General features: G+C 41.4%; 1 protein-coding gene across 1 annotated transcript; it reads right to left on the reverse strand.

The window, feature by feature from the left end:
* Positions 1-34950: 34950 nt before the first annotated feature.
* LOC124556215 (WAS/WASL-interacting protein family member 3-like) lies at positions 34951-230317 on the reverse strand. Its single transcript, XM_047130203.1, has 4 exons — positions 230242-230317; positions 135408-135562; positions 42603-42876; positions 34951-34961 (listed from the first exon to the last, which is right to left on the reverse strand). The coding sequence occupies exons 1-4, from the start codon at positions 230315-230317 to the stop codon at positions 34951-34953; spliced, it is 516 nt and encodes a 171-aa protein (XP_046986159.1).
* Positions 230318-288358: the final 58041 nt, after the last annotated feature.

Raw genomic sequence — 288358 nt, forward strand, 5'->3', positions numbered from 1 at the left:
ATTAAGGCTTTGTATCTCGTTCCTTTTCATTTTAGAAACGATTCGTCATGCCGTTTTCTTTTCAGAAATTCGTACGTTTTCATGAGCCACAGTGAGTAACTGCAGTGTAACGTGTTTTGCTATAATTGTTTGTGATCCCTTGCGGTAAATGTTTGCGATAAACTGTGTGAATACCTTGTTGTGCATTTTCTAAGTGATGCAGGCACACTGCACATTGTGAAGTGCATGTATGGATTCGTGGAGAACTTAGGGCTAATCGAAAGTGATATTTAAGGTATTCAGTTACATTTGAAACCAAAGAAAGTGTCCAGTGCTGAAGCTACCCAGAGTGAAATGAAGTTGGTAACTCTAGTGTCGCCGGCCGGAGTGGCCGTGCGGTTCTAGGCGCTACAGCCTGGAACCGAGCGACCGCTACGGTCGCAGGTTCGAATCCTGCCTCTGGCATGGATATGTGTGATGTCCTCAGGTTAGTTAGGTTTAAGTAGTTCTAAGTTCTAGGCGACTGATGACCTCAGAAGTTAAGTCGCGTAGTGCTCAGAGCCATTTGAACCATTTGAACACCCGACAACTGAGCTGTTTCCAATACAGGCTCAGCATGGACCCCCAAACGGTAGCAGCAACGGTCACGCATTGGCACGAAAAATCCCAGAACTAGTGGGTATCTACAACAGACTGGCATCTGCCTTAAGTGACTAGAAACACAATAATTCATTACAGCACATCATCTGTAGACTTAATCAACCTATTAATGAACATCAGCAAAGCAGTACAAATCTATTGTCTTATGTGCGTAAGGCCAGTTATACATTAAGCCGCGAGCGTACTAGATACACGGCCAGCCGGCACGCGCGGGCAAAGGGGGCGGAAAGTACACAACAGCACAAGCAGGACGCAACCAAGGACCCCGCACCCGCAATCAAGACAAACAGCGGAAGTCCCGATAAAACGAAATCAAATGAAAGATCAAATGAAAGTAACTAGCCTTCAGGCTAACGGTATATCGAGACCCCCCCCCCCCCCCCCCCCCCCCCCGTCGCAAAACTCAAGGCGACTTACAGCAAATAGCAACACTTATATTTGTGATTAAATCAGTAATTACCATATCCACTTATTGTCATTGAAAGAATTCTTGTACTTTCATTAATAGAATCAGTTTCAAACTATTTAAACACACAATAACAACTGGACTGTCAGTAACTTGTAAGAATTTATGAAACTACTCATTTAGAGCTAGACGTGTGTCTCTCAGACACTGTCACTTCAGATAGAAACGTAACAGTAATGTTATTGCAATTCGCAACAAAATATATCCAGGAAAAATTTTATCCGTGTATATCTATTGAAATTGGCCAGCTTAACTCCGTCGTGTGATCTAAATACAATATCCAGGCGGCACTTAGACAAGGATCAGCCATACTGTTTTCAATGGCGGTTAACACTGACAGTAGCAATCTACAAACAGAATGTATCAACACTTAAACATCACATCACATACAGCTCTCACTAGAACCTTGCGTACTAAGCAAGATGAAATTAACACATTCGAGGACAGACTCAGTAGGAGTAGCAACGGCCCGCCAAGAAAATGAAGTCAACAGCACTGAACCCAATAGTCGATTCCGGCCACAATTTACAGCACAGGCGACGCCGATACCCTCTTGCTTGTTCGACGAAGCAAATTACACCACTTAAAAGATAGAAATAAGTTTCACACTGATCCTGTTCGGTTTGTCGGGAAAGCTTATTTTAACAAAACTAAAAATGAGTGTAGAACGACTTTGTCCAAAAGTCAAGAAACAGTACGATACTACACACTGTTAACCTCAAACGGACTATTTCTACGTCCTGTCTTGTGTAGTATACTACTAGAATATTTGGAATACCACCAAAATGTGGCGATATTATGGATAATAGATTAATTCATCGATGCCATGGAATTATAAATCAGACTGTAGATTCACAAGAAAAAGTTGAATGTACAACTACTGAAGCAAGAACAAAACAGAAGAAATTGGCAAATGTGCATATGTGCATTTTCATATGTTTCTCACCTCCAAATGTACCGTAGCTAACGCGTAATAACTAGCCTGATCATTGCTTCCGTAATTTTATCCCAGCTTGTTTGATACCGAGATTAAGAACAAAATTCAGATTCTTGTCACTGACAGTTGCTTCGAATCTGTTCAGAGACTCTCTTGTTCTGTTGTTGTAGTAATCTGGTATTAGCGAAGCAGACGACTATGGCTACTCCTGCGAGGCTGGTAGGAGATATATGACATTGAGGGTTACGATCCGTCACCTACTTGTGGCAGTTAGTAGCTCAGTTAAAGTAGAAGCCATAGGAAGACCTGTGGACGTAAATGTTTCATTAGTGTGTATTTCGGGGACATTGTAATGGTGATGGAAAATTATGCACCTAATACTTCACATGTCGTACGCTGCATGAGCGGAAACTAGTATCATTTGCTTTACTATCCCTGCTCTGAAATTATGACACCGGCGTTAACAGGCCTCTTACAAACCCGAAACTTAAAAAAACGGGGAATTCTAGATTAAATCTAATATGGTAGCCTGAAAGGCGACGTTAGAATGTATCAGTCGATGACGCTACATAAGGATCAGACGCGCTCGCGCCAAGCCTCTGAGAGTCCGTACAATACGAGCACGACAAGCATTTCGTTACATAGCTTCCTATAGCACAGCTAAGAATTGGCAACATCGTTGTAAATATTTGGTAGTCCTTTGTTATTGCATTTGCTTCCGTGTGTGGTCTTGAGTTGTACTACCAAATTCTCTTGGCTCTCCCTTCGCACATCGATTACTTACTGTACGCAATCCTCATGTGGAAGATGAGACACTGAGACAGAAAATTTAATTTTTGGGCTCCAGAAACGCCGTACTTCACAAAAGTAACAACTGTTCTTATCTTTAACGTTGCGTTTCGACGCATGGAGACCAATATTGTAATGGTTAAAGACTTGATCTCAGCAGCATCTCGTTGCCTCAGTGTTTCTGCGTACATTTTGCTGTGCAATGGCGACATGAGTTGTCAGTTCTCATCGCTGTGCGGACCAATACACTCACCGATATTATTCTCCGTTTTATTAAATGTAGCTGCAAACTACTAGAAGAAATTCTTTAACAAAATCTGAAGAAAAACTTTACACATTAAGTTCTCACACAAGTTCTAAACAGTAAGTCGCGTTAATGGTCATAGATGTCTGCATTACGAATGTCAAGCAGCATCACTATACAAACGTCTCTAAAGAGCATCGCCTCATCCGTCAACTATACGTATTTGAGTTTTGTTCGTCACCTGTGAACCATATGTTAGGGGAATAGTTATGAAGTGAACATACTGATTAATATAATGTAGTTCCTCTGTGCTAAATCTCTGTAACAGTAATTATGCACCTCTGTGGCAGTTTTCTGACAATGGCGTTAGCAACTTCCTTCCATTATCGTCAGCTTAGAAGCAAGGTACTTCGTTGATTTAAATCTAATTGAATACCTTAATTATCACTTTCGAGAAGCACTAAGATTTGCATGAATCCGTACATGATCTTCGAAATACGCAGAGTGGCTGTGTTACATAGAGCATGCACAGCATGGTATTCACAGGGTTTATCACATAAATTTATCGTAAGGAATCAAACAGAGACAGTATAACGCATTGCACCACAATTATTCAATTCAAAGCAATCGAATTCCTGACGAAAAAATTGCGTGAAGTATCGCTTCTATAAGAAAAAGAAACGAGATATAAAGCGCTAATAACAACATTACATAATGTAGTGAGGTACTGTGATTGGATCACAAGCTGTATAATTCAAGGGGACTGATGACCTCAGAAGTTAGGTCCCACAGTGCTCAGAGCCATTTGTATAATTCAATTCGAGCCATACTCATGTCCTGCATATTAGTGTAATACAATACTCATGATATAAAAACAGGTCGTCTGCTTCCGTAGCTATCAAGCGTGAAATGCAAATGGCAGACATTTTTTGTGGAGCGTCACTCAACAGCAGTAAAGCATTTTTTACTATCCAGAGCGATGAGCGATGCTGGTTCTTTCGACACAGTACGAGGGTGCACAGTGCCATATCGCTTTAAACACAATGTATGGTGAAATCTAGCTATGACTGTGGAATGCGAAATAGCTGATTTACAGTAAACAGCAATGGAAATTGTTTATGTATCAGAGTACTGGCCGAATTCAATGGAATCGTGAACGTTTACTGCATTACATGACACACGAAGAATTACTTATAAATCTCCATTCCCATTTGAATCGGCTTATAAATAATGGATCGTTACAGTCCACCGGAGAGTGATGGACTGCATCTTGTGCACATAGGTACAGAATAGCCGTTTGTGGGGTAACTGATGGAGTAACTACATTTAATGGACAGTCGTTAGAAAAAGTTGGAAACTTTCAGTTCTGTACAGAAATTCAGCAAGACTGCATAGGAGAAGAGCTATTAGCATACACACAGGAGGAGGGGCAAGACTTTAACAATAGTTTCATGGAGGACATAAGTGACAAAACTAAAATTTTCGAATCCTCTCGCCTAGAAGAATTGCAAGAAGGAACAGAACTATTTGTTAAAACCACAAAACATATATTTTACAGGAAGAAAATTAGATTTGTATTAGAATTCGAAAATAATGGATAATTGTGGTGCAATGCGTTGATCTTTGTATTTGTCGAATTACTGACTGGAGATAGAAATAACTGATTCAGATGAGGATTTAAGTTACAAATTAAAAATTAAGATGACTGTTATTGGCACCACACCAAACAAAAATAAAGAAATAGTTTTTTTCTGTGTGTAAATGTATATGCAAAATTAATAAAGATTTTGTACTAGAATATTTATTATTATTCTCTACCCTGTCAAAAATCTTTAAATATCTCTTATACACATGTATGTCTTTTGGGCGGAGAGAGTGGGTAGCTGTATTACCCTGAAAAGAAGTTGAAACCACGTATTTGAAAGCGAACGGCCCACGTTTCATACCTAAGTGAAGCAGCGCCACCACATTTATACTAATCATTGTATGATTCTAGTGAGAGTTGAGTAATTAATAACACAACTGTGGAACAATGATGTATACTCCACGGTTCTTCAAGGGAGAGAGGCTGTAGATTCAAATTCAATATGGAGGTCTGTAGTGTATGTCTTGATACGACACACTCATTTCACTTTGTGCAGTCGATGATGACAAGTGATACTATTTCTTTAAACTTCTCTGGGCTGAGCATGCATCCAAATACACCGCCCTCATAGTATGAAAAGCGAAACCTAGGTTACATACCATACAATAGACCAATATTTTCACTGTTCCAGTCATGTTGTAGATCGTCTTATGGGTAATATATAGAATTCAAGAACAATTTTGCATTCATTATAACTGTCGAATATGCTGGAATCCTTGTTTAAATTATCTTTCCTGTCTGTCTGCTGTGCCAGAGTAATGAATCCAGGTGTTTCTAATTGAACAGCCATCTTTATTGATGATCTGTGTCTTGATGTCATTGGTATAACTGGATGCTCAAAGAATTCTCATGAACAGAAACTTAATGGCAGCTGAAATCCAGAATTTAGACTAATAATGGCTGCGGATGATCCTCATCTGATACAGATATGTGTGGTACTTTCCACACCAACTTATCGAAAACAATTTTATTGCCTGCTGCTTGCACTTCTTGAATGTATGAATTATTATCTGCAGTACTTGGAATGAGAATCAATTCCTGTGTGTCGCTCATAATAATAACTTTGCTGTAGAGCAGCATATTACGCTGCTGCCAGAAAAAAAAGGCTTTTCCTCTATTCGCGTCTGCGACGTTTGCAATGATTGCCTCAATGCAGGATCGCGCTCTGCTTGTAAAGCTGTATTCCAAGAATGATGATTGCGCACACGTTGCTCTGCAGAAGTTCCGGACACAGAAGGGTTTGAAAGAACGCGTAGGTCCGATGACTGCCGTGGGTCGGAAGAAACTTCGAAAAGAAGGGTTCTTTTGGTGTGGAACCTGGTAGAGGGAGGTAGCGACTTGATTCGACGTCAGTGGAAGCAGTGGTCACAGCAATGCAGGAGGACACGAGTGGTGGTGTGCAAACGTGTACTGCACGGAGAATTGCCCGAACATTGGACATAGCCGTGAGCACGGCGCGTAAAATTCTGCGAAACATACATCTTTGCTATCCATTCAAAATGACCCACGTGAACGAGTTGTTCTCAGTTTACCTGCCAGCAAGAGAGACCTTTGCTTTAGAATTTCTTGCTCTCATAGAAGTGGACAATGACTGGCTGTGGAAGATTTTGTGGATAGACGAAGTCCACTTCCATCTGACAGGATATGTCAATACACAGAATTGTGGAATATGGGCAACGGAAAATCCACACGCAAATCAACCAGTACCACTTCATCCTGAAAAGGTCACTGTATGGTGCAGGTTTACTGCATCATTTATCACAGGGCCATATCTTTTCGAAGAGACAGGTGCTTCCGGTCCTGTTACCTGCACTGTCACTGGCAAGCGCTATGAGTGTCTTTGACGCAACCACGTCATTCCAGCTCTCCAACAGCGTGGATGTGTGGATGGCATCCTTTTTATGCAAGATGGCGCTCCTCCACACATTGCAAATTCAGTTAAGCAGCTGCTGAAGCGCCATTTCAGAAATGCTAGAATTGCCAGCCGCCATTTACCTACAGCCTGGCCGTACCGATCACCTGATATTAATCCGTGTGACTTCTAGCTGTGGGCTATCTGAAAGATGTCGTGTTCAGTGTTCCGATTGCAAACTTAGCTGCACTGAATGCAGGCATTGCGCAACACATTCTGAATGTCACCCCAGAAACACTTCGATCAGTTGTGGAACATGCTGTTTCTCGATTTCAGCTTGACGCAGAAAACGGTGGACAGCGTATTCAACATGTTTTGCGCTAGCCACACGTAAATTAATAGTACGATTTGATTTTGATTTATGCTTTTTATCCGGTTTTTGGCCTCAGGACAATTACAAAAAACCGATTTTTCCCATCCGATGTGATATGACCATGGTGGATGGACTTACGGAACTACCAGTATCACACCTGGTACACCCATGCATACTGAGTAGTACAGTTTGTTTAACGTCAAACGTACACCTTAGGCACAGTTGTATGATTCACTTGTCATTTGTAGTCAATCACTATTAAATTATGATGCTCACAGTTCCATCTATTTATTTTGTAACTACTTATTTTTCTTCTGCCATACGTTTTCCCCCTTCTCCGATAATATCCCGCCGCAAAAAAAAAAAAGTATGGAAATTGGTGGTAAGATCTTATGGGACCAAATTGCTGAGGTCATCGGCCCCTAAGCTTACACACACTTAATGTCACTTAAACTAACTTACGCTAAGGACAACACACACCCATGTCCGCATCTCCGAGGGAGGACTCGAACCTCAGACGGGGGAAGCCGCGCGCACCGTGACAAGGCGCCTTTGACCGCGCGGCTACCCCGCTCGGCATTCCGTTGCAACTTGATATCATTCTGACCAGTGGAGTTATTTCTACAGCGGTTTGAAAGTTTAGCTTTAATTACAATCACCCTATATGTACTCGTAATAAGGGTTCAATACTAAGATCCCAGAGCAGGGACCACTTATGGAGCCTTGAGGACAGCCCTCGGTAATCTATTTTGAGTATCTTGCTCTGGCCCGCAAACCATTGGGCGTTGCGTCTGCTGCAACAATCCACAAAGCTCTCATACAGACGTTTGGGGGCCCTAAAATCTCGAAGTCGTGCGAACGTAGCAGGCCACCAAAGATTATCGAATGCGCCTCCGATGACAATCATGAGGGCGACTGCATATTTCGTTGTTGAGTTTTCTACAATCTGGAGGGGTCGATTAACCACATCATCTATAGATTTCCATTTTCTGAATCCATAGTGACACTGGTTTACATCCAAGAGCTCGCTATGCTCCTGAAACCGATCACAGAACAGACGCTGCTGATCTCTGGCCAAGACGATTAATAAGGAAATAGGTCTACAGCTTTTCTGTGATGCCGAGTCTTTATACTTTCCCTTTGCAATCACTACTGCTCTAGCTGTGTTCCATATCGCTGGGATCCTATTTATTTGCAACGCATCGTTTGATAATGCTTTCAAATATGGCACAATCCGCACGGCGTCAGGGTAGACGCCATGTGTCTTTCCACTTTTGAACTTGGAAATTGAGACACCAACGTCTCATTGAGCGAAAGATATAACTAACATATAACTGTCGTATTCGTTATCTAGTACACTTCTAAGTGGTACGTACATTTCAGTATCTGAGTCTGTATTGTCATCAGGAAGTAGAGCGATTATTAGATATTCTGCTGAATCCCTCCATCCAGCCCTCATTGAGACATCCTTTTTACGAACTGTGGACATGACAGAAAATCACTTAACCTTTTCATTCAATAATTTATACGGTCTTTCCCTTATGTCAAATTGCAGTTGTCTTCGTAGAAATTCCTCCCAGTGCATTATTTTAGGTTCCTGAAGCAATGCTTTGTAGCGCATCTTAATGGCCCTGTACTCATGGAGCTAGCAGTGTGCTTTGACTATCCTAAAGTACGTTGGTAAGCTCTTCTACTTGATCTTACTCTTTGCCTCGGCGTGGGATGTTCTGGGCTCCAAGGGATTGTAGCCAGACTGTTTACCTTTTTCTTGGGGACATAAAAGTCCTGTGCTCTGTGCAAGAGTTCAGTTAGTAGCTGGCACTCAAGTCTGAATGTACCGGAAGCTATTCCATTGGAAACGCTGCGACGTAGGCAACTATGCCATCCCAATCTGTTTTCATGATGTCTAACCGAATCCTGCGTTCTCTGCTTCCTTTCCTCTAGTATTGCTACTTTCCCCTTCGATGGCAATTGAATTATGGACACTGGATGTTACATAATGGAGCACTTTCCTACTTTGAAGCTTCGTTGCTATCATGCTGTTTGCCGGCCGAAGTGGCCGTGCGGTTAAAGGCGCTGCAGTCTGGAACCGCAAGACCGCTACGGTCGCAGGTTCGAATCCTGCCTCGGGCATGGATGTTTGTGATGTCCTTAGGTTAGTTAGGTTTAACTAGTTCTAAGTTCTAGGGGACTAATGACCTCAGCAGTTGAGTCCCATAGTGCTCAGAGCCATTTGAACCATTTATCATGCTGTTTGCTAAAGTGACACCTACCGGACGGTTATATTACACTTTCCCTATTTAACACTTTATAACATGGAAACTAATTACCATACGAGTACCAAACTTGGTAGCATTAATGTCAAGAACATGGGGAAGAGAAATAATGCAGAATCCATTTAACTGACGCACTTTTAATGTGCTGCTACGGTACATCATACCATTACACAACGGTACCATTGCTGCTACAAAAGGGACTGAATATGGCGCCTATCAGTGTCCAGAAGAGTCTGAAAGTGCAGGACTGCATTCTGCACAGAAAACGAAGCATGTCCGTAGATGTGCTGGCTACCTCTCTTGATGTGCGCGCTTCAGATCAGCGCATGTGTGAAGGTTCCCTTGGTAAACCCTGTCCTTCAGGTACCCCCACAACCTGAAATCACAGGGAGTGAGATCAGATGATCGTGCAGGCCTAGCATTTGGAAACGATCGGCTGATAATTCGATCGTTTCCAAATTTGTTTCGGAGAAGCAGGTGAACTTCACGAACGAAGTGTGGTGGGGAACAATCTTGCATGAAAACTGTTGAGTTCAGTGCGTCTCTCTCCCACAGGGTGGGTATGACATGCTGGCGAAGCATATCGGAGTAACACAGGCTAGTCACACCGCACGTCTTTGGTCCTTGAGTGCCAATCTGCTAAAAAAAAGAATGGGCCAATGATGAACGTAGCTGCGAAACCACATCATAAGGTCACACGTTCACCATAACAGTGACTGGAGGTGAAGATCCCAACACTCGCCAATTTCGTGTGTTCACCTGACCTGCCAGAGAAAAATAAGCTTTGTCTGTCCATAGGATTGTCCAGGGCCAGCCCTCGTCAACTTCAATCCTTGTGAGAAAGTGGAGAGCGAAGTCCTGTGGTGCAAGCTGCCGTGCGCTATGGATCTTGTATGGATACTATTTGAGAATGGTACAAAGCAACTTCTGTATAGTGGACTACGGGTTGTTCAATTGTCATGACACAGCACATGCAATGCCTGACGATCGAGAATTGCTCACATCATGGTCTGCTATAGCAACAGCGATTTCATCAACCATCTGTGATGCAACCGGTCGTCGGCCTCTTCCAGGAACGACGTCCAGTTTTCCAGTTGATTCGGGATTCTTCATCATGCTCTGCACAGCAGGTGGAGAAACAGGAGTCTTCCGCAATTCTTTCTTCTGTCGATATTCTCGAAGTGCAGTGGCAGCATTACTGTTGTTTTGATAATAGGGCTTCACCCTTCTCTAGTAATGCCCTGCTCCTTTTGTCCAAGCTCATGTTGATACATCAACAAGTGCACTGCGACTGGTGAGGTGTGTGAGACTATGAATCACGATGACTGAACACGGCACCTAATGTCCATAGTTGGAACTGGACAGTGGCGCTATGACACATGGAAATCATGCACCCCACACTCTGGACGTTAATGCTACCAAGTTTGGTACTCATATGGTAATTAGTTTCCATGTTATAACGTGTTAAATAGGAAAAGTTTAATTTCAACTACCTGGCATGTTAATGGCTGCACCTGCTCGTCGCTAGAATGTACTAGGCTGGCCTTATAGATTTAAAACAGTGAGGTGCAAGTGTACGGTACTGAACTCGTCTCCACGATTTTTACCTCACCATTTATGGTTGTTCTATCCACCTCACTCCTACCCAGAAATACCTTGGACTCATCCTTGACCGTCACCTCACCTGGACTCCTCATCTCCTTACAATCCAACACAAAGCCCACAATAGACTCCGCCTTCTGAAACTCCTGTCTGGCCGGATATGGGGACTGCATCCTTCCACCATCCTTCACACCTATGTGTCCCTGATCCACCCCAACCTTTGTTATGTCAGTGTCGCTTGGATTTCCGCCCCTCCCAGAGTCTATAAAGCCCTCCAAATACTAGAACGCCATGCACTCTGCCTCGCCTTCCGTATCTGCCTCCTGTCCCCTATGCACATCCTCTATGACCTCATCCCCGCTGGGCGGAGTGGCCGAGCGGTTCTCGGCGCTACAGTCTAGAACCGTGCGACTGCTACAGTCTCAGGTTCGAATTCTGCCTCGGGCATGGATGTGTGTGATGTCCTTAGGTTAGTTAGGTTTAAGTAGTTCTAAGTTCTAGGGGACTGATGACCTCAGAAGTTAGGTCCCATAGTGCTGAGAGCCATTTTGAACCTCATCCCCTTCCCACACCTTCTTCTTCCCTTGAACACATCTGCATCCTGTACATCGTCTGCTGACTCGATCCCCCCACCCCCAGGTCTCCCCCTTCCTCTCCACCCACTGCTGCCGTGTCTTTACCATTATGTCCCACCCTTTCTCGACCTCCACACCCTCCACTCCTTTCCCAACGCAACTTCCAGCACCTACCCCTCCCAGATGATGAGCTTTTCCCTGACATCTACCCCTCCTATCAACTCTAACCCCACCTTCCCCTTCCTTCTCCACAGGGCTCCCTTCTGGCTTGCCTTCCCTCATTATATCCCACCCCGCCCATCTCCTGCCTCTTGGTGGGCCCCCCCCGCCACCATTTATTTCTTTTTATCACATCCCCTCCAGTCCTGCCCCCTCCACTGCACCTTCCCCTCCCCTCTTTTTCTCTCCTCTCAGGCCTCCCATCCCTTGGCAAGTCCCTACCAGTGGTTTTTATTCTTTGTGTGTGCTTGGTCACTAGCAATGGTTTTTTTAACTGTCTCTCACTCTGTGAGTTTTTATACTAGTGTGTGTGATTGCAGTATCTTTTAAGTGCCCCACAAATCGCCTGCTGTGTTATTTTAACTGTATGTCGACTATTTTAACTGTCCCCCAATGAACATCCCCATGTTAGTGCACATTTTAACTTCCATCATCTCCATTTACTGTGTTTTATATTCCCATTTTCCCTCCCTTTTTATGTATAAGTTTGCTTGTTTATTATTTGTATGCCACTTGCCTGATGAGCGGCGGATTGTGCCGCTGCTAGTCTTCCCCCACCCTGTGGGGCAGGGGAATTAAATTACAATAAAGAAAAAAATATTGAATCAGGTGGTAAAAAGTATGTGTCTGAGTGGTTTAAATGCTTTAGAGATGGAAAGGAAGGTGTTGAGGAGGAGCAGAGTTCGGGTCAGCTGATGACAAGTACACTTTTAGACAGTATCGAAAGACAGTGACGGATGCTGATGGATGATCGGTGGCTGTCTTTGAGGGTGACAGCAGAAGCGTTGAAGACAAAGACAGTGTAAGCCTATTGTTGATGAACATCTGAAAAGGCGTAAGATATGCCAGATTTGTACTGCACATACTGACAGTCGAGCAGAATCCAACTGAAATGAAAAGTCTGGAGATTTCATCTTCATGTCTGATCTGAATACACAGTTTTTGAATATCATCACTGCACAAGATGAGACTTGGTGCTACTTTAAGATTCGTAGACCAAGCGAAAGTTAGTGGTATGATGTTAATCGTCTTTCCCCACACCCTACAAAAAAATCGGCAGACAAAATCCAAGATTAAGACAATCTTGATCGCCTTTTTCAACAGCAAGGGCTTGATCCATCATGAATTTCTATCCCATGGTCAAACTGTCAACGTTGAAGTTTACAAGGGAGTTTTGAAATCGCTGCTGCAATGCATCCGACAGGTTCGACCAGAACTGTACTGGAGTGGACAGTGGAACTTCCTCCGCACGCTGAGAGCAGTGTACTCAACTTTCTAGCTCAACACAAGGTCATTTTTCTTTAATACTGTCCTTATTCTGCAAATATGGCGCAGGCAGACTTCTTTTTGTTTCCCCGCCTTAAATTAGTTCTGAAAGGCTTAAGCCTAAGTGTGTTGCAGCTAATTGTGATTAATTTGGAGGCTAGTAAAGGTATTTTGTTTGTCCTCTTTTTTCTTTTTTTCCGAAACCGTTCACCGAAACTTTCAGACGTATCTAGTAGTATGGTTTGTTTAGTGTGGTGTCACCGCCAGACACCACACTTGCTAGGTGGTAGCTTAAATCGGCCGCGGTCCATTTAGTACATGTCGGACCCGCGTGTCGCCACTGTGTGATCGCAGACCGAGCGCCACCACAAGGCAGGTCTCGAGATACGGAATAGCACTCGCCCCAGTTGTACGACGACTTTGCTAGCGACTACACTGACGAAGCCTTTCTCTCATTTGCCGAGAGACAGTTAGAATAGCCTTCAGCTAAGTCCATGGCTACGACCTAGCAAGGCGCCATTAGCCTTACATAGTTTGATAGTTATCGTATGAAATGTCTCATCAAGAACGATGTATACAACAATGAAGGAATAAAAGTTAAGTATTCGAGGAGCTGCATACTTTTCTTATTAGCATTCACTACTTATCCTGTTCCAGAATTCACGCCCGTCTGCGTTAGATAGCGTGCATTTCGGCCTCCTCTATCTACAAGGTGTTGGCACATTTGCCAACACATCATTTAGTGTAGTTTTTGTTACTAGCAGGAATAGTTATGGTGATGGGAAGTAGTTTAGTGATGCATGTAATAACATATATTTTATAGTTTGTTACCGATGTAAAAGAAAAATAGTTGCTATTGATAGTAACAATTTGTGTAATAATGAATACGGACTGTGTTTAAATTAAAGATAACAGGCTATAATCCCATACATAAATAAATAAAGACAGACATGTTCAAAACGGTAAAATAAATAAATATTTTTCACGTTGAATTATTCGTTGTGTGAAAATCTGCCTCCACAAGCACGGAAATTAATCAGGCTTGTCCAGAAGCCTTGCGAGAGCTCAGAACCAAATACTCCCAGGCCGGCATAATCTACAAGTATACAGAGGGCTTAAACAATGAAGAGGGAACAGGATGCCCCTTTTGGCATTCTCATGCGCAAGTAGGGTTTAAGCACAAGGTAACAAACAAAATTACAATAATGATGGCAGAACTTGCAACGATCATGGAATCCGTGAAGTACTGTCACAACGACACCCAAAAAAAGCGTTGACTTCTTCTCGGTCTCCAAATCTTTGCTTACTCTCTTTAAATATTTTCATCGAGAGCATAAAAACCGCTCAACAGTCCACGAGATAAGAGCATGCGTAAACCAGTTGGAAAAAAATGGCCACAGTGTCTCCATGCACTGGATTAAAGCAAGAACATCGTACTGGGAAACGACACCGCTGACTTCCTTGCTACAGATGCGGTGATCTGATGTATATTCACGGACGCAAAGAAATCACAACACCAAGAAGGGGCTGTGCAACATAACGGATAGTCGGTAGGCGTGTTTCGTTTCTGCATCAGAAAGATGATGTTTATTCAACTTTCGCGCAAGTCGCACAAGATGTGACTGGGTTTGCTTTAAATACATGCTGTAACTGTCATGAGCGTTAATTATCTTTGAGACTGGAAGTGGTGAATTCATGTTAGTAAAGAATGCCTTTAAGGCGACAAAGACGCCATTGTCAACACCTCATGGACTTTACACAGGTCGTGTAATAGGGCTAAGAGAAGCTGGATGTTCCTTCTGCGATACTGCAGAAAGACTTGACAGGAATGTACCCACTGTACATGATTGCTAGCGGCGGCGGCAACGAGAATGTACCGTCGCAAGAAGACCGGCCTGCAGAAGCGCTCGTGGAACTACCGACAGGAAAGACCATCGTGTTTGTCGTTTGTCTCTCGCTCATCGTACTGCATCTGCAGCAGCAGTTTGGGCAGCAATTCGAACCACAGTGACACAACGAACTTTTACAAACCGATTCTTCAAGGACAGCTCAGAGCCAGATGCCCTGTAGTGTGTATTCCACTGACCCCAAACCACCGACATTTGTGACTTCAGTGTTGTCAACGAGAGCTCATTGGAAGGCAAGGTGGAAGTCTGTTGTGTTTTCTGATGAAAGCTGATTCTGCCTCGGTGCGAGAGATGTCCGTGTGTTGGTTAGAAGGAGGCTAGTTGGGTGCATGCAACCAAGCTGTTTGCATGCTAGACACACTGGACTTACACCTGTACTTATGGTCTGGAATGCGATTTCGTATGACAGCAGAAGCACTTTCGAGGTTATTCCCCGCACCCTCACTGCAACTTTGTGCATCAGTTCGGTGATTCGACCTGTTGTGCTGCCATACATGAACAGTATTCCAGTGGGTATTTCCCAACAGGAGAATGTTCGCGCACATACCGCTGTTGTAACCCAACGTACTGTACAGAGTGTCGATATGTTGTCTTTACCTGCTCGATCACCAGACTTGTCTCCAGTCAAGCAGATATGGGAACGACATCTCAAGCGTCATCCACAAACAACATTAACAGTCCGTGTATTGACCGACCAGTACAACAGGCATGAAACTCCATCCGACAAACTAACATCTGGCACCTGTACAACAGGATGCATGCAGGTTTGGATGCTTCCATTCAACATTCTAGTGGTTATACCGGTTATTACTATACCAGCATTTCACATTCGCAATGACTTTTCTCGAGCTTACATCAAGCTGTGATCTTATGAAGTTAATCAAACAAATATTTTACGTAGAAAAACGTATTCCCGAAATTTCATTACTCCACATTTATTATTTTTTAGTGTTACGATTCTTTTTCGCCAGTTTATATACACACGTTCAAGTGAAGGACCAATTTTCAATTTAAGGAAGAGGTTCAAATGACTCTGAGCACTACAGGACTTAACATCTGAGGTCATCAGTCCCTAGAACTTAGAACTACTTAAACCTAACTAACCTACGGACATCACACACATCCATACCCGAGGCAGGATTCGAACCTGTGACAGTAGCGGTCGCGCGGTTCCAGACTGAAGCGCCTAGAACCGCTCGGCCACAGCGGTCGGTAAAGGTAGAGGTTTTGGAATAAATAGCACAAAGAATGGCAAACTTCTCAGACAGCTGAAGGGAAATACTAGGCACAAATAACAGCAGTAGAATCAACCAGACATTGGTACAATGAGCTCACGTGTACATGGAAATCTGCATTGACCATTTTGCGGTTGATGTTCAACCACTGCCGCTTTGCACAGCACCTACCCCGCTGTAGCATAGCACCATCTCCACGTAAGACTGGGAATATTGTGAGTGAGAAATACCAGTTACCAACATCTGTGCCCACATTATTTGCAATCACAGTCTCTTAAATGTCTATAAAACTATGCTACTTCCTAAGAGAAGAGGAAAGAGAGAAATGAACTCACTGGCTTTAAGTGAAAAAAAATTGTAATCCTTGTAATTATTTTCAGTCGTATTTCTCTTCATTTTATGACATCATCATTAATGTATGTTTTACCAGTTGGGTGGTTATTTATAACAGTTATACATAATTCTGATTTATTAGTGTGGATGGCTGTATGGCGTATTTTCAAAGTCGATAAAGAAAAATCTATACTTATTGTTGGTGCCGTATAGAAAGAAAGCTTTTCTTTGTTCAAGAAAAGAGAAATTGAATATATCGTGACCAGATCCCAAAATTGCCCCAACGTCTCATGGAACTATGGAATACGACAGTTTTGATGGTGATCCACCAGTCGCATTTGGCGCTATCCGAGACAAGTGAGCCGGATGTTGGTATCAGGTTCTTCTATTCTCTTCTCTGCTACCGTTACCAGCAACGCAAACACGACAGTAAACTCCATAGACTAATAGACCTCACAGTTTCGTGTGGAAAGAACACTTATCACACAGATCTATACGAAAGGAAGTAGTATTGATTGACAAAAGAACCGTTGTAGAAAACTCACATCTATTGTTAGAAGAATCCTACAACATGTTCTGAGTTTAAGCATTGTGACATGTCTAGAACAAAATATTTTTCTCCATGAAAATCCAGATGCATACCGAAAATATCGATCATACGAAACTCAGTTTGATGCTTTTTAAGTAGCTTATTTTCAGCGATACGGAAGTAATATACCACATAGAGTCTGTGTATCTGTACATCCGAACTGGTTTTCATTGATAAAACATCCCCCACTCCATATGCATAGCTGTTGCAGTAACCGTACAAAGATTATTTTTGAATGAAACAGCCTTGGTTCCAAAATATGCCAAAAAATGGTTTTCATTGAATACCACAACATCGACACCTTCTAAAGAATATTCGCCCCTATTAAATAGCTAAACAGGTTTACGACTGGATAGAAAATTTGCTTAAATGTAGTACGCAGCACAATATTCTGGACTGGGAGACATCTACAGACATTTACGTAATATGTGGGACGCCACGGCGATAGGAACCTTGCCGATGATATTATGGAAAGTTTTGGAAATTTGTGGTAAGTTCCTATGGGACCAAGCTGCTGAGGTTATCGGTCCCTTGGCTTACACACTACTTAATCTAACTTAAACTAACTTGCACTAAGGACAACACACACGCCCATGCCTGAGGGAGGACTCGAACCTCCGACGGATTAGTTGCAATAGCCGGCTTTTAGCTGATCACGCAGGTATGTCAGAGGAAATCATGCTAGGTAAAATTGCAGAAATATCCAATTCGAGCTCGACAAAATATCGGCCAGATGCAAGGACTTACAACTAGCACTTCATGTAGGGAGATGCACTAAACTTAAAAGTTTATCCTTTGAGTACCGGATTAATGGGTCGCAACTAGCGTTTGCCACAGCATACAAATAGTGGTATTTGGGAGCAACAGAATGTAGAGATATGAAGTGGAACGACCGTATAGACTGTTCTACTTAAAGCAAATGGCAGGTAACGATTCATTGTTAGGGTTCTGGAAAATTGCAGTTTGTCTTGCATAAAAAATTATTGTACAGCCCAAACAGGAATGGCTCTTCAGTGCATGTGAACATCAGGTCAGAATAATGGTGGAAATCAAGCGTATGCAAAGAAAGGCGCGGAGAATGATTTAGGTCTTTGTGACTCATGAGAGAATAGCAGAAACGTTGAAGGACATTAAGTGAGAGACGCTGGAAAGGAAGCTGCTTAGAAAACTTCAAAAATTGTCTTTCAGGGCAGAAAATACGATTATTCTTCAGTCGCCAAAGTACCTTTTCCATAGATATAACTCATATAAAATTATACAGATTACAAATCTCGCAGAGGTGTACAAGCTGTCATTCCTTCAAAGTTCCCCTCATGGATGAGAAGGTAAAAAACGTAATGTATCATAGACATGAAAGTAGCATTTGCCACGAAATTCGCAGTGATTCGCAGAGTGTAGATGTAGAAACAGATGTAGAAGGAAGAACCCTCACAGATGCAGAACAACTGTCAAAGTACGCGTAGACAAAAATCTCTCTCCAGTTTGGCTGCTGAATCTACAGGTTTAGTTGCCCCGTAAGTTTACTTCTTCACGTTTACAACACATGTAGAAGGATGTAACAATACAAAAAATGTCTTTCCTTTCAGATGTGTTGTGTTTCAATCCAATGGGTTTCTACTGATGCATAGACCTCATTGCAAAGAGACAGTTGCTCATGTAACCAACATATTTCGTCGTGAAAACGTATGTGTGTACTGCGAGACACTCTCAGGCTTTCCAGCTCATGGAAAATGCTATTTTCTTCATTGTTATGTTGGAGCTACACAGACGGGATATTTTCGAGTAACAATCATTATCGTCCTTGAAGTAAGCAACTTACTTCAAAAACACATCTTGCGTATTGTGATTGAAAAGCAAAAACAGTACGTCTACATTTCTTGCTAAGGAATGTAGTGATAACCGTGGCACTTTCGCCATCTAGTGAAACTGTCATTACTACTTTCACAAATTGCAATGTAATGTTACAGTATTGCACAAACACTAAAAACAACAATGAAAAATCTTAATTGCATACGTTACAAGTTTTACAGTTCTTCAAACAAGTAATTTACGACTGCAATTGCCAGCACTACGAGGAATTCAGGAAGAAAATTTGGTTTTTAGCGATTCGTCGATGACAATTTAATGAGAAACAGAAGACAACGATGGGAAAGGAAATCGGTCGTATGCTTTTCAAGTAAACTATCCCGCAATACGTTTTAATTAATTTAGAGAAACAACGGAATACCTAAAGTTGGGTGGAAGTACGGAGATCTGAACATCACTTCGGCGGAATGTTAGTCCAGCGCCTTAGCTAAGGCATACGTCACTTGACGGTATAACGAAAAAATCACTAAGAACGGAGTCACATAGTGGAAGAAATCCATTTTCTGAAATAACTTACATGAAATGCTTAAAAATATTCGGTGGGATTACCATAATGTTGGTCATAGTCATTAAGGACTCAGGACAGGCACAAAGCGAGTATAAAATGACTATGTATCATGACAAATTGCTACCTACTTTGAATTTGAAGGTTCATCAAGTCGAGAAGCCACTGATGGTGATAGACTATATATGCTGTTCTTCTTGTTCAAAAAATTATGGGTAGGAGGGAAATCAGTCGCGAAGGATCAAACCTGGATTCTATGGGATTCTTTACCTTCTTTGCGTCTTCTCGATCTAAAGCATGGACTCACATTCTGGAGGATGGTAGTTCAATTCCCCGTTGCCCATTCAGCTTTAGGTTCTCTGTGATATAGTTAAGACGCTTGTGGCAAATGCCGGGATCGTTTCTTATTAAGGACGGGGACGATTTCCTTCGCCATCTTTCACAAATCCTACCTTGTGCTCCGTCTCTAATAATTTCGTCTTGTACGAGATGTTAAGCCATAATCTTCCTTCGATCTAGAGCAGCAATCTTGAGCAAACTATCGTACTGAATCCTATGTTGCTGAATGAGGCTTTACTGACGTATTGAGTAATGGGTGGTTCTTCGGCGTAACTTCCGATGATATCGTGGGAACTGCATAGTATTTCATCGAGGCAGCTAGTCGTCATCATGAGTAACAGTTTAAGTAGCCTCACTGAAATACACTCCTGGAAATGGAAAAAAGAACACATTGACACCGGTGTGTCAGACCCACCATACTTGCTCCGGACACTGCGAGAGGGCTGTACAAGCAATGATCACACGCACGGCACAGCGGACACACCAGGAACCGCGGTGTTGGCCGTCCAATGGCGCTAGCTGCGCAGCATTTGTGCACCGCCGCCGTCAGTGACAGCCAGTTTGCCGTGGCATACGGAGCTCCATCGCAGTCTTTAACACTGGTAGCATGCCGCGTGGACGTGAACCGTATGTGCAGTTGACGGACTTTGAGCGAGGGCGTATAGTGGGCATGCGGGAGGCCGGGTGGACGTACCGCCGAATTGCTCAACACGTGGGGCGTGAGGTCTCCACAGTACATCGATGTTGTCGCCAGTGGTCGGCGGAAGGTGCACGTGCCCGTCGACCTGGGACCGGACCGCAGCGACGCACGGATGCACGCCAAGACCGTAGGATCCTACGCAGTGCCGTAGGGGACCGCACCGCCACTTCCCAGCAAATTAGGGACACTGTTGCTCCTGGGGTATCGGCGAGGACCATTCACAACCGTCTCCATGAAGCTGGGCTACGGTCCCGCACACCGTTAGGCCGTCTTCCGCTCACGCCCCAACATCGTGCAGCCCGCCTCCAGTGGTGTCGCGACAGGCGTGAATGGAGGGACGAATGGAGACGTGTCGTCTTCAGCGATGAGAGTCGCTTCTGCCTTGGTGCCAATGATGGTCGTATGCGTGTTTGGCGCCGTGCAGGTGAGCGCCACAATCAGGACTGCATACGACCGAGGCACACAGGGCCAACACCCGGCATCATGGTGTGGGGAGCGATCTCCTACACTGGCCGTACACCACTGGTGATCGTCGAGGGGACACTGAATAGTGCACGGTACATCCAAACCGTCATCGAACCCATCGTTCTACCATTCCTAGACCGGCAAGGGAACTTGCTGTTCCAACAGGACAATGCACGTCCGCATGTATCCCGTGCCACCCAACGTGCTCTAGAAGGTGTAAGGCAACTACCCTGGCCAGCAAGATCTCCGGATTTGTCCCCCATTGAGCATGTTTGGGACTGGATGAAGCGTCGTCTCACGCGGTCTGCACGTCCAGCACGAACGCTGGTCCAACTGAGGCGCCAGGTGGAAATGGCATGGCAAGCCGTTCCACAGGACTACATCCAGCATCTCTACGATCGTCTCCATGGGAGAATAGCAGCCTGCATTGCTGCGAAAGGTGGATATACACTGTACTAGTGCCGACATTGTGCATGCTCTGTTGCCTGTGTCTATGTGCCTGTGGTTCTGTCAGTGTGATCATGTGATGTATCTGACCCCAGGAATGTGTCAATAAAGTTTCCCCTTCCTGGGACAATGAATTCACGGTGTTCTTATTTCAATTTCCAGGAGTGTATTTTGCAGTTGCCAGGAAAATAACCGACGTTACTCCGGCGATCCATTTAGACAAACTAATTATTATTTGTACTTTCTCTAAGACTCTTTTTTCCTGAAATCATACACAACATTTTCTTCAAGCTTTACACTCTCTGCCCGCGAAGTACACTATGTGATCAAACGTAAACGGACACCCCCAAAAATATAAGTTTTTCATATTAGGTGCATTGTGCCGACACCTACTGCCACTTACTCCATATCACCGACCTCAGTAGTGATTAGACATCGTAAGATAGCAGAATGGGGCGTTCCGCGGAACTCATGGAATTCGAACGTGGTCAGGTGATTGGGTGTCACATGTGTCATATGTCTGCACGCGAGATTTCACACTCCTAAACATCCCTAGGTCCACTGTTCCCGTTGTGATAGTGAAGTGGAAACGTGAAAGGAAAGTACAGCACAAAAGCGTGCAGGCAGACCTCGTCTGTTGGCTGATAGACACCACCAACAGTTGAAGAAGTTCGTAATGTGTAATAGGTAGCCATCTATCCAGACGGTCCCACAGGAATTCCAAACTGCATCAGGATCCACTGCAAGTACTTTGACATTAATGCGGGAAGTCTTTCTGAAATCTACAAATGTACTATTTAATTCTCAGTGTGTTTTGCCCATCTCACTCAAAACGTTTTCAATTATTTTCCACGGGATGAGCCTCTCCGAAACGTTGGTTGACACTCATTTAATTATGTATTCAACCTTCCTTCATTCCTTCTGAGTAATGCTGCAGAAAGTCTTTCGTATATTACGAGGAATAACTGTGTATCACAGTATCTCTGAACGACGGTTTTTCTAGCTTTCCATTATCATGGGTGGACTAGTACTACTTTGTAATTGTTTGCTCCCGTCCTTCCTACCGACATTTCGTTGAACAATTTGAGTAATGACAATTGTGTTTACCTTTGATTGTAGTTTCTGACTCTTGCCGTCATATCAACTTCTCCTGTCGCGTTGAAATTCTTTAGGGGTCAAATTATTTTTATTTCATCTTCATTTTGAGATTTATTAAATTATAATCTCTCTATAAATAAGAACAATGCTTTTTAGTTTTGTGTGTTAAGCGGAAGTCCGTCCTTAATCGCTGTGATTTTGAGGAAGCAGATCCGAATTCTAGTTCTGCTAAAAGTTCATAGCTGAAACTGGGCCAACAGGTACCTATGGGTCACCATTCGGTAATTTACGAGAGAAGTGATCAGCCAATAGGTCCGCGTTCCACTCTCTTCCATCATTTGATTTCCATATTGAATCACATCGACACAGGCAGGATATTACGCTAAATGGATTAGATATACTTTTCGTTCCATAGCTCCATATTGAATAGATACTAAAGAAGGTAGAACATGCTCATAAACAGGAATATCAACACATATTTACAAAGAATAAGAAATGCTAAATCAGATACCACACATCCGAAGCGAAATAGTCCTCACAGATATGGAGTAAGTCAAAAAGTCTTAAATACATTTTCCTTTGAAAGATAATAACAAAGTTGTCACGAAACATGTAAATGTACATTGCACTGAAGTGCATACTACAATTCCTAGGCTGTTCAAGCCACGCACCACCAAGGAGAAAATCAGTTTACAGACTTAATCACATTGATTACATTACTACACTGGAGATGTGCTGATAATTGATTTTCAGTAATAATCACATTAATTGATGTTATTTACAATATACACATATCAGTGTGGAGTAGAAGTAGTTGACGACCAATAAATCATTAAGGCTCCTTCTAAACTGAATTGTGTTTCTAGTTACACTTTTCTTGGTTACTGAACATTTATCAAAATGTGTGTTACTGAATAATGGACACCTTTCTGAACCGAAGTAAATGACTTTCAATCTTTGTGAACATAATTCTTATTTCTACAGTTGCTTTCATGAGCTGAACTCTCGGTTTGAAGAGGAGATATATTACGTATAACTAATTTCATTAACGAATAAATATTTTGGGAATCTGTAGTTAGTATTCCCAGTTTCTTGAACAGGCATCTACAGGGCGTTCTTGAGTTCACACCACAAATTATTCGTATCACACGTTTTTGAATTCGGGATCACACGAAAATAGATTTGCTAAGCCGCTTCAGCACGTTTGTGGTATGCCCCTCCCAGCTGAATTTATTATCAAGCTGTACTCCTAAGAATCTAACACTACCTGCTGCTTCTGTTTCCTCGTCGTCATAATTCGTGTGTACACTGAAGAAGTTTTGAGCTGTAAATAGTGTGTGTGTGTTTTTTTTTTTCAAAGTTTAGTGACAAAGAATTAGCTAGAAATCATTAATTAATGAATCTAAGATGGGACCTTGTTTGACACTACATGTAATTAGTTCCCAGATACTTTGCGACAGGATGCTCTTCTTGTCGCTGCAGTCGTCAATTACCTAAGGGAGGGAATTAGTGAGTGCCACCCGTCTGTGAATCGTGTAAACTTTACATCTACCTCTACATTTACATCTTCGTCTACACTCAGTTAGCCACGTTGTCGTGGTACTTTGTTCCAAACATGGAGTAAAGTCTCTGAAGAAATGAACATATTTATGAAATTTACTGTAGTTTTTACATACAAGAGGAACAGTTGAAAAATTAACTGATTCACTAGCTAGTTTGTCACTGAGAATTTTATCCCCTTACTCCTGTATGTAACAATTATAGTAAGTTCTATAAATATATTTATTTCTTCAGTGTGTCTACTCAACATTTGCAACAAAATAGAACATAAAGCATATTTGATAATTTAAATGTCAGTAATATTCAGTATACGGAAAATAAATTTATATGTGGTAACTTTATAAAAGTATTGTAATCCACGGAAAATGTAGCACCTCTGCATCCACATTCAGTGGGAACCATCCTGTCATAATATCTTTGTAAAATATTCTGATTTTAAAAATAAACAGTGTGAGTGATGGTTTGCATGTGTTTGGTATTCTGTGGAATGGGAGAGGCACAGTACCTGTACGTTGACAGAAAAAAATACAATTTCTAACATTAGCACGTAAAAAAACACAAGATTTATTTTTTACGGAATTTCGATTGCAGTATAGCCTCAACAAGACAACTACAGTGCAAGAGAGGCATAAAGACGCACATGCAAACATCGCACATAATAATCATGTAAATACTTGCAGCTGACAATAAGAAGACAACGTACATTGTCAAACCGCATTGTGCTAAGCGTGAAAAATACTTAGCTGAAACTATGTTTCTTTATTTAAATCGTGATGTGTTCTGTTTGCTGGAAACTCTTCAATACATTCAGACAGCTGGTCTGATATTCAGTACGCTTGTATTTTGTTCGTTAGGCAGCAGTGCCGAACCGTATCGAACGCCTTCCGGAAGTCGAGGAACTCAGCGTTTACCCTGGCGCCTGTACCTACTGCTTTCTGGGTCTCGTGGACGACGAGAACGAGCTAGGTTTCACAGGTCGTTGTTTTCGGAACCCGTGTTGATTTCTATAGAGGAGATTTCCGGTCTCCAAGAAATGTCATAACACGCGGGCATAAAACATGTTCCAAAATTCTACAGCAGACCATCAGAGATGTAGGTCTATTGTTTCGTGCGTCTGTTCGACAACCCTTCTTGAAAACGGTAATGACTTATGCCTCTTTTTTCAACTAGAAAACTTCGCTCCTCCGGCAGTCTACGGTATACTTCTGCTAGAAGAGGAGCTAATTCTTTAGCATACTATATGTAGAACCGTATTGTTATGATGTCAAGTTCAGCGGCCTTTCCTCTATTGAGCGGTATCAGTAGCTTTCCTATCCGATGGTACTTATTATGATATCTATCATTTTAACGTGCGTGTAACGATTTAAAGGAGAAACTAGAGTGTGATCGTCTTAATGGAACGGTTTTGGAAAGAAAGAGACAATTAGATTAGAGGGTCTCAGAGAATCCCACAAGGGGCGTCCGTCTAAAAGTGGGCCGGTAAAACACAGTAAGGTAGTTGTAGAAACGATTGGTATTGTAGTTGTAAATTGTCGTAGTTGTGTTGGGAAAGAACCAGAGCTCCAAGCCCTAATAGAAAGCACTGAAGCTCGAATAGTTACAGGTACAGAGAGCTGGCTAAAGCTGGAAATAAGTTCAGCCGAAATTTTTTCAAACGATCTAACAATGTTCAGAAAGGATAGATTAAATAAAGTTGGTGGTGGAGTAATTATTGCTGTCAGAGGTAGTTTGCCTTGTAGCGAAACTGAAGTAGATAGTTCATGTGAAATAGTATGGGTAGAGGTTACATCTGACAATCGTTTTACCGACCCCCGACTCAGAAGATATAGTTGCTGAACATTTCAAAGAAAACTTGAGTCTCATTTCAAATAAGTACCCCGCTCATACAACTATAGTCGGTGGTGACTTCAATCTACCCTCGATATGCTGGAAAAATTATACGTTTAAAGCCGGCGGCAGGCATAAAACGTCATCCGAAATTGTACTGAATGCTTTCTCAGAAAATTATTTTGAACAATTAGTTCATGAGCCCACTCGAAGCGTAAATGGTTGCGAAAGCATACTTGACCTTTTAGCAACAAATAATCCTGGACAAATAGTGAGTATTGTGATGAATAAAGGGATTAGTGACCACAAGACAGTTGCTCCTAGGATGAATTCACGGTGTTCTTATTTCAATTTCCCGGAGTGTATTTGTGACTATTACAGCGCCATCTATCACAAAGCGAAAAAAGTGATCCAACTAAAACATTCATATTTCTGTACGTACTACACGAATATGTAATAAAATGGGGGTTCTTATTTTAAAAAACGCAGTTGATATCCGTTTGACCTATGGAAGCGCCATCTAGCGGGCCAACCATACCGCCATCTGGTTTCCCCCTTCAAGCTAGACAAGTTTCGTTCTTTGTAGTTTTTTTGTTTGATGCTTATTTCGTGAGATATTTGGCCCGGTCACGATCAATGGACCACCAATCTGAGTAGCCGTCTTAGATTGTTTGCAGACGATGCTGTCATTTACCGTCTTGTAAAGTCATCAGATGATCAAAAGACTTGCAAAATGATTTAGATAAGATATCTGTATGGTGCGAAAAGTGGCAATTGACCCTGAATAAGGAAAAGAGTGAAGTTATTCACATGAGTACTACAAGAAATCAGCTAAATTTCGATTACGCGATAAGTCACACAAATATGAAGACTGTACATTCAACTAAATACTTAGGGATTACAATTACAAATAACCTAAATTGGAACGATCACATAGATAATATTGTGGGTAGAGCAAACCAAAGACGGCGATTCATTGGCAGAACACTTAGAAGGTGCAACAGGTCTACTAAAGAGACTGCTGACACCACACTTGTCCGTCCTATTCTGGAGTACTGCTGTGCAGTGTGGGATCCGCATCATGTGGGACTGACGGATGACATCGATAAAGTACAATGAAGGGCAGCTCGTTTTGTATTATCGCGAAATAGGGGAGATAGTGTCACAGACATGATTCGTGACTTGGAGTGGCAATCATTAAAACAAAGGCGTGTTTCGTTGCGACGGGATCTTCTCATAAAATTTCAATCACCAGTTTTCTCCTCCGATTGCGAAAACATTCTGTTGACACTTACCTACATAGGGAGAAATGATCATCACGATAAAATAAGAGTAATCAGGGCTCGCACAGAAAAATTTAAGTGCTCGTTTTTCCCGCGTGCCGTTCGACAGTGGAACGGTAGAGAGACAGCTTCAAGGTGGTTCACTGAACCCTCTGCCAGGCACTTTATTGTGAACGGCAGAGTAATGACGTAGACGTAGATTTCGACTTTTCACAGTCATCCTCCGTTTCGATCAAGTTATGGTCACAGAACACCGAGACAGATGGCTTCGATCCCTTTGCTAATTTTTCATAAGATCAAAAGTTTTTAAGAATTTTTCTTTCGGATTCTTTGAACGCTTCACGCATGGTTCTCCTTACGCTAATTTCGGTTCGTTCAGTTTTTGTGAAACCTTGACTAAGTTTACATTTTCAGTGAAGCTCTCTTTGCTTTTATAGGAGCTTGCTAACACGCCTGTCAAACTACGGCGGGTCTTTTCCGTCACTCACAACTTTGTGCGGCACATACGTACCTCTCTAAAGCTTACTGTTTAATACTCTTGAACTTGGCCGCTGACGCTCAGCATTGTCAGTGCTGGAGATGAAATTTTCACGTTGAACGCCAGGTCATCCGGAATCCGTTATTTGTCGTTCACGCTAGGCAGAAATATCTTCCTCACTTTCTTTATATTCATATTTACAGCCGTTTCAGTGGTGCGGTAATGGCTTATGATGACTGATTCTCCATCCCACGCTAAATTAGGTCGAAAGGTTCGGACCTTTTGGTGACTAGGAGATTTAATGTTATTTTCACAAGTCGGTTCCCTGATCAGCTGCTCAAGCTAATTTTAGATCAATGCATTTAGAACAGTTTCATATGATTCGTTGCTCGCTCTTCGCATTTTAATAGCTTGAATCTTCCAGTCTTTAGCTGGTAAACTGAAATCTCCACCCAAAACTATAACATAAGAAAGAAATTTACTAGAAATTTTATCGAATTTCTCTCTCAAATGTTCCGCTGCTACTGCTCCTAAGGCACGTGGTCTATAAAAACATCCGATGACCATGTTCAATCCATCTTCAACACTTATAGTCACGCAAAATATTTTGCATTCGGAAACCATACTAATCTCATTAGGAGTTATCTTATTTCTTACGGTTACAGCCAGGCATCACCAGCAACATTCAACCTATCTTTTCGATATACATTCCAATCGAAACTTAGAATTTCATTACTATTAACATCTGGTTTTAGTCAGCTTTCTGTCCCTGTTACCATGTGGGCATTTTTACCGAGACACATTCCGGGACCTTTCCATACAGTCTCCTGCAGTTAAATAATGCTATATTGACTTTTTATTTTTCCGATATGCCATGGCGAATGCTGCTCTCTTTAATTAATAGTGGTAATATTCTTCCTTCTCCGAAATCAGAACGTGCCTTATCGGGAATGTGGAGGGATTTCTCTATCCTAAAAACCGATATGTGTACGTTACATGTACTGCAATACCCTAGCACCCAGTTTCCGCGTGTAGTGCACGCTGATCTATTAAGGGGGGACCTACAAATCTCTACGCGGTAGCAGACGTCGAGAAATCCGCATCCAGAATCCTCACAGAGTTGTCTGAACTTCTGGTTTAAGCGTTTCACTCGGTTCCCAACCTGAGGATCGTGGTCGGTACTGGGAACAGCGCTACGAAACACTAGCTCTGCTTCCACCCCGTGAGTGAGGCTAGATGTCTTCATTGAAGCAGCCAGACACCGGTAACAACCGAAAATGGTCTCTCAAACCATGTGGCACAAGTCACTCGTGCCGACATGAGCCATCATTTGCAGTCCGGTGCACCCAGTGCGCTCAATAGCTGCCGGCAGAGACTCCTCCACATCTTGGATGCGACCTCACAGCAAACAAACAGAGCAGATACTGGCCTTCTTTCTGGACCTGCCCGCTATTTCCCCAAGGGGTACCATCACCCGACTTACATTTGAGCTATAAGGAATAAGTAATCCTACCTTCTGCACCTGTGCAGACCTCTAAGGAGGATCAGTCATGGTCCCAACAGGCGAGGCATTTCACGCTGGCTCAGAAGTACTTTCAGCAGTGGGCAACACCTCAAACCTGGTTTTGAGGCATAAGGGAAAAACCATGCGATCAGTATCCACTTTTGCCTCCCCCCCCCCCCCATCCCTCGCCAGAAATTTGCGACACCATCACCGTTCACCATGCATCAAAGGTAGCCTAAGTGTCGACCAGCAGACACCAGTGTATTGGTGGGCCCTGTAACATCAGGGACCTCACTCGGCTTTCCAGAGGTACTAAAGCTTTCGTCTCTGGTGCCCCAATGGCACCGCAGCCCAGGGCAGCAGCCTGAAGACTGTCGACCGTGACCAACAGCTTCCAGGTTCTTGCAGACAGTGGGCAATTCCCACTGCATCTGCACACAATAGGCACAGTCCCTATCCATCTTTAATCAATTTTCGATCTATACACATAAGAACATAACACCAATACAAGTAGTGCCTGGATGTAATCTAAGTTCAGTTACTATGTTATTTTGGTTTTTGCTACACTCCGAAGTCAGGTCACACAAAGTAAATGCACTAAACTTAGACTAGGTTAGCATACACTTGTGAACACAGTAACATGCGCATATACGCTTCACTTCTTCGAAGAAGCACATGAGAACAAAAACTAAACCAGTCCTGTGAATAAACAGACACTACTGCTGGTGCTGATGCGTCCGCTCGGCTCCGCGACTTTGGATACAGTTTGTGCTGCATGTGATCGTATTTTATCTGTTTGCTCAGAAATTGCGGACCAGCCCATCGTTTTCGTGGGTAAACGCCTAAAAACTACATTTAGGCTGGTCGGTGGATCAGCCTTAGTCGTTAGTCCACTACGCTGATTCTTTCCTGGTCTGGCGCAGCTTCCTGTTTCGGGATCTAGGGTGCTGCACGTTTCAGTACACGAGTAGGTCTTACACTTGTAACGTCGCGAGTCAATACTCAATAGCATTTATTGCACTGCTTCGCAGTACGGCTCGAAGCTTTGGAGCCGCTGGCGGAGATAGAAACAGCCGCTTGTATCTTAGCGTGACTCATTCGCACCTGTCGCTAGCCTAGCCGTGGGAAGCGGTACCTATGTCAATTCGAGCGACAGAATATTCAAGCCAATAAGAATATAAATAAACTATATTAAATATTATTCAATTTAGTTAAAGTCAATATACTGCTCTTTGTTATTAAAAAGAAGATTGTGTAAAAATCTCAGCTTTCTAGCCGGCATACTTTCAGAGCTAGAGACAGTTACCTAAAACACCCCAAACCGACACTTGTAAGATTAAAGTCAGTTAGGATTCATAATAGTTTGTCTTTTAGTATCATTTGGAATCATTGCTGAAGCTCACAAAATGTTAGGTCAATTTGTTTGAAATGGCTCTGAGCACTATGGGACTCAACTGCTGAGATCATTAGTCCCCTAGAACTTAGAAGTAGTTAAACCTAACTAACCTAAGGACATCACACACATCCATGCCCGAGGAAGGATTCGAACCTGCGACCGTAACGGTCTCGCGGTTCCAGACTGCAGTGCCAGAACCGCGCGGCCACTTCGGCCGGCTTCAATTTGTTTGAATCTTCATAATTGGAAACGTTAACTATTTTTCATTTTCGTAATATAAACTTCAGAAAAGATCAGTATTTATTTAATGTGTTGTGTGAATAAATGAGATTGAGTGAGAGTGTTATGTGGGACATACGAAAAAATTCAGTATTATCTTAAGTTAAACAATACGTAACTGTTCATGGGAGAGTGTTAAGCAAGCAAGTTGTAATGAAAAATGTAATTTCCTCACATTGCTAATGACGTATGTCTAAGGGTACTTGCCCTATAAGAAGGCAACCAGAATAGCCCTTTACAGAGTAATAGTTTTCTGAAGTTCTTTCAAGAGTAGTTTTCTTTTCGTTTGGGTTTGTTAAACATTTTATTAATATTTGCATGATGAAATGACGTAAATGCATGTGTGAATGTTGATTGGCGTAAGACAGTTTTAGCGCAAGAAAGAACTCGGAGGATTGTTTTGATTGGCTGGTCATTTTGAACAACCAATCAGCGTTACGCATTTCCCGCGCATTGCATGTAGTTATAGGCCCTGGAAGGAACGGCAGTGAATCAGTCGCTGGCTAGCTATCGGACGTGCACGTCGTGTTGGACGTGTCCATCTATATTATGAGTAAAATGAAGAAGTTACTGGTTTCTCGCGTCCGGATCGTACTGCCGTGAAAGCAGTTGCATTTACGGACAGGTTGTGAAAATCCGAGCTTTGTGAAGTGATTTATTGGAAAGGCAAACGCGTGTGAACTTTCGGCCTTTGTAAAAATCCACGTGGCATGTTTCATAACCGTTTATGGAATAGTTGGCGAGCAATTTCTGTTAATAGAAATCCACTGAAAAGGACTGAAAGTGAAACTCATGTATTGTAGCAGAGTACTGACTGTAGAGCGCGTAACAATTCGGGTTGGACTTAAGTACACTTCTGGCTGCCTGTCGTGTGTACTGGGTTGCATGAACTATGAGCTGAGGACAGTGATGTTATTGGTTAATTGAATTCGGGCTGATGGCAAGTGTTTAATTTTGAACCTAAAGAAATAAAAGAACTCGCTGCAGAATTTTGTCATTTTTCTAAAGAGGTGAAGCAATCGCCCTCCACCCGAAAATTGTGTTATAAGATATTACACGATAGCTTGCCGCCAGAGTTTACATGGACTTTGCAAACGAAAGTATTGACAGTGTTTTTCGTCAACGCTGCTTTTAACATCGGCTGAACAGTATCTACGTATGCAGAGAAACGACCTGGTGATCTGACGCCGTACTGAGGTAGGTGGAACTTCTGTAGTGAACAGTACGACGAGAGACAGTGAACAATCACAGACGATGCATTTTCTAACCCGTCCCGCCGCACAGTGCCATCCTCTAATTTAATTAGAGGATATTGTGGTTTACACAATTTGAGTTTTCCAAATCACAAAAAATATACCAGCAGCCTGTAATTTATTGACTAATGAATGAAGTACATTCTCACTGTGCGTAAATAGCCTTCTCAATATCGGAATCCTTTATATATCCGAACTGTGACTTTAAGAACAAATTATACAGTCTGATGGTTAAAAAGCCGATTGTATATTACTTTCACTAAAATGTTCGAGAATGCTGCAAAAATAAAACTGTACGGAAATTTGACTACATTTCTTTACTCCTTACGTTCCCAAGGGTTTAATTTCAATATATTCCTACCATTAAGAAAAGTTCCATTGATAATTGACTGGATACACAAATAGCTCAACTCAGAAGAACACGCTTAAATTAACTTTATTGTCTCATCATGACCACTAGTAATTTTTGATTTTGAAGATTTTATGGTAGACATCAATTCTACTGGTTTACTAAGGGTCACATTCAAATTACTGAAGTTATTTGCAGTGGCTAGTCTGAGTTATTGCACGGTAATATCTACTGAACCTGAAAACCACTGATTTTATGTGACAGTTATGAAATGCTTGTTAAAATGTTTTGCAACACAGCATACATCTGTTACCGAAGTATCATTTACTCCTAATTCTATCTTCTCGTCTTCCTCTCTGATTATACTTGCCTCCTCTTTCATTATGTCCCACACTGTCTTAATTTTGTTACCTGATGCAACTATCTTTTCCTCACAATGCATTTGCATTAATGGCTTTATTAGTATCTTCATTATTTTGCAGTATTTCTTGTAATGAGTAATAGACACTCAGTACAACCATTCAGACCACACACAGTACATTTAATTCATGGTAGAATAATCTCAAGTAAGGCAACGGCAGAACTATAAAAAAACATGTAAATGTTGTGTGACTAGGGCCTCTCGTCGGGTAGACCGTTCGCCGGCTGCAAGTCTTTCGATTTAACGCCACTTCGGCGACTTGCACGTCGATGGGGATGAAATCATGGTGATTAGGACAACACAACACCCAGTCCCTGAGCGGAGAAAATCTCCGACCCAGCCGGGAATCTGTCGCGCTGACCACTCAGCTACCGGGGGAGGACTGCGCAGAACTGAAATTGGATAAATCACTACACTCTGCTCGCTGACAGATAGTCTGTAGACGCTACATTTCCACTTTGTACCATGTTATCAATCATGGAAGTCGCGATACATATGGCAATAAATGACGTAACGTGTGGGGAGAATTTTCTGTTGAATAATAACCGACTAGTTTATAGAATGCGCTTCTGAAAAATTCGGAAAACGAAGAAAACAAGGGTAGTTACAAACAAAATAACTTTACTGGCCTTCATCGTAATAACTATTAACTACAAGACACCTCTGACATCGGCTGTTGGAAACTGTCAGCAAACGCTTGTTGCGAAATCGCACGAAGCACCGTGGTCATGCATGCGTTGTTGGATATCCGCAATGTCTGCGACTGTTCGTGGACGATAGTCTGTCTTTGCTTATTTTCAACTTTCGTGCTTTCATTCTCAAAGACAGCTGACGATTATCCGAAAGCATCCATCACACTCGCGTCATTGCAAAAATGGAGCGCAAAATGGAGAAACGCGTTAACATGAAGCTTTGCTTCAAATTAGGGAAAACGGCGAGGGAAGCTCATGGAATGTTAATGCAAGTTTACGGCGTTGAAACAGACGGAAAGAATGGCGTAGAGGATGAGTCGCGATCAGGACAACAAGAACAATCAACACATCGAAAGAGTGCGACGGATGCTTGCGGATGATTGACGGCTGTCTTCAAGAATGAGAGCAGAAGTATTAAATACAAGCAAAGTGAGTGTAAGCACTATTTTTCACGAACATTCGCTGATATCCTACAGAGCTTGACCACGGCGCTTCGAGCAATTTCACAAGAATCTTTTGCTGATCGTTTCCAAAAGCCTTACAACCGGTGTCAGAAGTGTGTTACAGGTAATGGTGATTAGCCAATAGAGCTATTTTGTTTGTGACCATTCACCAAACTCAGACACACCTTGTACGAGGGGTGCTGAAAGGTAATTCCTCCGAAATTTTTGAGTAAAATCTCTCAAGGTTTTTTAAATACAACAAACGTTATTGACATTTTATATCCTTATTCTTCATATCGACATATTTGCAGCCCTCTGCCGCAAGACGGCTCCGACTTGTAGCGTGTAAAATGGTGGTGTGTAACGCAACAATAGTGGTGGATGAGAAACAGCGAACTGTAATCGACTTTAGAATTCGGAGAGTTCGTCCAAACGGGGAGCACCCTCTCCTGACACTGCCCGAACACGCACGAGCGTTGCAACACTATAACGCCTTGGGTTCCCTGTCATCGATCATCCCCCATATAGTTCCGACTGGGGCCCATCCGATTTTCATCTGTTTCCAGTACTTAAAAAAAACACCTTTGAGGAGTTGACATTGATAGTTGATAAGGCAACCAGATATGAGTGTGTGGTTCCGTCAACAAATTCAAACACTATACAGTGACAGTACAAACAAACTGGTATCTCGCTAGGAGAAATTTGTTCGTCGCCAGGGTGACTATGTTGAGAAGTTGAAATGTAGACATGAGGACGAAACTCAAGACAGAGAAGAGAGCAGAAAGTATTAGATGTAAAAACAGTGTTTACAATATGGAGTTATTCCTAAGCACACACGTATTAATATTAAGGCAAACATATATGTAGCTCAATTAGATAAACGTAGAAGCTATCGGATGTGGGTGTGTGAAGAAATTAAACAGAAGTTTAAAAGTAAAGACTTTCTTCGCAAAGACCTATATCTTTTACATTTAAATGTTGTAGATATAGTACTCAAATTTTCATTCAATATCATTTTATGAGCAGTCAACGATTTTGTAGAAAAAGATCGGTAAGGGGTCACAAAGAGACTCGAAAATAAATTTCAAGTTCTGTTATCTAACAATAACCTATAAGAAGAAAAGAATAGCGATCATAATTTTAATTTTATGACAAGGTTATCAACCTCTCAAGTGTAGATATGAGGGCAAAATAACACAGCTTACTACGTAAAGGATGCAGTTGTAATTTAGCTCAGGAACCAAAACCCAGTAATATTCTATTTACACTGAAGAGCCAAACAAACTGATACACCTGTCTAATATCATGTAGGGCCCCCGCGAGCACGCAGAAGTGCCGCAACACGACGTGGAATAATGGACTCGACTAATGTCTGAAGTAGTGCTGGAGAGAACTGACACCATGAATCCTGCAGGGCTGTCCATAACTTGCTAAGAGTACTATGGGGTGGAGCTCTCTTCTGAGAAAAAATCTGAAAAAGAGACTCGTCCGACCAGGCAACATGTTTCCAGTCATCAACAGCCCAATGTCGGTGCTGACGGGCCCAGGCGAGGCGTAAAGCTTTGTGTCGTGCAGTCATCAGGGGTACACGAGTGGACCTTCGGCTCCGAAAGCTCATATACATGATGTTTCGTTGCATAGTTTGAACGCTGAAACTTGTTGATGGCCCAACATTGAAATCTGCAGCAATTTGCGGAAGGGTTGAGTTTCTATCACGTTAAACGATTCTCTTCAGTCATCGTTGGTCCCGTTCTTACAGGATGTTTTTCCGGCAGCAGCGATGTCGGTGATCTGATGTTTTACCGGATTCCTGATATTTACGGTACACTCGTGAAATGGTCGTACGGGAAAAACCCCACTTCATCGCTACCTCAGAGATACTGTGTCCCATCGCTCTTGTGCCGACTATAATACCACATTCAAACTCACTTAAATCTCGATAATCTGCCTTAGCAGCAACAGTAACCGATCTAACAACCGAGACAGACACTTGTTGTCTTATATAGGCGTTGCCGACGACAACGCCGTATTCTGCCTGTTTTCGTATAACTCTATTTGAATATGCATGGATATACCAGTTTGTTTGGCGCTTCAGTGTAAGATTGGACATATTAAGGTAGTATTAGAAGCTGCAAAAATTCTCAGTGTTGAACAGAATAGCATTACAAGTAAAGCCACCATGATTACTGATAGACACAGCAATAACAATATACATAAAGATAAAAGGAAATGTTATGAAGAAATGCGTAGTTGACATATTATCAACTCTGGCGTTAAAGGCATATAAGGGGAATACAGTTGTTCTAACGAAAAAGAGAAATATGTCCAAAAAACCCTATATTTCTTACGCATTCATAGGAACGCCACTAATAAATATCAAGCTCAAATGAAGAAAGCGCTAACCTAATATAAATTCCTGCACCGATGGAAGGATTTGGGTTTGGCGATTGGCTGGGGAGCGTTACCTGCCATCATCTGTAGTGCGAACAACGAAGTAGGAACGAAGTGATGTTACAGTGTGGGGGTGTTTTTCGTGGTTAGGGTGCGGTTCCCTTATTGCACTTATGAAAATGTTAAATGGAGAGGGATATGAAACAGTTTACAACATTATGTTATTCGTACAGCAGAGGAACGGTTCGGAGACGATGATTGTGTTCATCAGCGTGACAGTTTACCCTGTCATAAAGCAGTATCACTAAGTTGTGGGCAATAAAGTTCCTGAAATGGACTGGCCTGCCCAGAGTCCCGACCTCAACCCAATGGAACACTTTTGGGATGAGTTATAATGTCGACTTCGCTTCAGAGCCCAGCGTCTAATACTACTACCTGCTCTATGTTCGGTTATTGAGGAATAGTAGGCTGCCATTCCTCCGTAGACATTTAGACACTTCATTCAAAGTGTCCTGGTCCCGGCAGAGGTTCGAGTCCTCCCTCGGGCATGGGTGTGTGTGTTTGTCCTTGGGATAATTTAGGCTAAGTAGTGTGTAAGCTTAGGGACTGATGACCTTAGCAGTTAAGTTCCATAAGATTTCACACACAACAACAACTCAAAGTGTCCCCAGCAAAGTTCAGGCCCACATAAAGACGAAGGGAGCACGTACTAACAAGTGTTTTGGATACTTTTGATCAAATAATATACCTGCTTTGTTCATATGTAATATCTGTTAGCAATGCCGTATCTGAGCAAACGACGTCTACTTTCTTCAAGAGTTTACGGTGTTTACAACATTTGATTTTACGAATTATAACTTATTTAAACGATTGGTTAATATATTGCCTGCCGGCCGCTGTGGTAGAGCGGTTCTAGGCGCTTCAGCCCGGGACCGCGCTGCTGCTACGGTCGCAGGTTTGAATCCTGCCTCGGGCATGGATGTGTGTGATGTCCTTACGTTAGTTAGGTTTAAGTAGTTCTAAGTCTAGGGGACTGATGACCTCAGATGTTAAGTCCCATAGTGCTTAGAACCATTTGAATATAGCGCCTATTTTTTTGATTTCTGCAGTACCTCTTGACGCTCTTTTGCTTTACAATGGAAGGTTGAGTAAAATATTAGTGACATAAGGAAGAGGGTTGTTTGGGGAAGGAGACCAGACAGCGAGGTCATCGGTCTGGCATAAGGAAGAAACAATTTTATTATCATCCAGTCAGTGTCCAGACTACAGAAGATTTCTGAAATAATACAGTAGAATTATAACTGCTTTTTCTCTATTCTCGGAACAGTCCATTTTGCTCTTCTCCAGAACTCTGGAACATGCGATGCATACATACATACATTAATCCTTGTTTCACAGATCATGAATACGACATTTCGTAATGATGTGGAACATCAACATAAGTTTTCCTACACAAAATAATTAACTGATTTTTTATTTCATTTTTTATTCTTTTTCTTTTTACAGTTGCTACTTAATATCTAAGAATTCATCTGTTGAGTAGAAGGGGTCGTCATTCAGAAATTCTTTTACTTTGTTTTTAAATGTTGGTTTGCTATCTGTCAGACTTTCAATACTATTTGGCAAATGACCAAAAATTTTTGTGGCAGCATAATTCACCCCTTTCTGTGCCAAAGTGAGATTTAATCCAAAATAGTGAAGATCATCGATTCTTCTAGTGTGGAACTTTGCAATTCACTATTATTTTTGAATTGGGATGGGCTCTTAATGACAAATTTCATAAGTGAATATATGCATTGCGAAGGCACTCTGAATATCCCGCGTTCCTTAAATAAATGTCTAGAAGCTGATCTTGGTGGGCTCCAGCTATTATTCTGATTACACGCGTTTGTGCAAAGAATACTTTCTCTCTTAATGACATATTGCCCCAAAATATGAGGCCATATAAAAGCAGTGAATGAAAATAGGCATAGTAGGCTAATTTACTGATATGTTTAGCACCAAAATTTGCAATAACCCTAATAGCATAAGTAGGTGAACCTAAGTGTTTCAGCAGATCATCGATGTGTTTCTTCCAATTCAATTTCTCATCAGTGCACACACCAAGAATTTTGAGCATTCAGCCTTAACAACAGACTTATGTTCATTGTCTATATTTATCAATGGTGTTATGCCATTTACTGTTCACATTTGTATAAAATGCGTTTTCTCAAAATTTAGTGAGAGTCTATTTGCAGAGAACCACTTAATAATTTTCTGAAAGACATTATTTACAATATCCTCAGCTCATTCTTGTTTGTTGGGTGTGATTACTACACATGTACCATCAGAAAAAAGAACTAGCTTTGCATCTTCATGAATATAGAGTGGCATGTCGTTAATATATATTAAGAACAATAAGGGACACAAGACTGAACCCTGTGGATCACAATTCCTGATACCTCCCCAGTTACAGGGCTCTGCTGATTTTGCAGACTATCTGTACTGTTAATTTAAACCTTCTGCATTCTTCCAGTTAAGCATGAATTAATGCATTTGTGCACTGTCTCACTCATACCACAATACTTAACTTTATCTAGAAGAATTTCATGATTCACACAATCAAAGGCCTTTGACAGATCACAGAATATCCAAATAGGTGATGTTCGGTTAATCAATGCATTTGATATTTGATCAGTGAGAGTATATACACTGTGAGATCAAAAGTATCCGGACACCCCCAAAAACATACGTTTCCATATTAGGTACATTGTGCTGCCACTCACTGCCAGTTACTCCATGTCAGCGACCTCAGTAGTCATTAGACATCGTGAGAGAGCAGAATGGGGCACCCCGCAGAACTCACGGACTTCGGACGTGGACAGGTGACTGGGTGTTACTTGTTTCATACGTCTGTACGCGAGATTCCCACACTCCTAAATATCCCTTGGTCCACTGTTTCCGACGTGACACAGTGATGTGGAGATGTGAAGGGGCACGTACAGCACAAAAGCGTACAGGCAGACCACGTCTGTTGACTGACAGAGACTGCCGACAGTTGAAGAGGGTCGTAATGTGTAATAGGCAGACATCTATCCAGAGCATTACACAGTAACTCCAAACTGCATCAGGATCCACTGCAAGTTCTATGACAGTTAGGGAGGAGATGAGAAAACTTGGATTTCATGGTCGAGCGGCTGCTCATAAGCCACACATCACACCAGTGAATGCCAAACGACGCCTCGCTTTGTGTAAAGAGCGTAAACAATGGACAATTGAACAGTTGTAAGACGTTGTGTGGAGTGACGAATCACGGTACACGATGTGGCGATCCGATGGCAGGGTGTGGGTATGGCTAATGGCCGATGAACTTCGTCCGCTAGCGTGTGTAGTGCCAACAATCAAATTTGGTGGCGGTGGTGTTATGATGTGGTCTTGTTTTTCATGGAGGGCTTGCTCCTCTTGTTGTTTTGTGTGGCACTGTCACAGCACCGGCTTAGACTGATCTTTTAAGCACCTTCTTGCTTCTCACTGTTGAGGAGCAATTCGGAGATGGCGATTGCACCTTTCAGCACGATCGAGCACCTGTTCATAATGCACGGCCTGTGGCGGAGTGGTTACACGACGATAACATTCTTGTAATGGCCTGGCCTGCATAGAGGCCGGATCTGAATCCTATAGAATACCTTTAGGATGTTTTGGAACGCCGACTTCGTGCCAGGCCTCACCTACCGACATCGATACGTCTCCTCAGTGCAGCACTTCGTGAAGAATTGGCTGCCATTCCCCAAGAAACCTTCCAGCTAGCTTCTGACTGAACGTATGCCTGCGAGAGTGGAAGCTGTCATCAAGGCTAAGGGTGGGCCAACACCATACTGAATACCAGCATTGCCGATGGAGGGCGCCACGAACTTGTAAGTCATTTTCAGCCAGACGTCCGGACACTATTGATCACATAGTGCAGCATTTTCTGTTGAAAAGCCTTTCTGAAAACCAAATTGACATTTTGTTAGTACTTGTTTTATACAAATATGTGATGCTACTCTTGAATACATTTCTTTTTCAAGAGTTTTGGATAAAGCTGTCAGAAGTGAGATTGGGCGGTAGTTTTTAGTATCAGACCTATCTCCTTTTTCATGCAATGGTTTAACTATAGCGTATTTCAGTCTATCTGGAAAATGCCCTGTTTCAGTCAGCTACTACATATGTGGCTGAGAATCATATTTATTTGTTGGGAACAAACCTTTAGTAGTCTGTTGGATATGCCATCGATTCCATGTGAGCTTTTACTTTTGAGTGAATTTATTATTTTCCTAATTTCCGTTGGAAAGTTGGCTTGATTTTCAATTTTATTAAATTGCATAAGTACCGCCTTGCATTTTCTAATGAATAGCTGGATCCTGTTTTCTCTACAACACATAAAAAGTTATTATGTAAAATGTTTTCTACTTCTGAATTCTTGTTAACAAACTTTTCATTGAGTTTTATAGAAATACAGTCTTCCTGTGCTCTCGGTTACCCTGTTTCCCTTTTAACAATATTCCCAATTGTTTAATTTTATTATCAGATGTGCTAATCTCAGACATAATGCACATACTTCAGGACTTTTTAATAACCTTTCTTAATACACTGCAGTAGTTTTTACAATGTTTCACTGTTTTGGGATCATTATTCCTCCTAACTATAAGATACATTTCCCTTTTCTGTTTACAAGATATTTTTATCCCTTTAGTTATCCATGGCTTTTTACATGGTTTCTCACAATTATATTTCACTGTTTTCTTGGGGAAATTGTTTTCAAATATACTCACAAAGGTGTTATGAAATTGGTTAAATTTTAAATTAGCATCATGTACCCTGTACGCCTCATCCCAGTCTAACTGTTGCAAGCTTTCCCTAAAATTTTGAATTATTAAATCATTAATTGCACGCACTATTTTTGAGGACTGTTTTGAATTATTGTATGGAGCTTTGTCATAAACTGCAATTAGCTTAACTAGCTGTGCATCATGATCAAACAGACCATTCTTTACAGGAAAAGTTTTTATTTGATTAAATTTATCTTGGTCTATGAGAACATTATCTATCAGTGTGCTGCTTTCCTGTACCACCCGAGTATGAAAATCAATAACTGATGTCAAATTGAAAGAACCAAGTAATACTTCAAGGTCAAGCTCTACTGGACTCTTTCAGAAAATCTATATCTAAATCCCCACAAACAATAATTTGCTTCCCTCTGGCTGACAGATAGCACAACAAAGAATCCAAGTTTTTCAAAAATAGTGGAAAACTTCCCAATTGGGACTTATACACGGCTACAGTTATAAAAGTGCCGTTATTTAGTTTAAGCCTACACACACATGCTTCTATATGTTTCTCTACACAAAATTCTTTAGTTTCCAAATTTTTCACACTATAACGTATATGGCAACTCCTCCTCTCTCCATGGTGTCTCTCTTACATGTGCTGAACTAAATCACACTTACATGTGATGTATTCTCTTTTGCATTCTTGTGTCCCTGCGTGGCAGCCGTCGAGAAAGTTCCTTGACAGATTTTATTCGTGGCGTATAAGTGACGTCAGCGCAGCATATACGGCGGCAACTTGAACTAACAATTGTAAACAACTGATGTGCATTCGACAAGTCAGTTAAGAGCAGGCGGTGTTAGATAGAGGACGTGCGGCCGTTGTGGATCAACGTTGTTGTGTTACAAATAGCAGTGGAGCAGCATCCCTAAATCAAATGTTCAAGACATCCTCCAGAACGTCTTGAGGCAGAAAAAAAATTGTTCAGATTTTGTCCCGCGCACCTTCACTCCCAAACAAAAGAAACGACGCGCGGGCGCCTGCCGCGACTTGATTGAAATGCAAAACGCGGACAGTTTTTTTTCTGAAAGAAATCGTCTGACGAGACTTAGTGTTATCAGTACGAATCTACCACAAAATGGCGTGCAGAAACTGAGATGAACTGTCAACGCTTTGACGACATAACCGTCGTTCTAGTCAATGTGTTGCACGAGTTGAACAATAACCCCTAGAAAGGCTTCTCTGACAGTTTCACCTGGAATGAACGTTCTGTACGCCGTATTCAATTGGAAGAGACTATGTAGAACACCTAAGGCATCAAAACTACTGTTTTAACTTTCCTCGATTTTTATTAATCCAGCCTCAAAACTTTTTGGACTGCCAGGGTATTGTAGTTGGGCACATTTTCAAAGCATAGGCGTCTAGCTAAGACAGTTGCACTTCGACATGAAGTTTACCAATTTATGTAGAAGCCTCTAGTCACAATACACGACGAATCTTCCAAGGAATGTGCCGGGCATGGATGTTGCAAAGGAAAGCGCTTGTGAACGACAGACGTGTTTTAGCGAGCAGACCTGGGCTGGTGGCGGTGGGGCTGGCGCTGCTGTCGCCGTCGGGGTCGGTGTCGCCGTCGGCGTCGGGCAGCGCAGGAGCAGCGGTGGCGTTGCCGGCAGCGGGGGCGGGCGGGGGCGTGGGCGGCTGCAGTCGCGGCTGGTGGCGCTGCGGCGGTCGTGGCCGCGGCGCGGGGGCGGCGAAGTGGCGCAGGCTCAGCCCCTGCGTGTCGCGGCTGTCCACCTTGTCGTAGCCGTACCACCCCAGGAGCTCGTTCATCGCCGTCTCCGCGTACTCCTGCACACAATGTCAAATTTGTGAGTCAGAATACAGGGAGACACCCAGGCGCATTTTCTCTGGAGCTCGGCCAGATATTTGTAGCCAGGGAACCCGTGCGAAACTTTCGCTCTTTTATAGTTTCAAATAACGACAGTGTTTGGAATAAGTGTGAGTACTGGGATAAGGGTAGCTGTGGGAATGAAAAGAAAGTATCTTTAAAAATGAACCGAATAACGTGACACTACAATCATTAATTTATGATACTTCCTCGTATATACATTTCCTTGGATATAATTTTGCAAAAATTCTTGGCAGAGCGTTACAATACCTCCGTGTAAACGATATTTGACATAATAATGTTATCTTTGTGTACGTTTTCATTACCGCAGTGGTCACGGTTATCATCTACGACAACGCTGACACACATTATCCAGTTGATAAGTACTTTAAAACATATAAAACGGTACTTTTAATAAGATAATATGAAAACGGGAGTCTCTTATTCGTGATATATAACTTAGCTTCGTAAAATATACGTATGAAGCTGGGCATCGATGATGCCTTTTTGCCTACTCATTGTTAAAAGTCTCTTTTATGTTAAAATTTTCCATATATAGCAAGTTTTACCGCAAGATCGGTATGCAGTGTCAGAAACTGTCTAGATAATCTTTGTAAAGATACTTCATTCATCCCTGTACTTGTTGAGAAGAGGGATGTTGACTTGAGAAATAATATACGTGATGTAGTTTCGGCAATGTGTAGGTAGTCAGCCGAAACAGATATTGCTCGTCACGGATGTAATGCCATACCCGGTGTCAATGGAAAACATTGGTTTATTTTACCTCACAAACAACGTATTTTTAATATTATGTTCCCATTCGGCACAGCTGTTCCAGAGGAGTCTAGTGCCATATTAGGCAACACTGCAGGTGCTCACAGAGACGGCAAAACACTATGAATAGCCAGTGCTCCGGTAGCGTTACTGTATGGCAGTGGGAAAAAGAATGCGATGCAGGCCGGCGCACGGCATGAGGCTAGTTGTGCAAGAATGACGAGGAGAACAAATTATTCTTTACATCTCTATTACTGCTGTCGACTGCATTAGGGACAGGTCAAGAGCACGTCAGTTCGCCACAGTACTAATACTGCCTGTAGCGACACGTTAAATTCGAGTCATTTGCAAAAAAATTATTTTTCCTTTCTCAGTTATTACGAAATTTACTTTGAAGTATCTCAGTTTATGCGCCAATCTGTTACAAAAGCAACTCTCAGTGACACTTGTTATTGGCGTGTGGAAATAGTTCAGCTTTTATAATGTCTGTGCAAATTTTTTAAATTATTTGTCAATGACACTTTTTTATTATTTTGTTAAAGATTTAAATGAATAATGGAAATTATTGCATGAAAGGCAATATTTATTTGTAAACATTTTGCTAATATTGGAGAGATAGCTGCCCATGATATGGCCAGGACGTCATCTGTTGTTGAGCAAGGCGATATATCGTCAGCACCACTGAAGTGACAGTTCACATATACAGATGTTGGTAGTATCGCGTATACAAGGTAAAAAAGGGCAGTGCATTGGCGGAGCTGTTTTTTGTACTCAAGTCACTCTTGAGGAAAGGTTTCCGGCGTGATTGTGGCCACACGACAGGAATTAACATACTCTGAACGCGGAATGGTAGCTGGAGCTAGATCGACAGGATATTTTATTTCGAAAATCGTTAGGGAACCAAATATTTCGAGATACACAGGAAGGGTGTGCCGAGAATACCAAATTACAGGCATTATCTCTCAGCACGGTCAACGCAATGGCGGCAAACGTTCACTTAACGACCGATGACAGCGTTGTTTGCGTAGACAAGCCAACACTGTATCAAATAACCGCAGACATCAATGTGTGACGTATGATTAACGTATCCCTCAGGACATTGCGGCGAAATATGACGTTAATGGGCTATGGCAGGAGACGACAGACGCGAGTGCCTTTGCCAACAGCGCGACATCGCCTGCAGGACCTCTCCTGGGCTCGTGGCCATATCGGTTGGACCTTAGACGAATGCGAATCGTAACCTGGTCAGATGAATCCCCATTTCAGTTGATAAGAGCTGGTGGTAAGGTTCGAGCATGGCGTAGACCCCACGAAGCCATGGACCCATGTTGTCAACGAGGCACTGTGCAAGCTGATGTTGGCTCCATAATGGAGTGGGCTGTGTTTACATGGAATGAGCTGGGTCTCCTGGTCCAACCGAACCGATCAACGAGTGGAAATGTTTGTGTTCATGGAATTCATGTTGCCAAACAATGACGTAATTTTTATGGATGGCAGTGCGCCATGTCACCAGGCCACAACTGTTCACGACTGGTTTGAAGAACATTCTGGACAATTCGAGCGAATGATTTGGCCACCCTTATCGCCCGACATGAATCCCACCGAACATTTATGGGACATAATCGAGGTGCCAGTTCGTACATAACATCCTGCAACGGCAACTCTTACGCATTTATGGACGGCTATAGACGCAGCATGGTTCAATATTTATGCAGGGGACTTCCAACGAGTTGTTAAGTCTATGCCACGTTGAGTTGCTGCACTTTGCCGTACAAAAGGAGCTGCGACATGATATTAGGAGGTATTCCATGACTTTTGTCACCTCAGTGTAATGATGGCGCTCTGTGGAAGAGAAGTGGTTCTATGAAAATAAAGTGGTAGTACGTTGAAAGGGCAGAGGAAGCCGTTAAATGCCAAGGAATACTTATTAGCTACAAGATTTCACCGGAGTCATTGCGATAGCGGAAAATGCCAGTCCGCTACTAAAATTACGATAAGTACTTCGACAACGCCTACATCTAGCAAGACAGCAACAAACTTTGTAAATGCAGCTGTAGACATTGATTGAACAATTATAATTTTAAAATAAATTTTTGTGACATTAGCGTAATTTACTGTTTACAAACTATTTTATCCATCATTATAAAAGTAGACTTATGGTGAAACATTGGAATGGTTACAGAATCAGGTGTGGCACTGAAATGAGATGATAATTTTGAGTGGCGTCATTTAAGTTGATTAATGCTATTTGGTACTGAACATTATTTAAAAAAATAAAACATATTTCCGTTTCATGAAACAGTTTGGTAGGATTACGTATTTAAAAGTCTTCTTGGGTTGGGTTGTTTGAGGGAAGAGACCAAGCAGCGAGGTCATCGGTCTCATCGGATTAGGGAAGGATGGGGAATGAAATCGGTCGTGCCCTTTCAAAGGAACCATCCTGGCATTTGCCTGGAGTGATTTAGGGAAATCACTTAAAAGTCATCACAGTCGTTTCAGCATACTGTACTAACTGTGCTATATTTTCGATATTGTGATATTTTCTAAATTAGCAATCTTAGGCCAGCCGTTGTGACCGAGCGATTCTAGGCGCTACAGTCTGGAACCGCGCGACCACTACGGTCGCAGGTTAGAATCCTGCCTCGGGCATGGATGTGTGTGGTGTCCTTAGGTTAGTTAGGTTTAAGTAGTTCTAAGTTCTAGGGGACTGATGACCCTAGAAGTTAAGTCCTATAGTGCTCAGAGCCATTTGAACCATGTTTTGCAATCTTAGTTTTGTGCATGCTTAAAAATGCCATTCTGTGCGTGCGTATGTGTGTGTCTGTGTGTGTGTGTGTGTGTGTGTGTGTGTGTGTGTGTGTCAATGCTTTACTGTGGCCATGTATTGTCATTTGTAAAGTAAATTCCTTGCTGATGGTCCTTACGGTAAACTGTTGAGCACACCTCAGTCAACTTCGCTTATATCACGTGATTTCACTGAATTATTTCATTTCAGAAACACACTCGTGAAGGTACGGTACTCGTATTTCGTGAGCTTGAATTTTTTTGCTGTAACACGAGGTCGGGTATTTAAGTAGCCTACGATCAATATTCCTTACTAGGAAAGATATTTACATAGTATAACCCGACGGCTGCATAAAAAGTGATACAGTATCACTTTCAGGACATTTTCACAGAACAGCGTGGTCTTTCAGTTTCCGGAACTCATTTTGTGAGATTAAAGAAATATTCAACTCCGGTACCCACTATTACACATCCAGTCGCAAACCCTTGCTTGAGTTGGCCTGTCAAGAGTGGTGGCCGGCGACGCGCTGTCTCTATGCTACTCCATGCAGCATCCTCGAGTACAGGGTTTTGCTGCTCCTGTTAACAAGGGTGGTTTAGTTAAATGTCGCTACAGTCTACATGTGGAGCGCTCTACAGAACGGACTCAAAAAATTCCATTTAAAAACAATGTTTTGTTTTTGGCGGAAAACAAACAGACATTTTTCATTGACAGTGGACGTCGCATGAAACACATGATGAACCGTATTACTTTTGACTGATTCCATTCATACTTCCCAAGAACTTAATTGCAAATATCTTCTGGAAAACTACACAAAAGGTACCTAAAGAGTCTTAGGAGAGACGCTCACAAGTGGAAGCCACAATTTTGGGATGACGGATTTGTTTCAAATTTTGTACACATTTAGTAGGTCATTAAAGCAACATATTCTGCAAGTAGTACGGTGCACTACTCTGGCAGTTCCGAGGAAACCGCAGAGAAGTTTTGCTCGTGTATTATGTAAGTGATGTATCTGTGTGTAGGTGGAACAATTACAGTTCGTGGTGGTCAAGTGATTCAGTCGGCCTTCGGCTGTGGTGAGGCGCGCACGCCTTCCTTGTTTGCGTCTCGCCTGTTGTGCTGTCTGCGAGCGAGCGCGCGTTTGTTTACTTCCCGTAGCGGCCTGTCTCAGAGACGGACGTCATTGACCATCATGGTGTTTTCTTACCGCCAAGCCACAATTAAATTAATTTTACCATTAGATCACGAACGACCGGAGGCGTATGAAGTTGAACGTTTTGTCCGGGATGAAATGCGTCTCCCGCCACAACATGTTCTCGGAATACATTTTTTCGATCCTCACAAGGGAACCTCCCCATCGCACCCCCCTCAGATTTAGCGGTAAGTTGGCACAGTGGATAGGCCTTGAAAAACTGAACACAGATCAATCAAGAAAACAGGAAGAAGTTGTGTGGAAGTGTGAAAAAATAAGCAAAATATACAAACTGAGTAGTCCATGTGCAAGATAGGCAACATTAAGGATAGGGTGGGCGTAGGAGCGCCGTGGTCCCGTGGTTAGCGTAAGCAGTTGCGGAACGAGAGGTCCTCGGTTCAAGTCTTCCCTCGAGTGAAAAGTTTATTTTCTATATTTTCGCAAAGTTATGATCTGTCCGTTCGTTCACTGACGTCTCTGTTCATTGTAATAAGTTTAGTGTCTGTGTTTTGCGGCCGCACCGCAAAACCGTGCGATTAGTAGACGAAAGGACGTGCCTCTCCAATGGGAACCGAAAACATTTGATCGCAATGTCATAGGTCAATCGATTCCTCCACAGGAAAACACGTCTTACATATTCTATACGACACTGGTGATGGCATGTGCGTCACATGACAGGAATACGTTGTCGACCCACCTAACTTGTACCCTTGGCGAATGGGTAAAAAGATTCTTCTACCTTGCCCGATTTAGGTTTTCTTCTGGATGTGATAATCACTCCCAAAAAAGTGATGAAAACATAAAAGTTTGTCACTTAAAGTGCAACAAATGAATGCAACAGTTTCACAGCCGCACAGTTTTCCCTGTGCTCTGTGAAAACATATGTTTTTAACGTTTTCAAATTTTCCCGTGTGTAGACCGTCAAATCCTGCATATGTCCAAGCAAATCTGAACATGTCCTGTAATTTTGGAGAGCGAAGTTGATTATGTGTGAGTGCCTGAACTTTGATAATTGTCTGAAAAAAAATTAAACTTTTCACTTGAGGGAAATACTTGAACCACGGACCTCTCGCTCCGCAGCTACTCACGCTAACCACGGAACCACGGCGCTCCTGAGTTTACACTATCCTTGATGTTGTATATCTTGCGCATGGACTACTCAGTTTGTATATTCTGCTTATTTTTTTCATAGTTCCACACAACTTCTTCCTGTTTTCTCGGTTGATCTGTGTTTAGTTTTTCAAGGCCTATCCACTGTGCCAACTTATAACTAAATCTGAGGGGGGTGCGATGGGGAGGTTCCCTTGTCAGTACTGCTGTGTACACAAAGCTGGCGAATGACGAGTTGTGCACCGACGTTGAGCGGCGCCACGCTAACGATCTTAAGTTTCGTTACTCTGACGGACATGTAGGAACTGTCGTGGTTGATCACGCCGATCTTGCGGGTTTTCTAACTCCCGTTTGAAGTACCGGCGGACGCTATGGTGGCCGCTTTTAAACCTTTCGGCAGCGTAGTCAGACACGTGGCTGAACCGTGGAAGACGTTCGAAACATACCGTGTCCTCAATGGTGTGCGTCAGATAAAACTTGAAGTACGGAAACACGTGCCTTCCGACTTGGTTATTGCCGGCTGCAGGGCTGTCGTCAAGTACGACGGCCGGCCACGTGCACCTGGTCAGGACGATATGTCACCTTTCGTGCCGATTCCAGACGGTGTCCTTGATGGTTTCCTCATTCCCATCCACAAGTGTTGGGGTACCTCACGGATATGAGATTACTGTCCCTTGACGTTACTCAGCAGCGATACAAAGATCTTTACCTGGCTGGTGGCTGCGCGGCTTAAACGGACAGCTCGGTACATGGTTCCTCCTCCCCCCCCCCCCCCCCCCGTCGAACTTCTTTGGGAGATGCCAGTAACATCCGCACTGCCCTCTGCCGCTATCGGGCATAATCGCTCTTGCTCACGCTCGTCGTATGCTTGGACTTTCGGCAGCTCTTGACTTCACCCAGGCGTTCGACGGAGTCGATCACGAGTGCCTGAAAGAGATGCTCCGCAATATACTACTGTCGACGTCGTAATGTGTCTCCTTCATGGAGCGACGTCTCGTGTACTCTGCAATGACCGTCTTACTCCTCCCATCTCGATCCGTCGATCAATGCGTCAAGGCTGCCAACTCTCTGCACTGTTGTACGCATTCGCCATGGAACCGTTGCTCTGTGGCCTCCGTCAATGCCTCTCTGGGATGTCTCTCGTTGACTATGTATTCTGCTGCACTGCTTATGCAGACGATTTCGTCATCGTTCTTCGTAGCGGTGCTGAGGTAAAGGAGTCACTGGCATGGGTTTCTACCTACGGCGAAGCTTCTGGTAGCTGCCTTAACGTCCGCAAATCGGGGGCCGTAGCTATAGGTGCGGGACTTTCCGCGAACAGTGCTGCTCCTTTGCGTGTACCTGATACTCTTCGATGCTTAGGACTCGGTTTCGCAAGTGATCTGTGGCGGACAACTGCCCTCATCTGCCGGCGTCTACTTTCCCAACTACGAGCTGGGCTCTTAGATCACCGTTTACGAGCACTCGATCTTCTGCAACGGACACAATACGTATTTGGCGCCACGCAGGCACAGACACTTCCTATTCTGCCATCCATGGACCGCCGCATGTTAGTGGCATTGGGTTCGTTTGTTTGCCATGCATTGTTGTTCAAGGTAAGGTACGAGACCCTCAACCTCCCGCGGTGCACTGGCGGTTTAGGTCTGTATCATGTGCCTGACAGAGCTGTAGCCCATTTCAATGGCTCTCACATGACGTTGTGGCGCCAGAGTCCTACTTGCCTTACCAAGCTATTGCTGGAGGCCCTTGCACCACTCTCTCTCTCGCAGCACCTATCCAACTTTCGGAAGTCCCACCGCCCTTCTTTTACTACCGCCACTTTTTCCTTGAACTGAGATACGTCAGTACTGTGATACTACCGGCGCAATTGACATCCACGAAGGCAATCTGTGGTATCCTTCAGCAGCACAGGTCACCGAATGTGGTTGAGGGGAAGCTCCCCACGTCACTGGCATGCCGTTTGGCGATCGATGTGTGCTTCTTATCTTGATGCTGACATCCAGTCTGCATGGTACCTTACTGTCAATGTGAAGCAAGTATACCGGTCACGCCTTCACAGGATTCACCTCGTAGACACCCCGCTGTGTGTCGACTGTGATGTTTTGGACATAGACGAGCACCACCTGGTGTGCAGATCGGCGAGAGGTGTCTGGTTCTCGGTGCGACAGATTACCCACACGACTCCTCATCAAATACCTACTCAAATGCTCCTCTTTCTGGGCGCGGGAAACTTCCTGCAAGCAAAGACAAACTGTGAAGTGGATTTGTGGACACGCAGCACACTACTTGTTTGCTGGTGGCGAGAAAAGTATCCTTCACTTTTGGCAGTTTCTTAATGAACGCCATTGTGCAGTTGCCCGCAATCCATAATACAGACATTTGTTCTCCAATTTCCTTTGCAGTGTCTTCCTTAACCCACCCCAGAGCTAGGGTGTTCCTGTCATGAAGAGTTGATCCCCGCCTCTTCCACACTTAGAACCGATATATTCACTGGTCATCGGAATATTGTTTTCGGAAAAACTATACGTTGATTGTCTCGATTAGTCTGATTTCTTGCTGCGCCCTTCTCCTTGCGTGATGCCGGCTTTCTGATATTCTCGGTGGTATTAATGACAACAATAAATAAATAAACAAGTAAAAATAAGAAAGAACGAAAAGGAAACTAAATAAATAAACTATGTTCTGTTCATTGTACTTCTACTCCATGGTCCCTACGCTTTCCTTGGTTCCTGGAGGGTTGGAACTGTACATGGTACATGGTAGCCAGGCCACGGGTTGTGACTCCTGCCCACTTTGCCCTCACCCCTCCCTTTGGGCACCAGGAAGGTTCCTTTAAAAAATATATATAAAATTAAAAAAAAGGTAAGTGTGATTAGCGTTCGAGCTTCGGCAGAAGAATATGTATGAGGACCTGTTTCGATTCCCGCTCAAACATAATTTGTTAATCTATATTTCTTTCATCACTCATCATATTATTTTATTTATATTATGTTTGAAAAGTAATATGATTAAAAACACGTGTATTTGCACGGAGTTTTAGTGAATTTCATGTTATTTGACTAATTACTATCTTTAATTAAATTTAATTACTAGAACAAACATATTTATAAGTATCAACACATAAAAGAAGAAACGCATAGAGTTTTCCTGAAAATGTATGCCTGTCGTGATTTTCGAACTCCCATATACTCCTACATGCGCTCTGGTAAGGTACCTGGAACGCTTCGAGTTGCAGGCACAGAGGCACGCCCCGTTTGGCAGTTAACCAGCGTAGCGGTTAGAATTTGCTGATGTAGCAAGAACGAATAGTGCAGGTGCAATTTTCTTGATATCACAGAATTTACACTTGTACTACAAAAATCAACGTTTGAGCGGAAGTCGCTTCGTACACTTTCGTTTTACGAACTCTACCGTCGTCACCTACGCACAGATATATCAGTTACATAACAGACGCATAAAACTTCTCTTGTGATTTTCTCAGAATTGCCAGAGTAGGTCACCTTGCTACTTGCACATCATGTTGTTTTAATGGCCGACTAAAAGTGTACGAAGTTTGAAGTATATCCGTGATCTCAACGTCGTGCCCAACCTTAGTATAATAATTAAGTAACACAGCTTGAGGATATTGTTAAGTAATACCTAAAACTGAAGTAACTTCGAGTGTGGTACTATACAATGTACTAATAAATTCGATTCTTAGACTGCAGGTTCGGCTTATTTGACATCAATAAGGGAATGATACGTGATGTCTGACAACTACTTAGGATAGTTGATTTTGTCGGATATCTAGCTACAGTCTATTGAACTGCGGAAGCAAAAGAACCCCTTCCTACAGAAAGTAGGAAGAATTTTCAGTGATCTGTAACAGCTTCCATCACTTGCAGTACCAAATTAAACATCTCATCAATGGAATAAATTGCATGAAACCTATTTTTTCAGAATGTACACAGACGTGGAGACTGAATAATTAAAAAACGGCTTCACGCGAGAGGAGAGAGATTATTATCAGCCTGATTTCGTTCATCCCTGCTCTGCTGGGCCTATTATTGTATCATTTGCCAGAGGATTTGCTGCTACGATCAGAGGGATTCCCACACTGAAATTTTCATGAAGTCGTCTGGCAGAAAAGTTGCCTGTCACAAAAGACTACGAAAATATCATTTGTCCTCAGTGCAGCTGACCGGCTGTGGGGGAGCAGGCATAGGACTTGCGCTCTTAATCAGAGCCGGACTTCACTCAGGTGTTCGATGAACATTTAGGATGCATTAACGCAACCGCGATCAGGCTCCAACGGGGAATAATTAATGTATATCCACTCAGGCCAAGTGACCCTGAGAAATATCAGAAGATAGTTTAATTTCCTTGTTTTGTGTAAAATATAAATTTATTATGTGTTTGTTTTAATGTATGGAGTTCCCTATTAGCCGCTGTTGCTTCATGTAATCTATTCCCAACGCTACAAATATGATCACTGTTGGATTACGCTCAGCAATCTGGGGCATAGCAGTAAAAAATAAATTATGATTGTGCAAGAGGAATACTTCAATATACTTCCCACAGCTATTCGTACAACCATTAAATTCCTCATGAATAAGAAGGGTACCCTTAAAGTTTTAAGTATCATCTCGAAAAAGGAAAGTTACGTAATTACTTTTTACTTGTTTACAAAAAATTGTCTACAGTCCCGATACACAGTGAAATTCCCGCGCCACAGTAACCGCTGATGTAGCCAAAACATTTTTGCAACCCATTGGTAAAAGTGGAGTACCACAATAGCGCCTATACTAAAAACAGTGAAAATCAGTCATCGAAAAGTATTCGGCGTCTTGCACGACATTTTGATCATGACAAACGTGTGCCGCTCACTGTGTTTCGCGACTGCTCAGACCCATTAAAATAGCAGGCAGTACCGAGACAACGGAAGAAATGTTGCAGACGTGCGAGGCCGATGCGGATTTCTTTAACTGCCTATTCACCGTGGACGTTGCTGTGTGTATAAGTGTGGTCGCGAATCAAGGGAGCAAAGTAAGCTGTGGAAACATGTGGCCTGCCATTGTGTGATCTTAAACGAACTATGCTCGTAAAGTTCAGACTGTCACAGGAGCATACTAGAAATCTCCTAACCATGTTGTGAGTGGCTTTAATGTTTCTGAACAACCACAAAGCAGGCTTCTTCAGTCATCGCTGGGAAAAGCGTGTCGCACAGAAGTACTAACCCCATCACCACGTTTCATGACTGCACTATGATTTTCTCGAGGTGAATATTCAAAGTTTACGATTTTCCTTCGTACTTCTGGCTTGTTTTCCAGTTACTTCCGCGGCAACTCTCTGATACTCAACTTTTTACTTTCCTAAAACTTGATGTCAACAACTAACTGCCCTCTGTACCGTATTTACAACTGTATACAAAGGCTCAAACCAACATTTGCTTGACGATTATCTTTCACAAATCCTTGAAATAGCTGTTAAACTTTATTTACAATTCTATAGTATTTTATTCGATCAATTTTCCCTTTTTTGTGTCGCTCCTACACACGAGTTTTTATTTAGTCTGTCGTCTTGAACTACTGATATATTCCGTATGTTGTTTCATGAAATTCTGTTGCCAATTCTTAGTCTCTGTTAATTCCAAGAGATTTAATTCTGCCTAATAGATTACAGTTGAGACCAGCAAATGAGCATGAGATAATTGAGTCAATGAGAAATAGAAGACCGAGAGTAAAAAAATGAAGCTAGCAGAGAAGACTCCATTACAGCGGAACTTTTGAAATGGTCTATTACAAAAACAAAAAATGAGCTAAAATTAATCTCTGAAGATATTTGGAAAACAGAAAAAATCTCAGGAGAAAGTAAGGAAGCTTAGAGTTTGACGTAAATCTCAGGAGAGTGGAAGGTAACCACAACAATAGAGGAATTTCGTTGCTACCAGTTGCATATAAAATATTTTCCGATATTCTACTATATAGAATCAAAACAAGATTGGAGAGTCATTTAGGTGCATACCGACATTGTTTAGGAAGGGCAGAACGTGTTTTGAACTGATATTTAATTTGAAGTCAATCAGTGGCACACAGATTACTGAATTCAAACGATAATGTAGTAATATTTGTTGATTTCATAAAAGTATTTGATTCTGCTCATAGAGAAACTATACACAAAATAATCCGAGAATTTGATGTAAAGTCTAAATTGGCACACATGATTCTAAAAAAGGGTTGGAACAAAGTAACATAAAAGCTAGAGAATCCACTGACGGAGAGACGTTTAGGGAAAAACTACCGAATACGAAAGGATTCCCAGGTAGGAGAGTGAAGAGAACTGGTGATAAGTTAAGACAACAGAAAGGAAAACATAATGAACATATGAAAGAGTACTGGGAGATACGGAAAGAACAACGAATAATGAACTGAAATTACCAGTGGCTCATCAATCAGAGAAAAAAATTTAACTGAAGAAGTCGCATCCTACGCAGAACAACATAGTTTAAACGTGAAAATGGTGAGCAGTGGTGACAAAGAAGGATATTTTCGAAAGAAATAAATAAATTAATGTGTATTTGGCTTGTGATTAATGTTCAAGTAGACGTGACGTGGACGCTACAATTTCAGTTGAGTCCAAAACTGTAATTGTACTTCAAGCAAATTACCGTACTATCTTAGCAAACCCAGTCTTTAAATGAGAATGAAACACAATTTTCATTCAATGAAAATGCGTGATTGTGGGGGCAGCGAGTGAGACGTATATGTTGCTCATGGGTAATTTACATTTAACGCGTGTTCGGCCCTCGGTATTGTTGCTCTACATTCCTCGAGACGAATACAGATACTGTTTCTTCAAACACACCACGGTCCATTCATGTCCACATCCCAATGAGATAGACTACACCTCTACTGACTCAGTTTAATCAAGACTTTAAACGCAAAGAAGACTGAAGCACCGAATTTGATCTCGTGTAACTGTTTCACTAAGGAAATCTACTATTGTGCCTCCTTAACATTGTCACAATGACGTCGAAGTGGTAGATACTGAGATAGCTGATAGTGGAATAGAAAATCAAATAAAATCGTTCAGAAGAGGAAAAGTGACTGGATGTGATGGCGTACTTATACGATTCTACACAAATCATGAGAATGAACATGCTCCTTTTCGAAAAACACGTTTTCTTAGGCCGATGAACCAACTAAGTTTTCCAAGAGACTGGAAAAGTGTATGAGGCATTTTCAGATTTCAGGTAGGGGCGCACATATGAGGCTAACTAGACATTGTAGCTTTCGCCAATCTGTTGTCGACATACACTGAGCTGTCTCCATAATGGTGTGGGCTGTGTTTACATGGAATGGGCTGAGTTCTCTGGTCCAACTGATTCGATCATTGACTGGGAGAGGTTATGCTCGGGTACTTGGAGACCATTTGCATCCATTCGTGGACTTCATGTACCCAAACAACGATAGAATTTTTATGGATGACTATGCGCCATGTCATCTGACCACAATTGTTAATGACTAGTTTGAACACTTGGACACTTCGAGCGAATGATTTGGTCACTCAAATCGCTCGACACGAATACCATCGAACATTTATGGTACATGATCGAGTAGTCAGTTCATGTACAAAATCCTGCACCAGCAACACTATCGCAATTATGGACGGCTACAGAGGCAGCATGGTTCAGTATTTCTGCAGGAGACTTCCAACAACTTGTTAAGTCCACGTCATGTCGAGTTGCTGTACTACGCCGGGCGAAAGGAGATCCTACACGATATTCAGAGGTATCCCATGACTTCTGTCACCTCAGTGTTATTTGTTCATCCGTTTGACGCCCGGAAATCTCATCTATAAGAATTAACTGAGATCACGCATCTTATGATACTTCCCTCGTTCTGTTCGCCCGTGAGCTCAAGAAGGCAGTCGATGCGTCGCCTAGTGAACAAAATACGAATTACAGAATATAGGGCCAGCCCCGCTGTTGTATTTAACACTTTCTTAGCCAATAAAACTTTGCACGTAATTTTTAAAGAAAACAAATGGCCACATGCTAAAGTAGCTCCGTAATTAATCGAAGAGAGTGTTACAGGTCCTGCACTGTTCATGGTATACAGGGTGGGGCACATGAAAGTGGCCCGGACGAGTGGATACGATTGGAAGTGAATTTGTGGCAGCATTAAGGAGGAAAAGACCTATTCACGCCTGACAGGGTTGTTAGCAGAGGTCAGCACCGTCGCGGCCCTAGCTGGCCACCCAGGTCACCTGATCTGTCAGTGTGCGATTATTTTATGTGGGGAACCCTCAAGTCTAAGATGTATCGCAACAACCCTCAGTCTTCAAGAACAGCAACAGAACATTTCGGATGAGACTGCAGCAATTCCAGCATTTAACTGACCAGGCCAAAAAGTGCCGAGAGATGAATGGTGATTACCTTCAACATCTGATACGATATTTCTTTTCCCCTGCTGTGTTTTTTTGAACTCTGGAACTTTGTTTTCCGTGCCACTTTTATTTGCCCGACACTGTATATATCGACTCTTGGTGCATAGCCTGTCAGTTGACTGTCTGCTGATTATAAACACAAACCAATGTAAACGTATTGCGCACAAATAAGCGAATGGGTCCATTCTTGTTTGACTGCAATATTGATTTTCAGTTACTGAAACTTGGCATAAAAATGAAATGTCTGGAGATACGAAATTTGTACTATGTAAGAAACGCAATTTCAGACTAATATTCTCTGGGAAAATCCTAAGGAAACGTTTTTTGCCCATGAGAGAGGTAGCTTCCATACCTTCTTTCCACTGTTTCTTGAATATTGTCAGTTGACTGTCTGCTGGTTATAAACACAAACCAATGTAAACGTATTGCGCACAAATAAGCGAATGGGTCCATTCTTGTTTGACTGCAATATTGATTTTCAGTTACTGAAACTTGGCATAAAAATGAAATGTCTGGAGATACGAAATTTGTACTATGTAAGAAACGCAATTTCAGACTAATATTCTCTGGGAAAATCCTAAGGAAACGTTTTTTGCCCATGAGAGAGGTAGCTTCCATACCTTCTTTCCACTGTTTCTTGAATATTGTTTATATCAGTGAGACCCATACCAATTGCGGTCAATAGGTGAGTTGGATATGATTCAATTAGCATTTCCTCACGGATTCACTTAGTAAGCGCAAGAGCATCATAGAAATGCTCATCCAAGGTCAACATCGCTTGTTGTAAGAGATACATTGTGTATCACACTGAAACTTGCTATTAAAACTACCAGTGTGTAAGCTCCAATAACAGTTTACAAACGTATTAGTTCCTGCAACGCTCAGCCTTAAACCAAATCGCAGCACCGTTCAAGAGTTTTCCAATTCACTCAAAAGGTACTGAAGAAAGCACAGATATATGAAGTTTGTTAAATGTTTACATTTGCAAATCAACAACACAAATGGCTCTGAGATATCAGTTATGGACTCAGGCTGAAACGCCCTTATTAGTGGTCGAGTCAAATGAGGCACTTGAGGATTCATCGTGTTCCAAACCTGCTTGACTGAAGGTTAGTTAGTCCGGCGATAGTGCTGGTCAGCAAAATTACTGCATGTATGATAGGGCACACTGAGTTTCACACACTGTGTGTGAGCCAGAATAATCCTGTTGGAACAGTCTTTAACCTTGCTGTTGCAAGGCAATAGAACAACTTGTCGAACAACATTGTTGGTGTATCAAGTGCTGGCCAGTGTTGTCTACACAAGCGCCGCGCGGGGTAGTGCCTTGTCAAGGTTCGCGTGGCTCTTCTCGTCGGAGGTTCGAGTTATCCCTCGGGCATGGGAGTCTGTGTGTGTGTGTTGTCCTTAGCGTAAGTTAGTTTAAGTTAGACTAAATAGTGTGTAAGCCTAGGGACCGATGACCTCAGCAGTTTGGTCCCATATGAATTTACCACCACCACCACCAACACCAACACCAACACTATCACAACAAGTGAACTGTATCTTATCACACCACAGTCCAGCTCCTTTTTCATTTTTCAGATGATCCTCGCGACGGAGCCAGTCGAGAGGTGCACATCGAAGCTTTGGCATGAGTGGGTGGAAAGTGGGCTCCTATAGTTCCACTGCTAGCAAGTAATTCGCAATAGTTCGTGTTGACACCTCCGGTGTCACATTTGTTCTTATCCATGCAATGGAAACTGTACGTTTTGCCACTGCTGCCCATACAGTTCGATGGACGATCTTCGCTGGCATCTGTGCTGCGAGGACGTGCAGAACATCGTCTACCACTGTGAGAATGCTCATGCGTCCACTGCTGCCAGCATCACTGCACAACTATTGATGCATGTGTGACAGTGCTCCGAAAGGACCACCCAGACAGTCCAAAGAACACAATCTGACCTCCCACAAACTCGCTCAGTCAGCTGTAGGAAGCATTCATTTTAAAGGATACACACAGATCGTGCTACGCGTCTACGACAACTGCCGGCGGACAACACTGAAACCATTATCACAACACGCAGTTGTAGCATTACAATCGATATAGTTTTCCAGGCGTTATTTTTTTCGGCAGTGTACGTCTTGCGAAATGACTATGACAGTCATCGCAATCACTTTTTCATTGAGTTACGTAAATCTTTACTTTAGTAGCAGCTCCTCCTGAACATATGCTCGTAGATGTGATACTGTATGCATGAATTACTAACAGGTTCCTTTATGCATTGTTTATTCATGATGCATAGTTGAAATATATCGATATAGCAAATGTGTCTGCATAAACGAAATATTTCTGTCGTAATCTTTTGTGTAGCTATAGTGTTTGTACCAGCAGACAGAGCACTGCAAAGCGTTTTCAGTTACCTGGGGTTGACACATACACGTTAGGATTAACAAGTTGACTGCCCCATGCATAGTAATACACTCCTGGAAATGGAAAAAAGAACACATTGACACCGGTGTGTCAGACCCACCATACTTGCTCCGGACACTGCGAGAGGGCTGTACAAGCAATGATCACACGCACGGCACAGCGGACACACCAGGAACCGCGGTGTTGGCCGTCGAATGGCGCTAGCTGCGCAGCATTTGTGCACCGCCGCCGCCAGTGTCAGCCAGTTTGCCGTGGCATACGGAGCTCCATCGCAGTCTTTAACACTGATAGCATGCCGCGACAGCGTGGACGTGAACCGTATGTGCAGTTGACGGACTTTGAGCGAGGGCGTATAGTGGGCATGCGGGAGGCCGGGTGGACGTACCGCCGAATTGCTCAACACGTGGGGCGTGAGGTCTCCACAGTACATCGATGTTGTCGCCAGTGGTCGGCGGAAGGTGCACGTGCCCGTCGACCTGGGACCGGACCGCAGCGACGCACGGATGCACGCCAAGACCGTAGGATCCTACGCAGTGCCGTAGGGGACCGCACCGCCACTTCCCAGCAAATTAGGGACACTGTTGCTCCTGGGGTATCGGCGAGGACCATTCGCAACCGTCTCCATGAAGCTGGGCTACGGTCCCGCACACCGTTAGGCCGTCTTCCGCTCACGCCCCAACATCGTGCAGCCCGCCTCCAGTGGTGTCGCGACAGGCGTGAATGGAGGGACGAATGGAGACGTGTCGTCTTCAGCGATGAGAGTCGCTTCTGCCTTGGTGCCAATGATGGTCGTATGCGTGTTTGGCGCCGTGCAGGTGAGCGCCACAATCAGGACTGCATACGACCGAGGCACACAGGGCCAACACCCGGCATCATGGTGTGGGGAGCGATCTCCTACACTGGCCGTACACCACTGGTGATCGTCGAGGGGACACTGAATAGTGCACGGTACATCCAAACCGTCATCGAACCCATCGTTCTACCATTCCTAGACCGGCAAGGGAACTTGCTGTTCCAACAGGACAATGCACGTCCGCATGTATCCCGTGCCACCCAACGTGCTCTAGGAGGTGTAAGTCAACTACCCTGGCCAGCAAGATCTCCGGATCTGTCCCCCATTGAGCATGTTTGGGACTGGATGAAGCGTCGTCTCACGCGGTCTGCACGTCCAGCACGAACGCTGGTCCAACTGAGGCGCCAGGTGGAAATGGCATGGCAAGCCGTTCCACAGGACTACATCCAGCATCTCTACGATCGTCTCCATGGGAGAATAGCAGCCTGCATTGCTGCGAAAGGTGGATATACACTGTACTAGTGCCGACATTGTGCATGCTCTGTTGCCTGTGTCTATGTGCCTGTGGTTCTGTCAGTGTGATCATGTGATGTATCTGACCCCAGGAATGTGTCAATAAAGTTTCCCCTTCCTGGGACAATGAATTCACGGTGTTCTTATTTCAATTTCCAGGAGTGTAGATGTTCACTGCCAGGCCAGGCCAGGCCACGGCATGTGTGAGGCGCTGTGTGACAGCCGGGGGCCCCGTGGCAGTCAACGTGTCAACATGAGCGTAGAGGACGATAGTGTATACTGGAGGTATAGCTGTGTGTCTCCTGTGACTTTTACATGCGTGCGAAAAATCTAACGACCTAGTGATAATGTTGAAATGACTTGTGAAGTTATTTAGTTTGTTTCATGCAAATCAGTATTTACAGACTAATACTGTTTTTCAGCAGGTTAAAAATGACAAATCGAAGGAACATAAATATATCTAGTTAATACTTAAAGAGACATCATTATAAAGAATTCATGGAGCTGTTTCGTCTAAATTAATTATGTTATTCGCAATATACTTAGAAAGCAGCCTTAGTGAACTAAGCGAGGGAGGGTCGTAATTCTGAAAGCACCTTTTTAAAATTTCTAATGAAAACCTCCTCAGCTGTTTATCGTGCAGCGACCGGCTTCGTTTTTAGAACATGTTCAGGCTGCCGAGCTGAGCTGAAGTCATGGTATAAATGGTCTGGTCACCTTATGTAATGTTGAAGACCAAATCCAGAAACAATCATCACAAACATTCTGTTGACTGCCTGGCAGAAGTATTGCGAACAGGCGCAGCGTGTTGTATACCGCAATACGAAGAACGAAACTACTCGTAGCACTATAAATGTGTAATAATACAGCTGAGGTAGTTTTCATTAATCATTGAAATTAGGGCCAGCTGTGGTACACAACATGGTCAAGATTATTTGAAAACAAATCATCCCTCGTCTTGACTGATAATATTACATGTGGAATATCGCCGAACGAATATGCCATATTTTGCTTGTACATATCCTCTGTGTATTGTCAACGAACACCAGAAAATCTCCCGCGAGCCTTTTCGTTACGACATCAGAATACGGCTGCCCTTTTTGATGGTAAAGTGTTTGTGGAGGTCGTTCCTATAAAAGAAAAACTTTGACATTAATTACTGCAAAAACGGTTAGCCAACAAAACAAATGGAAAAGTAATTATCGTTTGCAACTTTGTATTTCTTTGAAGCGAAGTTTCTTTATGCGTCAGAAAGTCAGCTAGTGAAAGTGAAGCACCCAGGAGACGTCTTTCGATGTCAATGTAACTTCATACACGTACACACCTGGTGTGGTGAGTGTGTAAATGATTATAATTGCAATTCTCCGTGGTGGGTAGGTCAGTCACCAAAGTGCATTAGTGTAGTTCATTTTTGCTGTTGGTATCAGGCCTGGAAGGGTACATAAGGGGCGTGAACAGCGTCACATGTCGAGTAATCACTGTGAAGGACACGTCTTTTCCAAGTACTTACCTTACACAGCGTTATCAGCACCTGACTGGGTTCGAAAGGTATACACGATAGTGCAGTTCCTGTGTTATTCCGAATCACGATGCAATGTTCGTTCGGTCATGCATACACGTCCGAAGGAACAGACACTGTGGATAATACAGCCGTTATGAAATACATGAAATGTTTTCGCAATTGCGAGTATGGACAACCATCAGCTCTATAATGGAATGACGACAATGAAAATTTGTGACGGATCGTGACTCGAACCCCGATTTTCCGCTTATCACGAGCGGTCGCCATACAATTACACTATCTGAGCACGACTCACGACCAGACCTAAACTTCCATATGTCGTCAACCATGTGTCTCCAACCATGTATCTCCAATCTGTACTCGTACGTCCATCACGTATATTCCCGCACAGGGTAGACATTTTATTTGAAAGTCTCTTTCCCAGTGTCGGCGGATAAATGCGATATTGCCGTGCCTGTATCAATCAGAATTAGGCTATAATGTTCCTACGGAGATGTATGCATATCCGAACATTGTAATACGGAATAACACAAGCACTACAATATCATATTTATCCGCAGCCATCTCTGCATTTGCGTAAGCTTGTATTACACTGTAGCGGAAGCCGATTCCATGATGAACATTATAAACAATTACGTGCTCGCCTAATCCGTAATGATCATTTAAACAGTCCATGTCACGTGTAAATAAGGCAATGTAGTCAGCCCAAAGGCTCCCACAAGGGTGGTGGGGCGGGAGGGAGGGGCGGAAGGGTGGCTCTTGCCCTCTCTTGGAATTTTGGGCACAGGGTTTTTATTCATTACATAATTCTCATAAATTTACAGCAATGATTGTCTGTGAGTCTACTAAAGTGCTAAATTTAACACCGCTAAGTGCTAAGGGGAATACAGTTACTTTATCAGTCCCTATTTTCTTCTTTTTTTTTGTCTTGTTTTCCAAGGGAAACTTTTTCCATTGGTTTGTACGACGACACGTTTTCAGACTAACCGAATCAGTTATATCAAGTGCAAATTGTGGAGTCTTGCAGCCTGTTGTGAAATTTTTTGCGGGCGCCCATGGGTGAGCAGCATCTCAATACAAGCTGTTACTTGAGTCGCATCCCAACATTACCATCAGTGAAATGGAACACAGAACACTGGTGGTGACACTAAGAATTAAAACTTAATCGGACTTATCCAAGGGAGCAATTGGAGCCTTTTATGTAAGAAAGAATTTCGTATGGTATGCTGGTAAGTTCTGTTCCTGCATGATTTCCATGATTACTGTACTGTAAAGAGTTGTAGAAAATTAGTTCGCACGTGTAAATAAAGCGTTTTCCAACTAATGTCCGTTTAACATATTTTCTTCTTTTACGTGTTTTTTTTTTTACTTTTTTTCACACCTTTTCTGATGAGGATTGCGTGTCCATTTTCGAACAGACTGATGGGTTCGTTTAGGCCAAAGTTATGACTTTATACTGTAGTGACAGTTGATATTTGGTCTCTCATTTTGTTAATACATTTTACCTCTTTGGCTGTACCAGAGAGGAAGCTATAAATCCTCCATTCGTCCTACGTTCCGAGGAGAAACTTATCTGAAGAAAAACCTCGTTAAGGATTCATATAAGTTAGATCACTCTTCTTCTTGATTGTGTTCTTTAAGATATCGTAAAATATCGTTTTGTAGATTTGCCTGTATAAGGAATTTGTATTGTTATACCGAAGAGGGGCAGCAGCTTTTCAGTAGTTGTGGGGGCAACAGTCTGGATGATTGACTGATCTGGTCTTCTAACGTCAACAAAAACGACCTTGCTGTGTTGGTACAACGAACGGCTGAAAGGGGAAACTACAGCCGTAAATTTTCCCGAGGGCATGCAGCCCTACTCTATGGTTAAATGATGATGGAATCCTCTTGAGTAAAATATTCCTGAGGTAAAATAGTCCCCCGTTCCAAATTCCAAAGAAAGCAGGTGCTGACAGGTGTGAAGATTAGCGAACTATCAGTTTAATAAGTTGGGGTTGGGTTCTTAGGGGAAGAAGACCAGACAGCGAGGTCATCGGTCTCATCGGATTAGGGAAGGACGGGGAAGGAAGTCGGCCGTGCCCTTTCAAAGGAACCATCCCGGCATTTGCCTGGAGCGATTTAGGAAAATCACGGAAGACCTAAATCAGGATGGCCGGGCGTGGGATTGAACCGTCGTCCTCCCGAATGCGAGTCCAGTGTCTAACCACTGCGCCACCTCGCTCGGTAGTTTAATAAGTCATGGTTACAAAGTACTAATACGAATTCTTTACAGAAGAATGGAAAAACTGGTAGAAGCCGACTTCGGGGAAGATGAGTTTGGATTTCGGAGGAATGTAGGAACACGTGAGGCAATATTGACCCCAGGACTTCTCACAGAAGATGAGTTAAGGGAAGGCAAACCAGGGTTTATAGCATTTGTAGACTTACAGAAAGCTTTTGATAATGTTGACTGCAATACTCTCTTTCAAATTCTAAAGATGGCAGGGGTAAAATACAGGGAGCGAAAGGCTATTTAGAATTTTTACAGAAGCCAAATGGCAGTTATAAGAGTCGAGGGTCTTGAAAGTGAAGCAGTGGTTAAGAAAGAAGTGAGGCAGGGTTGCAGCCTATCCCCGACGTTATTCAATCTTTACATTGAGCAAGCAGTAAAGGAAACAAAAGAAAAAAAATGGAGTAGGAATTAAAGTCCAGGGAGAAGAAATAAAAACTTTGAGGTTTCCCGATGACATTGTAATTCTGTCAGAGACAGTGTAGGACTTGGGAGAGCAGTTGAACGGAATGGACAGTGTCTTCAAAGGAGGGTGTAAAATGAGCATCAACAAAAGCAAAACGAGGATAATGGAATGTAGTCGAATTAAATCAGGTGGTGCTGAGACAAACAGATAAGGAAGTGAGACACTTAAAGTAGTAGGTGAGTTTTGCTATTTGGACAGCAAAATAACTAATAATGGTCGAAGCAGAGAGGACATAAAATGTAGACTGGTAATGGCAAGAAAAGTGTTTCTGAAGAAGAGAAATTTGTTAATATTCAGTACAGATTTAAGTGTCAGGAAGTCTTTCCTGAAAGTATTTGTATGGCGTATAGCCATGTATGGAAGTGAAACATAGGCGATTAATAGTTGCGACAAGATGAGAATAGAAGCTTTTGAAATGTGGTGCTACAGAAGAACGCTGAAGATTAGATGCGTATTTCACGTAACAACTGAGGAGGTACTGAATAGAATTGGGGAGAAAATAAATTTGTGGCACAACCAGGCTAGAAGAAGGGATAAGTTGGTGGACACATTCTGATACATCAGGGGATCACCAGTTTAGTATTAGAGGGAAGTGTGGGGGTTAAAAATCGTAGAGGGAAACCAAGAGGTGAATACGGTAAGCAGATTCAGAAGGATTTATGTTGCAGTAGTTACTCGGAGATAAAGACGTTTGTAGAGAATAGAGTAGCATGGAGAACTGCATCATCAAACCAGTCTTTCGACTAAGAACCACAACAACTATTTTCCTGAGGATATAATGTTTGTAAGGCTTGTGGATATTTAAATTGTGGAAAGTTAAGTTTCAATGGTATCTGCTTAGCAGTACTGTTGTTTTGGCTTCTGTTGTCAATCTTGTAATCCAAAATTTGCAGTTAATTTAATTAAACGTTGTTCGAGTGGCTGCACATTGGTATAATTATAAATTCCTTTCCTACTGGTGCATGGATTCTGTCTTGATGCTAGCCACAGTTCTAGTAGCGTGATATCTATGAAGTTGTGGATGCATGCTACCAGTAAGCCGTATCATTTGTATAAAAGCCAAAGTCTTCATTCCACTTGATTGGCTGAGGAATATCAGGAGTATATAAGGTATAAAGAGTAGGCAATAATATTGCTTATTGGGGTACTCCAGAGATATGATAAAATGGTCTTGATTTGCTGTCATTTATGAATACCGATGTTATTTTATTATCAAGTCGACTTGCTATTAGTTTGACCAATTTAACTCGAAAACCAAGTTTTAGTAATTAATGGTGAAGTCCCGAATGCCAGTTTTTATGAAACGTACGTTCAGTATCCACCATTAGGGCTAAGGTACTATCTACGACATTTAGTGCTTGTGTCAAGCTGCTTGCTAACCAAGAAATGGGATCCACTGTTGAGTGTGGCCTTTAAAGCCTGTTTCTACATGTGGAATTAAATGTTTACGATCAATGAAGTTCTGTATCCTGTTACGGTATACTGCATCAAAAGTCTTGCCGATCTATAGGAAAAGGGATCATTTGAAAGTTTTTATTGTTCTAGAATCATTGTCACTTTGGCCACTTTCCACTGTTGTGGTATCTTTTGTTGTTTAAGAACCATATTACTTAAATTTTGCAATAAGTTAAATAGTACCTCTGCCGCCAGTCTTATTATCATTCTTGTTATTCCATCAAGACTTGTGAATTATTTTTCCTTTGGTAATAACGTCTTTTACTTTTTCTGTTATATCGTTTAGTAGTTGAGCTTGATGTTAATCCAAGTGCTGGTCAGCAGTCAACAGATCTTGGAGCTCTTCGTTTACTCGTCATTCATGATCTACGGTAAGTCGAATTTATTATCAGTTGGAAACTTAACATTATCCAGAATATCTCTGACGATTTACATTTAAGTTCATCTTCTACTACAATTCTCCCTTGACGAATTAAAAGTGGACTTTCCTTAGTAGTATTTTCTGTTACATTTTTTTAGGTCTTCATAAACTGATGCATTTTTATGATCCAATTCTCAGGTCATGTGGACCCATTTTTTGGCTCGAAGTTATTTTAGTTGGTTTCTTACTAAATTATTCAATCTGTTTCACTCTGTTTTGTATACTGTGTTGGTAGTTTGTTTAAGAAGATCATATATTCTTCTCTTGATTTCTGTATTATTAAATATATGAAGGAGAATCCTTTCTGCGTCCAGATATGATATGGATTTTGGGAGTTCATTCAACTACGGCTTCATTTACGAAGTCAACAATTTTTCCATTTAATTATTTGTATCTTCTCCGCTGATTGTGCCTTCAAGTTCCTGGGCAGATGCCTTAATAATTTGGTTGAATTTTTGTAGATCCAATTTGTTTATGTCTTGGATAATTTTTCGTGGTTGTTGCTGTTGTAAATTTTGAGCACTGACTTCTATTAGGGATGTATCGAAGAAAATTGGTAGATGATCGCTCCTGATTTCATCACAGATCCACATTTCACTACACTTATTTTTAATGATATGCGAACTTATCACATGATCCGGTACTGATGTTCCAGTAGGTTCTATGTATGTTGGCCTATCGTAACCAAATCTTGTTAAGTTGTTATTATTATGAATCTACTGTTCAAGTATGCGATAGTTACGGTTTGGTTTGTAATTGCGTCACTAAATAAAATAAAAATGACATTAAAGTCACCCATTATAATCGAAGGTCCTAGGGATACTAAATAATTGATAAATTCTATATTTATTGTATCCCTTGGAGGACTGTATATCATGGCCAGATGTACATGTGACTTGTCTTCAGTATTTATTTTGAATATTATTACTTGAACATCTTCCTATTGTTAGGGATGCATAATTCTTATAGCAGGTAAGTTCTGTCATAAAATATGGCCACTACACCTGTATAATTTTGTGCATTACAGCGCTGACATATGTAATGCTCTGGTTGAACTGGGGGTTCGCCAGCTCTTGTTTCTATAACTCCGAAGGTTTTAGCATTTTCTTTGTCAACTAAGAACTTAAGTATAGGTTATTTTGTACAGTGTCCATCTGCGTTTACAAATCCAATCACCAAATTCTTTTTCTTTAATGTTGTATAGGCCGTAATGTAGAACTGCATGTTGGTTTTGGAAGAACTGGAAACTGGTTACTTTGTGATTTTGCGGTATTAATACAGAAGTGCATTGCAGCTCCTGCTTGAACACCTAACATTTTGAGCTTGAAGTATGTCACAGCCACTTGATCCACTGCATTAACCACTTTTTCCTTCTTACTGTGCAATATGTTAATTTAGGTTCATGTGGTTGCCCATAGCAGATCATTGGCGTTTGGGAAGAATTCTTCTGGTTTTGATTCAGAATCAGGCAGTACTGTAAGATCTATACATTTGTTTGTTGACGCAGTCCGGCACTCGCCGGCTCCTTCGGATATTTGGAACATTTAACATTTGTAGAGTGATATTAAGGTTTTGACCTCGGAATTACATTTGCTGGAGACGTGCTCACCGACACATTTGCTGTATTTTATTTTGTTCTTCCAGTTTTAAATAAGATGGTCAAATTCATAACATCTTGTGCTCTGTATGTACCGAGGTTAAGGTAATTTTGATAGCTACAGTTGATGGATCTGTCAAATGGCTCTGAGCACTATGGGACTTAACATCTATGGCCATCAGTCCCCTAGAACTTAGAACTACTTAAACCTAACTAACCTAACGACATCACACAACACTCAGTCATCACGAGGCAGAGAAAATCCCTGACCCCGCCGGGAATCGAACCCGGGCACCCGGGCGTGGGAAGCGAGAACGCTACCGCACGACCACGAGCTGCAGACGATGGATCTGTCCTAAGAATTTAAAGTGATTTTTAAGCGAAGAGTACATCGTTGTCTGTTTTTAGATAAAGACTCTGATCATTCTTTATTCTTTATTGTTTATTTTGGACCTTATCCTTGCTGCATTTTTTATATTCAATTTGGAGTACTTTTTAATTGTTCGATTATTTCTTTTGGATTCACATTCAAATCAACATTTTTGATTAGCACATTGAATTTTTCAGTTTGGCATCAGAGACGAGTACTTTCCTTTTTCTTGGTAGTGTGAACTACGCTTCAGGTCGATGATTCTCAATAAATTTTTGCATTTTCACCATAATATCTGGGTGGTAGCTTCGACCTTCACAGATCAAACTCATTGGAAGTAGAAGTTACTAAGACGTTCGGTATTCCAAGTTGCTTGTACGTCTTATGTAGAGATTTTTTATCTTCTTTTGGGTCTAAATTGCTCAGAAAGACCATATGTACCTTTTTATTTGGAGCCACAGAGATGTCATTTTCAGTATTAGTTGTCGATATCGGGAATGGATCCTGTAGATTTTCTTATTTTTGCCGATTAGGAGCTTTCTTTGCTCTGATTGTGTTGTCGCATCATCGATATTATGTGAGATTTTCTGTTTTTCATCGGTATGTGCCCTTTTCCAGTTTTCGTTTGGAACCCATCGACTGTTTCGATATTTTTTCCAGTTGTTTAGTAGTTGTAAAATCGGAACCACTGGCGCCAGCATTCACATCTTGAGCAGTCATGGATTCTGCATCTGTTAACACTACAGGTTCAAAGAACAGACTTGTTTTGGTTATTCTAAAACATTCATAGGAGGCGGAGGTAAAATCCTTGTCAATGGAATCAAAATTTGTCGGGAATTTTGAGTCCTTGTCTCATTCGTAAAATTATTTGCATCAGTATGGAGTTTTACCCAGTCAGTTCCCTAGGCTTAGCACCCGCCGGTAACCCCGAGCTGAACGGGAGCCTGGAGTGCAAGTACCCTTGCTAACTATCCCAGGCCCGACCAGTCCGCAACAGCTAAAACATGAAGCGCAGACCCGTAGATATACTCAATGAGACGCCTCCGCCGGTGATAAAACACCGACGGAATTCGCTGCCGCAGTTGACACGACATGTCATGTGTGTAGCGCTGAGAAGCACAGATTGCGTACGGGGACGTGCCTTTATGTTACACCCTGTAACTTATAGGATCAGCATCAACTTTTTCGCCCAGTAATACACTTTTATTTTTGCAAATTTACCGTGTCGCACAGTGATTGCTGGCAAGGATAAGGAGCAGCAACAGGGACGTAACCGATCTTGTGACATTTCACGAGTTCGTAACCAGGAGCAGATTATTTACACTCTCCTATGTGCTTTGTTAGTTTAGTTTTTGAGTCTCTGTCTGGTAATGTAATTTATTCGACATACTTCTTTCGTTTTCATCAGGGTCTACAGCAGGGTTCCGCAGCGTGTGTCGATACTCATTTGTTTGTCAGTGTAGTGTAGTTTTCCACGGTCTTTAGTATGGATAGGAACTGTGATTGCTGTGTACGGATGTGAGCCGAATTGGTGACACTTCGCTCTCAGCACCAGGCTGTGTTGGCTTCAGTTACGCAGCTTGAGGTAACAGTGCGTGGGTTTCACTGTTGCGGGCCGCCCGTGGGGATCCAGCGGACGTCCAGCAACACCCAAGAGTCCACCGCCCACCGTTCGGTCCGCACCAGTGACCAATTCACTAACTGGTCGCACTGAGGTTGACCCCTCACCCATGTTAGCGTGGGAGGTCGCCTTGGGGCGTATCAGGGTGCGAAAGACTTCCTGGGGGGCCGAACATAGAGCCTGACAAACAGGTTCCAGGTGCTATCTGTGGCTGACGCTGTCCCTCAGCCAGATAAAATCATTTATCCAGTTTCAGAAGAACCCTCTCAGCCTGCAAGATCGGGGCACCTACAGAGTGTGGGATTATTGGTAGTTGAGAGGTCCAGTGTTAGACGCGTTACGGGCTTCCTTATGGACATGGTTGCCAAGGAGGGGAAGAAAGCCAGTGTGCACTTGCACATTGGGTGGAGTCATTACAGACGTGAAACGGGTCCTTCCAGATGCCGTGAAGAACGCAGGATGCAGCCAACTGCAGGTGGTGGCTAATGTCGGTACGAAAGATGTGCGGTTCATTGGATCGGAAGAGATTCTCTCTGGTTTCGAGTGGCTATCAGAAGTGGAAAAGACTGCTAGACTTGCTTGTAAGATGAAAGCAGAGCTCACCATTTGCAGCGTAGTCGACAGGACCGATTGCGGACCTCTGGTGCAGAGCCGAGTGAAGGATCTGAATCAGAGGCTCAGGCGTTCTACGACCGAGTAGGCTTCATATTCCTCTATTTGCGCCAGAGGGTGGTGCGGTTTTGGGTTCCGCTAAATGGGTGAGGAGTCCACTACACGCAAGAGGCGGCTATACGGGTAGCGGCGACTGTGCGGCAAGGACTGGGCGGTGTTTTTAGGTTAGAGGGTCTCGTGGAAACACAAAAATGGCTTCAGTCTCAAAGGGTGCAGTTCGAACACAGGAAGAACGTAGATCTAGGAACCATCGGTATAACAACTGTAAATTGTTATAGCTGTGTTGGGAAAGTACCAGAGCTCCAAGCGCTAATTGAAGAAAACTGATGCTCAAATAGTTATAGGCACTGAAGGCTGGCTAAAGCTGGAGATAAGCCTGGTCGAAATATTTGCGAACGTCCTAACGGTGTTCAGAAAGTATAAGCTAAATGCAGTTGGGGTGGCATGTTCATTGCTGTTACGAGTAATCTATCTTGTAGCGAAATTGAAGTAGATAGATCCTGTGACTTAGTATGGGTAAAGGTGATTCTTGGAAACCGGAATAAAATAATAATTGGATCCTATTATCGACCTCCCAATACAGATGATACAATTGCTGAAAGATTAAAAAAAACTTGAGTCTAATTTCAAACAAGTAAAAAATGGTTCAAATGGCACTGGGCACCTGAGGTCATCAGTCCCCTAGAACTTAGAACTACTTAAACCTAACTAACCTAAGGACATCACACACATCCATGCCCGAGGCAGGATTCGAACCTGCGACCGTAGCGGTCGCGCGGTTCGAGAGTGAAGCGCCTAGAACCGCTTGGTCACACCGGCCGGCCTCAAACAAGTAACCGACTGATGCAGTTATAGTTTGTGGTGACTTTAATTTACCCTCGATATGTTGACGAAAATATTTGTTTAAATCCAGAGGTACGCATAAAACACCTTCCGAAATTATGCTAAATGAGTTCTTTGAAAATTATTTCGAGCTGATAGTAAACGGTTATGAAAACACACTTGACCTTTTACAACAAATAATCCTGAGCTAATAACAAGCATCAAATCGAATACAGGCATTCGTAAACACAGGGTTGTCGTAGCGGGACTGAATATTGTAACCCCCAAATCCTCCAGAAATAAACGAAAAATATAGCTATTCAAAAAGGTAGATAAAAATTCACTTGACGCCTTCCTGAGAGACAATCTCCACTCCTTCCAAATTAACAATGTAGGTATAGACCAGGTGTGAGTTTAATTCAGGGAAATATCATCGGCAGCAATTGAGAGATTTATACCAAATAAATTAAGAAACGACTGAGTTGACCCTCCTTGGTACACAAAACGGGTCAGAACACTGTTGCAGACACAACGAAAAACACTTGCCAAATTAAAATGGTCGCAAAATCTCCAAGATTGGCGATCTTCTACAAAAGCTACAAATTTAGGGCGGACTTCAATGCGAAATGCTTATAATAGTTTCCACAACGAAACTTTGTCTCGAAACCTGACTGAAAATCCAAAGAGATTCTGGTCGTATGCGAAGCATGCTAGTGGAAAGGCACAATCAGTGCCTTCTCTGTGCGATAATAATGGAAATACTATCGATGACAGTGCTGCTAATGTAGAGTTACGAAATACAACCTTACGAGATTCCTGCACTAAAGAAGACGAGATAAATATTCCGGAATTCGAATCAAGAACGGCTTCCAACATGATTAACGTAGAAGTCGATATCCTCGACGTTTTGAAGTAACTTAAATCACTTAATAAACACAAGTCTTGCGTTACAGACTGTATGCCAATTAGGTTCCTTTCAGAGTATGGTGACGCACTTAACAGCCACACACAACCGCTCGCTCGATGAAAGATCCTGGAAAGTTGCACAGATCACACCAATATTGAAGAAAGGCAATAGGAACAATCTCGTAAATTGCGGGCCCATATCATTAATGTTGATATGTAGCAGCAGGCTTTTGGAACATATATTGTTTTCGAACATTATTAATTGCCTGGAAGAGAACGGACTATTGGCACACAGTCAACACATATTTAGAAAACATCGTTCTTGTGAAACACAACTAGCTCTTTACTCACACGAAGTGCTGAGTGCTATTGAAAAGAGATTTCAAATTGATTCCCTATTTATAGGTTTCCAGAAGGCTTTTGGCACCGTACCTCACAAGGGCTTGTAATTAAATCGCATGTTTATGGAATATCGCCTTAATTACGCTACTGAATTCGTGATTTCCTGTCAGAGAGATCACAGTTCGTAGTAACTGACGGAAAGTCATGGAGTGAAACAGATGAGCATTCCATAAGGTTGTTTTATAGGGCCTCTGCTGCTCCTTATCTATAACACGATATAGGAAACAATCTGAGCAGCTGTCTTAATTTGTTTGCAGATGATACTGTCGTTTATCGTCTAGTAAATTCAGCAGAAGATCAAATCAAGTTGCACAACGATTTAGAAAAATGATATCCCTATGGTGTGAAAATAGGCAGTTGACCGTAAGTAATGGAAAGTGTGCAGTCATCCGTTAAATTTCGGTTACACGATAAATCAGTCAAATCGAAAGGCCTTAAATTCTACTAAATACCTAGGAATTAAAATTACGAACAAGTTAAACTGGAAAGAAATAGAAAATGTTGTGGGAAAGGCGAACCAAAAACTGCGAGCTCTTAGAAGGTGCAATACATGTACTAATGGAAATGCCTCCACTACGCTTGCCCGTCCTCTTCTGGAGTACCGCTGCGCGCTGGAGGATCCTTACCAGACAGGATTAACAGAGTACATTGAAAAAGTTCAAGGAAGGGCAGCACGTTTGGTATTATTAAGAAATAAGGGAGAGAGAGTCACTGACATGGTACAGGATTTGCGGTGGCTAGCGTTAAAACTAAGACGTTTCTCGTTGCGGCGGGAGCTTTTAATGTAATTTCAAACACAAACTTTCTCCTCCGAATGCGAAAATATTTTGTTGACGCCGACCTACATACGGAGAAACGACGATCACAATAAAATCGAGGAAACCAGAGCACGCACGGAAAGATGTAGCTGTTCTTTTTTTCCGCGTGCTGTTCGAGTGTGGAATACTAGAGAATTATTGTGGAGGTGAATCGGTGAAGCCTCTGCCAGGCACTTAAATGTGATTCACGGAGTATCGATGTGGATGTAGAGGGACTTCAGCGCATTCTCCTTTAGACGTCACCGCTTCTGTCCAAACTCTTCGGGTGCTGTAGTCACCGAGATGCAGTCTCTTTACAATTGATACCTAGGCAGCTGCTTGGTGTGCTGGACTATTGTTTGCAACGGAAATGCGCCTACTGCTCTTTTTTAGCACAGTCGCAGTCTTCACGTGTGGCTGGTGTATCTTCTGTTAGAAGCCTGGAAGACCTCACTAGATATTATTTATCTCACGTGCGTTTACCACTGTTTAAGTATTCACTTTCACTAACCTGAAGAGATAATTAACACGAAAGAAAACATCATATGACGGGCTTTCTTCCAGTTCTAATTAATTAATGAAATGAAAGGGGAGTCAAGAGTTTTTCAAACCTTACTCATTGCAAGGTTCGAAGTGTATTGTGCTGGTTATAGCTCATTACCAGCGTGGAGGCATTCATTGTTCATAGTAACTACACTCCGTCTTCAGGCTACGAGTGGCCTACCGGGACCATCCGACCGCCGTGTGATCCTCAGTGGAGGGCGCGGATAGGAGGGGCGTGTGGTAAGCACACCGCTCTCCCAGTCGTTATGATGGTATTCTTGACCGAAGCCGCTACTATTCGATCGAGTAGCTCCTCAATTGGCATCACGAGGCTGAGTGTACCCCGAAACATGGCACAGCGTACGACGGCCCGGATGGCCACCTATCCAAGTGCCGACCACGCCCCACAGCACTTAACTGCGGTGATCTCACGGGGACCGATGTATCCACTGCGGCAAAGCCGTTGTTCATAGTAACTACGAGCGTTGAAAATTAATTTCAGTCTTCATGTACGCTAAAGTACTATACTAACGATGTCTATGTACCAAGCACTTCGTGACCAAATATTTATTGAGTACAACCATCATTGCACCTTCGCTGCAAAACAATGATTGTGCTTCGAAGCAAAGATTATATTTCAGACTCCGAGTCAATTTTCAACCTTCTCCTAGAAACACGTAGTATTATAGCATTGTAATGGAGCATACTGCATAAATAATTATGTTCAAATGTGTGTGAAATCTTATGGGACTTAACTGCTAAGGTCATCAGCCCCTATGCTTACACACTACTTAACCTAAATTATCCTAAGAACAAACACACACACACCCATGTCCGAGGGAGGACTCGAACCTCCACCGGGACCAGCCACACAGTCCACATAAATAATCAAAGATTTAAAAAACGTCTCCTACAAGAACGGCGTAAGATACATCATACAAAAGAGGGCATTTGCTCCCTCCTGTAATCTGCGGTATCGACTTTTAATTCGTTACTGAATTCTCATACGTTTCTAGAAATAATTTTATTCGATTTCACTCAAAAAATGGTTCAAATGGCTCTGAGCACTATGGGACTTAACTTCTGAGGTCATCAGTCCCCTAGAACTTAGAACTACTTAAACCTAACTAACCTAAGGACATCACACACATCCATGCCCGAGGCAGGATTCGAACCTGAGACCGTTGCGGTCGCGCGGTTGCAGACTGAAGCGCCTAGGACCGCTCGGCAACAAAGGCCGGCCGATCTCACTCAAATGTAGATTTAGCACTGGCAATCATGAAAGCAAATATTGTGGCTTCACAAATCACTGTAGGCCGGCCCGTGTGGCCGAGCGGTTCTAGGCGCTTCAGTCTGGAACCGCGCGACCGCTACGGTCGCAGGTTCGAATCCTGCCTGGGCATGGACGTGTGTGATGTCCTTAGGTTAGTTAGGTTTAAGTAGTTCTAAGTTCTAGGGGACTGATGACCTCAGATGTTAAGTCCCATAGTGCTCAGAGCCATTTCAACCATTTTGAAATCACTGTAAAATTTTTGTTTACCTGTCTGTCAGACTGTTCACGAGAAACTGTACCGTTTCCATGGCACGTCGACAGTGTCGACGCTGTCCTTTAGAGAACAACGTCGAATCAGCATGCCACATATTTTTTATGGCGCTTGCCCGTAAAACAGGCGTGGATCTAGGGTTCGGTTCTCCAAGTGGGTGACGACTACGACGTCGACAACGACGACACGTTTTCACCGTCATTCTCCGACCCTCACCCGGCACAGAAAATACACTCCCGTCAGCCCCACAGTTAACCTACCACAGATGCCTAGGATTTTAATGAGAGTGAAATAAATGAAACATTTTAATACAATCATAATAAATTGTTTACGTCAGTGGTTAGTATAGTGGTTTCCCTTTTGTTGGGGAAGTGGGCGTCATGACCACCATGACACAACCCCCCCCCCCCTCCGTCCTTAGACACACGCCTGCGTACAGCCATTACTGAGTTGTAGAAAAGGAGTGGTCCAATATCCTGGTGCGCAGTACCTGTCACAGTTTCCCAGAAGACTGTTTTGTCACTCACCAGCGTGATAGAAATATGGCAACAGTATACTGTCCGACATTTCCCAGCTGGCAGTTCACATTTTCTTCGCACACATATAAGACCTGTTGTGGCTTGATGAGACTTCATACAGTTTTAAAGGGCAGAGCGATTTCAGAACACCATGAAGAACATTGCAGGTGTGCTCAGCTTTGCACCCACCTACACTATGTGATAGAAAGTATCAGGACACCCCAAAAAGATATGTTTTTCATATTATGTGCCACCTACTGTCAGGTACTAAATATCAGCGACCTCAGTAGTCATTAACCTTCGTGAGAGAGCAGAATGGGGCGCTCCGTGAAACTCACAGACTTTGAACGTGGTCAGGTGATTGGGAGTCACTTGTATCATACGCCTGTACGCGAGATTTCCACACTCCAAAATATTCCTATGTCCACTGTTTCCGATGTGACAGTGGAGACGTGAAGGGATACGTACAGCACAAAAGCGTACAGGCCGACCTCGTCTGTTGACTGACAGAGACCGCCGACTGTTGAAGAGGATCATAACGTGCAATAGGCGGACTAGGCAGACATCTATCCAGACCATCATACAGCAATTCCAAACTGCATCAGGATCCACTGCAAGTACTATGACAGTAAGGTAGGAGGTGAGAAAACCTGGATTTCATGGTCGAGCGGTTGCTCATAAGCCACACATCACGCCAGTAAATGCCAAACTACGCCTCGCTTGATGCAAGGAGCGTAAGCATTGGACGATTAAACAGTGGAAAACCTTGTGTGGAGTGAAGAATCACGGTACACAATGTGGCGATCCGATGGCAGGGTGTGAGTATGGTGAATGACCGGTGTACGTCATCTGCCATCGTGTGCAGTGCCAACAGTAAAATACGGAGGCGGTGGTCTTATAGTGTGGTCATGTTTTCCATGGAGGGGCCTTGCACCCCTTGTTGTTTTGCGTGGCACTATCTCAGCACTGGCCTACATCGATGTTTTAAGCATCTTCTTGTTTCCCACTGCTGAAGAGCAATTCGGGGATGGCAATCGCATCTTTCAACACGATCGAGCACCTGTTCATAATGCACGGCCTGTGGCGGAGTGGTTACACGACAATAACATCCCTGTAATGGACTGGCCTGCACAGAGTCTTGACCTGAATCCTATAGAACACCTTTAGGATGTTTTGGAACGCCGACTTCGTACCAGGCCTCACCGACCGACATCGATACCTCTCCTCAGTGCAGCACTCCATGAAGAATGGGCTGCAATTCCCCAAGAAACCTTCCAGCATCTGACTGAAAGTATGCCTGCGAGAGTGGAAGCTGTCATCAAGGCTAAGGGTGGGCCAACACCATACTGAATTCCAGCATTACCCATGGAGGGCGCGTCAAACTTATAAGTCGTTTTCATCCAGGTGTCCGGATACTTTTGATCACATAGTGTATAACAATCAGAAAGAGAAAAGAACATTTCTAGTTTAGAAAAGAGAAAAATAGTGTGAAAATTTCAGTGTCCAAAAACATGTCCACCTCAGGAGCTTGCATCATCTCGAATTCTATGGAACGGAACACAGCGAAACATGCAATCATGTAGTTACTAATTTTGCAATCCAGCTGACTTGGCAGCACGTCGCCTTTTCTATTTGGGGAGATAGCCTCGGTTCAGTACTAGGCTGTAAGTCAGTTCTATTGGGCAATTTGCTGGTGGTTTTGGAAACTTTCTAAAATTGATATAGTTGAATGCTGACCCTGGATTATGCAAAAAAAAGTAGCTTTCATGAGATATTTTGTTCAGATTAACTCACGAGAGTCAACATTGAGGAAGTAGAAGACATGAAAGTGACTCGGTACTTTAATACGATTCTATGTAAAATTTTGAAAGTAAACGAAGTAAGTCTTGAGCTTACTGCAATTTAATTAAGAAGAATTACGCGAGACGTGTTTCGCTTTTATTTATACAGCATCTTCCGTCTGGTGTAATTCTCTTTGATTAACTGCAATAAGCTCAAGATGGAAAATCAATAATAACTGACTTAACATCTGCTGCGGAAGTTAGCCATGCAAACAATCGTAATATACTGAGTGGATAACTACAGTTCTATAAACATACAATACGCTTAGCGTACCCCTGATCGCATTTAGTACTTGGTGCACGATACGTCTTCATATCAGCCGATTCTGATTTATGGAAAAACACCAATCGGAACATTTTGTCCCCTCTTGACAAAATTTCTGTGGACGCCCATATATCCTGACACGTTCTGTACCTGCGTTTTCCCATGACTAGTGTATTAAAAAGGAGTACAAACGTATCCCGGATCTGAATTAAGGAGGGGTGAGGTAGGCGCTACGCAAATTAATTTCTATAAATTAGAATGTAAAACTATTCACAAAATGTGTTTATTAGTCTCCCCTCTCATAGGTAACTATTGTCTTCAATGGTTTTAACTGACAACAGAACAGCGCCTATTTGTCATAACCAATTTCGTCCAAACTTCTGGATTTGCAGGGTTTGGCCAGCAATAAAAGTGACTGAAATGGAAGCTTCAGAGGTCCAAGCGATCAGAAAAAAAGGCGCGGATCGGGAGAGGCATTGGGCCATTTATGTCACCGTACTTGCCAGACAATGGGTGGCGTAGTGGAAGAAGTATAGATTGAATATGCGTGGGTCGTTAGGTCGAGTACACGTGCGGAAATTTTCTTTCAGTTTCTACATTCCACTGCAAATAAACCGAAATTGTGTACAATATCTTGTATTTATTAATATTTTCATAATAGGCACGTAAGGGAAAGGCAAAGGAATTGTGGGAATTGCAAATAAATTTACAGGAAGGGATTCTAAGGCATATACGAGAATTTTGTATATAAAATACTTCTGTTATTTTACAGTTGCTGATTTACACGTGCTGGAATGATAATCGTCGTAAAAAAAAGGGGGAAGCAGTAATATTCTCTAGATCTTGCACACGTTAGAAAACATTTTTACAATTACATGATTGTTTTAAAGTTTCCGCAGAAAGCCGGCAGGAGTGGCCGAGCGGTTTTAGGCGCTACAGTCTGGAACCGCGCGACCGCTACGGTCGCAGGTTCCAATCCTGCCTCGGGCATGAATGTGTGTGATGTCCGTTGGTTAGGTTTAAGTAGTTTTAAGTTCTAGGGGACTGGTGACCTCAGAAGTTAAGTCCCATAGTGCTCAGAGCCATTTGAACAATTTTTTTCGCAGAAAAACAAACTAGGTTTACATTCATAAAAGGTTCTCTCTTATCGCATAGTTGAGCAACAAATCGTGTCATCACATCATTTTGCCACAAATGTTTGCGGGGATAGCAGGTGATGTAGAATGCAATGTATTTTGATACAGACTTCTAGGGATGCGATTTATTTTTCTTTCTCTATGAGATAAGAACATTTTTGAAGATTTTTGATCAAAGCCTTTACCTGACTTAAAAACAGTCATCGCAGAATTGCACTGGTATAGTGCGTTTGGGGGAAACCATTTTAATATTGCACTGTCGCGATCCTCCTCCATCTTAAAAAAGTTTCGTCACATAGTTGTGCATTTGTTTGTTCTCGCTATACATCAGTTAACAAAATAGATTTGTTCTTCCGTACCTAGGGCTTCATCGCATCAGTCGAAAGATTTTATATGACGCTGTTGTAAGTTTGCCAGATTTTGATGAGGTATTGACGTCATTCCTATATTTTGCTGGGTACTCATCCACCGTGTATTGCGCCACCCTTTAGATGCCACTGACTCGCAAGAGATATACTGTATGAACAGTCTCTAGCAACACTGCAATACGTAGCTGAATAGCAAGTCCGACAATGTACCTCACTCTCGTAATACTTGTACTGACAAGACCTTGCCTACACTCGACGACGTCATCTTTGTGACTTGAAATAATCGTAACACAACGATGTCACGAACATTTGGTATTTAGCTTCTTACGCTATAAATCACACTTCAGCTGGCCACGGCATCACTATGTACAAAAAGATGGACACAATAACACTTTTCGAGGTATAATGCAGTCAGCGATAGCGATCTGAATATTAATTACAACAACGCATCTGACTACAGGGTTCACTAGGTTCGAAAGATAAACTAATAACAAAGCTAGAATTAATCTCCAGAAAAGCACTAAAGGCGAGAGACTACAGGGAGTAGGAATGATATATTTCATTTATCAATAACAACAACTTATGGCGAAACTTATTCTGTGTTCTCTGACAACACAACTAAACACTTTCTCGACAACATAGGTACCAGAAACGACAGCTTTCCTCTATAACTGATGAATATGTCACAGAGATCCGTTGCCTCTTATAGTTGCTCCTCTTTTACGGCGTCAACGAATAATCGTATGTACAAGCAATCTATGTGAACGTTATAAATTTTTATGTAAATTTGAGAATACTTTTACAAAGCAAAGATATAATTTAATAATGTTTATCTTTCGTAACCTCTATAAGCAGCGCCTTACTACAACAATAGCCCTGACCCTATTGAAATTTTATCGTAATAAACAATTTCGTCACTCTCAATCTTTCAGAATTAAATGGAATGACTTCCCATTTATAATTAATCACTTTTCAATAAAACGCAAACTTGCTTTTCCTGTCTAAATAAAGATTAATAATGTTTGGTTTCGTTGCAAGTTATTAACTAAAAATTCTTTTCCTTCTTTTTAGGGTTTTAATTTCTTTGAACTTTGCTTTTCCCAATATGCCATTCCTTTACTTTATTGGCCTTTGGATTTATACTGATATGAAAAGATATATGCGAGATATTAGTCCGCTTTGAAATAAACTTTTGAATATTTTTCTTGTAATAGTTTAGGGGTAAAGGACACGTCGGGTACTGACTCTTTCAGTTTAAAACAGTTAATTCTTTATTTCCTGCCATTAATTCGTTTACGAGTGCTGCTTCTCTATTCAAAACCCCACCCAGCGGAAACGCAATAAAAAAAAAGAAACAGAAAACCTGGGTGTCACAGCCACTTTATAGCAATATGAACTTTAAATAATCAAACAGAGCTCAACCACTTCAAGTGTTGACTTCCACGACCCACTAATACTTAGAACTCAAAACACAGCACTTGATGATCTCTTTTAGAGAGAAACAGCGTTTTCTCTAATAAATGTTTGATTTGTCGTTTAGAGGCAAGGGGAAAAGCTATCAAATTCCCAATAAACATCCAATTGTTTCTCAATAAATAACTATTGCGTAGGACGACCGTTCTCTTTAATATGGACTACACATTCAGTGCATCCAACGAGATCTCTGGAATTTTCTACATTACGACGCTCACGCCGAAGTCACACAATAAATCCTAACCAAATATCGCTAAGTCACTAGTCCTCAGTGCTTGCGTAAGCCGATACAACCACAATAATGCAATGCAACGCTACTATCCCTTAGTGCTTGCTTTAGTCCTCAATCACGAAATAACTAAACGACTTCGCGTGAAAACGTCCAACGGAAAATCTTCCAAAACTATTGAAACACGGTTCGCCTACAAACGCGTGGCTATTAAACAGCAAAACGCCCCATTAGTCACAAATACAAGAAACTAATCTCACACTTCAATAAATCGGAGCTTTTCCTATAGCTGGAGAGCCTACACTCTATCAAAATAGATGAATTAATTACTTTCTACACAAGTCGATAATCTTCTCAAAATGTGTTTCTAAGCGACATATAACTGCTTTGAACGCACTTCAGTTCTATACCCGTTGCAGACTAATTCACGTATCGTACGTGTGAGCCGATCTCATCACACTTTTGACAAAATCTCTCTCGAGGCCCACCACTCGAACAGTACTTGGATACTGAACTCAAATTCTAAAAGGACAAGCCAAGAACCATTCTCTGCGAACAAACATATCACGCTAATTCTCTCTTTAACTATAGGTGTTTCTTCCTAGCAGTCACCGGTTTCTAGTGGTCAGCTGCTCCGCAGTTGTCATCTTTGCCGCGTGCCGCGATTCAGCATTTGGCTGGGCGTTGCAAACTGGCTGCCTTGACAGGACACAGTTTTTCGCTAACATTAGATGTCACATATCTACAACATTTTAACACAAAAAATATGGAAACTTTACGAACCTTTTAACAAACTCTTCATTCACTCAAAACATTGAAGTCGATAATAAGTTGAGGCGATATTAACAAGTGATGCGCTTTTTCGTGCTGAAGGCATTTGGCGCACTACAACAGTTTTCTGAATCCTAGGTCTAAAATTAGTGTTTTGCCTTTACTTTTCATGCCCTTCATGAAAATATTATAAATACAATATACTGAGAAATATTTCAGTTTATTTGCAGTGTAAGTAACGTTGTTGTTGTTGTGGTCTTCAGTCCAGAGACTGTTTTGATGCAGCTCTCCATGCTACTCTATCCTGTGCAAGCTTCTTCATCTCCTTGTACCTACTGCAACCTACATCCTTCTGAATATGTTTAGTGTATTCATCTCTTGGTCTCCCTCTACGATTTTTACCCTCCATGCTGCCCTCCAATACTAAATTGTTGATCTCTTGATGCCACAGAACATGCCCTACCAACCTATCCCTTCTTCTAGTCAAGTTGTGCCACAAATTTCTCTTCTCTCCAATTCTATTCAATACCTCCTCGTTAGTTATGTGATCTACCCATCTAATCTTCAGCATTCTTCTGTTGCACCACATTTCGAAAGGTAGGTAACGTAAAAACTTAAAATAAAAAAGCAGTTTCCGCGAAGATACTCGACCCCACGACCTTCAGATTACCGTTCTGTATTCTTTCCGTTGCACCAACAGCTGTCTGGAAATTACGGTAACAGCAATCGTTCATGCAGCGCCCAACCTGCGCCAAAAATTCGATTTTTTTTAAACGCTTAGTCATCTGGAGCTCCCAATTTTGCCATTTTCTTTTCTGACGAAGTCCTACTTGTACCATAAATTTGGAGGGAATCGACGATGATGAGGAGGCGCAGTCTCCTTGTGAAAGAGTATGGTTTGCACGAGATCGCTAGGTATTATTTCAGTCAGACAGTTAACGTTCTGATGAATGCGAACACTTTCTATATCTACGTTTTCTGAAAGCACAACGATATTAAAAACTTTCAGAACCAAGAGTTATTTGGAATTTTCATTTGTGACAAGAGTAGTGTTAGATGGCGTACTACTTTACAGGTTTCACGACAAATGACTCTGGGTATACTTCCTATTAGTCAGTTTCTATGTTCTGGTTTTCTTCAAACAATACTGAATTGATAAATCTGTCTGTATGGCGAGGCAAGAGGAGAGATTGCTTTGCGCAGATCATAATTTTTTCTGGGGTAGGGTTCAGGGAGAGGGCAGTTGCTGCTCCCTGGGTAGGGCTGGGATGAGTAGGAAAACATTCCTGTAACATTCGAATACAACATTAATAGTGTACTGCTCGACACAGTCACATCGATTAAATATCTAGACGTAAGGTAGCAAAGCGATATGAAATGTAATGAGCACGTCATGTTGGCAGTAGGAAAAGCGAATGCTCGACTTCGTTTTATTGGGAGAATTTTGGGAAGAAGCAGCTCTTCCGCAAAGAAGACGGCGTATAGAACACTTGTATGACCCATTCTTGAGACCATCACCACGTCGGACTAAAGGAAAATATAGAAGCAATTCAGAGGCGTGCTTTTACCGGTAGGTTCAGTCAGCATGCAAGTATTACGGAAAAGCTTCGGAAACTCAAACGGTAATCCTTTGAGAGGAGACGACGCTCATTTCCCGAATCACTATCGCACAAATTTAGAGAACCGACGTTTGAGGCAGACTGCAGGAACGGTTCAACTGACGCCAACGTACATTTCCCGTAAGGGCTACAAAGATAAGATGTGAGAAGTTAGGGCTCGTACGGAGACTTTTACACAGTCATTTTTCCCTCGCTTTATTTGCGTATGGTGCAGGTAAGGAAATGAGTCGTAATGGTGCATAGTACCCTTCGCCATGCACCGTACGGTGGCTTGCGACGTACGTATGTAGTTGTAAATGTACACCCTTAATCAAGGACTACAAAAATTAATGTCCAACATGGAAATCAAGCGTTTCCGGAACTGTGTCTGTGAAAGGTTTTAGTTTCCTTCTAATTATAAGGAACGACTGTGACTTTTTGTCACATGCTGTGTAGTACTGTGCACGTACGTATATAGAAAATATTTTTGTCAAGTCAGTGAGATTACTGTACGAGTCAGTGCAGTATTTGGAAGAAGTAAAGAACGAACGAAGTCAGATTGGAATGTTCGTCCTTAAAAGCACTGTCGAGTATTAGAGTATTCGAGTATTGACTCAGTGTAAGATGGATGAAGGAAGAAATCGCACGTGGCCTTATAGAAGTACTTTCCAGTCATTTATGTCTTTAGATTACCGGTTTTCACCACTATAAAGAGCCATCTCCAGATCAATTTGCTGCGCATTAGGGCCTTGTGTTCCCATTAACACCCACTATTGACAACACGTGGTCTTCCTGTGCAGCACGTTGGTTTGACGGTCGCCATTTGAAACGCTCTAAACCTGTACTCTAAAAACTTAAATGTGTTTGTGCCTGGAAAACAAAATTTTCAAAGGTTTGCAAAATGAAATAACCTCACTTTTGTTGTGGTGTAACATAACTCGTATTGAGGAACCATTGCTTTCAGAGAAGGTATGTATTCCAATCATGAGTGTAATAGTTATGAGAAAGCACTGTATGTTGGTTTCTGCAAAAAATTATTCATGCACTCCTTATCGTTAAACAAATTCAGTGAAGTATTTAATGATATCTACATCTACATCTACATGGATACTCTAAAAATCCCATTTAAGTGCCTGGCAGAGGGTTCATCGAACCACCTTCACAATTCTCTATTATTCCAATATCGTATAGCGAGCGGAAAGAATGAACACCTATATCTTTCCGTACGAGCTCTGATTTCCCTTATTTTATCGTCGTGATCGTTCCTCCCTATGTAGGTCGGTGTCAACAAAATATTTTCGCATTCGGAGGAGAAATTTGGTGATTGGAATTTAGTGAGAAGATTCCGTCACAACGAAAAACGCCTTTCTTTTAATGATTTCCAGCCCAAATCCTGTATCATTTCTGTGACAGTCTCTCCCATATTTCGCGATAATACAAAATGTGCTGCCTTTCTTTGAACTTTTTCCTTGTACTCCGTCAGTCCTATATGGTAAGGATCCCATACCGCGCAGCAGTATTCTAAAAGAGGACGGACAAGCGTAGTGTGGGCAGTCTCCTTAGTAGGTCTGTTACATTTTCTAAGTGTCCTGCCAATAAAATGCAGTCTTTGGTTAACCTTCCCCACAACATTTTCTATGTGTTCCTTCCAATTGAAGTTGTTCGTAAGTGTAATACCTAGGTATTTAGTTGAATTCACGGCTTTTAGATTAGACTGATTTATCGCGTAACCGAAGTTTAACGAGTTCCTTTTACCACACATGTGGATGACCTCACACTTTTCGTTATTCAGGGTCAACTGCCACTTTTCGCACTATTCAGATATTTTTTCTAAATCGTTTTGGAGTTTGTTTTGATCTTCTGATGACTTAATTAGTCGATAAACGACAGCGTCATCTGCAAACAACCGAAGACGGCTACTCAGATTGTCTCCAAAATCGTTTATATAGATAAGGAACAGCAAAGGGCCCATAACACTACCTTGGGGAACGCCAGAAATCACTTCTGTTTTAGTCGATGACTTTTCCGCCAATTACTGCGTAAATCAAATGATATCTTTCGTAGCTTCCGTTATAGGAATATAACATTTCCTTTCCATTAGTCAATGTTATTTTATACTGCTTGTACAATCAACCAGAGTACGGTAGCCCTTCGAAATTACCTAGTAACACTGAAATTTTTTCAATTACGCGTTATAGGCAGAACTCGGAGAGCTCGAAACAGATATCAGGTTTCAATTAAAACTCGACACTCAATCTGGCGGCTGTACTGTACGGGGTTCCCGTTGAAATTATGTGCATGATGATATTTTTCGGAGTGTATCAAGTTCCTACCACGCGCGGCATGAGATTACTACACGATAAAAGAAAAGGTCCATATGACCAACAGTGATGTAGCACAGACACTGGTGCCTCGTGTTACAAGTAATTTGACATGGACTGCAATACTCTGCGCGATGAACTTCTGGAAAAATGAAGAAAAAAAACTCAGAATCCTTGCGCTGTTCTCACTTCGGGGCTTCCACTAAATTCGACAGGCAGCGTCCGCATTAATGCTAACAAAACTGCTGTTCAACAAAATGTAATATCTATTCGCTGACATAAGTCTGCGGTCCTGCCTGTACTTCTGTACCAGGTCAGCCTGGAAGACAATGTACTTACAAGTCGGTCTTTAACTACGTACATGAAAACGTGATCAGAGGATGGAGGAACAAATTAGCAGAATCGAATATCAAATATGGAATGGGATAATCTCAAAACTGACTAGCATTTGCAAATGATTTAGAAATTCTGAGAGACCATGTACCAATGGCATACTTAAACGAACAGCACAGAAAGCAGTACTATAAGTCTCCTTCGAAGAAAAGACGGTAATGATAAAGAAAGAGACGGCCCCATCAGAATTAAGCACGAAGTACGGGTATTTATAAAGAACCGACATATTTAGTATCTAGCACAAATCGTCAAGACTAAATGAGAAAAGAAAAGAAGCTACTGAAGCAAGATTGCGGAAGATGGTCGCAGCATTCAACTCCACAAAGCAGCTGTAATACAAAATCACTCTATCCAAATGCAAAAAATCATCATTACAAGAACGCAAATAAGCGTCAGAAGCACTAATTTTAGAATCAGTAAAAGGAAAGAACAAATCATGAAAGAAAGAAAGAAACATTGCGAGGAAAAATGTCAGGAACTAAAACCACCTTAGAAACATTTAAATTAAAAAGTAACACAGAAATATAAAAACGTGTAGAAAAATTTCGAGATGAAATTAGCTACAGAACACCAATGTTCTACTGGAAAATCCAAAGAATGAACCGAGTGAGATGGTGCAGTGGGTAGTTCACTGGACTCGCATCCAGGAGGACGAAGGTTCAAATCATCTTCCGGCCATCCAGATTTAGGTTTTCCATGATACCCCTAAAGCGTACAACGCAAATACCGGAATGATTCTTTTGAAATGGTGCCGCCGTATTTCCTTCCCCAACTTTACCCTGTCCGAGCTTGTGTTCCGTCTCTAATGATCTCGTTGCCGACGGGACCTTAAACTGTAGTCCTCCTTTCCAAAGAATGAGTCCTAAGAAATTGACAATAGGAATTGTTCGTGATAGGAGATAGATGTAGAATGTAAAATTAATTCTGTAAACATTTTATAAGGCATGTGTTGCCACTTTATGTTCATTAAGGTCAGCCACTTTTAATGCAGGCTCCGTAGACCAGGCTTGAAAATGAACCTGTAAGGTTTGAAACTAATTGCCAAATATAAGTACTGCAACTGTTGACAGATTCAGTAACAAGAAATTAAAAGGCAAACTCAGTTGGGAACTTCACGAAGATATGGAAGAAATTAGTATAAACAATGAAGAAATAGAAAACATGACAAAATCGTGAAATGGCATTAAGAAGTGGAATAGTTTCCAAGGCAAAAAAGTTGCAAGTAAGCAGGGAAGAAAATGAACAGCAGAAAAGAGGAGATTGAACAGATGATGGCGTACTATAAAAATTGTAGAACTTATTTAACGGTTTAAATGCAGTCAGCTGCCCTCCGACGAAAGAAGAGAAGTTGGCGATTTGCAGGATATTTCACAGTTCTTGTCCGACGTTTTGACAAAGGGTGCATATAACTACTGTATGACCTATCATTATTATGCTGACTTGAGTTTTTAATATGTTTAGATTACAAGCAGGTTCAATAAAATCTGAAACCTATTACAATTTTAATTAGTACCCTCCTAAACAGGGCAATTTCAGCGGGCAAAGCGGAATCTTTCAGGGACTTTCTTATTCAACGGTTTTACCATCTAATATAGCAGGGCAGGCCGAGGAAACAAGGGTTTTAACGTCTTAGAGCCTTAAGCTGAATTTCCAGGGGTAAGAATACAAATTGAGAATATAATACTGCGCAGAGTCTCTGCCAGGGCAACACGTGAGAAGGACGAGTCCACTCTAGGTCTCGAAATAATGATATCTGTTTATCAAAAGTTCTGTATGATCGTCATGGAAACCGACTTACGGCCTGGACTGTAAGAGATCGCTTCCACTAGTAGAAGCTCTTGGAAACGCTATTAAATGTTCAGAAATACAGACCAGAAACGAATATTAGTAGACGCGACCGCCGACGGTGCGACGGTGGCTGGTAAGCTCAGAAGTGTCAACCGAGACCAGCGTCGATACGCAGTGCACATAATATTGTAATTTCTCCACCAAGGTACTGACGCAGCATTATTCTTACAGATATCAGAAGGTCGGCAAGCGACCTAGTACGTCGTACCATGAAAACAACGAAACAATGGTCAGGAAATTTACAAATGTTTCCATTCCCCTGGCAGCAGTTATTTCTGTCATGAATAGTCTAGTAGTACTCATGGGAGGTTTTCTTGTTGGATTATATCCGTTATCAGCTCCTGTTGAAGATCGCTATATAAAGATATCAACTCTGTGTGATTTCGAATGAGAAGAAAAGTATTTTTTGTGACAACGGGTCTTTGTAGTTCGTACGATGCTCCTCCGAACAATACGAGTCGTCCTTGCCCAGTACTTGTCCCTTTATTATATATTCACTTTTAAGATGCGAAAAGATCCCAACAAATTTCAACATTCCACCTGAAATTAATTAGTCCTAGTTTTCACCGTATAGACAGTTGCCTTTTCAGATAGAAATCTAATAGATTTAATTCCAAGGAACTTACAACTTCGTTTCACCACTGTCACGCTCCACCTCATCACGAGCTAGCTCTCAGGGCATCCATGGATATCTAAGTTCCTTGGAGATCAAGAGATCATAAACTGAAACTTCCTGGCGGATTAAAACCATATGGCGGATGGTCATTTCAACGTAATTTGCTTTACTAGTTATGAAAAACCCCACACTACTTTCTACAGGTCGAGCATCAACATGAGTGTGATGTGGTGTTATGAGCTAAAACATCGTTTGTCCTTATTTTATTGGCAGTAATCTGACTGAACGTACGTAAGAGAATTTCTCGAGATATATGTTATTCATGCAGTTAGAAGACCTGTCACCGACTATGAGTCAAATGATTTTTCGTCAGCGTGATGAATGTACTCCCCATATCTTCTCGCTGGAAACAATAAAATGGTTCAAATGGCTCTGACCACTATGAGACTTAACTTCTGAGGTCATCAGTCCCCTAGAACTTAGAAGTATTTAAACCTAACTAACCTAAGGACATCACACACATCCATGCCCGAGGCAGGATTCGAACCTGCGACCGTAGCGGTCGCGCAGTTTCAGACTGAAGCGCCTAGAACCACTCGGCCACACCGGCCGGCAATTATGAACTTATCCTACTTATGTCGTTGATCGCTTCGATCTCAAGGCATTCATCAGATATGCATAGTAGTATAGTTCAGCTTCCAGATGTCGTATTTAGGATAAGAACGAGTAAAAAGGAAGTAATTTCAAGTTAAAAATGGAATATGATGCATCCATTTCTATAGTTTATTATTTCAGTGGATAAAATATGTTAAAATTTGCAGAGTTTAATACTTTGCACCTTATTTCGGTTACACTTTTTTCCTTAAAATGAGTCTTTTACGTGCGTGTGAGTCGTGATTCAACTTACTGCAAGAACTAAACAGAAAATTCCATTTTAAATACATTCTTTTCTCTGTAATTTCTTGTCAGACCTACAAAATAGACACGTAATTGCAAAAATCTCATTAGGAACTATAATTATGGAGGCAACACACAGTGTACTGGAGAAGTGGAGAAAGGAGCTGAAGTCGAAGAGGAAAGTAGAGTTGAGTTTCATCTTATGTAGGAAAGATACGCAGCAGCGATATAAGAAGTAGACAACTGTATGGAACATACACCGAGGTGACAAAAATCATGGGGTACCTCGAAATGTCGTTACGGACTTCCTTTCGCCCGGTGTAGTGCAGCAAATTGACGTGGTACGGACTCAACAAGTCGTTGGAAGTTCCTTGCAGAAATATTGAACCATGCTCTCTCTACAGCCGTCCACAATTGCGAAAGTATCGCTGTTGCAGGGTTTTGTGCACGAACTGACCTCTCGATTATGTACCATAAATGTTCGATGGAAGTCATGTCGGGTAATCTGGGTGGCCAAATCATTCGCTGGAACTGCCCAGAATGTTTTTCAAAAAAATCGCGAACTGTGACTCGGTGACACGGTGCATGATCATCCATAAAAATTCTATTGTTGCCTGGGAACATGAAGTCCATGAATTGCTGCACATGGATATCAAGTAACTCAACATAACAATTTCCAGTCAATGATCGATTCAGTTGGACTAGAGAACTCAGTTTATTCCATGTTAACACGGCCCACGCCATTATGGAGCCACCACCGGTTTGCACAATGCCTTGTTGACATCTTTGGTCCATGGCATCGTGGGGTCTGTGCAACATTCGAACCCTACCATCAGCTCTTACCAAATGGAATCGGGACTCATCGGACCAGGCCATGGTTTTCCAGCCGCCTAGGGTCCAACCGATATGGTCACGAGTCCAGAAGAGGCGCTGCGATGTGCTGTTAAACAAAGACACTCGCGCCGGTAGTCTTATGCCATAACTCAATAACGCCACATTTCGCCGCACTGTTAGAACGGATACGTTCGTCGTACGTCATTCATTGATTTCTGCGGTTATTTCACTTAGTGTTGCTTGTCTGATAGCACTGACAACAGTACGTAAACGACGCTGCTCTCGGTCGTTAAGCTAAGGCCGTCGGCCACTGCGTTGTCTGTGGTGAGAGGTAGTACCTGAAATTTGGTATTCTCGGTATAGTCTTGAAACTGTCACTCTCGGAATATTGAATTCCCTAACGATTTCCGAAATAGAATGGCTCATGCGTCTAGCTGCAAGTACCATTTCGCCTTCAGTGACTGTTATTTCCAGTCCAGCGACCATAATGACGTCGAAAACCTTTTCGCATTAATCACGCAAGTGCAAATGATAGCTCCGCCAACGCACTGCCCTTTTACACCTTGTGTACTCGCTATTACCGTCATCTGTATATGTGCATATCGCTATCCCACGACTTTTGTCATCTCACTGTAATATTCAGGATGAAACAATAAATTTGGTTGAAACCAAACGGGTAGAAATACATCAGATAATATACAACTTACAGAGAGACAGGAGATGTTACTGTAAAAAAATATTTCAGAAAATGAATGTGAAACTAAGAGCAGAAGTGAAAAGCTTGTAACCGGTTAGGATAAAGTAATACCCTTACTAATAAAATTCACAACAAGGAAGAATTCACTATATACATTTTAAATGTCACAGTAAGCGTTTTCAATGAAGATAAAAAGTATCGTGCCGACGATTTTATTCAGAACTGTAGAGATACTTTTGTAGCACGTACAGGAGACAATGAGAAAGAAAGATATGTTGAAAGCTCATTAGAAGGGAAGACGGCAGAAAGTATGACGAACTTCAAAAGCTGTTTCTAAAATATTTTCAGACTTCAAGCAGACCAAGACTAAGAAATTCTGAATGGGTCATCAAATAAAGAGAAATGGGTTAAAATAATTTGGAACAAGTAATTAAAAAGGTTAATTGATGTGCACAGATTCTGAGGATAGTCAACAGAGACGGCTAATTTCATAAGAAAATTTCCAAAAAGTTAGTAGGAGACACGGTGAATGCACGCATCGTCTCCATTGACGTTTCCTTTTAGTATCAAGTTGGAGGGACTCTCAATTTAGAAATAAATATCTTCTTGCAACAACAGAGCAAATTCTATGTTAGAAATAGAAAGTTATCAGTTGAAATCAGTGACATACAATATAACAGACATAGTGGAGCATGGAGGAGGAGGAAAAAGAACGGAAAGTAACGCATATGACAAAAAACGATCAAGATCGCCAATCCTTTCCTAGCTAAAACCGAAGAATAATCATGGAAATATGATTCAGAAATCAAGAAAACTGTTACATCAATTTAGTGCACTTTACTGTGATTTAAAATCCACATGTTATTGAAGGCCTTAAAAGTAATCAAGTGGACATTAACACCACGAAGTTTAAAACTGTTGATGTCACTAACTTGTGGTTTGCTTGTTCGTTCAATACCTGTTTCTGAGTCCGCATAAACACATGGGGAAATGATTCCGTTAAAGAAAGTGATGTGGTTCACTACCGCGAGAATATCTTCACATTACTGTCATATTTCACTTAGCATCAGTGGCTATCCAAATAATTCTTTCGTGTCGTAGCACAATTCCATCAAACATTAGATGATTAAAAGGTTAGAACGTTGTTTCTTTTAGGAACATGACAAATTAAATGCAAACGATCGGTACTAGTTTAATTGTTTACGGAGGTATTAGTAGGTATTACCGGTTCCACAACGTCCTTCTCTCAGTAAAAGATAAACTGACACGAGTTTCCAATTCGTGCAGTGGCTATCAGACTCTTTACTTGTTCGTGTGAAGTTGTCATCGCGTGTTCCTGAACTCCCGTTCAAGGGAGGCAAGAACTGGTCAGGCTGGCGACGAGAGCTTTATCATCTGCAGCTCACGTTGTGCGGTTGCGTAACAGCCTGGATAATGTTGTTCGGTGTCTTTGGGAGCGCATCTGACACATGATCCCAGCAGAAACGAGAGCGCGGTCACTCTCAGCTGGCAAATATGTGTAACTAACACCGTCCACCCTCCCTCGTTAATTTTTCACGTTCAGTGCACGTGATATGTGAGGGGTATCGGATAATATGCCCGAACGCATCTCATTTGCGACGACACAGGGTTACAACGAGCAGTGTGAAATACGGTATCTCCGCTCACAGTTCCGTCAAAGTAAAGGGCCACGTGCGGTTTGTTGATGTAATTATTTCTGAACGGTAATTCGCGACGTAATGCCTATACGAGATTTATAATTCTCCACCATATGAAACAGATCGCTTCACGTTGTGTGGCTCGGTGGATTATTATTAAAGCGCCGCATTACGGGTCCAAAGGTCCCAAGTTTTGCTCTGTCCCTTTTAACTTCTTATACCACTGGCAGTGTTTGGTAATGTGAAAATGACGAGTCGCATCGCGGTTAGCAGTCCACTCTGAACTACAAGTCCTCCTATAACTGGCTAAGTAAGAACAAACGTAGGAGGAAGGGAATGGTATACCTCCTCTAACAGGACTACGCTCGGTACTGCACTGTTGCTCACACCAACTCTCGGGTTGATGGTGCGCACTTCATATGGGGTTTTGCACACGGCAGCACTGTTTTTCCAGACTGAAATCGCTGGAAATGCGTCAGTGTATGGTTTACGTTTCCTTTTAACATGCCATCGTCGTGGATGCTTGGCGAATGGCGCACCGTAATTTTCTCTTCCTACGATATTGCAGTGTCTGTGTTGTGAAGAAGTACGCTGCGATGTTCCTTACGCATCGTGCTTCTTAATAACACAAGCATTCCAATTTGGTAGTTATCAGGCGATACCAGGCATGCCACTTACAAATGTAACTGTCACATATGTACGGGATTACTATTAACTGGATGTATTGTATGAGTACAGATGTGACATAGGCTATGGACGACGACATATGGAAGGTTGGATCTGGCAGTGGGTCGTGCTAGGATGGCACAAATTTTCATTGCCGTCATTTCATTATACATTTTGACGTGGCTCTTTATTTGCAACTGCGAATACATCTCGTGTGTTGTTCCTACTCTTCCATTCCCGAATGGTGTAAAGGAAAAATGACTGACTAAATATGCCTTTACTCTTCCTTAGCCATCTTTCTTCCTTACAACACTCAGTGGCCAAACGTCATGGGAAGCACCGTAAAATTAGCTGGTCGTTGACTGCTGAAGCTTATTCGATGTATCTGTGTATGTACAGCCCCCAGAGATATGGGTTCCCAACCCCAGCAATGAAATCTGCGGCGATTTGTCATACTGTCGATCGTCGATAACACCAAGTGGCTGTGCTGAGGCGACATGACATCCGGTGAAAGCTCGGATACAAGCACTGTGGAACTGCAGCAGCACCCCCTATTTCCACATGATATTATCGGTAACATTTAGTATAGTGAGTCTTTTTACTTTGATTCCCTCTTTTTACTTGTACAATATGTAATCCGTAAGTTTAACGTCAGTACGCATCCCAAGCTCATGAAAAAGGCTGTGTATGTAACAGTGCGCTTCACAGTTCCAGCGGCGTGGTTTTTGGCTGTAATGGGTATGCACGCGTTACGGAACTGCAAGGGGGGAGAGAGGGGGCAACGTAGCTTCCGCAGTGCCGGTCCTAGCCATGTTCGTGGAATGTAGTTTTTTGCATGCGTTGTGCTTAACTGTATACCACTTCTTTCGAAGATTTTAAGTGTAAAATTACACTAATATCCTGCTCCCAAGCAATTCTATTTGATTTATTTTTACCGTTTCCTTTATTTTACAGAAAAAGCTTAACTATGGCCTTGCATCCCCTGGAAATAGGTTCTGTGACTGTTAAGTGAACTTCAAGAGCGCAAGTTTTCACAACCGTCTTTCGATGAGAAAGTTACAGTTAATAAAACGAGATCGTTCGACACCTGATATTCTATGTCAGCCAGGCGTAGGTAACAAAAAGAAATACTCTCACAGCTTTAATTCTGAAATGTTCGAACAGAAAAGTTGGTTTTGCGGTTGTCAAGTAAAAAGTGCATTGTTTTAATTTCCATGTTTGTTGCCGGCCGTTGTGGCCGAGCGGTTCTAGGCGCTTCAGTCCGGAACCGCGCAACTGCTACGGTCGCAGGTTCGAATCCTGCCTCGGGCACGGGTGTGTATGATGTCCTTAGGTTAGTTAGGTTTAAGTAGTTCTAAGTTCTAGGGGACTGATGACCTCAGATGTTAAGTCCTATAGTGCTCAGAGCCACTTGAACCACTCCATGTTTGCTGTTTGGAGGTAGTTTAACGTGCACAAAAGATGGTTTTAGAAACATGAACAAAATGAAAGAAAAACTAAAAAGCCCGAGAAGACAAAGAATGACGATAATAATATAGTTTCACTGTCACTTTTAGGAGCGATGAGTATTAAGAAGAGACTTAGTGAGGCATACAGATTTTCAGTCACTGAACATAATATAAGGGATAAAAAACGTGAGATTTTATCCAAAATAATAGACTGCATTTTCTTTTTTGAAATTCTGAAGCTCTCTTACGTTGACATGATGAAAAAGACGATTCAGTAAATCCCTGGGTATTTAGAGGATTAGAAATTTTTGCACTTAAATTAGATTCACATTTGAAGAATCACTTAGAAACCAGTGCAGTCTTCAAAGTTTCATCTAAGACTATACAGAATGAGATACTTGGCTGCCTGCTACAAAGGAGCTAAGGACGTAAATTAGAAAGGCTACCTTTGTAGATCTCACAACCGGTGACACAACAGATGTTTTGGAACACAGTTAAATGGTTCTTGTTCTATGATGCTATTGAATGGAGCAATATTTTAGCGTTTTGGGGGATACTTTATTTCAGAAAATCAAACTGCAGATTCATATGAAAACGTATTTTAAAATAACAGGATATAATCCTTAAAAGAGACGGGCAAAAACTGGTAACACACATTTGATACTGCAAATATCATGAAATGAAAAAAAAAAAAAAAAAAAAAAAAAAAACAAAAAACAAGAGTTCAAGCAAAAATCAAAGTAGTTTGTAGAAATGCACATTGCCATTCTCTGTTTTGCAAATCAACTTAATTTAATGATGAGAAATGTAAATGGTGTTACACTAACGCGAGAATATTTTTCTCTAACATTCTGACTACTGCAATATTCTTCTCAATATTAGGCAACGTTTATCCTTTCTCAAGAGGCATATGGACGTCAGCATTTCGCGTCCATCTTCTATGAGATGGAACTTCAACATACGGACTACAAACAGAGTTCATGAAAATTTGAAAACCTTTAAAAAACAGCCCTACTGATATGCAGTGAACATCAAATGCGAATCAAATCATTGCAGCAGCAGCAGCAGCAGCAGCAGGAATTTTAAAATATCTGACTGACAATAATGAACTCGGAAAGACTAAATGCATTCTCAGTGCATTCGATGGAGTATAATTTCCTCAGGTGTCATCCAGTGATCAGGGAGAAAATTATTGAACTTTATGCACAAATTGAAACAAGAAGAGTGAATTTCGTCTCTAAATGAACAGACTAACCTGTGCTGTAAAAACGAGGTTAAAGTAAGTAAAAATTATTTGAATTTGTTCTTTTAGGATTTTATCCAGTTTCTGAACAAATTTTCCTCTTATACTTCTTTGTTTGCTGTTGCACAATTTAAAAATGTTAAAAATTTTCTGGAGCAGCACCCTCGCTGATTTTAGCTACGAGCCGCCACTGGTACCATCCGTTCTTCAAACACTTGAAGTCGTCGTGCACGGCGGTTTCCGTGTGTTCTAAAATTGACTCTGCAATACTAAAGATCCACCCGACGCACTGTTGATCTCGGATACCGGCATTATTGCTGAAACTCCGATGCGCTATGACTCATGCGTCTTGCACCCATTACACAACAGTTAATCGTGAATGGTAATTGGGCCTTCCGAAGCCTGTTCGGTTGAAGAAAGAGTGATTATCACTCTAGTGTAAGAGTTTAACTAATTTCTTATATTATCTTTCATAATCACTTACTGAATAAATTTATTTAAATTCCTTCAATTGAAAGTGTTATAGATGTCTGAGTTTTTCCACAGATTTCTGAACACTGACCAAAGAATAAACCAGGTTGGTTTATTGTAAATGTTCCTTGATTTAATAATTGGATGTATCATCAATTTTAGCTCCTACTCCAGGTACTACTAATGAACGTCGAATACTTGATGCCCTAGTTAATACTCGAATTTCTGTATTTATAGGTTAAATTTTTTGATTATCTACATGCAATACTCAAAACCCATTGACTTCTAAATCTCTTTCTGGTTTTATGTATCAAATTCAACTTACACAAAATCTGAATATTCACAACTTCAATATCATTGTTGTCCAATTGTTTTAATTGTAATTATTGTATCTACTGAAACTTCAAGTAAGTAAAGCAGTTATAGTGATGGCAATAAAATAAAAATGAAGGTAATTGCAGCAATAACTGCTCAGATAGATTCGGTTAAGTGCCCATGAAGCATATGTATGTTTTTGGAGAGGGTCCGCCTTTAGCAAAACACAATTTTGTTTTTTAACCCCCCATGTTTCACTGCAGTTGCAACATCTTCAGTGGGCTTTTATTTTTCATCTGTTAAATATAAAGAGTGTTCTTTGCTATTTATATACATGTAGCTATTAGTTTTTAAATCGTAATTACAGATATTTGCAAAAACACATAAATTACGAATTCATACCTTTTTACCACATGGTGTGGTTTCTGATGTGTTGTGTTTCTACAGTGACCGTTTGTGTTTCTACAGTGACCGTTTTGTTGCACAGTTTGTCATCTGCAAGCACTTATATCTTAAAGTAGATAAACTGTTTAAGCCAAAATTACGATTTGAAAGCTTGTTGTTCCTATGCCTGAAATTATTTAATTCTATGTTTGTGTCTATTCACATAATGTTTTACTTACATTTTCCTTTTAATCATCTTCATCACCGTCAAACACTATATATTGAGTTGCCACTGTCACTGTAACTGTTTCACTGCTTTATCAGCTGTAAAGAAAAACATGGCGGGCAGTGGAACAATTGAAGGTGTAAAAACAAGATGGCTGACAGTGGAAGAGTTGAAGGTGTTCCTGGCGGTTGTTCTGAATCTTTGAGGTGTCTGTGATTTTGTATGTGTGTGTGTGTGTGTGTGTGTGAAAAGGGGGGGAGGAAGAGAGAGAGAGAGAGAGAGAGAGAGAGAGAGAGAGAGAGAGAGGTGACTGTAGGTTAAGGGATTTATTTTACTTTATTTTGTATTTTTTTTGTGTGGGGGGCGGGGTCTGGGATGGTAAGGGTGGGAGGGGGTAGGTGAGAGCTCTATTGGTTGGTCTTGTCTAATAATTCCTTGAGGGCAGCGAACAGAGTGCCATTGCAGAGAGCTGTGTATTCTTTTATCACTTGTTTGCCGTCCACTATGGCTTTTTGTATCTGATAATTTTCTTCAATTATTAGTTTTTGTGGGGGGCTGTTGCTGCATTTGAGAATTTTCAAATCCGTATTGATGTTTGTTGGGTTATGTTTCTTGCCCATTAGGTATTCAGCAAATGTGGAATGACAGCTGTTACTTTTTAATGCTCCTCTGTGTTCTGTGTATCTGGTATTAAAGTTTCTGCTTGTCTGCCCTTTATAAACTGCTTTGTAGTCCTGGCTAGTGGGCGCCGGATTAGTACATGGGCGGCGAGTGGGTAAGGTAGTCGCGTCTTGTCAGTCTTCTCTGCGTAAACAAACCTATTGCTCGCAGGAGTCACAGATGGTGCTATGAATATGGACTCAGCTGAGGATAGAGAAAATTCTAGTGTAAATTGTGTGCCATTAGAATCCCAATGGGAGCTGCACTGACATTTTGTGCGTACTAGAGAGCGTGCTAATACGCTTAGTATGCCGACATTCTGTCGCACCAAAAGATATAACGTTGAGCGACACTACAGTTCCAAACACTGTGACGGGTGTAACAGTGTTCAAGGAGCCAAGCGCCTGCAATAAAGTGAACAGTTTAAATAATCCTTCGGCAATGAGGTAAGCTCGGTTATCTTGATTAATCTTACATAAATTATTATTCAAGTTATATTACAATTGGATTTATCTGACACTTTTATTTCTAGGAATTTTAAGCTACTAATGAAGGTGCAGTGACGGCGAGCTTTAAAACTGCCCATTTAATTGTTTGTGATCTTCAACGATTCTCTACTGGCCACTGCGCCGTCTGTGAAAGAATGTCTCAACACTGCTAGTGATTTTGTATGTCCTCTAAGTACGATACAGTTTCATGCAATTCGTCTGTCTCGACACACAATTACACGCCGTAAAGGATACCTTAGTGCACATGCTGAACAACAGCTAACGGTGAGAGGACAACAATTCTTTGCATATTCTCTGTGCCTTGATGAAAATACTTAAGTTACTGATAAAGCATAATCGGCTACGTTCCTCTGAGGGGTTGATATAGATTTAAATATCACAAAAGGGCTTCTTCATTTAGTCCACATGAGAGACACACGTACCGACGAAGATATATTTAGTGCTGTTCAACATGCTGTTAGACAGTTGATTCTGACCTGGAGTAAGTTCGTTTCCGTCGCCACTGATGGGCCCCAAATGTGGCTGGCTGTACGGTGGGATTTGAGAGACGTCTGAAAACTAAAGAGCCCAGGACAGGACAGCAGTTAAATCTCAGTGCATTTTGCAATTCATCAAGAGGTACTTTGTGCGAAGACTGTGCAATTTGAGAGGGTTATGAATGTCGTTGTTAGGACTATAAATTTCATACGGTCTCCTGGGCTAATTCACAGACAATTTCGAGAGTGAATGGATTCACTGCAGTCTGACGTAAAAGATATCCTATTTTTGGCAGGTAAGATGGCTGAGTAGGGGTAAAATCCTTGAACGTTTCCTCCTTTTGCTTAAACAAGTAAATCGTTCTGCGGATATGAAAGAAAGATCGGTTGTTGAGGTCTCTACCCCTCAGTGAGTTGTTAACCTAGCATTTGTTACCGACATGAGTCATTTGAATGGTCTCAATGCTTTGTTGCAGGGAAAAGTTCTGTTAATTGTACACTATTTTCTAAAATTCATGCAATGCAAATGAAAGTAGAGATACGGAGAGGTTAGTTCCAGGACAGCAACTTCACGCATTTTCTGAATGTGACGGGATTCGCAGCGAGCATTAATAATGAAACGATTCGAGGATTAGAGATCACTTGAGCGAGATTTTGATATCTTCATGTCCACATGCTCAGTGGACGTGAAAACTGTGTCTGCAGAAGTGCAATTAGTATTTGCAGATCTGCGACGTGTCCACTTCATAAAGAAGAAGTTTAGAATGGCGAATGAGATCATTCAGTTCTATTCTTGCTTTCCACCGTATAGGTTTTCTGAACTCAATGCAAAAGCAGCAACAGTAATCTGTATGTTTAGCTCTACTTACTTAAGTGAACAACTTTTCTAGGGCTTAAAGATTTGCAAATCAAACCATAGATCACAAATGACAGGTAGTCATCTGAGCGCCGTTCTCCGAACGCACATCACATGTAGTATTTATCCGGACATTCCTTCGCTTGCAGCAAAACATGGGAAATATGGATCACAACACATATAAATGTAATATAGCGAGGTCTGCATTTTTGTATGTGTTGTTATCATACACACATCAAAAAACATTTATCACCTCGGTTCCGAGAGTTTCGTAACCTGTACCGAAAATTGGAATAGAGATAAACATAAACATCATTTGCGCCCTTTTTATTGCTCATGAGAACCACACATTGCATGTTGTACCACCATACAGCGAGACCTTCAGAGGTGGTGGTCCAGATTGCTGTACACACCGGTACCTCTAATAACGAGTGACACGTCCTGCTGCATTGATGCATGCCTGTATTCATCGTGGCATACTATCCACAAGTTCATCAAGGCACTGCTGGTCCAGACTGTCCCACTCCTCAATGGCGATTCGGCATAGTTACCTCAGAGTGGTTGGTGGGTCACTCCGTCTACAAACAGTCCTTTTCAGTCTATTCCAGGCATGTTCTGTAGGGTTCATATCTGTAGCACATGCTCACCACTCTAGTGTCGTTATCCTGAAGGAAGTCTTTCACAAGATGTGGACGATGGGGGTGCGAATTGTCGTCCATGAAGACGAATGCCACTCCAATGTGCTGCCAATATGGTTGCTCTATCGGTAGGAGGGTGGCATTCACATATTGTAGAGCCGTTACGGCGCCTACCATGACCACTAGTGGCGTATGTCGGCCGGCCAAAATGCCACGCCAAAACAGCATGGAACCTCCACCTTGCTGCACTAGCTGGACAGTGTGTCAATGGCGTTCATCATGACCAGGTTGCCTTTAAACACGTCTCCGAAGATTGTCAGGTTGAAGGCATATGCGAGAGACATCGGTGAAGAGAACGTGATGCCAATATTGAGCGGTCCATTCGACATGTTGTTGTGCCCATCTGTACCACGCTGCATGGTGTCGTGGTTGCAAAGATGGACCTCGTCATGGACGTTGGGAGTTAAGTTGCACATCATGCAGCCTATTGCGCACGGTTTGAGTCGTAACACGACGTTCTGTGGCCGCACGAAAAGCATTATTCAACATGGTGGCGTTGCTGTCAGGGTTCCTCCGAGCCATAATCCGTAGGTAGCGGTCATCCACTGCAGTAGTAGCCCTTTGGCGGCCTGAGCGAGGCATGTCATCGACAGTTCCTGTCTCTCTGTATCTCCTCCATGTTCGAACAACACTGCTTTGGTTCACTCCGAGACGTCTGGACACTTCCCTTATTGAGAGCCCTTCCTGGCACAAAGTAACACTGCGGACGCGATGGAACCACGGTATTGACCGTCTAGGCATGGTTGAATTACCGACAACAAGAGTCACGTACCTCCTTCCTGGATGAATGAGTGGAACTGATCGGCTGTTGGACCCCCTCCGTCTAATAGGCGTTGCTCATGCATTGTTGTTTACATCTTTGGGCGGGTTTAGTGACTGCTGAACAGTCAAAGGAACTGTGTCTGTGATACAATATCCATAATCAACGTTTACCCTCAGCAGTTCTGGGAACCGAGATGATGCAAAACTTTTTTTGATGTGTGTATATTTCTTTCTTTCTTTGGGCCTTGTCCCACCTCACGTGGAGTCGGCCGTGTTATTACGGATTGGGCAGTGTTAGGTGCAGAGAGTGGCCAGATGCCCTTCCTGCCACCACCGCGAACCCCCTGGGATGTAAGTAGTGTACCTCAGCTGTCTGCATCTAGTGTAAGCCATGAAATAGTGAGAACGTTTTCGAATATCTGTGAGTCGTGTAACTGAGGCGGGACATGGGGACCATCCCAGTATTCACCTAGCAGGATGTGGAAAACGGCCTAAAAACAACATCCAGGCTGGTCGGCATACAGACCCACGTCGTTAATGGGCCAGGCAGATTCGATCTGGGGCCGGTGAGCCTACCCGAGTCCAGGAAACAGCGCATTAGTGCTCTCGGCTACCCTGGCGGGTAGCTAGTGTTTTTAGCTGTTCTGGTTTAACGAAAGTCGGACGGACGCCTCGGCCACTCAGTGTATCGCAAATTGATGCACACTGATTTTTACCTTGGCGCCCAGAATTTTCACCATCCAGTGCAGAAGAGAGCAGCTTTAAATACGGTGATACACATACGAAAAACTGACGAGGAACACTTCCATTCCGTAGTTAATAATCTGAAGTATATGTTCCGAAAGAATGTCTTGGGGTCACGTGATATCAAGTCAGCATTCTCCAAGAAAGGAAACGTGAAAATGTTGAACATTCGCGTGATGAGCCACTGGCTACATTCCTTCCCTTTTGCTGAGCTACATCCAACAAAATAGGAACAGTTCTGGGAAAGACGAGGTATCAAATGTATTTTCCGATCTCCTAAGAAGATAAGGGAGATACTAAGCCCTGTTAAGGACAGTCTCGGCCTCAGGACTCCTCACCAAAATGCGAGTGCGTCTCCGACCGCTGTGCAGAACATCCGCGACATTTTAAAAATCGATAACTGATGAAATCTGCAGTTGCTGAGCACAGCCTCACAAACAAACTCAAAATACCGTTTGAAGAAACGAAAGTTCTGTCCCAGGCTTCCACATAATGGGATCCTATAATTAAGGAGACTGTAGAAATAAGAATGTGTGATAACTTTGACGGCGGATATAATCTTAGAGGTACACAGAAGCGAGCTCTCTACGCAGAGAAGAACCAGAGATCCTCGTCACAATGTTTACGCTACTGTGGGAATGGTGGCGCCACTAGAGCAGATGTGGACACCATCTGCTACAGCATAACTATGTTGTGTGTGGACTATATAAGTCCACCATAGTAGCAATTCTGACGATCTGCTGTTCCTGACGAAGACGACGGCGCAAATCTTCGAAAGCTCGAGGTTTTACCCTGAATTGATGTGGCAAGAATTCCGAGAACGTTTTATACAATAATGAATATAACAATTCCACCAAGTGAGTTAGTACATCCAATTCTTGATCATACGTTTTACGATGTATATGTATCTGAATAGTCAGAATATTGGCATAGTATATGTGGTAATGCTATGTGATGTTGAGGGAAGATAGTTACACCTACCCCTAGATATGTAATTGTGAACTTAATTTATAATCTGTATCATTTATAGTTAACTGTGTCAATACAGGGCTTTCATGGAACAAAATTTCTACAAATTAAACTCCTACAAACGATACCAAATGGGAATGTGCTACAACATAGTTCATGAAGGACAATACCAAGTGATGTTTACTAATACTAGTCCTGTTAACCCTCCAACTATGAACAAGAAGATAAATGCAAGAGTTCATAATAATGGAGGATTAACCTTGAATTATGACTTGTATGATGTTGATGATCATCCAAATACCATAATTACTGTTGGTACAGCAATCATTATTGTTGCTGCTGTGAATATTTAAGTTTTGGTCAGTTAATGATATAGTAATAACATCAGCTAAAACTGGAAGTGATAGAAGAGACAAGAGCTGCAATGGAAACTGATCATGCAACTAATAATGTTTAATCTATACTTATTCTTTCTGATTGCATATTAATTGCTGTAGTAATAAAATTTCCTGCTCATAGAATAGATGAAACATCTGCTAAGTGTAATGAGAAAGCAATGGGTTATTAAGTGTATGTCTTATACCAGAGCAATTATCTACTGTAGAAGATGTAAGAAGGGAGTCAATGATGGACATAAAAGTAAATAAAAAACTGTATTATTTATTTCAGGAAACTCTGTACCTGGTGCACTAGTTATTACTGGCACAAGTCAATTACTAGTTAAACCAATTACGATTGGCCTTAATATAAAGAAAATTACTACAAATGCATCAGCTGTAATAATTATATTACAACTATCATCATCTCCTATTTTGAAGGTTATTAGTTTCTTTCATTTAAGCTCAAAATATAGTGTAATTAGATTCTCCATGGAAAATAATCCTAGTGTTGAGATTGTGTCAGTTACAGGTAAAATAATTCTTTACTTTGATATTTAATTCTTACTGATCATGAATTTTCTGTATCAGATATAATAAGGACTGAAATCTGATTTGTATGTAATAGTGTCATGTACTGTGATCTCTCTGATTTCCTTGGAGTGACAGATAGACAGTATGCTTCCAGACGTTGTTAATTCGTTGTTTATATTTTCAGCACAGTATTTCGATACCTGACCCAGCTATCTTCTTCAGGTGCTGTGATTTTGATGTCATGTGTATTCAGTTCCTGGCCTACAATGAGACTCTGAACTTTTGTTGGTCTCACATCGCTATTTATACCTGAGTTCTAATTCCAGTGCTCGCTATAACCTTTGATGCCCTGTTCTTTCTCAGAGTTCGCAATTATTCCAAGAAACGCAGATTCTCTCAGCATTTTTCTATTCTGGTGGATGTGATGACCACCGACATTCTAGTAAATTGACAGCCAATTCGCAAGTGTTACGTAAATTGAATCCTCCATTACTGTTTATTATATTTTCTGATATCTTTATTTCTGTAGTTTCCTCAATAATGCTGCCCCACAAACTTGGCATACACACCAAAACACTGATCTCATTTAATTTCATGATTATATTCGAGAGAGTGATCAATGACAGCAAATTTGCTTGTTTGTTTTAGCTGGGTATATTGCTAATGATCCTTGTATCTCTCTTCAACTGTTCTCATAGTCTTCCACATGTTTGACAAGCCATATTCACATGAAGTGTCATACACACCCAACTTTCAGAGAACAAGATCTTTCTTAAATTATCAGCAATACGTTTATTTTGCTTTTATTTAACTTTTTAGGAAAAAATAGCTTATTTTTTAGCAGATAAGCTGCAAAAATAATAAAGGTAAATTTTTTTAAATTATGAATATGGTAGTGAGTGTTAAACTAATTATATTTAAGATTATGTTTTATTTACATATTTTTATTTTTGATTTTGTAAATATTTACGATTTTGATAAATTTATTAACTTTAGTATTTAAATTATTGTAAAAGAGATGAAATGCAAGTATTTATTTGATCATAATGGTTGTTATTGTTATGTAATATAAAACCCAAAGATGGTTGATATCTTCCTGTTTATAAAAAAAGTCTTCTAAATAATACTTTGAGGTGTGCCATACTCAGTGACAAAGTTTCGAAGAGCCTAAGTATGTTCACCAATCAGAAGTTGAATAATAATTATTTTCTTAGCTGGTGAGAGGAATGAAACACTTGATCAAATATCAACTGCCTCTTAATAAGTTTTAGATTTTAACTTTTGAGGCAAAAGCCTTATATGTTTCTTCATGACAAAGAGACTCCATAGTGTTCGATATTGGAATTTCATATAATTTTTTAAACCTGCCTATATTTAATAATAATGTTTATTTGCAGTGATATGAGGAATAGGAAAACGCTTCATGATTAAATCAATAATTTATATTTATCACGATGTGTAAGTTATGGACATAATATTAAGTTACCTTAGATATAATTGTTTTTGGGAGTACATATCAAGAAAACAGGCTGCAAAATCGATGTTGAATTTAGGAAACCTTCAGGTGTAGAGGCCCAATAATTATATCTGTTTGACCTTGAATTCTTTCATTATTTGCATGCAGACTAGAAGAAGCTGGGTCAGTTTGCACTGTAAGCTGTACATACCAAGATTACCACAAAAGGACCAATTGGATAAACCTTTTTTACAGTGTTGATTAAAATTAATTATATGCTATTTTGACAGATTAATGCATCAAATTTAGAAAACGATGTATGAAGATTTTTAATAAAAATTGCACTGATGTTGTATGATTTATTTATATTTCTTTTAAATTTTCTACTTTAGTTATTTGTGTTTTAATTTTATGTAACTATTTCAATTTTGTTTGAATTATGTTCGGATTAGACAGGGGCTTAATAAGGTAGGTTCTGTCAGTGTTTCTCAATTTTTACTGATGCAATTAAATTCGTTTGTAACGATGAATCTACCACCATTTTTTCAAAGAATTTTATTTATTATTTTCTCTTTTTTCTAATTTCATGTTTTCTTTAATTGTTTCTGTAATTTATATCATGTACATCTTTCTAGGCTCAATCTGAGCTGTTGCTCCGACTATTTTACATGAAATGAAATGCGTGATTTCCTAAGGAACCAAACTGCTTAGGTCATCGATCCCTAGACTTACACACTACTGAAACTAACTTACGCTAATTTATGCTATCAACAACACACACACACCCATGCCTGAGGGAGGACCCGCGTGAGGGCCCGTGCAGTCCATGACATAATGCGTCAAACTGCATGGCCACTCTGTGTGGCAGCCTATTTTACATGAATCTAGATTAGCTATAGTTTCATTATTTGTAAATATTTTAAATGGTAGATTTAAATTCTTTCATTTTATATATTATCAGATTTATTGTTGATTTATTGTAAGAACTAATGAAAACCCTCCTCATTTTGTTGAGGAGAGTCTGAATTAGTTTCAGGGTTCAATACTGAATAGGAATCAGTTTAAATTTTTTTGGTGGAATATACTAGGGTTTTTTGATACTATTCATTTTGGATTTGAAACTTTTAAGATGTGATTTTTATTATTATACTTATTGTTAATCTTCTTACTATATCCTTTACCTCCTATTATATCCTTTTACTGTGTTTATATTTTGATATGTTAATACACTCCTGGAAATTGAAATAAGAACACCGTGAATTCATTGTCCCAGGAAGGGGAAACTTTATTGACACATTCCTGGGGTCAGATACATCACATGATCACACTGACAGAACCACAGGCACATAGACACAGGCAACGGAGCATGCACAATGTCAGCACTAGTACAGTGTATATCCACCTTTCGCAGCAATGCGGGCTGCTATTCTCCCATGGAGACGATCGTAGAGATGCTGGATGTAGTCCTGTGGAACGGCTTGCCATGCCATTTCCACCTGGCGCCTCAGTTGGACCAGCGTTCGTGCTGGACGTGCAGACCGCGTGAGACGACGCTTCATCCAGTCCCAAACATGCTCAATGGGGGACAGATCCGGAGATCTTGCTGGCCAGGGTAGTTGACTTACACCTTCTAGAGCACGTTGGGTGGCACGGGATACATGCGGACGTGCATCGTCCTGTTGGAACAGCAAGTTCCCTTGCCGGTCTAGGAATGGTAGAACGATGGGTTCGATGACGGTTTGGATGTACTGTGCACTATTCAGTGTCCCCTCGACGATCACCAGTGGTGTACGGCCAGTGTAGGAGATCGCTCCCCACACCATGATGCCGAGTGTTGGCCCTGTGTGCCTCGGTCGTATGCAGTCCTGATTGTGGCGCTCACCTGCACGGTGCCAAACACGCATACGACCATCATTGGCACCAAGGCAGAAGCGACTCTCATCGCTGAAGACGACACATCTCCATTTGTACCTCCATTCACGCCTGTCGCGACACCACTGGAGGCAGGCTGCACGATGTTGGGGCGTGAGCAGAAGACGGCCTAACGGTGTGCGGGACCGTAGCCCAGCTTCATGGAGACGGTTGCGAATGGTCCTCGCCGATACCCCAGGAGCAACAGTGTCCCTAATTTGCTGGGAAGTGGCGGTGCGGTCCCCTACGGCACTGCGTAGGATCCTACGGTCTTGGCGTGCATCCGTGCGTCGCTGCGGTCCGGTCCCAGGTCGACGGGCACGTGCACCTTCCGCCGACCACTGGCGACAACATCGATGTACTGTGGAGACCTCACGCCCCACGTGTTGAGCAATTCGGCGGTACGTCCACCCGGCCTCCCGCATGCCCACTATACGGCCTCGCTCAAAGTCCGTCAACTGCACATACGGTTCACGTCCACGCTGTCGCGGCATGCTACCAGTGTTAAATACTGCGATGGGGCTCCGTATGCCACGGCAAACTGGCTGACACTGACGGCGGCGGTGCACAAATGCTGCGCAGCTAGCGCCATTCGACGGCCAACACCGCGGTTCCTGGTGTGTCCGCTGTGCCGTGCGTGTGATCATTGCTTGTACAGCCCTCTCGCAGTGTCCGGAGCAAGTATGGTGGGTCTGACACACCGGTGTCAATGTGTTCTTTTTTCCATTTCCAGGAGTGTATATGTATGGAAAGATGCGTGTTTTACCTTGGTGTTCAAACTATTTATTTTCTTTATTGGTTTAAATATTTTATTTATTTAATTTGTTTAGAGAATTTTTTAGTATAAAACGCTAATAGAATAGTTGTACTTCTACTTTAACATTTTCGAAAGACACCCATTTTCTAAGCTATTTAATTCAGCTTTAATTTAAGCCCTTAATTAATTTATCTCATGCATTTGCTACATGCACATTAATTGTGAACTACATAAAATTATTGTTAAAATCTGTCCAGTGAGAATGTAGGATGCTTTATCTCTTCATTTAACAATTTATGTCAATAAACATACCCCTACTACCAGAATTCAAACCATGACTTGACTAAATACCTTAGAATGTTGTGATTCTTCAACTTCTGCCAGCATATTTCTTGCTCAAACAGTCCATGGGTGTACTGCCAGTCCATAGTGTCCAACAGCCCCATTGGACACTATGGACTGGCAGTATACCCATGGACTGTTCGACCTTGGAATGTTGTTTTATTATAAAATGTTAAAATTATTAGACTTACAATGACAGAAATAAGCAAAGCACATCCTAATTTATTTGGAACTGATCATAAAATAGTGCATGTAATTAAGAAGTGAGTCCTTAAATATGAGTGAGTCCTTGAAAGTAAAATAAGATTGGAATGCAATTTTTTCAGTATCTTAGTACAGTCTTAAAAGAGTATTTGATCAGGTTTGGTGTAAAAAGAAAAGAATCACAGTTGTAGCTACAAAATTAAATGTGAAAAATCTATGAAATTTTGCGTTATCTATGCTGACCTCTTCAAACTCACCAAACTAAATCTGTTACTAAATATGGGCCTGCCGATAATAGATTTCAAATTACTCCTATTCCTCAGAAGGATATTTGATGTCATGGTAGACCATATACTATAAATGCAGTTGCTTTAACAAAGAATAGGATAAGTGTTCCAGTTATTCGTGTGTGCATGTACACAAAGGAATTAAAATTTTCTTGTCCTATATACAAATACATTCAAATAAAAACTATAGAAGGTACAATTGCATGAAGATTGGAACAATTCAGACAATGTTTACGTCTTGACATACATAAAATACATTTATAAATGCTATTTCAATATTTGAGGTGTGATGTATAGCCAAAAATAATCCAGTTACAATTGGAATTATTAAACAAAATCCCAATAATAGTGCAAAATTGCATGAAGTTGATATATTTGTGGGTGCTGGTAAATCAAATACAGATCTCTTAAGAATTTTAATTAAAGTATGTTTTTAACATAAGATTTCATTCATTAATGTACTTATCTTTTTATGGCTATATACTTGATTAATATTTACAATTTGAACTATTAATGATAATGCTAGAAACACATGAATTACGTGTCTGCTTCCTGTGTCTTTCATTAGCATCGCCAATCCCTCTGTTTTATGTTTTAAATTTCCAAAATTTTCCGCCGTTTTACAATTTAAGTCACCCTTTTATCGCCTGCTTGTTTGTTTCTTATTTTCCTATGTTTTAAAAATTCTGTAGGCTGAAGAGCAGTGTACCAAGCTTTATTGAATCTAAATTCAATAAAGTAAAAAAATAATAGGCTATATAAACAACTTTATGAGTGTTAGCATATTGAGTATTTTCACAAAGAATGATTATTGAAGGTTGGCAGTGGAACAAGTTTCTGTAAATTTGTATTTATGATACCAATAATTCACGAACGTTTGGAAGGACTGAAGAGAAAAACGAATGTCAGATGACAAGGCAACTCAAGTTAATCCACTACAATATTATCTCAGAAGAAATATAAGTTTACTGTGAAGTGGTTTCACAGATTGTCTCTTCCAAGAAAACTGGACTGTATAACGCTGAAAGGAAAAATTGGTTATGAAACAGAGATATAGGATTCCTTTGATTTTAGAGTCTCGTAGTAGACATCACATTAAATTGGAAGAAATATCCATCAGAAAGTGTGACGAAAGGAGGCAGTCTACAACAACATAATATAGACAACAAACACATGACTTGAAGCTCATCAGTCACAAGAAATCAGTTTCTCTGTTCTGTAGTGAATTCACTGTGCCCACCACAATTTGCTCAACAGTTTCAAAAAGACTGGTGACATGCACAAGCAAACATACAAAAAGCGTCATTCACATATGTAAAAACGTGAGTCATCATATACAGCTTATCCTAAATAGAGGTATTGTGGGATTGACTGAAGCTTCTCGCTGATCCCACAAACCGTAAATATAGTATGCGCTGTGTAGAAGCGAACAAATGTGGACCACACAGAAAAAAAATTACAAATGGACTGGAATTTCCTAGTCCTTTAATGACATCTAACGGCGACACGCTGCTATGTATTCATGTTGGCAGAAATCGCCAGCAGATGACACTAGCAACGTGTGCTACAGCAGTAACTGTGCTCTGCCTTTGTCACTTCACTGGATTCCGATTTGGCAGATAGTTATAAGAAAACATACTAAACGGGAACTGAATAAATGCAGTGGAAGACAAGTATTTGAAAAAAAAAAAAAAACAATGTGTATCATAGTCAGCCGGGGTGACCAAGCGGTTAAAGGCACTACAGTCTGGAACCACGAGACCACTACGGTCGCAGGTTCTAATCCTGCCTTGGGCATGGATGTGTGTGATGTCCTTACGTTAGTTAGGTTTAAGTAGTTCTAAGTTCTAGGGGACTGATGACCTTAGCAGTTAAGTCCCATACTGCTCAGAGGCATTTGAACCATTTTTTTTGTGTATCATAAAGGTAGCTGACAATAGGTAATGAATATTGTTTTATCGCTGAGGGATTTTGGAAAAGTCATTGTAATCAACATTTGTAGCAGCACAGCATCTCAGCAGCACGATCTATTGTTGAGTGGGACACAATCCATAACCGTCTAAACTAGCTCATTCTAGACGATTTCAATGTGATTGACAGGGTACTGTCAAACTTGGGAATTGAAAGCATCCTATCAGATGAAGGTATTGCCTCAGATGTTATTAACGCAGAAGTCGCCGCTCCTGAGATGGTTATGTGCAAAAATATGTGATGTGGTCCCACTTTTTGTTTTCTAAAATGCCAAATGTATTCAGAGAGTCATATATTTCTTGAAAGAAGTGTAGATTGGTTTCTACAGCTTGATGAAAAATTCATCTAAAACTCAAACAGCATGTTCTTTGTTCTTCATTTGCTTTAGAAGCAACTTTATGTGGTTTACATGTTGAGTAATCTAACAAGGGTGATTACTGAAGATTGGCTGTGGAATAATTTTCTGTAGACTTCTGTTAATTAAACATACTTTTTACAAGCGTTTGGAGGGATTGAGGACAAAACAAGTGACGAATGACAAGGCAGGTCAAATTTATGCTGTAAAATATCAACTCAGAAGAAAGATAACAGTTTATTTGGAAATAACTTTACAAATATTGTATCCTACAAAATAATCAGACTGAATAATACCATAATACGCAATGGTTTATTAGAGTGAAATACAGTAACTGTGATTTTAGAGTCTCATATTAGTAATAACCACATTAAACCGCTAGGAAGGAATACTGAATTGGAGACGATGTGCATGAGAAGAGGAGACCTGTAGAAGATAGTATCCTGGTGAATGAAAACCTCAAGGAGAAGAAATTTACCAATTACTATGTCCTCAGGAGGACAATCTTGTATTTGATTATCAGTATGGCTGGCAGTCAGCAATGGCAGTGAAACAGAGATAAAGAATGAAAGGGGCGGCCGCCAAGATGCAGTTAAGCTGAGAAATGTGATGGGAACGAAAGAATGGTACCAAAGAAAGGCATAGGATGGTGCAAAAATTATAAATTAACAATTTAGTAGACTTATTTCACACACACAACAAGCACTTTCTATTCTAAAATTATCCACATTCGAGGATAATGAAGGGCTAAAAGATAGCTTAATTGATACCAATAGCAAGCAATGGTAAACTGCATAGGGGGCATGCCTGCAGCTGGAAGGAAACTACAGAGGAGTGTAAGCTGTCTCAAGAAATATTTGCAGATACTAAACCTGACTGGCAAGCTACTGTGGAGGGGCAAAATAAGAACCAAATGTTCTTTCTTTTGGAAGCTATCTGCTTACCAGGAATCGATTTGACGATGTAGAACATTGCTTTCGCATGCCTAAGCACATTTTCTTTCTTTTACAGGAGACTTTGATTAATGAGACCGTTCCAAATATTTTAGCAAATCGTGAAACGTTGAATAAAAAAGATGACAAAAAGTGGTGAGATGGAACTAAGTACATCATTGCTGTGCAACAATTTATCACAAAGTTGAACAAGTACCAGCTGCGTCCAAATCACAAACAGGAGGCATTCTGCGCTTTTGTAGGCAGAAAAGAGAAGCTGTTGCCGTCTCAGTTCAAAGGAGAATGTGCGAATAACGACAGGCAAAGGTTAGTAGAGATTTGTGTGTGTGTGTGTGTGTGTGTGTGTGTGTGTGTGTGTGTGTGTGTGTGTTTGGAAAGATCTATGCGCAAAGCGTATTACAGCTACCAGCATCAAACCATAGGAAATGATCTAAGAACCTGAGAAAATTCTGATGCTATGTAAACCCTCCATATGGGTCTAAGTGTTCCACCCAGTTACTTGTTGACCAGTCTGGTGGGCCACTCGGGGTCAGCAAATGAATGCTGAAATGTTACATTTCAAGTTCAAGAAGTCGTTTACTCAAGTGAATCATACAGGCGTAATAGTATTTGACCATCAGACAGACTCCCATGTGGACAACATAGTAAGAAGCATCCCTGGCATAGAGAAACAACGGAAAGATTTGAAAGTAAATGAATCATCAGATCCGGATGGAATCCCGTTTCGGTTTATCCATTGTAGGCTGTAAAAGAAGGTACGAGAACAGGGAATAAGTGCAGTGATATGAGAGTGATTCGAAGACTTCGTAAGTTGTAGAATGCTATATGTGGTCCTCGATGGCGAATGTTCATCAGAGACAAGGGTATCATCAGAAGTGCCACAGGGAAGTGTGACAGGACCGACACTATTCTGTTTATACACATACGATCTGGCGGACAGAGTGGGCAGCAGGCTGCGGTTGTCTACTGAAGATGCTGTGGTGTCGATGTTGAGCGACTGTAGGAAAATTTAAGATGACTTAGATACCATTTGTAGTTGGGGTGATGAATGGCAGCAAGCTCTACATGTAGAAAAATGTAACTTATTATGGATCTCTAGGAAAAACAAAGCTGTAACGTCCAGATATAGGACAAATAGTGTCCTGCATGACATAGTCAAGACATTTAAATATCTGTGTGTAACATTACAAAGCCATATGAAACGGAACGAGGATTGTGGTAGGAATGGCGAGTGGTCGACTTTTGTTTATTGGGCGAATTCTAGTGAAGTGTGGTTCATCTCTAAGGGAGACCGCATATAGCACGCAAGCCCGACCTATTTTTGAGTACTTCTTGAGTATTGGAGATCGATAATAGGTCGGATTACAGAAAGTCATCAAAGAAATTCAGAGGTGGTGTAGTAGATATCTTACAAGTAGATAGAAACAACATAAAAGTATTACAGTCATGTTTCGGGAACTCAAATGGGCATCCCTAGAGGAAGGGTGACATTCTTCTTGAGGAACATTATTGAGTAATCTAGAGAACCAGCGTTTGAAGCTGACTCCAGAATGATTCCGTTTCCTCCTGAGTATATTTCTCATAGGACTATGAAAATAAGATATAGAAATTACGTGTCACACAAGCACATATAGATAGTTGTTTGTCCCACATTCTGTTTGAGAACGGAACAGGAAAGGAAATGACTAGCCGGAAGTTGGACTTCAAAGTATCGATGTACATGTAGGTATTAACAAAGCACTATAACATCGACAACAGCAAGCTTCAGCTGTGCTTCATCAGTGCAGCTATACTTCATTCATAGAGAAGCAACCAACCTTACCAGTAAAACGATACTAAAAGTATTCGCAACTGATAAATTATAATGGCTATCTAACGTCTATGGTTGTGAATGAACTAATCGTCTATGGTTGTGAATGAACTAATCGGCATAGATCACAAAGCTCTATGCCTTCCAAAAATTAGCTCCGCGGTGAGTGTCTACCAACACTAATCAAGCATGCAAAAGCAACATGCAAGAAGGGTCATGCACGCTCACAACAACTCTTGGTAGTAATATATATAGCTTAGACTGCTATGAGTTATTGTGGGAATGAGTTTATAAACTTTTATATGATCATATGGAATATGAATATTGTATGAACGACATAGCCGCTAATAAATGTTCATTGCAGAAGACAAACAATAGTTCATTTATTTCCTTTTTGATTTTGTAAAAACAAAAACAGACAAATACCTTAGAGTTGTGCCTACATGAAGGGGCGATTAGGTGCTACACATTCATGTTCACCTGAATCGCCAACAGATGACCCCAGCAGCGTTATGCACACGTCGATCCACTAGGTTCTGTTATTGACAGATAGATATAAAGAAAAAGATACCACCTGCACATAACCTGAAGAAATTCAGTGAATGACTCATGTTTCAAAAGAGGTGTAGATTAAATGTGGTCAATATTATTTCACATTTGAGGAGATTTGACGAGAGGGTTGTAATACACACAAGGCAACAGCATAGAACCTCATCAGCTCCATCTGTTAGCGAGTAGGTTACCACTACAGAAAACAGATGGCGTATGCCTCAAGGGCTGTCACGCCACACTACCCAAATACGAAGAATATAATACCATGAACCATAAACTGAGATAGAAATAAAGTCTGAAACTGGTGAAACTGATTAAACTGAGGAATCCGATCACTCCAGATTATATCAATACGATTGACGCAGTACAGAGAGACAAAATATTTTTATAGAATGATATATTTTGAAAGAAAATGTGAACTGTTTGTTGCAACTTTATGAAACGTGGGTCTACCACTTAAGCAAAATGTTGTTTGCTCTTACTAGGCTTTATAAACAAGTTTATGAGTGTTAGCATATTTAGTATTTACACAACGAATGATTAATGAATTTTGGCAGTGAAACCCGTTTCTATAGATTTGTATCTATGAAACCAATATTTCACGAACGCAAAGCATATTACAGTTACCAGCATCATACTTTAGAAAAGATCTGAGAACCTGAGAAATCCTCTGTTATGCCAGTCCTGCCTGGATATCTGCCCCCCCCCCAAATTCTATCAGTCCCTCCAGATCCTTGAGCGTCATGCACGCTGCCTCGCCTTCCGTATCCGCCTCCCGTCCCCCACGCGGATCCTCTATGATCTCATTCCTTTCCCCCATCTGCTCCTATTCCTCGAACATATCCGCATCCTCTACACCTCCCGCCGTCTTGAACCCCCTCACCCCCTGGTTGCTCCTCTCCTCTCCCATCCCCGCCCCCTGCCACGTCTTCACCGTTGTCCCCCCCCTACCCTCCATCTCTACACCCTCCATCTCCTTTCCCAAGGTGGCTTCCATCAACTCCCCCTCCCGGATGATGCCCTCTCTCCCTCCATTTATCCTTCCTATCAACTCTGATCCTCAATCCCCCTCCTTTCCTCTGTCCTTGCCCTGGGCTCCCTCTTCCCCCCCCCCCTTCCGTTCTGTTTTTCTCCCCACTAAACCTCTCCCTACCTCCCTTCTCCTCCCCAGTCCTTTTGTATTCCCCTCCTCTGCCTACCCCACTCCCTGTCGCGTCTGCCCCCCACCCCTCTTATGGGTCCTCATCCTCCTTCAGCTCCCTTCCCGGCTCGCCCCTTCGCTTTTACTCTCCTTTCCCCCCTTTTTTGTTTTCCCATCTTCTGTCCAGTTTCCCCCCACCTGCTCTCGACTGTGGTGTCACATTTGCCAACTTTTTAGTGCAGTGTTCCAGTGACTATTCAGTGTTGTTTGTCTTTCTCGTGTTGCGAACAGAAACCATGCTGTCGCTAGGTGTGAATTTTATGTCCTTTGCGAACAGAATCCAGGCTGTCGCCGTGTTTTTTTAATTGTCTATTGTTTTCCCTGTCTGCTTCGTATGTCTTTTTATTAGCGTCATCATCCCTGTGTTGTTGTTTTAAGTTCCACGATTTCTTTTCGCCTTGTTACTCTCTAAGTCTCCGGTTTTATCGCCTGTTTTTTATTATTTGTTCTCTTGCTCTTTGTCACAAAATCTGTCGGCTGAAGAGCGGCATACTAAGCTGCTGCCAGCCCGCCCCCTTCGGGGGGAATTGAAATTCAATAAATGAAAAAAAAAAAAACCTGAGAAAATTCTGGTCGTATGTAAACCCTCCAAATGGGTCTAAGTGTTCCACCCAGTCGCTTGTTGACCAGTCTGGTGGGCCACTCGGGGTCAGCAAATGAATGCTGAAATGTTACATTTCATGTTCAAGAAGTCGTTTACTCAAGTGAATCATACAGGCGTAATAGTATTTGACCATCAGACAGACCCCCATGTGGACAACATAGTAAGAAGCATCCCTGGCATAGAGAAACAACGGAAAGATTTGAAAGTAAATGAATCATCAGATCCGGATGGAATCCCGTTTCGGTTTATCCATTGTAGGCTGTAAAAGAAGGTACGAGAACAGGGAATAAGTGCAGTGATATGAGAGTGATTCGAAGACTTCGTAAGTTGTAGAATGCTATATGTGGTCCTCGATGGCGAATGTTCATCAGAGACAAGGGTATCATCAGAAGTGATACAGGGAAGTGTGACAGGACCGACACTATTCTGTTTATACACATACGATCTGGCGGACAGAGTGGGCAGCAGGCTGCGGTTGTCTACTGAAGATGCTGTGGTGTCGATGTTGAGCGACTGTAGGAAAATTTAAGATGACTTAGATACCATTTGTAGTTGGGGTGATGAATGGCAGCAAGCTCTACATGTAGAAAAATGTAACTTATTATGGATCTCTAGGAAAAACAAAGCTGTAACGTCCAGATATAGGACAAATAGTGTCCTGCATGACATAGTCAAGACATTTAAATATCTGTGTGTAACATTACAAAGCCATATGAAACGGAACGAGGATTGTGGTAGGAATGGCGAGTGGTCGACTTTTGTTTATTGGGCGAATTCTAGTGAAGTGTGGTTCATCTCTAAGGGAGACCGCATATAGCACGCAAGCCCGACCTATTTTTGAGTACTTCTTGAGTATTGGAGATCGATAATAGGTCGGATTACAGAAAGTCATCAAAGAAATTCAGAGGTGGTGTAGTAGATTTCTTACAGGTAGATAGAAACAACATAAAAGTATTACAGTCATGTTTCGGGAACTCAAATGGGCATCCCAAGAGGAAGGGTGACATTCTTCTTGAGGAACATTATTGAGAAATCTAGAGAACCAGCGTTTGAAGCTGACTCCAGAATGATTCCGTTTCCTCCTGAGTATATTTCTCATAGGACTATGAAAATAAGATATAGAAATTACGTGTCACACAAGCACATATAGATAGTTGTTTGTCCCACATTCTGTCTGAGAACGAAACAGGAAAGGAAATGACTAGCCGGAAGTTGGACTTCAAAGTATCGATGTACATGTAGGTATTAACAAAGCACTATAACATCGACAACAGCAAGCTTCAGCTGTGCTTCATCAATGCAGCTATACTTCATTCATAGAGAAGCAACCAACCTTACCAGTAAAACGATACTAAAAGTATTCGCAACTGATAAATTATAATGGCTATCTAACGTCTATGGTTGTGAATGAACTAATCGTCTATGGTTGTGAATGAACTAATCGGCATAGATCACAAAGCTCTATGCCTTCCAAAAATTAGCTCCGCGGTGAGTGTTTACCAACACTAATCAAGCATGCAAAAGCAACATGCAAGAAGGGTCATGCACGCTCACAACAACTCTTGGTAGTAATATATATAGCTTAGACTGCTATGAGTTATTGTGGGAATGAGTTTATAAACTTTTATATGATCATATGGAATATGAATATTGTATGAACGACATAGCCGCTAATAAATGTTCATTGCAGAAGACAAACAATAGTTCATTTATTTCCTTTTTGATTTTGTAAAAACAAAAACAGACAAATACCTTAGAGTTGTGCCTACATGAAGGGGCGATTAGGTGCTACACATTCATGTTCACCTGAATCGCCAACAGATGACCCCAGCAGCGTTATGCACACGTCGATCCACTAGGTTCTGTTATTGACAGATAGATATAAAGAAAAAGATACCACCTGCACATAACCTGAAGAAATTCAGTGAATGACTCATGTTTCAAAAGAGGTGTAGATTAAATGTGGTCAATATTATTTCACATTTGAGGAGATTTGACGAGAGGGTTGTAATACACACAAGGCAACAGCATAGAACCTCATCAGCTCCATCTGCTAGCGAGTAGGTTACCACTACAGAAAACAGATGGCGTATGCCTCAAGGGCTGTCACGCCACACTACCCAAATACGAAGAATATAATACCATGAACCATAAACTGAGATAGAAATAAAGTCTGAAACTGGTGAAACTGATTAAACTGAGGAATCCGATCACTCCAGATTATATCAATACGATTGACACAGTACAGAGAGACAAAATATTTTTATAGAATGATATATTTTGAAAGAAAATGTGAACTGTTTGTTGCAACTTTATGAAACGTGGGTCTACCACTTAAGCAAAATGTTGTTTGCTCTTACTAGGCTTTATAAACAAGTTTATGAGTGTTAGCATATTTAGTATTTACACAACGAATGATTAATGAATTTGGGCAGTGAAACCCGTCTCTATAGATTTGTATCTATGAAACCAATATTTCACGAACGCAAAGCATATTACAGTTACCAGCATCATACTTTAGAAAAGATCTGAGAACCTGAGAAATCCTCTGTTATGCCAGTCCTGCCTGGATATCTGCCCCCCCCCCCCAAATTCTATCAGTCCCTCCAGATCCTTGAGCGTCATGCACGCTGCCTCGCCTTCCGTATCCGCCTCCCGTCCCCCACGCGGATCCTCTATGATCTCATTCCTTTCCCCCATCTGCTCCTATTCCTCGAACATATCCGCATCCTCTACACCTCCCGCCGTCTTGAACCCCCTCACCCCCTGGTTGCTCCTCTCCTCTCCCATCCCCGCCCCCTGCCACGTCTTCACCGTTGTCCCCCCCCTACCCTCCATCTCTACACCCTCCATCTCCTTTCCCAAGGTGGCTTCCATCAACTCCCCCTCCCGGATGATGCCCTCTCTCCCTCCATTTATCCTTCCTATCAACTCTGATCCTCAATCCCCCTCCTTTCCTCTGTCCTTGCCCTGGGCTCCCTCTTCCCCCCCCCCCCTTCCGTTCTGTTTTTCTCCCCACTAAACCTCTCCCTGCCTCCCTTCTCCCCCCCAGTCCTTTTGTATTCCCCTCCTCTGCCTACCCCACTCCCTGTCGCGTCTGCCCCCCACCCCTCTTATGGGTCCTCATCCTCCTTCAGCTCCCTTCCCGGCTCGCCCCTTCGCTTTTACTCTCCTTTCCCCCCTTTTTTGTTTTCCCATCTTCTGTCCAGTTTCCCCCCACCTGCTCTCGACTGTGGTGTCACATTTGCCAACTTTTTAGTGCAGTGTTCCAGTGACTATTCAGTGTTGTTTGTCTTTCTCGTGTTGCGAACAGAAACCATGCTGTCGCTAGGTGTGAATTTTATGTCCTTTGCGAACAGAATCCAGGCTGTCGCCGTGTTTTTTTAATTGTCTATTGTTTTCCCTGTCTGCTTCGTATGTCTTTTTATTAGCGTCATCATCCCTGTGTTGTTGTTTTAAGTTCCACGATTTCTTTTCGCCTTGTTACTCTCTAAGTCTCCGGTTTTATCGCCTGTTTTTTATTATTTGTTCTCTTGCTCTTTGTCACAAAATCTGTCGGCTGAAGAGCGGCATACTAAGCTGCTGCCAGCCCGCCCCCTTCGGGGGGAATTGAAATTCAATAAATGAAAAAAAAAAAAAACCTGAGAAAATTCTGGTCGTATGTAAACCCTCCAAATGGGTCTAAGTGTTCCACCCAGTCGCTTGTTGACCAGTCTGGTGGGCCACTCGGGGTCAGCAAATGAATGCTGAAATGTTACATTTCATGTTCAAGAAGTCGTTTACTCAAGTGAATCATACAGGCGTAATAGTATTTGACCATCAGACAGACCCCCATGTGGACAACATAGTAAGAAGCATCCCTGGCATAGAGAAACAACGGAAAGATTTGAAAGTAAATGAATCATCAGATCCGGATGGAATCCCGTTTCGGTTTATCCATTGTAGGCTGTAAAAGAAGGTACGAGAACAGGGAATAAGTGCAGTGATATGAGAGTGATTCGAAGACTTCGTAAGTTGTAGAATGCTATATGTGGTCCTCGATGGCGAATGTTCATCAGAGACAAGGGTATCATCAGAAGTGCCACAGGGAAGTGTGACAGGACCGACACTATTCTGTTTATACACATACGATCTGGCGGACAGAGTGGGCAGCAGGCTGCGGTTGTCTACTGAAGATGCTGTGGTGTCGATGTTGAGCGACTGTAGGAAAATTTAAGATGACTTAGATACCATTTGTAGTTGGGGTGATGAATGGCAGCAAGCTCTACATGTAGAAAAATGTAACTTATTATGGATCTCTAGGAAAAACAAAGCTGTAACGTCCAGATATAGGACAAATAGTGTCCTGCATGACATAGTCAAGACATTTAAATATCTGTGTGTAACATTACAAAGCCATATGAAACGGAACGAGGATTGTGGTAGGAATGACGAGTGGTCGACTTTTGTTTATTGGGCGAATTCTAGTGAAGTGTGGTTCATCTCTAAGGGAGACCGCATATAGCACGCAAGCCCGACCTATTTTTGAGTACTTCTTGAGTATTGGAGATCGATAATAGGTCGGATTACAGAAAGTCATCAAAGAAATTCAGAGGTGGTGTAGTAGATTTCTTACAGGTAGATAGAAACAACATAAAAGTATTACAGTCATGTTTCGGGAACTCAAATGGGCATCCCAAGAGGAAGGGTGACATTCTTCTTGAGGAACATTATTGAGAAATCTAGAGAACCAGCGTTTGAAGCTGACTCCAGAATGATTCCGTTTCCTCCTGAGTATATTTCTCATAGGACTATGAAAATAAGATATAGAAATTACGTGTCACACAAGCACATATAGATAGTTGTTTGTCCCACATTCTGTCTGAGAACGAAACAGGAAAGGAAATGACTAGCCGGAAGTTGGACTTCAAAGTATCGATGTACATGTAGGTATTAACAAAGCACTATAACATCGACAACAGCAAGCTTCAGCTGTGCTTCATCAGTGCAGCTATACTTCATTCATAGAGAAGCAACCAACCTTACCAGTAAAACGATACTAAAAGTATTCGCAACTGATAAATTATAATGGCTATCTAACGTCTATGGTTGTGAATGAACTAATCGTCTATGGTTGTGAATGAACTAATCGGCATAGATCACAAAGCTCTATGCCTTCCAAAAATTAGCTCCGCGGTGAGTGTTTACCAACACTAATCAAGCATGCAAAAGCAACATGCAAGAAGGGTCATGCACGCTCACAACAACTCTTGGTAGTAATATATATAGCTTAGACTGCTATGAGTTATTGTGGGAATGAGTTTATAAACTTTTATATGATCATATGGAATATGAATATTGTATGAACGACATAGCCGCTAATAAATGTTCATTGCAGAAGACAAACAATAGTTCATTTATTTCCTTTTTGATTTTGTAAAAACAAAAACAGACAAATACCTTAGAGTTGTGCCTACATGAAGGGGCGATTAGGTGCTACACATTCATGTTCACCTGAATCGCCAACAGATGACCCCAGCAGCGTTATGCACACGTCGATCCACTAGGTTCTGTTATTGACAGATAGATATAAAGAAAAAGATACCACCTGCACATAACCTGAAGAAATTCAGTGAATGACTCATGTTTCAAAAGAGGTGTAGATTAAATGTGGTCAATATTATTTCACATTTGAGGAGATTTGACGAGAGGGTTGTAATACACACAAGGCAACAGCATAGAACCTCATCAGCTCCATCTGTTAGCGAGTAGGTTACCACTACAGAAAACAGATGGCGTATGCCTCAAGGGCTGTCACGCCACACTACCCAAATACGAAGAATATAATACCATGAACCATAAACTGAGATAGAAATAAAGTCTGAAACTGGTGAAACTGATTAAACTGAGGAATCCGATCACTCCAGATTATATCAATACGATTGACACAGTACAGAGAGACAAAATATTTTTATAGAATGATATATTTTGAAAGAAAATGTGAACTGTTTGTTGCAACTTTATGAAACGTGGGTCTACCACTTAAGCAAAATGTTGTTTGCTCTTACTAGGCTTTATAAACAAGTTTATGAGTGTTAGCATATTTAGTATTTACACAACGAATGATTAATGATTTTGGGCAGTGAAACCCGTCTCTATAGATTTGTATCTATGAAACCAATATTTCACGAACGCAAAGCATATTACAGTTACCAGCATCATACTTTAGAAAAGATCTGAGAACCTGAGAAATCCTCTGTTATGCCAGTCCTGCCTGGATATCTGCCCCCCCCCCCAAATTCTATCAGTCCCTCCAGATCCTTGAGCGTCATGCACGCTGCCTCGCCTTCCGTATCCGCCTCCCGTCCCCCACGCGGATCCTCTATGATCTCATTCCTTTCCCCCATCTGCTCCTATTCCTCGAACATATCCGCATCCTCTACACCTCCCGCCGTCTTGAACCCCCTCACCCCCTGGTTGCTCCTCTCCTCTCCCATCCCCGCCCCCTGCCACGTCTTCACCGTTGTCCCCCCCCTACCCTCCATCTCTACACCCTCCATCTCCTTTCCCAAGGTGGCTTCCATCAACTCCCCCTCCCGGATGATGCCCTCTCTCCCTCCATTTATCCTTCCTATCAACTCTGATCCTCAATCCCCCTCCTTTCCTCTGTCCTTGCCCTGGGCTCCCTCTTCCCCCCCCCCCTTCCGTTCTGTTTTTCTCCCCACTAAACCTCTCCCTGCCTCCCTTCTCCCCCCCAGTCCTTTTGTATTCCCCTCCTCTGCCTACCCCACTCCCTGTCGCGTCTGCCCCCCACCCCTCTTATGGGTCCTCATCCTCCTTCAGCTCCCTTCCCGGCTCGCCCCTTCGCTTTTACTCTCCTTTCCCCCCTTTTTTGTTTTCCCATCTTCTGTCCAGTTTCCCCCCACCTGCTCTCGACTGTGGTGTCACATTTGCCAACTTTTTAGTGCAGTGTTCCAGTGACTATTCAGTGTTGTTTGTCTTTCTCGTGTTGCGAACAGAAACCATGCTGTCGCTAGGTGTGAATTTTATGTCCTTTGCGAACAGAATCCAGGCTGTCGCCGTGTTTTTTTAATTGTCTATTGTTTTCCCTGTCTGCTTCGTATGTCTTTTTATTAGCGTCATCATCCCTGTGTTGTTGTTTTAAGTTCCACGATTTCTTTTCGCCTTGTTACTCTCTAAGTCTCCGGTTTTATCGCCTGTTTTTTATTATTTGTTCTCTTGCTCTTTGTCACAAAATCTGTCGGCTGAAGAGCGGCATACTAAGCTGCTGCCAGCCCGCCCCCTTCGGGGGGAATTGAAATTCAATAAATGAAAAAAAAAAAAAACCTGAGAAAATTCTGGTCGTATGTAAACCCTCCAAATGGGTCTAAGTGTTCCACCCAGTCGCTTGTTGACCAGTCTGGTGGGCCACTCGGGGTCAGCAAATGAATGCTGAAATGTTACATTTCATGTTCAAGAAGTCGTTTACTCAAGTGAATCATACAGGCGTAATAGTATTTGACCATCAGACAGACCCCCATGTGGACAACATAGTAAGAAGCATCCCTGGCATAGAGAAACAACGGAAAGATTTGAAAGTAAATGAATCATCAGATCCGGATGGAATCCCGTTTCGGTTTATCCATTGTAGGCTGTAAAAGAAGGTACGAGAACAGGGAATAAGTGCAGTGATATGAGAGTGATTCGAAGACTTCGTAAGTTGTAGAATGCTATATGTGGTCCTCGATGGCGAATGTTCATCAGAGACAAGGGTATCATCAGAAGTGCCACAGGGAAGTGTGACAGGACCGACACTATTCTGTTTATACACATACGATCTGGCGGACAGAGTGGGCAGCAGGCTGCGGTTGTCTACTGAAGATGCTGTGGTGTCGATGTTGAGCGACTGTAGGAAAATTTAAGATGACTTAGATACCATTTGTAGTTGGGGTGATGAATGGCAGCAAGCTCTACATGTAGAAAAATGTAACTGATTATGGATCTCTAGGAAAAACAAAGCTGTAACGTCCAGATATAGGACAAATAGTGTCCTGCATGACATAGTCAAGACATTTAAATATCTGTGTGTAACATTACAAAGCCATATGAAACGGAACGAGGATTGTGGTAGGAATGACGAGTGGTCGACTTTTGTTTATTGGGCGAATTCTAGTGAAGTGTGGTTCATCTCTAAGGGAGACCGCATATAGCACGCAAGCCCGACCTATTTTTGAGTACTTCTTGAGTATTGGAGATCGATAATAGGTCGGATTACAGAAAGTCATCAAAGAAATTCAGAGGTGGTGTAGTAGATTTCTTACAGGTAGATAGAAACAACATAAAAGTATTACAGTCATGTTTCGGGAACTCAAATGGGCATCCCAAGAGGAAGGGTGACATTCTTCTTGAGGAACATTATTGAGAAATCTAGAGAACCAGCGTTTGAAGCTGACTCCAGAATGATTCCGTTTCCTCCTGAGTATATTTCTCATAGGACTATGAAAATAAGATATAGAAATTACGTGTCACACAAGCACATATAGATAGTTGTTTGTCCCACATTCTGTCTGAGAACGGAACAGGAAAGGAAATGACTAGCCGGAAGTTGGACTTCAAAGTATCGATGTACATGTAGGTATTAACAAAGCACTATAACATCGACAACAGCAAGCTTCAGCTGTGCTTCATCAGTGCAGCTATACTTCATTCATAGAGAAGCAACCAACCTTACCAGTAAAACGATACTAAAAGTATTCCCAACTGATAAATTATAATGGCTATCTAACGTCTATGGTTGTGAATGAACTAATCGTCTATGGCTGTGAATGAACTAATCGGCATAGATCACAAAGCTCTATGCCTTCCAAAAATTAGCTCCGCGGTGAGTGTTTACCAACACTAATCAAGCATGCAAAAGCAACATGCAAGAAGGGTCATGCACGCTCACAACAACTCTTGGTAGTAATATATATAGCTTAGACTGCTATGAGTTATTGTGGGAATGAGTTTATAAACTTTTATATGATCATATGGAATATGAATATTGTATGAACGACATAGCCGCTAATAAATGTTCATTGCAGAAGACAAACAATAGTTCATTTATTTCCTTTTTGATTTTGTAAAAGCAAAAACAGACAAATACCTTAGAGTTGTGCCTACATGAAGGGGCGATTAGGTGCTACACATTCATGTTCACCTGAATCGCCAACAGATGACCCCAGCAGCGTTATGCACACGTCGATCCACTAGGTTCTGTTATTGACAGATAGATATAAAGAAAAAGATACCACCTGCACATAACCTGAAGAAATTCAGTGAATGACTCATGTTTCAAAACAGGTGTAGATTAAATGTGGTCAATATTATTTCACATTTGAGGAGATTTGACGAGAGGGTTGTAATACACACAAGGCAACAGCATAGAACCTCATCAGCTCCATCTGTTAGCGAGTAGGTTACCACTACAGAAAACAGATGGCGTATGCCTCAAGGGCTGTCACGCCACACTACCCAAATACGAAGAATATAATACCATGAACCATAAACTGAGATAGAAATAAAGTCTGAAACTGGTGAAACTGATTAAACTGAGGAATCCGATCACTCCAGATTATATCAATACGATTGACGCAGTACAGAGAGACAAAATATTTTTATAGAATGATATATTTTGAAAGAAAATGTGAACTGTTTGTTGCAACTTTATGAAATGTGGGTCTACCACTTAAGCAAAATGTTGTTTGCTCTTACTAGGCTTTATAAACAAGTTTATGAGTGTTAGCATATTTAGTATTTACACAACGAATGATTAATGAATTTTGGCAGTGAAACCCGTTTCTATAGATTTGTATCTATGAAACCAATATTTCACGAACGCAAAGCATATTACAGTTACCAGCATCATACTTTAGAAAAGATCTGAGAACCTGAGAAATCCTCTGTTATGCCAGTCCTGCCTGGATATCTGCCCCCCCCCCCCCCCAAATTCTATCAGTCCCTCCAGATCCTTGAGCGTCATGCACGCCGCCTCGCCTTCCGTATCCGCCTCCCGTCCCCCACGCGGATCCTCTATGATCTCATTCCTTTCCCCCATCTGCTCCTATTCCTCGAACATATCCGCATCCTCTACACCTCCCGCCGTCTTGAACCCCCTCACCCCCTGGTTGCTCCTCTCCTCTCCCATCCCCGCCCCCTGCCACGTCTTCACCGTTGTCCCCCCCCTACCCTCCATCTCTACACCCTCCATCTCCTTTCCCAAGGTGGCTTCCATCAACTCCCCCTCCCGGATGATGCCCTCTCTCCCTCCATTTATCCTTCCTATCAACTCTGATCCTCAATCCCCCTCCTTTCCCCTTTCCTTGCCCTGGGCTCCCTCTTCCCCCCCCCCCTTCCGTTCTGTTTTTCTCCCCACTAAACCTCTCCCTACCTCCCTTCTCCCCCCCAGTCCTTTTGTATTCCCCTCCTCTGCCTACCCCACTCCCTGTCGCGTCTGCCCCCCACCCTTCTTATGGGTCCTCATCCTCCTTCAGCTCCCTTCCCGGCTCGCCCCTTCGCTTTTACTCTCCTTTCCCCCTTTTTTGTTTTCCCATCTTCTGTCCAGTTTCCCCCCACCTGCTCTCGACTGTGGTGTCACATTTGCCAACTTTTTAGTGCAGTGTTCCAGTGACTATTCAGTGTTGTTTGTCTTTCTCGTGTTGCGAACAGAAACCATGCTGTCGCTAGGTGTGAATTTTATGTCCTTTGCGAACAGAATCCAGGCTGTCGCCGTGTTTTTTTAATTGTCTATTGTTTTCCCTGTCTGCTTCGTATGTCTTTTTATTAGCGTCATCATCCCTGTGTTGTTGTTTTAAGTTCCACGATTTCTTTTCGCCTTGTTACTCTCTAAGTCTCCGGTTTTATCGCCTGTTTTTTATTATTTGTTCTCTTGCTCTTTGTCACAAAATCTGTCGGCTGAAGAGCGGCATACTAAGCTGCTGCCAGCCCGCCCCCTTCGGGGGGAATTGAAATTCAATAAATGAAAAAAAAAAAAAACCTGAGAAAATTCTGGTCGTATGTAAACCCTCCAAATGGGTCTAAGTGTTCCACCCAGTCGCTTGTTGACCAGTCTGGTGGGCCACTCGGGGTCAGCAAATGAATGCTGAAGTGTTACATTTCATGTTCAAGAAGTCGTTTACTCAAGTGAATCATACAGGCGTAATAGTATTTGACCATCAGACAGACTCCCATGTGGACAACATAGTAAGAAGCATCCCTGGCATAGAGAAACAACGGAAAGATTTGAAAGTAAATGAATCATCAGATCCGGATGGAATCCCGTTTCGGTTTATCCATTGTAGGCTGTAAAAGAAGGTACGACAACAGGGAATAAGTGCAGTGATATGAGAGTGATTCGAAGACTTCGTAAGTTGTAGAATGCTATATGTGGTCCTCGATGGCGAATGTTCATCAGAGACAAGGGTATCATCAGAAGTGCCACAGGGAAGTGTGACAGGACCGACACTATTCTGTTTATACACATACGATCTGGCGGACAGAGTGGGCAGCAGGCTGCGGTTGTCTACTGAAGATGCTGTGGTGTCGATGTTGAGCGACTGTAGGAAAATTTAAGATGACTTAGATACCATTTGTAGTTGGGGTGATGAATGGCAGCAAGCTCTACATGTAGAAAAATGTAACTTATTATGGATCTCTAGGAAAAACAAAGCTGTAACGTCCAGATATAGGACAAATAGTGTCCTGCATGACATAGTCAAGACATTTAAATATCTGTGTGTAACATTACAAAGCCATATGAAACGGAACGAGGATTGTGGTAGGAATGACGAGTGGTCGACTTTTGTTTATTGGGCGAATTCTAGTGAAGTGTGGTTCATCTCTAAGGGAGACCGCATATAGCACGCAAGCCCGACCTATTTTTGAGTACTTCATGAGTATTGGAGATCGATAATAGGTCGGATTACAGAAAGTCATCAAAGAAATTCAGAGGTGGTGTAGTAGATTTCTTACAGGTAGATAGAAACAACATAAAAGTATTACAGTCATGTTTCGGGAACTCAAATGGGCATCCCAAGAGGAAGGGTGACATTCTTCTTGAGGAACATTATTGAGAAATCTAGAGAACCAGCGTTTGAAGCTGACTCCAGAATGATTCCGTTTCCTCCTGAGTATATTTCTCATAGGACTATGAAAATAAGATATAGAAATTACGTGTCACACAAGCACATATAGATAGTTGTTTGTCCCACATTCTGTCTGAGAATGGAACAGGAAAGGAAATGACTAGCCGGAAGTTGGACTTCAAAGTATCGATGTACATGTAGGTATTAACAAAGCACTATAACATCGACAACAGCAAGCTTCAGCTGTGCTTCATCAGTGCAGCTATACTTCATTCATAGAGAAGCAACCAACCTTACCAGTAAAACGATACTAAAAGTATTCGCAACTGATAAATTATAATGGCTATCTAACGTCTATGGTTGTGAATGAACTAATCGTCTATGGTTGTGAATGAACTAATCGGCATAGATCACAAAGCTCTATGCCTTCCAAAAATTAGCTCCGCGGTGAGTGTTTACCAACACTAATCGAGCATGCAAAAGCAACATGCAAGAAGGGTCATGCACGCTCACAACAACTTTTTTTTTTTTTTTTTTACTTTATTGTTATTTTAAAACCTGTACAATTCAGGTAGGCTGGCAGCGGCACACTACGCCGCTCTTCAGCCATAGCGTTTTACAAGAGTATGAAACATGGTGAATGACAATGAACAAAGTGACGGGCAAAAGAGAGAGGTCATAGAGACATAAAAAACACGGAGTCGTTCACAGGTGACGATAACAACACTGAAAACACGTTGGCACGGCGCACAAAACACTGGGGAGTCCGACGGCACAAGTGAACGTAGGAGTGGGACGGCGGACACCAAAAACACTATATGACGTCACACACACGAAGCACAAAAGGCGACGATCTCCGGCGCGCGAATGTTCACTATACGTGTGCGAGTCCGGGGACCTGCCAAGAGAGGAGGAGGAGGGAGGGGAGTGGGAGAGCGAGAGGGGAGAGCAGAGATGCCACGGGCAGGGGAGATAGGGGGAGGGAGGAAGGGGGAGAGGAAGCCCGGGGGAAGAGGGGGAAGGGAGGGGACAGGGAGATGGGAAAAGAAGGGAAGAGAAGAGAAGGGAGGGAGGGTGCCGAAAGGAAAGGACACGGGAAGTGGGGGGTGGGGCAGGGTCAAAGTTGATAGGAGGGGTAGATGGAGGGGACGAGGACATCATCAGGGAGAGGGAGCCGGCGGAAGCCACCTTGGGAGAGGGCATGGAGGGTGGAGAGATGGAGACCGGGTGGGACGTGCGAATACAGGCGCGGCAGCGGGCGGGGGTGGGAGAGGAGTGGGGAAACGAGCGGGTGAGGAGGATCAAGTTTACGTGAGGTGTACAGGATACGAATCCTTTCAAGGAAAAGGAGGAGGTGGGGGAAGGGGATGAGATCATACAGGATCCGCGTGGGGGAGGGGAGACGGATGCGATAGGCAAGGCGGAGAGCATGGCGTTCAAGGATTTGGAGGGATTTATAGAAGGTAGGGGGGGCGGAGATCCAGGCTGGATGGGCGTAACAAAGGATAGGGCGGATGAGGGATTTATAGGTGTGGAGGATTGTGGAGGGGTCCAGACCCCACGTGCGGCCGGAAAGGAGCTTGAGGAGACGGAGTCGGGAACGTGCCTTGGCTTGGATTGTCTGGAGATGGGGAGTCCAGGAGAAGCGACGGTCGAGGGTGACGCCAAGGTACTTAAGGGTGGGAGTGAGGGCGATAGGACGGCCATAGACGGTGAGATAGAAATCAAGGAGGCGGAAGGAAGGGGTGGTTTTGCCTACAATGATCGCCTGGGTTTTGGAGGGATTGACCTTGAGCAACCACTGGTTGCACCAAGCGGTGAACCGGTCAAGATGGGATTGGAGAAGGCGTTGAGAGCGTTGCAGGGTGGGGGCAAGGGCGAGGAAGGCGGTGTCATCGGCAAACTGGAGGAGGTGGACGGGGGGCGACGGCGGCGGCATGTCCGCCGTGTACAAAAGGTACAGAAGGGGGGAGAGGACGGAGCCTTGGGGCACACCGGCGGAGGGGAAAAAGGTGTAGGAATCGGTGTTATGGATGGTGACATAGGAAGGACGGCGGGAGAGAAAGGAACCGATCAGACGGACGTAGTTAATGGGAAGGGCAAAGGTTTGGAGCTTGAAGAGGAGACCGGAATGCCAGACGCGGTCATAAGCGCGTTCGAGGTCAAGTGAGAGGAAGATGGCGGAGCGACGGGAATTAAGCTGTTCGGAAAGGAGATGAGTGAGGTGAAGGAGAAGATCGTCGGAAGAGAAGGATGGCCGAAAGCCACACTGGGTGACGGGAAGGAGGCGGTGCTGGCGGAGATGCTGGTGGATGCGGCGGGTGAGAATAGATTCTAGGACCTTGCTGAAGACCGAGGTAAGGCTGATGGGACGGTAGGAGGAGACTGCGGACGGCGGTTTGCCAGGTTTTAGGAACATGAGGATACGGGAGGTTTTCCACAGGTCGGGGTAGTAACCGGTGGACAGGACTACATTGTAGAGCCTGGCCAGGGTGGAGAGGAAAGAGACAGGAGCTTCACGAAGGTGACGGTAGGTGGCACGATCGTGACCAGGAGCGGTGTTGCGTTTTGTGCGGAGTGTATCAATGAGATCCTGTGTAGTGATAGGGGCATTGAGTTCCGTGTGTGTAATGTTGTCCAAGTACTGGAAGCCAGGAGCGAGGGGAGGGGAAGAGGTGTCAGTTCGATCGCGGACATCTGGGAAGAGGGAGTAATCGAACTGGGGATCATCGGGGACGGAAAATACATCGGAGAGGTAGGAGGCAAAGTGATTGGCCTTACTAAGGGAGTCAGTTAAAGGGTGATCATCATGGAGAAGAGGATAATAGGGGGAGGGTTTAGTTCCGGTAAGGCGACGGAAGGCCGACCAGAACTTGGACGAGTTGATTGGTAGGGTTGCATTTAAACGGGTGCATGTCTGTCGCCAGTCCCGGCGTTTCTTAGCCGCGAGCAAATTACGAACGTGTCGCTGGAGTTGCCGGTGGCGTCGTAGTGTGTCCGGGTCACGCGTGCGGAGGAAGGCACGGTAGAGACGACGGGATTCACGGAGGAGGAGAACGGCCTGTGGGGGTAAGGGAGGACGGTGGGGTTGGATGGCGACAGTAGGAACGTGGGCCTCCACGGCCTCAGACAAGGTCCGCTGGAGAAAGGAGGCGGCATGGGTGACATCGTCAGGGTGGTGGTAGGTGAGAGGGTGGCTATCGACCTGGGTGGAAAGGGTATCCCGGTAGGCATTCCAGTCGGCTCGGGAATAGTCGTGGACATACTTAGGGGGAGGGTCAGTACGAGGGTCGGGGCGAGGGCGACGACCGTCTGAAACGGTGAGGAGGACAGGGAGATGGTCGCTACCAATAGGCTCCAGGACATCCACCGTGATGCGGCCAAGGAGGTTGGGGGAGGAGAGGATAACATCAGGAGTGGAGTTGGATTCAGGACGGGTATGCCGGGGGATGGGGACGAGGTCACCTTGAAGGGTGGAGAGGAACCGATGCCATCGCCGTAACTGGGCAGCGGAACGACTATGGATGTTGAGGTCGGCGGCGATCACGTAGGAGGAAAAGGTACGATCAACGTGGGAGAGGAAGTCGAAGGGAATAGGAGCGTTGGGGCGGACATAGATGGTGGCGCAGGTAACGGTAAGGCCGGGGAAGAAGAGACTAAGGATCAGGTGTTCGGTGGGGTCGGGAAGGAGAGGTTGGAGCCGAACGGGGATCTGGCGGTGGTGACCAATGGCAACTCCGCCACGCGCAATCGGGAGGGGATTATCGGAGCGGTGGAGGAGGTAGGGCGAAGTGTGGACTGTGTGTTGGGGTTGAAGGAAGGTTTCATTGAGGAGGAAGGCATCCACGCGGTGGGTGGCAAGGGTGTGCAGGAACAGGTTTTTGTTGGCGGGAAGGGAGCGTATGTTGTTGAAAAGGATACGTTGCTGTCGCGCCATGACTGGGATTTAAACGAGGGTGTCAAGACGGGAGAAGGTGAAATGGGCCTGGTTGTTGGAGTAGGTGGCGTACATCTTGAGTTGGAAGATGGAACGGGCAGCAAGGGAGATCTGCTGGAGGGTGTGAGGGCGCTGAAAGGGATGAACATTCTGGAGGACGATGGTGAGGAACCTGATGATGTCCTCAGCGGTGGGTGGGGGACGAAGGGAATTGCCAGGAGGGGTGGGGGCGTCCAGAGGACGGACAGGTACGGTGAGTTCAGGAGTGGTTGGAGGGGGTCGGGCTTTACACTTTTGGGAGTAGGTGGGATGAGGGAGATTGCAGGTATTACAGGAGGGAGGGGATTGGAGGTTAGGGCACTGCCGGAGGAAGTGCGCCTGCCGACAATGCGGGCAGGTGGGGGCCTCGCGGCACTCAGCTGTGGGGTGCGCATTATAGCGCAGACACCTCTGGCAGCGCAGGGATTGAGGAGGGGAACGGGAAGGGTCGACCTTGTACCGCTGGTGGAAGAGGAGGGCACCCTCCTTCAGGAGACGGTCAATGGAGGGGGCGTCCTCAGAGAAAACCCGCATAAGGCGGGTGGGGCCGGCCGAGTTGAAAATGCGGCGGACCGCCCGCACCTCCAGCGTGGGATGGGCCTGGAGCTCCGCCAACACCTCCTCCTCCGCGATCGACGGACTGAGCCGCGTGATCACGGCGGTGAGGGTCGGCGGGCGACGCGGGGGTTGGGGTTGGCGGGTAGGAGATGGAGAAGGAGCAGGGGTAAGGGAGGCGTTGGGACCAAAACGGGTGATGGGGAGACGGGAGAGGATATCAGTATGGAGGGTTGGGCTGGGGGAGGAGATGAGAACAGAATCTCGGCGAGGAGTGAGGAGGGAGATGGGGGCACCAGGACAATGCTGGCGAAGGAAGAGGGTGAGGTTCCGGGCTTCAAGGAGAGAGGGATCAGGACGGGAGAGGAGGTAGCGGTAGGAGGAAGGGAGAGAGGAGGAGGATGAGGGGGCAGGGACAGGCGGGGAGACTTCCATGGCATCAAGGGTGGGGGAAGGAGGACGAGGTGCAGCCTTTTTGGAAGCAGAGGAAGCAGGGGTGCCACCGGGGCGCTTGACGGCGGTGGAGGAGGTGTGGGGGATGGGAACAACGGGAATGTGGCGGGGAGGGGCAGGTCCCGGGGCCGGAGTCGGCGCCGGAGATGGTGACGGTGACGGTGAAGGCGACGATGACGATGACGGCGGCAGAGGCGGCGGTGATGGCGAAGGTGACGGGGAGAGCTGGGCGTGGGCAGTGGCCCGACGGGCCACCACCCGAGCTGGAGCTGCAGTGACAGGCTGGGGGAGTGGGGGGAAGGGATCAGAACGAGAGGAGCGGGAGGAAGAAGCGGGAGAGGGGGCGACAAAGATAGAGGGTGAAGGGACAGTGAGGAGAGGTGGAATGGAAGGAGGGAGGTGGGACTGGGCACACCAAGTTATAGTGGTGGAGGCGGCGGAAGGGGAGGTATAGACAATGGCGGTGGTGGTAGTAGTGACAGTGGTGGTGGGGGCGGACATGACGGGAGAGAGAAACAAGAACGAACAGAACGAAGAGGAGAGGACAGAAACCGGGGACAGACAAAGACGAAGACGGATGAAGACGAAGACGGCCGTAGACCAGGGTCAGGACGGCGGCGATGGTGGCGACCAGGCGGCACCGGATGGCGGCGGCGGCGGCGGCGAGCACCGGCAGGCGGCGGGCACCGGCGGCGGCGGCGGCGGCGGCGGCGGCGAGCACCGGCAGGCGGCGGCGGCGGCGGCGGCGGCGGGCACCGGCAGGCGGCGACCAGGCGGGGGCGGCGAGCCCCGGCAGGCGGCGACCAGGCGGGGGCGACGGGCGACGAGCCCCGGCAGGCGGCGGCGGCGGCAAGGACCGGAAGGCGGCGACCAAGCGGCGGCGGCGGCGGCGGCGGCGGCAAACAGACGACACGGCAAGGATCTTCCACGTCGAAGGCGCACCCTGAGAGTAGCTCAGGCAGTGAAACTCTTCGATGAAGAAGAGAGGGAATCCAACCCTCGAATGTGGCTCACAACAACTCTTGGTAGTAATATATATAGCTTAGACTGCTATGAGTTATTGTGGGAATGAGTTTATAAACTTTTATATGATCATATGGAATATGAATATTGTATGAACGACATAGCCGCTAATAAATGTTCATTGCAGAAGACAAACAATAGTTCATTTATTTCCTTTTTGATTTTGTAAAAACAAAAACAGACAAATACCTTAGAGTTGTGCCTACATGAAGGGGCGATTAGGTGCTACACATTCATGTTCACCTGAATCGCCAACAGATGACCCCAGCAGCGTTATGCACACGTCGATCCACTAGGTTCTGTTATTGACAGATAGATATAAAGAAAAAGATACCACCTGCACATAACCTGAAGAAATTCAGTGAATGACTCATGTTTCAAAAGAGGTGTAGATTAAATGTGGTCAATATTATTTCACATTTGAGGAGATTTGACGAGAGGGTTGTAATACACACAAGGCAACAGCATAGAACCTCATCAGCTCCATCTGTTAGCGAGTAGGTTACCACTACAGAAAACAGATGGCGTATGCCTCAAGGGCTGTCACGCCACACTACCCAAATACGAAGAATATAATACCATGAACCATAAACTGAGATAGAAATAAAGTCTGAAACTGGTGAAACTGATTAAACTGAGGAATCCGATCACTCCAGATTATATCAATACGATTGACGCAGTACAGAGAGACAAAATATTTTTATAGAATGATATATTTTGAAAGAAAATGTGAACTGTTTGTTGCAACTTTATGAAACGTGGGTCTACCACTTAAGCAAAATGTTGTTTGCTCTTACTAGGCTTTATAAACAAGTTTATGAGTGTTAGCATATTTAGTATTTACACAACGAATGATTAATGAATTTTGGCAGTGAAACCCGTTTCTATAGATTTGTATCTATGAAACCAATATTTCACGAACGCAAAGCATATTACAGTTACCAGCATCATACTTTAGAAAAGATCTCAGAACCTGAGAAATCCTCTGTTATGCCAGTCCTGCCTGGATATCTGCCCCCCCCCCCCCAAATTCTATCAGTCCCTCCAGATCCTTGAGCGTCATGCACGCCGCCTCGCCTTCCGTATCCGCCTCCCGTCCCCCACGCGGATCCTCTATGATCTCATTCCTTTCCCCCATCTGCTCCTATTCCTCGAACATATCCGCATCCTCTACACCTCCCGCCGTCTTGAACCCCCTCACCCCCTGGTTGCTCCTCTCCTCTCCCATCCCCGCCCCCTGCCACGTCTTCACCGTTGTCCCCCCCCTACCCTCCATCTCTACACCCTCCATCTCCTTTCCCAAGGTGGCTTCCATCAACTCCCCCTCCCGGATGATGCCCTCTCTCCCTCCATTTATCCTTCCTATCAACTCTGATCCTCAATCCCCCTCCTTTCCCCTTTCCTTGCCCTGGGCTCCCTCTTCCCCCCCCCCCCCCCTTCCGTTCTGTTTTTCTCCCCACTAAACCTCTCCCTACCTCCCTTCTCCCCCCCAGTCCTTTTGTATTCCCCTCCTCTGCCTACCCCACTCCCTGTCGCGTCTGCCCCCCACCCCTCTTATGGGTCCTCATCCTCCTTCAGCTCCCTTCCCGGCTCGCCCCTTCGCTTTTACTCTCCTTTCCCCCTTTTTTGTTTTCCCATCTTCTGTCCAGTTTCCCCCCACCTGCTCTCGACTGTGGTGTCACATTTGCCAACTTTTTAGTGCAGTGTTCCAGTGACTATTCAGTGTTGTTTGTCTTTCTCGTGTTGCGAACAGAAACCATGCTGTCGCTAGGTGTGAATTTTATGTCCTTTGCGAACAGAATCCAGGCTGTCGCCGTGTTTTTTTAATTGTCTATTGTTTTCCCTGTCTGCTTCGTATGTCTTTTTATTAGCGTCATCATCCCTGTGTTGTTGTTTTAAGTTCCACGATTTCTTTTCGCCTTGTTACTCTCTAAGTCTCCGGTTTTATCGCCTGTTTTTTATTATTTGTTCTCTTGCTCTTTGTCACAAAATCTGTCGGCTGAAGAGCGGCATACTAAGCTGCTGCCAGCCCGCCCCCTTCGGGGGGAATTGAAATTCAATAAATGAAAAAAAAAAAAAACCTGAGAAAATTCTGGTCGTATGTAAACCCTCCAAATGGGTCTAAGTGTTCCACCCAGTCGCTTGTTGACCAGTCTGGTGGGCCACTCGGGGTCAGCAAATGAATGCTGAAATGTTACATTTCATGTTCAAGAAGTCGTTTACTCAAGTGAATCATACAGGCGTAATAGTATTTGACCATCAGACAGACTCCCATGTGGACAACATAGTAAGAAGCATCCCTGGCATAGAGAAACAACGGAAAGATTTGAAAGTAAATGAATCATCAGATCCGGATGGAATCCCGTTTCGGTTTATCCATTGTAGGCTGTAAAAGAAGGTACGAGAACAGGGAATAAGTGCAGTGATATGAGAGTGATTCGAAGACTTCGTAAGTTGTAGAATGCTATATGTGGTCCTCGATGGCGAATGTTCATCAGAGACAAGGGTATCATCAGAAGTGCCACAGGGAAGTGTGACAGGACCGACACTATTTTCTTTATAAACATACGATCTGGCGGACAGAGTGGGCAGCAGGCTGCGGTTGTCTACTGAAGATGCTGTGGTGTCGATGTTGAGCGACTGTAGGAAAATTTAAGATGACTTAGATACCATTTGTAGTTGGGGTGATGAATGGCAGCAAGCTCTACATGTAGAAAAATGTAACTTATTATGGATCTCTAGGAAAATCAAAGCTGTAACGTCCAGATATAGGACAAATAGTGTCCTGCATGACATAGTCAAGACATTTAAATATCTGTGTGTAACATTGCAAAGCCATATGAAACGGAACGGGGATTGTGGTAGGAATGGCGAGTGGTCGACTTTTGTTTATTGGGCGAATTCTAGTGAAGTGTGGTTCATCTCTAAGGGAGACCGCATATAGCACGCAAGGCCGACCTACTTTTGAGTACTTCTTGAGTATTGGAGATCGATAATAGGTCGGATTACAGAAAGTCATCAAAGAAATTCAGAGGTGGTGTAGTAGATTTCTTACATGTAGATAGAAACAACATAAAAGTATTACAGTCATGTTTTGGGAACTCAAATGGGCATCCCTAGAGGAAGGGTGACATTCTTCTTGAGGAACATTATTGAGAAATCTAGAGAACCAGCGTTTGAAGCTGACTCCAGAATGATTCCGTTTCCTCCTGAGTATATTTCTCATAGGACTATGAAAATAAGATATAGAAATTACGTGTCACACAAGCACATATAGATAGTTGTTTGTCCCACATTCTGTTTGAGAACGGAACAGGAAAGGAAATGACTAGCCGGAAGTTGGACTTCAAAGTATCGATGTACATGTAGGTATTAACAAAGCACTATAACATCGACAACAGCAAGCTTCAGCTGTGCTTCATCAGTGCAGCTATACTTCATTCATAGAGAAGCAACCAACCTTACCAGTAAAACGATACTAAACGTATTCGCAACTGATAAATCATAATGGCTAACTAACGTCTATGGTTGTGAATGAACTAATCGGCATAGATCACAAAGCTCTATGCCTTCCAAACATTAGCTCCGTGGTGAGTGTTTACCAACACTAATCAAGCATGCAAAAGCAACATGCAAGAAGGGTCATGCACGCTCACAACAACTCTTGGTAGTAATATATATAGCTTAGACTGCTATGAGTTATTGTGGGAATGAGTTTATAAACTTTTATATGATCATATGGAATATGAATATTGTATGAACGACATAGCCGCTAATAAATGTTCATTGCAGAAGACAAACAATAGTTCATTTATTTCCTTTTTGATTTTGTAAAAACAAAAACAGACAAATACCTTAGAGTTGTGCCTACATGAAGGGGCGATTAGGTGCTACACATTCATGTTCACCTGAATCGCCAACAGATGACCCCAGCAGCGTTATGCACACGTCGATCCACTAGGTTCTGTTATTGACAGATAGATATTAAAAAAAAAGATACCACCTGCACATAACCTGAAGAAATTCAGTGAATGTCTCATGTTTCAAAAGAGGTGTAGATTAAATGTGGTCAATATTATTTCACATTTGAGGAGATTTGACGAGAGGGTTGTAATACACACAAGGCAACAGCATAGAACCTCATCAGCTCCATCTGTTAGCGAGTAGGTTACCACTACAGAAAACAGATGGCGTATGCCTCAAGGGCTGTCACGCCACACTACCCAAATACGAAGAATATAATACCATGAACCATAAACTGAGATAGAAATAAAGTCTGAAACTGGTGAAACTGATTAAACTGAGGAATCCGATCACTCCAGATTATATCAATACGATTGACGCGGTACAGAGAGACAAAATATTTTTATAGACTGATATATTTTGAAAGAAAATGTGAACTGTTTGTTGCAACTTTATGAAACGTGGGTCTACCACTTAAGCAAAATGTTGTTTGCTCTTACTAGGCTTTATAAACAAGTTTATGAGTCTTAGCACATTTAGTATTTACACAACGAATGATTAATGAATTTTGGCAGTGAAACCGGTTTCTATAGATTTGTATCTATGAAACCAATATTTCACGAACGCAAAGCATATTACAGTTACCAGCATCATACTTTAGAAAAGATCTGAGAACCTGAGAAAATTCTGGTCCTATGTAAACCCTCCAAGTGGGTCTAAGTGTTCCACCCAGTCGCTTGTTGACCAGTCTGGTGGGCCACTCGGGGTCAGCAAATGAATGCTGAAATGTTACATTTCATGTTCAAGAAGTCGTTTACTCAAGTGAATCATACAGGCGTAATAGTATTTGACCATCAGACAGACTCCCATGTGGACAACATAGTAAGAAGCATCCCTGGCATAGAGAAACAACGGAAAGATTTGAAAGTAAATGAATCATCAGATCCGGATGGAATCCCGTTTCGGTTTATCCATTGTAGGCTGTAAAAGAAGGTACGAGAACAGGGAATAAGTGCAGTGATATGAGAGTGATTCGAAGACTTCGTAAGTTGTAGAATGCTATATGTGGTCCTCGATGGCGAATGTTCATCAGAGACAAGGGTATCATCAGAAGTGCCACAGGGAAGTGTGACAGGACCGACACTATTCTGTTTATACACATACGATCTGGCGGACAGAGTGGGCAGCAGGCTGCGGTTGTCTACTGAAGATGCTGTGGTGTCGATGTTGAGCGACTGTAGGAAAATTTAAGATGACTTAGATACCATTTGTAGTTGGGGTGATGAATGGCAGCAAGCTCTACATGTAGAAAAATGTAACTTATTATGGATCTCTAGGAAAAACAAAGCTGTAACGTCCAGATATAGGACAAATAGTGTCCTGCATGACATAGTCAAGACATTTAAATATCTGTGTGTAACATTACAAAGCCATATGAAACGGAACGAGGATTGTGGTAGGAATGACGAGTGGTCGACTTTTGTTTATTGGGCGAATTCTAGTGAAGTGTGGTTCATCTCTAAGGGAGACCGCATATAGCACGCAAGCCCGACCTATTTTTGAGTACTTCTTGAGTATTGGAGATCGATAATAGGTCGGATTACAGAAAGTCATCAAAGAAATTCAGAGGTGGTGTAGTAGATTTCTTACAGGTAGATAGAAACAACATAAAAGTATTACAGTCATGTTTCGGGAACTCTAATGGGCTTCCCAAGAGGAAGGGTGACATTCTTCTTGAGGAACATTATTGAGAAATCTAGAGAACCAGCGTTTGAAGCTGACTCCAGAATGATTCCGTTTCCTCCTGAGTATATTTCTCATAGGACTACGAAAATAAGATATAGAAATTACGTGTCACACAAGCACATATAGATAGTTGTTTGTCCCACATTCTGTCTGAGAACGGAACAGGAAAGGAAATGACTAGCCGGAAGTTGGACTTCAAAGTATCGATGTACATGTAGGTATTAACAAAGCACTATAACATCGACAACAGCAAGCTTCAGCTGTGCTTCATCAGTGCAGCTATACTTCATTCATAGAGAAGCAACCAACCTTACCAGTAAAACGATACTAAAAGTATTCGCAACTGATAAATTATAATGGCTATCTAACGTCTATGGTTGTGAATGAACTAATCGTCTATGGTTGTGAATGAACTAATCGGCATAGATCACAAAGCTCTATGCCTTCCAAAAATTAGCTCCGTGGTGAGTGTTTACCAACACTAATCAAGCATGCAAAAGCAACACGCAAGACGGGTCATGCACGCTCACAACAACTCTTGGTAGTAATATATATAGCTTAGACTGCTATGAGTTATTGTGAGAATGAGTTTATAAACTTTTATATGATCATATGGAATATGAATATTGTATGAACGACATAGCCGCTAATAAATGTTCATTGCAGAAGACAAACAATAGTTCATTTATTTCCTTTTTGATTTTGTAAAAACAAAAACAGACAAATACCTTAGAGTTGTGCCTACATGAAGGGGCGATTAGGTGCTACACATTCATGTTCACCTGAATCGCCAACAGATGACCCCAGCAGCGTTATGCACACGTCGATCCACTAGGTTCTGTTATTGACAGATAGATATAAAAAAAAAGATACCACCTGCACATAACCTGAAGAAATTCAGTGAATGACTCATGTTTCAAAAGAGGTGTAGATTAAATGTGGTCAATATTATTTCACATTTGAGGAGATTTGACGAGAGGGTTGTAATACACACAAGGCAACAGCATAGAACCTCATCAGCTCCATCTGTTAGCGAGTAGGTTACCACTACAGAAAACAGATGGCGTATGCCTCAAGGGCTGTCACGCCACACTACCCAAATACGAAGAATATAATACCATGAACCATAAACTGAGATAGAAATAAAGTCTGAAACTGGTGAAACTGATTAAACTGAGGAATCCGATCACTCCAGATTATATCAATACGATTGACGCGGTACAGAGAGACAAAATATTTTTATAAGCTGATATATTTTGAAAGAAAATGTGAACTGTTTGTTGCAACTTTATGAAACGTGGGTCTACCACTTATGCAAAATGTTGTTTGCTCTTACTAGGCTTTATAAACAAGTTTATGAGTGTTAGCATATTTAGTATTTACACAACGAATGATTAATGAATTTTGGCAGTGAAACCGGTTTCTATAGATTTGTATCTATGGAACCAATATTTCACGAACGCAAAGCATGTTACAGTTACGAGAATCATACTTTAGAAAAGATCTGAGAACCTGAGAAAATTCTGGTCCTATGTAAACCCTCCAAGTGGGTCTAAGTGTTCCACCCAGTCGCTTGTTGACCAGTCTGGTGGGCCACTCGGGGACAGCAAATGAAAGCTGAGATGTTGCATTTCCAGTTCAAGAAGTCGTTTACGCAAGTTACTCATACAGGCGTAATAGTGTTTGTCCATCAGACAGACTCCCATGTGGACAACATAGTAAGAAGCATCCCTGGCATAGAGAAACAACGGAAAGATTTGAAAGTAAATGAATAATCAGATCCGGATGGAATCCCGTTTCGGTTTATCCATTGTAGGCTGTAAAAGAAGGTACGAGAACAGGGAATAAGTGCAGTGATATGAGAGTGATTCGAAGACTTCGTAAGTTGTAGAATGCTATATGTGGTCCTCGATGGCGAATGTTCATCAGAGACAAGGGTATCATCAGAAGTGCCACAGGGAAGTGTGACAGGACCGACACTATTTTGTTTATAAACATACGATCTGGCGGACAGAGTGGGCAGCAGGCTGCGGTTGTCTACTGAAGATGCTGTGGTGTCGATGTTGAGCGACTGTAGGAAAATTTAAGATGACTTAGATACCATTTGTAGTTGGGGTGATGAATGGCAGCAAGCTCTACATGTAGAAAAATGTAACTTATTATGGATCTCTAGGAAAATCAAAGCTGTAACGTCAAGATATAGGACAAATAGTGTCCTGCATGACATAGTCAAGACATTTAAATATCTGTGTGTAACATTGCAAAGCCATATGAAACGGAACGAGGATTGTGGTAGGAATGGCGAGTGGTCGACTTTTGTTTATTGGGCGAATTCTAGTGAAGTGTGGTTCATCTCTAAGGGAGACCGCATATAGCACGCAAGGCCGACCTACTTTTGAGTACTTCTTGAGTATTGGAGATCGATAATAGGTCGGATTACAGAAAGTCATCAAAGAAATTCAGAGGTGGTGTAGTAGATTTCTTACATGTAGATAGAAACAACATAAAAGTATTACAGTCATGTTTTGGGAACTCAAATGGGCATCCCTAGAGGAAGGGTGACATTCTTCTTGAGGAACATTATTGAGAAATCTAGAGAACCAGCGTTTGAAGCTGACTCCAGAATGATTCCGTTTCCTCCTGAGTATATATCTCATAGGACTATGAAAATAAGATATAGAAATTACGTGTCACACAAGCACATATAGATAGTTGTTTGTCCCACATTCTGTTTGAGAACGGAACAGGAAAGGAAATGACTAGCCGGAAGTTGGACTTCAAAGTATCGATGTACATGTAGGTATTAACAAAGCACTATAACATCGACAACAGCAAGCTTCAGCTGTGCTTCATCAGTGCAGCTATACTTCATTCATAGAGAAGCAACCAACCTTACCAGTAAAACGATACTAAACGTATTCGCAACTGATAAATCATAATGGCTAACTAACGTCTATGGTTGTGAATGAACTAATCGGCATAGATCACAAAGCTCTATGCCTTCCAAAAATCAGCTCCGTGGTGAGTGTTTACCAACACTAATCAAGCATGCAAAAGCAACATGCAAGACGGGTCATGCACGCTCACAACAACTCTTGGTAGTAATATATATAGCTTAGACTGCTATGAGTTATTGTGGGAATGAGTTTATAAACTTTTATATGATCATATGGAATATGAATATTGTATGAACGACATAGCCGCTAATAAATGTTCATTGCAGAAGACAAACCATAGTTCATTTATTTCCTTTTTGATTTTGTAAAAACAAAAACAGACAAATACCTTAGAGTTGTGCCTACATGAAGGGGCGATTAGGTGCTACACATTCATGTTCACCTGAATCGCCAACAGATGACCCCAGCAGCGTTATGCACACGTCGATCCACTAGGTTCTGTTATTGACAGATAGATATAAAAAAAAAGATACCACCTGCACATAACCTGAAGAAATTCAGTGAATGACTCATGTTTCAAAAGAGGTGTAGATTAAATGTGGTCAATATTATTTCACATTTGAGGAGATTTGACGAGAGGGTTGTAATACACACAAGGCAACAGCATAGAACCTCATCAGCTCCATCTGTTAGCGAGTAGGTTACCACTACAGAAAACAGATGGCGTATGCCTCAAGGGCTGTCACGCCACACTACCCAAATACGAAGAATATAATACCATGAACCATAAACTGAGATAGAAATAAAGTCTGAAACTGGTGAAACTGATTAAACTGAGGAATCCGATCACTCCAGATTATATCAATACGGTTGACGCGGTACAGAGAGACAAAATATTTTTATAGACTGATATATTTTGAAAGAAAATGTGAACTGTTTGTTGCAACTTTATGAAACGTGGGTCTACCACTTAAGCAAAATGTTGTTTGCTCTTACTAGGCTTTATAAACAAGTTTATGAGTCTTAGCACATTTAGTATTTACACAACGAATGATTAATGAATTTTGGCAGTGAAACCGGTTTCTATAGATTTGTATCTATGAAACCAATATTTCACGAACGCAAAGCATATTACAGTTACCAGCATCATACTTTAGAAAAGATCTGAGAACCTGAGAAAATTCTGGTCCTATGTAAACCCTCCAAGTGGGTCTAAGTGTTCCACCCAGTCGCTTGTTGACCAGTCTGGTGGGCCACTCGGGGTCAGCAAATGAATGCTGAAATGTTACATTTCATGTTCAAGAAGTCGTTTACTCAAGTGAATCATACAGGCGTAATAGTATTTGACCATCAGACAGACTCCCATGTGGACAACATAGTAAGAAGCATCCCTGGCATAGAGAAACAACGGAAAGATTTGAAAGTAAATGAATCATCAGATCCGGATGGAATCCCGTTTCGGTTTATCCATTGTAGGCTGTAAAAGAAGGTACGAGAACAGGGAATAAGTGCAGTGATATGAGAGTGATTCGAAGACTTCGTAAGTTGTAGAATGCTATATGTGGTCCTCGATGGCGAATGTTCATCAGAGACAAGGGTATCATCAGAAGTGCCACAGGGAAGTGTGACAGGACCGACACTATTCTGTTTATACACATACGATCTGGCGGACAGAGTGGGCAGCAGGCTGCGGTTGTCTACTGAAGATGCTGTGGTGTCGATGTTGAGCGACTGTAGGAAAATTTAAGATGACTTAGATACCATTTGTAGTTGGGGTGATGAATGGCAGCAAGCTCTACATGTAGAAAAATGTAACTTATTATGGATCTCTAGGAAAAACAAAGCTGTAACGTCCAGATATAGGACAAATAGTGTCCTGCATGACATAGTCAAGACATTTAAATATCTGTGTGTAACATTACAAAGCCATATGAAACGGAACGAGGATTGTGGTAGGAATGACGAGTGGTCGACTTTTGTTTATTGGGCGAATTCTAGTGAAGTGTGGTTCATCTCTAAGGGAGACCGCATATAGCACGCAAGCCCGACCTATTTTTGAGTACTTCTTGAGTATTGGAGATCGATAATAGGTCGGATTACAGAAAGTCATCAAAGAAATTCAGAGGTGGTGTAGTAGATTTCTTACAGGTAGATAGAAACAACATAAAAGTATTACAGTCATGTTTCGGGAACTCTAATGGGCATCCCAAGAGGAAGGGTGACATTTTTCTTGAGGAACATTATTGAGAAATCTAGAGAACCAGCGTTTGAAGCTGACTCCAGAATGATTCCGTTTCCTCCTGAGTATATTTCTCATAGGACTATGAAAATAAGATATAGAAATTACGTGTCACACAAGCACATATAGATAGTTGTTTGTCCCACATTCTGTCTGAGAACGGAACAGGAAAGGAAATGACTAGCCGGAAGTTGGACTTCAAAGTATCGATGTACATGTAGGTATTAACAAAGCACTATAACATCGACAACAGCAAGCTTCAGCTGTGCTTCATCAGTGCAGCTATACTTCATTCATAGAGAAGCAACCAACCTTACCAGTAAAACGATACTAAAAGTATTCGCAACTGATAAATTATAATGGCTATCTAACGTCTATGGTTGTGAATGAACTAATCGTCTATGGTTGTGAATGAACTAATCGGCATAGATCACAAAGCTCTATGCCTTCCAAAAATTAGCTCCGTGGTGAGTGTTTACCAACACTAATCAAGCATGCAAAAGCAACATGCAAGACGGGTCATGCACGCTCACAACAACTCTTGGTAGTAATATATATAGCTTAGACTGCTATGAGTTATTGTGAGAATGAGTTTATAAACTTTTATATGATCATATGGAATATGAATATTGTATGAACGACATAGCCGCTAATAAATGTTCATTGCAGAAGACAAACAATAGTTCATTTATTTCCTTTTTGATTTTGTAAAAACAAAAACAGACAAATACCTTAGAGTTGTGCCTACATGAAGGGGCGATTAGGTGCTACACATTCATGTTCACCTGAATCGCCAACAGATGACCCCAGCAGCGTTATGCACACGTCGATCCACTAGGTTCTGTTATTGACAGATAGATATAAAAAAAAAGATACCACCTGCACATAACCTGAAGAAATTCAGTGAATGACTCATGTTTCAAAAGAGGTGTAGATTAAATGTGGTCAATATTATTTCACATTTGAGGAGATTTGACGAGAGGGTTGTAATACACACAAGGCAACAGCATAGAACCTCATCAGCTCCATCTGTTAGCGAGTAGGTTACCACTACAGAAAACAGATGGCGTATGCCTCAAGGGCTGTCACGCCACACTACCCAAATACGAAGAATATAATACCATGAACCATAAACTGAGATAGAAATAAAGTCTGAAACTGGTGAAACTGATTAAACTGAGGAATCCGATCACTCCAGATTATATCAATACGATTGACGCGGTACAGAGAGACAAAATATTTTTATAGACTGATATATTTTGAAAGAAAATGTGAACTGTTTGTTGCAACTTTATGAAACGTGGGTCTACCACTTATGCAAAATGTTGTTTGCTCTTACTAGGCTTTATAAACAAGTTTATGAGTGTTAGCATATTTAGTATTTACACAACGAATGATTAATGAATTTTGGCAGTGAAACCGGTTTCTATAGATTTGTATCTATGGAACCAATATTTCACGAACGCAAAGCATGTTACAGTTACGAGAATCATACTTTAGAAAAGATCTGAGAACCTGAGAAAATTCTGGTCCTATGTAAACCCTCCAAGTGGGTCTAAGTGTTCCACCCAGTCGCTTGTTGACCAGTCTGGTGGGCCACTCGGGGACAGCAAATGAAAGCTGAGATGTTGCATTTCCAGTTCAAGAAGTCGTTTACGCAAGTTACTCATACAGGCGTAATAGTGTTTGTCCATCAGACAGACTCCCATGTGGACAACATTGTAAGAAGCATCCATGGCATAGAGAAACAACGGAAAGATTTGAAAGTAAATGAATCATCAGGTCCAGATGGAATCCCGATTCGGTTTCTCCATTGTAGGCTGTTAAAGATGTTACGAGAAGAAGGAATAGGTGCAGTGATATGAGAGTGATTCGAAGACTTCGTAAGTTACAGAATGCCGTATATGGTCTTTGATTGCGAATGTTCATCAGAGACAAGGGTATCATCAGAAGTGCCACAGGGAAGTGTGATAGGACCGCTACTATTCTGTATATACATATACAATCTGGCGGACAGAGTGGGCAGAAGGCTGCGGTTGTCTACTGAAGATGCTGTGGTGTCGAAAGTTGAGCAACTGTAGGAAGATTTAAGATGACTTAGATAACATTTGTAGCTGGGGTGATGAGTGGCAGCGAGCTCTACATGTAGAAAAATGTAACTTATTATGGATGAGTGGGAAAAACAAAGCTGTAACGTTCAGATACAAAATAAGTAGCGTCCTGCATGACACAGTCAAATCGTTTAAATGTATGGGCGTAACGTAGCAAAGCCATATGAAACGCAACGAGGATTGTGGTAGGAATGGCGAGTGGTCGACTTTCGTTTATTGGGAGATTTCAAGGTAAGTGTGGTTCATCTGTAAAGGAGACCGTATGTGAGACGCTAGCCCGACTTATTTTTGAGTACTTCTTGAGTATTTGGGATCTGTAATAGGTCAGTTTACAGAAAGTCATCAAAGAAATTCAGAGGTGGATTTGTTACAGGTAGGTTGAAATATCATAAAAGTGTTACAGAAACGTTTCGGGAGCTCAAATGGGCATCCCTAGAGGAAGGGTGACATGTTCTTGAGGAACATTATTGAGAAATCTAGAGAACCGGCGTTTGAAGGTAACTGCAGAATGATTCAGTTTACTGCTGCATACATTGCAGATTGGGACCTTAAAGATAAGGTACAGGAAATTACGAGTCGCAGAAGCCTACATGGAGGGTTGTTTCTCCCGTATACTGTTAGAGAAAGGAACACGAAAGGAAATCACTAGTACTGCCGGAAGGTGCACTGCGGAGTATCGAGGTACTTATAGATTACAACAAAACACTGTAACATCGACAACAACAATCGTTTGGTGCACTTCTTCAGTGTAGTTACGCCTTAAGCAAAGAGGAGGAACCACGATCAACATCAAATCAGTACTAATAGTATTCCTAACTGATTAGCTAAAATGGTTACTTAGTATCTACTTTTGTGGACGAACTTTTCGGCACAGATCACAAGGATCCATGCCTTCCAAAAATTGCCTGAAGGGCAGATAAGTGTGTGTGTGACACTACTAATCTAACATGCAAAAGCTACATGCAAGAATGGTCATGCACATATAGAACAAAGGTGGTTAATAATATATATAGCTTATACTGCTGTGAGTTATTGTGGGAATGAGTTTATAAACTTGTATATGATCATACGAAATATGAAGACTGCACTAACGACAAGGCCGCAAATAAAAGTACGTATCCGAGGACAAACAATAGTTCGTTTTCTTTCTTTCTAATTTTTTTTAAACAAAAACAGAGAAATTCCTTAGACGTGTGCTTATATGGATGGGTGATAAGGTGCTACACGTTCATGTTGACACGAATCGCCAACAGATGACACTAGCAGCGTTATGGACACGTCGATCTACTAGGTTCTGTTATTGACAGATATTTATATAAAAAAAGATACAATACGCACAGGACATGAAGAAATTCAGTGAAAGACTCATGTTTCAAACGATGTGTATTATAAAGGTGGTCAATATTATTTCACATTTGAGGAGATCTGGCGAGAGTGTAGTCACACACACAAGGCGGCAACAGCATAGAACTTCATCAGCTCCATCTGGTAGCGAATAGGTTACCGCTACAAAAAACAGATGGCGTATGCCTCAAGGGTTGTCACGCCACACTACCCAAATACGAAGAATATAACACCAGGATCCATAAACTGAGATAGAAATAAAATCTGAAACTGGTGGAACTCATTAAACTGAGGATCCAAATCACTCCAGATGATATCAATACGAATGACGCGGTACAGAGAGGCAAAATATTTTTATAGAATGATATACTTTGAAAGGAAATGTGAACTGTTTGCTGCAACTTTATGAAACGTGGGTCTTATGTAAATTGTTGTTTGCTCTTAATAGGCTTTATAAACAAGTTTATGAGTGTTAGCATATTTAGTATTTTCACAACGAATGATTAATGAAGGTTGGCAGTGGAACTTGTTTCTATAGATTTGTATTTATGGAACCAAAATTTCACGAATGTTTGAAAGGACTGAAGGAAAAAAAGCGAGTGTCAGTTGACAATGTAACTCAAGTTTATCCGCTACAATCCTATCCCAGAAGAAAGGTAAGTTTACTGTGAGGCTGATTCACATTTTGCCTCTTCCAAGAAAATTAGACTGTATAACACTGAAAGGAAAAATTGGTTATGAAACAGAGATATAGGATTCCTTAGAGTTTAGAGTCTCATGGTAGACATCATATTAAATTGGAAGTAATATCCATGAGGACGAGGGTCGAGAGGAGGCAGTTTACAACACCATAATATAAACAACAAATATACGACTTCAGGCTGATCAGTGACAAGAAATACGGTATCTCTCTTCTTTCGTGAATTCAGTGTACCCACCCTAAAAGTTTCAAAAAGTCTGGTAATGTTTTCAAGCAAACATGAAAAAGTGGTCATTCACATAGCTGATTTTTTTGTTTCTTTAGTGGATTTCGATTCCCCGCAGAGATGGGGGCATACTGGCAGCAGCACAATACGCCGATCTGCAGCCTACAGAAAAGTTAAAAAATAGAATCTGGAGATATGAGAAGAATAAAAGCAGGTGATAAAACGGTGGCTGTTAAAAACTGAAACATCGAGAAAAAGATACGAAGAAAATTTAAAAACAAACGGCCGGTGATGCTTAAAAAAACACAGCAACAGTCTGGTTTCTGTTCGCATGTGATAAAAAACATGACTAGCGGCACTATGGTGGCTGTTTGCAACATGACAGGGGATGCACAACACTGAACACTCACTCAAAACAGCACTATAGAGACGACACCGTGGCAGATGGGAGGGGGGGGGGGCTCGAACCGATGTGGGGGGAAAAGAGGAAGAGGAGAGGAAAAGGGGAAAAGGAAATTGGGTTGAGCCAAATGGAGGGAGGGGGCATAGAAAAAAGGGCGGCTGGTTGGATGTGAGAAGGAGTGGGAAAGGCAGTGAAGGGGAGAGTAAGGACTCATGGGAGGGAAGGGAATCAGAGAGGTGGTAGCCAGGGAAAAATCAGGAGGGAAGGGGAGGAGTGGGAGCCCGGGGAAAGGACACAGGAACGGAGGGGGAGGTGAGGATCAGAGCTGACAGGAGGGATAAATGGAGGGAGAGAGGGCATCATCCAGGAGGGGGAGTCGATGGAAGACAGCTTGGGAAAGGAGAAGAAGCGTGTAGAGGTGGAGGGTAGGGTGGACACTACACTGAAGGTGTGGCAGAGGGCGTGGATTGGAGAGGAGAGGAGCAACCAGGGGATGAGGGAGGGCAAGGCAGCGGGAGGTGTGAGGGATGGGGATAAGTTTGAGGAAAAGGAGCATATGGGGGAAAGGAATCGGGTGGTAGAGGATACGCATGGGCACAGGAGGAGAATTTGGGGGGAAGGGCTGATATCCAGGCGGGACTGGCATGCTGGAGGAAGGGACGGATTTACGATTTGTAGGTGAGGAAGAAGGTGTAGGGGTTCAACCCCCATGTCCAGCCAGAGAGGACTTTGATGAGGCAGAAGCGGTTGTGGGCTTTTGAACGGATATAGAGGAGATGGTTTTCTGAAACTCCTTCACCAAAGAAGACGAAGTAAATATTCCTGAATTCCAATCAAGAACAACTGCCGAGATAAGACACATGAGGGTAGATATCCTCAGAGTAACGAAGCAGCTTAAATCACTTAAAAAAGGCAAGGCCTCTGGTCCAGATTGTATGCTAGTCAGGCTCCTCTCAGAGTATGCTGATAAAATAGCTCCATATTTAGCAATTCTATACAAGCACTCACTCACAGAAAGATCTGTACCTAAGGACCGGAAAATTGCTCAAGTCACACCAATTCCCAAAAACGGAAGTAGAAGTAATTCGCTGAATTACAGGACTATAGCACTAACGTCGATTTGCAGTAGGGTTTTGGAACAGATACTGTATTCGAACATTATGAAGTACCTCACAGCAAACGATTTATTGACACACAGTCAGCACCGATTCAGTAAATATTGTTCTTGTGAAACAAAACTAGCTCTTTATACTCATGAAGTAATAAGTGCTATCGACAGGAGATGTCAAATTGATTCCATATTTTTAGATTTCCAGAAGGCTTTCGACACCGTTCCTCACAAGCGTCTTCTAACCAAACGGCGTGCCTATGGAGTATCGCCTCACTTGTGCGACTGGATTCATGATCTCTTGTCAGAAAGGTCACAATTCGTAGTAATAGATGGAAAGTCATCGAGTAAAACAGAAGTAATATCTGGTGTCCTCCAAGGAAGTGTTATAGGCCCTGATCTATATTAACGACATAGGAGACAATCTGAGTAGCCGTCTTAGATTGTTTGCAGATAATGTAAAGTCATCAGATGATCAAAACGAATCGCAAAATGATTTAGATAAGATATCTGTATGGTGCGATAAGTGGCAATTGACCCTGAATAAGGAAAAGTGTGAAGTTGCTCACATGAGTACTAAAAGAAATCTGCTAAATTTCAATTACGCAATAAGTCACATAAATCTGAAGGCTGTAAATTCGACTAAATACTTAGGGATTACAATTACAAATAACCTAAATTGGAACGATCACATAGATAATATTGTGGGTAGAGCAAACCAAAGACTGCGATTCATTGGCAGAACACTTAGAAGGTGCAACAGGTCTACTAAAGAGACTGCTTACACCACGCTTGTCCACCCTATTTGGAGTATTGCTGGGCGGTGTGGGATCCGCATCAAATGGGACTAACGGATGACATCGAAAAAGTACGAAGAAGGGTAGCTCGTTTTGTATTATCCCGAAATAGGGGAGATAGTGTCACACACATTGTACGTGAATTGGAGTGGCAATCATTAAAACAAAGACGTTTTTCGTTGCGACGGGATCTTCTCATGAAATTTCAATCACCAGTTTTCTCCTGCAATTGCGAATACATTCTGTTGCCACCCCTCTACATAGGGAGAAATGATCATCACGACATAATAAGAGAAATCAGGGCTCGCACAGAAAAATTTAAGTGCTCTTTTTTCCCGCGTGCCGTTCGAGAGTGGAAAGGTAGAGAGACACCTTGAAGGTGGTTCATTGAACCCTCTGCCAGGCACTTTATTGTGAATAGCAGAGTAATTACGTAGATGTACATGCAGACGGTCGATTGTGAGCGCTATGGAGGTGAGGGTGGGGGAGAAACGGACGGAAGGGTCGTATGTTGTAACGAAATAGGTAAATTTTTTTTTCTTTGTTGAATTTCAATTCCTCCCGAAGGGGGCGGGCTGGCAGCAGCTTACTACGCTGCTCTACAGCCTACAGACTTTTTTTTTTAAATACAGGAAGAAGAAAGAAACAAGGAAAAACAGGCGATAAAATGGCGATTTAAAGTGTAAAATGGCGTAAAATTGCGGAAAGTGAAATACGCAAAAATGTGAGTCATTTATACAGCTCATCTTACCTAGAGATATTGTGGGAATGACTGAAGCTTCTCACTGATTAAACACACTGTAAAGATAGTATGCCCTGTATAGAGGTGAACAAATATGGACCACAGCGAAATGAAACCATTTGTTCCGTTAATTCCCTTCCAAATAACAAATGGTCTGGACTTTCCTAGTACTGTGCCGACATCTAACGGCAACACGCTGCCAAGCATTCATGTTGGAAGAAATCGCCAGCAGATGTCACTACTGACGTGTGCTGCAGCAGTAACTCTGCTCTGCCTTCGTCACTTCGCTGAATACCGATGCTGGCAGATAGTTATAAAAAACATATTAAACAGAAACTGAATAAATTCAGTGGAAGACAAATGTTTCAAAAAATTGTGTATCATAAATGTAGTTGGCCCTACATAATCAATATTGTTTTATCGTTGAGGGATTTTGGCAAGGTCATTGTAATCAACGTGAGGACTACCTACACCGGCAGCAGCATAGCACCTCAGCAGCACGATCTAGTGTTGAGTAGGTCACAATCCATAACTAGCAGAAGATGTGTGACTCAAGGTGTTTTTTCTTCCACGCTACAAAGTTATAAACAAATATAAGCAGTGACCAGTTACCCAGAATGGAAGGTGTGACATAAGTACTGCTGTAGAAATAAGAAATAGATAAAATAATGAACTAGCTCACTGTAGACGATTTCAATGTGATTGACAGGGTACTGGCAAACTTGGGAATTGAAAGCATCCTATCAGATGAAGGTATTGCCTCAGATGTTATTAACGCAGAAGTCGCCGCTCCTGAGATGGTTATGTGCAACAATATGTGATGTGGTCCTATGTTGTGTTTTCTAAAATACCGAATGTATTCAGAGAGTCATATATTTCTTGAAAGAAGTGTAGATTGGTTTCTGCAGCTTGATGAAACATTCATCTGAAATTCAAACAGCATGTTCTTTGTTCTTAATTTGCTTTATAAGCAACTTTATGTGGTTTACCACGTTGAGTAATCTAACAAGGGCGATTACTGAAGATTGGCAGTGGAATAATTTTCTGTAGACTTCTGTTTATTGAACATACTTTTTACAAGCGTTTGGAGGGATTGAGGACAAAACAAGTGACGGATGACACGGCAAGTCAAATTTATGCTCTCAAATATCAACTCAGAAGAAAGATAAGAGTTTATTTTGAAATAGCTTTACAAATATTGTATCCTATAAAATAATCAGACTGAATAATACCATAATACGCAATGGTTTATTAGAGTGAAATACAGTAACTGTGATTTTAGAGTCTCATATTAGTAATGCCCACATTAAACTGCTAGTAAGGAATACTGAATTGGAGGCGATGTGCATGAGAAGAGGAGACCTGTAGAAAATAGTATCCTGGTGAATGAAAACCTCAGGGAGAAGATATTTACTAATTACTATGTCCTTGGGAGGACAATCTTGTAAACGATTATCAGTATGGCTGGCAGTCAGCAACGACAGTGAAACAGATACAGAATGATACAGAATGAAAGGGGCGGCCGCCAAGATGCAGTTAAGATGAGAAATGTGATGGGAACGAAAGAATGGTACCAAAGAAAGGCATAGGATGGTGCAAAAATTATAAATTAACAATTTAGTAGACTTATTTTGCACTTACAGTAAGTACTTTCTATTCTAAAACTAACCACATGACCAGCTGTTTATTCGAGGAAAATGGAGGGCTATAAGCTTAGCTTAATTGATTCCAATAGCAAGCATGGTAAATCACATACGGGCATGCCCGCAGATTACAGAGGAGTGTAAGCTGTCTCAAGAGACATTTGTAGATACTAAATCTGACTGGCAAGCTAATAATAAGTGACAACTGTGGAGGAGCAAAATAAAAACCAAACGTTCTTTCTTTTGGAATCTATCGGCTCACCAGGATATCGCTTTGACGATGTAGAACATTGCTTTCACATGCCTTAGCACATTTGCTTTCTTCTAAAGGAGATTTTGAATAATCAGACCGCTACATTTAGGAGAATATTCAATTTCTCTTGCCCAGAAGAGCAAGTAAACATCCTGAAGGATGCAATGCACGTAAAATGTGTCTTTTTACGCATCGGAAAAAATGGAATTTCATTAGTTTGTGAGACCTCAGGTAGCAATTTAGATTTTCAACCAAAGGTGAAGAAAGAAGATCTGTGAAATTTTAAGACCCTTTCCCAGATTTTTAGCAAATCGTGAAACGATGAATAAAACAGATGACAAAAAGTGCAGAGATGAAACTTAATAAAATCACTGCTGTGTAACAGTTTATCACAAAGTGGAACAATTAACAGCTGTGTCCAAATCACAAACAGGACACGTTCTGCGCTTTTGTTGGCTGAGTTCTTAGCAGAATATGTGAATAACGACAGGCAAAAATTTGTAGTGTGTGTGTGTGCGTGTGTGTGTGTGTGTGTGTGTGTGTGTGTGTGTGTGTGTGGAAAGATCTATGTGCAAAGCATATTACAGCTACCAGCATCATACCTTAGGAAAGATGAAAAGATCTGAGAACCTGAGAAAATTCTGGTCCTATGTAAAATCTCCGAGTGGGTCTAAGTGTTCCACCCAGTCACTTGTTGACCAGTCTGGTGGGGCACGCGGGGACAGCAAAATGATAGCTGATGTTTTACATTTCAAGTTCAAGAAATCGTTTACTGCAGAGAATCATAGAGACATACCAGTGTTTGACCATCAGACAGACTCCCATGTGGACATCATAGTAAGAAGCATTATTGGCATAGAGAAACAACTGAAAGATTTGAAAGTAAATGAATCATCAGGTCCGGATGGAACCCCGATTCGGTTTCTCCATTGCAAGCTGTTAAAGAAGGTACGAGAACAGGGAATAGGTGCAGTGATATGAGAGTGATTCGAAGACTTCGTTAGTTATAGAATGCCGTATGTGGTCCTCGATGGCCAATGTGCATCAGAGAGCAGGGTATCATCAGAAGTGCCACAGGGAAGTGTGATAGGACTGCTACTGTTCTGTATATACATATACGATCTGGCGGACAGAGTGGGCAGCAGGCTGCGGATGTTGCTGAAGATGCTGTGGTGTCGAAGTTGAGCGACTGTAGGAGGATTTAAGATGACTTAGACAAAATTTATGGTTGGGGTGATGAATGGCAGAAAAATGTAACTTATTATGGTTCTGTAGGAAAAACAAAGCTATAAAGTTCAGATACAGGTTAAGTAGTGTCCTGCATGACATAGTCAAGAAATTTAAATATATGCGTGTAACACTGCAAAGCCATATGAAACGGAACGAGGATTGTGGTAGGAAAGGCGAGTGGTCGACTTTTATTTATTGGGACAATTCTAGTGAAGTGTGGTTCATCTGTAAAGGAGACCGAATATAAGACGCAAGCCCGCCATATTTATGAGTACTTCTCGAGTATTTGGGATCGGTAATAGGTCGGATTACAGAAAGTCGTCAAAGAAATTCATAGGTGGACTACTAGATTTGCTACGGATAGTAGGAACCATCATTATCAGTAAAACAGTATTAACCCTTTGGTGCATGAATTTCACTGAAGTGGACAACGTTTAATGGTCAATTCTCTGACGTTTTCAATCAGCCATGAGGCTGAAAATGCATGCAGGACACAACACCAGTAGGGAGTGCCCGCTGCAGTCAACTGTGTGCATTTGCAGCCTCAGGACTGATTGAAAATGTCAAAGAAACAACCATTAACAGCTAGAAACGACTATTAACAGCTGTCCACTGCAGTGGTAATCGTATCTGATAAGTTATAATGGTTACCTAAAATCTACTTTAGCAGTTGAACTAATCGGCACAGATCATGAAGATCCATGCCTTCCAAAAATTGGCCCGCAGCGTGGAGATGAGTGTGCCACTGCTGCTGAAGCATGCAAACACGACATGCAAGAAAGGTCATGCACATACGAAACCAATTTTTTTTTTTCTTTATTGTATTTCAATTCCCCATCGGGGCGGGCTGGCAGCAGCATATGCGCTGCTCTTCAGCCGAAAGACATAGAACAAAACAATAGAAGACATTTAAAAACACCGAGCGAGGTGGCGCAGTGGTTAGACACTGGACTCGCATTCGGGAGGACGACGGTTCAATCCCGCGTCCGACCATCCTGATTTAGGTTTTCCGTGATTTCCCTAAATCACTCCAGGCAAATGCTGGGATGGTTCCTCTGAAAGGGCACGGCCGCCTTCCTTCCCCATCCTTCCCTAATTCGATGAGACCGATGACCACGCTGTCTGGTCTCTTTCCCCAAAAACAACCAACCAACCAACCAACCAACATTTAAAAACAGCAAAGGAGAGAATAAGGTGAACATAGATATAAAAAAGGGGGAACATCATGGAAGGCAATAGACAAAAAAACGGGGTGACTGTAAAATGGAGATAAAAAAACTGTTTAAAAGTAGCACACACAAAAAGCCACACACTGTGACGATTAAAAGAACACAAGGCACAGTATGACTGGAGCATAAAGGTATCGACGGATGGCGTAGCACATAACGTAACACTGACGGCGAACCTCAAGGCAGTACACAATTAAAATCACACCTCTTGACGCACGGGAGAAACAGCACTAAGCACAACACAGATGTGGCACACTGATGATGATCAATACAGAGGATCCGCCAGGCGCTAGGAGATGAGGGAGACCTGAAGAAGGGAGGGACGGGAAGAGATGGGGGAGATTTGCGGGGGGCGCGCTGAAGAGGGCCAGGTAGGGAGGGATGTGGGAAGGAAAGAGGCAAGTATGGGGCGCAGGGTCTCAGGGGAGCGGGGGATGGAGGAAAATCCGCTCTGGGAGAAGGCGGGAAGAGGAAAAAGGGGGCCCTGGGTAGGGGGGGGGAACAAGGCCTGGTTACAGTTGGAAGGAAGGGTAGATGTCACGGCGAAGTTCGTCATCCGGGAGGGGGAGACGTTGGAAATTGCCCTAATGAAGGAGATGGAGGGTGTGGAGGTGGAGAGAGGGAGGGATACAGCGATAGAGGTGCGGCAACGGGGGGGGGGGGGGGGATGGAGAGGAAGGAGGAAACCAGCGGGTGGGGGGGGATCAAGCCTGCGAACAATGTAAAGGATGCGGAGATGTTGGAGGAACAGGAGGATGCGGGGGAAGGGGATCAGTTCATACAGGAGCCATGTGGGGGAAGGAAGGCGGATACGGAAGGCAAGGCGGAGCGCATGGCGTTCAAGGATTCGGAGGGCCTTGTAAAAGCGGGTGGGGGCGGAGATCCAGGCAACGCTGGCATAACAGAGGATAGGATGAATGAGGGATTTGTAGGTGTGGAGGATGGTAGAAGGATGCAATCCCCATGTCCGGCCAGACAGGAGTTTCAGAAGGCGGAGGCGGGAATGGGCTTTCTGCTGGACGGTCTGGAGATGAGGGGTCCAGGTGAGGTGTCAGTCGAGGGTGAGGCCAAGATATTTCAGGGTGGGGGTGAGCTGGATAGGACGACCATAAAGCGTGAGGTAGAAATCATGGAGGCGAAAGGAGCGAGTGGTGCGGCCTATGATGATTGCTTGGGTTTTGGAGGGGTTGAGATGGAGGAACCACTGGTTACACCAAGTGGTGAACTGGTTAAGGTGGGTTTGGAGGGTACGTTGAGACTGATGAAGGGTAGGATAGAGAGCCAGGAAGGCTGTGTCATCAGCATACTGGAGAAGGTGGATTGGTGGGGGTGGCTTGGGCATATCAGCTGTATACAAGAGATAAAGGAGAGGGGAGAGGACAGAACCCTGGGGGACGCCAGCCGAGGGATAAAAGATACGGGAGTTGGTGTTGTGGAGGGTGACATAGGAAGGACGGTGCGAGAGGAAGGAAGCGACCAGACGGACAAAATTGATAGGCAGGGCGTAGGTTTGGAGTTTAAAGAGGAGACCGGGATGCCATACACCGTCATAGGCATTTTGGAGGTCAAGGGAAACAAAAATGGCGGAGCGACGGGAGTTCAGCTGGAGGGACAGAAGGTGAACAAGGTTGAGGAGTTGGTCGTCAGCAGAGAAGGAGGGTCGGAAGCCACACTGGGTAAGGGGGAGGAGGTGGTGTTGAGCAAGGTGCTGATGGACATGGTGGGAGAGGATGGATTCAAAGACCTTACTGAAGACGGAGGTGAGGCAGATGGGACGATAGGAAGAGGCGGCAGAAGGGGGTTTGTTGGGTTGGAGGAATAAGAGGACGCGGGTAGAAGCCAGTAGAGAGGACGACATTATAGAGATGGGCGAGGACAGTCAGGAAGGAATAGGGGCTTTCACGAAGGTGACGGTAGGTGACACAGTCGTGACCGGGGGCCGTGTTGCGTTTAGACTGGAGGATAAGTTTAGTGTCTTGTGCTGTGATGGGAGTGTTGACGTCAGAGGGGGGCTACTGCCCCAAGTACTGGAGACTAGGAGCAAGTGGAGCGACTGAGGTATCGGCACGTTCCATGACGGTGGGGAAAAGAGAATAATCAAAGTGGGGATCATCGAGGATGGAGAAGACCTCGGATAGGTGGGAAGCGAAGTGGTTGGCCTTACTGAAGTTGTTGGCCTTACTGAAGTTGTCAGGAAGGGGGCGATCGTTATGGAGAAGGGGGTAGTGGGGAGCGGAAAGGGAACCAGTAAGACGATGGAAGGTGGACCACTACTTGGAGGAGTTGATAGGGAGGGTGGCGTTGAGTCGTGTGCACGTCTGGCGCCAGTCTCGGCGTTTCGTTGCTGTAATAAGGTTCCGTACATGTCGCTGTACTTGCCGGTGGCGTTGGAGTGTATCCCTGTCACGAGTGCGCAGGAAGGAGCGATAGAGGCGGCGGGATTCACGGAGGAGGAGGACAGCCCGTGGAGGGAGAGTGGGACGGTGTGGGTGGATGGTTTTAGTAGGAACATGGGCGTCCACAGCGTCAGTAATTACCTTCTGAAGGAAGGACGACGCGTGGATGATGTCGTCAGGATGGCGATAGGTAAGAGGGTGGCTTTCGACCTGGGTGGAGATGGAGTCCCGGTAGGCATCCCAGTTGGCACGGCGATAGTCATGGACGTCCTTGGGAGGGGGTGCAGGGTGCGGAGCTGGAGGGGGGCGGTGAGCAGACGTTATGGTGAGAAGGACAGGGAGGTGATCGCTACCTCTGGGGTCATGGACGGCGACAGTGACACGCCCAAGGAGGTTGGCGGAGGCAATGATAACATCGGGGGTGGTGTCACTTTCGGGTCGGGTGTGCTGGGGTAGGAGAACAAGGTCACCTTGAATTGTGGAGATGAACTGATGCCACCGCCGAAGGGCAGCAAGAATGAAACCAAGCTGGGTAATAATATATATAGCTTAGACTGCTGTGAGTTATAGTGGGAATGACTTTATAAACTTGTATATGATCATATGCAATATGAAGACTGTATTAACGACATAGCTGCAAATAAAAGTCGATCACCGAAGACAAGCAATAGTTGATTTATTTCCTTTTTGATTTTCTAAAAATAAAAACAGAGAAATGCCTTATACTTGTGCTTACGTGGAAGAGTGACCAGGTGCTACACATTCATGTTGATACGAATCGCCAACAGATAACACTAGCAGCGTTATAGACACGCCGATCCACGAGATTCTGCTATTGACAGATGTTTATATAAAGAAAAAGATACAGTATACATATAACCTGAAGAAATTCAGTGAAAGAATCATGTTTCATAAGATGTGTATATTAAAGGTGGTCAATATTATTTCACGATAGTGGACATTTGGCGAGAGCTTTGTATCACTCACAAGGCAACAGCATAGCACCTCATTAACTCCATCTGGTGGCGACTAGGTTACCGCTACAGAAAACAGGTGGCGTATGCCTCAAGGGCTGTCATGCCACACTACCCAAATACGAAGAACATAATACCATGATCTATAAACTGAGATAGAAGTAAAGTCTGAAACTGGTGATATACTCAAGCGTCATTCACATATGCGAAAAATGTGTAATCGACCGTGCACTTTCAGTGGAACCATCACCACATTTGCCTGGAGCGATTTAGGGAAATCACGGAAAATTTAAATCTGGATGGCTGTACATCGGTTTGAATCGTCGTCCTCCCAGATGCGAGTCCTGTATCTAAATCACAGTGCCAACTTGCTCGATCACTAATCTGGAGGTCATGTGAACGACAATATGAGAGTTGGAGAAAATAGTACCTGTTTTCAAGAAATGATTTCAACCGTTGAATGTGAAATCCAAGGACAAGATATTTACCGGTTTCCATGCCCTTGAGACGGCGAGACTTGCAAATGCTTTTGTGCTTCGTTGGCAGTCAGCAATGGCAGTGAAACAGAGATACACAGAGAAAGGTGCTGCCAGTAGGATGTAGCTAAATAAGATATGTGGTGAGCACGAAAGAGTGTCACCAAGTGGCAGGAGCTGGTGCAAAAATTATAAATTATCAAATTGGTTGACTTACTTTAGAGTCGCAACAAGCACTTAACATTCTAAAACCAAGCATATTATCTGCCTTTCGTGCGAGAAAAATATGCTGCTTGTGGAGAAACAAGCGCTGTATTATTTGACAGATACGGAGGCGAGCGACTGTGCCGCGACTTATCACAGTTCCCTCTGGCGCTAAATAATGAAACAGAGAGCCCAAAATCGTTCAGAATGTGCAAATGTATGTCGAAATTCAACTATTAAAAGTCTCAACTTGATTGGACCAATAAATTTGGCAAAATTGACGTTTTTACGAAAAACTGAAGGCGCTAAATATTTGACTCAGAAACATGAAAATTCGCATTAAGCTTCAGTCTGATACAAAAACATTAACTATGTGACTCCATTAGGCTACCTCTAATAGTTTTCGAATAATTTACTGAAAACTAAAATTGGAACAGAAACAATTAAGTATGATTTATACTAATGATATAAGGTTTTGATTACAGCACCTGATGAAACCCATCAAATAATAGAGCTGTACCAATTTTCAAGGCTTTGATGCAAATACCAATCAATACAAGGTCTCTTAAAGATGTAGTTCAGAGGTCATGTTCTACGGTCAGTTCCGTTTCAAACATTCTAGGCGGCAAGTTTAAATGCAGGCGATCTAAAACTTTTTCTGTGATTAAAGCCAACTTAACCCCATTCATACAAAAATTACGAAGATTCTGAACTGATACACAACAGTGTTATTAAGAAGTATGTGTCCGAGAAAGTGACCATTTAAATGCTGCTACCCGGCCATAGAGTAGATGACGGCAGATGTTCCCTTCAGCTTTTTTTGTTTCTTTATTGCTTTTCAATTCCCCCCGAAGGGGGCGGGCTGGCAGCAGCTTAGTACGCTGCTCTACAGCCTACAGACTTTTTTTAAAAAAATGGAAGAAGAAAAGAAACAAGAAAAACAGACGATAAAACGATGACTTAAAGTGTAAAATGGCGGAAAAATGCGGAAAGTTAAAACAGAACGCAAAAGGGGTTGGCAATGTTAACAAAAGACTCAGGAATCAGACAAGGAACATAGTACACACACAATTAAAAAACATGGCGACAGTCTGGTTTCTGTTCGCAAGAGATAAAAAGCACACCCAGCGACAGTATGATGGCCGTTCGCAACACTTCCCAAAAAACACAACATGGGACACTCACTGTAAAACACTGCACGAAAATGGCGGCACAAAGATGACACTCCCGAGCCAAAGGCTGATGGGGGGGGGGGGGACCTGGAGGAGGGGGAAGAGCAAGGAGGGAGGAAGGAAAAAACGAAAAGGGGGGTGGGTTCCCTTCGGCTGTCCGCTTCGTCGGCCAGTGAGGCATTACAGAGACACACTTTCCATCGAGCTTTCACTCTGTCATGAGCTGCCTCGGATGACAGTCACAGCTAATTTGTTGCTAAATGCATATTTTCGGCACAAATAGGAAGTGAACTCGCTAGGAATGTACACCGTCCTGGATCGCTTAGATTTCACAGAAGTAACTGTTTGTGTGTGTCGCCCGTAATGTTAACAAAACCGCGTGGCAAGTGATGAAATTATTTTCCGCTTTTGAGGCGAGCAATTACACTTGGGCGTTAGAAGTCAGTGTGAAAGACCATTTAATGGGAACTCACCGTAGAGGTTGCCTCTGAAGTGCTCATTGTGCTGTTTATGATAAAGACATAATTATTATTATTATCAGGAGGATTACTGTATTGTGCATGTGAAATTTTATCAAATATATCAGCCAGCTAGAACTCAAAACTTTCATTTATAATCACAGTTCGCGATCTCGTTGAGTAGATGGAGAGTAGAACCATTTCTTTTAGAGAGTACAAGACGAATGTATACTTGCAGACTGGGAATTATGGTCAGTATGTTCTCCACCGCTTTCCGGCTGACCGCAAAAATAGTTTTCAGGCTCTCGTAAGAGATGGCGAATATTCTTGTATTTCATATTTTATTATTAACCCGCCGCCCCACATCCTATAAGTTGCAATAGCAAGTAAAGATCTGGAGCGTGCCTGCAGTTGGGAGGAAACTACAGGAAATAGTGAAGGTGTCTAAGGAAACATTCAGAAACACTATACCTGACTGACAGGCTTATAATAATAATGAATGTTTAATATGGAGGACCAAAATCAGAACTGATCACTTGTTTCTTTTGGAATTTATCTATTTTCCAGAAATCGCTTTGATGCCTAGAGCATTACTTCCCATCCATGTGCACATGTTCTGTCTTCTAACCAAGACTTTGATCAAGCTGCCTGTTACATTTGGGGTCATATCAATTTGCCTATTGTCCAGGAGAACGAGTAAATATCCCGAATGATGCAAGATACAAGAAATGTAATATTTATTCATATATGAAGCAGAAGTCTACTATTTTGACAGTTCGTAAGATCTGACGAAAAGTTTCTATTTCCAACCGAACGAGATATGTGATATTTTAAGACACTGCTCCATATATTGTCGCAAATCCTGAAGTTGTGAACACAAAAAGCTGACAAAATGGTGAGACAAAAATAAAGACATCACTGTTCTGCAACACTTTATCGAAAAGAGAAACAAGTTCCAACAGTATCCAAGCCACAAACATGAAACATTCTGAACTTTTTCAAGCAATTGAAGAAGGTCATAATAAAACAGTATAGTATCGACATGAGCAATTGCTTGCTGTAGTCTGCCAGTTAAGTTACTCCTCAACCACAGAGAAGAAACTATCATTACCAGTAAGATAATAATAGAAGTATTTACAACTTATAACTTATGCCATGTATCTCATTGTGCTACTAAATTCAATGGCACAGGTCGGTAATATCCATGCCCTAGAAAAACCATCGCATATATATGGCTACAGAGGCATGCCAAAGTACTATACAAAAAGCGTCATACACAATCATCACTAACCTGGAGAATAACATATGTAGCATATACTGTTGTGGAAATGACTTTGTTAATACTTGTACGTCATCATACACAGTGTGAGGGCTGTATTAATTTCATAGCCAAAAATAAAAGTCTACCACCAAAGACAACAAGTAGTTCAGTTATTTCCTTTCGGCTTCCCTAAAAGCAGAGAGAAAGAAATTTCGTAGATTTGTGTTTACATCGAACGGCGATTAGCTGCTACTCAGACTTATTGACAAGAATCTCCAACAGATAACACTAACTGCGTTACGCATATGTCAATCCACTAGATTTTATCATCGATAGATATTTGTAACAAAAAACAATCTCCACAGAAACCGAAAACGTTCAACAACTCATGTTTCAAAAGATGTGTATTTTAAAGGTAGTTAATATTATTCCATAACTGAGAAGAGAGGGAAAGAGTCTTGTAATGCACACGCAGGAACAGTATAGTACCTCATCAGCTCCATGTAGTGGCGAACAGGTTGCCACTACAGATATCAGACGGCGTGTGACTTGAGTTTTGTGACGCCACACTACCCAAATATGAAGAATAAATTGCCATGACCGACAAACTGAGATTGAAGTGAAACCTGAATCCGGTGCTCCCTCACAAAGAAGAGACAGATTGAACTGAGGATTCAGCTCATTCGACACTGCATCAATACGATTGACATAGTACTGGCTAATTTGGTAACTGAGTACACCCTATCACATGCAGATAGTGGCTCCGAGGTTACTAACATGGAAGTCACCACTCCTGATGTCATTAAGTGCAACAGTATCTCATGTTTTTTCCGCTTTTGGTTTGCAGAAATACAAAATATTTATAGAGAATCATATATTTAAAAAAAGATGTATATTGGTTGCTGCAATTTGATGAAACATGCATCTATAACTCACATAAAATGTTGTTTGCTCTTAACTGACTTTATAAACAACTTTATATGGATTAATGTGTTTGGTATTCTGAGAAAGGATGATAATTGGAGGTTGACAGTGGAACAGGTTTATGTAGATTTTTATTTATTAAGCACATTTTTCACTAACATTTGCATGGGCCGAAATAAAAACTAGTGACATGTGGCAAGCAATTCAGATTTATACACTGTAATACTATCTCAGAAGAAAGGTAAGTTTACTTTGAGACAGTTTCACAGATTCATTCTTCCAAGGAAATTAGACTGAAGAGAACCAAGAGAAAAAATAGTGTAGGAAATAAAGGAATAGGGTTACTGTTGTTTCAGTGTCTCATACTAGCAATTACTTTAAATTCAAATGTGTATCTATCAAGAGGTCATGTTAGTGTAGAGAGGAGGTGTCTTTTACAATCTATATTACATACAACAAATATACAACTTCAGCCCACCAATGAGAAGAATCACAGTAAACCATTTCATGGTTGAATTATCACAGGTAGCAATCTATACTGGTATGTATATTCCAAGAACTAAACAAAATCATTCTTTGGAACACTCTGGTTGTATGCTCATACGAACATGCAAAAAGAGTCATGGGAAAATACGATAAATATGAGTGAAATTTCTAGCATAAAACATTGATATAAAGTTTTAAAATTGTTTACTCATTTCTAATTTAAAAATTTAAATCTTGAAATTCATTATATTCACCATACCTTTACCTCCCTTACCTCTCAGTCTAGTTCTTTCATCTTAAAAAATTGAAAATACCATAGACTTAATAGTTTCACATATCAGTTCAGCAAGTTATTGTTTAACTCCAAACAAATGTTTTCTTCATATTTAGTCTTCAAATATTCACATCTGGTTATATTATATTAATCATCTATTTCTAGCTCATTAATTATCTTACACAATTTTCAAAATGCTGGACCACAAATGGGTAATGAAACTAATGAACTAAATTAATTGACTTACAAGCTGTTTAAATATTTTTAGTTTTTAATATCTTCTAGCTGACTCTTAAAGTCAAATCGATAGCAAATTTTATAACTCACTTTTCATCTCAAATAGACACAAAAATGGACAACATAAAATAATGACCATCAAATGGAAAACGAATCTGGACAACAAAAAATAATTCCAGTAAAATGAAAAACAAAAATAGTGACAATCAAAGAGACAAAAAATTTGGACAACAAAAAATAGCATCAACTGGACAAGAAAAATTAGACAGCAAAAATTGACATTAAATAGACAAAATAAATTACCAGTCAGATGAACAGCCAGAACAAGGATGTAACACTCATTTTTACAAAAGTTAGCTTTTACATGGAAAAAGGTTGTTAACAATACTTGGCTTCAGGTAGGGATATTGGAACTACTCTACACAGTCTTTTGTTGGCGTCAGATTGGCAACACCTTTGCATTGCACAGAACAAGGATATTTCAGTAAGTAAGATGGGAGACACATGAAGCATACCACTGACAGTCAGTGTTGCAAAACGTGAATAGAGGGAAAAAGTGTCAACAATGTGTGAGTGGATGGCATGATGTGAAACGTAAAGGACTCAGAGATACTGGAAAACAATACACATGAAAGAAGGGCAAGTTAATAGTGGTCAAATCTCCACCACATGCAGTATGTAGAACAAGGTTGCAACCCAACTCTATAAATAGTTATTTTTCATTGTAATATTAAAATTCCATGGCCTTTAAGAAGTAGGCTAGTTTGTAACTCTTTTCTGTCTACCATTTATTGCGAATTATAAAAATGAATGCAAGCCATTGCGCAACATAATGAATGGTTGCACAATGAAAAAGTTATGTAGTGCAATGTAAAATAATGTAACATAACAGAGTACTTGACATACACATTCAGACAGCATTATTCTTTAATCATTGTCTTTGACTGGATAAACAACAATGAAGTACAATTTCAAAATGTGATTACTGTATTTTGTGCTTTCAGGCATTTGATTTCAAGTGCGCCTGTCAATGTAAACTAATCACATTGGATACGAAACACACATGGTTTAAAGACTTCTATAATTTGAATTAGATCAACAGTCAGCATCATTAGGATAAAACTGTGTAAAACTTGAGCCTGTTAAAAGAAGATAGATCAACGAAGATGTTTCCCATATACATTGCGGTTGTTCCTAACAATAACGTCTGGCAGATTTGTCAAAAGAGGTTTATAACATAGCTCCTAGTAGAATACAGAAATTGCAGGAGAAAATAAAATGTTGGTAGTCGTTCTGTGGCAAGAAAGGCAAGCACAAAAATCGACCCTAAGCTACAATGGATAATGTAAAGGAAGTTAGAGGAAATGGTATATGATCAGTGGCAAAACAGGAAAATCATTATAGTCGCCATAAATCCGAAAAGAGTTGCTTGTCCATTGATCTTAATTAAAAAAAGATGTTTGATATGTTTAGAAAACAACATCCTCAATGTAAATGCAATGAAAAGGTAAATAGAGAGATTTTCCACTCAGATTCCAATCTGCAATTTAGTCTCCCCAGAGGAGATTCCTACTCATATTGTGACAGAGTGTACTTGGGTATAATGTCAGCAGAAACAGACGCAGAGAGACAACCTACTGAAGTTCAGAGTTACATACATCATTCCAAGGCAGAATAACTTATAAAGCAATGAAGGATTATGGAAACAAAGGCAAACAAAGTTCTAACTACATAGTAATTTAGACTGATTTACAGGAAGTGCTTTTCTATCTTGTATTGCCCCACTCCTCAGTACTCTACCGATGGTTGTATTCATGTTATAATCGAGCCATAGATATTGCTCAAACTAATGGTGCAACAAAGTGCTTTTGACAGGAAAGTGTGGCCAGGCGAGGATCAGCTGAAATTTCTTCGTGTATATTGAAGTACATCACCTCAAACTATCAGCCACTTGCTTGGGAAGAATAAAATACTTTAGTTATTTGGTCTGAGAGATGCATAGGATAAAACAAGACCTGTATATGTTGTCACATTGGTAATATTTACAAAATCTGGGATATTTTACGATAGTCAGTCAAGAATTCTTGGTATGAGGTCATAGTTTTCCACAGTGTGACTGAGACTTTGTCCTGATAGAGGGTCACAAGAAAAATCATACTGTGCACATTCCTAAACATTGGATAGACGTTATTGGTTCAGCAGGGCTGATGAAATCTTTCCTTGTACATGTTGTGCAACCTGAAGACTTCAACGATTTAAAGGATTTGGAAAATTTGCTGAGAAGGGATCAAAACGTCATAGTAACATAATCACGTTGGAGGCAGATATCACCAGATTATCCAGGAACAGCTATGAGAATCAGCCACAATGTATTATGACCCTGGCATGCATATTCCATGTTAAAGAAATCATGAGGGGTTTGCAACACATATTGTAAGCCTTACAGTGTGCCACTAACTTAAATTCTTCTCAGGTGTTGACAGCAAAAGCAGAAAAGTAGGAAGACATAATGGATATGTTCAAGTATATTCCAGTGGAATATAAACAATTTTATGAAAAACTGTAGTTTGAATAACATTTTAGTATACTGATTTCTTTGTAAATTAAATCAGAATAATGAGTACTACAAAAAATAACAACAGTGAAATTATTTCCTCTGAACTGCACAGAAAATACTGAAGATCTATACAAATTTAGTTTTTTTGAATAGTGTGGTTAAATAGAATCATTTTTCCATTGTTGTTCGTGATAAGCTTGTACTTCTCTGAAAGATTACAATCTTGTTCTGTGTCAAGGTAATATATTTTATTTGACTTTCAGCAGTGCTTGTAAGTCAGATAATAAAGTCAGTATACCTGCTTCATTATCATTTTAGGTTTTGAAATATAAATGTTTATGCAATATAATCTTTTCTTTCATTCTGAAAAAAGTTATTGTTGTTGATTACAACCCTGTTCTAGGTGGTTATTCAAATTTGAACAAAGCTAAATGAATAAAAAAATAAGGTACAAGAATGAAATATGAAGATAAATGAATGAAACTTTAAAGTAAATAAAAGTAAAATTTAAGGTAAAAGAAATCGGAAATTGACATAAATGAATAGAGAATTAAGGTACATGAATATAAAAATGGAGATAAATATTTGAAAAATTAAATGTAATGATGACAATTAATGTAAACGACTGAAAAATGAATTTAAATGAGTGAAAAATTAAGGTAAATGATGGTAAATGGATAGAAATTAATGAAAAAATAAGGAAGCAATGCTAAATTAATTTGAATGAATGAAAAATTGAGATAAACGTACTAAGTGAATTGAAATTAACGTATATGAAGGAAAACAAATAAAATACTGGTGTAAATAAAGGCTAGTGACTGAAAAATTATGTACATAAATAAAAAAATTAGATCACTGAAGGTAAATGAATAAAAATTGACGGAAATGTACAAAAACTTTAGGTAAATCAATGAAAAATCACAGTAAATGGAGGTAAATCAATGAAAACTGAAGGTAACTAACAGCAAAAGACAATTTTTCTCAGACAACAAAAATAGAAAACAGAAACACAACTCCCAGTATTTTGTGTGTATATTATACAGAATAATACAGACAGTATGAGCAGTTATTAGCAAAGTCTCTTAAATGTAATGTTAAGAATACTGCAAGAGAATAAGTTGAGTAAAGTCATGTACATTTGTGAGAATTTTTTAAAACATGATCATGTTTATGGGTATTATTCTAAAAATATTAGTGAAATAATGAAAATATAAACAACAGTAACATAAAATTTTATAGATAACAAACTGAATAACTACATCAACAGCAACATTAATGATAATTTGAAGAGATGCTCCTCTTCTCATACTATATTGAATTTAGAACATTTTGGAAATACCATGCATGGATACAATCAGTTTTTAGAGAATGTAGAAAATTAAGAACATATGCTAATATTACTAAATATAAATATTTAGAGAATTTAGACGCCACCTACAAGTTGCCATTTAACAATAATAAATATTTATTTATATTTATTAACAAATTAGGCTTGTATTCATTATTTTTATCATCTAAAAAATGAAGTAATACCACTTTAAAAATAGATTATAAATATTTGTAAGTGAATGAAACAATACAGTAAACAATAGGAGATAAAGGTAAATTAAGATAAATTATTTGAATTATAAGGTAACTGAACGATAGATAAAACTTTTTAAATTTTAAAAATTATTTCCTTTAACAACTTTTGGGATTTATTTTTAATATTTATAGAAATATGTATTAATTTCCTTAACACTCATGAAAATCCTTCAGTACTAAAAGCAGGTGAAGGGTATCATACCAAACCTTGTGTTGCACCTATATGAGATTTATATTCTGATGTATAATTTATGAAATGTATGAATATTTTTTTCTGTAGCCAAGTAATATTTTCTGAGTTGTTTGCCTACTTTTGTATTAAACATCATTTCTAATGATTAAAACTATCAACAGTTAATAAAAATCCATTTCTTTTGAACAGAATTATTTACTTACCTTAGTCATTATTTGCCTCTACATTTAAATTACAGCTGTTAGATGGAGTTTATATTTTCTAAGGCTTTTGTGTAGTGCTATTGCTAGTCATCTTAATTTTCTACTTTATCGACAAATGGATCATATCTTTCTGAATTCTTTATAATATTATTTGAGGAACAAATTTTCAATTTATCGTTATTGGTGCTCTTATTTCGTTTGTGGTCTTTAACATTTTTCATATCATTATTGTCTACATTATTCTGTATGTTTCAACCATTTATAGAATAATATTTACAAACTTTATCACTAGTTAAACATTTCTTACAAACTGATCTAAGTTTACCCAACTTTTTCTCGTATTCTGTTGTGTTTTTCATCATGTTATGTTTTGAACACTTTGTTAGTAACTGCTTGACATCATTTGTATTATTCTGTAGGCTACTATTGTTGCTATTTTTACTTGAATAGAATCTATTAGTGGATATTTATTTACACAAATTTTACAAATCGATCATATTTTACATAACTTCGACCCATACTCATTCATTTGTTTCAGCACATTATATGTAGTAAATGTTTTTCCTCTCTCCTCTATGTTACCCACTGAATGTGTATATAAAATACAAACTGTTTTATTATTGTGGTACATTACCCATTTCGATTGTCCGAGAGAAATGGTGTTTTACAGTAATTTCCCTCTCTTTTTCATTCATTTACCTTGATTTTTTTGTTGCACTACCTTCATTTTCATTCATTTGCTCCAGTCATACAATGTAGGCTTTCACAGGCAGTATTGTCTTCACTAAAAACTTCTGGGCTGATAGGCCATAGTCAAAGTATAAAACTCTCCCCTGACATGCGTTTCTGACTGTGGGAGGCATCCTCCGAGGTATAGTTCACCACTGTACATCAGAGGATGTCTCCTGCATTCAGAGACGCAACGTGAGGGGAGATTTTTATACTCCGACCACGGGCTATCAGCCCAGAAGTCTTAGGTGAAGACATTTACATTAACTTTTTATTCATTTTCTCCATTTCTTAAACATTTACCTTCATTCATTTCAACTTTTTACTCATTTTCGTTAATTTTTAGTCGTTTACCTAAATTTAAATAAATGTTTTCTTCATCTCTGTTTTTTTACTACTGCTATTTATCATTTACCTCAATTTTTTCATCACTTTCCATATTTTATCAAAATTATAATTCAGGTACGTTAATATATTATTCATTTGCTTTCAACTGCCTTAAATTTTTTCACATTCAACTTTATTTTCCACATTTTTTATTCATTTACCTTCATTGACATCAACATTTTATGTACATATGTAATTATACGTTAACTTACCAAAATTTACATCAATGTCCCATTGATTTGTCTCCACATACTGGAATTTTTATTTACTTTCCATAATGTGCCTAAATTTTTTAATCATTTACATTAATTTAACATAATTTAATTTTGCATATTTCACTCATTTACAGTAATTTTTCATTTATTACCATTAATTTTTCGTACATTTCCTTTAATTGTTACATTCATTATCTCAATTTTTACATTCATTTACCTTAATTTGTCATTTAACTTAATTTTTTAATTTTTCCATTAGTTCTTTATTGTTTTGCTTAAATTTTTTACATTATTTTACCTTTCTTTCATTTACTTTAATTTTACATTCAATTACCTTCTTTTTTGTTGGTATACCACCAACATGATTTTTCAATATTTTGGCTCAAATTTTCATTCATTTATCTTCTTTTTTATCCATTTACCAAAATTTTTATTCATTTGCCATTGTTCACATTTCTTGTCTACTTGCTTGGTCATTTTTTGTGTCTTTTTGATGCCATTTTTTGCTCCCCACAATTTGTTGTCCTTTTGATTGTCATTATTCTTTGTAGTCAGTTTTAGTTGTCCATGTGATTTTCACTTTTTTCTTCTCCATTTAGTGTCTTTTTTGTGGCAAAGTAGTTGTTGTTCATTTAATGTCTTTTTTATGGTACTTTTTTTCTCCTTTTGATTGTAATTATTTTTAGTTCTACATGTTTTCCTGTCCACTTGATTCTCATTTTTTTGTTGGAATGAGTTTTATAATACACTATCCATTTGATTTTAAAAGTGAGCTACAGAATATGTTGTCAGTTTGAGTTGGAAAGTGAGCCAGAAATATTAAAAATAGAAAATAGTTGACGTACTTGAAAAATGGTTAATTTTGTTACTTTGCTTTGATTACACATTTGTGGTTCAGTATTTTTGTAAATTGTTTAACAAAATGTATGAGCTAGAAGTTAACGCTTTATATAACATTTCTAGATATAATTATCTGAACGCTAAGTGTGGAGAACAAAACTGTATGGTATTAACTGATAACTTTAAGATTATTTTGTGAAACAAATATGTGAAAGTAATAATTGGATGAAATTTCCAGTTATTTGAAACTGAGATATAAAAAGTGATAAAAACTAATGATTATAATGAATTTCATGGTACAGTATTCTTAAATTAAAAATTAGAAAATGATTTTGCATTTTTATATCTAGATGTTATTGCTGCAATTTCACAATTTCTCTTTGAAATAATTGAAAAATATATCGAAAAATGATGCAGATGCTAGAAATTTTTGGTGAAAATAGTAGAAAAAATTATCAAAATCTTTGAAAATAACAAGAAGAAACTGTTGAAATGACAGAGATAACGATGATTGGTTGTAGAATGTGTCAATTCCTTTTTTGCTTGTTTTTTGATGATTCTTCCTTCCTTTTTAAAAATTTCAATTTGTGCTAAAATGAGTTGGTCATGGCATAACATATCTACTTCAAAAATTACTTATAGCTTACTGTATCAAGACATATTGCGGAAATGACAAAAGCTTGTAACAGATCCTGAGCACTCTGAAGACTGTACTGACTGCATAAAAGCAAACACACGTCCATCGCTGAGGACAAACATTAGTTCAGTTGTTTCCTTTCCAAAAAGCAAGTGGAGTCATACTTCCTAGTCTTATTTTGATATCTAATGGCGATATGCTGCTAAGTATTCATGTAGACAGAAATCGTCAATAGTTGACAGTGGTGGCATGTGCGATAGCAGCAGCTGTGTTATGTCTTCATCACTCCACTAGATTATGATAATGACATAATTATAAAAAAAACTCACCAAACAGAAGCTGAAGAAATTCACTGGAAGACTAGTGTTTCAAAAAATGTGTAGATAGGTCAATGCCTATGTAGATTTGATTGTTGAATACAATTTTGGTCTTTTTCATATGTATTGCAATAGGATTTTCATTAAATATTGTTATCCCCTTGGCTTGGCTACAAGGCTTTCATAGTTGCTCTCATCTGAGTTTATGTTCACTCTCTTATTGTCTCGATTTTCTTGCCACACATTGAATTCCTGATTAACAAGTAGAAATCTTCCTCAAACTCATTCTCCGTTTTCATCCTCATTTCTGTGCTGAAGTCTAAATATTTCTTCACCAGACAGACTGCTTAAATTTCGAGACTCAGCGTATTGTTGTTGACTTGATCTCTTGAGATGAATAACATTTAAGATTTCTGTAGTGAACTACACAGCTGAGTTTGTCACTTGGTATAGATAACAATTTGCTTTCTGTACTTCCTGGCACAATTTTAAGTGCAGCAGCGAGTGATAAATCTTTATACAATTTGTGCAGTTGCTTCTGATAGCCTAGGTCAAATTCAAATATATATCCAAGCCCAGAAGTGTTTGACATACACTTATTTTTTTAGAATCAAAAGAATTTGGATCATCCCACTCAAATACTCTGTATGATAAAAACTGACTTATAGCATAACAATACAGCTTTTTAAAATCTAGATACGCCAAATAATTTGATATATTTTTGGTGTCATAATTTTTCATATATTTACTTTTTGCTTTCACATATACCCTAAAATGTTAAGATATACCACCGCTTATTCCTTTTTAACCATTAGAATCATGTAATAATCATGTACAAAATCAAGCAGTTGTCCAGCTATTAGCAGTATTGCACCCAAAAGATAAACCTTGTGCTGTAAAATACCAAGATAGCTCCAAACCATACGCTTTTACAGTAGTTTATCTATAACTTTCAAACGCACCAAATAACAACAGAACATCAGTTTTAAGATACAGATTATTATATCAGCCGAGATTCTCAATCTTATGTTTCTTCCAGATCAGTTGAGTATGTTTGTGGCCTTCATCTCTGATAGCACACTCATTAAGTTTATAGCGAAATTCTTCTTTTGGTGGAAGCTGTGCTGCTTCAAATTTATTCCAACTATCTGTGTAATAACAGAGACACACACCTTTTTTACTTGCTAGACTAATTAGTTTGTATGGGGAAAATTTTGAAATGTTTGTCCTGACTTCCAACTAGATTAAAGTTTGTCAATCAAAGAGGATATGAACCTGAAAACATCCATAAATCTTCTTTTCAAATCTCCTGTTTTCTTCCCAAAGCTGATACACCTGTCTCCATTGTTGGGTCTCAGATGTATTTCTTTTGCAGCATAGCGAAGTTTCTTTGCAAACAAATGTTAGTCATATCCTAATTGTTTCTATAGATGGCTACATACAATGAATTTTTGTTTGCAAATTTAACCAGGTACAAGGGAGATTGATATATTTTCCATTCAAATGATCATGCAGATGAACCACTTCGTTTTTCTGTGAGTAACAGAGTCTATAACAAACAAATTTCAAATCTTACATGTCTTGGTTTGTTCTTCAGGCATTAATAGTCTCATTTCTTATATTTCAGAATAAATCCTCACAGTTTGTTCGACCTATTTCATAAATGCTATAAATTTCTTATGACTCTTCAGTCCTATATACATTACTGGACTGTGTAACGTTGATTGATACATCTGACATAGTAACAAAACACACCTGGTTCACATTTATATATTACACCATATATGATGTTTCTGGATTTGATTGGCAGTTGCCCATCTTTAACAACAATCTCTCACAATCAGCATAAATAACAAATGAAACTTTTGGTGTATGTTGATAATTTTGAAAACTTACATATGAACCAATCCCTGATAATTAAACTTTCATCTACTTGTTAACTAAACAGTATGGTATGTGTTCATCTAATTCTTCTTTGTTGCTGAAATGAAGTATACACAGATCACAAATTTTGCTCCTGGTGTATTGTTAGTTGGAAAGAAACAAGGCAAGATAAATCTTTTACCTAACAATAGTGTGAGAAGCCATCTTTTTAAAAATAGAGCATATTTATGTATCTTTCACTTTCATTTTGTTGTTTTTGGTGGTCATACTTGATAAGTTTCATAAAACAAGTTTACATTGGTTGACATGTTTTTATGTCCAGATTTTTGGAATATTATGAACCACAACAGGAAGTTGAAAATTTTCATATTTTTGATCAATACCAAGTTCAGCATTTTTTTTGTAACTCTATGCGTACATATCCAGCTATGTCATACCATGCACATTTTATGGACTATATAAAACATTTTTCATCATTATGTCTCATATTGTTAAAAACTTTGTAATTTTTTGTTGCTTCTGGTGGTTCAATGTATAGTGATCCCCTGAGTGAGAGATATCTATTCATTCCTAGTTGCAAGCCAATCATTATGTTTAATATCCCACCAAAACTATGAGCTTGAAAATTAGACACTTCTATAAAATTTATCTTTTCCAGTTTTTATATTTCTACCCATACCTTTTTCAGTGGTGATTGTATAATTTTATGTTTGAAATCAAAATTCCATAATTTCTTGATCTGTTTGTATATTTTATACTCATGAAATACAATAAAATTTATTTATAATATATTATGTATCTTTAGTCTGTTACAGTTTTCAAAATTCCTGGGTTCGACTTCTGCAAGAACCAGTTTGGATCATGGTTTGTAGTCTGTTATCAAACGCTTTGTTGACTGGATACTGATTAACAGTTGTTCTGTCTCTTGGTTATCCAAAGACAATGTTAGACAATGCGAAGATTCCTTTGAATGGCTTAGTTTCAGCATTTTTTTCCAATTTTAGAATAAATAATTGTTCTCAAAGACTTCAACTAGTATATCCTTGAATACTACGAATAAAAGCAATTACAGCAACTTTGCTCAGTCTCCCACATGCTGTCAAATTATTTCTTCTAAAATAATCATGCAGTTCAGCACTTGTGAGTTGCTCCATTTCGTTGAAAAGAGTTCTAGTAAGCACTTAAATTTTGTTGGGCTCCACATGATTGGGAGCTTTCTTATTCTTAACGTATTCTTGAGTACATTTCTTACTTTTATTTTTATCTTTAGAACATTAATTCACATAAATACAATCCAAATATTTACTTTCTTGACAACCAGTACCTTTTATGCGTCTTGTTTCTTGTTGTTCATCGTTTTTGATTGGCAACAGTATCCGCAAAGTTTTATCACTGCGAATTCGTTGCAAACGGTTTTTATAATAATGTACAGAAATATTTTTTCCACATACGCAAGGATTTCGTTTACTATTGTAGACTACTGTATGCTACTCATTTGTGCACTGTCTATATTTGTCCTACACCTAAACGCTGACGGACGTGGTATAGGCATGTGTATTCAAATACAGAGACATGTAAACACACAGAATAAGGCACTGTGGTCGGCAACGCTAATATAAGACAACAAGTGTCTGGTGCAGTTCTCAGATCGGTTACTGCTGCTGCAATGGCAGGTTATGAAGAGTTAGAGTCAGCCCACGAGCAATGGGACACAGAATCTGCGAGGTACCGATGATGTGGGTATTTTCCTGTACAACCATTTCACGAGCGTACCGTGAATATCATAAATCCGGTAAAACGTCAAATCTCTTACATCGCTGTGGCCGGAAGAACGTCCTGCAAAAACGGGACCAATAACGACTAAAGAGAATCGTTCAACATGACAGAAATGCAACCCTCCCTCAAACTGCTGCAGATTTCAATGCTGATTCATCGACAAGTGTCAGCATGTGAACCATTCAATGACACATCAGTGATATGGGCTTTTGGAGCCAAAGGCCCACTCATGTCCCCTTGATGACTGCACGACAAAGCTTTTCGCCATGTCTGGACCTGTGAACACCGACAATGGGCTGTTGATAAATGGAAACATGTTTTCTGGGCAGGAAAGTCTCATTTCAAATTGTATCCAGCGGATGGAGATGTGTGGGTATGGAGATAACCTCATGAATCCATGGACCCAGTATGTTCAATCTGGTGGAGGCTCTGTTATTGTGTGGGGCTTTTGCAGTTGGAGTGATATGAGACCTGTGATAGGCCTAGATACGACTCTGACAGGTAACACATACGTTAGCATCCTGCCTGATCACCTGCATCCATTCATGTTCATTGTGCATTCCGATGGACTAGGGCAATTCCAGAATGCCAATGTGACACCCCACCCATCTAGAACTGCTACAGAGTGGCACCACGGACACTCTTCTCAGTTTAAACACTTCCGCTGGCCATCAAACTCCCCAACATGAACATCATTGAGTATATGTGGCATGTCTTGCAACATGCTGTTCAGAAGAGATCTCCACCCCTTCGTACTCTTACAGAAACATGGACAGACTTGCTGGATTCATGGTGTCAGTTCCCTCCAGCACTACTTGAGACATTATTCGAGTCTATACGAAGTCATGTTGGGGCAGTTCTGCATGCTCGCAGGGGACCTACTCGATGTTAGGCAGGTGTATCAGTTCCTTCGGCTCTTTAGTGTATTACTGTCTTTTGTGTATTTCTGTGAAGTAAAACCGTCAACAGTTTTCTGAGTTGCACAGTCTTCACATATTTTAGATTTACTTAGAAAATTATTTAATAAAGAAAATAAATTTTCATATATTAATTAAATTTTATAATTCTTCCTATATATTATGTAATAAATTAAACACTTCCAGAATTAATCAATGGTTTAATGCAGTTTATGTCAGACAGCTGCACATCAGTTGTACCAGCTCTACCTACCTTTTTTCCAAATTCATTATGTTCATAGAATATGTCTTCCCTGTATAAATAGAGCAACCCATTAGTGTACCTGAAGGCAATTTATACCTGTAGGCAATCCTGAAAATTTTCTGTTTGGATGTCAGCATGTTTTGTATTTAAAATTACTCTCATTCAACTCGACATACAAAAGATCCTTATAGAATAAAAATGTTCTACTTGAAAATGTGTTGACTTCAGCATTTCTGCAGTACTTTGACGTAATCCTGTTCTAGATGGTGTTTTTGGATATCCTTTGATTAACTGTAATGAGTGTAAATGGGCCATACATATTGTGTTGTTAAAAAATAACAGAACTTCACAACTTAGTATCTGATACACTCCACTCATTCTTTATGAATTTTATGGCAGGAGCGTTAACCCATTAGTTATCAATTGCCGTTTTGATATTCCATTATCTATAAAGATTGACACGAGCTTCTGATAGAAAATTTATAAAATTCCATTAAAAAATAAAAAGTGATAGAAGTGTAGACAATGAATATCTCAGTCTCATGTCAGCAGAAGATCGCCAAATTAAGGAAATTCTAGAGAAATGCTGGAAAAATTTCTGTTTTATCTTTTTGTCATTTACATGGTTTTCCACAGATATGCTATAGTAGATACATAATGCATGTTCTGGATAATTTCTCCTAAAACTATCAAAAAAGAGAAATTCCGGGCGAATCTGAGTAATTTTAGGATTTTTTACATTTTGGGAACCAGAACACTTATTTATAACGCGTATATATGTATATATATACATATATACACAAAAGTAACGTATATATTACTGTGCTGCCTGAAGGATGCAGATAAAAAATGTGATGAGCAAGAAAGGGCATCACTAAGGAAAGGCAGAAACAGGCGCATACATTATTGAAACTAGCATTAATTATTAATTGCTACACCTGCCTAATATCGTGTAGGCCCCTGTGAACATGCAGAAGTGCCCCAACACGACGTAGTATGGGCTCAACTCATGTCTGAATTAGTGCTGGAGGGAATTGACACCATGAATCCTCCAGGGTGTCAATGAACCTGTAAGAGTGTGAGGGGGTCGAAAATTTTTCTGAACAACATGTTGCAAGACATCCCAGATATACTCAACGATGTTCATGTCTTCGGAGTTTGATGGCCAGCGGAAGTAGTTAAACTCAGAAGATTGTTGTTGGAGCCACTCTGTAGCAGTTCTAGATGGGTGGGGTGTCGCATTTTCCTTCTGGAATTGCCAAAGTCCGTCGGAATGCACAATGGACATGAGTGGATGCAGGTGATCAGACAGTATGCTTACGTATGTGTTACCTGTCAGAGTCGTATCTAGACCTCTAACTGCATAAGCCCCACACCATAACAGAGCCTCCACCAGATTGAACATACAAGGTCCATGGATTCATGAGGTTATCTCCATACCCATACCTGTCCATCTGCTGGATACAATTTGAAATGAGACTTGCCTGCCCAGGAAACATGTTTACATTCATCAACAGTGCAATGTCGGATTTGACGGATCCAGGCGAGGCGTAAAGCTTTGTGTCGTGCAGTTATCAAGGGTCTACAAGTGGGCCTTCAGCTCCGAAAGCCCGTATCAATGATGTGTCGCGAATGGTTCGCACGCTGACACTTGTTGATCGCTCAGCATTGAAATCTGCAGCAGTTTGAGGAAGGGTTGCACTTCTGTCACGTTGAATGAGTCTCTTCAGTCGTTGCTGAACCCGTTCTTGCAGGATATTTTTTTCCACCGCAGCGATGTCGGAGATTTGACGTTTTACCGGATTTCTGATATTCACGATACGCTCGTGAAATGATCGTACAGGAAAATGACCACTTCATCGCTACCTCCGAGACGCTGTGTCCCATCGCTCGTGGGCTGACTATAACAACACTTGCAGACTCACTTAAATCTTGATAACCTGCCATTGTAGCAGCAGTAACTGATCTAACAACTGCGCTAGACACTTTTCTTATTTAGAGGTTAGCGATCGCAGTGCCGTGTTATACCTGTTTAAATATCTCTGTATTTGAATACACTTGGGTACAACGGTTTCTTTGGAGTACATTTACAATTAAAGATGACGTGTGAAAGCTGAAGACACTGTTGCATACAATGTTGCAAATCATGGCGTGATGAAACAAATTACCACCTTGGTACAGTGTAGATGACGATACAATGAACCTCTGTCACTGTAGACAAATTCTGTGTCCATGTCAGCTTCTACTTCCACAAAACACACAAGAAAATAATACACATTGGGGAGATGGAACTAAAGAGATCACTGCTTTGCAACAGTTTATCGCATTAGTGGCACAATTATTAACAATGTCCAAATCACTGAAAGAAACATCCTGAAATTTTTCAGTCAGCTGAAGTAGGTCATAATAAAATACTATAATATCGACATGAACAATTGCTTGTTGTACTTCTTCAGTCAAGCTACTCTACAACCACGGAGCAGAAACCATCATTATCAGTAAAACAATAATAGATGTATTCAGTCTGATATCTTATAATATCTGTCTCATTGCCATGTCGAATTCACTGGCACTGGCACAGATCTTTAACATCCTTGCCCTCCAAACATTAATCAAAAGAGTGGTTTTGTATAAAAGATGTTATATGCATCATGCACAAACATCACCAGCCTGGCGAATTACATATATAGCTTTTCCTGCTGTGATCACATACAATGTGAGGGTTGTATCCATAAAAGCAAATAGATCTCCAACATAGAAGACAAGCAGTAATTCAGTTATTTCCATTTCGCATTGCAAAAAGCAAAGGCAGAGAAATTTTTAGACTGGTGCTTACATGGAATGGCGATTAGCTGTTAGGCATTCCTGTTGATGGGAATTACAAAAAGATGGCATGTGCAGCATGTGACATAACTGTGTCATGCCTACATTGCTCCACTATAATCTGTTATCGACGAATATGTATAAAAAACAACCTACACAGAAACTGAAGAAATTCAATAAAAGACTCATGTTTAAAAAATGTATATTGTGAAGGTAACCAATATTATTTCACGATTAAGGTGACTGGACAAAATCGTTGTAACACACGAAACAACACAGCACCTTATCAGTGCCATTTAGTGTACGATATCGTATCATCTACAGCCAACAGATTGCATGAACTTAAGTTTTATTCCGCCACAGTATTCATACACGAAAAACAAAATACCCTTACCCATGAACCAAGTTGGAAGCGAAGTCTGAAACTGATGATCCCTCAGAAAGACGAAAAAGATTTAACTGAGCATCCAGCTCTCTCCAGATGATTTGAAAACGATTTGCATGTTACTGGCAAACTTAGGAATTGAACACACCCTGCCAGGTGTTGACAGCAGCTCAGATGTTACTAATGCGGATGTCGCCACTCCTGAACCCATTAAGTGAAACAGTAACTTATACTTCCATTGATCGTGACTGGGCCAAATATCTCACGAAATAAGCGTCAAATGAAAAAAACTACAATGAACAAAACTTGTCTGGCTTGAAGGAGGAAACCAAATGGCGCTATGATTGGCCCACTAGATGGGACTGCCATAGGTCAAACGGATATCAACTGCGTTTTTTAAAATAGGAAACCCCATTTTTATTACATATTCGTGTAGTACGAAAAGAAATATGAATGTTTTAGCTGGACCACTTTTTTCGCTTTGTGACAGATGACGCTGTAGTAGTCACAAACATATGGTAACAATTTTAGACGAACAGTTGGTAACAGGTAGGTTTTTTTAAATTAAAATACAGAACATAGGTACCGGTACGTTTCAACATTTTATTTCAGTTGCTTCCAAGTGATTCATGTACCTTTGTCAACTTATCATTTCTGAGAACGCATGCTGTTACAGCGTGATTACCTGTAAATACCACATTATTGCAATAAATGCCCAAAATGATGTCCTTCAACCCCAATGCATTTGGCAATACGTGTAACGACATACCTCTCAACAGCGAGTAGTTCGCCTACCGTAATATTCGCACATACATTGACAATGGGCTGACGCATGTTGTCAGGCGTTGTCTGTGGATCAAGATAGCAAATATCTTTCAACTTTCCCCACAGAAAGAAATCCGGGGACGTCAGCTCCGGTCAACGTGGGAGCCATGGTGTGGTGCTTCGAAGACCAATCCACCTGTCATGAAATATGCTATTCAATACCGCTTCGACCGCACGCAGGTAATGTGCCGGATATCCATCATGTTGGAAGTACATCGCCATTCTATCATGCAGTGAAACATCTTGTAGGAACATCGGTAGAACATTACGTTGGAAATCAGCATACATTGCACCATTTAGATGACCATCGATAAAATGGGAGCCAACTATCCTTCGTCCCAAAATGCCGCACCATACATTAACCCGCCAAGGTCGCTGATGTTCCACTTGTTGCAGCCATCGTGGATTTTCCGTTGCCCAATATTGCATATAATGCCAGTTTACATTACCGCTGTTGGTGAATGACGCTTTGTAATGACAACTGTACATATAATAATTTTTTTCTTTATGAATTTAGATAAATTAATGTAAGCAATGTTTTGAATTTTTTTTGGTTCGTATCGTTATGTTAAAGAGACTGTGAACAACTTTTGAAATGAATATTATTATTTATGTTAGATTTCAAATAATGTGGTAATCAAAGGAAAGTGTATTTACTGTTAAAACTATTGTAAGATGTGAAAATTGTAATTTATACACTTGGTCCATACGTAGGTAATGCATTAGGATATGTGTAGTAGAAAACCTGTGGTGAATACCCTACCGGTAGGGGAGCGGAAAAAGGTGGAGGCAGGCGAGGCGGGAAAACGCACACTGGCGCGGTTCGGCACAACGGGCTCAGTAAAACAGTCGGAGGCGAGCAACAGTCGGAAGTACACGTACTGTACCGAGAAGGCTACCCAGGAAAAGTGGATTCCATTGAGCCTCGGATGAACCGATTCCGACGACTACCTGGCATGGCTATATTCTGAGGCACAAAGTTGGAAAGATTACGACGCTAAGAAGATGGAAAGTGCCGATGTTGTGTGAGCCTTAGTCGTGCTCGTATGTGTGCCGTGCTGCCCGCTATCTCGCTGCCCGCCATCCGCCACACCGACTTGCACAGGTCAAACATTTATTTCATCTTTAGAAGTGTATCTGCGTAGACCAGTGTCGAAACTGTTTCTAACTGTTCAATAATAACGTGACTCTTACCAGAATTGCCTTAGCCATTACTGATCTTGATCACTGTCCTAGACAGGGTCCTTACCTCGTATTGTGCAATCCGAGTATCCTAAACTGAAAGTTTAATGTTAGTGTTAATGAAAATTACCAGCAGATTAATCTATGCCATAAAGGAATCTAAAGTGCTGTGTGTTATTGCAAATGTTGGTAAAGAACAGAAGCATGACTAAATTGGAAAAGAGTTTTTTTTTTGAATTGAGTTAGCGATGTTATTTAATTAATTTGAGACAGAAATAATGACAGTTAAATTACTCAGAAGTAAGACAAAAGAGTAGTTATCCATAGATTGATAATTTTGAGTGTTAATTTGCCTTCAGTACTTAATAGTTTCAGTATAACGACCATCACAGTTTCAAGCCCCCCCCCCCCCCCTTCTCTTGTCCATTCTTTCAAACCTTGAAATGTGTTGATCAGATTTGACCAGTAAAGCTAAATTATATATTAATCCTAGGTGTATTAATGTTTTTCATCTTTAATAGTGACATTGTGTGTGTGTACTTTCAAGATTGTCGATGCTAGGGCAATCTATGCCCAATTTCGGTCTGATCAATATACAAAATGCAGTTCGTAGTAATCATTACTGTGTGGTGTTGTGTAAATTTAGCTCGTCCAAATTAGTACTAAAGGAGAAAACTTTAGTTCAGTGGATTTTTCCGGTTCCAAACTTTGCCATTTAACGCATCATTACTACGTGTTACTATGCTTGTACATGCACCCACTTGTACAAGGAAAAACTCACTCATTGCCTAAGTAGGCTGGCGACCGAATTAATAATTATAGGTAGCATCTACTGTGTGTACTTCTTGTCTATGCTAAAGGGTAATTATACATTACATTTGCTTGATGCATCACTGTAGTTATTGACTGAGTATAAGTCCGATCTTGCTTCTATTAGGTACACGCGGTCAACTAATGTACTAAAATCCTTGTTTATAAGGTGAAGCCCGTGAACTTATTACAGTACAGGCTTTATAGAGTTAACGTACGTCCGACCAGGGCGGTAGCGTTACAAGTGGCTTCCCGGTGACAGGACATCCAGCTGTTGTCAGTTACAAATTAATGTAAAGATTGAACAGTGGATGTTCAGTGGCACGAATAGCAATAAAGTTCAGTAAAAGAAACTGCAGTGTGAGTCAAGTATAATAGTGTGGTGTAGTTGGCATTTAGTATGGACAGAAACGTAGACGGGGTAGGTGCGCCAAGCGAAATGGAGAATGCGGCTGGCAGTAGCCGGAGTTTACGCGGCCAGATAACAGATGGCGTTAGCGAAAGACAGTTGGCGTACATACAATACCACGAACATGTTAATGAACAGATTGAAAGGTTGAGATCGCCTCGGACACAGCAAGGAATAAAACAGGAAGTAGAGGGTGATTTTGTAGATGATAGTGGGTACGTAAACGAATCCACTGACATGTTTGATTCACCACAGATAAAGAAAGAACCGAAAGAAACTTCTGAAGTAGAATCGGAACACATCGATCCTGTAGAACAAAACAGTATAAAAATTTTAAGTATGAACGACTTATTTGAACAATTAACCAAACAAATTGCAGGACAGAAGGAGCAGCTTAAAACGCACGTTGACGAGCAGCTCAAAACACAGAATGAGCAACTTCAAAAACAAGTCGGCAATCAGGTTAATCAGCTTAAAACGCACGTTGACGAGCAACTCAAAATACAGGGAAGTTAGCTCAAAACACAGAATGAACAGCTTAAAACACACGTTGACGAGCAACTCAAAACACAGGTGGATCAAATTAAAGCACAGGTCGAAGGACAGGGAATTAAAATTAGTAAACAAATAGAACAGGTAGAACAAAAAGTGGGTAATTTAAGTTCTGTGGTAAATACACTGAAACTTGAAATTGATACCATTAACAAAAATATGGATACTATGCAGGAGGAAATTGGAAACATTAATAGTAGATTCGATGTTGAAATTCTCAACATCCAAGAGAAAGTAGAACCTTTGGTTGAAACTAAGGTAGACGAAAAAGTTTTCGGTCTTAAAACTGAGATCGTAAACGAATGTCAACACGGGATATCGCAATTGAAAAAGGTAGTTTTAGACACTGAAAGGGATTTAAGTAAAAAGGTATCCAGATGTGTTCAAAATTGTGAACAAAATACTACGAAAATTCAAGGCAGAATTTTCGATCTGGAGAGCAAAATTAAAGATAGGCCTGGTGTTGTCTGTAATGGCACACCAATGACAAAGCTGTTAGAAGGCGAGGAACGCTTCGATCCAGCCAAGAAACATAACGGGTGGCATCCGTTAGATTTTATCAAAAATTGCGAGAGAGTATTTCCTGAGCACTTGTCTGATCAGGAAAAGATAAATGTAGTAATTAGCGCCTCAGCAGGTGACGCTAAGCGCTGGGGGATAAATTTAAATACCGGACGAATGACGTTCGAAGAATTTAGGCAGAGATTTACGGAAGAATATTGGTCTGAACAAAAGCAGGACCATTTATGGCGGGAGTTCATCATGGCCAAACAGCATGATAACCGGGGCAGAAATTCTTTGAAAGATTTCTGTGAGTATTGGTATCGAACATTGACACACTTAAGAGGTAGAAGATCAGATTCGGAAATTATCTGGGAGCTATATAAAAAGCTTCCGGAGGATTCAAGGAGGTATGTAGGAAGCAATCATCGTAGCTTCCAAGCATTTCTGGAAAGGGTCGAAGACGAAGACCACTGGAGCGCAAGTCGTGCCAATTACCAAAACTTTGGTAACCGTAATAACCGACACAATGACGAACGAAATGACGGCGATGAATTTCGCGTCAATATAATACAGAGAGGAAGAGGCAGAGGAAGAGGAAGAGGCAGAGGAAATAATCTAGGTCGCGGTAGAGGGTATACCGCGCAAAATAATAACGACGCGGGAAACTAATTTCCGCGAATGTTGCGGGCCAAACGGAAGCGGACAATACATACCGGCCCCGATTTAAGAAAAGATATCGGACCGACCATAATGTAATGAGACAGGATAGGGTCGGACATGGAACGCCGCAAAGTGTTGTGGCGAAACAAGCGTCAGGTGTGAGCCAGAATGAGTCATCTCTGCCGCACAGAGCACTACATGTTAACAGGCGAGTGGAGCATCAGAGGGCAACGGCCCAGCCTAGCAGAACATCTGTTCGGAAAGAAGCCGCTAGCAATACGGCAGTAGTAGATACGAACATAGCCGTCAGAGTTAATGAAAATTTTACGAGTGATAATTCCGTGGCAAAGGAAACAATAAATAAACTGTGAATACACAGAGAGGTGCGGTTAGCAGTGTTTGCAATGAGATAAAAGGCGAGGATGAATTAGCAGAAGTAACTGATTGGCGTGTGCAGATCGATGATCTGTACAAGGGCCTAAAGCAATGTGAGTGGGAGGATTTTAAAAGGGAGTATGAGGCGAAGAAATTAGTTGGTGGAAAGAGAGATAGTAGGGACGTCCATAAAGTGACGTGGCCCAAATTTGAAGAGGGGAGAATAAATAGCGCCGCGCAAAGTACGCGTGCTGCCGATAGGAGGAAGGTTAATGATAGGAAGGATTTGGAGGATGAAATCCTCAGCAGTGACGAAGAAATAACTTCTGCTAACAGTCCGCCAATAGTGCAAGCTGCTACCGAGAGGCACCGTGGAGAAGGGGTAGATGATTACCTGAAAGTAATTAAAGTCCACGAGGATTACACTGAATATGAAGTCATAGTAGATGTAAATAAAGCTGATGGTGAGGCCGTTTTGCCAAATGAGGAGATTGAATTAAAATCCAAGCCTGACGACAATACAGAGGAAGAACTTAGTGCCTGTCTCAGAAAAGCTTTTATGTTAGAACCTGAAAGCGATCCGGAATGGTCGGATTCCGACGATAGTTCAGATGATGAAAGATACGCAAATACAGACGAAAATGAATGTACTAACGCTCCCTATTGTGCAAAAGTAGCGTGCTTAAGTGAATTTGATGTTGAGGAAGAGAGTAGTGATGAATCTAGTGAAGATGAATTTTCAGGTTTAAAGGAAAATGAATATACTTTTACTGAAAGAGGGTATGAAAAAATCAGTGAAAATGATAGGGATGCAGTTAATTGCGGTATTGTACCTAATGATGAAGAAACTTCAAAGCAAAATCCAGACGTTGAGACCGAACAAAGAAAGAAAGAACCACCGGACGACTCAGGGTTTATTTCGCGAAGAGTTCAGGTAATTAATGACTTTGAACTCCTGGAACCCAAGAAACCGCCAGATATATGTGAAGTGAATGTCAAAAGCATATCTTGGGACGATGTTATTGTCGACCCGGATTTGCTCAAGGAAGACCACGGTAATGAAAAGCATTCGACGGTTAAACAAACTATAATACCAATTGAAATTTATAACGTGGAATTGCAAGTACTTCTTGATACTGGGTCACAGATAAGTGCAATTTCTCAGTCATTTTTCGAACATATTTGTGATAAGCCTGGGCTAGTAATTATGTCAGTGACAGGTGTAAAAATTGTTGGTGCAACTGGTAAGGCTAGCAAGCCGGTAAAGAACCAGATTTTGGTTGAATTTAGTATAAAAGGGCAAAACTTTGAACACGATTTTTTGGTTGTGCCAGACTTGAGTACTGAAATGATTTTGGGGATAGATTGGTTGGATAAAGAAAAGGTTATTATTGACTGTAGCCAGGGAGTGATCAAAATAAATAGTACATTTAGGAATTTGGAATTAAATTTGGAGGAAAGTGGGAAAGTGTTTGATTCAGAAATCGATTCTTTGTTGTTGGAGATCGACCAAGGGAATGATGGGTTGACAAACAAGTACGAGGTGTACCATGTCCAGAGAATATTAAATGAGAGTGACGAGCAGGGGCAGGAATTTAAGGGAATGGTGGAAAATTTAGAGGGAATATCTCCCGAACAGAAAGCAGAATTGCTTGAAATTTTAGATAGTAACCGCCCCGTATTTTCGGACAAACCTGGCCTAGTTAAGAATTTTGAATACCAGATTGAGACCATAGAGCATAAACCTTTCTTCGTAACACCGTTTTCGATACCCAAATCAAAGAGGCAGGCTGTTCAAGTGGAAATAGATAAAATGATAGAGTGGGGGGTAATCGAACGAAGTAGCAGCGAGTATAATAGTCCCCTTATCATAGTGAACAAAAGCGATGGGGGAGTGAGAGTAGTTATCGACGCCTGGACTTTGAACAAAATTGTAAAGAAGGAAATAGACAGACCTGAAAATCTGGACGAAATGCTCCAAAAATTTTATAATGTGAAGTATTTAACCAGTCTGGATATGACAGCTGGATACTGGCAAATCCCATTAAGTAAAGAATGCCGTAAATATACCGCTTTTCTATTTGCCGGGAAATGCTATCAGTATAAAGCAGTGCCGTTTGGGCTTAGCACTTCTGTGGCAGTATTTATTAGGGCACTGGACTTTGTGTTAGGGAGAGAACTGAGTTCCCGGCTAACCATTTATGTAGACGATTTACTGATTGCTACAGAAGCATGGCAAGAGCATTGCGAGTTATTGCGGAAAGTTTTTGTTGCTCTACAAGCAGGGGGCATGACACTTAAGTGGAAGAAATGTGAATTTGTGAAATCGGAAATAAAGTTTCTGGGGCACATTATTACTGCAAACGGCATTGGCAAGGATCCGGAAAAGTTAAGTGCAATATCAGGATGTCCGGCTCCTACAAATAGAAAACAGTTGAAAGCCTTTTTAGCTTTATGTGGGTTCTATAGAAAGTTCGTCAAGGGGCAAGTTTTTAATAGTCCTCATCTGAATAATTTACTTAAGAAAAATAGTGCTTTTGTGTGGACTGAAGGGTGCATGAGAGATTTTGAAAAATTGAAAAACGAACTTTTGAATGACAATATTTTGCATCACCCCATACTATCAGAACCTTTCCATATGAGTACTGACAGCAGTGCTTATGGAATTGGTATAGAAGTTTTCCAAGAAATCTGTAATGACAAAGAAATCGAACACAGGACTATCGCATTTGCAAGTAGAACTCTAACAAAATACGAGAGGAACTACACTATTTCGGAAAAGGAAGCTTTAGCCATTATATGGGGGCTAAAGAAATTTAGAAATTATCTGTGGGGCCATAAGCTCATTATACATACCGACCACAAAGCTTTAACTTTTCTTAAAGATTGCCGTTTGCTTAATGGTAGGCTGACTCGTTGGGCTTTGTACCTACAACAATTTGATTACGATATTTGCTATGTTAAAGGTACTGAGAATTATGTGGCAGATGCTTTATCTCTATTGCCTAATGGTATGAGTGAAGTGCCAAATGAAAATGGTGAAGAGGGTACTTTTCAGATAAGGTATATGAAAGAGGTTTCAGGAAAGAGGAAAATTGAGCAGATATGTAAAAATATGAGATACCATCAGAATGAGGATTCAACCTGGAAATCAGTGAAGGTAAATTTTGACAATGTACAGTATCCTCAAATTAAGAAATATTACAAAATTTATAAGGGCATTTTATATAGGAAGAAAGATTTAGTTACTGAGGAATGGAGAGTATGTTGGCCAAACCAGTTTGACACTGATGTCATAGATTATTTTCATTTAGCATTAGGGCATAGTGGGCCGAAGAAATGTTTGGATAAATTGAATAATGTAATAGTGATTACTGGTAGTATAAGTAAGAAGGTAAAGGAACGAATTAAATCATGTGATGTCTGTCAAAAGGCCAAAGTGCCGAACAAAACTAGTAGGGGGCCAATGCAAAGTACGTTGCCTGAAGACACCCTAGACTTATTATCGGTGGATTTATATGGTCCCCTCCCGAAGACTTCGGGAAATTGTGCACATATTTTGGTGATTTTGGAAGTATTTTCAAAATTTGTGAAATTATACCCCTTGAAAAAAGCAACAGCAAAAGCTGTATTTAATAGGATGGTCGAATACTTCAGGACCATCGGGAAACCCAAAGCAGAACTATCTGACAATGGACCCCAGTTCATATCCAAAATTTGGAAAGAAGGAATGGAGAGAAATGGTGTGGAGGTTAAATATATCTCAGCTTATCATCCTGCTAGCAACCTGGTTGAAAAGTACATGCGAGAAATCGGGTGATTGTGTAGAACATACTGCAGTCACAATCATAGAGCCTGGGGCAGGTTTATATCGGATTTTGAGAATGTCATGAACACATTACATCATGAAACTACAGGATTTCCACCGGAAGAAATTTTGTTAGGCAGAAGTAGTAAAAGTTTAATTGAAGAAAAACTAGAGTTTCCACCTTGTACAAGTTTGGGATTGGATCAAAAGAAAGAGTTGATGATAAAAAGGACAAAGCAAAAAGCTGAATCTAGATCAAAAAGACACGATAAAAATTTAAAAGTTTCAAAATTTAAAATTGGAGATTATGTTCTTTTAAAAACCCACGAAAAGTCTAGTGAACTAAACCATGAAATTTCAAAATTTAAATATATTTATAATGGACCATATATAATACAGGATATTCCACACGACAATGCTTACTACCTGATCTACCCAAAATCCAAAAGACCTTTAGGTGTAAGAAATATTGTGGACCTGAAACTGTATGTTCCTAGGAACGAGTAAATGTGCAGTATCTTATGCTGAACCCAAGTTATCTAAATGTATCTAATCTTTGTAAATGTCTGTATACCCTTGAAAGTGTGCTAATGTAGTTATGTGAGTTTCAGATTACCAATTGTACTGTAACTGTAAAAATGTATGGAGAAAAGGACTGAAAAGAAAGGATAAATGCTATCAGCCAGATAAAAGATGTGACTGTCGAAAATGAAAATGGGCAGTGTATGAACCATAATATGAAGGACTGCCAAATACCAATGAGGGCAGATAAATAATCGATGGAAAATTGTAAATGTGATCCAGGAGATGTGACAATATGAAGTGAAAAGGACTGCCCAAATCCGCATAATAGGCAGCAAATATGTGTAGTTAATTTTCTGAATATATGTGTGTGTGTTTTGTTTAGTAAGTAAGAAAATGGACTGCTATTCAAAGCATGCAGCGATAAATTATCTTATAGTGTATACAAAATATGCAATTGTTTTTGTAGTTAAATGTTTGTATTCCAGAATTTTAAATTATTTCTTTGAGAAATTTAGAAAAAATGATTAAATTGCTATTTTAGTGATGTTATGATGGGAAGTTGGACTGTGCAAAAGGCACTTGAGTAAATGACAAGTAATTATTCTTGATGTGTTAAAAAAGTGTAAACCTATATACAGTTAGTAAAAGGAAATATGTAGTGTAAATCTTTTTGGATAATTAAGTAAAGATTCAGAACCACTGTATAATTGTAAGATTTAGTGTTCCCATAAAATTTGGACTTAAGAAAATTTTCTGGAAACAGGGGCATGTGTAACGACAACTGTACATATAATAATTTTTTTCTTTGTGAATTTAGATAAATTAATGTAAGCAATGTTTTGAATTTTTTTTGGTTCGTATCGTTATGTTAAAGAGACTGTGAACAACTTTTGAAATGAATATTATTATTTATGTTAGATTTCAAATAATGTGGTAATCAAAGGAAAGTGTATTTACTGTTAAAACTATTGTAAGATGTGAAAATTGTAATTTATACACTTGGTCCATACGTAGGTAATGCATTAGGATATGTGTAGTAGAAAACCTGTGGTGAATACCCTACCGGTAGGGGAGCGGAAAAAGGTGGAGGCAGGCGAGGCGGGAAAACGCACACTGGCGCGGTTCGGCACAACGGGCTCAGTAAAACAGTCGGAGGCGAGCAACAGTCGGAAGTACACGTACTGTACCGAGAAGGCTACCCAGGAAAAGTGGATTCCATTGAGCCTCGGATGAACCGATTCCGACGACTACTTGGCATGGCTATATTCTGAGGCACAAAGTTGGAAAGATTACGACGCTAAGAAGATGGAAAGTGCCGATGTTGTGTGAGCCTTAGCCGTGCTCGTATGTGTGCCGTGCTGCCCGCTATCTCGCTGCCCGCCATCCGCCGCACCGACTTGCACAGGTCAAACATTTATTTCATCTTTAGAAGTGTATCTGTGTAGACCAGTGTCGAAACTGTTTCTAACTGTTCAATAATAACGTGACTCTTACCAGAATTGCCTTAGCCATTACTGATCCTGATCACTGTCCTAGACAGGGTCCTTACCTCGTATTGTGCAATCCGAGTATCCTAAACTGAAAGTTTAATGTTAGTGTTAATGAAAATTACCAGCAGATTAATCTATGCCATAAAGGAATCTAAAGTGCTGTGTGTTATTGCAAATGTTGGTAAAGAACAGAAGCATGACTAAATTGGAAGAGAGTTTTTTTTTTTAATTGAGTTAGCGATGTTATTTAATTAATTTGAGACAGAAATAATGACAGTTAAATTACTCAGAAGTAAGACAAAAGAGTAGTTATCCATAGACTGATAATTTTGAGTGTTAATTTGCCTTCAGTACTTAATAGTTTCAGTATAACGACCATCACAGTTTCAGGGCCCCCCCCCCCCTTCTCTTGTCCATTCTTTCAAACCTTGAAATGTGTTGATCAGATTTGACCAGTAAAGCTAAATTATATATTAATCCTAGGTGTATTAATGTTTTTTCATCTTTAATAGTGACATTGTGTGTGTGTACTTTCAAGATTGTCGATGCTAGGGCAATCTATGCCCGATTTCGGTCTGATCAATATACAAAATGCAGTTCGTAGTAATCATTACTGTGTGGTGTTGTGTAAATTTAGCTCGTCCAAATTAGTACTAAAGGAGAAAACTTTAGTTCAGTGGATTTTTCCGGTACCAAACTTTGCCATTTAACGCATCATTACTACGTGTTACTATGCTTGTACATGCACCCACTTGTACAAGGAAAAACTCACTCATTGCCTAAGTAGGCTGGCGACCGAATTAATAATTACAGGTAGCATCTACTGTGTGTACTTCTTGTCTATGCTAAAGGGTAATTATACGTTACATTTGCTTGATGCATCACTGTAGTTATTGACTGAGTATAAGTCCGATCTTGCTTCTATTAGGTACATGCGGTCAACTAATGTACTAAAATCCTTGTTTATAAGGTGAAGCCCGTGAACTTATTACAGTACAGGCTTTATAGAGTTAACGTACGTCCGACCAGGGCGGTAGCGTTACAGCTTCATCGCTAAATAGAACGCATGCAAAAAATCTGTCATTGTCCCGTAATTTCTCTTGTGCCCAGTGGCAGAACTATACACGACGTTCAAAGTCGTTGCCATGCAATTCCTGGTGCATAGAAATGAGGTACGGGTACAATCGATGTTGATGTAGCATTCTCAACACCGATGTTTTTGAGATTCCAGATTCTCGTGCAGTTTGTTTCCTGCTGATATGCGTATTAGCCGCAACAGAAGCTAAAACCCCTACTTGGGCATCATCATTTGTTGCAGGTCGTGGTTGACGTTTCACATGTGGCTGAACACCCTGTTTCCTTAAATAACATAACTATCCGGCGAACGGTCCAGACACTTGGATGATGTCGTCCGGGATACCGAGCAGCATACATAGCACACGCCCGTTGGGCGTTTTGATCACAATAGCCATACATCAACACTATATCGACCTTTTCCGCAATTGGTAAACGGTCCATTTTAAAATGGGTAATGTATCACGAAGCTAATACCGTCCGCACTGGCGGAATGTTACGTGATACCACGTTTGTGACTATTACAGCGCCATCTGTCACAAAGCGGAAAAAGTGGTCGAACTAAAACATTCATATTTCTTTACGTACTAAATGAATCTGTAATAAAAAATGGGGATTCCTATTTAAAAAAACGTAGTTGGTATTTGTTTGACCTATGGCAGTGCCATCTAGCAGGCCAACCATAGCTCCATCTTGTTTCCCCCTTCAAGCTAGATGAGTTTCGTTCTTTGTAGTTTTTTCGTTTGATGCTTATTTCATGAGATATTTGGCCCAGTCACTATCAATGGACCACCCTGTATATATATAACTGCCGCAGCTTGATAAAACGCTTTATGTGTGCTTCCATGTTTAGCATTCTAACAAGCATGATTATTGACGGTTGGCAGTAGATCAATTTTCTGAAGATTTACATTTATTAAACATACTTTCCAAGAACACCGAGAGGACCTGAAGAGAGAACGAGTGACAGATGAAAAGACAGCTCAGATTTATCTATTACAATATGGTATCAGAAGGAAGATAACAGTTAATTCCACATGGTTTCACAGATATTGTTTCTTCCAAGAGAAACAGGCTGACTAACAGCGAAAGAAAAACAGTTTATGAAACAGAAGTATAGGCTTACTGTTTTTTTAGGGTCTCATAGTAACCAGGATATTAAACTGCAAGGAAGATAAATAGATCCGAAGGCAATGTACATCACTAGAGGAGAGTAGGAGAGGCATCGTTCTTTTCAAGACTTGGTTTAATATGCTGAATGAAAACCCCTGGGAGAAGACAGTTATCAGTCTCTTGGCTCTTGGGACATATAATACCACAAACTTTTATCTACATGGTCAGTTTTCGGCAACGCTAGTGGAAGGCACACACAAAGTAAAAGCTGCTGCCAGCAGTATGCAGGTATACTGAGGAAAGTAATGGGCAAGAAAGAGGGAAACACATAATTTAATGCATGTATTATTAATTACCAAATTAACTTACTTTAGACCTGCAACAAGTGCTTCCTACTACAAAATCAAGCACATGACCAGCTGGTTATTCAAGGTAACTATAGTGCTACAGTCATAGTTTGCGTGACTGGGAAGCATGTAAGTTTACCTTAAGAAAGCTGGAAGAGGCCATCACAAGATCGTAAACTGCCTCAAGAAACATTTGAAGGAACTGAATCTACCTGGCAAGCATATAATAACAACAACAAAAACAACCAAAACAATAATAATAAGTAGCAACTGTGGTGGCGAAAAACAAAATCTAATCAGCTGTTTATTTTCGGCTATATCATGTGGCCAGGAATCACTTTTACACTGTAGAACAATGCTTTTCCATTCCCATGTATAGTTTTTTCGACCTCTGACTAAGATTTTGATCAAGTAGACAGTTACGTTACTAGACATGTACAAAATGATTTTTGGGCATCTTCATGTTTCCGTGGCGCAGTGACTGTTCCACAAAATTTCCGGCTTGCAGCCGCATAAATTCAGCCCCCTCTTCTAATATTTCGGCTGAATATCGTCCAGCCATCTTCAGAGTGAGCCAAGGTGACTGACGCTCCAGCACTTGCTCTGTTCTTTTAAACCCCAGGACCGAACAACTGCGGCCAAACATACACAAGGCGCCAGAGATGTTGATGGGCGGCAAAGAAGTGTAACATATGCAAGGAAATTAAATCTATGACTGCAGTCGATCCACACAGTGATATCGATGTTTCAGAGAGAGCTGCATCGTTGCGACGTCTTTGTGATTTAATTACAGAAATTGCCGGATTTTCATGATTTGTCCAAGCTGAAGCCACTATCTCTATTAATTAAATTCGTCGCCAACCGAATTTCATTTGCTTCTTTCACTACTGAATCCCAGAAAGATGAAATCGAGGATAAAATTTCGACATTATCGTACAACATGGAGTGCCAAGTGTCAATGCAGCGCTCCACCACCGAAGATTTATTAGGTGGTGGAACACTGTATTTACACAAAAACACTGAGTACAACTTTAAAAAAAATTAAGTGACTTATTGACGATGGTTAATTAAACTCAGAAGAACCTTCACTTTCAAGTTTCAAAATTTCCCTTAAAATCATGTAAGCATATGTAGCTAAAATTATATAAGCAGAAGCTAATGTAGTCTCAGTTGGTTATTTCAAACTCCTTAGGTTTTCAATTGCAAAGTCCAACTGAAGAATTAACACATCATCCATGTCTAAAGACTTTTAATAACTATCGTAGCACAATGTATTTAAGTAGTGAGTAATGACAATATGGTAACCTGCACTGAATATCAGTAAGTCAGGTTTGGCAGGCATTACCCTCCTTGAGTTCTGTTTGAGGTACTTTAAATCTTCCAGAAAATGGTACTATGGGCTTAGAGCTGCAGTAATTATGATGAAGAACACTGCTAGCATTTGGTATATTGTTAACAATGATTCTCCTAGTATGATCAACATGCAGCTCAACTGAAAATAATCTAATTTTCTCTTCAATTTCAACAACCTGTCGCACACAAATATGATACTGGCAGCATCCAAGTTTCCTGTATGGACCAAATCTAGTTTCCTGATCATATGTCTGAAATTTATAGGCAATAAATAATCCCAGTCCAGTTTCTTAATGCAGGAAGCTGAAATATGGCTTGGGTGGTATGTTTGAGAGCACAAAGTTGCTATGACCCAGCACTTAGATCTTATCATTGCTACAACCAAACTTAAACGCTGTGAGGAACGTTTTTCTTTGATCTAAAGTTTTGTTAGTGAGGGGTTACTGGAGTCTATTGTAGAACTTAATACATCTGACAGCAATTCTAACATTCATGGCACTCAATCACAAAATGATTATCTGTAAAAGTTAAGCTGTTTCTTTTTTAAATCTTGAGTGGTGTTGGAAGAGGCGGTATGTGAAAAGCAGCATCACATTCCACAACACAGATATTTATGATTAGAATTGCTCTAATGGCTGTCTGAATGATGTGTTAGAAGACATGGTTTTGATTCGTATGAAGCTGGCCACTGCGGCTGAGCTGTTCTAGGCGCTTCAGTCCAGAACTGCGTTGCTGCCATGTTCGCAAGTTCGAATCTTGCCTCGGGCATGGATGTGTGAGATGTCCTTAGGTTAGTTAGGTTCAAGTAGTTCTACGTTTAGGGTACTTATGATGTCAGATATTAAGTCCCATAGTGCTTAGAGCCATTTTTGATTCATATGACGAACTTCTACTAGAAGTGTGCAGGTCACAAACATTCACGACCATTCTGAACCTTGTCAGTTAGCTTAAGACAGTCATAATTAGACACTACAAAAATGACATGACAAATTGCCTGCTGTATTTCATAGATGAAGTTACTCACAACCACCACAACCACACTGGTAAACTATCAGTTACTGATCAGTTAGTAACGCAGTTCTTCATAAAAGGCAACTGAACCTCCAAGTTCAGGCTTATCAATGACAAAAATAACGATATCGCTTTTCTTAGTGGAATTCAACGACACAAACCTATAATGGTGTGTGCACTCCAAAAATTTTCTCAACAGTTTTTAAAAAAATGTGCCTGTATGCCCACACAACCAAGCAAAAATTGTGAAAAAATGTGACAAATGTGAGTGATTATAGAATGGCTCATTCTATCGATAGATATTGTGATAACGACGGAACCTTCTAAGTGATGCTATATACTATGAAGATAGTACAGGACTACACAGCAGCAAACGTTCACTGCTGAGAATGAGCATTCGTTCAGTTATTTCCTTTCCAAAATGCAAATAGAGAGGAATTTTCTAGTCTTCTCTTGACATCCAACAGCGATATGCTTTACAGCAGTAACTGCATTGTGCCTTCATCACTGCACTAGATTCCAATAGTGGCACATAATTATAAAAAAAAAGCATTAAATAAAAACTGAGGAAATTCAGTGGAAGATTAATATTTCAAAGATCGTGTATTGTAAAGACTGCTGGCGCTAGGCAAATAATATTATTTCGCAACTGAGGTGTTTGAGTCGATGCAAACAACACAAGTAGAATATTTTGTGGTTTCCAGCTCGTTTTATTCTAAGAAAAATGCCATAAATTACAAAATTCCTTCAAAATTTCGCGTTTTGTCTTTTTTCTATAGAAAAAATAACCCAGAACTACAAAACATATCTACTATGGTACTTTCTTTCAACTCATCACCTGTATCCTAATAGAATAGATAACTATATATGTAGAGAAATGGTCATATTTAGGTATAATTATGTATATATATCTGTAGTAAGTGGGCATGTTGAGTGCACTTGGTGGAGAATAAAAGTGGCGTAAGTGCATTGGCGAGTAAAAGTAATAATATTAAATAATTTCAGGTAACCTATAAATTCCAGATCTTGAAATTCATTATTACCATTCATTTTCTTCACTCCACTGAGTCTCAATTTAACGTGTCCATCTTCAAAATATTGAAAATTTCAATTACTAAAAAATTTCAAAGATCTGTGTGGTAAATAATGAAACTCATCATTACCCTCAGTACTAAGTTTCCCTATGTATGTAGTACTCAAAAATTCGCATCCAGTCATGTTATACAAAACTGTACAACATTTACAACCTTTAGTTCACTTAGAATTGCTTCCATTATTGAGCTTGTTAGGTAGGGACTGCCTTTAGAGAGTACAAATTTTTTGTAAATGAAGTTTAAATTTAGTTTATAATAGCAAAAGTCCCTAGCATATCAGAGAAAGGTGGAGGACTTTCGGTTTCTTGCTTTTTTTTTATTTTCACCCTTCAGATTTTTTCTGATGCTGCTGATGTGCAACTTTTTTTCTGTGATACTGCTGCTGTTTCACTTTCTTATGCTTGTAGATTGGTGAACTGCCAGATGATAGCTGACAGTTTAGCTGCCAGATGTTCTCAAAGAATTAACAACAGCAAATAATATAGTACTGGCTGACCGAACCATTAGATAAAGCACCAGCCTGGCCTATAAGGTCTAGCAAAAACCATTTACAACATGTATATACAGTTGTCAATCCAAGTGACAAAGTTGGTTCCAGAAGAAAAAAGTGAGACATCTTTTAGTGATTTCCTGAACTAAAACCGTGTGACAACTTTTGTGGAAGTGGTGTAGTTGAAACTGTGGTTTGTATCGGTCACACGCATCTCCCAAATTGGTGAGCTGAGTCTGTTCTCTCACACAGGCAAAACCTACACACAGTAGGACTGCTTTTGAGCACCAGGATAGGTCTATTTTTGTTTATTTCTCAGCCAAATATTAAACAAGTTTAAAAATTGATAAAGTTTTCACAATCTACATGAGAAGAGGTATCTGGAAAAATAAGAATAAATAAAAATGTATATAATCCTCTAACTGACCAAATAAATTTTTTATCTATCATTCTCAAAATGCTTTTCAGAGGAAATGTTTTATATTCATTTATATAATTAAAAATTTACAGACATCTTATGCTGTGTGTCATTTGAGATTTTTGTTACCATATATATAATACATGCGCAAGGTTCCTGCAGGAATTTGATCATTAAAACATATACATAAAGCTTCATCACGTTTTATTTGAGTGGCAACTACATAGCTTCTATGAATAATATTTTTGATGTAAATTGGATAATTCATTATGAAATTTTATGGATTTATGTCAACAGTGCCTTTAAGTTGTGTAACATGTTTAAAATTTAGACCAGAATTGTAGACCTCCAAATAATTATTTGGTGACAGCAAGTTCCACATTTCTTGTAGAAAAATTCATTTCTTCTATTCATCAGATAAAGTGTGCGTAGCTTAACATGATCAAGTAATGATAACAGACAACTGATTAGTTTTTCGATTTGTATAAAACGAAATAGATAAAAAGGAAAGTATATCAAATTCTGCTCAGCTATAGAAGTTCATAATATCTAACTCAAAATTCATTGTACTACACAAAATCAGCGACTTCCAGAGTTTGTAGTTCATAAAACTATATCGGAATATTTCGATTGACAGAATATTTTCTCAATGTTGAAGCACATAACTAGGTTCCATCTATAGGTACATGAAGCTCCATAGAGTCTACAACAATTCTACCTTCATTGGAAAGACTATCTTTTATTTCAATTACAGTATCATTAAAATCAGCCCATCTAAGAACAGCATCTCCAGCACTTGAAGATCATGTAAAAATCACAGAAAGATCAACCTCAAACATGACCTCTTTATACTCTTTCAAAATTATGCCAACCATTCCAAGTTGAAAAGCACTGCATTTTTCTTGCTCTTCATTTTTCCATATTTAAGTATATGACCATCCATGTTTATTTTATCACCAAAGAATGAAGCCAAATGCAACAAAACTAATGATTAAATAAAAGGATGTACAATTCCAGATAAAACATTACTTCTTTTCTATATCATTATATTGTCAAAAAGCGTTGTCATACAATTATTGACAGATTTTTATTGTATTTTCCATTGTATGTTGGTTAATCTGATCCATCAGCTTCAACAATCCTAAAGCTCATGTACACTTGAGCATGATTAGGATGATGCCATCCATCTCCTATATGGTTGGTTATTTCACTATCCTCATAAGGAGATTTAGATTATATTTACTTTTCTCATTCACAAGGAATGAGTAAAACTGATAGCTTTCAGTCTCATTGATTTCATAAGGATAAAATTTTACTAGGCCAATTCTACAGCAAGTGTCACACAAGTTTCATTGAAGTCAAATAAATCATCATTTTGAACAGTTATAGTTATTCATAATTTCAGAATAGTACCAAAACCTGGAATATATATAGCATAGTGTGGTTCACGAAATAATGGTCAATCAAATTCAGCATTAGCTTGAATGAAGAAATAATTTTATTTCCTTGATGAAAATGACCAGTACACTTCACAAACATTGCATCAGCCAATTTTAGGAACATCTTTAGCAACTGTCTTTTAATTACCAAGAATAGTCTGGTCTCTAAATCCAAGAACACTTCGAATACTATCACCTACATCAGTATAAAATTTACTATCATTTTCAATAGTAGCTCTATTCAAAATTTCATGTTCCTTAATCTATTTCACTTTTCGAATGAATAAACTATTCTATGCTTTTCAAAGTATATTAACCAGCGGAAATTTCTATTTCCTCTTTGTCACAGTACAATTTATTATTTTTCGACATGACATTTGGAATTAAAAATGTTGTATAAATGCCAACAACTGCAACATTACTAAAGCTATGCAATAAAGGTAAAGACTATCTTATTTTGAGGACAAATTACCAATCATTTGAAATAGTTAACTCATTTACTACTAATAAAAATATTGTTAATTAAATGAAAACTGATTGGGAACCAAAAACAAGAATTCCAGAGGAGATATCCAAGTATAGCTATGGCAAGCTCTTCTCTAATTCCATTTGATATGGAATACCAGAGCCAAGAAGATATGGACGAACAACATTAATGACTGACAATTTATTCTAGCTCTGAGATTCTCAGATTGGAATGAAAGCAGTCATCTGTATGATTACTCTAAAAGCTTAGATCAGCCAAAATATCAAAAATTTATGAATATTAATGCAAAGGTCACTACTTTTTTCGAAAGTAATTATGACATCATACCACTTGATCACTATCAAGATAATTCACTTGTAGTATTTGATGATATCATTCTCGAAAATAAGGATGTGGTTAGAGGATATTTTAGTAGAGGCAGACATAAAGAAATAGACTGTCATCATTTAGTGCAGACATATTCAGAAATAACAAAGCAATTAGTGAGAGATAATTTGAACTTTAAAGTATAATTAGATAGGATACAGATGTAAGTCAAATTTACCATGCGTTTGTTGGTACTGACTTAAAATTTGATGATTTAAAAAAATATTGTAACAGATGCTGGAATGAATATCAATTCGGATTTTTTTCTGATAGACATGACTAGGAAATCTAATGAAGGACAACACATATTTCAAATTTAAGATTTTTTACATATCGAAATGATAAACAAAAATATTTAATTAATGAGTTTTTGTCTATAGTAAATTTTCGCAAAATGTGACTGTCTGAAACACCATGGTACACAGAATGCATATGACCCAGAAGTTGTTAAAAAAACTGAACAAAATAACAAAAATCTGAAGAATTGAAGAAATACTTCAAGCTTTGGAAGTACCAAACAAGAAGAGAATACAAAAAACATAAAAGAGGAAATCAGCCTCTTATTGGTGCAGTCGAGCAGGTAAAGCACGAAATTTAAGGTTGATGTCATAATCTGTTGAAAGCTATCTGAGAAAACAGAAAAAATTGAAAAACAAATGTCTCCATATCATGAAAATGTATCACCAATTAAACAATACCAAAGCCCACATTATGAATGGTCTGATGGGAAAAGTGCGACACATGTCTACACATTCAGTCAATCAGAAATACATGCTACTCTGAATAAGTATGAAGAAGAGGACAAATTAAAACAATGAAAACAATATGAAAGTCCACACTTTGATTACACGTTATGTGAATCAGATATACAAACTGCTCTGAATAAATACAAAGCAGAGAAAAAAATAGAAAAATTAAAATGCGAATGACATGATGAAGACATAAAAACACTAAACACATATTACTTAAAAAATATTAAAGTACATCAACCACAGTGAAGATAAAATTTTTGGATTGAGACCTGTTGCCAATTTTAAATTTACAGGTTCTTTGACATCTGAATTCGATGAAGGTAAATTAAAAATTGGTGAAGAAGGATGTGAAGGTATAGATAGACTGATGAATCTTGTAACTATAAAACAGATCACTATACATGACAAACGTAAAATCTGATGCAGTTGATTTATCAAATTATGCTGATGTATTTTACCATTCAAGAGCATTACATTCTAATGCTACCCTAAATAAAATAAAATCAAGTAAAGGCAAAATATGAAAAAGATTGGTAAAAGAAATTATTTGCGTGTATTTCCCTAAATTAAAAGCAGATTTAGACGCAAGTTTCGATGAGAAAGCAGGCAAACCAACTGAATATGTTTGGATAAGTGATGTACAAGAATTAATCAACAGATTAGCAGTAATTCATGGAGAAGAATTGGATGGAAAGAAATCCTGTCATAACGAAAATAGAAATAACACAGGTGTTAACAAATAAATTTAGTGACATCATCAACAATCCAAAAGGAATACTGTACCTGGTTAGGCTTTTGAACAACTTGTCACACAAATTTGGGAAAAAAGGAAAAATATGGAAAAGGGTTAGGTACCACTTCGATTAATGTATTTCCTTTCGAACTACAGCTTTCAGTCACATTTTGTAACCAAAACATACGAAAAATTAGCTAGAGAAGGTCAAGGAATTCATCTATTAGATGAAGCATTTAAACAGCATGACACTGCATATAAAAACCATACAGATTAAGAGAAGAGACATGATGCAGATAAACTACTTCAACAGACAGCAGAAGAGAGACTACATAATTCTGAAACTTAATCAAGAAAAAAATTGGGTGCAACTGAAGTTATCAAATAGAAGAGTTATGTATAAAAAAAGAAAATGGTGAATGGGCTTAGATGTTGTGAAAATGGTTAAGGATTGTGAAAATGTTCCTACTCATTACACTTTATTCTGTATACACGAATAGTTTCAGCACTAATTTCAAATTGCTACATAGTAGCAAAAGTGAATCAAAAGCAATAAAAATTAAACTGAATCAGGAACAGTTACATAGTACTGATAATATTTTAACTGATGCTCAAAAAAGGAAGAGATATAAAAATACTGGTAAAAATTTGAGAATAACAGTATATATACCTGTTGCAAAAAATATACTGAATATCTTCCAAAACAGAAAAAAGGTGCTCGATTAACACAACACAAAGCAAGATTTCTTCCACTACATTTTACAGTATTATCATGTTTAGCTGCTGCTGGTTCATTAGCTGTCACAACAGCTGCTGTTGCAAATGCAGTTATAAATAATAAGTAAGGTGAAAAAGAATCTTAAGAACAAAAAGCTGTAATAGACAAATGGAAAAAGATTCAGGGTTAATAACGACATCCCAAAACATAATTAGTATGTATCCTAATGCATTAAATAATTTCGATATAGAGAGACTTGCTAAAACATCAAAAACTAAACACTTTCATAGTTTGTTCCTGACTAATGAATTACCAGATGATCCAAAAAATATCGATAGTGGCGTAATAAATTTGAATACATCTGATCATGGTGGTACACGCTGGATTAGTTATTAGGATACGAATAATATAAAAATTGTTCATTCAGTGGCAACATACCAAAACAACTACGTAACTATTGGGGAAAAATGAACTAGTTTCGAGGAATATAAAATTTTGATGTTGTTTCTGGTCATTTGTGTATGTTTTTATTACAGCTGGTATCAGATAATTATAAATTTAATATTTTAAACCTAAGAAAGGTATATTTTTGGAAATGAGATAAATGAACAAAGTATTGCAAAAATAAAATCTGGAGAGTTACAAAAAAAGAATGATAAAAATGAAAATGTTAACCAAATAGAGTTAAGCAATTTGAAAAATAATTACAAAATATTTTTGAAGTAAATAAAGGACGTAATAATTTTCAAGGGAGCAGATTAGCAGATGTAAGCAATCCTGCATGTTATGATGCAATTACTAAATAATATTTAGAAAACTAATTTATTTAGAAAACTAATTACATAATCATGCTTTACATTCAGTCCCTATGGACAATCGTGTTACCAAATTTGAGTACTCAAGTATTCCAACACAATTCAATAACAATGTTACCACAACATATCCCAATGAAAATATTACTCAGATTCATAAAGATAATCATATAACTGTAACACACAGAAAATAATTACTTTAAAAAAAAGGGAAGTAGATAAAACTTTTCAAATTACTTGTAAAAGCCAGATTTAACTCCATACGTACACCAATTGTGCTACCTTCAAAATAGAATGTGTTACAACTTTAACTTGAAATTTCATTTTGTTACTGGTAATGAAGTACTAAAATACACGTTTCAGTATGATATAAAAATTCAGAGAACTTTTATTTTTGAAGCCAATGTAAATGGTGTCTTTTCACCTACTGATTTCAAACTAAAGATAAAAACGATATAATAATGATTAACTGCAAATTTTATATCCTATTCTACTAAATAATCCACAACTCAAACGAAAAAGAAAGATAAAATTTTAACATTTCTAAATTAGTCTGTTAAAACTATATCTGCTTCAGATGAATTACTGGTGTTTGGTTTATCTGATTTAGAATCACATTACATAAACCAATGAGAGAGGATTTTAAAAGGAGAAATGTCATTTCTCTTGCTACATACTATTTATAGCAGGCTGATGTAGCAGAAACAAACTCAAACAACACAAAAGGAATTCCAAAAATAAGTAATGGTTCTGAGTATTTATTAACAGTTATTGATATTTCTCAAAATTTGCATGGGCGTTTACAGTCATTGACAAACTGGGTAAAAATGTATCTGATGCTTCTAAAAAAATATTTACAGAGAAATTTCCAAGAAATTTACAGGCACATGATGGTATAGAATTCTACAATAAAGAATTTTAAGGACTTATAAAAAACATAATATTACTCATTATTCAGCTTTTATTAAATTAAAAGTATCTGTTATTGACAGATTTAATACAACACTAAAAGAAAAGAAATGTGAAAGAGATTTACTCTTCAAGGAAATTATAATTGGCTTTACTTAGTTAAAAAACATGTTAACGAATACAAAATACAAGACATTCAACAACAAGAATGAAGCCAATGGAAGTTAATCACAAACGTTTTACGCCAATAGCTATTGTATCTAATGATAAATCAAAATTAAAATGGGAGATAAAGCTAGAATTAGTATACATAAAAGAATTTCCGAAGAAAAGTCATGCTGCTAACTGGAAAAAAGAAATTTTCGAAATTGAAAATGTGATTTTTTCCAAACCAATCACATACATACTGAAGAGAATTGATGGAGAAGAAATGAAAGGAAATTTTTATGAAGAAGAGCTACAGAAAATTATTTATCCTGATATATATCTCGTTGAAAAAGTTTTGAGAAAGAAAGGAGACATGTCAAGTGGTTGAGTTTTTATAATTCACATAACAGTCGGTTAAATGAAGATAATTGTATTTTATGAAAGGTATCTTACATCTTGTAAAAGTTGTGGCTCAGTATATCCAGTAATTAATGAAAAGTAATTTCTGTAAAAATTAGTATTCTGATTCAATTCTTCTTTCATTTTATTGTACAAGTTAGTTGAGTTGTATTGATATATCGTTTGTGAATGCTTTAAAAGAAAGGTGCTACCGATACTAGAATATTACATTTTGGTTAATTCCTCTTAAAATATTTACTGACACATTCCATATCGTCTTATTTCACATAATTGTATATTCTTTAGTTATAGGAAGTCCTGTTAGTGCTTTTCTAGCCACATTAGGCTCATCTGGATATTCCTTGTGGATTTCAGGAGTAATTGGAGCTAGTTCCTGTCTTAGGTAGGTTACCTAACACAATTTTATTAATTATCTTGTTTGCTTTAGTAGTAGGCTCTACAGTGATGATAACAGGCCGATACTGGAGTCCTGTCATATAACTTATTTTTAATTTCATCATTATTGAGATTATGTTTGTATTACAATGAATTATTTTCTTCAACTAAACGCTGTATGTAATAATTTTTATCGTCAAATGTTGTATTTCATAGTTCTGTACCTTTTCAATCCTGAAGCACTTACAAGCAGATTTAAATTTTTCTTCAATCACTTCATAGTTAATACTCTCTTTTGGTCTCTACAGAATAAAATCACCACATTTTCTCCTGTGCTGTATGGAGATAATCTAGATTTGATTAACTTGACTGTTGTTCTCCCAACTTTGAAGAAATGATCTTTTTGGAGTTTATTTGTGGTGATGCTGTATATGATATAAATCAGTTGTACTTTAGATATTTTATATTTTACCTATCTTAGTTTTTTACTCTTTGCTTTCTCTTCTTATAGCTGTACAGGAGGCTGGTGTTTTTATACTACTTCTATTTTTACTTGGTTTTGAAATTCTGTAGCTTGTTGATCGATATTTCTTGAGATTTAATGACTTTGTATTCTTTTGTGTTGTTAAGATAAGCATGTCATAGTTATTCCAGAGTGATATAAAAATCTTTCATTTCCTTAGCAACTTTCCTTTATAAACTCATTACAATTTTTTTAAAATTCTACCAGATTGTGGAATCCAAGTTCTTCATTTAACTTATTTTGAGTTACTTGTCTTGCTTCATTTTGAATTAATCGTATAATAAAGCCAATGGGTAATTATATCTAATTTGAGTATCATATGGGTTGTATTTTTTTAAGGATTTAATGAGACTTTTTGTGAGTTTAAAATCTGAGGATACACTCAGATCCTCTGCATAACTGTTGTGAATAAAATATAAAATATCATTAGTAATCAATACATTTTTCTGTTCAAATATTGGAACACAAATATCTTTGAACCAAGTACCTAAATTTAATTGAAATTTGTTATGGTTAATGAACTCAAATATATTAATGCGTTCTGAAGACTGTCTAAACGTTCACTTCATTATAGGCGCTAATTGGAATGTGCTCCATTCATAAAGAAGTAAAATTTAGTGGGGAAAATTATTTTGGATGTATTTGTATTATAAAGCAAGAGGATCATTACATATAATTTCTTAAAGATTTATTAAAATATAACTTAATTTTATTATTTTTCTCAGGGCTTGTGGTGCTAGAGCCTATCTAATTGATTATTATATTTTATTTAGATATAATCAAGATAATAATTATGTAAACATTTAACTAAATTTCTTTTAATTTTTATTAATTTTAAGGGACTTGTGTTGTATCAGTTGAAATTCCATAATGAATACAACATAATTAACCTTCTTAGTTCAATAATTGCAGAGGGTAACTTTTTAATTCTTGTGATTCCATATAGAACACACAAAATAACTTATGTGATCAACACATTCTTTTATAGTGAGGAAAATATATATTATTGTTGGGGGAATTTTTCCCCACCATGAAAATCCATGTAAATGTAAGGGTTCAAATTTTTAACATCTTGGAAATCATTTACTTTGGAGTTTTTCAGTCTCTAGCACCAGGTCATTACAATTTGCCTGAAGGTTTTGAGAGAGTAATTCAACATAAAATTATCTGTAGAGTTTATAAGGGAATTCATGATAAAGTAAATTGTGATACTTTATCATCATCGAAACTTAACTAAAAATTACATAAGAGAATTTCAAGATTAATTTTATTGGTTATATACAAATGAAGGAATGAAAAATTAAAAATTGTCTGAAGCTTTCCTAAGAGATCATCAGGATAAAGTCGTTTGGAGTTTTATTTCGTATGATCATAAATTATCTGAATATTTTATGAGAGAATTTGAAGGCAAATTAGACCAGGCTGAGCAACAGTTATCAGTAGATGTTAAGGTGGAATTTCAAGATAGAATACGTTGGAATACTATATCAGTACTGCAAAATTAATCTGAGGATATTATGAGAGAGTTTCAAGATAAATTAAACTGAGAGGATCTATGAAGTGATCACATATCATTTGAAGGTTTTATAATAGAATTTAAAGATAAAGGTAATTTGGATACCATTTTAATATATCTAATGTTATCTGGATCGTTCAAAAAAAATAATAATGTCTTATGAAATAATATTGTGGCCCAAGGGCACTCACTGTTTTATATGTGTAATCGATCATACTCATCAGTTCATGAAACTAAAGTGTAATCACATGTTTGATGAAAAACGTGTTGTGAAATAGTTAACAGATCATTCTTGTCCAGAGTGTAGAAATGCTATCAAAACAGTATTCATGGAACCTGCAATATTATAAGTAATGAAATACAAAATTTTCTGAGGCTGGTAATACAGCTGCTGTTATACAAATCCATCCAGTCAGATGGAGAGTAATTACATCATTAATCAGCTCTTCTTGTGTCTAATCACTGAAAATATTAAAATAAATATGATAGCCAACAATGCATAAATTTTCTCTCACTCTCTTGTACAAGTTTATTTAGTTAGGATCATAACTGTCTCGAAAGGTCTTCATAATATGGATGTATATGTCTAAAATTGTTCAGTTGTTTTTATGAGCTTCTTCATCGTATGTAATCACGTAATAATTATATTCATAGTCATCATCAAACAATTTTAAAAGAACCACAGTTGGTTTTAAATTTTCGTCAAATGTCTATGGAACAATACATGCAGCTGTATCTTCAATTACATTATTTCTTTGTGTTAACAATTCTATAGATAAATTAAATCTTTCACATGATTTTTATATGTAATTATCCTTAAATTTATTCAGATATTTTAAATGATTTACTTGAATTTTCTTCTGTATGGTCTATTAGACCGTCATGTAACTGCTTTACATCATCCTTTATTCTATATTCTCCATGTTTATGACTAAAGGCAAAATTTGACTCGTAAGCCATTTTTTAAATGATTTAGCTTCCCCTTTTGTGATTTAGAACTAACGAATATACATGAGATTCATTTATAAATATTGTGCAAGGTTGTGAATTTTATGGAGTACCTTAATCAGGGATCCCTTAAGATCAGCAAAGTATACCTAATCTTCTACATGATCATCTACAGCATTTACAGATTTTTCATATTCTATAATTTCGGCGAAATCATTAGCTTTAAACCAAGGATTATTCTTTTCATCAATAAACACATATGGTTGCTTACCACTGGAAGCAAGCTTGTTGTTGCTGATGTCTAGAAATGCCTCTATTTAATAGAAAACTTTTTATTAGAAATATTATTTAGATTCATCAAATCTTGTAATATTTTAAGTATATATCAGTGAAGGTATTTCTACTATTGTTGTTTGTGAAAATAGTAGTAGCAGATGATAGGAGTAAAGCAATAAAATAAGTAAACTACTTTAGTTGTTTTGAGGTTTCCTCAACAACTGAAGAAACTCAAGTGAGTCATGGTATACTCCGAGAAAAATTTATGTTATTTCAATTAACTCATAATCTTTATATAAATCGTGAGTTAAATTAACAGCCTTTAAATTTGATGAATAGGCTTGGATGTGGAGTGAAAGATGTATTTGGTAGGTATGGAACCATTATGTATAAAGTGAATGAAAAATATAAAATGAAATGTAAAGGAGCAAATAAAAGTTGTTAGAAGTAACAGAGGCAGCATTTTTCATAGAAAAAATATATTGATATCCAGTCAATCATAATAGCAATAATCCTGATATTTTAATAAAAGTAAGACACAAATACATATATATGAAATAGCTGATCACCCATGGGCCAAAGATCTAGATGGAAAAGGTAATGCGTTAACTCATGTTTTTTTTCCACATATGAATAATGATCCAGTAGAGATACATGAGATACAGTAGGGATACTTGAGATACATGAGCTATGATACTTGGAGATTGATGGAAAATGCCAAAATGTTAATTAATGTACTAATAATGTCTCTTTATTGTAATAGTTCAAATTTATAATTATCTCAAGATGATATCAATGCTATTAAAAGACTGTATGATAAAAAATATCTGTACCAAAAACATAGTATACCAACTGTGCCATCTTAAATAGCTGAACCATTATATCAAATAAAGAAGTTCGATTACTTGTTATTTGCGAATGAAATTTTATGTTTTTTTATCAGAAGTGGGTGTCCATAGGTAATGATATGGAATCACAATAACTAATAGTTTACGTTTTATGGCGAGATTTACAAAAAGTAGATTTAGTATATCAAAGACCAAGTGGCTACTTAGTGTTGTTTCTGGCAGTATAACATAAACAATATATTTATGTTCATTACAATTAGTCCCAAAATATCCAGCCGTTATCTATTACAGAATTAAATAAAGATTTTGCATTAAATGATATAGCAAATACGTACTCAGATAGAACATGTATATTCCTTAATGATTTTGTGCTGTGCACAGATGGGAGAGCCCAGTTCTAAAAATGAAATGTGTGGCTCTATAAACAGACAATTTACTGGATTGCCAACAAGAATAAGTTCTGCATTCAGATACATTAATGGGCTGTTAATTTTTCAAGTAAAGTACATTTTATAAATATAACAAATGCACAAAAAAGTAGTCAGAGCTGGTACATCTGATTTATATTTATTTGCTACTGACTGCTATAAAACATCAGCGTCTGTTCCAGAGGTAATAAATATATTAACCCTTTCAGACCCTGTGATTACAATTTTGTACAATAATTTTCACAACGTCTTAGCTACAATACAAATATTTTTCCTCAATTGGGAGCTGATGTACACATTTGTGAATGTTCATACTCTTCACCATGCACAAGTGCTGCCCTCTGTTGTGCAGTGCTATAAACATATCAACAGATTAATGTAGCAGTGCAGAGCAGTTCGTGACCTTGGAAGTACCTGGGAGTGTTTGGTAAGCTATAACCCACAGTATAGTTTAGTACCAGTATTGTTGTTTTGCATGAAAATTGTAGAATGTTCAATTTATTTATTACAACACTCAATATTTCAAAATCATTCGTTTTAGTCAACAAAAAGAAGCTGTGTTTTTCTGTGTGCACAATTGTAGCCATGAGGTCTCAAGGACAATGTTTTACATAACATTGAGTATCTTGTGTTTCCTTCACATGAAGTGCTTGTTGGAACAGTTCCTTTTTATCCTGACGATTGTATGAGTTTTGACTGGGATTTATTCAAAACATATGAAGTATGTTGTATTACTAGGTATTGTTATGAGCAACAATTAGCAAAATAGACATAGCATTGAAGCTCCAGTTGATGACAATGTCGTTAAGTTTACTGTAAATTATTATTTTAGAGAAATACGACTATTGATATTATTATTTGTGAATATTTCAGTTCTGTTCATCATGTCGAAGGAACAGTATTTCAACACTGAGTGAGATGCAGATGCTATTTTAGAGATGCTGCTGAATGTAGAGGTGTCAGATTTCGATTTATCATCAGATGAAGAATCAGTTCCTGATGTAGAATCCTACTGTACTTCAAGCGAGAAGGAAGTGAGAGTGGGTACTGACAAAATAAACAGGAGAGAAACCAATGATGAGTCAACTGCAAATAATGAAAGTGGTGTGTGCAGTGACAATGATAACAACGATGGTTATATTCAAGACAGTGATCCACTTACCAACAATGAGCCCAGTGATGTAAAATACATTTTGTCATATAAAAAGGACCTCAAGTCATGTCATTGTCCTCTCTCTATACCGGATTCATATTACGAATGGGAACACTGTATTGAAGAACAGGAAATACTTTCTCCTTCAACTTATTTCAGCAAGTACATTACCAATGATCTGTCCAGTACTATGGTTGATATAACAAACCTATATGCCTCGCAGAGTGGAACAGTTAGCAATTTCAAACAAACTACAGCAGTGGAACTCCTAATTTTGTTTGGGCTTCATATAATTATGGGAACTCTAAAATTTCCTAGAGTCCAAATGTATTGGGGCACAACATTGGAAATGCAATTATTCTTGGACAGTATGCCCAGAAATAAATTCTTCCAACTCAAAACAAATTTACATCTTGTTAACAACTTGGCTATACCAGCAGACAATAAAGAAACGTTCTATAAAGTTCGGCCTATATATACTGCTATCCGTAACAGATGTTCGGAGTTATTTGTGGAGGAAGAGCTTGCTATTGATGAGGCAATGATCCCATTCACAAGGAAGCTGTCAGTAAAACAGTATGTGAAGGGAAAGCCTTCTCCATGGGGTATCAAAATGCACATGTTATGTGGTAAGAGTGGGCAAGCCTATGATTTTATTCTTTATCAGGGAGCATCGACTGAATGTCAGACATCTTTGTTGAAGGAATTTGGCCAAGGTCCAACAGTAGTTTTACAATTAGCCCAGAAAATAAAAAACCAAATGGGGCATAAGATATATTTTGACAATTTCTTTTCTTCATACAAGCTTTTCGAAGTGTTGAAACAAGAAAAATTTTGTTCTGCTGGAACTGTCAGAGTTAATCGTTTTGCAAATCCTCCTCTAATACCAGATAAGGAGGCAATGAAGAAGGAAAGAGGATTTTCAAAAGAAATTTGTAGCGCAGATGATGTAACACTGGTAAAATTGGTTGATAACAAAACAGTTGTTCTAAGCTCTAATTTTATTGGAAAAGGAGAAATTGACAAAGTTGAACACTGGGATGAAAAAGAAAGTAAATATGTTACTATCGATCTACCAGACATTGTAAAATGCTACAACCATGACATGGGCAGAGTTGATCTTTTTGATCAATTGATGTCATACTACATCATTTTTATAAAGTCAAAGAAATGGACACTCAGAGCTATTTTCAATGCTGTAGAATTTGCTGTGGTACAGAGCTGGCTCAAATACAGGAAAAATGCCAATGCAGTTGGTCTACCGGCGAAGAAAATGATGGATCTCCTACACTTCCGTATGAAGCTGGCTGATGTTCTAGTGTTAAGTGGGATGGATACCTCGAATAGAAGCCAACCATCTGCCACACCTCCAGATACACCTGTTCAAAGACGATGAGGAGAAACTAGGCCTCCAGAAGAGATTCAGTATGATGGAACACAACACTTGCCTTTTCATGAAAGTGGTGCACTGCCTACCAGATGCAAATTTCTGGGCTGCAAGGGACGTTCACGAATAAAAAGTGGAAACGGTAACGTACATCTTTGTTTGTCAAAGGAAAAAAACTGTTTCCGTTCATTTCATGTCAATTAGAACCACATAATGAACATAATTCCTGACTCGTTTAATTTTTTTAATAAAAACTATGGTGAATTTTGCATGTATTTTGTGTGTAAATGATTTCAAATTTATGTGTAATGTTTAAATGAATTAGTTTTGTTTGCTATGATTTCAGTGTTGATTGAGACCCAGTGTACACAGATGTGTACAAATTTTTTTCGAAAATGGTAATATATCTTTTTATAAATGTTGCTTCTAAAATCATTAAAAAATCATCCAAGTCCATTACAGTATTTAAAAAAATTTCCTTTCTCCAGAAAAAAATTTGGGTCTGAAAGGGTTAAAATGAACACTGCAAAAGCAAGAAAATTTCATAGTACATAAATTTTAACTATTTTCTGTTTAAATGGAAACCTCAAGATGTATCATATCCAAAAATGTAAGTATTGCAAACCTGGTAAGTCAATTGGAAATTTTACTTCGCAGAAGTAAATGAAAGATGGTTATAAGATAATATGTAGACAATATACAAATAAATACCATACAAGAATATATAATAACAAATGCATACATTGTGTATGTGGAGAAATCATTCCTGTATATTATTACATTAATCACTTCAAACGAAATCCAAGTGATGAACATTTGAAGATATTGTTATCAATTAAAGAAGATGAACAACAAGTGAATGTGGTAACAAGAAAAAAATGTGTTGGTTGTCAAGAAATAAAAAAATTATATTTTTTTATTCAAACCTATCAGATGAAGACAATTATTCAAAAACACATCAGAAACCTACTCTGGAAAAAATCAAAAATAATAAATCTGGGCGCAGCTCTACGGCTGATGATCATTCTTCCAATTAGTTTTATTTTAGCATATCAAATTTTTATTTCTATTAAATAAGACATTGAAATGGAGCATTTCATGATTGTTCAACTTTATGATTATTGCAGAAGAAGTAATATGTTGAGATATAGTAAACTAAATACAGCTGAGCTAATTACATTTATTAACACACATCCTTGGAAACAATTACGTTATTCTAAAATTGCAAATTTCGATGAAGTTTTTCAAAATAATAAAACTAACACATTGGAAGAACCATTCGCTGTGTGCAAGGAGGACAGTCGCTATGATACTCCAACAAGCTGGACGTCTTTATTCATGGGGTGTTCGCATTAATGTCCTACTGAGTCAGTGCCTTCAGATGTTTTCTTCGTTTGGTTTCCTAAAACCAAACAAGAGAATGATACAAAAATTGGGCATGGGATGATAGTAAGAACCAAACCCAAGCCAAAGATGGAACAGTTTCATCGCTACCATCAATGCTATGAGAACAAATGCGACAATTTATTGTCGCTGGTGGGCAACTTGAAACTGCGCACGCAACGTCAGGATTGTCTGACTTCAATGCTAACGATCTCGAAAATGGAGCAACGTATCGAATTCCTTTCAAAACTATTATTTCTCAGCACAACCTACCCTCAACACCCTGACAAACATTTCAGAATGTTTCTGACCACTCCGTGTGGGATCCTTACCAGGTAGGATTTACGGAGGACATCGAAAAAGTGCAAAGAAGGGCAGCCCATTTCGTGTTATCTCGCAATAGGGGCGAGAGAGTCACTGATATAATATGCAAGTTGGGGTGGCAGTCACTGACACAAAGACGGTTTTCTTTGCGGCGAGATCTATTTATGAAACTTCAATCACCAATTTTCTCTTCTGAATGCGAAAATATTTTGTTGACACCCAAATCAGAGCTCGAATGGAAAGATTAGGGTGTTCCTTTTTCCGTCGCGCCATGCAAGAGTGGAATGGTAGAGAAGTAGTATGAAAATGGTTCGATGAACCCTCTGCCAGGCACTTAAGTGTGAATTGCAGAGTAACCATGTAGATGTAGATGTGTATGACAAACCTCAAGAAACATGTTGTCTCTCTTTGTTGTGGAACTGAGTCAATTGTCATTGCTTGAACCAATGTTACACAGTATTAGCTTAGTGTCTCGTTTGGTCAATTTTTTGTCTTGTGTGCTCATAGAAAATGCTTCAATCTTAATAATAATTATACGGCGAAGTAATATTTTGTGATAAATGTGCTTCAACTGTTCCAGTTTATTTACACCTTAACAGACTTTATTTTCTGGATACAATATGTAACTTTGAGGAAATGGGGAAAGTTCTAAACAGTTGTGATAACTGCTATGAAATACGGTACTTCAGGATGTTGAGCACTGTCAATTATGTCTAAAATTCATTTGTGTCCAAGTGGGCAAGAACAGATACGCATCGCTTTTGTGTAAACGTGTCTAGGATGGAGGGGATGGTTATTCCATGGGGAAGCTACAGCTAGGATAATGCCAGAATAAAATGACTGCAATTTCGTGCAATGAAAAGTCTTTAGATAAACAAACAAATTTAGTTTATTTAATTAGCATCTTTTGGTGATCGACTATGGATTAGATCATAGTGCATATTGGCCTTGGGAATGAAAAACGTATGTGTAAATAAAGTTGAGTGAGTTTCCAAATCACTCCATACTGTGAATTAGAAATGCTGTTTCCAAGTGTGAAAGTCATGTTGTTCTGAACAAATGCATTTTGAGTTCTAGTTGACATTAACCTTCACTTAAACAAGTTTTACCTGTTCCAATATACAGAGAGATGATTGTGTTCCCCAGTATCATAAAAATTCTGTGTGTCTCGTGGGCCCCTACCAACACGGCACAGGGCGGCCCCACGTTGCGGATAGGGGATACGGCCTTCAGATATGAAGGGTACCTGCGACTACAAAAAATAAGCAATCGTGGACAGCCGGTGGGGAGCAGGCGATGGCGTGATGAACCATCCATGTTTCTTCTTCTCTTACTATCAAATCTATATATCAAGAATCAGCAACTTAATGGGCATGGGTCCCTTTGAAGTAAAATATTCCGGAGGTAAACTAGGTTCCCATTCGGATCTCCGGGCGGAACCTAGTTCGAAGAGATTCAGGCCGAAAGGAACTTTCAGGTTGGGAAAATGGAATGTTGAAAGTTTGAAGAGGCCAGTAACGTTCGAGGCGTTATTAGACGAATTAGATAGATACGATGTAGACATTACAGCTATTCAAGAAACTCGGTGGCAGGGGGAGGGTAGCATAAAGAGGGGTAACTATACATTTTTCTATGGAGGTGCGGAAGCTCACAGTTTCGGAACAGGTTTCGCAGTACAGAGAAAAGTGCTTCACGCAATCAGAGATATAAGGTTCATTGGTGACCGACTGTCAGTTACAGTGTTGTCCGATGGGTGGAATAGACTAGTAGTAATTAATAGTTCAAATGGCTCTGAGCACTATGGGACTTAACATATGAGGTCATCAGTCCCCTAGAACTTAGAATTACTTAAACCTAACTAACCTAAGGACATCACACACATCCATGCCCGAGGCAGGATTCGAACCTGCGACCATAGCAGTCTCGCAGTTCTAGACTGTAGCGCCTAGAACCGCTCGGCCACTCCGGCCGGCAGTAATTAATGTACACGCACCAACTGAGGACACTGAAGAGGTTGTTAAAGACGGCTTTTATGAAGAACTAGAGCAACTGTGGGATGAGTTCTCCTCATACGATACAAAATTAACCATAGGTGATTTTAATGTGAAGATAGGGTAGGAAGAAGCATTCCGGCCTACAATTGGGAAAGAAAGTTTGCATAACATTTCCAATGATAATGGCAAAAGGGTGGTTAATTTTGCTGTTTCAAAAGACATGGTTGTTGAGAGCACATATTTCAAAAGGAAGGACATTCATAAAGCAGCTTGGGTCTCTCCGGATGGACACACCCGAAACCAAATTGATCATGTTATTGCAGATCGGAGATGGCACACTAGTATAGAAAACGCTAGGACTTTCAGGGGAGCAGACTGCGATTTTGATCATTTTCTTGTAGTTGCGAAAGTTCACCAACGGCTATTTACAGCAACATCAAGGTGTCACAATGCAGAACTTGTTAGGTTCGACACTGACAAGCTAAATGATGAAAACTTTAGAAGAAGGTGCATAATAGAAATTTCAGATAGGTTTGATGCTCTCAGGACACACGAAGATCAAACGAGGATGTAAATAAACAGTGGATCACTCTGAGGAATAATATCAAAGAGGCAGCGAAGGTCACAATAGGTACAATTAAGAAGAACAGGAGGAAACCGTGGTTTGATGAAGAATGCAAGAAATAGGTAGAGGTAAAGAGAAAAGCGCGATTGGATTGGGATAGAATGGGAGACAGAAAACGAGAGGAGTTCTTGAACATGAGAAGGGAAGTTGGTCGTAGGCTACGGGCAACGAAGAGGGATTATTTGAACAATCAGATTAAACAAATGGAAATAAACAGTAAAACGAAAAACACTAGGGAACTTTACCTAGACATAAATGGGTATAGGAAGGGGCTCAAGGCTAGGACAATGACTTCGAGGGGATGCCAGGAGAATACTGACGGACCCCAGTGCTATATTAAGTAAATGGACGGCGTATTTTCAGCATTTATTAAATGTACACAAGGAAGCAGGAAATGAGCAGGCGTACGAAATACATACAGCAGAACCCCAGAAACCTGAGCCAACGTTAAAGGAAGTAAGAGATGCAATCAACAAATTGAAAAACGATAAAGCACCAGGATCAGATTGCATAACTGCAGAATTAGTGAAAAATGGGGGACAGAAATTGGTGGAAGTAGCTCACAAAGTGATAACTAAAGTATAGAACTCACAGATGATGCCTGAAGAGTGGCAGGAGTCGATTCTAATCCCAATTTTTAAGAAGGATGACAAAATGGATTGTAGTAATTATAGAGGGATATCGCTATTACCAGTATGTTCCAAAATTTTCTTGAATATTCTGTTAAGCAGGCTTACACCATATGCAGATGAAACCGTGGGGGATTACCAAGCTGACTTTCGGAGGAACAGTTCAACTATAGACCAAATATTCACCCTGCATCAAATTTTGGAAAAGAAATGGGAATACAATAAACCAGTTCATAATCTTTTCATATATTTTACAAAATCATATGATTCAATATTGCAAGCACAATTGTACAGAATTCTTTTGGAACTTGGAATACCAAAGAAGTATGTTAGACTTATAGAAGCGAGTTTGAAAAACACAAAAGGTAGATAGAGTACGCATGGGGACATTGGGGTCAGAAGAATTTGTAATAAAGAACGGACTTAAGCAGGGAAATGCCCTGTCTCCGCTACTTTTTAAATTAGTCCTAGAATATATTGTACGAATTGCAGCAGATAATTCAGAGGGTGTGGAGTTAAATGGAAATATTAAGATATTAGGGTATGCAGATGATCTACACATCATTAGCGATAGGAAAGAATCTGTAACAGCAAACGCAAATGCGTTAATCAAGGCTAGTGAAGGGTAGGTCTAAGGATAAGTGAAGACAAAACTAAATACCTGGTTACTACTAGAATGCCAACAGCAGTAGATCAGGAAATGTTAAGAGTTGGAGACATGCAGTTTGAAAAAGTGAACACATTTAAGTATGTGCAAAATGAAAAGCCGTTTCAAGTATTTGAAAACAAAATTTTGAGCAAAAAGGGATGACATTAGCGGAGAGTGGCGAAAACTGCATAACGAAGAGGTTCACGAACTATATTCAAGCCCCGACATAATCAGTATTACTAAATCACGTAGGCTGCGATGGGCGGGGTCACGTAGCTCGAATGGATGAGGGCAGGGCAGCGCGCAGAGGCAGCACTTAGAGGGAAAACGTCCTGTGGGGAGACCCAGGCGTAGATGGGAGGACAATGTGAAGGCTGATTTGAGGAGCCTAGGTATTGAAGGCGAATGGAAGGAAATAGCCCAAGACAGGGACAGATGGCGAAAATACGTTGCTGCGGTAATGGACTCTCGAGTCCGATATGACCAGTGTGTGTGTGTGTGTGTGTGTGTGTGTGTGTGTGTCATAAAAATTACATAAATTGTTAGCATGAAGTAGCAGATAAAATCGGAGGCTTAGTTGTGTAAGAGACTGAATAGTGACTTTTTAAAGGAACAATAACTGTATTTCTACCTGAAATCGACATATGAATCATCTATTTCATTCTCCAACCAGTAATTTGACAGATACAGAGAAGGTATATTCTAGAATTCTAATACATACCTAATTTTCTTCCTCTAAAATCCTTGTTTTATGGCTTTAAGTATTAGATCTGTTCCTTCGTGGAGTTCTTCAAGTTGAGAGCTCGGGCATTTTAAATTTTCCTCGCTTCTCCTTTCAGGCTATCAGGCTATTGTTAAATCGTTCGACGTCTACCTGTGTGTATATTGGCAACTCTTCTTGCTCCACATTCTTGAGTAATTTCTGTATAGAACTTTAAGTTTACAGCTTTTGCAAACAAGTGTCGGCGTTATCTATATCGGACAGTATTGTGGAGGGCAGGGTTCTAGACTGAGAAAAATAAGTTTCGCCTTGATTGACATAACACTTCTGCATAATACTTAAACTGTCATTGTTGGAGTCAGAGTTAAGAACCTTCACGTAGATTACAGGTAGGTAATTAAAACTGTATGCAGTCAGAGCATAACTTATAAACTTTTCTCGGTCTTGAGAGTCCGGCAGACTTGTTGTTGTTGTTGTTGTTGTTGTGGTCTTCAGTCCTGAGACTGGTTTGATGCAGCTCTCCATGCTACTCTATCCTGTGCAAGCTGCTTCATCTCCCAGTACCTACTGCAACCTACATCCTTCTGAATCTGCTTAGTGTATTAATCTCTTGGTCTCCCTCTACGATTTTTACCCTCCACGCTGCCCTCCAATGCTAAATTTGTGATCCCTTGATGCCTCAAAACATGTCCTACCAACCGATCCCTTCTTCTAGTCAAGTTGTGCCACAAACTTCTCTTCTCCCCAATCCTATTCAATACCTCCTCATTAGTTACGTGATCTACCCATCTAATTTTCAGCATTCTTCTGTAGCACCACACTTCGAAAGCTTCTATTCTCTTCTTGTCCATACTAGTTATCGTCCATGTTTCACTTCCATACATGGCTACACTCCATACAAAAACTTAAATCTATACTCGATGTTAACAAATTTCTCTTCTTCAGAAACGATTTCCTTGCCATTGCCAGTCTACATTTTATATCCTCTCTACTTCGACCATCATCAGTTATTTTACTCCCCAAATAGCAAAACTCCTTTACTACCTTAAGTTTCTCATTTCCTAATCTGATTCCCTCAGCATCACCCGACTTAATTCGACTACATTCCATTATCCTCGTTTTTCTTTTGTTGATGTTCATCTTATATCCTCCTTTCAAGGCACTGTCCATTCCGTTCAACTGCTCTTCCAAGTCCTTTGCTGTCTCTGACAGAATTACAATGTCATCGGCGAACCTCAAAGTTTTTACTTCTTGTCCATGAATTTTAATACCTACTCCGAATTTTTCTTTTGTTTCCTTTACTGCTTGCTCAATATTCAGATTGAATAAGATCGGGGAGAGGCTACAACCCTGTCTCACTCCTTTCCCAACCACTGGTTCCCTTTCATGCCCCTCGACTCTTATAACTGCCATCTGGTTTCTGTAAAAATTGTAAATAGCCTTTCGCTCCCTGTATTTTACCCCTGCCACCTTCAGAATGTGAAAGAGAGTATTCCAGTCAACATTGTCAAAAGCTTTCTCTAAGTCTACAAATGCTAGAAACGTAGGTTTGCCTTTTCTTAATCTTTCTTCTAAGATAAGTCGTAAGGTTAGTATTGCCTCACGTGTTCCAACATTTGTACGGAATCCAAACTGATCTTCCCCGAGGTCCGCTTCTACCAGTTTTTCCATTCGTCTGTAAAGAATTCGCGTTAGTATTTTGCAGCTGTGACTTATTAAACTGATAGTTCGGTAATTTTCACACCTGTCAACTCCTGCTTTCTTTGGGATTGGAATTATTATATTCTTCTTGAAGTCTGAGGGTATTTCACCTGTCTCATACATCTTGCTCACCAGATGGTAGAGTTTTGTCAGGACTGGCTCTCCCAAGGCCGTCAGTAGTTCTAATGGAATATTGTCTACTCCCGGGACCTTGTTTCGACTGAGGTCTTTCAGTGCTCTGTCAAACTCTTCACGCAGTATCGTATCTCCCATTTCATCTTCATCTACATCCTCTTCCATTTCCATAATATTGTCCTCAAGTACATCGCCCTTGTATAAACCCTCTATATACTCCTTCCACCTTTCTGCTTTCCCTTCTTTGCTTAGAACTGGGTTGCCATCTGAGCTCTTGATATTCATACAAGTGGTTCTCTTCTCTCCAAAGGTCTCTTTAATTTTCCTGTAGGCAGTATCTATCTTACCCCTAGTGAGACAAGCCTCTACATCCTTACATTTGTCCTCTAGCCATCCCTGCTTGGTCATTTTGCGCTTCCTGTCGGTCTCATTTTTGAGACGTTTGTATTCCTTTTTGCCTGCTTCATTTACTGCATTTTTATATTTTCTCCTTTCATCAATTAAATTCAATATTTCTTCTGTTACCCAAGGATTTCTATTAGCCCTCGTCTTTTTACCTACTTGATCGTCTGCTGCTTTCACTACTTCATCCCTCAGAGCTACCCATTCTTCTTCTACTGTATTTCTTTCCCCCATTCCTGTCAAATGTTCCCTTATGCTCTCCCTGAAACTCTCTACAACCTCTCGTTCTTTCAGTTTATCCAGGTCCCATCTCCATAAATTCCCATCTTTTTGCAGTTTCTTCAGTTTCAAGCTGCAGTTCATAACCAAGAGATTGTGGTCAGAATCCGGCAGACTTACTTGCACAATAGTCAATTTTCGGGTGTCTTTATTACCATATCAGACAAATTGCAGAACGTTGTTAAACACTACACAGCAACTGTACTGTACATTATTAGCTAGCTGACACCACATGGATGCAATTGACACAGAGTACAGTGGAGCACATTGTAAATACTGCTTGTTGGTGTCTAATACACTTAAACAGCTTTGCACTGGGTCGAACACACGATCCATTCTGTAGTTGTATACTGTAGCCTCCAGCCTGGTAATGCCATGCTGCTCAGTCAAAGAAGACGTAAACGTTTCCCGTAGTCGCGTGTCTGACCACTTTGTAAAGTCTATAAGATGGTTACCGATAGTTTTTTTACTCCCGGGCTTGTGACTTGACATATGAATTCGTTATATACCTTTACTCTGCAGTTGAAGATCATCCACGTTAAACAGTCTATTCCAGCTGTCTTATCATTGTCCACAATCACATTGCTGCTTCCCTGATGGCCTCCTTCCATGCAGAAGTCGTTGGATAATATTAGGTAGTCGTACATCTCCATTTTATTAAAAATTTTGGCAAAGTCTTGCGTTATGTCTATATCCGAAAGGTAATAATGGTCTGCAAGTAGCTGCTGCAATATTCTAGGCAACTCTTCCATTACAATTCCACTTTATATGGTATAGCCACAGGATTTTTATATTTCTTCTAAATGGTTTCCAGTGCTTCCATGCCGATTTCATCCAATATTCCTCTTCCTATCACACTGCCGATTCCTTGTAGGAGAAATGGTAGCTTCGCCTTGACACGATGTCTTGCAGTGACCAATTACGTAGATAATAGTTAAATGGGCCACACATCTCCTTCTCTAACTGCTCCTAGCAGTACCCTCCATCACAGATTTTAACTACCATAATGTTATCGCAAAACGGTTCTGTAATAGGACTAAGCACATTTAAATCCTTCTTGAGAAGGGGCGTACCATTTTCGGTGTAATTTATGTTGCCAATGTCAGAAACAAGATAGTCAAGTTCTCCAGTAGTAACCATAAACCAAAGCGTTCGTCGCTTGGTCCCGTCCTACTCCCTAATACCTGAGGCATGTTATCACTTCGGAGGAATCCATGTTGACACTTTCAACTACCACAGAAGACTGATCGGTTGCGGCTGTCGCGCATCCTATTGTACTCTAAGTATCCTCGATCGCTGCACTTTGGGTCACGTGATTTTCCGGTCATGCATTCTAAGTTTGATTGTACGTGCAGTCCAGCTGTAAATTCCTATTTGAATTGCGCTAGCTGGGAAGGCAACTGAGCCACGTGAGTACCACCGTACTCCACGCCGCACAATTCCGCTATCACACTCTGATACTACACTAGTCCATCCAGCTATTGCGCTGTACCATCCCACCGAAACCATGTCCGGGTATAGTACTACGTTCTACGACTCTTTATCCTAACAATGCAAGAATACCCTGTGATTCCTACAAAAAAAAAACAAAAAAAAGGCCGCTTGTGTGGTAAAGTATCGAAAGTCATCCAGAAATATGAAATCAATCTGAAATCCCTTGTCAATTGCATTCAACATTTCATGCGAATGAAGAGAATCCATGTTGACTATGTGTCAATAGACCGTTTTCTTCGAGGTAATTTATAATGTTCGAACACAATATATGTTGCAAAATCCTGATGCATATCGACGTTAATGATATGGGCCTGTAATTTAGTGGATTACTCCTACTACCTTTCTTGAGTACTGGTGGGACCTGTGCAACTTTCCAGTCTTTGGGTATGGATCTTTCGTCGAACCAACGGTTATATATGACTGTCAAGTATGGAGCTAATGCATCAGCATACTATGAAAAGAACCTAACTGGTATACAGTCTGGACTAGAAGACTTGCTTTTATTAGGTGATTTAAGTTGCTTGACTACTCCGAGGATATTTGCTTCTACGTTACTCATGTTGGCAGCTGTTCTCGATTCGAATTCTGGAATATTTACTTCTCTTCTTTTGTGAAGGCATTTCGGAAGGCTGTGTTTAGTAACTCTGCTTTGGCAACACTGTCTGCGATAGTATCTCCATCGCTATCGGTCAGAGAAGGCATTGATTGTTTCTTGCCGCTAACATACTTCACGTACGACCAGAATCGCTTTGGATTTTTTGCCAGGTTTCGAGAAATACACTCCTGGAAATTGAAATAAGAACACCGTGAATTCATTGTCCCAGGAAGGGGAAACTTTATTGACACATTCCTGGGGTCAGATACATCACATGATCACACTGACAGAACAACAGGCACATAGACACAGGCAACAGAGCATGCACAATGTCGGCACTAGTACAGTGTATACCCACCTTTCGCAGCAATGCAGGCTGCTATTCTCCCATGGAGACGATCGTAGAGATGCTGGATGTAGTCCTGTGGAACGGCTTGCCATGCCATTTCCACCTGGCGCCTCAGTTGGACCAGCGTTCGTGCTGGACGTGCAGACCGCGTGAGACGACGCTTCATCCAGTCCCAAACATGCTCAATGGGGGGACAGATCCGGAGATCTTGCTGGCCAGGGTAGTTGACTTACACCTTCTAGAGCACGTTGGGTGGCACGGGATACATGCGGACGTGCATCGTCCTGTTGGAACAGCAAGTTCCCTTGCCGGTCTAGGAATGGTAGAACGATGGGTTCGATGACGGTTTGGATGTACCGTGCACTATTCAGTGTCCCCTCGACGATCACCAGTGGTGTACGGCCAGTGTAGGAGATCGCTCCCCACACCATGATGCCGGGTGTTGGCCCTGTGTGCCTCGGTCGTATGCAGTCCTGATTGTGGCGCTCACCTGCGCGGCGCCAAACACGCATACGACCATCATTGGCACCAAGGCAGAAGCGACTCTCATCGCTGAAGACGACACGTCTCCATTCGTCCCTCCATTCACGCCTGTCGCGACACCACTGGAGGCGGGCTGCACGATGTTGGGGCGTGAGCGGAAGACGGCCTAACGGTGTGCGGGACCGTAGCCCAGCTTCATGGAGACGGTTGCGAATGGTCCTCGCCGATACCCCAGGAGCAACAGTGTCCCTAATTTGCTGGGAAGTGGCGGTGCGGTCCCCTACGGCACTGCGTAGGATCCTACGGTCTTGGCGTGCATCCGTGCGTCGCTGCGGTCCGGTCCCAGGTCGACGGGCACGTGCACCTTCCGCCGACCACTGGCGACAACATCGATGTACTGTGGAGACCTCACGCCCCACGTGTTGAGCAATTCGGCGGTACGTCCACCCGGCCTCCCGCATGCCCACTATACGCCCTCGCTCAAAGTCCGTCAGCTGCACATACGGTTCACGTCCACGCTGTCGCGGCATGCTACCAGTGTTAAAGACTGCGATGGAGCTCCGTATGCCACGGCAAACTGGCTAACACTGACGGCGGCGGTGCACAAATGCTGCGCAGCTAGCGCCATTCGACGGCCAACACCGCGGTTCCTGGTGTGTCCGCTGTGCCGTGCGTGTGATCATTGCTTGTACAGCCCTCTCGCAGTGTCCGGAGCAAGTATGGTGGGTCTGACACACCGGTGTCAATGTGTTCTTTTTTCCATTTCCAGGAGTGTAGTTTCGCTGTGGAAACTATTATAAGCATCTCGCAGTGAAGTCCGCGCTCAATTTCGAGCTTCGGTAAAAGATCGCCAATCTTGGGGATTTAGCGTCTGTTTAAATTTGGCGTGTTTGTTTCGTTGTTTCTGCAACAATGTTCTGACCCGTTTTGTGTACCAACGAGGATTATCTCCGTCGTCTGTTAATTTAATTGGTATAAACCTCGCAGTTGTTGCCGATACTATTTCTTTGAATTCAAGCCACATTTGGTCTACACTTATATTATTAATTTGGAAGGAGTGGAGATTGCGTCTCAGGAAGGCGTCAAGTACATTTTTATCTGATTTTTTGAATAGGTAAGCTGTACTTTTCGCTCATTTTGGAGGATTTGGGGGTTACAATATACAGTCTCGCTACGACAACCCTGAGTTGGCTGGTTGGTTGGTTGTTTTGGGGAAGGAGACCAGACAGCGAGGTCATCGGTCTCATCGGATTAGGGAAGGACGGGGAAGGAAGTCGGCCGTGCCCTTTGAAAGGAACCATCCCGGCATTTGCCTGGAGCGATTTAGGGAAATCACGGAAAACCTAAATCAGGATGGCCGGACGCGGGATTGAACCGTCGTCCTCCCGAATGCGAGTCCAGTGTCTAACCACTGCGCCACCTCGCTCGGTCAACCCTGAGTTCACTAGTTCCTGTATCCGTTTTCATGCTTGTTATTAACTCAGGATTATTTGTTGCTAAGAGGTCAAGTGTGTTTTCCCAACCGTTTTCTATTCGCGTGGACTCATGAACTAACTTCTCGAAATAATTTTGAGAGAATGCGTTTAGCACAATTTCGGATGATGTTTTATGCGCACGTCCGAAATTAAACATGTATTTTCGCCAACATATCGATAGTAAAAGTCAGCACCAACTATAACTGTGTGTAAAAGGATCCAATTATTGTTTCATTCCGGTTGACAACAATGACCTCTGCCAATACTAACTCACAGGAACTATCTACTTCAATTTCGCGACAAGATAAACTACTTTGAACAGCAACAAAAATGCCACCGCCAAGCGTGTTCAGCCTATCCTTTCGGAACACCGTTAGGTTCTTCGCAAAAATTTCGGCTAAGCTCATCTCCGGCTTTAGCCAGCTTTCAGTCCCTCTAATGATTTGAGAATCAGTGCTTTCTATTAGTGTTTGGAGCTCTGGTACTTTCCCGACACAGCTACGACAATTTATAACTGTTATACAGATGTTTCTAGTATCTACGTCCTTCCTGTGTTCGGCCTGCACCCTTTGTCACTGAAGCCCTTCTTGTGTTTTCCCGAGACCCTCTAACCTAAACAACCGCCCAGTCGACGCCACAGTACCCGCCTCCTACGTACAGTGGACATCTGACCTATTCAGTGGAACCCGAAACCGAACCACCATTTGGCGCAAGTCGAGGAATCTGCAGCCTACACGGTCGCAGAACCGTCGGAGTCTCTGATTTAGACTCTCCACTCGGCTCTGTACCAGAGGTCCTCAGTCGGTCCTGTCGACTACACAGCTTTAACACAAGGTGGTGGTGGTGGTGGTTAGTGTTTAACGTCCCGTCGACAACGAGGTCATTAGAGACGGAGCGCAAGCTCGGGCTAGGGAAGGATTGGGAAGGAAATCGGCCGTGCCCTTTCAAAGGAACCATCTCGGCATTCGCCTGAAACGATTTAGGGAAATCACGGAAAACCTAAATCAGGATGGCCGGAGACGGGATTGAACCGTCGTCCTCCCGAATGCGAGTCCAGTGTGCTAACCACTGCGCCACCTCGCTCGGTTTAACACAAGGAAGCCATCGGTTCAGTCTTTCCAAAACACTGGACACCGCCATCTCTAGATAAAAAAAGTTTTTGACGTTCGAGTGCTAGAGATAAACAGATGTGTCACCTGATTTCACACGGAGTGCAGAGTCATTGTACACTGTTGTAATGGATCGAGTTACAGTAGCACAGTAAATGTCCGGTGGAGGACGGCTCGGGTCATACTCAACGGTCAACTGCTACTTGATATACGCTTTTGCAAGACACAGTTCATTCCATTCAACCTCCGTAAATGGCACTTTAATTCTTTTAGCTGCATTCTCGATCTCTATCACAATACGCCACTCTCTGTCTGCGGTGGCTTCTATACCAATATGTAAACGTTTCGAACCTCTAGCGGTAAAATTATACACTGAAGAGAAGAGTAGTGGTGCACAGGGCTTAATTGGTATCTTCTCATCCACTACATCCTCACTCTGTCCATGCAGTATCACTGGAATATTCTGCGACAGCGCCTGATGGAGGCCAGTACCGACCTGCGTTATGCTGATTGGGACCCCCGGTACACCTTAGCGAGTCAGGGGCTGGGTGGGTGTCTTCAACCGGCAATAACAGCTGACTGTCCTGTTGGATCAAGCCGACAAGGTGCACGACAAGATCACAGGATGCTGCCGCGGGTCCCGACGGGTTGGGACATTTCGGTGTTGCAGGCCCCGAGGGGCTGGAGGGCATCGCATCCGCTGATGAGCAAAGAAGGAAAACCGTTACAAGTGATGATAGAAGCACAAAGACCCTCACACGGCACTAAACACAGACATTAAGCACGGGTACTTCTCTTCCGCGACTTCTTCCTATTCGGCTGCTGCTGTGGCTGGGCGGCACTGGATGGTCTTGGCTGGCACTCCATTCTGACTGACTGACTGACTGACTGCAACTAAGGCTGCAGACCTGCTGGGCTGGCGTTATATCCCGATTGTGATCGGCTGCTGCATTCCTATTGGCTACTACCAATTTCCGATGCCTCTGGTGGTCTAATTATGATTATCTGCTGAACGGTATTCCTCTTCTTCTTCTTCTTCAGGCACTCAGCCAATATAACTTCTTTCCATTCTGCATGTAGAGGTTATGGGTGCAGTCCTCGGCTGTATACTTACAGGCAACATGGCTGTTAAACTACTCCTAGTCAGACACCAGTAGCGTTTCCATAGAACACATTCCGTACTGCCGCGAGGAAGGGTTGGTGGTAGGTGAACTCGATGGGGATAAACAGTTGAAGCTATTCAGTGGTATACATCACATATACGAATATGCTTCCACTGAAGCGAATTAGCATCAACTGCCCGCCTCTTCGGTTTTGGAAGAGTGAATACTTCATGTGGAATATCTCGGCAGTTTGCGAGTGCGCATGACCATGTGTCGGTTACGACATGCATCTTGGCTCCGTCCCTCTGCATTGTCGCAATCTGTTGAAGTGAACTCTTCTGCTTCTTTCTCCTACACTCTTCCATTATCATAGTCTTCCATTCCCCATGTAGTGAACTGTGGCTACAGTCCTCCTTCGAATGTACACATGTAGTACAGCTATTGAAAGGTGCTCCATCTTTTACATTCATCTCGTTGATTGATCACATTGCGATGCTTCCAAAATGACAACTCAGCATAGTCTGAAAGTATCCCACCAATTTGGTCATGTGAGTGGAGAAAAAAAATCCCTTCCCAAATTTGTATTTTCCGCCAATTCCCAAGTGGGTGGTGGGTGGTTGGTGTTGGTACGTCAACACTGCCTTGGGACAAAGAAATTCCCAAAAGAATTCGACATTCCCGCGAAAATTCGAAATTACCACGAATTGCCCACGTGCAGGCTGAGAAAAACACGTGACGTCATCCCGGGGTGGGGAGGGGAGGCGTGGTCGGGGGGTGATTAATTGATCAATTTATTTAATTTGCATATCAATTTGATATCAACATTGGAATCGTGCCACCAGCTCCCTATTATTATCGTCAACAGACGACACTAGTGGCGGGTGGTATAGCAGTAACTGTGTTATGCCATCATCACTCCACTAGATTACCGTATTGGTAGATAATTCTAAAAAAAAAAAAAAAAAAAAAACACTGAACACAAACTGAAGAAGTTTGTTGGAAGGTTAGTGTTTCAAAAAGTGTCTACTGAAAAGATAGCTGGCCGTAGGCAATCGATATTATTTCTATACTGGGGTTTTGGGTAAGGCCACTGTAAACCACACAAGGCCTGGCTACATTGGCAAAAGCATAGCACTTCATTAGCTCCATCTAGTGGCCAATAGGTCGCCATCTACAGCCAACAGATGATGTGTAAACCAGTTTTATTTCACACAGAACTCTACCTATACACGAACAAATAAACGCCGTGACCAATTAACCGAAATGGAAGTGAGGTGTGAAATTGTCACTGCCTTAGAGAGAAGAAAGAGAGAAAAACAGTGAAGCAGCTCACTTTCGATGATTCCAATGCAAATGACACGGACAAGGCATTTGCAGACTCGGAATTGAGTACACCCTATCAGATGATGAAGGTGGCTCAGATGTTATTAATACAAAAGCCGCCACTAGCGATTCATTAAGTGCAATAACTGATTGGCTCTCAACTTTTGTTTTCAGAAATACGAAATGTATTCAGAGAATCACATATTTTTTTGAAAAATGTATATTGGTTACTGAAGCTTTATGAAGCATGCGTCTTCAACTTGCGTAAAACGTTGTTTGCTCTCAACTGGCTTTATAAACAACTTTATGCAGGTTACTATGTTTAGTATTTCGACAAAGAATGATTAATGAAGGTTGGCAGTGGAACAGGTTTCTGTAAATTTATATTAATGAAACACGTTTTTCACGATCATTTGCAGGGACTGAAGGAAAAAACGAGTGTCGGATGACAAGGCAACTCAAATTTATTCACAACAATATCTCACAAGAAGGAAAAGTTTACTGTGAGGTGGCTTCACAGTTTGTCTCTTCGAAGAAAAGTAGACTGTGTAACGCCGAAATGAAAAATTGTTTATGAAACAGAGATACAGGATTCCTGTGATTTTACAGTCTCAAAGTAGCAATCGCATTAAATTACAAGGAAAGAATATCGATCTGGAGGTCATGTGTGTAACATGAGGAGCGTTTCTACTGCGGTACTTAATATCCGTATTTACAGCGCATTAAAGCACAATCTTGCAGAAATTCTTACAATTGTAGGTGATAGTAGGCTGATTATTAGTCATAACTGGAACTTCAAGTAACCTACTGAGGCTCCGTCTGGCTGTTAAAGGCATAATTTGATTCGTTCCACGTTTCTACATCAAATGGTTCAAATGGCTCTGAGCACTATGGGACTTAACATCTATGGTCATCAGTCCCCTAGAACTTAGAACTACTTAAACGTAACTAACCTAAGGAATCACACACACCCATGCCCGAGGCAGGATTCGAACCTGCGACCGTAGGGGTCGCGCGGTTCCAGACTGTAGCGCCTAGAACCGCTCGGACACTCCGGCCGGCGTAATTCATTCGCAAAAGAGGCAACTTGTAAATGTAGTGTCTCACTGTCTGTAGAGAAATGGCTGCCCATTCCTCCTCACGAACCGAAATCAGAGCAGGGAGTGATGTTGGACGCTGGGGGTCGGGAGAGAAGAGGCTCCGTCAACACGGTGGTTGACATGCGGTTGGCTTTGATATCGCTGTTAACGGTATACCATCATTAAACGTGTTCCAAGTCATCATAAAGGCGAAGAGTGGACATTCCCCATATTAATTCACACTAATAGGTGCCTTGATACTTTTGATCAGATAGTGTATTCCAGTAAACCACTTATTCCTTAAAGAACCGAATTCGAGTTAATGTTTTAAATATTTTACGTGAGGCACGCACGCGAGAAAAAGTTTACGAAAAGTGTGCCAATATACTTAAAATTTGTTGTAAGTCGCTAAGTGCTCTCATTATCAGACAATGGATGAGTATATAGCGGGTAATTTGCGCTCCGTTTCAAACAAAAGCTACATTTTCACGCTTCTCGATATTTATGACATACACTGCTGGCCATTAAAATTGCTACACCACTAAGATGACGTGCTACAGACGCGAAATTTAGCCGACAGGAAGAAAATGCTGTGATATGCAAATGATTAGCTTTTCAGAGCATTCACACAAGGTTGGCGCCGGTGGCGACACCTACAACGTGCTGACATGAGGAAAGTTTGCAACCGATTTCTCATACACATGTGTACCATACGTTTCCGACTTTGATAAAGGTCGGATTGTAGCCTATCGCGATTGCGCTTTATCGTATCGCGACATTGCTGCTTGCATTGGTCGAGATCCAATGACTGTTAGCAGAATATGGAATCGGTGGGTTCAGGAGGGTAATACGGAACGCAGTGCTGGATCCCAACGGCCTCGTATCACTAGCAGTCGAGATGACAGGCATCTTATCTGCATGGCTGTAACGGATCGTACAGCCACGTCTCGGTCCCTGAGTCAACAGATGGGGACGTTTGCAAGACAACAATCATCTGCACGAATAGTTCGACGACGTTTGCAGCACCACGAACTATCAGCTCGGAGACCTTGGCTGCGGTTACCCTTGACGCTGGGTCACAGACAGAAGCGCCTGCGATGGTGTACTCAACGACGAACCTGGGTGCACGAATGGCAAAACGTCATTTTTTCGTATGAATTCAGGTTCTGTTTACAACGTCATGATGGTCGCATCTGTGTTTGGCGACATCGCGGTGAACGCACACTGGAAGCGTGTATTCGTCATCGCTATACTGGCGTATCACTCGGCGTGTTGATAGACGTCTCGGTCACCTCTTGTTCTCATTGACGGCACTTTGAACAGTTGACGTTACATTTCAGATGTGTTACAACCCGTGGCTCTACCCTTTATTCGATCCCTGCGAAACCCTACATTTCAGCAGGATAATGCACGACCGCATGCTGCAGGTACTGTACGGGGCTTTCTGGATACAGAAAATGTTGGACTGCTGCCCTGGTCAGCACATTATCCAGATCTCTCACCAATTGAAAACGTCTGGTCAATGGTGGCCGAGAAACTGGCTCGACACAATACGCCAGTCACTACTCTTGACGAACTGTGGTAACGTGTTGAAGCTGTACGCTATCCAAGCTCTGTTTGACTCAATACCCAGGCGTATCAAGGCCGTTATTACGGTCAGAGGTGGTTGTTCTGGGTACTGATTTCTCAGGATCTATGCACCCAAATTGCGTGAAAATGTAATCACATGCCAGTTCTAGTATAATATATTTGTCCAATGAATACCCGTTTATCAAATGGTTCAAATGGCTCTGAGCACTATGCGACTTAACTGCTGAGGTCATCAGTCGCCTAGAACGTAGAACTAATTAAACCTAACTAACCTAAGGACATCACACACATCCATGCCCGAGGCAGGATTCGAACCTGCGACCGTAGCGGTCGCTCGGCTCCAGACTGTAGCGTCTAGAACCTCACGGCCACTCAGGCCGGCACCCGTTTGTCATCTGCATTTCTTGTTGGTGTAGCAATTTTAATGGCCAGTAGTGTATCTTCTGATCTACGTGAGACGTTCAGTAAGTAATGCAACACTTTTTTTCTCGGCCAATTTCGGTTGAAAAAATGTGGAATTTTTTGTGGGACATCGTGGAATATTTCCGCTTCAGTCCCTACAGTTTGATGGAGTTCCGCTAGGTGACGATGCTACATGTAGCTTTCAAAACGGTGTCTGTAGCGAAGTTGCGTTCCAAGCAGAGAGAAATCATTGGGTTTCTTTTGGCGGAAAACCAGTGCATCGCAGACGTTCCCAGTCATTTGCAGGTTGTCTACGGAGTTCTGGCAGTGAACTAAAGCATGGTGAGTGATTGGGCGAGGCGTCTGTCATCATGGCAACAATCCCACGTAAACCTCTACCGTCTCCCTCATGCCAGCCGGCCGCACGCAGCCGTGACTCCTTCAGTGCTGGACTTCAGGGTGTTCGTCGCCACAAAAATGGAAACGGACTTCTCCTTCTCCACGACAATGCAAGGCTTCACACAAGTCTGCGCACCCGAGAGGAGCTCACATAACTTCAGCGGGCTGCTCTTCCTCGTCCACCCTACAGCCCGGATCTCGCATATTCCCACTCCCATCTGTTTTGTTTTGCTCAATGAAGCATGCAGGCCGTGGGACGGAGTACGTGGATGATGGGGAGGATATGTTGCAGCAATACGTTGGCTCCGATGACCACGAGCAGACTGTTGGCATGGAGGCCTCCAGCTCCTCCCAGTAAAGTGGCGTGAGATCGTCGCACTGAATGAAGATTAAGTTGAAAAACAGTGTAAGAGTGGGGAATTATGTGGAGCGTTGGAGTCCTGAATAAAACCGAACTGCTTTCAGAAAAAAATTTGTTGCATTACTTATTGAAGGCCCCTCGTATTTGCCGTAAAATGACATAATTTTGCAACTATATTCAGAGCTATATGTGGATAATGTCTGTAAAATGTGTTGCGAATAGAGAGGGTAGTGAAGAAGTTCTCCATTAATACTTTATTCCTGGTGCTGAAATTCAGGTGATAAATTTTTTTACCTTTAATTTTTTATTTTTTATTCTTTTAATTTATTGTTTTTTCTTGGGGTGGGTGGGGGGCGTGATACAGCTGTGGTGTCAGCGAGAAAATGTTTCGAAATGGTTTGAAATAATATGTAAAGGTTATTGGAACTCTCAAAGTGCTCTGTTTCTCTAATACTGGATGAATAAAGTCTGGGTAATTTGCGCGCCGTACGTTACACTGGCACCAGACTTGTGAAAAGAAACTAATTGTAATACTTGACTTACTTTTCTGAACCTTTAACACAAGATTACAACCTCTAATGAGAAGATTATGACAGCATTTTAAATTTGTAAATGCAGTCAATAGCTACGTGAAAAACTGAAAATCATATTTTTGTTGCCTCTACAGTCCAATGAATGAATGGAGGTGGTTCGCTCAAGTCGAGGTACTGACGATATTTGCGTTGTTGCCGGTTCCAAGCGACAGTTGCGGTATGAGCATGCACGTGATTTACGCTTGAAGAAAGCGTGTGTCCTGCAAATTATGTCTCTCGGTTGCTTACGTAGAATTCGTCGTTTAACACCAGTAGCAGCAATGACAACTCGCAGCAAATGGAATAAAAATTCACTAAATAACTCGCTACGATGACGTTTAGTGCTCGCATTGTCTTCGACGTTCATAGCAGAGCGCTCAGAACACTACTGAACGCTCAGTGGCTGTCGCAGAATGCGTGACGTAGGTGTGCAGAGTAAGCCTTAACTCGCCTGCCATCGTTCGTGACTCCAACTATACAATCCGTGATACAGGCAACCCGCTGCTGACAGTGGGTTTCCGTGGCCCGAGTTACCCGTTTAGATACTCTGCAACCCACTGTACAGTCCATGGCAGAGGATACATCATGTTGATATCACCGATTTTCTTTCCTATTTCATGATTGTTTACATCTCTCTGGAAGAATCCAAGTATCTACTGTCTTATTCTCGTTGTCCCTAGGCGAGATGTACGCATAACGACCATACAATCCATACCAACAACAGGTTCTCTAAATTTACACAAAAGAGTTTCGCGAGAACTGTGTCATTCTCCCGAGGATTCCCATTTACTTTCCCTAGCATTTCCGTTACACTTTCGTATGGGCTACATCCTCAGGGGCAACGTGGCCTCGGTTATGTAAAGGTGATGACTACACGATGCGGATGGCGATACGAAAGGACCGTTTCGACTGATGAGTAACTGTAAGAGAATCTAGGAGTTTCAATGACTTATAATACTCGCGAATGGATGATTTGAGGAGCAGAGCCGTACTTTCAGGAGCTGCAATGTCTCCAGGGAGCAGGGTCACGTGAAGCTGGGTACAGTTGCCGGCCTGAGTATTAAAATGTGAGTGCCAGGGAAGCGTGTTCTCGTTATTGCCGTGGCGGGCCGCACTCTATTTTTGCTCCGTGTGAAATCCGAGGCGCGACGCCGGGCGGCCGTTTGTATACAGTTGCAGTGGCGAACACCAGGCACACGCGCTCTGCACTCGCTTCAGCTCACTAACTATATCCACTGAAGTCGACGAGATTTCAGCACGCGCACTGACAGTTCCGGTAGCGTATCTTTCACTCATCTTTCGAGTGGCTGTAGAAGTACCTCTCTAATAGAACTGATCGCACTGATGTTTGCAGTCAAGGAGTCAGCAATGCAGGCACAGATATTCAAAGTGACACATGTAAACATCCAGTGCCCAAGACACTGAGAAAGTGGCATTCTGTTAAGAAAGGAAATAACAAAAAAAAAATGGTTCAAATGGCTCTGAGCACTATGGGACTCAACTGCTGAGGTTATTAGTCCCCTAGAACTTATAACTAGTTAAACCTAACTAACCTAAGGACATCACAAACATCCATGCCCGAGGCAGGATTCGAACCTGCGACCGTAGCGGTCTTGCGGTTCCATACTGGAGCGCCTTCAACCGCACGGCCACTTCGGCCGGCAAAGGAAATAACATTAAGAGCTTAATGTGTCATCGACGACGAGGTAATTTGAGACGGAGCACAAGCTCGGATAGCGGTAGGAACACACAATTTCTGTATCCGGACCTTTTCTCAACCCTTTGCTTACCAACAATAAAATATTTTTGAGAATTATTTTGTTATTAACATTGTTACAATCAAATACATGCAAAATTATTGTAAGCAGAAGTATATTCAGAAAAAAGTGTTTTGCATTCTGCCGCGCGGGATTAGCCGAGCGGTCTGGGGCGCTACAGTCATGGACTGTGCGGCTGGTCCCGGCGGAGGTTCGAGTTCTCCTTCGGGCATGGGTGTGTGTATTTGTCCTTAGGATGATTTAGGTTAAGTAGTGTGTAAGCTTAGGGACTGATGACCTTAGCAGTTAAGTCCCATAAGATTTCACACACATTTGAACATTTTTTTGTTTTGAATTCTCTTAATCGTGAGTGATTTGGAAGAAAAACCACTCGTAAATCATGGATTGTTCAGTTTTTTGCTGTAATCCGCAAGACAATTCTTATTATCACTCAAGCAGAGTGCAACGCACTTCAGGCTTATCGATTGTGTACAATGTGTCTTCCCTTTGTGTGCGTATGTGCTGCTTTGCTTGCCCTTTAGATTATGGTATGGTGGCTCTGAGCACTATGGGACTTAACATCTGTGGTCATCAGTCCCCTAGAACTTAGAACTACTTAAACCTAACTAACCTAAGGACATCACACACATCCATGCCCGAGGCAGGATTCGAACCTGCGACCGTAGCAGTCGCGCGGTTCCGGACTGAGCGCCTAGAACCGCTAGACCACCGCGGCCGGCTATCACATTATCGGTTTGTTTTGTAGTCTGCCTAACAAAGGTGGCGTAACACAGCAACAACTAGTGAACAAAGGATTCCAATTTAGAAATAACCACGACATTATGTTATAAGAAGCAATCGAAAAGTTCTCGCCTGAGAGCATTGCTGCAGTGTATATACAACGTACCGTGACTCTGATGCGCGTATATCAGCACCGACATGTAGGCAACTGTTTAGTGCGGAATTCGTGTCTTTCCAACGTGAGTGCCGTAAATGCGGAAACGTGAACTATGGCGGTGTAAGTACAAAAGGCATCCAAAACGGATCAACGTGTTGTTATTCTTTTCTTGGCTGCCGAATGAAGAATGTGTATGGGGCTGCATATCCGTCGAAAACTACCATTGTGGAATGGTGCGTCAAGTTCCGTGCTCGTCGCGATTCGACGCAAGACGCCAGCCGATCTGGGAAGCCTGCTTCGTCCATTACGGACACCCTGGTGCCTTCATCACTGAGGAACGATGCTGCACAACTCTGTAGAAATTACGCCTTGCAATTAAGGCGAAACGTCCTCGAAAACTGCAACAAGGGGTGCTGCCGCGCCATGATAACGTACGTCCCCATATCGCAAATGTCATCACGTATAAGTTACGCCAACACCAGAGGGAGACACCCAAGTACCCGACCTATAGCAGTGATCTCCCCTCGTGTGGTTATCACGCCTTCGGTCACTTGAATAAGGCCTTGAAGGGTCGACAGTTCCTGTGGGACGAGGATGCGCAGCAAGCAATTTCGGCTTCTTTACGCAGAAGGACACGGTGTTTTAGCAGACGGGTGTCTTCAACCTGTTTCGCCGGCGGTATGATCACCTCAGTGTTCACGGCGAGCCGGCCGAAGTGGCCGTGCGGTTAAAGGCGCTGCAGTCTGGAACCGCAAGACCGCTACGGTCGCAGGTTCGAATCCTGCCTCGGGCATGGATGTTTGTGATGTCCTTAGGTTAGTTAGGTTTAACTAGTTCTAAGTTCTAGGGGACTAATAACCTCAGCAGTTGAGTCCCATAGTGCTCAGAGCCATTTTATTTGTTCACGGCGAGTTTGCCTGATTGGCATACTGATTAAGGACTGTACGGCACACGAACTGAAACTTTTTGATCGCCCCCTTATATAACAAGATAGTCTGTGATGGGGATGATAACAATCACTGTGTTTTTAGTAATCTCAGATACCTTCAGTAGAGAGGAGTTCCATGCTTTTTGAAATGAGTATAGGTCATACCCACCTATGAAAAACTGGAAAATTGTTCAAAAAAATGTTCAAATGTGTGTGAAACGTTATGGGACTTAACTGCTAAGGTCATCAGTCCCTAAGGCAGGGCTTAACAACTGGTCGGTTTTGAGCGCGAGTACTCGCGTCTGCTCAGGCCCGTGCTCGCGAGCAGGTGCAAGGTCGCGGAGTAGGGAGGGAGGGAGGGGAAATGCGCGCGCACGTTTGAATAGGGCCGCAGCGTGCCTATTGAATTCGCGCCGACTGTGTAACGTTTAAAGTACTACGATCAGCTCTAACAGTCACTTCGCTGGTTAAGAATCATGTCAAGTCGCCGTTGTGTAACCCCAACCATGCTTTCGCAGTTGAACCCCCACTGGGAGGAATTGTATCTGTTTACAGAAAAAGATGGTGTTGCAAAATGTTTAGCATGTCACGAAACGCCGAATTCTTTTAGGAAATTTAATTTGCAGCGACATTATATGTCGTACCACGCGAAAGACTACGGAAGTGGAAAATGTGATGGACCAGATCGTGCACAGGAAGTTATTGAACTTAAAAGGAAGCTATCCGAAGAAGATCTGGACGACGAAGAAAAATCAACTGAGGCAGCTCTAAGAGTGAGTTACAAAACTGCTTTGCTTTTATCAAAATCCCTGCGCCCCTTCTCTGATGGCGATTTAATAAAGTAATGTTTGGTAGTTGCAGCGGAACATTTGTATCCCTCTCAAGTTGAACAGTTTCGGATTGTGCCATTATATAACATGACTATTATGCGTCGCATACAGGACATGGCAGACAACGTCCAGAGCCAGCTTGCAAATATCTGTAAAGATTTTATGGCGTATTCTCTAGCTCTGGACGAAAGTGTTGATATCACTGGAACAGCGCAGCTTGCCATATTTATTAGAGGTGTTAACAGAGATCTTCAGGTGAGGGAGGAGCTCCTCGATGTAGTAGCCATGAAGAACACTACAACCGGAGGTGATATTTTAAGTAGTGTTGAAGAAAGTGTTGAAAATATAGGACTGTCGTGGAATTCTTTAGTTTCAGTGTCTACAGACGGTGCACCAGCGATGACAGGGAACAAATCAGGTTTCGTTACGCTGTTGAAGGAGAAAATGCAAAAACTGACCGTGCCGAATGAAATAAGGGGCGTTCAGTGTGTGATCCACCAGGAAAACTTACGTGCAAAGAGTATCACTCTAAAAAATGTGATGAGTGTTGTTGTTCGTGCAACCAATTATATAAGTAAGCATGGGCTACAACACAGGCAATTTAAAAGCTTTCTTGAGGATGTAGAAAGCCAATATGGTAGCCTGCCTTATTACAGCGAGGTCCGCTGACTTAGTCGTGGCGAATTACTAAATCGATTTTTTTCCCTAATAGATGAGATAAATATGTTCATGGAAATAAATAACATGTGTGTTCCTGAATTGAAAGAGCCTTCATGGAAATGTGATCTTGCGTTCTTAGCAGATTTAACTAGCCATCTGAATGCTCTGAACATTTCACTACAAGGTAAAAATCTGCTAATTACTCATTTCATAGATCGAATACGAGCTTTTAAAATGAAATTGACACTTTGAGTGAGTCAGCTGGAAACAGGAAATCTAGCTCATTTTCCTAAATTATCATCCATGCAAGATGTTCACAAAGACTGTGAACGTTATTCACATAGTTTAGTTGCCTATAAGGAAGAATTTGATCAATGCTTTCAAGATCTGACAGCACTAGACAGTGATTTTGATCTTTTCTCCTCTCCATATTCAGCGAATATTGGAGAGATTCGTCCTGAGCTGCAACTAGAAATTATTGACCTGCAGTGTGACAGAGAATACAGAGATAAATTTCAGAACAAGAAAAACATTTTGGATTTCTACAGACACTTCCCTCAGGATAGATTTCCTCGTTTGCAAAAACTGGCCGCTACAATAATAGCAATGTTCGGTTCCACGTATGTTTGTGAACAACTGTTCTCTGCAATGAAATGTAACAAGACGCGCCTGAGAAACGCATTGTCTGATCGAAATTTAAACTGCACGCTGCGCCTACAATGCGCAAGAACATTACTTCGAACATAGACGCAATTGTAAAGGGCAAAAAGTACAAGATAACCGAGAATCCCACACTTCAGTGACACCTTTTATTGTGTAACAGTTCACAAATTAATACGAATGTAGATGCATACACTAAGCTAATAAAATTATGTGGCACGTGTACATTCTCCTTTATTTGTTTCATTTGTCGCAGTAATAATTCGTGAGTGATATCCCTGCTAGTGGCCGCGGATTTACGTTGACTGGCGGCAGCCGTTGTCTGCCCCACGTGACTCTCCCCACTCTCCGCTCTAGTCCGCGCTCCTCCGTGCTCGCGCCTTGCTGCTCACAGCTTGCTCCGCGAGCACGTATGTTGTGAAGCCCTGCCCTAAGGTTATACACTACTTAACCTAAATTATCCTAAGGACAAACATACACACCCATGCACGAGGGAGGACTTGAACCTCCGCCAGGACCAGCCACACAATCTATGACTGCAGCGGCCCAGACCGCTCGGCTAATCCCGCGAGGGCTGGAAAATTGTGAGTAGCAATCGCTCTCCGAGGGTACAATGAAAAAAAAAAAAACTTAATTCTGTATATAGATAGTTCATCTATAGGTTTTGATGAGTGAGTTTGCAAATATCAAAACATGTGATGTAAGTGGCCGTATCTCTTGATTTCATAGACTTAAACGCATTTTTTTTTTCCTTTTACACTGTCAAGGACTGTAACCTTAGTATTTCATATAAATTCAAACATGATGCGTCTCTACTCGCTCATGAGAAAAACGGATCTTAACAAACGGACAGAAACAACATAGTGATCCAATAACGGTTCCGTTTTTATCGAATGAGGAACCCTAAAAAGGAGGTAAATTAATCCACAGAACTAGCGTCTTATATAACTCACCTCTGTTGATAGCTTTTGGTCAGTGTCACATTGAAGCCTTCTAAAGAATGAATCGCAATTGTAGCCAATCGCGCTGACGAAAAGATCTCGGGTTTCCAGACGACTGGCAGTCCTGGGAAAAAAAGGAAAGAAAGGCGGGGGAGGGGGGGGGGGGGGAGGAGGAGATGTAGTACTCGTCAAAACGTGCATAGTTTTTCAGCAGCGTCACCCAGCGTGAAACCTTCATTAGCAGTATACTCCGTTAAAGTCTACATTCGCACAGCTACTTACGTCACACAAATATTTCGGAGTGACCGTGCGTAGAGATATGAAACAGAACAACTACATACACACAACCATAGCTAAAACAAGTGAAAGGGTACGATTCATTGGTAGCATACCGTGAAACTGCTGTCTGTCCAATTAAGAAACTGCGTACAAAAAACTTGTACAGCCCACATCTGAATTCTGCTAAAGAGCATCTGAGCCATATGAGGTAGGACTAAAAGAGTACATCAAGCGGCCTCAACAAAGAGTGGTTCGAATAGTCACAGGCTGTTCTGACTGGCTAGAAAGTGCAACAGAAATCGTAACTGACAGTCACCGGAAGAAATTCGCCGTACACTTTACGACAATCAGTTTGAAAATTTCAAGACTTGGTGTGTGTGCTTGGTGACGTTCATTTTGATTAAACTATAGTGCAGTGTGCTCCGTAATTTCCGATGAAAACAGAAATATCTTTTGTTGAGAGTGAGCGTTACGATGTCACAGTTTTGCTGTAGTCTGTTCTTTCAAGGTACTGTCATCAGCTTCTATGTAGGAACATCACACGGGTCATGTGTATGATTGACAGCGGAGTTATATTTGTTAAATAATTTTCGTAAATTGATGAGCTTAATACAAAAAATACGCGCGTAGAACGAGGGAGCTGTGAGACACATGTATTTTGTACCTGGATTGAGGTTGAGACATGTCTGCCATTATGTATGGAAAGCAGTAGGTAGGCATTTCGACAGCCGTCCTCACTGCAATATTTACCAACTAACACAGTGCGGAGATTCAGAGTTGAGTTCCTAATTACAAAGCGCCAATCACCTTTTCCAATGATAATAAAAACAGTAATGACTCAACTATCTGGCGCAAGCTATTTAATTGGACGCCTCATCGGCGACTTGAATATCGCTAGCCTACTCCGTAATCCTACCGGGGAAGGGGACGTACAGTTTAATATGGAATCTGAAACATGTGAAGTTCCCTGCGACTCATTGCATCATGGTGAGATAGATGAAGCCGAGGTTAAAGTCGGACTGAAATATTCCTTGGTTCGCCTTTTGTTTCCAGGCATAACCCCTAGATTACCAGGCCCGATCTGTTCACGATGTTTGAGGACCCTGTGATGAACTAGTCCATGAAGACTACGAATAACCATTTCACAGCTACTGTTGGAGTTTTTTTAAAACCTGCTGATTTACGTGAGCGATTTCGAAATAATCAGTTTAATTATAAACCATACGCTATCGCCGGCCGGGATAGCCGAGCGGTTCTAGGCGCTACAGTCTGGAATCGCCCGACCGCTACGGTCGCAGGTTCGCATCCTGCCTCGGGCATGGATGTGTTCAAATGGTTCAAATGGCTCTGAGAACTATGGGACTTAACTTCTGAGGTCATCAGTCCCCTAGAACTTAGAACTACTTAAACCTAACTAACCTAAGGACATCACTCACATCCATGCCCGAGGCAGGATTCGAACCTGCGTCCGTAGTGGTCGCGCGTTTCCGGACTGTAATGCCTAGAACCGCTCAGCCACTTCGGCCAGCCATGGATGTGTGTGATGTCCTTAGGTTAGTTAGGTTTAAGTAGTTCTACGTTCTAGGGGACTGATGACCTTAGAAGTTAAGTCACATAGTGCACAGAGCCATTTAAACCGTACGCTATCGTTACGTCATTTGTCAACTAATTAGACTCAGAAATATATTGCTGGTGGGGCTTTTTTTTAGGTTCTAACCCTGTTATGAACTAAACTATAAATGAATAAGGGTAGAATATAAAAAAAAGTGCTGCTGTACTGTGTTACTTTGCCTAATTTTTGAATCTGCTAGTGATCCCCCTAACATTTGCTAACGATACTGAGTATTTCTAAATCGATCGTGTGAATAAATAAATATAAATTCCTAATCAATTGCAATCACAGCGGAAACGATTAACAGAAAAACGCTTAACACGAACGTTCGTTTGAAACGAAATAATACTATGACTGACGAAATGCTACGAAATTTGATTTTTTTTTTTTTAGAACGAAACAAATATCTTTTAACACGAAAATATTTAGGTTTTCGGACGAAAAAATCCACGTGCTTGCTACAGTCGTAATTTTAGCCAGATTTATTTGCTTAAATATTTTCATTAGACAAAAGAAAGTTGCTTCTGTAAGCACTTGTCTCGGGGTACTGCCACTCTCAAAAAATTTGAGTCAGTTTTCGATTTCGGTGATGTGCCGAAGTCGGTGATTTGTGTACGAAGTCAGTGAATTTTGTGTCGAAATCGTTCCTGGTTTTATGTTTCTAAATGCAGGTACTGCAGTTTGTTTATGAGCAACCCCAGAGAAACTGGGAAGAAAAGAAATCGCTATGGAGATGGAGCTGCTTAAGACACTTGATGAGAAACGGTGGTCAAAATCAAAAGTCTGTAAAGAATTTTGTTTTGCTTATTCTACACTGTAGGTGACAATTAAAAATTAGATCTAATTTCGGCTAAGTTTGAGAGCAGTATGTTCGAGCCAGGAAGGAAAACTATCAGAATGTCTAAACTCAAAGATGTCGAGAATGCATTGATTGATTGTTTCAAACACGGTATAGGTACCAGAATGTCACCGTATCAGGAACGTTATTGCTGGAAACCGCTGATTAACACGACAAAAGAAATTGGCACAGCATTTTCTGAAAATCCAAGCTGGTTGGAACATTTCGACATAAGGAACACTGATTGTAGTCAACATTGTCCTCAATTCTCGAACAAAATGACGCGAAAACTGTCTTGAACACTGATGAAACAAGCTTATTTTACCGCTCCTTCCCCAATAAAACTTTATCGTATAAGGGAAAGTCACATTAATGAGGGTAAGATATAAAACTGCACCTGTACTCCTCAACCCACGTTACGGTGTGTGGGGGAGGTACTTTTGGTAACACTATCCTCCCCTCTTCCCCGTTCCATTAGCGAACGGCGAGTGAAAGGTATAATTGTCGGTAAACGTCTGTATTAGCTTTAATTTCTCGGATCGTCTCATTATGATCATTTCATGAGATGTATGTGGGCTGAAGTATTATGTTTCCCGGCTGTTGTCGGGAAATACTTCCTCGGAGTTTTAATAGATAATCTTTCCGTGATTCACAACGTCTCTCCTGTAGTGTCTGCCCTGGAGTTCGTTGAGCATCTTTGTAAAACTGTCAAGACTCCCACAGTTCTCCTACAGATCCTTTGGTTTCATGATCATGCTTCAACTCTCACTATACAGAGTGTTACACAAAGGTACTGCCAAACTTTCAGGAAACGTTCCTCACACACAAAGAAAGAAAACATGTTATGTGGACATGTGTCCGGAAACGCTTAATTTCCATGTTAGAGCTGATTTTATTACTTCTCTTCAAATCACATTAATCATGGAATGGAAACACACAGCAACAGAACGTACCAGCGTGACTTCAAACACTTTGTTACAGGAAATGTTCAAAATGTCCTCCGTTAGCGAGGATACATGCATCCACCCTCCGTCGCATGGAATCCCTGATGCGCAGATGCAGCCCTGGAGAATGGCGTATTGTATCACAGCCGTCCACAATACGAGCACGAAGAGTCTCCACATTTGGTACCGGGGTTGCGTAGAAAAGAGCTTTCAAATGCCCCCATAAATGAAAGTCAACAGGGTTGAGGTCAGGAGAGCGTGGAGGCCATGGAATTGGTCCGCCTCTACCAATCCATCGGTCACCGAATCTGTTGTTGAGAAGCGTACGAACACTTCGACTGAAATGTGCAGGAGCTCCATCGTGCATGAACCACATGTTATGTCGTACTTGTAAAGGCACATGTTCTAGCGGCACAGGTAGAGTATCCCGTATGAAATCTTGATAACGTGCTCCATTGAGCGTAGGTGGAAGAACATGGGGCCCAATCAAGACATCACCAACAATGCCTGCCCAAGCGTTCACAGAAAATCTGTGTTGATGACGTGATTGCACAATTGCATGCGGATTCTCGCCAGCCCACACATGTTCATTGTGAAAATTTACAATTTGATCACGTTGGAATGAAGCCTCATCCGTAAAGAGAACATTTGCACTGAAATGAGGATTGACACATTGTTGGATGAACCATTCGCAGAATTGTACCCGTGGAGGCCATTCAGCTGCTGATAGTCCCTGCACACGCTGTACATGGTACGGAAACAACTGGTTCTCCCGTAGCACTCTCCATACAGTGACGTGGACAACGTTACCTTGTACAGCAGCAACTTCTCTGACGCTGACATTAGGGTTATCGTCAACTGCACGAAGAATTGCCTCGTCCATTGCAGGTGTCTTCGTCGTTCTAGGTCTTCCCCAGTCGCGAGTCATAGGCTGGAATGTTCCGTGCTCCCTAAGACGCCGATCAATTGCTTCGAACGTCTCCCTGTCGGGACACCTTTGTTCTGGAAATCTGTCTCGATACAAATGTACCGCGCCACGGCTATTGCCCCGTGCTAATCCATACGTCAAATGGGCATCTGCCAACTCCCAATTTGTAAACATTGCACACTGACTGCAAAACCACGTTCGTGATGAACACTAACCTGTTGATGCTACGTACTGATGTGCTTGATGCTAGTACTGTAGAGCAATGAGTCGCATGTCAACACAAGCAACGAAGTCAACATTACCTTCCTTCAATTGGGCCAACTGGCGGTGAATCGAGGAAGTACAGTACATACTGACGATACTAAAATGTCAACATGGAAATTAAGCGTTTCCGGACACATGTCCTCATAACATCTTTTCTTTATTTGTGTGTGAGGAATGTTTCCTGAAAGTTTGGCCGTACCTTTTTGTAACACCCTGTATACTGAGAGACTAATAACATACCAAGATAGGAAAGACGGAGTACTACATTAGACTGCAGGGAGAGGTGTTATGAGTTGCGTCATTGTCGCGATGAACACAATAATCCAGGAAGTGTAGAAATGTTTGTCTTTATTTCTAGTTAAGAATAGCAAACAACTAGCCGTAGATGATTGGTTTTGGTCATTAATTTGAAGAAGAACAGCTGCGAGAGAGGTCCATAATCCACGAATCTTAATTTCCGACCATTGACAGAAAATAGCGAGATCCAGGTCGTAAGCAGATGTTCCCGAGACAAAGGTAACTGTTATCTGGTAGTGATGTAGCAAGCGCAAAAAACTTTATCTCTGCACTGAGAATAACACTGTAAGTGTTGGAATTTCTTATTAACTTCTTTTCCGACGTTATTTGAAAATTATTTTTCTGTTGGGTCTCAATCGGTTCCAGCATTCGAGTCGTCGTGCGAAGCGAAACACAGTTAAAATACCTATCATCTTTCTTCTGCGATCAACGTCATATGACATAACAGCTTCTACGCTTAAATTAAAGATACGTGGAGGCAGATCCCCAGCTAGGGCGTAAAATGAGGGGGCCTGCCGTTCCCAAACAACTTTATATCAGTAGCAGCAGAAGCTGGCGCTCGGGTGCTGTCCGCTGTCTCTCTAGCAGAAGAAACGTCGGTTATCCGGACCCAGCCAAACATACTTCGTCTCTCAGACTACAGGATCAGTGTAAGTAGCGTCGCCGGTGTAACTGCAGCCACAAATTTTCAGATAAGAGCGTACGTTAAAGCACTGTCACGTCATGGAAATAATCTCTCTCTCTCTCTCTCTCTCTCTCTCTCTCTTTATCTGCTTCCGCCCCTCACATTAAAACACGCGCACAGGAAGCGCACGAAAAGAAAATGAAATTCCTTAATGATAAGCTTATAAAATACCGTGTTATTGAATGAAAGAGCATGGAAAGCGTAATAAACTATACTACTGGCCATTAAAATTGATACACCGCGAAGATGACGTGCTACAGACGCGAAATTTAACCGACAGGAAGAAGATGGTGTGATATGCAAATGATTAGCTTTTCAGAGCATTCACACAAGGTTGGCGCCGGTGGCGACACCTACAACGTGCTGACATGAGGAAAGTTTGCAACCGATTTCTCATACACAAACATCAGTTGACCGGCGTGGCCAGGTGAAACGTCGTTGTGATGCCTCGTGTAAGGAAGAGAAATGCGTACCATCACGTTTCCGACTTTGATAAAGGTCGGATTGTAGCCTATCGCGATTGCGATTTATCGTATCGCGACATTGCTGCTCGCGTTGGTCGAGATCCAATGACTATTAGCAGAATATGGAATCGGTGGGTTCAGGAGGGTAATACGGAACGCCGTGCTGGATCCCAACGGCCTCGTATCACTATCAGTCAGGATGACAGGCGTCTTATCCGCATGGCTGTAACGGATCGTACAGCCACGTCTCGGTCCCTGAGTCAACAGATGGGGACGTTTGCAAGACATTAACCATCTGCACAAACAGCTCGACGTCGTTTGCAGCACCACGAACTATCAGCTCGGAGACCTTAGCTGCGGTTACCCTTGACGCTGCATCAAAGACATGAGCGCCTCCGATGGTGTACTCAAAGACGAACCTGGGTGCACGAATGGTAAAACGTCATTTTGTCGGATGAATCCAGGTTCTGTTTACAGCATCATGATGGTCGCATCCGTGTTTGGCGACATCGTGGTGAATGCACATTGGAAGCGTGTATTCGTCATCGCCATATTGGCGTATCACCCGGCGTGATGGTATGGGGTGCCATTAGTTACACGTCTCGGCCACCTCTTGTTCGCATTGACGGAACTTTGAACAGTTGACGTCACATTTCAGATGTGTTACAACCCGTGGCTCCACCCTTCATTCGATCCCTGCGAAACCCTACATTTCAGCAGCATAATGCACGACCGCATGTTGCAGGTCCTGTACGGGCCTTTCTGGATACAGAAAATGTTCGACTGTTGCCCTGGCCAGCACATTCTCCAGATCTCTCACCAACTGAAAACGTCTGGTCAATGGTGGCCGAGCAACTGGCTTGCCACAATACGCCAGTCACTACTCTTGTTGAACTGTGGTATCGTGTTGAAGCTGCATGGGCAGCTGTACCTGTACACGCCATCCAAGATCTGTTTGACTCAATGCCCAGGCGTGTGAAGGCCGTTATTACGGCCAGAGGTGGTTATTCTGAGTACTGATTTCTCAGGATCTATGCACCCAAATTGCGTGAAAATGTAATCACATGTCAGTTCTAGTATAATATATTTGTTCAATGAAAACCCGTTCATCATCTGCATTTCTTCTTGGTGTAGCAATTTTAATGGCCAGTAGTGTAATACAGTGATACGAACGGTGCAGTATATACAGCGTCTCCCAGGAGGTATGGTCAGTACTCAGGAATATGGCAGGAACGGTTACTCGGAGCAAAAAAGTCTAGTAAACATGGGCTTTAAAATGAATAGACCTACCTTAAGAGATATGTTTCATCTTTTATACTGTGAAACAAATTTCTTCTACTGCAAGCTCTTTGCTTTTCGTATTTTGGGAGAAAGTAGTGCATATACCAAATAAATCAATAAGAGATTGTACTGATCCCCCAAGGTAGACAAAACAGGTCAGAATACTGTTGCAGAAGCAACGAAAAAAGCATGCCAAATTTAAAAGAACGCAAAATCCCCAAGAGTGGCGAGGTTTTACAGACGCTCGGAATTTAGCGCAAACTTAAATGCGAGATGTTTTTCATAGTTTCCACAACGAAACTCTGTCTTGAAACCTGGCAGAAAACCAGAAGAGATTCTGGTCGTATGTAAACTACACCAGCGACAAGGCGCAATCAATACCTCCACTATGCGATAACAGTGATGGTGGTACTGATGACAGTGCCATTAAATCACAGCTACTAAACATAGTATTCCGAAATTCCTTCACCGAAGTAGACGAAGTAAATATTTCACTATTAGAATCAAGAACAAATGCCAACATGAGTGACTTAGAAGTAAATATATTTGGTGTAGCAAATCAGCTTAAATCACTTAATAAAGGAAAGGCTTCCTGTCCAGATTTATACCAGTCAGATTCCTTTCAGAGTATGCTGATACAAAAGTTCCATACCTAGCAATCATAGACAACTGCTCGCTAGTAAAAGATCCGTACCCTAAGACTGGAAAGTTACACAAATACCCCAGAAAGGAAATAGGAGTAATCCACTAAATTACAGACCCGTATCACTGACGTCGATTTGCTGCAGGATTTTGGAACATGTTCTGTGCTCGAACAATATGAATCATCTAGGAGAAAACGATTTATTGACAAATAGCTAACACGGATTCAGAAAATACGCAACTAGCTCTTTACTCTCACGAAGTGGTGAGTGTTCTCGATCGAGAGCGTTAAAATGATTCAATATTTTTAGAATTCCAGAAGGCTTTTGACACCGCTCCTCACAAGCGACTTCAAATTTCGGCCGGCCGTCTTGTGAAGTCATCAGATGATCAAAACAAATTGCAAAATGATTTAGACAAGACATCTGTATGTTGGCAATTCACTCTAAATAATGTGAAGTGATCCACATGAGTACTAAAAGAAATCGGCTATATCTCGTTTACACAATAAATCACACAAATCTGAAGGATGTAGATTCAAATAAATACTTACGAATTAGAATTACACATAACTTAAATTGGAACGACCACATAGATAATGTTTTGGGGAAAGCAAAGAAAAGATTGCGATTTATTGGCATAACACTTAGAAAATGCATCAGGTCTACTTAAGAGACTGTTTACACTACACTTGGCGTCCCTGTTGTGGAGTATTGCTGTTCAGTGTGGGATCCGCAACAGTTAGAGTTGACGGAGGACATCGAGAAAGTCCAAAGAAGGGTAGCGGTATTAACAAGAACTAGGGGAGATTGTTCCACGGATGTGATACGTGAACTGGGGTGTGAATCATTAAAACAAAGGCGTTTTTCTTTGCGGCAAGATCGTCTCATGAAATTTCAATCAGAATCCTTGTCCTCAGAGTGTGAAAATATCTGGCTGGCGCCCACCTACATAGGGAGCAATGATTATCATAATAAAATAAGAGAAATCAACTCGCACCGATTGGTTTAGGTGTTCGTTTTCCCCGCGCCCTGCTCGAGAGTGGAACGATAGAGAAATACAGTGACGGGTAAAAGGGTAACAATACCAAGAAGTAGCTGTGCGACTTAAACGAAAGTTGGTAGCCGTTCTTTCGACGATGATGTTTATCCAAATTTCAGCTCAGTTGCTAGTAGCGCCTCTATGAGGATTTAAATCAGGTTTGCATTAAATACACACTGCGACGGTCGTGAGTATTCGTTACCTTTGAGATTGGACGTGGAGAGGCGATGTTAGCAACACTTTGAATGAGGTCGTGTAATAGTGCTACGAGAAACTGGATAGACCTTCTGCGATATTGAATAAAAAACTTGGCATTAATGAAGCCACCGATCATGAGTGCTGGCAGCGGTGGTCACGACAACGTGCGTTCGACTCCGGACAGCCGCATGGCACTACCGAGAGGGTAGCACATGTTTCGCGTATGGCTCTAGCGCATCGAACTGCATCTGCAACAGCAATCTGAGCAGCAGTTGGCACCACAGTGAAGCAACAAACTGTTACAAATCGGTTACTTCAAGGACTTTCCCACCCAGACACATTTCACTACCCCAAACCACCGCCATTTGCGAGTTCAGCGGTGTCAAGTGAGAGGTCATTGGGTAGAAATCTGTTGTGTTTCCTGCTGAAAGCTGGTTCTGCCTTGACACCAGTGATGGCTGCGTGTTGATTAGAAGGAAGACAGCTGAGGGCCTGCAACAATCCTGTCAGCGTTGTAGACACAATGGACCTACACCTGGAGCTTAGTCGGTACTGTGACTGCAAATCTGTACTTCAGTCTGGTGATTCGGCCTGTTGTGCTGCCGTTCACGAACAGCATTCCAGGAGGTTTTTCCAACAGGATAACGCTCGCCCACATACCGCTATTGTACCCAGATTGTCGACATATTGCTTTGGCCAGCTCGATCACCAAATCTGTCTCCTATCGAGGGCGAATGGGACATCATCGCACGACAACTCTGTCACCCACAATAGTATTAACCGCCTCTGTAACGACCTATCAAGTGCAATAGGCATGACATTCCATCCCACAAGCTGACACCCGGCAGCAGTAAAACAGAATGCTTGCTCGTTTACATGGTTGCATTCAACATTCATTTTCAATGGCTTGTCTCGGGCTTACGTTAACCTGTGATCTTGCAATGTTAATCACTTATATATTGTACCTGATGTATATATGTAATCCCGAAATTTCATTACTTTTCAATAACTATTTTTTGATGTTGCGATTTTTTTCCGTCATTGTAGCTTGAAGAAGGTTCAATGATCCCTTTGCCAGTCACTTAATTGCCAATTTCAGAGTAATCACGTAGATGTAGACCAAAAGAAGAAAGAAAGTCAAGTAAACAAGGCCTCTAAATTGCTTTAAGAGCTATCAGTACTTGTTTTACAGAAGCGAAGATGACTAAGTGCTAATGTCTCTTAAGGTATGCATTTTAGAACCTAAGAATTTTTTGTGCGAATGATTCATCAGTCATATTTCTAAGTACTGAAAATTCGTCCAGCGACATCCTGTATAATTGCTATATACAAGGAAACATTTGCTTAATTTCAATCCATTTGGAACTTAATAACTTATGGCCAATTTATAAGAACAAGTAAGGTCTCACGTGAGAGGGTATTAAAACGGCCACAGACTAAGGTACCGTATTTGGATTTGCCGTAGCAGGTACTACATGGGACAGATAATAAATTTACCAGTCATTTGGTACCCAGAACATTTTAGTGGTAAGAGTAGATAAACAGAAAATTTGCCATTAATTAGAACAGTAATCAACGAGAATAAACCGCAAATTAGTGCCTGACATCCGAACAGCCGGCACACGAAAATGTTATCCTTCCATTCAGTCTCGCGTATTTCACTCTATATAATTTTGAGAACATAGGTTCGCCGGCCGGATTGGGCGTGCGGTTCTAGGCGCTACAGTCTAGACCCGCGTGACCGCTACGGTCGCAGGTTCGAATCCTGCCTCGGGCATGGATGTGTGTGATGTCCTTAGGTTACTTAGGTTTAAGTAGTTCTAGGTTCTAGGGGACTGATGACCACAGCAGTTAAGTCCCCTAGTGCTCAGAGCCATTTGAACCATTTGAGAACGCAGGTTCGTTTTTACTCACGTCAGATTCTGTTGATTTTCAGAGAAAGCTGAATCAATGCTCCCTAAGCAAATTTTCCCAATAACGTTCTGCTGTCGCATATCAGATTTATCACCCAGAAAAAGTGCAACTGGTCGCGCCATTACGCTTAACTCTGAGCTGTTGCTTTTCGGACTAGGTGTGCTGTTGTAAATCGTCGTTGACAGTTGAAAAAGGGTGGCTTATCTGAGAACATAATGAGGTCTCGTAGGTTCCTGCACACAGAATGTGTATGTGGGCTAGATAAGTGGTGAATTGGGCATACGGGTCGGGGAATTTGTAATAATATTACTGGGAAGCTACTTTTACAACAACTTAGTGAATTTTCGGTTTTAGCGAGATTTTATTTGAAGGAGAGCGTTGGGACTTTACTAGATTCCAAGGAGATTTCTCACTTTGAATTTTCATAGACAACTGATGATTGAAGTCGTGATGCTTCCAGAAATTTAAATGTTTTTGTAATTAACCGATATTTCACGCGCTAACGGTTTTAAACTCATAGAAAATGTCGAGTAAAACGTTAGTGTAGCTCAGAAGCTTTTCGTTGGCTGTGACGTGAGAAGAGCGCAGCGAAGGTGGGCGTCGGCGCGGCGTGTGACGTAACAAACACGGACGGGCATCCGTGTGTGAGGCGCGAGTGCCGACGTAGCGGCGACTGCAACTCCAGGTGCTCCTGTCAGATCTCGCCGCCACCGGAAGTCACAGAGCGACCGTTGATTGCGTTGGACCACCAGTCCTTAGTAATACCAGTATATTTTATACCACAACAACCTTACGAGATGCTGGAAAGCACGATAAGCATTCTGAAGAAAAAAAAGACACTTGAACAGTTTCATACGACATTCATAACTATCAGTTATACTATATGTGATTCATCAGTGACGTAACTAAGGTTTTGGAGGGGCCCTCTGCAAATAAATTTTGTGGGCCTTGTTTACTAGTAAATCTTCAAAGTGCAAATACAAAAACATTAGTCATTCACAAGCCACAAATCAAGTTAAAAGTGAAAGAAAAAACTCCTCTTTGGAAGCTTTCCTTGTAGAACAAACAACTTCTTCAGTTTTGTGAAGTGAGGCTACATGCTGCTAAAGCACACACATTTTTCCATTTCTCCTACGCGTAGCACTCAAAAACTTTTCGACATCATCATCCAATTAAAGAGTACGACATCTTTCATGACAGTGCTTAAAACTCCTAAAACACTTAATCTTGACTCGGACATAGAGTTTCTAAGAAACGTTTTGATTAGTTCCAATTTAAAAAATGATCTTTCCGTCGTGGCGGAGTCAAGTGCAGCTGAAGGACTGTGCATAAACCAGAGAGACTACTATCTAGAAATGTGTTTTCAACAAACAAAAATTTTTGCAATATCTTTAACTGACAACATTTCTTCTTTCTTTCTAAATTCTTTCTATAATCGTATAACTGTTTTAGGCTAATAAGTTCATGCGAAAATTTATGGTGATATCTGATTCTTACTTTCTACCCATGCTTTCTGCTCTTTTCTGAATATCTCCATTTTCTAACTACACAATATGAACAGGACATATGTTAGAAACATAATCATTAATATTCTAGAGGCTGCTAAAACGTTTGTTTAATAGAGTTAAATTAAATATGAATAAAACTATTGAGAAATGTGACTTGAAAAGACTTTTGTGTATGCACAACTCCATGATCTGCAGAAAGCTTGTCCAAAGATTTCGTAACTTTATGAATAAGTTTTTAGGTCAAATTTGGACCAATACCCCAAACTTTCGCTTGTACTTTCGCTTTCTCTACAACAACTTTAAAACAGTTTCTTAAGGTGACTAGATTGTTTTTTGTAGTTTGAAGAAGTTGAGAAACGACTCTTTATTAGCATTAGTACACTGCATTAGTTTGGAAAGTAGGTTAATATATTCCTAAGTCTGACTACGATAGGCAGGACAAAATCAATAGCTCCCACATTTTTTTTATCAAATTACGAGCCTCTTCTTTCTCTGGTTTCCTCTTGCTCTTTAAAGTGATATTGGTTAGACACTGCAGAATTTGTATGAAAATCTGATTGATAACAATGAATCAAACCTGGAAGATCATCTGGTTGGACAGAGTTTCTTTAGAGTCCTTGTATCTCGTCTGTCGGTTGCAACAGATTCATTTATTTGTTTTCATCTAAAGAGATGACATGAATGCATTGATTTTCTCACGAAACTGTTGCAGTTCCGCTGTAGTCATGATGTAATTATTTAGTAAGGAAATAAATTTCTGTGTGGAGCTATACATAAACTCCACATTTAGCACCCGTGCTTTGATTCTTGACTGCAAACCCGAGTATTTGCTACACATAGGTGCAGCACCATCGTATTCTTTACCTCTGCACCTATCCAGTTGTGTGTTCGTACGTTAATATCCACTAAATCAGTTATTATTTCTGTTTTAAAAACTCTCGGCAGCATGGTGCATTATTTACGGAATCCTCAACCCCATTCCTTTAACTCAAACTCCTTTCTACCTGTTTTGCGTAACACTAAGTGCAAATATATTACAACAACGATACTAACTTGGGCCTTTCTTGATACAGCAGTGCTTGGGCCAACAAGAAGTGAATAGAATGGCCGCTGTTTAATTTCAATGATGATCCTCTCTAAAACGCCATCATTCAACAGTTGTATCATCCAATTTTAAATTTGTGGGCTCACATAGTTTGTTTTAATTTTTTCATTTGGAACATATGCCCTCAGATGAGGATTATATCTGAAGCTTTATCTGAAAAAGAGGTACACTAGGTGATCAAAAGTATCCGGACACCCCCAAAAACATACGTTTTTCATATTACGTGCATTATGCTGCCACCTACCACCAAGTACTCCTTATCAGCGGCCTCAGTAGTCTTTAGACATCGTGAGAGAGCAGAATGGGGCGCTCCGTGGAACTCACGGACTTCGAACGTGGTCAGGTGATGGCGTGTCACTTGTGTCATACGTCTGTACGCCAGATTTCCACACTCCTAAACATACCTACGTCCACTGTTTCCAATGTGATAGCGAAGTGGAAACGTTAAGGGACACATACAGCACGAAAGCGTACATTCCGACTTCGTCTGTTGACTGAAAGAGACCGCTGACACTTGAAGAGAGTCGTAATGTGTAATAGGCAGACCATGACACAGGAATTCGAAACTGCATCAGGATCCACAGCAGGAACTATGACAGTTAGGCGGGAGGTGAAAAAACTTTGATTTCGTGGTCGAGCGGCTGCTCATAAGCCACACATCACGCCGGTAAATGTCAAACGAAGCCTCGCTTGCGGTAAGGAACGGAAACATTGGTCGGCTGAACAGTGGAAAAACGTTGTTTGGAGTGACGAATCACGGTACACAACGTGGCGATCCTATGGCAGGGTGTGGGTATGGCGTATGCCCAGTGAACGTCGTCTGCCAGCATTGTTGTGCCAACAGTAAAATTCGGAGGTGGTGGTGTTATGGTGTGGTCGTGTTTTTCATGTAGGGGGCTTGCACCCCTTGTTTTGCGTGGCACTGTCACAGCACAGGACTAAATTGATGTTTTAAGCACCTTCTTGCTTCCCACTGTTGGAGAGCAATTCAGGGATGGCGACTGCATCTTTCAACACGATCGAGCACCTGTTCATAATGCACGGCCTGTGGCGGAGTAGTTATACGACAATGACATCCCTGTAATAGACTGACCTGCACAGAGTCATGATCTGAATCCTATAGAACACCTTTGGGACGTTTTGAAAGGCCGACTTCGTGCCAGGCCCCAACGACCGACATCGATACCTCTTGTCAGTGCAGCACTCCGTGAAGAATGGGCTGCCATTCCCCAAAAAACCGTCCAGCACCTAACTGAACGTACGCTTGCGAGTGTGGAAGCTGTCATCAAGGCCAAGGGTGGGCCAACACCATATTGAATTTCAGCATTACCGGTGGAGGGCGCCACGAACTTTTAAGTCATTTTCAGACAGGTGTCCGGATACTTTTGATCACATAGTGTATATTATAACTAACAAATTGTCACTCTGTTTCCCTATTTGAACATTCATGATAACCGCGGAGAGTAATTTGACATAGCACTAATCCCTTGTTACTTCCAGTATTCTAGAAATTATAGCTTTAATTTAGTTATACCCTTCATCTTAAAGTGTATTGCTGGTTTTGTTATGTTTCCTGTAAGTAACACGAGCATTTAAATGTGTAGCGCAAGTGACATGTCCTTCTGTTTTCTTGCTTAAACCATGTCAATCATTAATTTGTCCATCACGTCATGCATTTTCCCCCCCTCTCCAAATAACCAGCACACTACACAATATACTGCGTTTAAAACAGGGGAATAGCAGAGCCAAATTCTTTCAATTTTCTGACCTGTTTTAATATAATTTTAATAATAATCACAGCTAAACGATCTTATGGTCTTTGTGTGTCGAGGGAAAGGCTTGCATGGTATGCTACTTTTGTTAGTTTAGCCTCTCATTCAGTTTAAATTCGATTTATCCTCTATCAGTGCTAAAAAGCGCATTTTGCTGATTATATTGTAAGTGAGAAGAAACATCTGGAGAGTTTGAATCGGTGTCTCTTGCTAGTGGTCCATTTTCAAACTGAGCATCATTGGAATTTGCATCCGATTCATTTTCACAGCTGATATTGTGTCCTCTGTGAACTTGGAAACTGTCAGAATCTTCCCCCGTTTCGTTTTTGTAGCGTTATTGACTTCCATTTTGAACTTTTAAATCGTCAGACTTTTCTGCAATTTCACTTTCGTTATCAGTTTTAGGACACATCTGTTCTGGGCAGCTGATCACTCGAAGATTGTATATATCTTTACTGTCTTTTATCTTCTTCGTTCCCGCAGGCTTTTCATTTTCTGTTTTGAGCACCAATTAAATTTGACTTATTTCTGGACATTGTGGTTTTAACTTAACGCATACGTTTAAGAAGAGCGTGTATCATAAATCGCAGCAATACGTTTTACATTGACTCAAACAGAGATTACATGAGCTGTAATATTCGAGTCACTTTCTAATAGCAGTTCACTTGCACTATAATACTGCGTCCGTCATAGACATACATAAAAAACTTAATGGATTGTTAATAGGAGAGCCTAGTATTTGCAACACCATTTGAAAGAAATAAATAATAAAGGAGGTAAAGCTTTCTAGAGCGCCTGCTGGCGTACTGGTCACTGTGTTTTGTAGAAAAGTAACACTGCTGGAATCCGTGTGCTGCGCGCTGTGCTGGCCGCCATACGCTGTAGCATTCTTCTTAAGATTAAACTAGAAAGAATAGGAATGCTGGCACACTTCTTTTCGTTTCTTCTTAATGATTTTACATGGATGAACTGAATATAAGAACGAATTTTTATAGAAAGTCAGTTCGGTGTGTCCCAAAATACTGAGCCCCTTTAGCACGTACCCACCTCCCCCCCCCCCCCCCCCCCCCCCCGAACACCTTGATCCCACCTGCATATACCCACCGCTTTTGCCTCGTGATGACTGGGTGTTGTGTGATGTCCTTAGGTTAGTTAGGTTTAAGTAGTTCTAAGTTCTAGGGGACTGATGACCATATTGTTAAGTCCCATAGTGCTCAGAGCCATTTTGAACCCACCGGTTTGCATGGTATGCAGAGTCGTTATTTGTTATTTACGCCAGTGTGATTCATTATGCTGAAGAGAAAGGTGACACACAAAGGTTTCAAAGTTAATTATTGTTTAACCGAAGGAGACACAAAAATGATCAAGGTTGCAGATGAAAGAGCTTTGCGAAACGTATCAATAGTTGGAAACACCAGATTTTACCAGTAAATGGCAGTTATATGGAAATATAAACCAAAAGCAGTTTTGTTAAATGAGGCAAGACACCTAAACATATTAACAATACTGCATTTTCTGAGGAATCTTCATGCACACAACACACTAACTTTACATGATTTATTTGTTGTTTTGAGCTGATAAATGTTTTTGGAATGAAAATCATCTATAATATAAATTATATTAACTTTATGAGCAAAGTGGTAACATCGGTAAAAAGGATAAGTAATTTACATTAAGAATGTCCGAAAGACTACACAAGCAATTCTGAGAAGAGCAAAGAGGAAATACATAAGGAATATCATCACTGAAGCAGAAACAGACTTCAGAGGACAAAAGACGAGGGAAATGTTTCTGAGGGTGAAGCACCTCTGCAAAGGTCACCAGGCCAAGCAGGAATTTGTCGAAGATTCCCGTGATAAGATCCTGACGAACGATAGGGACATAGCTGAGAGATGGAAAGAGTACTTTCGACAGCTGCTAAATTGTGATGAACCCGAACTGCAGTTTGATTTCCAGTACCCAATTACAGCCGATGCAGACTATCCCCCACCTACCCTGGATGAGATAAAAACCAGAATCAGACACCTTAAACAGAATAAGAGTCCAGGTGAAGATGGAATACAGGCTGAAATGATCCTGGCAGGAGGAGAGAAACTTGGAGAAAAAATACACCGACTGATACAGGCAATATGGACCAAAGAAGAACTACCAGGGGAATGGAAAACAGCTCTGATTTGTCCAATACATAAGAAGGGCGACAAACTGAAATGTGACAACTATCGAGGAATCGCCCTGCTTAACGTCTGCTATAAGATCCTGTCCAATTGCCTCATACATAGAATTCAGCCAGTGGCAGAATCGGTGATTGGGGAGTACTAGGGAGGTTTCCGGCCAGGACGGTCAACAGTAGATCACATCTTCAGTCTCCGGCAGCTCACTGAGAAACTGGGTGAATATGGTAAAGATTTGCATATTTTATTCGTTGATTTTAAGAAGGCCTATGATTGCATACATCGCAAGAGCCTGCTCAACTGTTTAAGGGAGTTTGGCATAGCAGAGAAACTCATCAGTCTGATAAAGATCTGTCTGAACGAAACACATGCAAAGGTGAAGATGGGAAATCGCGTAACTGAGGAATTTGAAATTGTGACAGGACTCAGGCAAGGAGATGGGTTGTCCCCTATCCTGTTCGACTTTGCCCTCGAGAAGATCGTACGCGAGACCTTCCAAGAGAATGAAGGGATTGAAATCGAAGGAAAGAGACTGGCATACTTAGCCTATGCAGACGACATCTGTTTACTCTCTAGGTCGGAAGAGGAGTTGGAGCAAATGACCAAAGCACTAAAGGAGGCTGCCAGCAAATTTGGGCTAAACATAAACGAAGCTAAGACAGAGTACCTCGTTATGACGCGTGGTCATTGTCAGACTGCTGATCATCTACAATCACTGCAGGTTGGGGACCATTCCTACAAGAGAGTGCAAGAATTAAAATACCTAGGGGCACTTTTCAATGAGAACTCGTCATGTGAAGCAGAGATCAATGCCAGAATACAAGCAGGAAACCGATCTTACCACAGCCTAGCACAACTGCTTCGGCCCAAATCTCTCTCCAGACAGTTCAAGATTCGACTGTACAAAACCCTGATCCAGCCTGTTGTTCTATATGGCTGTGAGACATGGAGTATCCGGAAACAGGACTTCCATAAGCTCCTTGTCTTTGAGAGAAAAGTGCTTCGAAAGATCTTCGGTCCGGTTCTGGATGCAGATACAGGGGAATGGAGGATCAGATACAACCAAGAGCTTGAGGAACTATACCAGCAGCTCAACATAGCAGGAGCTGTCAAAGCCAAACGAATGCAGTGGGCCGGCCATGTGGCCCGGATGGAGGATCACAGATGGCCTCGGAAGCTCCTGGATTTCACACCTACAGGAAAGAGACCGCCAGGGAGACCCAAGAAACGTTGGAGGGATGGACTCCATGAAGATTTAAAACAAATGTCAATAGATGTGGACGAATGGCGGATAGCAGCAATGACAGAATACTGTGGAGGAGGAAACTTGTAGATGCGTGCGGTCCACTGGGCCTGATCACGTAGTAGTAGTAGTAGTAATGGTTCAAATGGCTCTGAGCACTATGGGACTCAACTGCTGTGGTCATAAGTCCCCTAGAACTGAGAACTACTTAAACCTAACTAATCTAAGGACAGCACACAACACCCAGCCATCACGAGGCAGAGAAAATCCCTGACCCCGCCGGGAATCGAACCCGGGAACCCGGGCGTGGGAAGCGAGAACGCTACCGCACGACCACGAGATGCGGGCAGTAGTAGTAATGATATTATACTTTATTAATACTAAATTTCAGGCACTACTAATAACATATGAAATCCTGATGCATTAATAACAGATGCAACCGCTAGAATGTTGAGTGCAAACGAGCATTCATTCTATTGTACAGGTGCCAGATGTCAGTTTTTGAGATGGAGTTCCATGTCTGTTGCACTTGGTCGGTCAGTATGGGGACGGTGAGTGCTGTTTGTGGATGACGCTGGAGTTGTCGTCCGATGATGTCCCATATGTGCTCGGTTTTGGACAGATCTGGTGATAAGGCAGGCCAAGGCAACATATCGTCATTCTATAGAGCATGTTGGGTTATTTGGAAATATGTGGTAAGGGCTTATGGGACCAAATTGCTTAGGTCATCGGTCCATAACCTTACACACTACTTAATCTAACTTAAACTAACTTACGCTAAGGACGATACACACAGCCATGCCCGAGGGAGGACTCGAACCTTCGACTGGAGGAGCCGCGCGGACCACGACAAGACGCCCCCGACCGTGCGCTACCCCGCGCAGCCCATGTTGGGTTACAACAGCGGCATGTGGGCGAGCGCTGGAAAACACTCTCCGGAACGCTGTTCATGAATGGCAGCACAACAAGTCGAATAACCAGACAGACGCACAAATTTGCACTCAGGGTCTGTGGGGTAACCACCGAAGTGCTCGTGCTGTTACACTAAATCTGACCGCATACCGCAACTCCAGGTGTAGATCCAGTGCGTCTAGCACACACACACAAGTTAAATGCAGCACCTCAACTGGCCTACTCCTAACCAACACACGACCACCGTTGACACCGAGGCAATACCAGATTTCATCAGAAAACACAACAGACCACCTTGCACTCCAACGAGCCCTTGCTTGACACCACTGAAGTCGCAAATGGAACTGCTTTGTGGTCACTAGAATGCACGCTACAGGACATCTGGCTCAAAGCTGTTCTTGAAATAATTGACTTTAACAGTTCGTTGTGTCACTGTGGTGCCAACTGCTGCCCGAATTGCTGGTGCGGATGCAGTACGATGCGCCAGAGCCCCACACCCAACACGACGGTCTTCCCTCTCGGTAGTGTCATGTGGCCGTCCGGAGCTCGGTCTTCTTGCGAGCGTACATTTTCGTGACCATCACTGCCAGCAGTCTCGTACGGAGGGTACTGTCCTGCCTAGTCTATTACACGACCTCGTTCAAACTAAATGAGGTGCTGATAGTCACGTCTTTGTCGTCTTAAAGGCATTCTTGACTAACATTCACACATGACGTCCAATCTCAAAGTTAACTAACGCTAACGACCGTTATATCGTGTGTTTGAAGCAAACCTGATCTGCATTCTCACAGCGGCGCTACTGGAGCCACTCTTATGCTACTGTACCGAAATATGAATCGACGCCGGCCGGAGTGGCCGTGCGTTTCTAGGCGCTACAGTCTGGAACCGAGCGACCGCTACGGTCGCAGGTTCGAATCCTGCCTCGGGCATGGATGTGTGTGATGTCCTTAGGTTAGTTAGGTTTAATTAGTTCTAAGTTCTAGGCGACTGATGACCTCAGAAATTAAGTCGCATAGTGGTCAGAGCCATGAATAGACATTTCAGATGTTGAAACACTCGTGGCCAACTTTCGTTGGTGTCGCACAACTTCTTTCCGGAGTTGAGATTTTTTTCCGTTAGTGTATATGGGTTGACCGGAGGTCTCGCATTCAGTTGTGGACCATGAAAGACGTTGAATTTACGACAGTCTGCGCTGCAATGGAACCGCACGTTTCCTTTTGATTTTGTGTTTGTCGCGTTTATGCTCTTAACACTTGGAAAGATTTTGGTATTGAGTCACGGTGTGGAGTCTGATTTTAATTCGTAATTCCTCGAACATTGCCGACTTTTAGTGTATGTGGCTCGGAGAACTCTTAATATTTTCAATGGTATATGCTGGTCGGGTGTCTGAACGTGTCGTTTATTATCGCAGTCGGGGCTTGTATTATTTATTTGCGCCTGGTGGATAAGTCAAGATTAGTATTTATTTATGTTAGTCACATCTGGAAATTGTATTTAATTATAATTTGATGAACAATTAGGAGTTATATTTATTTTCCGACTGCGGAACAGTGATTTATTTTAAGCTTCAGTGCTCAGAAGTTACAAATTTTATTATGTTGGTCACACTGTCTGGTGGCTCAGTCCACGGAGTTAATAATTTTTGTTGTTTTAAGCACACTTGGTACAGGACTTCGCTGAAAAAGCTTAGTTAGTACCTAGTTCAGGCTCACAGTGTACAGCAGAGAATAGTACTTGCGATATTTGTTTCAATAAACGCTCAGTTCTTTTATTACAAATCGTTCGTCTCGGCTACAGTCATTTTTAGTAGCTTGCCCACCATCTTCCTAAAATGTGTTTTTGCGCATTTTTAGAAAGTCTGAAATTTTCGGATTTTATGCGAGGATTCGTGCTCATCAGTAGCCGACAGGTAGCAGGATGCTCGGTGCCGATACAGCCGTCTGCAAGGAGCAAACCTTCCGGCCCGGGTCTGTGACACCGCGCTCGGCTTCTTCCCTGCAGACCTGAAAGCCACTTTCTTTTTTATCTCAGTCATCTGCCGCTAATGTGTTGCTGACCTCGATTTTCGAACTGGCGCTATTTCTGGTGATCCTTGTAGAGATAATCATGACTGTGATCTGCTACTTTCGATGACCTGTTCCTTGTTATGCTGATACTAAATGTGTAACACGTTCGTGAAATAAAGAGGTAGCAAATAAACAAAAAAAAAGACAGAATTGTTCATATAAAAATAGCGAGTGTAAGGAGGAAGTAATCATAGAAATTTCAAACTTTTGATGATCTTAACATTATTTCTATCACTCTGCGGCTGAAATAGTTCAGGAAAGTAATTAATATTCCTAACACGGCCACTGTCAGGATTTTTTTAATAATAAAAGAAGTACAAGCAGTTTTGGTTCAAAAATTACGCGCAGTTTTTTTCTCAGAAAAATGCTGCATGTGCTCTTTCCTACTGATTAATAAAGTACAAAAACTTCCGCGCACTTAATATGTTAAGCTCAATTACTTTACTAATTTTACACCACATTTTTGTGTAGCTCAGTACAAAGAAACTGTGAAGAAACCATTCGTTTATACCAAGTGTGCACATTCTTCTATACTGATTTTAAGTAAGTTTGAGAGGTTAGAAGCATCTTGTGGCCTGTCTCTTCTCATTTTTCTCAACATTTTTGATTTTATATCATTTTTAATGTGACTCAGTGGAGGCAGAGAATGGTCATTGCTGTAAATGAAAGCGATAATGAGGACTCCGATTTTTATTCGTGATACTTCAACTGATGGCGGGACAACGTTTGATCTTCTGCCTATGTGAGTGAGCTGGGGCCAGACTCGTGCCATTTGCATTGAGTGCGACATAAAAACGTGAGGTAGTGCCGGGCCGACTTTTCTGCGAATACGTGATGGAGTGGACAATAGCATGTGGCATCTCCTCAGGGCGGCCGACCTGCTATAGTTCAAAATGGTTCACATGGCTCTGAGCACTATGGGACTTAACTTCTCGGGTCATCAGTCCCCTAGAACTTAGAACTACTTAAACCTAACTAACCTAAGGACATCACACACATCCATGCCCGAGGCAGGATTCGAACCTGCGACCGTAGCAGTCGCGCGGTTCCAGACTGTAGCGCCTAGAACCGCTCGGCCACTCCGGCCGGCCCTGCTATAGTTCTCGATCGTTACATTAGGCATGAAGCGACGGTGAGCTCGACTTTCTGGAGCCAGCGATAATCGTTTTATTGATGTTTGCCGTCTGGGCTTCGCTTGGCGACACCAGGTGTTAGTATTGTTTTCAGTGGTTGTCGTAGTCTGAGGCCTGATTTTAGTCGGCGCCCGACATCCCAGCGCCAAGTGTCCGAGCGATACATGGTTCGTTTTTGGCGACGGTATTCACGGCTGCTTCCGCGCGTCCCGCGAAATGCAGACAGCAGTTTGGTTCGGCAACTCAAGAAGACGCAATGTGAGGTGAGAGAGCCTTACTGAAAATTTGCGGCAACGACCACGATGGATACAAAAAATGTTATCTAGCTTGTTGGGATTTTGCGGAGTGCACGGAACACAGAAAATAAGAAATTTTTCCGCAGTCTCCTATGCTTCGAAACATTCGAGACTGGTGGAGTCGCGAAGCACTAGTTTTTGGTGTCAGTGCGCTACGCACAAGAGAGAGAATCTCCTTTGGACCGCGAGGGAGGATAAGTGTATTGATAGCGCCTCCTTCACGAGATAATCTTGCGCAGACTTAGGAGGAAGACTGTCTTGGTGATATGGACAGAAGTTTACATTCCTTCTGGATCATATGTCATCGGGTTTTATCCGCGGTCATTCATTTTCAGATAACCCAGCAGTACAGAGGCCAGTAGCTGCACCATCTGACGGCAGCTTGCTGACTACACACTGCCTGAGATCTTTGTGGTAAAGTTCAGAGGTTCCATGCCCTCTTTTGCATGCTGCCTCTCATTTTCATATTTTATTAATGATTTTTGTTATTGCACGGCGGTAACAGGTCGAATAAGTTTATTCTAATGAGAGTATTTGTACTGAGAGCTCAAAGTACTTTTCACATGGTCTTCCTTTTAGTTTCCTCTGTTACTTCCCTGGGTGGCCTGTGGGAGGCGAGCACCGGGAGACGTGGTACTCTGCGTTTCTGGTGGGGGGCTGCACTTTCGCAAATACTGAGAGGGTCCTACATCAATGGGCTTCAGCGACTGGCGGGACGACTGACCTTGGTAGAGTTTCGCCTATTGTAGGCAGGGCAAAACGACATGGGAGCCATCTGAGTGTCACCACAGTTTGTGTGTTTACCGTTCCGCTGTGTCTGGAACGAAGAGTGCTGGCGCTGACTGACTGCATTGTCCTCATGAATCTGAGAATAGTTGTGGACCGTGCCCTTCTGGGAGCGATTGTCTGCCGCCAGGTGGCCGGTGGTCTAGGCATGTCGTTTTCATAGCCGAAAAACGGCAAGTTCAGGGCCCGAGCTAAGTAGCAGAGGCATGATTGGTCAACTTAAACCGAGGCCAGTTGACATCATAAAGCCCTGTTCGAAATTGGAGGGAACGGTCGCTATTGGCACGAATTATGTTCTGATATAGTGTGGGAGAATTTTAGAATCAGCACTGAATGCTGATTCGCCGTTTTTGTGGGTAGTGGGGAGTTGAGTAACGTTGGCTTCGCTCTTGCGCTGTGCGGGCGCAGGACATTCGGGATCTGATCTTCGTCAAAGTCGGACGGTCTTGCGACTTAGTCGCACTTTTTCGGCAGAACTTAGAATTCTCGGACAGCCTTCGAGGCCAGAGATTGAAACAGAGTTGCTGCATAGCAGAAATCGGCGCCTACATCATCAGAACGCTGTCTACCAACGACCTGCTGCAGGTTGCAGGACCGGTAAAGTATTTTGCGGCTTCGGCATTGTAGGACCTCTCAATTTTATACTGAAGTCCTCAGCAGCATGCGCACTCGCTTTGCTACAAGTCCACCTTGCTTGTTTCTCCATGTGATCCCATTTGGGCTCTCGCTACTACCGGTTAAAGAGGTACAAAATCTTCTCCACCCTGGAACCTCACAAAGTATTTGCAGCACTGGTGCTATAAGGATGTGTAATTCTTCTCTGATGCCCTCAACAACTTGTGTTCTCGTTTTTGCGCTACAGTACCACGATTTTGCATTTGGAGTTTTCACAGAGTTCCCATTCCCGATCTCGGCATTCTGTCGCACAGTCGACGTTTATCATTATCTCTGTTGACTGATCCACTCAATAGACTACCGTATTCAGTATTTCAGAGTAGGTGCGCATTAAAAAATAAAATAATAATAATAATAATAATAATAATAATACGACTGCCAACCACTTATTCTCGACACCATTATTTTTTGCCCTTGTTCTATTGAAGTACTGTGCAGTGAATCGGATATTTATATGTTTATAGCTAAAATAAATCTTTTTATGGTGCTTAATTTTTTATCATTTAGTAGTCAGATTATCAATTTCATTTCCTGTCCATTTTTATAGCTATTGAGCATGAAGATTGATTAGTAAGTTTATTAAATTATAGCACATGTGCAACCCTTTTTACTACTCATCTACAGCGTCATTTTATTACTTTCCTTAGCGTTCATTTCGCCATTGTGCGTAAGTTAAGGTGGTAGCTAAAGGTAGGGAAAGAGGGGTTGAGGGCATAAGCAGCTCTCATGCAAATTCAGTTGTATCCAAGTATTACACACACTTCTCCATCCCGGCACGTTTCAGACCTGTATATGACATATCTGAAATTATTTTATCATTTATATGTCACACAGAAAATACATATCTACATTAATATAATATACGACAAATGCCTAGTTAGGTGTAAGAAACGGTCTTATAACCTTGCTAGAAATTTTTTTTAAAAATAAAAATAATAATGTTTGCAAAGAATAGTCATTATTGGTACATTACACACAGAAATCGTACTGCTCTCCTACTTCTGGTTGTGCGTTTTGTCTTATCCCTAACACAGGCTGATTAGTCTTGGTGGATGTGGCGTTCATTGTGGTCTGTATAATTAATTATCGAACATTTGTAATTTTACATGTTTTGTTGGCAAGACACATTTATTACTTCAAATGTAGTAATTCATTGTGATAGCTCTCCTCTGTGATTATCGTAGAACACACTGTTTATGTTGCACCCCAGCTGTGTCTACGATCAGTTCTAAAGTGACTGTATTGAATAATTATCACCCATTAGTTACCTACATCTTCTCATATGCACTGACGGAAAGAAAATCGCAACACCAAGAAGGAATTGTGCGATATAAACGAAAGTTGGTAGGCGTGTTTGTACATCTGAAAGATGATTTCTATTCAGATTTCGCGCCAGCGTTAGTCACCTTTGAAGCTGGACGCGGTGAGCTGATGTTAGTCAAACATTCCTTCAAGACAACAAAGACGCCATTATCAACACCTCACTGAATTTGAACCAGGTCGTGTTCGCCAGGAATGTAGCCACTGTAGATGACTGCTGGCAGCGGTGGTCACGCACGAAGACTAGGGTTCCGGACGGCCACGTGGCACAACCGAGAGGGAAGGCCGCCGTGTTCGGCATATTACACCGCAGCATCGTACCGCATCTGCAGCAGCATTTCGAGCAGCAGTTGGCATAGCAGTGACACAACAAACTGTTACAGATTGGTTAATTCAAGGGCAGCTTAGAGCCAGACGCCTTATAGCGTGTATTCCACTGACCTTGAAACCACTGCCATTTGCGAGTTTAGTGGTATCGAGCGAGAACTCATTAGAGGGCATGATGGAGGTCTGTTGCATTTTCTGATGAAAACTGGTTCTGACTCGGTGCCAGTGATAACACACTGGACCTGCACTTGGAGTTATGGTCTGAGGTGCAATTTCGCATTACAACAGGAGCACTCTCGTGCTTATCCCACGCACCCTGACTGCGTGCTTGCATTCAACATTCTGACGATTACACCAGTTATCAATGTACTGGAATTTCACATTTGCCATGGCGTATCTCGCGCTTACATTAACCTATGGTCTTACAATGTTAATCCCTAAAATATGTTACGTAGACAAATGTATCGCAAAAATTTCAGTAGTCTACACTGATTATTTTTTGGCGCTGCAGTTTTTTCCGTCAGTGTAGCTGATGTGTCCAATCAACTGATGCACAGCAAGAGATACCTTTTTTCGCTTTAAAATTACGCCTCTGTACTATTTATGGATTGATGTGTTTCCCCGTTTCTTACAGTGGTTAATGCAGCTACTGAGCAGTTTACCGTCGTTTCATAAGACACATTCGTGTCTGCAACTGCAACGATCCTTTGCCGACCCTGAAGCTTCACGTGACCTTACACTACTTTACGTGATACGGCACTACGAGGACGCCAGGTCTCATGACTTCGTCACCTAGAAGCTGCGAATCATTCACTCTCGGCAGAACTAGCGGCTCGTATTGTCAGTTCGCTACTGTGAAATCGTCCAACTCTACTCAGAAAACCATTCAGACGTTGGCACTGACACTTGAGATGTCTCGAGTTGAACAAAAATATGGAAACACTGCTATAAATGGATTTCTGAACGTAAATGCAGATGTTAGCCAAGCCCGGAGGTGGCGCTGTTGTATTTAACCACGAATGGCACCTGTGCAGTGCCCTTAATACCTTGCAAAAGTCAGTCGTGGTCAGAACAGAGTTCTCTGTAGTAGTGAGTGCATTATACCGCAGCTAAGTGAATTCTAACGTGGGCACATTGTTGGTGCTCGTATGGGTGGTGTTTCTGTAAGGCGAAGTGTTTGGCGTTACAAGATGTCACGTGTATAAGATCTGTACTGTATACAGGGAAAGAGAAAAAATTTCAGCCACCAAGTAGCAAGGCAGACGGAAGTAGGTGTTAAGTGATCGTGACACACTGCTATTGAAAAGGACTGTGACAAAAAATAAGAGGACGAAAGCTGCAAAACTCACTGCAGAACTGAATGTCGCACTCGTGAACAGTCAGAACCAAAACAACACGAAAGGAGCTCCATAAGCTGGGAAATGCAGGGCGAGACTCATCAGTGTTGCAAATCCCCTAACAGGAAAACGTGATGCCGAAGACACAATACCTGGACTATGGAGCAATGGAAGAATGTCATTTGATCGTATAAGCCTTGTTTCACTCACTTTTCCTACTGGCCAAGTTTGCTCCCAAGAGTGAATCATGACTGGGGTTCTATGATGATTTGGGCAGCCATATCGTGGTATTCCATGGACCCCCTGGCTCCTTTGCAAGGTCGTATTACTCCCAAGGCTTATGTGACAATTCTGACTGATCAGATCCATCCCATGATATAATATTTATTCCCAAATTGTGATACTGTGCTCCAAGACGACAGAGCACCTCTTCGCACAGCTCGCATCGTCCAGAACTGGTTTTGCGAGCACAAGAATGATCTGTTGCATCCTCTGGCTACCACAGTCACGAGATCTCAATATTATTGAGCCTTTCTGGTCTGCTTTGGAGAGAAGGGTGCTTGCTTGTTATCCACCTCCATCATCGTGACGCGAAGTTGGCACTATTTTCCAGGAAGAATGGTATAACATTCCGAGACGTTTGGAAGCTGTTTTGAATGCCAAATTTTTTCCTTCACCGTATTAGGCATGGTAACTTCTTGTGTTTTTGGTGTTTCCTTACTTCTGTCCAGCCCTTGTAACTCTACTATCTTATTATTCCTTCAAAAATTTCGTTTCATGGCCAGTACGTATGCTGTGAGTATCAATTAGATGTAAGTGCAACAGTTCAAATAATGCACCGAGAAAAGATCAAACTATCAACCTATTTCGATTATAACAATTTTTGGTTTTCTTTAAGACTTTTACAGGAAGCTCTTTGTCTTTGACCTCAGTTTTACAACAGTATAGTCGTTGTAATGCAGAAATGGAGTGATTTATCTGACGTACAAAAGGGCATGATAGCCAACTTTCGATCCAAGGATGGAAGTATTTCTGAAACTGCTAAGTTTATAGACCGTCCGCGTGCGGCCGTCGTTCATGTTCATCGTGCATGACAAACTGGAGCTTCCCAAAACTGGTGCCGAGGCAACTGTACTGCAACATGAGCCCTACATAGCGACGGCTGCGAAGATGTGTATGGGCGAATAGACGTGCAACTGTTGAGTAAATGACCGCTTAGATGAATCATGCGGCTACCAACAGTGTCTCATCAGTTACCATTGAGAGAATGTTGCCGTGCGTGGAATTCTGCAGCAGGCTCCTGGTTCATGCACCACTCCAGTTCATCAGCGACGAAGGCTGGAATTTGCAGACTGGTACCGCAACTGGACATCCACTGAATGACGATAGGTGGCCTTTTCAGAGGAATAACATTTTATAATCCATCGGACAAAGAGCAAACACCTTCCAACAGCCATCGTAAGGGTACAGGCCAGAGGATTAAGCGTTATAGTCTGGGGAATGTTTTCATGGTATTCACTGGGTGCTCTCGTCATTCTGGAAGGCACAATGGGCCAACACAAGTATGGCTATATTCTAGGGGACAATGTCCACCCCTATATGCAGTTTAATTTTCCTTGGGACGATGGCATCTAAGAACAAGAAAACACTACGTGTCGCACAGCTCGCAGTGTATGTGAGTTATTGGAATAGCACCACGATGAGTTTACCGTGCTTCCCTAGCCATCAGACTCTCCGGATTTAAACCTAGTCTAGAATCTATGGGATGAACTCGGCAGGACTGTATGCGCCATGAATCCTCACTCGAGAAACCTAGTGCAGCTGGCCACAGCACTGGAGTCGGCCAGGTTCCACATTCATGTCGATACCTTCCAGTACCTCACTGAACTGTTCCTGCGCGTCTCGTAGAGGTGTGCGCTGCAGAAGGTAGTTATTCAGGCTTTTCACAGGTGGTCACACTGATGTGCGTGGACGACGTATGTGAACACGCAATTGTGTATTGTGTATTGTGTATTGAACTGGTGACCTAGAAACGACGGAGAGGCTTCGTCTTGTCGTGGCCCTTAGTGACTCACATCCCCACAACATGCTACAGCAGTCCACCCACTCCACCGCCGCCCCACACTGATGTGTTCAAATGTGTGTGAATTCCTGAGGGACCAAACTGCGGAGGTCATCGGTCCCAAGACTTACACACTACTTAAACTAACTTATGATAATAACAACACACACACACCCATGCCCGAGGGAGGACACGAACCTCCGGCGGGAGGCGCCGCGCAATCCGTGACATAGCGCCTCAAACCGCACGGCCACTCCGCGCGGCGCCCCACACTGAACCCAGGGTTATTGTGTCTCAACGTGGTACACGCGATCACAGCGCCCTCCAGCGGCAGTTGTCGGCTGTATCTGGATCGCAAATCACACTGTATACGAAATGTACCGGCGTACTGTTCCTATGTTCGCTCTATTAATACATATATTTCCTCCCTTCTACAGATACTAGTCACGTTGTTCTATCTGTAATATACAGAAATAAACCCTTCAATACCAATTAACATAAGGCAAAAAAGAATATACCACGTCCAGACAATAAGGACGCCGCATTATGTAAGTTACATTACAAATAGTGAGATACAAATTTACAATAGTTCTCCACATAAGATAAAAAATAATTCATCAGTATCATTTTTTAGTAAAACCCTAAGATCATACTTATTTGATCGCTGTTCCTATTCAGTACCAGAATCTCTACACTGAGGTGACAAAAGTCATGGGATACTGCCTGATATCGTGTCGAACCCAGCGTAGTGCAGCAACTCGAGGTGGTATGGACTCAACCCCTTGGAAGTCCCCTGCAGACATACAGAAGTACCGAGCCATGCTGCCTCTACAGCAATCTATCACTGCGAAAATGTTGCCGCTGCAGGATTTTGTGCACGAACTGACCTCTCGATTCTGTCCCATAAATGTCGATGGGGTTCATGTCTGGCGATCTGGGTGCCCAAATCATTCGCTCGAACTGTCCACGAAGTTCTTCAAACCAATGACGAACAACTGTGGCCTGGTGACATGGCGCATTGTCACCCATAAAAATTCCGTCGTTGTTTGGGAACGTGAAATCATTGAATGGCTGCAAACGTTCTGCAAGTTCATCTGGACCAGAGGACCCAGTTCACTCCTTGCAACCGCTGCGCACACCACTGTGGCTTGCACAGTGCCATGTTAACAACTTGTTTCGACTGTTCGCGGGGTCTGCGTCATACTCAAACCCTACCATCAGCTCTTTCCAACTGCCTTGTTTACACGGTACTGGCTCTGAGCACTATGGGACTTAACATCTATGGTCATCAGTCCCCTAGAACTTAGAACTACTTAAACCTAACTAACCTAAAGACAGCACACAACACCCAGCCATCACGAGGCAGAGAAAATCCCTGACCCCGCCGGGAATCGAACCCGGGAACCCGGGCGTGGGAAGCGAGAACGCTACCGCACGACCTACACGGTACTACCGCCGTCACTATGTGGGTATGTCGCTATCCCATGACTTTTGTCACCCCAGTGCACAGCATGTGAAACAGTAAACTTGAAATAAGAAAGTGCAAAGCAGCTTCTTGCAAGCAATGCAAGCTGTCTTTTAGATCAAGCTAACCGAACACACGAATTCCTCCGAAATATCTTCGTAACATCGAATATTATACAATATACTTCATTAAGCTAATAAGGAAGTATCTCAACCTATTAGAAATCGCGAGGGTTAGTAAAAAATATGAGTATTTGAAATTAGTGAGACACGAACCAGCAACGCACTGTAGCGTCGCAAGTTGTCCCGAGCGAACGTTTGTTTTAGGATAGCTTGCTGTATGTGACTTCGGGGGCTGACATCTAGCGGCCTACCCGGGAGACACACATGCATCTGTCACTGCCTGCCGTGGGATAGCTATTCTATGTCTTACTGAACACGTACATTCACCACCTATAAGAATCTAAATAAAGGATAGTAGTTTTTGTGTAATCGCTTTCAAAATTTGTATACTGCACTTTGTTATTAATAGAAAGGTGAAGTAAAAATCTCAGCTTTCTAGCGCGCATATTTCAGAGATCGAAAACTTTACTTTAAAGTTAGAAAAACTATACTTAAAGAAAGGAAATTCGCCTGCGAACATTTATGACTTGTTTTTGGTTGTCAAGTGAAATAGTCACCTGAAGTATCAGGGTACAGAATTATTTAATTGAGATTTAATTTAAAAATTTCAAATACTTTACAATTTTCGTTGCATGAAATCTAGAATAACTTCAGAAAGAACTATTAAAATCAATATTTATTTTATGATGTGTTATGTGAGCCTGTGAGTGAATGAGAGTGTGTATGTGGGACATTCCTCAAATTTCAGTATTGCATTATACACCGTCTTAAGTAACGTGTAAGAGTTACACAAGCCTGTCGTGGGAAAATGATCCTAGGGGATTTATCCACTTTGCTGATGACGTATGTCTAGGTGTGACTCCTATTGTAACAGAGCAGCCAGAAAGTCAGCTGGAGTAAAATCTGTATCTAAAGAATATTTCCAGGATTATTGTCTTTTCGTTTTCGTTTATTTAACATTACTATAATATTTATATGTCAGATTGACGCAAATGCGTCTGTATATAAGGATTGGTGCAGAGCAGTTTTGGCGAGAGTATGGTCACGAGCGAGTATTCTGATTGGCAGTGAGTATGGTCAGCCAATCAGAATTTAGACGGTTCCCGCTCGTTACCTGATAGTTATACTGGGAGTGAGGATGGAAGAAGGAAGTCACTCGCTAGCGTTGATCGTGGACGGTCATGTTACTAGTGCCATTAAAAATAATGTGTAAGATGAAGAATTGCTTGGCGTTTGAGTTATTGGTGAGCTAAGTCGATAGAAGTTGTTGTTGAGGACTGCTTGGTGAAATTTCAGAGGTTTTGACTAAATCTGTTGGACAGATATTCGCGTGTGAAGTATTGGCCTTCATACAGGGTGTTTCAAAAATGACAGGTATATTTGAAACGGCAATAAAAACTAAACGAGCAGCGATAGAAAGACACCGTTTGTTGCAATATGCTTGGGACAACAGTACATTTTCAGGCGGACAAACTTTCGAAATTACAGTAGTTACAATTTTCAACAACAGATGGCGCTGCGGTCTGGGAAACTCTATAGTACGATATTTTCCACATATCCACCATGCGTAGCAATAATATGGCGTAGTGTCTGAATGAAATTACCCCAAACGTTTGAAAACGTGTCTGGCGGAATGGCTTCACATGCAGATGAGATGTACTGCTTCAGCTGTTCAATTGTTTCTGGATTCTGGCGGTACACCTGGTCTTTCAAGTGTCCCCACAGAAAGAAGTCACAGGGGTTCATGTCTGGCGAATAGGGAGGCCAATCCACGCCGCCTCCTGTATGTTTCGGATAGCCCAAAGCAATCACACGATCATCGAAATATTCATTCAGGAAATTAAAGACGTCGGCCGTGCGATGTGGCCGGGCACCATCTTGCATAAACCACGAGGTGTTCGCAGTTTCGTCTAAGGCAGTTTGTACCGCCACAAATTCACGAAGAATGTCCAGATAGCGTGATGCAGTAATCGTTTCGGATCTGAAAATTGGGCCAATGATTCCTTTGGAAGAAATGGCGGCCCAGACCAGTACTTTTTGAGGATGCAGGGACGATGGGACTGCAACATGGGGCTTTTCGGTTCCCCATATGCGCCAGTTCTGTTTATTGACGAAGCCGTCCAGGTAAAAATAAGCTTCGTCAGTAAACCAAATGCTGCCCACATGCATATCGCCGTCATCAATCCTGTGCACTATATCGTTAGCGAATGTCTCTCGTGCAGCAATGGTAGCGGCGCTGAGGGGTTGCCGCATTTGAATTTTGTATGGATAGAGGTGTAAACTCTGGCGCATGAGACGATACGTGGACGTTGGCGTCATTTGGACCGCAGCTGCAACACGGCGAACGGAAACCCGAGGCCGCTGTTGGATCACCTGCTGCACTAGCTGCGCGTTGCCCTCTATGGTTGCCGTACGCGGTCGCCCTACCTTTCCAGCACGTTCATCCGTCGCGTTCCCAGTCCGTTGAAATTTTTCAAACAGATCCTTTATTGTATCGCTTTTCGGTCCTTTGGTTACATTAAACCTCCGTTGAAAACTTCGTCTTGTTGCAACAACACTGTGTTCTAGGCGGTGGAATTCCAACACCAGAAAAATCCTCTGTTCTAAGGAATAAACCATGTTGTCCACAGCACACGTGCACGTTGTGAACAGCTCACGCTTACAGCAGAAAGACGACGTACAGAATGGCGCACCCACAGACTGCGTTGTCTTCTATATCTTTCACATCACTTGCAGCGCCATCTGTTGTTGAAAATTGTAACTACTGTAATTTCGAAAGTTTGTCCGCCTAAAAATGTAGTGTTGTCCCAAGCATATTGCAACAAACGGTGTATTTCTATCGCTGCTCGTTTAGTTTTTATTGCCGTTTCAAATATACCGGTCATTTTTGAAGCACCCTGTAGAATCCGCGTGGCATGTTTCAGTATTCAGCTACTGAGTATTTTTGGCTCGCAGTTTCTTTTTTAGAAATCCACAAGAAGGACCAAATGTAATAACTCATATTAGTGGTGAAATAAGTGACTGTGAAACCGTTGTTTAATTTGGGTCGGGTTTGGACAGATTTCTGGATGCTGTGCGTGTGAAATGTGTGTATGAATCGTGAACTGCAAGGAAATAGCCCCTAATTTAAATGTGGACTGAATAGTACCTTTTCTTTGGTTATCAAGAACAAATTAAACATTATTGTGTGGAAATGTTGGACATTATTTTTCAGAAGCTAATCCATTTTCTTACTGCCCGATAAAATTGGATGATAGTATTTCTACAGAACATTCTTTCATAACTAGAGCTGCGCGGCCTCCGTAATTGTAGATACGAGGTGCATTCAAGTTCTAAGGCCTCCGATTTTTTTTTCTAATTAACTACTCACCCGGACTCGATGAAACTGGCGTTACTTCTGGACGTAATCGCCCTGCAGACACACGCATTTTTCACAACGCTGACGCCATGATCCCATGGCAGCGGCGAAGACTTCCCTAGGAGTCTGTTTTGACCACTGGAAAATCGCTGAGGCAATAGCAGCACGGCTGGTGAATGTGCGGCCACAGAGAGTGTCTTTCATTGTTGGAAAAAGCCAGAAGTCACTAGGAGCCAGGTCAGGTGAGTAGGGAGCATGGGGAATCACTTCAAAGTTGTTATCATGAAGAAACTGTTGCGTAACGTTAGCTCGATGTGCGGGTGCATTGTCTTGGTGAAACAGCACACGCGCAGCCCTTCCCGGAAGTTTTTGTTGCAGTGCAGGAAGGAACTTGTTCTTCAAAACATTTTCGTAGGACGCACCTGTTACCGTAGTGCCCTTTGGAACGCAATTGGTAAGGATTACGCCCTCGCTGTCCCAGAACATGGACACCATCATTTTTTCAGCACTGGCGGTTACCCGAAATTTTGTTGGTGGCGGTGAATCTGTGTGCTTCCATTGAACTGACTGGCGCTTTGTTTCTGGATTGAAAAATGGCATCCACATCTCATCCATTGTCACAACCAACGAAAAGAAAGTCCCATTCGTGCTATTGTTGTGAGTCAACATTGCTTGGCAACATGCCACACGGGCAGCCATGTGGTCGTCCGTCAGCATTCGTGGCACCCACCTGGATGACACTTCTCGCATTTTCAGGTCGTCATGCAGGATTGTGTGCACAGAACCCACAGAAATGCCAACTCTCGAGGTGATCTGTTCAACAGTCATTCGGCGATCCCCCAAAACAATTCTCTCCACTTTCTCGATCATGTCGTCAGACTGGCTTGTGCGAGCCCGAGGTTGTTTCGGTTTGTTGTCACATGTTGTTCTGCCTTCATTAAACTGTCGCACCCACGAATGCACTTTCGACACATCCATAACTCCATCGCCACATGTCTTCTTCAACTGTCGATGAATTTCAATTGGTTTCACACGACGCAAATTCAGAAAACGAATGACTGCACGCTGTTCTAGTAAGGAAAACGTCGCCATTTTAAGTATTTAAAACAGTTCTCATTCTCGCCACTGGCGGTAAAATTCCATCTGCCGTACGGTGCTGCCATCTCTGGGACATATTGACAATGAACGCGGCCTCATTTTAAAACAATGTGCATGTTTCTATCTCTTTCCAGTCTGGAGAAAAAAAAACGGAGGCCTTAGAACTTGAATGCACCTCGTATTAGGTGGTGCTTTTTATCAACGCTGCTTTTACATCATCTTTTAAGTATCTACGTTGCCGAGTGGAGGGACTTTGAGCAGACGCCGTTCTGAGATAGGTGAAATTTAATTTGCCGCCTGCACAGTGACAACGATGAATAGACACGAGAAATTGAACTCCGACCCGCCGCAGCATCAGCTGATGCCTTATAATCCTGCATCGCTACTCATTAACTGCACCGTTCATGGATGATATACGGCCATACTTTGTCTCTTACCATCTCCTGAAAGCTGTAAACATAAATGTTATTAGCTGACCTATCATTACAAAAAGGACAATGCACTTTTGATGGATCCTCAATATGCTGTTCCCGTCAGTTTATTACAACAAATCGTACATATAATGACGGACTTTTCTCAATTAGCTGGTGCTTAGAAACGGCATATATACATATTGGTTTGAACTGAAATCTGATATGGCGTCTCGTGACTGCGCTGAAGAGAGATGGCGTCATGTGGTATTAGAGACATTACTCCAACTCATTGGTCTACGTTCAAACGCATGCTCAGAGTATCTGACATGCTATATATTGCTCTACAAGTTCAGAAACACTCCTCAGCGAGCTTCTTCCACATTATGACGTCAGAAACTCGGCACACTCAACACTCAACGATCGTATGCACCGTCTGTGCGCGGATGGCTGAAGTAACTTTCACACAGAGGAATGGAACAGTGTGAACATTTGACAGAGGAAACATATGGCCATGCCACATAATTTTTGTTGTATCCGGTCCAGTGGATATCTAGTATCAAAAGCCACAGTGGTTACATTATCCAGATCTTTGCGACGAGCTGTTCCATTCCACAATGTTTTAATCCATTTAGGGACTGCACTACAATGGCGAACAGAGGCAGGAGATATGAGAACCTAGCTGCCTCATTGTGGGGAAATATGATTCTGTAAGTATTGCACGTGTAAATGTTTAGCTTTTTGTCAAATAATACCTTTTACGACTCTTCTGAATCTGCCGGCCATAACAGTCTATTTCTAGGAGTTACTTCTTCAGCGTGTTCTAGTCTTTAGATTCAATAACTTTCAAACTAGAGGTTGTATACAAATGCAGAGTTTTGCAGATAAATGATCTTCATAGATTGTTGACACATACGTTTCTCTATAGAAAGAATGTGTGAAAGAAGAGACACACGTACGTATTTTAAAATAGTTTTTATTCGGTTAGATATGTGGTGTCTTTCTTGCAAATAATGTCCTGTCGGTTATTTCAGAAACACATTTTCATTCAGCGTTATTCATACTAAAACTAATTGTTGTAGTTAGGCAGAAAAGCAAAATTCTGTCCTCATACTGTAATGGTGCCACACAAGATATGCGTTATCGTGTACTTACCCACAGTATCACCTATGATCCAGGTGTATAAAATATATTTTCATGATGGGATGATGATTTAGTGTCTGGCCTCCAAGAGAGTGTCGCAGTTGTAATAAACATACCTCTATATAATTTGGGGTTTTGGTCGATCTTTTCACCACGTGGTCAGAAAGAAACAAACCTGAAACAAAATAACCATGGTAAGTTCATCTGTCTGTGAAGACATAAAAGGTCTTCCAATAAAGAGGCTAAGAAATGGCACATAAGCAATTAAAGCTACAGACAAAACTGGATTTAGTAGGAAAATGCTAAACCGCTGGCCAGAGGTCAACGCCGAACATTTTAGCAGTCACACATGGTTGCTATTCAAACGGCTAACAAGAAACGAAAAGAATAAAATTGAAATCCCACATACCGTTAAATAACTGAGTAGTACTTCTATGGAGGAGACTGAAAGTTAGTGAAAACGTGGTTCTACATTGATGTGACAAAAATCATGAGATACCTCCTAAAAGCTTACAGCAACTAGAAGTGGCATGGACGCACCAAGTCGTTGCAAACTAACGGGCGCTGATGACCTCACTGTTTAGAGCCGTGTACATACCACCACCACCATCACTGGAAATCCCTTGTAGAAATATTGAGCCATGCTGCCTCTATAGCCGTCCATAATTGCGAAAATGTTGCTTCGGCAGCATTTTGTGCACCACGTGACCTCTCGATAATGTTCCATAAATGTTTGATGGGATTCATGTCGGGCGCTCTGGATGGCCGATACATTCGCTCGAAATGAATGTCCAGAATGTTCATCAAACCAGTCGCGAACAACAGTGGGCCAGTGATAAGGATCATTGTCATCCACAAAAGCTCCATCATTGTTTGGGAACATGAAGTCCATGAATGGCTGCAAATGGTCTTCAAGTAGCCGAACATAACCATTTGCAGTCAGTGATTGGTTCACTCTCACTAAAGGACCAAATCTATTCCATGTAAATACTGCTCACACCACTGTGGAGCCATCACCAACTTGCTCAGTGCCTTGTTGATAACTTGAGTCTATTTCTTCGTGGGATCTGCGTCACACTCGAATTCTACCATCAGATCTTACCAACCGAAATCGGGAATCATCTGAGCAGGCCACAGTTTTCCAGTCGTCTAGGGTCCAAACGATATGGTCATGAGCCCAGTCGAGGCGCTGCAGACGATGGTCATGCTGTCAGCAAAGGCACTCGCGTCTGTTGTCTGCTGCCATGGCCCAATAACGTCAAGTTTCGCTGCACTGTCCTAACCGATACATTCGTCGTACGTCCCACGTTCATTTCTGCAGTTATTTCACACAGTGTTGCTTGTCCGCTAGCAATAACAATTCTACCCAAACGCCGCAGCTCTCGGCCGTTAAGTGAAGGCCGTCGACCACTGCGTTATCTGAGGTGAGAGGTAATGTCTGAAATGTGGTATTCTCTCCACATTCATGACACTGTGGATCTCGGAATATCTAATTCCCTAACGATTTCCGAAGTCGAATATCCCATTCATCTAACTTCAACTACCATTTCGCGTTCAAAGTTCGTTAATTCCCATCGTGGGGCCATAATCACGTCAGACTCCTTTTCTGATGAATCACCTGAGTACAAATGACAGCTCCACCAATGTACTGCCGTTTTATACCTTGTGTGCGCGGTACTGTTGCCATCTGTATATGGTCTTATTGCTATCCCATGGCTTTTGTCACCTCAGTGTAGAATTACAGTATTAGTATGTGAAGAAATCGCTAAAATGTAAAACAACATTTACCATTTTGACGGTTTACAACAAAACTTGTATCAAGAAAATGGTGCTGATCCCTGCAACAGAATAACAAGATTCAGGCACAAAAAGTAAGGCTGTTTAGGAATGCATGAGAATTTTATGTATCTGTGTTCAGTTTAACACAAAAATAATCGAAGAATGAAAATATAAAAATAAATTTTGAAATAATATTTCCATTAACTTAATAACTTCTAAATTACACGAAAAAATAACATTGTGCATGTAATTATTTAAAGATATATTGGAAAAATGGAATGTTACAAGGAATCAAAGCTGTATTAACAACAATACACCTTGCTGTCTCAAGAAACAGCTTTATTCTCCTCACTATTTCTGTTGAAGATTAAGGAAGTATGAAGTTAATTCCTCAGTGCTTAGTGCTGTAATAGATTAGAGGGATGAAGTCTTCATATTGCCTCTTAAAGGACAGAGAACGTATATTTCAAATAGGTAGCTATTTAAATTATAAAAACCGTTTACTGTAAGAGCTGTACAATAAACCCTATTGTAGGAACCCATAAAGGAACTATAAGAACATTCGCTACTGGAAATCTGTTACCAGGGACAATAGATTTCCTGGCTTCTCATCTGATATTACCCACTGAAATGGTAGGATGACTGAATTTTACGCACTGAAATACCTAAACTACAACTATTTAATATTTTACGGTATGACATACGACAAGCTACAACGTACGAAGCGAAATTACGTATCTCAAAGAAAAAATGAAGAGTAAGTTTTATCTTCCCGTCGACGATGAGCTTGGAGGTATTTACAGATGGAGCACATGTTTGGATTGGTGAAGGAAGGGGACTGACGCTGACGCTATAAGACGAACCTGTCCTTGGCTCGAGATGTTGCAGTTTAGACGGAATTGTCATTCCTGCGGTTTCTAAGGGGGAGAGAATAGATTTTACCTGTCTTCTTGATTCGTCCTTGCTGGTAGAAGATTTCTTTCCCCTTCCTTCACAGGTTTCCGTGTCCTTTTAACAGAAATAATCCCCTGGGGATTGGAGGGCCCTGCCCATCATGTTCCGAAAGTTCTCAATTGGGGAGAGTTCTGGCTACCTTGCTGTCCAAGGCAGGGCTTGGCAAGCATGAAGACAAGCAGTAGAAACTCTCTGTGTGTGCTAAGGGCATTATCTTGCTGAAATGTAAGCCCAGGATGGCTTGCCATGAAGTTCAATAAAACGGGTCGTATAATACCGTCGAGGTACGCTGTGCTGTAAGGGTGCTGCGGATGACGACCAAAGAGGTCCTGCTATGAAATGAAAAAGTACCCCAGACCATCATCACTCCTGGTGGCCAGGTGGGGTATCAGGTTGGTATCGCACCACTGTGAAGGGGTTCTCCAGACACGCCTTCTCCCTGGAATCTCACTGGCTAGAGTAGAAATGTCTTTAGTGACGACATCTCCTTCGAAATGAGCCCTGATGACCAGACAGACGTACTTAGGGACGCTCCGGACAATGGTGGGATACCAATCCGACTGTCTCCCGGAATACGGCCCGACGACCAGAAGCAATGGTCTGTGGTGCCTTTTCACTTCATAGCAGGATCCCTTGTTCTACGCCGACGATACTCTACGCCCCGTTTTGTTTCCCTTCATGACATGCCATCCTCGGCCTACATTTCAGCAAGATAATTCCCTTAGACAAACGGCAAGAGTTTCTAGTGCTTGTCTAAATGCTTGCCAAACCCTGCCTTGGCCAACAAGGTCGCCGGAACTCTCCATTTGAGAACTTTTATAACATTATGGCAGGGTCCTCCAACCACCTCGGGATTCTGACGATCTAACGTGCCGATTGGACAGAATTGGGCACGATATCTCTCAGGTAGACATCCACCTAACCTGTCAACCACTGTCAAGCCAATTAACTGCTTGCACAAGGGCCAGAGATGGATTAACGCGTCACTGAGTTGCTCAATTTGTGAAGCTCTCCCTCTTGACTAAATAATCCAATTTGTCTGAAATTTTAATCATTTTGTTTGTCTGTACATATGCATTAACTCTACGGATTGCCGCCCTATTCGGATAATTATAGCCTGGTTTTTTATTCCTTAGAGTGTGCAGCGAGATAAGTGACCACGGGATACTAAACTGACTAAATTCTCTCAACAGAGGGAAGGCAACTGAACTTAATGGGATACCTATAGGATTCTACAGATAGCGCGCGAAAGAACTCTTTTCTTCTCTAACAGCAGTCTGTTGTAAGTCGCTGGAGGGACGAAGTGTTACAACTATAGACTAATATCGGTGACTTCGATTTTTTTGTAGATGTTTGTAACACATTTTATGCACGTTCATCATGACCTACGTGGAGTACGAAAATCCCTGTAGGAATCAGTCACGATTCCGGTGACAACTATATCATGAAACCTGTTCGTATACGATGTCGAGAAGGACCATCTTTGTGGTACGAGTACCCAGAAAATAGAACACAGCATGTCCTTAACAAAGAGGAACGCTGACGTAAAAGAACGAGGGGTGTCCAATAAGTAATGCAGTACTTTCCTCTGTGATAGCAGATTTGTTTTATTCAGGTTTCCAATACACCACATTATTCTCCACTCTTTCTGGAACAGAACCTTATTTTTCAACGGAATCTGCGTTCAATGTGACGGCCTTATGCCACCTGCCTGGGAGAGACCGTATACCCCCGTGATACCACTCTGGTGGTGGCGGCCGGGGTGGCCAAGCGGTTCTAGGCGTTACAGTCTGGAGCCGCGGTACCGCTACGGTCGTAGGTTCGAATCCTGCCTCGGGCATGGATGTGTGTGATGTCCTTAGGTTAGTTAGGTTTCAGTAGTTCTAAGTCCTAGGGGACTGATGACCTCAGAAGTTAAGTCCCATAGTGCTCAGAGCCATTTGAACCATTTTTGAACTCTGCTGGTCGACGCCAGAGTCAATGTCTTACTGCACCAATAAACAGCCCATCATCCACGTACTGCTTCCCACGGAGTGTATCCTTCGTTGGGCCAAAGAGATGGAAGTCGGAAGTTGCGAGATCCTGGCTGTATAAAGGGTAAGGAAGAACAGCGCAGTAAAGTTTTGTGAGCTCCTTTCGGATGCGCAGCCTTGTGTGAAACCTTGCGTTGTAATGGAGAAGGAGAAGTTCAAAATGGCTCTGAGCACTATGGGATCTAACTTCTGTGGTCATCAGTCACCTAGAACTTAGAACTACTTAAACCTAACTAACCTAAGGACATCACACACATCCATGCCCGAGGCAGGATTCGAACCTGCAACCGTAGCGGTCACGCGGCTCCAGATTGTAGCGCCTAGAACCGGACAGCCACTCCGGCCGGCAAGGAGAAGTTCGTTTGAATTTTTGTGGCGACAAATATGCTGAAGTCCTTAGTTCAGTTTCCTGGGAGTGTGTGCGGCCAGTCGGCACTTGGGAGATCGGACAGGTTTGCGCGACCTTGTGCCGGTAGTGATAGACGCCTAGCCCAACGACTCGCCGCGCTTTTGTTCACTGACAGGTCTTTATAGACATTCTGCAAATGGCTGTCAATATATGCGATGCTCTGATTTTCGCCCAAACAAACTCAACGACAACGCTCTTCTTGGAACGCACCTCCGTTAGAGACACCATTTTAACGAATTACGTGTAGCTCCGTCACCTATCGGAACTCATGAAACTATAGGGGGCTGAAGCGGGAATATTCTACGACGTCCCACAAAAAATTTCAAATTTTTTCGATCGAAACTGGCCGATAAAAAAATATGTTGCATTACTTATTGAACGACCTTTCTATCTTCGGTTTATCCGAAGGCAGTGTTATATGACCACTACTGTTCATACCATACCTAAATGACCTACTGGCCCGCATCTCGTGGTCGTGCGGTAGCGTTCTCGCTTCCCACGCCCGGGTTCCCGGGTTCGATTCCCGGCGGGGTCAGGGATTTTCTCTGCCTCGTGATGGCTGGGTGTTGTGTGATGTCCTTAGGTTAGTTAGGTTTAAGTAGTTCTAAGTTCTAGGGGACTGATGACCATAGATATTAAGTCCCATAGTGCTCAGAGCCATTTGAACCATTTGACCTACTGGATAATGCCGGAAGATCCATGACGCTGCTCGCGGATAGTACTGTTGTGTCTACAGATGTCGTACCGCTAGAAAATTGTAGCGAAGTGTAGGAATATTTGCAGAGCATCCCCGATTGGTGAAGGGATCGGCAGTTGACCATCAACCAAAAAAGTAACGCACTACAAGTGAATAGTTGGAAAGATCCGTTATTGTTTGATTGTACGATTGTCGGACGGTCATATATCCATTAAATATCTTGGAGTATACATACGAAGCTATTTAAACTGTAAGAACCATATAAAGTTAATCGTAGGGAAGAGAGATTTCAGGCAGATTCGTTGAAGTAATCCTCAGAAAATGTAGTCCATTCGAGGAGGAGGCAGATTACAAAAACCTAGTTCGATCGATACATCAGTATTTCTTATCAGTCTGGTTCTTGTACTAGGTTGGACTGACAGAGGAAATGGAGTAGATACAAAGAAGGGTATTTCATTTGTCACAGGTTCGTTTATTTAGTCCGAAAGCGTAGATGCTCTTCAAACTTCAGTGGCAGACGATACATGAGAGGCGTTGTGGCATTGTGATGTGATTTACTGTTACAATTATGAGAGTGCACGTTTCTAGGAGCGTCAATATGCTTTTCTCCCGCCTATTTGTATGTCGTGAAAGGCCATAAAGGTGAAATTAGAGAGACTGGAGTTCGCACAGGCCTACGTGCTTCCCGCGTGCCGTTCACTGCTGGAACAGAAGAAGGGCGATGTGGGAGGGAGTGACGGGGTAGGGGGAAGAGGGGGGGGGAACAGATGCATACCACAGTGATCCTCCTGCGTCCCTGGCAGAGTTGTCAAAGCTGCACTCCCCCCCTCCCAACCGTAATACAAAATTTCTGCAACGCAAATTTAGCAAATTTCATAAACTTGCAAGTAGATGTAATAAAAATATAGCATTAATGAAACATATTTCTTAAATGAATTATATGTATCGCAATAGCAAAATAATTAAAAATTGCTAAAAAGACAAAGTAAAACATAACTTTATCCCATTGGTTTTAAATGTCATTTTCGCCAGCGACTGTATTGTTTATTACAATTTCCACTACTCAAATTTCGACCTAAGATCATTATCAAGTAATAAGGTACTGAAAAACAGCAGTTATCAACTCTAATAAAATGAGTGAAAGTGATGAGAGCCTCTGTGACTTACGTTGGCATTCGTCACAAGCATCATCGGAATGTGACAGTTGCGATTAAATCTCTTGAAACTACGCCGCGCAGCGCAATTAAAGGATCACCCCTTCGAAGTCACGTCCGTCACCCTCGGGCTCGGCGATGCTTCAGAGAGCAAGATGGCGACACATGTGAGGAAAAAAAAAAAGAAAAGAAAAAAAAAAAACAGCTCAGAAGTTGAGGTTACATGTAATGTGGGTTAACGATTTCAAAATTTCTCCACAATTCCGCCCAACGCCACAGTGGACGTGGCAACACGAGGGGAAGATTGTCACCCCTTTCTTACCCACATTTAACCTTTTTTTGAAGCCCCTATGATGGAGGTCAGAAACGCGACGCCCAGCGTTGAAATCGTACGGTTTTCTTACGCGTTGCCGAGAAAACATTTCAGATACACCGTCGTTCATAATCGACACGAAAAGGTCTCAGGAGATGGCATGAAGGGCGTCACTGAACCCACCAAGGGAAGCTTAGAGCGTTGATTGCCACACATTTCGGGTCGGAAACGACAGTTTGCTGTGCAATGAGCAACAGAAGAAGATCGTGACAGCGTTTGACACTACTGACACTAAAAAATGGTTCAAATGGCTCTGAGCACTATGGGACTCAACTGCTGAGGTCATTAGTCCCCTAGAACTCAGAACTAG

The sequence above is a fragment of the Schistocerca americana genome, chromosome X, assembly GCF_021461395.2.
Source record: "Schistocerca americana isolate TAMUIC-IGC-003095 chromosome X, iqSchAmer2.1, whole genome shotgun sequence".
Classification (NCBI taxonomy): domain Eukaryota; kingdom Metazoa; phylum Arthropoda; class Insecta; order Orthoptera; family Acrididae; genus Schistocerca; species Schistocerca americana.

Excerpts from the sequence above, each read along its gene's own strand:
- LOC124556215 (XM_047130203.1), bottom strand. The coding sequence starts at position 230,317 with ATGGAGTGCCAGCCAAGACCATCCAGTGCCGCCCAGCCACAGCAGCAG. Across the intron at positions 135,563-230,241 it reads GAAGAAGTCGCGGAAGAGAA|GGTGCGCCTTCGACGTGGAA; the intron begins GTACCCGTGCTT and ends AGCTACTCTCAG. Across the intron at positions 42,877-135,407 it reads CCTGGTCGCCGCCTGCCGGG|GAGTACGCGGAGACGGCGAT; the intron begins GCTCGCCGCCCC and ends CATTGTGTGCAG.